Consider the following 245682-nt stretch of genomic DNA (forward strand, 5'->3'; position numbering starts at 1 on the left):
CCAGAGATGGGCAGTACGTGGGTCAGTAGGAAAACGTCTCGCTTTTCACGTGACGCATGCCTACATTTTGTTGGTCTGGAGCGTGCTAGTAAATGAAGATGGTGGGGTGCTCTTCAGCAGGAGTTTTGCCGTGTTTCCCAGCCAGCACTGCTGCACGCGGGTGCTCTTAACCGTCGAGAGTGAGGAGTGCGATTAGTCTAGGATTATTCCTGGAGGGACAGGACCCACGGGGCCCCGGGCATGCAGCTGCCACTGCCACCTTACTGGGACATGGGCATCCACCAGGGATCTCACTGAGACACGGGCACCCCCTGGGAACCTCACTGGGACATGAGCACCCTGCCGGGATGCGGGGCCCTCCCCCTGGAACATGGGCACCCGCAGGGCACCTCACAGCCACGGATGCCCGTTCCCTCTCACCCCAGCTTTCCCGCTTCTCCTGGAGCGCCTGCTCCACAAGCCCGCACGCAGCAGCCTGGCTCCCACCACTGCCTTTCATGTTCCCGCTTCCCTGGATCCCCTCGGTACCAAAACGACATGTGCTACAGGAACAGTAAACTTTATTGGTCTGAAGAGTGCTGGAAGGTGGAGAAAGTAGGCTTCTCCCAGCAGGAGTTTTGCCGAGTTTCCCGGATGGCTCTGCTGCACGGGCATGGTCTGGCTGTCCCCTTTGGAGACACGGGGATGAGCCCTGGCCTTCTGGATGCCGGTGGACCCTGGCAGCACCTTTGGGAGGGTGGAAAAGGGGACCCTCCCCAGGGGTCTTCATCAGAGAGTTGCCAAATGCCTGTTGGCTGTTGTGCCAGGTGGGCACGGGCAACCCGCCAGGCCGTGGCCACCCACCCGTTGGCCATGGCCACCATGCAGGAACATGATCATCAGGGCGATGATGGCCTCCAGCTAGTAGAAGAGGTTGCAGTCAGTGGAGGTGCCCTCACCCGACGAGCCTTCGGCTGGCTGCCACCCTGAAGAGAATTCACTGTTAGCTGGATGAAAATGCTACAGTTGGAATTGTTATCCACCCACTTCCTAACACCTGCCCCTCTTCCTAAAGCCTAAGGAACCCAATGGGTCATGGGCAGGCACTGGCCACTGCCACCTTACAGGGACATGGGGAGCAAGCACCACACACCTCACCGGGGCATGGGCAGGCACCAGGCACCTCAGTGGGACACAGGCACCCACCGGGAACCTCACAGGGATGTGGGCACCCTGCCAGGCCATGGGCCCCTACTCCTGGGCTGTGGGCACCCATGGGTCACCTCACAGCCACAGATGCCTGTTCTCTCCTGCCGCAGGTCCCACCCTTCATGGACAGCAGCACCCACTTGCACCACTGCCTTTCGTGTTGCCCATCCGCCGGGCGCACGCTCTAGCTGGAGTTGCACGGGGAGCTAGAGAAGGCTCTCCTCTAATTACCTTTTTCTTGTGCCACCTTCCTGGAGTACTGGTGCCGGAGCTCTTTCAGGCGGAGGCGGTAGGTATGCCTCAGGCACCTGACCAGCAAGGGGATTTTGGCCTCCAGTAGGCAGAGCAATTCGTATTTGGAGACGGCGTGCTTTCCCAGGCGGCCTGTCCCCATGGAAGTTGAGGCCGTCTGTCCACTTCCCTGGAAATGAGAGCGACAGGGGCACAATGAAGCAGGTGGGGGCCTGGGGGGCCGAGAAGTGTCCTGCTGGGCTTGGCTTCCTCTGGAAGAACTCCAGCCTCGCAGGACTGCTCCGGGCAGCACGTTGGGCTGAGGAAACCTCTGGCAGGCCCCGTGTTGTGCTGGGGGCTACCGGAGGGTTTCAGCCCCGCGGCTTGGCGGGTCCCTGGGGAAGAGGCAGAGGACCTCTTGGGGCCTGCTGAGGCTTTCTTGCCCGCGCTGGGTTTTGGTTTTATATTGCAAGCCTTCTTGGCCAAGGCTGTTGTGGGTCCCTGCTCCCCACAGCCCGGTCCCTTCCTGTGTGACTGATCTCGACTGCTCACCTGTCCCTGGAGTCTCTTCGCATTTCTCCAGAGGCGAAGCGCAGTCCAAACCGTGTGGAGCAGCCACATGGTTTGCCAGGCCCTGTGAAGCTGCCAGGTCCTGTCCAGCTGGACAAGGTGGTCCCAAAGCCGGTGCAGAGCGCAGCGCAGCTCAGAGGCTATGCTCTCTGTGCCAACGGGCAGTTGCTTCAGGCCCTCAGGAGCGACGTCCATCCTGACCCTGGCCCAGCCGCGGGGGCTGCGAAGGCCAATGCTGCTGGTCCATTCGGAGGCCATGCTGTCGGCAACAGCGGGCGGTTGCTTCAGGCCCTCAGGAGCGACGTCCATCCTGACCCTGGCCCAGCCGCGGGGGCTGCGAAGGCCAATGCTGCTGGTCCATTCGGAGGCCACGCTCTCAGCGACAACGGGTGGCTGCTTCAGGTCTTCAGGAAGCAATTCTGTCCTGAATATGAAGCTGTCGGGGTGGCTGCAAAGGCGAAGGCCACCAGGGAACAGAAAGAACGTGCAGAGAGCCATGGTGAGGGACTGAACTGGACTGAGCCTCATCGTGGTCTCTGCTGAGGAAAAAAATCTCAACGCGCAATCTGGCTTGGGCTGTCACCCCGAGCAGAGTGCAGGCAGTGACCACCAGAACCGAGTGGCCACCCTGTGTGTCTGCGCTTGCAAGGGTTGCTGACGTGACGAGTCACGGGCTGATGTCACGCAAGGCTCTGTGATGTCACAAAGCCTTTCCCCGCCCACCTGGCAGGCGAGGAAGGCTGAGGCAGAGCTGGGGAGGACCTGCGTAGGGGGATTTTGAAGCCTGCTGCTCCCACTGCTGTGCCCATTGGTGGACACTGAGCCCAGCAGTGGAGCAGGACTGTGTCCCACGTGGTTGGGGCTATGCCCTGAACTTGTCAGTGAGAAGGAGCTGTGCCCAGAGCTCTATCCAAGCTGCGTTCAGCAGCCGGGCAGCCGTGACACGGTTCAGCTCAAAATCCTCTTGGGGGCTAAGTGGCAGCCCATGTTAAGAGGAGAGCCAAAAAGGCACTCACTTTGAGAAAAATCCTAACCCTGCCGGAGCAGGGGGTTGGACAAACTGACCTCCAGAGGTGCCTCCCAACCTCAGCCATTCCGTGAATTGTGAAGTGTTTTCAGCATTAAGAAATGCAAAGGCTTTCCTGCTGTTGGCCTCCTTAGTCACAAGCACGACCCTCCTGTGCCCACACTGGGCTCCTGGAAGGCCTTGGTAGATGGCACCGGTGGGCCACTGTGCTCCAGGTCCAGCTGGGAGGTGAGTTGGTGCCAGCTTGATCCCTTCTCCTGTGTTGAACATTGAAATGCTACTCGGATCTGACCGTTGCAGGGGATTAAAGCTGAGACCAGCGTCCGCAGGGCTCCCCGACGGTCCTTACGAGGCTGGCTTTCTCCCCTGGTCACCTGGCTGCCGTCCAGCTGTCAGATCAGAGAATCGTGTACATCTGCAGCCACAGTCACCTCTGCTCAAAAGAGAGAACTGCACGGGCCAAAACGCCACGCTTTGCAACAAGGCGTTTCATTATTTCTCTCTCGCGATTGACCCAACTTAACTCTCACCCTGTAGAGGCCTGCTGTTTTCTCCCTTGCGCTACTGCTGGGTACCGAGACAGAAATGGCCGTGTGCCTCACCAGCCGAGAATCTTAAAAGAAAGCCCAGCACCTTCCTTGCCCAGAGATGGGCAGTACGTGGGTCAGTAGGAAAACGTCTCGCTTTTCACGTGACGCATGCCTACATTTTGTTGGTCTGGAGCGTGCTAGTAAATGAAGATGGTGGGGTGCTCTTCAGCAGGAGTTTTGCCGTGTTTCCCAGCCAGCACTGCTGCACGCGGGTGCTCTTAACCGTCGAGAGTGAGGAGTGCGATTAGTCTAGGATTATTCCTGGAGGGACAGGACCCACGGGGCCCCGGGCATGCAGCTGCCACTGCCACCTTACTGGGACATGGGCATCCACCAGGGATCTCACTGAGACACGGGCACCCCCTGGGAACCTCACTGGGACATGAGCACCCTGCCGGGATGCGGGGCCCTCCCCCTGGAACATGGGCACCCGCAGGGCACCTCACAGCCACGGATGCCCGTTCCCTCTCACCCCAGCTTTCCCGCTTCTCCTGGAGCGCCTGCTCCACAAGCCCGCACGCAGCAGCCTGGCTCCCACCACTGCCTTTCATGTTCCCGCTTCCCTGGATCCCCTCGGTACCAAAACGACATGTGCTACAGGAACAGTAAACTTTATTGGTCTGAAGAGTGCTGGAAGGTGGAGAAAGTAGGCTTCTCCCAGCAGGAGTTTTGCCGAGTTTCCCGGATGGCTCTGCTGCACGGGCATGGTCTGGCTGTCCCCTTTGGAGACACGGGGATGAGCCCTGGCCTTCTGGATGCCGGTGGACCCTGGCAGCACCTTTGGGAGGGTGGAAAAGGGGACCCTCCCCAGGGGTCTTCATCAGAGAGTTGCCAAATGCCTGTTGGCTGTTGTGCCAGGTGGGCACGGGCAACCCGCCAGGCCGTGGCCACCCACCCGTTGGCCATGGCCACCATGCAGGAACATGATCATCAGGGCGATGATGGCCTCCAGCTAGTAGAAGAGGTTGCAGTCAGTGGAGGTGCCCTCACCCGACGAGCCTTCGGCTGGCTGCCACCCTGAAGAGAATTCACTGTTAGCTGGATGAAAATGCTACAGTTGGAATTGTTATCCACCCACTTCCTAACACCTGCCCCTCTTCCTAAAGCCTAAGGAACCCAATGGGTCATGGGCAGGCACTGGCCACTGCCACCTTACAGGGACATGGGGAGCAAGCACCACACACCTCACCGGGGCATGGGCAGGCACCAGGCACCTCAGTGGGACACAGGCACCCACCGGGAACCTCACAGGGATGTGGGCACCCTGCCAGGCCATGGGCCCCTACTCCTGGGCTGTGGGCACCCATGGGTCACCTCACAGCCACAGATGCCTGTTCTCTCCTGCCGCAGGTCCCACCCTTCATGGACAGCAGCACCCACTTGCACCACTGCCTTTCGTGTTGCCCATCCGCCGGGCGCACGCTCTAGCTGGAGTTGCACGGGGAGCTAGAGAAGGCTCTCCTCTAATTACCTTTTTCTTGTGCCACCTTCCTGGAGTACTGGTGCCGGAGCTCTTTCAGGCGGAGGCGGTAGGTATGCCTCAGGCACCTGACCAGCAAGGGGATTTTGGCCTCCAGTAGGCAGAGCAATTCGTATTTGGAGACGGCGTGCTTTCCCAGGCGGCCTGTCCCCATGGAAGTTGAGGCCGTCTGTCCACTTCCCTGGAAATGAGAGCGACAGGGGCACAATGAAGCAGGTGGGGGCCTGGGGGGCCGAGAAGTGTCCTGCTGGGCTTGGCTTCCTCTGGAAGAACTCCAGCCTCGCAGGACTGCTCCGGGCAGCACGTTGGGCTGAGGAAACCTCTGGCAGGCCCCGTGTTGTGCTGGGGGCTACCGGAGGGTTTCAGCCCCGCGGCTTGGCGGGTCCCTGGGGAAGAGGCAGAGGACCTCTTGGGGCCTGCTGAGGCTTTCTTGCCCGCGCTGGGTTTTGGTTTTATATTGCAAGCCTTCTTGGCCAAGGCTGTTGTGGGTCCCTGCTCCCCACAGCCCGGTCCCTTCCTGTGTGACTGATCTCGACTGCTCACCTGTCCCTGGAGTCTCTTCGCATTTCTCCAGAGGCGAAGCGCAGTCCAAACCGTGTGGAGCAGCCACATGGTTTGCCAGGCCCTGTGAAGCTGCCAGGTCCTGTCCAGCTGGACAAGGTGGTCCCAAAGCCGGTGCAGAGCGCAGCGCAGCTCAGAGGCTATGCTCTCTGTGCCAACGGGCAGTTGCTTCAGGCCCTCAGGAGCGACGTCCATCCTGACCCTGGCCCAGCCGCGGGGGCTGCGAAGGCCAATGCTGCTGGTCCATTCGGAGGCCATGCTGTCGGCAACAGCGGGCGGTTGCTTCAGGCCCTCAGGAGCGACGTCCATCCTGACCCTGGCCCAGCCGCGGGGGCTGCGAAGGCCAATGCTGCTGGTCCATTCGGAGGCCACGCTCTCAGCGACAACGGGTGGCTGCTTCAGGTCTTCAGGAAGCAATTCTGTCCTGAATATGAAGCTGTCGGGGTGGCTGCAAAGGCGAAGGCCACCAGGGAACAGAAAGAACGTGCAGAGAGCCATGGTGAGGGACTGAACTGGACTGAGCCTCATCGTGGTCTCTGCTGAGGAAAAAAATCTCAACGCGCAATCTGGCTTGGGCTGTCACCCCGAGCAGAGTGCAGGCAGTGACCACCAGAACCGAGTGGCCACCCTGTGTGTCTGCGCTTGCAAGGGTTGCTGACGTGACGAGTCACGGGCTGATGTCACGCAAGGCTCTGTGATGTCACAAAGCCTTTCCCCGCCCACCTGGCAGGCGAGGAAGGCTGAGGCAGAGCTGGGGAGGACCTGCGTAGGGGGATTTTGAAGCCTGCTGCTCCCACTGCTGTGCCCATTGGTGGACACTGAGCCCAGCAGTGGAGCAGGACTGTGTCCCACGTGGTTGGGGCTATGCCCTGAACTTGTCAGTGAGAAGGAGCTGTGCCCAGAGCTCTATCCAAGCTGCGTTCAGCAGCCGGGCAGCCGTGACACGGTTCAGCTCAAAATCCTCTTGGGGGCTAAGTGGCAGCCCATGTTAAGAGGAGAGCCAAAAAGGCACTCACTTTGAGAAAAATCCTAACCCTGCCGGAGCAGGGGGTTGGACAAACTGACCTCCAGAGGTGCCTCCCAACCTCAGCCATTCCGTGAATTGTGAAGTGTTTTCAGCATTAAGAAATGCAAAGGCTTTCCTGCTGTTGGCCTCCTTAGTCACAAGCACGACCCTCCTGTGCCCACACTGGGCTCCTGGAAGGCCTTGGTAGATGGCACCGGTGGGCCACTGTGCTCCAGGTCCAGCTGGGAGGTGAGTTGGTGCCAGCTTGATCCCTTCTCCTGTGTTGAACATTGAAATGCTACTCGGATCTGACCGTTGCAGGGGATTAAAGCTGAGACCAGCGTCCGCAGGGCTCCCCGACGGTCCTTACGAGGCTGGCTTTCTCCCCTGGTCACCTGGCTGCCGTCCAGCTGTCAGATCAGAGAATCGTGTACATCTGCAGCCACAGTCACCTCTGCTCAAAAGAGAGAACTGCACGGGCCAAAACGCCACGCTTTGCAACAAGGCGTTTCATTATTTCTCTCTCGCGATTGACCCAACTTAACTCTCACCCTGTAGAGGCCTGCTGTTTTCTCCCTTGCGCTACTGCTGGGTACCGAGACAGAAATGGCCGTGTGCCTCACCAGCCGAGAATCTTAAAAGAAAGCCCAGCACCTTCCTTGCCCAGAGATGGGCAGTACGTGGGTCAGTAGGAAAACGTCTCGCTTTTCACGTGACGCATGCCTACATTTTGTTGGTCTGGAGCGTGCTAGTAAATGAAGATGGTGGGGTGCTCTTCAGCAGGAGTTTTGCCGTGTTTCCCAGCCAGCACTGCTGCACGCGGGTGCTCTTAACCGTCGAGAGTGAGGAGTGCGATTAGTCTAGGATTGTTCCTGGAGGGACAGGACCCACGGGGCCCCGGGCATGCAGCTGCCACTGCCACCTTACTGGGACATGGGCATCCACCAGGGATCTCACTGAGACACGGGCACCCCCTGGGAACCTCACTGGGACATGAGCACCCTGCCGGGATGCGGGGCCCTCCCCCTGGAACATGGGCACCCGCAGGGCACCTCACAGCCACGGATGCCCGTTCCCTCTCACCCCAGCTTTCCCGCTTCTCCTGGAGCGCCTGCTCCACAAGCCCGCACGCAGCAGCCTGGCTCCCACCACTGCCTTTCATGTTCCCGCTTCCCTGGATCCCCTCGGTACCAAAACCACATGTGCTACAGGAACAGTAAACTTTATTGGTCTGAAGAGTGCTGGAAGGTGGAGAAAGTAGGCTTCTCCCAGCAGGAGTTTTGCCGAGTTTCCCGGATGGCTCTGCTGCACGGGCATGGTCTGGCTGTCCCCTTTGGAGACACGGGGATGAGCCCTGGCCTTCTGGATGCCGGTGGACCCTGGCAGCACCTTTGGGAGGGTGGAAAAGGGGACCCTCCCCAGGGGTCTTCATCAGAGAGTTGCCAAATGCCTGTTGGCTGTTGTGCCAGGTGGGCACGGGCAACCCGCCAGGCCGTGGCCACCCACCCGTTGGCCATGGCCACCATGCAGGAACATGATCATCAGGGCGATGATGGCCTCCAGCTAGTAGAAGAGGTTGCAGTCAGTGGAGGTGCCCTCACCCGACGAGCCTTCGGCTGGCTGCCACCCTGAAGAGAATTCACTGTTAGCTGGATGAAAATGCTACAGTTGGAATTGTTATCCACCCACTTCCTAACACCTGCCCCTCTTCCTAAAGCCTAAGGAACCCAATGGGTCATGGGCAGGCACTGGCCACTGCCACCTTACAGGGACATGGGGAGCAAGCACCACACACCTCACCGGGGCATGGGCAGGCACCAGGCACCTCAGTGGGACACAGGCACCCACCGGGAACCTCACAGGGATGTGGGCACCCTGCCAGGCCATGGGCCCCTACTCCTGGGCTGTGGGCACCCACGGGTCACCTCACAGCCACAGATGCCTGTTCTCTCCTGCCGCAGGTCCCACCCTTCATGGACAGCAGCACCCACTTGCACCACTGCCTTTCGTGTTGCCCATCCGCCGGGCGCACGCTCTAGCTGGAGTTGCACGGGGAGCTAGAGAAGGCTCTCCTCTAATTACCTTTTTCTTGTGCCACCTTCCTGGAGTACTGGTGCCGGAGCTCTTTCAGGCGGAGGCGGTAGGTATGCCTCAGGCACCTGACCAGCAAGGGGATTTTGGCCTCCAGTAGGCAGAGCAATTCGTATTTGGAGACGGCGTGCTTTCCCAGGCGGCCTGTCCCCATGGAAGTTGAGGCCGTCTGTCCACTTCCCTGGAAATGAGAGCGACAGGGGCACAATGAAGCAGGTGGGGGCCTGGGGGGCCGAGAAGTGTCCTGCTGGGCTTGGCTTCCTCTGGAAGAACTCCAGCCTCGCAGGACTGCTCCGGGCAGCACGTTGGGCTGAGGAAACCTCTGGCAGGCCCCGTGTTGTGCTGGGGGCTACCGGAGGGTTTCAGCCCCGCGGCTTGGCGGGTCCCTGGGGAAGAGGCAGAGGACCTCTTGGGGCCTGCTGAGGCTTTCTTGCCCGCGCTGGGTTTTGGTTTTATATTGCAAGCCTTCTTGGCCAAGGCTGTTGTGGGTCCCTGCTCCCCACAGCCCGGTCCCTTCCTGTGTGACTGATCTCGACTGCTCACCTGTCCCTGGGGTCTCTTCGCATTTCTCCAGAGGCGAAGCGCAGTCCAAACCGTGTGGAGCAGCCACATGGTTTGCCAGGCCCTGTGAAGCTGCCAGGTCCTGTCCAGCTGGACAAGGTGGTCCCAAAGCCGGTGCAGAGCGCAGCGCAGCTCAGAGGCTATGCTCTCTGTGCCAACGGGCAGTTGCTTCAGGCCCTCAGGAGCGACGTCCATCCTGACCCTGGCCCAGCCGCGGGGGCTGCGAAGGCCAATGCTGCTGGTCCATTCGGAGGCCATGCTGTCGGCAACAGCGGGCGGTTGCTTCAGGCCCTCAGGAGCGACGTCCATCCTGACCCTGGCCCAGCCGCGGGGGCTGCGAAGGCCAATGCTGCTGGTCCATTCGGAGGCCACGCTCTCAGCGACAACGGGTGGCTGCTTCAGGTCTTCAGGAAGCAATTCTGTCCTGAATATGAAGCTGTCGGGGTGGCTGCAAAGGCGAAGGCCACCAGGGAACAGAAAGAACGTGCAGAGAGCCATGGTGAGGGACTGAACTGGACTGAGCCTCATCGTGGTCTCTGCTGAGGAAAAAAATCTCAACGCGCAATCTGGCTTGGGCTGTCACCCCGAGCAGAGTGCAGGCAGTGACCACCAGAACCGAGTGGCCACCCTGTGTGTCTGCGCTTGCAAGGGTTGCTGACGTGACGAGTCACGGGCTGATGTCACGCAAGGCTCTGTGATGTCACAAAGCCTTTCCCCGCCCACCTGGCAGGCGAGGAAGGCTGAGGCAGAGCTGGGGAGGACCTGCGTAGGGGGATTTTGAAGCCTGCTGCTCCCACTGCTGTGCCCATTGGTGGACACTGAGCCCAGCAGTGGAGCAGGACTGTGTCCCACGTGGTTGGGGCTATGCCCTGAACTTGTCAGTGAGAAGGAGCTGTGCCCAGAGCTCTATCCAAGCTGCGTTCAGCAGCCGGGCAGCCGTGACACGGTTCAGCTCAAAATCCTCTTGGGGGCTAAGTGGCAGCCCATGTTAAGAGGAGAGCCAAAAAGGCACTCACTTTGAGAAAAATCCTAACCCTGCCGGAGCAGGGGGTTGGACAAACTGACCTCCAGAGGTGCCTCCCAACCTCAGCCATTCCGTGAATTGTGAAGTGTTTTCAGCATTAAGAAATGCAAAGGCTTTCCTGCTGTTGGCCTCCTTAGTCACAAGCACGACCCTCCTGTGCCCACACTGGGCTCCTGGAAGGCCTTGGTAGATGGCACCGGTGGGCCACTGTGCTCCAGGTCCAGCTGGGAGGTGAGTTGGTGCCAGCTTGATCCCTTCTCCTGTGTTGAACATTGAAATGCTACTCGGATCTGACCGTTGCAGGGGATTAAAGCTGAGACCAGCGTCCGCAGGGCTCCCCGACGGTCCTTACGAGGCTGGCTTTCTCCCCTGGTCACCTGGCTGCCGTCCAGCTGTCAGATCAGAGAATCGTGTACATCTGCAGCCACAGTCACCTCTGCTCAAAAGAGAGAACTGCACGGGCCAAAACGCCACGCTTTGCAACAAGGCGTTTCATTATTTCTCTCTCGCGATTGACCCAACTTAACTCTCACCCTGTAGAGGCCTGCTGTTTTCTCCCTTGCGCTACTGCTGGGTACCGAGACAGAAATGGCCGTGTGCCTCACCAGCCGAGAATCTTAAAAGAAAGCCCAGCACCTTCCTTGCCCAGAGATGGGCAGTACGTGGGTCAGTAGGAAAACGTCTCGCTTTTCACGTGACGCATGCCTACATTTTGTTGGTCTGGAGCGTGCTAGTAAATGAAGATGGTGGGGTGCTCTTCAGCAGGAGTTTTGCCGTGTTTCCCAGCCAGCACTGCTGCACGCGGGTGCTCTTAACCGTCGAGAGTGAGGAGTGCGATTAGTCTAGGATTGTTCCTGGAGGGACAGGACCCACGGGGCCCCGGGCATGCAGCTGCCACTGCCACCTTACTGGGACATGGGCATCCACCAGGGATCTCACTGAGACACGGGCACCCCCTGGGAACCTCACTGGGACATGAGCACCCTGCCGGGATGCGGGGCCCTCCCCCTGGAACATGGGCACCCGCAGGGCACCTCACAGCCACGGATGCCCGTTCCCTCTCACCCCAGCTTTCCCGCTTCTCCTGGAGCGCCTGCTCCACAAGCCCGCACGCAGCAGCCTGGCTCCCACCACTGCCTTTCATGTTCCCGCTTCCCTGGATCCCCTCGGTACCAAAACCACATGTGCTACAGGAACAGTAAACTTTATTAGTCTGAAGAGTGCTGGAAGGTGGAGAAAGTAGGCTTCTCCCAGCAGGAGTTTTGCCGAGTTTCCCGGATGGCTCTGCTGCACGGGCATGGTCTGGCTGTCCCCTTTGGAGACACGGGGATGAGCCCTGGCCTTCTGGATGCCGGTGGACCCTGGCAGCACCTTTGGGAGGGTGGAAAAGGGGACCCTCCCCAGGGGTCTTCATCAGAGAGTTGCCAAATGCCTGTTGGCTGTTGTGCCAGGTGGGCACGGGCAACCCGCCAGGCCGTGGCCACCCACCCGTTGGCCATGGCCACCATGCAGGAACATGATCATCAGGGCGATGATGGCCTCCAGCTAGTAGAAGAGGTTGCAGTCAGTGGAGGTGCCCTCACCCGACGAGCCTTCGGCTGGCTGCCACCCTGAAGAGAATTCACTGTTAGCTGGATGAAAATGCTACAGTTGGAATTGTTATCCACCCACTTCCTAACACCTGCCCCTCTTCCTAAAGCCTAAGGAACCCAATGGGTCATGGGCAGGCACTGGCCACTGCCACCTTACAGGGACATGGGGAGCAAGCACCACACACCTCACCGGGGCATGGGCAGGCACCAGGCACCTCAGTGGAACACAGGCACCCACCGGGAACCTCACAGGGATGTGGGCACCCTGCCAGGCCATGGGCCCCTACTCCTGGGCTGTGGGCACCCACGGGTCACCTCACAGCCACAGATGCCTGTTCTCTCCTGCCGCAGGTCCCACCCTTCATGGACAGCAGCACCCACTTGCACCACTGCCTTTCGTGTTGCCCATCCGCCGGGCGCACGCTCTAGCTGGAGTTGCACGGGGAGCTAGAGAAGGCTCTCCTCTAATTACCTTTTTCTTGTGCCACCTTCCTGGAGTACTGGTGCCGGAGCTCTTTCAGGCGGAGGCGGTAGGTATGCCTCAGGCACCTGACCAGCAAGGGGATTTTGGCCTCCAGTAGGCAGAGCAATTCGTATTTGGAGACGGCGTGCTTTCCCAGGCGGCCTGTCCCCATGGAAGTTGAGGCCGTCTGTCCACTTCCCTGGAAATGAGAGCGACAGGGGCACAATGAAGCAGGTGGGGGCCTGGGGGGCCGAGAAGTGTCCTGCTGGGCTTGGCTTCCTCTGGAAGAACTCCAGCCTCGCAGGACTGCTCCGGGCAGCACGTTGGGCTGAGGAAACCTCTGGCAGGCCCCGTGTTGTGCTGGGGGCTACCGGAGGGTTTCAGCCCCGCGGCTTGGCGGGTCCCTGGGGAAGAGGCAGAGGACCTCTTGGGGCCTGCTGAGGCTTTCTTGCCCGCGCTGGGTTTTGGTTTTATATTGCAAGCCTTCTTGGCCAAGGCTGTTGTGGGTCCCTGCTCCCCACAGCCCGGTCCCTTCCTGTGTGACTGATCTCGACTGCTCACCTGTCCCTGGGGTCTCTTCGCATTTCTCCAGAGGCGAAGCGCAGTCCAAACCGTGTGGAGCAGCCACATGGTTTGCCAGGCCCTGTGAAGCTGCCAGGTCCTGTCCAGCTGGACAAGGTGGTCCCAAAGCCGGTGCAGAGCGCAGCGCAGCTCAGAGGCTATGCTCTCTGTGCCAACGGGCAGTTGCTTCAGGCCCTCAGGAGCGACGTCCATCCTGACCCTGGCCCAGCCGCGGGGGCTGCGAAGGCCAATGCTGCTGGTCCATTCGGAGGCCATGCTGTCGGCAACAGCGGGCGGTTGCTTCAGGCCCTCAGGAGCGACGTCCATCCTGACCCTGGCCCAGCCGCGGGGGCTGCGAAGGCCAATGCTGCTGGTCCATTCGGAGGCCACGCTCTCAGCGACAACGGGTGGCTGCTTCAGGTCTTCAGGAAGCAATTCTGTCCTGAATATGAAGCTGTCGGGGTGGCTGCAAAGGCGAAGGCCACCAGGGAACAGAAAGAACGTGCAGAGAGCCATGGTGAGGGACTGAACTGGACTGAGCCTCATCGTGGTCTCTGCTGAGGAAAAAAATCTCAACGCGCAATCTGGCTTGGGCTGTCACCCCGAGCAGAGTGCAGGCAGTGACCACCAGAACCGAGTGGCCACCCTGTGTGTCTGCGCTTGCAAGGGTTGCTGACGTGACGAGTCACGGGCTGATGTCACGCAAGGCTCTGTGATGTCACAAAGCCTTTCCCCGCCCACCTGGCAGGCGAGGAAGGCTGAGGCAGAGCTGGGGAGGACCTGCGTAGGGGGATTTTGAAGCCTGCTGCTCCCACTGCTGTGCCCATTGGTGGACACTGAGCCCAGCAGTGGAGCAGGACTGTGTCCCACGTGGTTGGGGCTATGCCCTGAACTTGTCAGTGAGAAGGAGCTGTGCCCAGAGCTCTATCCAAGCTGCGTTCAGCAGCCGGGCAGCCGTGACACGGTTCAGCTCAAAATCCTCTTGGGGGCTAAGTGGCAGCCCATGTTAAGAGGAGAGCCAAAAAGGCACTCACTTTGAGAAAAATCCTAACCCTGCCGGAGCAGGGGGTTGGACAAACTGACCTCCAGAGGTGCCTCCCAACCTCAGCCATTCCGTGAATTGTGAAGTGTTTTCAGCATTAAGAAATGCAAAGGCTTTCCTGCTGTTGGCCTCCTTAGTCACAAGCACGACCCTCCTGTGCCCACACTGGGCTCCTGGAAGGCCTTGGTAGATGGCACCGGTGGGCCACTGTGCTCCAGGTCCAGCTGGGAGGTGAGTTGGTGCCAGCTTGATCCCTTCTCCTGTGTTGAACATTGAAATGCTACTCGGATCTGACCGTTGCAGGGGATTAAAGCTGAGACCAGCGTCCGCAGGGCTCCCCGACGGTCCTTACGAGGCTGGCTTTCTCCCCTGGTCACCTGGCTGCCGTCCAGCTGTCAGATCAGAGAATCGTGTACATCTGCAGCCACAGTCACCTCTGCTCAAAAGAGAGAACTGCACGGGCCAAAACGCCACGCTTTGCAACAAGGCGTTTCATTATTTCTCTCTCGCGATTGACCCAACTTAACTCTCACCCTGTAGAGGCCTGCTGTTTTCTCCCTTGCGCTACTGCTGGGTACCGAGACAGAAATGGCCGTGTGCCTCACCAGCCGAGAATCTTAAAAGAAAGCCCAGCACCTTCCTTGCCCAGAGATGGGCAGTACGTGGGTCAGTAGGAAAACGTCTCGCTTTTCACGTGACGCATGCCTACATTTTGTTGGTCTGGAGCGTGCTAGTAAATGAAGATGGTGGGGTGCTCTTCAGCAGGAGTTTTGCCGTGTTTCCCAGCCAGCACTGCTGCACGCGGGTGCTCTTAACCGTCGAGAGTGAGGAGTGCGATTAGTCTAGGATTATTCCTGGAGGGACAGGACCCACGGGGCCCCGGGCATGCAGCTGCCACTGCCACCTTACTGGGACATGGGCATCCACCAGGGATCTCACTGAGACACGGGCACCCCCTGGGAACCTCACTGGGACATGAGCACCCTGCCGGGATGCGGGGCCCTCCCCCTGGAACATGGGCACCCGCAGGGCACCTCACAGCCACGGATGCCCGTTCCCTCTCACCCCAGCTTTCCCGCTTCTCCTGGAGCGCCTGCTCCACAAGCCCGCACGCAGCAGCCTGGCTCCCACCACTGCCTTTCATGTTCCCGCTTCCCTGGATCCCCTCGGTACCAAAACGACATGTGCTACAGGAACAGTAAACTTTATTGGTCTGAAGAGTGCTGGAAGGTGGAGAAAGTAGGCTTCTCCCAGCAGGAGTTTTGCCGAGTTTCCCGGATGGCTCTGCTGCACGGGCATGGTCTGGCTGTCCCCTTTGGAGACACGGGGATGAGCCCTGGCCTTCTGGATGCCGGTGGACCCTGGCAGCACCTTTGGGAGGGTGGAAAAGGGGACCCTCCCCAGGGGTCTTCATCAGAGAGTTGCCAAATGCCTGTTGGCTGTTGTGCCAGGTGGGCACGGGCAACCCGCCAGGCCGTGGCCACCCACCCGTTGGCCATGGCCACCATGCAGGAACATGATCATCAGGGCGATGATGGCCTCCAGCTAGTAGAAGAGGTTGCAGTCAGTGGAGGTGCCCTCACCCGACGAGCCTTCGGCTGGCTGCCACCCTGAAGAGAATTCACTGTTAGCTGGATGAAAATGCTACAGTTGGAATTGTTATCCACCCACTTCCTAACACCTGCCCCTCTTCCTAAAGCCTAAGGAACCCAATGGGTCATGGGCAGGCACTGGCCACTGCCACCTTACAGGGACATGGGGAGCAAGCACCACACACCTCACCGGGGCATGGGCAGGCACCAGGCACCTCAGTGGGACACAGGCACCCACCGGGAACCTCACAGGGATGTGGGCACCCTGCCAGGCCATGGGCCCCTACTCCTGGGCTGTGGGCACCCACGGGTCACCTCACAGCCACAGATGCCTGTTCTCTCCTGCCGCAGGTCCCACCCTTCATGGACAGCAGCACCCACTTGCACCACTGCCTTTCGTGTTGCCCATCCGCCGGGCGCACGCTCTAGCTGGAGTTGCACGGGGAGCTAGAGAAGGCTCTCCTCTAATTACCTTTTTCTTGTGCCACCTTCCTGGAGTACTGGTGCCGGAGCTCTTTCAGGCGGAGGCGGTAGGTATGCCTCAGGCACCTGACCAGCAAGGGGATTTTGGCCTCCAGTAGGCAGAGCAATTCGTATTTGGAGACGGCGTGCTTTCCCAGGCGGCCTGTCCCCATGGAAGTTGAGGCCGTCTGTCCACTTCCCTGGAAATGAGAGCGACAGGGGCACAATGAAGCAGGTGGGGGCCTGGGGGGCCGAGAAGTGTCCTGCTGGGCTTGGCTTCCTCTGGAAGAACTCCAGCCTCGCAGGACTGCTCCGGGCAGCACGTTGGGCTGAGGAAACCTCTGGCAGGCCCCGTGTTGTGCTGGGGGCTACCGGAGGGTTTCAGCCCCGCGGCTTGGCGGGTCCCTGGGGAAGAGGCAGAGGACCTCTTGGGGCCTGCTGAGGCTTTCTTGCCCGCGCTGGGTTTTGGTTTTATATTGCAAGCCTTCTTGGCCAAGGCTGTTGTGGGTCCCTGCTCCCCACAGCCCGGTCCCTTCCTGTGTGACTGATCTCGACTGCTCACCTGTCCCTGGAGTCTCTTCGCATTTCTCCAGAGGCGAAGCGCAGTCCAAACCGTGTGGAGCAGCCACATGGTTTGCCAGGCCCTGTGAAGCTGCCAGGTCCTGTCCAGCTGGACAAGGTGGTCCCAAAGCCGGTGCAGAGCGCAGCGCAGCTCAGAGGCTATGCTCTCTGTGCCAACGGGCAGTTGCTTCAGGCCCTCAGGAGCGACGTCCATCCTGACCCTGGCCCAGCCGCGGGGGCTGCGAAGGCCAATGCTGCTGGTCCATTCGGAGGCCATGCTGTCGGCAACAGCGGGCGGTTGCTTCAGGCCCTCAGGAGCGACGTCCATCCTGACCCTGGCCCAGCCGCGGGGGCTGCGAAGGCCAATGCTGCTGGTCCATTCGGAGGCCACGCTCTCAGCGACAACGGGTGGCTGCTTCAGGTCTTCAGGAAGCAATTCTGTCCTGAATATGAAGCTGTCGGGGTGGCTGCAAAGGCGAAGGCCACCAGGGAACAGAAAGAACGTGCAGAGAGCCATGGTGAGGGACTGAACTGGACTGAGCCTCATCGTGGTCTCTGCTGAGGAAAAAAATCTCAACGCGCAATCTGGCTTGGGCTGTCACCCCGAGCAGAGTGCAGGCAGTGACCACCAGAACCGAGTGGCCACCCTGTGTGTCTGCGCTTGCAAGGGTTGCTGACGTGACGAGTCACGGGCTGATGTCACGCAAGGCTCTGTGATGTCACAAAGCCTTTCCCCGCCCACCTGGCAGGCGAGGAAGGCTGAGGCAGAGCTGGGGAGGACCTGCGTAGGGGGATTTTGAAGCCTGCTGCTCCCACTGCTGTGCCCATTGGTGGACACTGAGCCCAGCAGTGGAGCAGGACTGTGTCCCACGTGGTTGGGGCTATGCCCTGAACTTGTCAGTGAGAAGGAGCTGTGCCCAGAGCTCTATCCAAGCTGCGTTCAGCAGCCGGGCAGCCGTGACACGGTTCAGCTCAAAATCCTCTTGGGGGCTAAGTGGCAGCCCATGTTAAGAGGAGAGCCAAAAAGGCACTCACTTTGAGAAAAATCCTAACCCTGCCGGAGCAGGGGGTTGGACAAACTGACCTCCAGAGGTGCCTCCCAACCTCAGCCATTCCGTGAATTGTGAAGTGTTTTCAGCATTAAGAAATGCAAAGGCTTTCCTGCTGTTGGCCTCCTTAGTCACAAGCACGACCCTCCTGTGCCCACACTGGGCTCCTGGAAGGCCTTGGTAGATGGCACCGGTGGGCCACTGTGCTCCAGGTCCAGCTGGGAGGTGAGTTGGTGCCAGCTTGATCCCTTCTCCTGTGTTGAACATTGAAATGCTACTCGGATCTGACCGTTGCAGGGGATTAAAGCTGAGACCAGCGTCCGCAGGGCTCCCCGACGGTCCTTACGAGGCTGGCTTTCTCCCCTGGTCACCTGGCTGCCGTCCAGCTGTCAGATCAGAGAATCGTGTACATCTGCAGCCACAGTCACCTCTGCTCAAAAGAGAGAACTGCACGGGCCAAAACGCCACGCTTTGCAACAAGGCGTTTCATTATTTCTCTCTCGCGATTGACCCAACTTAACTCTCACCCTGTAGAGGCCTGCTGTTTTCTCCCTTGCGCCACCCTCCGACAGGGCCTTTCCCCTCGGCAGCGAAACTTGCGAGCGGCTGGAGAAGCCGGCAGGGAGCAGCCGAGGCTGTGCCGGCCGGTGGCTGTGGGGTCAGTGCCTGGGGACAGGGCCGCTGGCTACGAGATTGCTCAAATGGGCCCTGTGGGATGGGGTGCCACTGGCCAGGGTGCATGGGTACAGCGCTGTTGGGGATGGGGACAGGGGGCCATGGGGCTGTGGGGCCACCAGGGCTGGCAGCCTGGGGAGGGGAGGAGACCGGGGCCCTGGGAGGAAGGGAAGAGGGCTTGCAGGGTGTCTAGGGGGCTGCGGGTGATAAAATTTGCCACCTTGCGTGTAAATGTGTCCCTGGCTGCTGTAGCCCGAGTAGCCTCAGACACGCTTACAGGGGTTGGCCTGCACGGTGCTTAACGGTTGCCAAAAAGGTGGAGTAAAGAAACTACGGTGGCCTGAGAAGACAGTGGTTCCACCAGCTTGTGCAGCGTCATCGATACTCCAGGGACGGAGGGAGCGCAGGTGAGGCTGGCACGCAGGGACCTGGCTTGCAGCAGGCAGGGTGGCAGCGCCCAGTGCCTAGTGGATGAGACTGGGCCTGGCCTCGAGGGGCTGTGGGGACCGGCGCATGGGGCAAGACCCTCTCCCTGCGCCCCGACAAACACCCCAGAGCACGTGGAGGTGGAGAGAGACAAGGCTTTATTGGGAGGGGCGGTCAAAAAGGCAGCAGCCCCTCACTGACCGCTGGGAGGATCTTTCCCACTGCATATGCCAGGTCGGCATAGGCCTCCTCAGGCAGCACACGGGGCAGCAGGCGGCAGAAGAGCCCAGGGTGGTAGCAGGAGGCGTAGAGCACGGCGGCAGCCACTGCGAAGCTGATGACCAGCTCCAGGCTGACCAAGAACAGGAGGAGTGTCCTGTGGGGCAGAAGAGGTATGCCCCACAGGACAGGGCAGGGTGGATGCATCCCAGCCCCAAGAGGGATGGAGGGGGCCGTTCCGGGAGCCCCACGGGCTGCTTCCCCAGCCGTTCCTCATCGCTCCCTCGGGCAGGGTGGGACACGAGACTCCGAGTGGGGACACTCACTGCAGCCAGTAACAGAAGCCACGTCTCCTCGCCAGCACATCCCTCTCCTGCAGGTCAACGCAGAGCAAGGACACTTGTCAAGCACTGCCGCATGGCCTGGACAGCTAGAGTTGCCCGGTGCCCCCAGCCTCCGCCTTGCGCAGGAGCATAGCCCATGCGTGGCTGGCACCTCCATGGACCCCTCTCCCCCGGGAGACCCACGCTGGTGGGGCAGGGGCTGGCACAGGCTCTCCCCCTTACCAGCTGTGCTTCCACCACCTCCGGCAGCACAGTCTCCAGCGTCTCTGCCTCCTTCTTCCTGTGATAGTGGCTGCAGGCAACAGGGCTTGGTAGGAGGAGCCATGCTGGGGGTCCCCTTCCAAACATACACCGCCCCAGGCAGGGATGAGGCTCCCCTGGCACCAGCATTGGCAGCCCCATCGCGCCGGGTGGTGCAGGGACCCCCCTGGACACCCGTGTGGGGCGAGGGGCCCTGCTTACCAGGCCTCTTCCTCCTCCAGTGCCTGTTCCAGGTGTCTTATGTCCTGATGCAGCGCCTGGGAGAGGGAAGGGTCTGAGTCCCTGAGCCTGCTGTAGCCCTCCTCCAACCCCCCCCACCCCAGGGCCCATGGGCACCCACCCATTTTCTCCTGGCCCCTTCAGCACTACCTCATTCTCCTGCTCATCCTCCTTGAGCCAGGCTGCCAGCAGGGCACAGGGCTTTTCCTCCTGCAAAACCACAGGCGCGTCATGCAGGCGGCTGGGCTGGGACCTTGGCACCCTCGCCCCTCTCCAGCCCCAGGGCCGTGCCCACTCGCTCCCCCACTGCCCCAGGGCACTACTGGGAAACTGGGCGACTGGCAAGGCCGGGCGTGGGGAAGTGATGGACGCCCCCCTATCCTGGGGAAATTGTCCTCCCCAGTCACGCTGCTGCCTGCGGCCACTGGGCAACCAGCACTAGGTGACCCTCTCTGAGCAGGGGGGTTGGACACGACAAGATGACCTCCAGCGGTCCCTCCCAACCTCTTGGCCCCAGCCGGCGCAGCTCTGGATCATGGGCAGAGGAGAGGACACCAACCTTAGTGTTGAGCTGCTGTATGGCGCCGTGCAGCTCCTGATGGTTCTCCTCCTGCGTGCGGAAAGGAGAGCAGGGGCTCAGGGTCTGCAGCCCCAGCCCCTGCGGACCGGGAGCCCCTCCACACCTACCATAGGCTGCAGCAGCTCCTTACCGCTTGCTGTCGGTGCGGAGCTCTGCGCACAATCTCTGCCGGCTCCTCGATCAGTCGCCGCAGCCTCTGCTGCCTGCAGGAATGGGGAACCGTCAGATGCCCTCTCACAGACACACTCCCCCCTCGCACATGGCGCTGCCCCTGCTTCCCATGTTGCAGCGCCCATCAGCCACCTGCACACCCGCACCCGGCCGGCGGTCCTGCATGCCCCCTCGCCCTATGCCCGGCTCAGCCTGCACTAGCTGGCTGCCCAGGACTTGGCAGGAGGTGGGGGGGGCACCAGGGACCTGCACTGCTGTGCCTCCTTCTGCCTTTCCCCAAAAGCAGTCTGCCCGGGAGAGAAGAGGGAACAGGAACGTCTCCAGGAGACGTAGGGGATTAAAGCTGAGACCAGCGTCCGCAGGGCTCCCCGACGGTCCTTACGAGGCTGGCTTTCTCCCCTGGTCACCTGGCTGCCGTCCAGCTGTCAGATCAGAGAATCGTGTACATCTGCAGCCACAGTCACCTCTGCTCAAAAGAGAGAACTGCACGGGCCAAAACGCCACGCTTTGCAACAAGGCGTTTCATTATTTCTCTCTCGCGATTGACCCAACTTAACTCTCACCCTGTAGAGGCCTGCTGTTTTCTCCCTTGCGCTACTGCTGGGTACCGAGACAGAAATGGCCGTGTGCCTCACCAGCCGAGAATCTTAAAAGAAAGCCCAGCACCTTCCTTGCCCAGAGATGGGCAGTACGTGGGTCAGTAGGAAAACGTCTCGCTTTTCACGTGACGCATGCCTACATTTTGTTGGTCTGGAGCGTGCTAGTAAATGAAGATGGTGGGGTGCTCTTCAGCAGGAGTTTTGCCGTGTTTCCCAGCCAGCACTGCTGCACGCGGGTGCTCTTAACCGTCGAGAGTGAGGAGTGCGATTAGTCTAGGATTGTTCCTGGAGGGACAGGACCCACGGGGCCCCGGGCATGCAGCTGCCACTGCCACCTTACTGGGACATGGGCATCCACCAGGGATCTCACTGAGACACGGGCACCCCCTGGGAACCTCACTGGGACATGAGCACCCTGCCGGGATGCGGGGCCCTCCCCCTGGAACATGGGCACCCGCAGGGCACCTCACAGCCACGGATGCCCGTTCCCTCTCACCCCAGCTTTCCCGCTTCTCCTGGAGCGCCTGCTCCACACGCCCGCACGCAGCAGCCTGGCTCCCACCACTGCCTTTCATGTTCCCGCTTCCCTGGATCCCCTCGGTACCAAAACGACATGTGCTACAGGAACAGTAAACTTTATTGGTCTGAAGAGTGCTGGAAGGTGGAGAAAGTAGGCTTCTCCCAGCAGGAGTTTTGCCGAGTTTCCCGGATGGCTCTGCTGCACGGGCATGGTCTGGCTGTCCCCTTTGGAGACACGGGGATGAGCCCTGGCCTTCTGGATGCCGGTGGACCCTGGCAGCACCTTTGGGAGGGTGGAAAAGGGGACCCTCCCCAGGGGTCTTCATCAGAGAGTTGCCAAATGCCTGTTGGCTGTTGTGCCAGGTGGGCACGGGCAACCCGCCAGGCCGTGGCCACCCACCCGTTGGCCATGGCCACCATGCAGGAACATGATCATCAGGGCGATGATGGCCTCCAGCTAGTAGAAGAGGTTGCAGTCAGTGGAGGTGCCCTCACCCGACGAGCCTTCGGCTGGCTGCCACCCTGAAGAGAATTCACTGTTAGCTGGATGAAAATGCTACAGTTGGAATTGTTATCCACCCACTTCCTAACACCTGCCCCTCTTCCTAAAGCCTAAGGAACCCAATGGGTCATGGGCAGGCACTGGCCACTGCCACCTTACAGGGACATGGGGAGCAAGCACCACACACCTCACCGGGGCATGGGCAGGCACCAGGCACCTCAGTGGGACACAGGCACCCACCGGGAACCTCACAGGGATGTGGGCACCCTGCCAGGACATGGGCCCCTACTCCTGGGCTGTGGGCACCCATGGGTCACCTCACAGCCACAGATGCCTGTTCTCTCCTGCCGCAGGTCCCACCCTTCATGGACAGCAGCACCCACTTGCACCACTGCCTTTCGTGTTGCCCATCCGCCGGGCGCACGCTCTAGCTGGAGTTGCACGGGGAGCTAGAGAAGGCTCTCCTCTAATTACCTTTTTCTTGTGCCACCTTCCTGGAGTACTGGTGCCGGAGCTCTTTCAGGTGGAGGCGGTAGGTATGCCTCAGGCACCTGACCAGCAAGGGGATTTTGGCCTCCAGTAGGCAGAGCAATTCGTATTTGGAGACGGCGTGCTTTCCCAGGCGGCCTGTCCCCATGGAAGTTGAGGCCGTCTGTCCACTTCCCTGGAAATGAGAGCGACAGGGGCACAATGAAGCAGGTGGGGGCCTGGGGGGCCGAGAAGTGTCCTGCTGGGCTTGGCTTCCTCTGGAAGAACTCCAGCCTCGCAGGACTGCTCCGGGCAGCACGTTGGGCTGAGGAAACCTCTGGCAGGCCCCGTGTTGTGCTGGGGGCTACCGGAGGGTTTCAGCCCCGCGGCTTGGCGGGTCCCTGGGGAAGAGGTAGAGGACCTCTTGGGGCCTGCTGAGGCTTTCTTGCCCGCGCTGGGTTTTGGTTTTATATTGCAAGCCTTCTTGGCCAAGGCTGTTGTGGGTCCCTGCTCCCCACAGCCCGGTCCCTTCCTGTGTGACTGATCTCGACTGCTCACCTGTCCCTGGAGTCTCTTCGCATTTCTCCAGAGGCGAAGCGCAGTCCAAACCGTGTGGAGCAGCCACATGGTTTGCCAGGCCCTGTGAAGCTGCCAGGTCCTGTCCAGCTGGACAAGGTGGTCCCAAAGCCGGTGCAGAGCGCAGCGCAGCTCAGAGGCTATGCTCTCTGTGCCAACGGGCAGTTGCTTCAGGCCCTCAGGAGCGACGTCCATCCTGACCCTGGCCCAGCCACGGGGGCTGCGAAGGCCAATGCTGCTGGTCCATTCGGAGGCCACGCTCTCAGCGACAACGGGTGGCTGCTTCAGGTCTTCAGGAAGCAATTCTGTCCTGAATATGAAGCTGTCGGGGTGGCTGCAAAGGCGAAGGCCACCAGGGAACAGAAAGAACGTGCAGAGAGCCATGGTGAGGGACTGAACTGGACTGAGCCTCATCGTGGTCTCTGCTGAGGAAAAAAATCTCAACGCGCAATCTGGCTTGGGCTGTCACCCCGAGCAGAGTGCAGGCAGTGACCACCAGAACCGAGTGGCCACCCTGTGTGTCTGCGCTTGCAAGGGTTGCTGACGTGACGAGTCACGGGCTGATGTCACGCAAGGCTCTGTGATGTCACAAAGCCTTTCCCCGCCCACCTGGCAGGCGAGGAAGGCTGAGGCAGAGCTGGGGAGGACCTGCGTAGGGGGATTTTGAAGCCTGCTGCTCCCACTGCTGTGCCCATTGGTGGACACTGAGCCCAGCAGTGGAGCAGGACTGTGTCCCACGTGGTTGGGGCTATGCCCTGAACTTGTCAGTGAGAAGGAGCTGTGCCCAGAGCTCTATCCAAGCTGCGTTCAGCAGCCGGGCAGCCGTGACACGGTTCAGCTCAAAATCCTCTTGGGGGCTAAGTGGCAGCCCATGTTAAGAGGAGAGCCAAAAAGGCACTCACTTTGAGAAAAATCCTAACCCTGCCGGAGCAGGGGGTTGGACAAACTGACCTCCAGAGGTGCCTCCCAACCTCAGCCATTCCGTGAATTGTGAAGTGTTTTCAGCATTAAGAAATGCAAAGGCTTTCCTGCTGTTGGCCTCCTTAGTCACAAGCACGACCCTCCTGTGCCCACACTGGGCTCCTGGAAGGCCTTGGTAGATGGCACCGGTGGGCCACTGTGCTCCAGGTCCAGCTGGGAGGTGAGTTGGTGCCAGCTTGATCCCTTCTCCTGTGTTGAACATTGAAATGCTACTCGGATCTGACCGTTGCAGGGGATTAAAGCTGAGACCAGCGTCCGCAGGGCTCCCCGACGGTCCTTACGAGGCTGGCTTTCTCCCCTGGTCACCTGGCTGCCGTCCAGCTGTCAGATCAGAGAATCGTGTACATCTGCAGCCACAGTCACCTCTGCTCAAAAGAGAGAACTGCACGGGCCAAAACGCCACGCTTTGCAACAAGGCGTTTCATTATTTCTCTCTCGCGATTGACCCAACTTAACTCTCACCCTGTAGAGGCCTGCTGTTTTCTCCCTTGCGCTACTGCTGGGTACCGAGACAGAAATGGCCGTGTGCCTCACCAGCCGAGAATCTTAAAAGAAAGCCCAGCACCTTCCTTGCCCAGAGATGGGCAGTACGTGGGTCAGTAGGAAAACGTCTCGCTTTTCACGTGACGCATGCCTACATTTTGTTGGTCTGGAGCGTGCTAGTAAATGAAGATGGTGGGGTGCTCTTCAGCAGGAGTTTTGCCGTGTTTCCCAGCCAGCACTGCTGCACGCGGGTGCTCTTAACCGTCGAGAGTGAGGAGTGCGATTAGTCTAGGATTATTCCTGGAGGGACAGGACCCACGGGGCCCCGGGCATGCAGCTGCCACTGCCACCTTACTGGGACATGGGCATCCACCAGGGATCTCACTGAGACACGGGCACCCCCTGGGAACCTCACTGGGACATGAGCACCCTGCCGGGATGCGGGGCCCTCCCCCTGGAACATGGGCACCCGCAGGGCACCTCACAGCCACGGATGCCCGTTCCCTCTCACCCCAGCTTTCCCGCTTCTCCTGGAGCGCCTGCTCCACAAGCCCGCACGCAGCAGCCTGGCTCCCACCACTGCCTTTCATGTTCCCGCTTCCCTGGATCCCCTCGGTACCAAAACGACATGTGCTACAGGAACAGTAAACTTTATTGGTCTGAAGAGTGCTGGAAGGTGGAGAAAGTAGGCTTCTCCCAGCAGGAGTTTTGCCGAGTTTCCCGGATGGCTCTGCTGCACGGGCATGGTCTGGCTGTCCCCTTTGGAGACACGGGGATGAGCCCTGGCCTTCTGGATGCCGGTGGACCCTGGCAGCACCTTTGGGAGGGTGGAAAAGGGGACCCTCCCCAGGGGTCTTCATCAGAGAGTTGCCAAATGCCTGTTGGCTGTTGTGCCAGGTGGGCACGGGCAACCCGCCAGGCCGTGGCCACCCACCCGTTGGCCATGGCCACCATGCAGGAACATGATCATCAGGGCGATGATGGCCTCCAGCTAGTAGAAGAGGTTGCAGTCAGTGGAGGTGCCCTCACCCGACGAGCCTTCGGCTGGCTGCCACCCTGAAGAGAATTCACTGTTAGCTGGATGAAAATGCTACAGTTGGAATTGTTATCCACCCACTTCCTAACACCTGCCCCTCTTCCTAAAGCCTAAGGAACCCAATGGGTCATGGGCAGGCACTGGCCACTGCCACCTTACAGGGACATGGGGAGCAAGCACCACACACCTCACCGGGGCATGGGCAGGCACCAGGCACCTCAGTGGGACACAGGCACCCACCGGGAACCTCACAGGGATGTGGGCACCCTGCCAGGCCATGGGCCCCTACTCCTGGGCTGTGGGCACCCACGGGTCACCTCACAGCCACAGATGCCTGTTCTCTCCTGCCGCAGGTCCCACCCTTCATGGACAGCAGCACCCACTTGCACCACTGCCTTTCGTGTTGCCCATCCGCCGGGCGCACGCTCTAGCTGGAGTTGCACGGGGAGCTAGAGAAGGCTCTCCTCTAATTACCTTTTTCTTGTGCCACCTTCCTGGAGTACTGGTGCCGGAGCTCTTTCAGGCGGAGGCGGTAGGTATGCCTCAGGCACCTGACCAGCAAGGGGATTTTGGCCTCCAGTAGGCAGAGCAATTCGTATTTGGAGACGGCGTGCTTTCCCAGGCGGCCTGTCCCCATGGAAGTTGAGGCCGTCTGTCCACTTCCCTGGAAATGAGAGCGACAGGGGCACAATGAAGCAGGTGGGGGCCTGGGGGGCCGAGAAGTGTCCTGCTGGGCTTGGCTTCCTCTGGAAGAACTCCAGCCTCGCAGGACTGCTCCGGGCAGCACGTTGGGCTGAGGAAACCTCTGGCAGGCCCCGTGTTGTGCTGGGGGCTACCGGAGGGTTTCAGCCCCGCGGCTTGGCGGGTCCCTGGGGAAGAGGCAGAGGACCTCTTGGGGCCTGCTGAGGCTTTCTTGCCCGCGCTGGGTTTTGGTTTTATATTGCAAGCCTTCTTGGCCAAGGCTGTTGTGGGTCCCTGCTCCCCACAGCCCGGTCCCTTCCTGTGTGACTGATCTCGACTGCTCACCTGTCCCTGGAGTCTCTTCGCATTTCTCCAGAGGCGAAGCGCAGTCCAAACCGTGTGGAGCAGCCACATGGTTTGCCAGGCCCTGTGAAGCTGCCAGGTCCTGTCCAGCTGGACAAGGTGGTCCCAAAGCCGGTGCAGAGCGCAGCGCAGCTCAGAGGCTATGCTCTCTGTGCCAACGGGCAGTTGCTTCAGGCCCTCAGGAGCGACGTCCATCCTGACCCTGGCCCAGCCGCGGGGGCTGCGAAGGCCAATGCTGCTGGTCCATTCGGAGGCCATGCTGTCGGCAACAGCGGGCGGTTGCTTCAGGCCCTCAGGAGCGACGTCCATCCTGACCCTGGCCCAGCCGCGGGGGCTGCGAAGGCCAATGCTGCTGGTCCATTCGGAGGCCACGCTCTCAGCGACAACGGGTGGCTGCTTCAGGTCTTCAGGAAGCAATTCTGTCCTGAATATGAAGCTGTCGGGGTGGCTGCAAAGGCGAAGGCCACCAGGGAACAGAAAGAACGTGCAGAGAGCCATGGTGAGGGACTGAACTGGACTGAGCCTCATCGTGGTCTCTGCTGAGGAAAAAAATCTCAACGCGCAATCTGGCTTGGGCTGTCACCCCGAGCAGAGTGCAGGCAGTGACCACCAGAACCGAGTGGCCACCCTGTGTGTCTGCGCTTGCAAGGGTTGCTGACGTGACGAGTCACGGGCTGATGTCACGCAAGGCTCTGTGATGTCACAAAGCCTTTCCCCGCCCACCTGGCAGGCGAGGAAGGCTGAGGCAGAGCTGGGGAGGACCTGCGTAGGGGGATTTTGAAGCCTGCTGCTCCCACTGCTGTGCCCATTGGTGGACACTGAGCCCAGCAGTGGAGCAGGACTGTGTCCCACGTGGTTGGGGCTATGCCCTGAACTTGTCAGTGAGAAGGAGCTGTGCCCAGAGCTCTATCCAAGCTGCGTTCAGCAGCCGGGCAGCCGTGACACGGTTCAGCTCAAAATCCTCTTGGGGGCTAAGTGGCAGCCCATGTTAAGAGGAGAGCCAAAAAGGCACTCACTTTGAGAAAAATCCTAACCCTGCCGGAGCAGGGGGTTGGACAAACTGACCTCCAGAGGTGCCTCCCAACCTCAGCCATTCCGTGAATTGTGAAGTGTTTTCAGCATTAAGAAATGCAAAGGCTTTCCTGCTGTTGGCCTCCTTAGTCACAAGCACGACCCTCCTGTGCCCACACTGGGCTCCTGGAAGGCCTTGGTAGATGGCACCGGTGGGCCACTGTGCTCCAGGTCCAGCTGGGAGGTGAGTTGGTGCCAGCTTGATCCCTTCTCCTGTGTTGAACATTGAAATGCTACTCGGATCTGACCGTTGCAGGGGATTAAAGCTGAGACCAGCGTCCGCAGGGCTCCCCGACGGTCCTTACGAGGCTGGCTTTCTCCCCTGGTCACCTGGCTGCCGTCCAGCTGTCAGATCAGAGAATCGTGTACATCTGCAGCCACAGTCACCTCTGCTCAAAAGAGAGAACTGCACGGGCCAAAACGCCACGCTTTGCAACAAGGCGTTTCATTATTTCTCTCTCGCGATTGACCCAACTTAACTCTCACCCTGTAGAGGCCTGCTGTTTTCTCCCTTGCGCTACTGCTGGGTACCGAGACAGAAATGGCCGTGTGCCTCACCAGCCGAGAATCTTAAAAGAAAGCCCAGCACCTTCCTTGCCCAGAGATGGGCAGTACGTGGGTCAGTAGGAAAACGTCTCGCTTTTCACGTGACGCATGCCTACATTTTGTTGGTCTGGAGCGTGCTAGTAAATGAAGATGGTGGGGTGCTCTTCAGCAGGAGTTTTGCCGTGTTTCCCAGCCAGCACTGCTGCACGCGGGTGCTCTTAACCGTCGAGAGTGAGGAGTGCGATTAGTCTAGGATTATTCCTGGAGGGACAGGACCCACGGGGCCCCGGGCATGCAGCTGCCACTGCCACCTTACTGGGACATGGGCATCCACCAGGGATCTCACTGAGACACGGGCACCCCCTGGGAACCTCACTGGGACATGAGCACCCTGCCGGGATGCGGGGCCCTCCCCCTGGAACATGGGCACCCGCAGGGCACCTCACAGCCACGGATGCCCGTTCCCTCTCACCCCAGCTTTCCCGCTTCTCCTGGAGCGCCTGCTCCACACGCCCGCACGCAGCAGCCTGGCTCCCACCACTGCCTTTCATGTTCCCGCTTCCCTGGATCCCCTCGGTACCAAAACGACATGTGCTACAGGAACAGTAAACTTTATTGGTCTGAAGAGTGCTGGAAGGTGGAGAAAGTAGGCTTCTCCCAGCAGGAGTTTTGCCGAGTTTCCCGGATGGCTCTGCTGCACGGGCATGGTCTGGCTGTCCCCTTTGGAGACACGGGGATGAGCCCTGGCCTTCTGGATGCCGGTGGACCCTGGCAGCACCTTTGGGAGGGTGGAAAAGGGGACCCTCCCCAGGGGTCTTCATCAGAGAGTTGCCAAATGCCTGTTGGCTGTTGTGCCAGGTGGGCACGGGCAACCCGCCAGGCCGTGGCCACCCACCCGTTGGCCATGGCCACCATGCAGGAACATGATCATCAGGGCGATGATGGCCTCCAGCTAGTAGAAGAGGTTGCAGTCAGTGGAGGTGCCCTCACCCGACGAGCCTTCGGCTGGCTGCCACCCTGAAGAGAATTCACTGTTAGCTGGATGAAAATGCTACAGTTGGAATTGTTATCCACCCACTTCCTAACACCTGCCCCTCTTCCTAAAGCCTAAGGAACCCAATGGGTCATGGGCAGGCACTGGCCACTGCCACCTTACAGGGACATGGGGAGCAAGCACCACACACCTCACCGGGGCATGGGCAGGCACCAGGCACCTCAGTGGGACACAGGCACCCACCGGGAACCTCACAGGGATGTGGGCACCCTGCCAGGCCATGGGCCCCTACTCCTGGGCTGTGGGCACCCACGGGTCACCTCACAGCCACAGATGCCTGTTCTCTCCTGCCGCAGGTCCCACCCTTCATGGACAGCAGCACCCACTTGCACCACTGCCTTTCGTGTTGCCCATCCGCCGGGCGCACGCTCTAGCTGGAGTTGCACGGGGAGCTAGAGAAGGCTCTCCTCTAATTACCTTTTTCTTGTGCCACCTTCCTGGAGTACTGGTGCCGGAGCTCTTTCAGGCGGAGGCGGTAGGTATGCCTCAGGCACCTGACCAGCAAGGGGATTTTGGCCTCCAGTAGGCAGAGCAATTCGTATTTGGAGACGGCGTGCTTTCCCAGGCGGCCTGTCCCCATGGAAGTTGAGGCCGTCTGTCCACTTCCCTGGAAATGAGAGCGACAGGGGCACAATGAAGCAGGTGGGGGCCTGGGGGGCCGAGAAGTGTCCTGCTGGGCTTGGCTTCCTCTGGAAGAACTCCAGCCTCGCAGGACTGCTCCGGGCAGCACGTTGGGCTGAGGAAACCTCTGGCAGGCCCCGTGTTGTGCTGGGGGCTACCGGAGGGTTTCAGCCCCGCGGCTTGGCGGGTCCCTGGGGAAGAGGCAGAGGACCTCTTGGGGCCTGCTGAGGCTTTCTTGCCCGCGCTGGGTTTTGGTTTTATATTGCAAGCCTTCTTGGCCAAGGCTGTTGTGGGTCCCTGCTTCCCACAGCCCGGTCCCTTCCTGTGTGACTGATCTCGACTGCTCACCTGTCCCTGGAGTCTCTTCGCATTTCTCCAGAGGCGAAGCGCAGTCCAAACCGTGTGGAGCAGCCACATGGTTTGCCAGGCCCTGTGAAGCTGCCAGGTCCTGTCCAGCTGGACAAGGTGGTCCCAAAGCCGGTGCAGAGCGCAGCGCAGCTCAGAGGCTATGCTCTCTGTGCCAACGGGCAGTTGCTTCAGGCCCTCAGGAGCGACGTCCATCCTGACCCTGGCCCAGCCGCGGGGGCTGCGAAGGCCAATGCTGCTGGTCCATTCGGAGGCCATGCTGTCGGCAACAGCGGGCGGTTGCTTCAGGCCCTCAGGAGCGACGTCCATCCTGACCCTGGCCCAGCCGCGGGGGCTGCGAAGGCCAATGCTGCTGGTCCATTCGGAGGCCACGCTCTCAGCGACAACGGGTGGCTGCTTCAGGTCTTCAGGAAGCAATTCTGTCCTGAATATGAAGCTGTCGGGGTGGCTGCAAAGGCGAAGGCCACCAGGGAACAGAAAGAACGTGCAGAGAGCCATGGTGAGGGACTGAACTGGACTGAGCCTCATCGTGGTCTCTGCTGAGGAAAAAAATCTCAACGCGCAATCTGGCTTGGGCTGTCACCCCGAGCAGAGTGCAGGCAGTGACCACCAGAACCGAGTGGCCACCCTGTGTGTCTGCGCTTGCAAGGGTTGCTGACGTGACGAGTCACGGGCTGATGTCACGCAAGGCTCTGTGATGTCACAAAGCCTTTCCCCGCCCACCTGGCAGGCGAGGAAGGCTGAGGCAGAGCTGGGGAGGACCTGCGTAGGGGGATTTTGAAGCCTGCTGCTCCCACTGCTGTGCCCATTGGTGGACACTGAGCCCAGCAGTGGAGCAGGACTGTGTCCCACGTGGTTGGGGCTATGCCCTGAACTTGTCAGTGAGAAGGAGCTGTGCCCAGAGCTCTATCCAAGCTGCGTTCAGCAGCCGGGCAGCCGTGACACGGTTCAGCTCAAAATCCTCTTGGGGGCTAAGTGGCAGCCCATGTTAAGAGGAGAGCCAAAAAGGCACTCACTTTGAGAAAAATCCTAACCCTGCCGGAGCAGGGGGTTGGACAAACTGACCTCCAGAGGTGCCTCCCAACCTCAGCCATTCCGTGAATTGTGAAGTGTTTTCAGCATTAAGAAATGCAAAGGCTTTCCTGCTGTTGGCCTCCTTAGTCACAAGCACAACCCTCCTGTGCCCACACTGGGCTCCTGGAAGGCCTTGGTAGATGGCACCGGTGGGCCACTGTGCTCCAGGTCCAGCTGGGAGGTGAGTTGGTGCCAGCTTGATCCCTTCTCCTGTGTTGAACATTGAAATGCTACTCGGATCTGACCGTTGCAGGGGATTAAAGCTGAGACCAGCGTCCGCAGGGCTCCCCGACGGTCCTTACGAGGCTGGCTTTCTCCCCTGGTCACCTGGCTGCCGTCCAGCTGTCAGATCAGAGAATCGTGTACATCTGCAGCCACAGTCACCTCTGCTCAAAAGAGAGAACTGCACGGGCCAAAACGCCACGCTTTGCAACAAGGCGTTTCATTATTTCTCTCTCGCGATTGACCCAACTTAACTCTCACCCTGTAGAGGCCTGCTGTTTTCTCCCTTGCGCTACTGCTGGGTACCGAGACAGAAATGGCCGTGTGCCTCACCAGCCGAGAATCTTAAAAGAAAGCCCAGCACCTTCCTTGCCCAGAGATGGGCAGTACGTGGGTCAGTAGGAAAACGTCTCGCTTTTCACGTGACGCATGCCTACATTTTGTTGGTCTGGAGTGTGCTAGTAAATGAAGATGGTGGGGTGCTCTTCAGCAGGAGTTTTGCCGTGTTTCCCAGCCAGCACTGCTGCACGCGGGTGCTCTTAACCGTCGAGAGTGAGGAGTGCGATTAGTCTAGGATTATTCCTGGAGGGACAGGACCCACGGGGCCCCGGGCATGCAGCTGCCACTGCCACCTTACTGGGACATGGGCATCCACCAGGGATCTCACTGAGACACGGGCACCCCCTGGGAACCTCACTGGGACATGAGCACCCTGCCGGGATGCGGGGCCCTCCCCCTGGAACATGGGCACCCGCAGGGCACCTCACAGCCACGGATGCCCGTTCCCTCTCACCCCAGCTTTCCCGCTTCTCCTGGAGCGCCTGCTCCACAAGCCCGCACGCAGCAGCCTGGCTCCCACCACTGCCTTTCATGTTCCCGCTTCCCTGGATCCCCTCGGTACCAAAACGACATGTGCTACAGGAACAGTAAACTTTATTGGTCTGAAGAGTGCTGGAAGGTGGAGAAAGTAGGCTTCTCCCAGCAGGAGTTTTGCCGAGTTTCCCGGATGGCTCTGCTGCACGGGCATGGTCTGGCTGTCCCCTTTGGAGACACGGGGATGAGCCCTGGCCTTCTGGATGCCGGTGGACCCTGGCAGCACCTTTGGGAGGGTGGAAAAGGGGACCCTCCCCAGGGGTCTTCATCAGAGAGTTGCCAAATGCCTGTTGGCTGTTGTGCCAGGTGGGCACGGGCAACCCGCCAGGCCGTGGCCACCCACCCGTTGGCCATGGCCACCATGCAGGAACATGATCATCAGGGCGATGATGGCCTCCAGCTAGTAGAAGAGGTTGCAGTCAGTGGAGGTGCCCTCACCCGACGAGCCTTCGGCTGGCTGCCACCCTGAAGAGAATTCACTGTTAGCTGGATGAAAATGCTACAGTTGGAATTGTTATCCACCCACTTCCTAACACCTGCCCCTCTTCCTAAAGCCTAAGGAACCCAATGGGTCATGGGCAGGCACTGGCCACTGCCACCTTACAGGGACATGGGGAGCAAGCACCACACACCTCACCGGGGCATGGGCAGGCACCAGGCACCTCAGTGGGACACAGGCACCCACCGGGAACCTCACAGGGATGTGGGCACCCTGCCAGGACATGGGCCCCTACTCCTGGGCTGTGGGCACCCACGGGTCACCTCACAGCCACAGATGCCTGTTCTCTCCTGCCGCAGGTCCCACCCTTCATGGACAGCAGCACCCACTTGCACCACTGCCTTTCGTGTTGCCCATCCGCCGGGCGCACGCTCTAGCTGGAGTTGCACGGGGAGCTAGAGAAGGCTCTCCTCTAATTACCTTTTTCTTGTGCCACCTTCCTGGAGTACTGGTGCCGGAGCTCTTTCAGGCGGAGGCGGTAGGTATGCCTCAGGCACCTGACCAGCAAGGGGATTTTGGCCTCCAGTAGGCAGAGCAATTCGTATTTGGAGACGGCGTGCTTTCCCAGGCGGCCTGTCCCCATGGAAGTTGAGGCCGTCTGTCCACTTCCCTGGAAATGAGAGCGACAGGGGCACAATGAAGCAGGTGGGGGCCTGGGGGGCCGAGAAGTGTCCTGCTGGGCTTGGCTTCCTCTGGAAGAACTCCAGCCTCGCAGGACTGCTCCGGGCAGCACGTTGGGCTGAGGAAACCTCTGGCAGGCCCCGTGTTGTGCTGGGGGCTACCGGAGGGTTTCAGCCCCGCGGCTTGGCGGGTCCCTGGGGAAGAGGCAGAGGACCTCTTGGGGCCTGCTGAGGCTTTCTTGCCCGCGCTGGGTTTTGGTTTTATATTGCAAGCCTTCTTGGCCAAGGCTGTTGTGGGTCCCTGCTCCCCACAGCCCGGTCCCTTCCTGTGTGACTGATCTCGACTGCTCACCTGTCCCTGGAGTCTCTTCGCATTTCTCCAGAGGCGAAGCGCAGTCCAAACCGTGTGGAGCAGCCACATGGTTTGCCAGGCCCTGTGAAGCTGCCAGGTCCTGTCCAGCTGGACAAGGTGGTCCCAAAGCCGGTGCAGAGCGCAGCGCAGCTCAGAGGCTATGCTCTCTGTGCCAACGGGCAGTTGCTTCAGGCCCTCAGGAGCGACGTCCATCCTGACCCTGGCCCAGCCGCGGGGGCTGCGAAGGCCAATGCTGCTGGTCCATTCGGAGGCCATGCTGTCGGCAACAGCGGGCGGTTGCTTCAGGCCCTCAGGAGCGACGTCCATCCTGACCCTGGCCCAGCCGCGGGGGCTGCGAAGGCCAATGCTGCTGGTCCATTCGGAGGCCACGCTCTCAGCGACAACGGGTGGCTGCTTCAGGTCTTCAGGAAGCAATTCTGTCCTGAATATGAAGCTGTCGGGGTGGCTGCAAAGGCGAAGGCCACCAGGGAACAGAAAGAACGTGCAGAGAGCCATGGTGAGGGACTGAACTGGACTGAGCCTCATCGTGGTCTCTGCTGAGGAAAAAAATCTCAACGCGCAATCTGGCTTGGGCTGTCACCCCGAGCAGAGTGCAGGCAGTGACCACCAGAACCGAGTGGCCACCCTGTGTGTCTGCGCTTGCAAGGGTTGCTGATGTGACGAGTCACGGGCTGATGTCACGCAAGGCTCTGTGATGTCACAAAGCCTTTCCCCGCCCACCTGGCAGGCGAGGAAGGCTGAGGCAGAGCTGGGGAGGACCTGCGTAGGGGGATTTTGAAGCCTGCTGCTCCCACTGCTGTGCCCATTGGTGGACACTGAGCCCAGCAGTGGAGCAGGACTGTGTCCCACGTGGTTGGGGCTATGCCCTGAACTTGTCAGTGAGAAGGAGCTGTGCCCAGAGCTCTATCCAAGCTGCGTTCAGCAGCCGGGCAGCCGTGACACGGTTCAGCTCAAAATCCTCTTGGGGGCTAAGTGGCAGCCCATGTTAAGAGGAGAGCCAAAAAGGCACTCACTTTGAGAAAAATCCTAACCCTGCCGGAGCAGGGGGTTGGACAAACTGACCTCCAGAGGTGCCTCCCAACCTCAGCCATTCCGTGAATTGTGAAGTGTTTTCAGCATTAAGAAATGCAAAGGCTTTCCTGCTGTTGGCCTCCTTAGTCACAAGCACAACCCTCCTGTGCCCACACTGGGCTCCTGGAAGGCCTTGGTAGATGGCACCGGTGGGCCACTGTGCTCCAGGTCCAGCTGGGAGGTGAGTTGGTGCCAGCTTGATCCCTTCTCCTGTGTTGAACATTGAAATGCTACTCGGATCTGACCGTTGCAGGGGATTAAAGCTGAGACCAGCGTCCGCAGGGCTCCCCGACGGTCCTTACGAGGCTGGCTTTCTCCCCTGGTCACCTGGCTGCCGTCCAGCTGTCAGATCAGAGAATCGTGTACATCTGCAGCCACAGTCACCTCTGCTCAAAAGAGAGAACTGCACGGGCCAAAACGCCACGCTTTGCAACAAGGCGTTTCATTATTTCTCTCTCGCGATTGACCCAACTTAACTCTCACCCTGTAGAGGCCTGCTGTTTTCTCCCTTGCGCTACTGCTGGGTACCGAGACAGAAATGGCCGTGTGCCTCACCAGCCGAGAATCTTAAAAGAAAGCCCAGCACCTTCCTTGCCCAGAGATGGGCAGTACGTGGGTCAGTAGGAAAACGTCTCGCTTTTCACGTGACGCATGCCTACATTTTGTTGGTCTGGAGCGTGCTAGTAAATGAAGATGGTGGGGTGCTCTTCAGCAGGAGTTTTGCCGTGTTTCCCAGCCAGCACTGCTGCACGCGGGTGCTCTTAACCGTCGAGAGTGAGGAGTGCGATTAGTCTAGGATTATTCCTGGAGGGACAGGACCCACGGGGCCCCGGGCATGCAGCTGCCACTGCCACCTTACTGGGACATGGGCATCCACCAGGGATCTCACTGAGACACGGGCACCCCCTGGGAACCTCACTGGGACATGAGCACCCTGCCGGGATGCGGGGCCCTCCCCCTGGAACATGGGCACCCGCAGGGCACCTCACAGCCACGGATGCCCGTTCCCTCTCACCCCAGCTTTCCCGCTTCTCCTGGAGCGCCTGCTCCACAAGCCCGCACGCAGCAGCCTGGCTCCCACCACTGCCTTTCATGTTCCCGCTTCCCTGGATCCCCTCGGTACCAAAACGACATGTGCTACAGGAACAGTAAACTTTATTGGTCTGAAGAGTGCTGGAAGGTGGAGAAAGTAGGCTTCTCCCAGCAGGAGTTTTGCCGAGTTTCCCGGATGGCTCTGCTGCACGGGCATGGTCTGGCTGTCCCCTTTGGAGACACGGGGATGAGCCCTGGCCTTCTGGATGCCGGTGGACCCTGGCAGCACCTTTGGGAGGGTGGAAAAGGGGACCCTCCCCAGGGGTCTTCATCAGAGAGTTGCCAAATGCCTGTTGGCTGTTGTGCCAGGTGGGCACGGGCAACCCGCCAGGCCGTGGCCACCCACCCGTTGGCCATGGCCACCATGCAGGAACATGATCATCAGGGCGATGATGGCCTCCAGCTAGTAGAAGAGGTTGCAGTCAGTGGAGGTGCCCTCACCCGACGAGCCTTCGGCTGGCTGCCACCCTGAAGAGAATTCACTGTTAGCTGGATGAAAATGCTACAGTTGGAATTGTTATCCACCCACTTCCTAACACCTGCCCCTCTTCCTAAAGCCTAAGGAACCCAATGGGTCATGGGCAGGCACTGGCCACTGCCACCTTACAGGGACATGGGGAGCAAGCACCACACACCTCACCGGGGCATGGGCAGGCACCAGGCACCTCAGTGGGACACAGGCACCCACCGGGAACCTCACAGGGATGTGGGCACCCTGCCAGGCCATGGGCCCCTACTCCTGGGCTGTGGGCACCCATGGGTCACCTCACAGCCACAGATGCCTGTTCTCTCCTGCCGCAGGTCCCACCCTTCATGGACAGCAGCACCCACTTGCACCACTGCCTTTCGTGTTGCCCATCCGCCGGGCGCACGCTCTAGCTGGAGTTGCACGGGGAGCTAGAGAAGGCTCTCCTCTAATTACCTTTTTCTTGTGCCACCTTCCTGGAGTACTGGTGCCGGAGCTCTTTCAGGTGGAGGCGGTAGGTATGCCTCAGGCACCTGACCAGCAAGGGGATTTTGGCCTCCAGTAGGCAGAGCAATTCGTATTTGGAGACGGCGTGCTTTCCCAGGCGGCCTGTCCCCATGGAAGTTGAGGCCGTCTGTCCACTTCCCTGGAAATGAGAGCGACAGGGGCACAATGAAGCAGGTGGGGGCCTGGGGGGCCGAGAAGTGTCCTGCTGGGCTTGGCTTCCTCTGGAAGAACTCCAGCCTCGCAGGACTGCTCCGGGCAGCACGTTGGGCTGAGGAAACCTCTGGCAGGCCCCGTGTTGTGCTGGGGGCTACCGGAGGGTTTCAGCCCCGCGGCTTGGCGGGTCCCTGGGGAAGAGGCAGAGGACCTCTTGGGGCCTGCTGAGGCTTTCTTGCCCGCGCTGGGTTTTGGTTTTATATTGCAAGCCTTCTTGGCCAAGGCTGTTGTGGGTCCCTGCTTCCCACAGCCCGGTCCCTTCCTGTGTGACTGATCTCGACTGCTCACCTGTCCCTGGAGTCTCTTCGCATTTCTCCAGAGGCGAAGCGCAGTCCAAACCGTGTGGAGCAGCCACATGGTTTGCCAGGCCCTGTGAAGCTGCCAGGTCCTGTCCAGCTGGACAAGGTGGTCCCAAAGCCGGTGCAGAGCGCAGCGCAGCTCAGAGGCTATGCTCTCTGTGCCAACGGGCAGTTGCTTCAGGCCCTCAGGAGCGACGTCCATCCTGACCCTGGCCCAGCCGCGGGGGCTGCGAAGGCCAATGCTGCTGGTCCATTCGGAGGCCATGCTGTCGGCAACAGCGGGCGGTTGCTTCAGGCCCTCAGGAGCGACGTCCATCCTGACCCTGGCCCAGCCGCGGGGGCTGCGAAGGCCAATGCTGCTGGTCCATTCGGAGGCCACGCTCTCAGCGACAACGGGTGGCTGCTTCAGGTCTTCAGGAAGCAATTCTGTCCTGAATATGAAGCTGTCGGGGTGGCTGCAAAGGCGAAGGCCACCAGGGAACAGAAAGAACGTGCAGAGAGCCATGGTGAGGGACTGAACTGGACTGAGCCTCATCGTGGTCTCTGCTGAGGAAAAAAATCTCAACGCGCAATCTGGCTTGGGCTGTCACCCCGAGCAGAGTGCAGGCAGTGACCACCAGAACCGAGTGGCCACCCTGTGTGTCTGCGCTTGCAAGGGTTGCTGACGTGACGAGTCACGGGCTGATGTCACGCAAGGCTCTGTGATGTCACAAAGCCTTTCCCCGCCCACCTGGCAGGCGAGGAAGGCTGAGGCAGAGCTGGGGAGGACCTGCGTAGGGGGATTTTGAAGCCTGCTGCTCCCACTGCTGTGCCCATTGGTGGACACTGAGCCCAGCAGTGGAGCAGGACTGTGTCCCACGTGGTTGGGGCTATGCCCTGAACTTGTCAGTGAGAAGGAGCTGTGCCCAGAGCTCTATCCAAGCTGCGTTCAGCAGCCGGGCAGCCGTGACACGGTTCAGCTCAAAATCCTCTTGGGGGCTAAGTGGCAGCCCATGTTAAGAGGAGAGCCAAAAAGGCACTCACTTTGAGAAAAATCCTAACCCTGCCGGAGCAGGGGGTTGGACAAACTGACCTCCAGAGGTGCCTCCCAACCTCAGCCATTCCGTGAATTGTGAAGTGTTTTCAGCATTAAGAAATGCAAAGGCTTTCCTGCTGTTGGCCTCCTTAGTCACAAGCACGACCCTCCTGTGCCCACACTGGGCTCCTGGAAGGCCTTGGTAGATGGCACCGGTGGGCCACTGTGCTCCAGGTCCAGCTGGGAGGTGAGTTGGTGCCAGCTTGATCCCTTCTCCTGTGTTGAACATTGAAATGCTACTCGGATCTGACCGTTGCAGGGGATTAAAGCTGAGACCAGCGTCCGCAGGGCTCCCCGACGGTCCTTACGAGGCTGGCTTTCTCCCCTGGTCACCTGGCTGCCGTCCAGCTGTCAGATCAGAGAATCGTGTACATCTGCAGCCACAGTCACCTCTGCTCAAAAGAGAGAACTGCACGGGCCAAAACGCCACGCTTTGCAACAAGGCGTTTCATTATTTCTCTCTCGCGATTGACCCAACTTAACTCTCACCCTGTAGAGGCCTGCTGTTTTCTCCCTTGCGCTACTGCTGGGTACCGAGACAGAAATGGCCGTGTGCCTCACCAGCCGAGAATCTTAAAAGAAAGCCCAGCACCTTCCTTGCCCAGAGATGGGCAGTACGTGGGTCAGTAGGAAAACGTCTCGCTTTTCACGTGACGCATGCCTACATTTTGTTGGTCTGGAGCGTGCTAGTAAATGAAGATGGTGGGGTGCTCTTCAGCAGGAGTTTTGCCGTGTTTCCCAGCCAGCACTGCTGCACGCGGGTGCTCTTAACCGTCGAGAGTGAGGAGTGCGATTAGTCTAGGATTATTCCTGGAGGGACAGGACCCACGGGGCCCCGGGCATGCAGCTGCCACTGCCACCTTACTGGGACATGGGCATCCACCAGGGATCTCACTGAGACACGGGCACCCCCTGGGAACCTCACTGGGACATGAGCACCCTGCCGGGATGCGGGGCCCTCCCCCTGGAACATGGGCACCCGCAGGGCACCTCACAGCCACGGATGCCCGTTCCCTCTCACCCCAGCTTTCCCGCTTCTCCTGGAGCGCCTGCTCCACAAGCCCGCACGCAGCAGCCTGGCTCCCACCACTGCCTTTCATGTTCCCGCTTCCCTGGATCCCCTCGGTACCAAAACCACATGTGCTACAGGAACAGTAAACTTTATTGGTCTGAAGAGTGCTGGAAGGTGGAGAAAGTAGGCTTCTCCCAGCAGGAGTTTTGCCGAGTTTCCCGGATGGCTCTGCTGCACGGGCATGGTCTGGCTGTCCCCTTTGGAGACACGGGGATGAGCCCTGGCCTTCTGGATGCCGGTGGACCCTGGCAGCACCTTTGGGAGGGTGGAAAAGGGGACCCTCCCCAGGGGTCTTCATCAGAGAGTTGCCAAATGCCTGTTGGCTGTTGTGCCAGGTGGGCACGGGCAACCCGCCAGGCCGTGGCCACCCACCCGTTGGCCATGGCCACCATGCAGGAACATGATCATCAGGGCGATGATGGCCTCCAGCTAGTAGAAGAGGTTGCAGTCAGTGGAGGTGCCCTCACCCGACGAGCCTTCGGCTGGCTGCCACCCTGAAGAGAATTCACTGTTAGCTGGATGAAAATGCTACAGTTGGAATTGTTATCCACCCACTTCCTAACACCTGCCCCTCTTCCTAAAGCCTAAGGAACCCAATGGGTCATGGGCAGGCACTGGCCACTGCCACCTTACAGGGACATGGGGAGCAAGCACCACACACCTCACCGGGGCATGGGCAGGCACCAGGCACCTCAGTGGGACACAGGCACCCACCGGGAACCTCACAGGGATGTGGGCACCCTGCCAGGCCATGGGCCCCTACTCCTGGGCTGTGGGCACCCATGGGTCACCTCACAGCCACAGATGCCTGTTCTCTCCTGCCGCAGGTCCCACCCTTCATGGACAGCAGCACCCACTTGCACCACTGCCTTTCGTGTTGCCCATCCGCCGGGCGCACGCTCTAGCTGGAGTTGCACGGGGAGCTAGAGAAGGCTCTCCTCTAATTACCTTTTTCTTGTGCCACCTTCCTGGAGTACTGGTGCCGGAGCTCTTTCAGGTGGAGGCGGTAGGTATGCCTCAGGCACCTGACCAGCAAGGGGATTTTGGCCTCCAGTAGGCAGAGCAATTCGTATTTGGAGACGGCGTGCTTTCCCAGGCGGCCTGTCCCCATGGAAGTTGAGGCCGTCTGTCCACTTCCCTGGAAATGAGAGCGACAGGGGCACAATGAAGCAGGTGGGGGCCTGGGGGGCCGAGAAGTGTCCTGCTGGGCTTGGCTTCCTCTGGAAGAACTCCAGCCTCGCAGGACTGCTCCGGGCAGCACGTTGGGCTGAGGAAACCTCTGGCAGGCCCCGTGTTGTGCTGGGGGCTACCGGAGGGTTTCAGCCCCGCGGCTTGGCGGGTCCCTGGGGAAGAGGCAGAGGACCTCTTGGGGCCTGCTGAGGCTTTCTTGCCCGCGCTGGGTTTTGGTTTTATATTGCAAGCCTTCTTGGCCAAGGCTGTTGTGGGTCCCTGCTCCCCACAGCCCGGTCCCTTCCTGTGTGACTGATCTCGATTGCTCACCTGTCCCTGGAGTCTCTTCGCATTTCTCCAGAGGCGAAGCGCAGTCCAAACCGTGTGGAGCAGCCACATGGTTTGCCAGGCCCTGTGAAGCTGCCAGGTCCTGTCCAGCTGGACAAGGTGGTCCCAAAGCCGGTGCAGAGCGCAGCGCAGCTCAGAGGCTATGCTCTCTGTGCCAACGGGCAGTTGCTTCAGGCCCTCAGGAGCGACGTCCATCCTGACCCTGGCCCAGCCGCGGGGGCTGCGAAGGCCAATGCTGCTGGTCCATTCGGAGGCCATGCTGTCGGCAACAGCGGGCGGTTGCTTCAGGCCCTCAGGAGCGACGTCCATCCTGACCCTGGCCCAGCCGCGGGGGCTGCGAAGGCCAATGCTGCTGGTCCATTCGGAGGCCACGCTCTCAGCGACAACGGGTGGCTGCTTCAGGTCTTCAGGAAGCAATTCTGTCCTGAATATGAAGCTGTCGGGGTGGCTGCAAAGGCGAAGGCCACCAGGGAACAGAAAGAACGTGCAGAGAGCCATGGTGAGGGACTGAACTGGACTGAGCCTCATCGTGGTCTCTGCTGAGGAAAAAAATCTCAACGCGCAATCTGGCTTGGGCTGTCACCCCGAGCAGAGTGCAGGCAGTGACCACCAGAACCGAGTGGCCACCCTGTGTGTCTGCGCTTGCAAGGGTTGCTGACGTGACGAGTCACGGGCTGATGTCACGCAAGGCTCTGTGATGTCACAAAGCCTTTCCCCGCCCACCTGGCAGGCGAGGAAGGCTGAGGCAGAGCTGGGGAGGACCTGCGTAGGGGGATTTTGAAGCCTGCTGCTCCCACTGCTGTGCCCATTGGTGGACACTGAGCCCAGCAGTGGAGCAGGACTGTGTCCCACGTGGTTGGGGCTATGCCCTGAACTTGTCAGTGAGAAGGAGCTGTGCCCAGAGCTCTATCCAAGCTGCGTTCAGCAGCCGGGCAGCCGTGACACGGTTCAGCTCAAAATCCTCTTGGGGGCTAAGTGGCAGCCCATGTTAAGAGGAGAGCCAAAAAGGCACTCACTTTGAGAAAAATCCTAACCCTGCCGGAGCAGGGGGTTGGACAAACTGACCTCCAGAGGTGCCTCCCAACCTCAGCCATTCCGTGAATTGTGAAGTGTTTTCAGCATTAAGAAATGCAAAGGCTTTCCTGCTGTTGGCCTCCTTAGTCACAAGCACGACCCTCCTGTGCCCACACTGGGCTCCTGGAAGGCCTTGGTAGATGGCACCGGTGGGCCACTGTGCTCCAGGTCCAGCTGGGAGGTGAGTTGGTGCCAGCTTGATCCCTTCTCCTGTGTTGAACATTGAAATGCTACTCGGATCTGACCGTTGCAGGGGATTAAAGCTGAGACCAGCGTCCGCAGGGCTCCCCGACGGTCCTTACGAGGCTGGCTTTCTCCCCTGGTCACCTGGCTGCCGTCCAGCTGTCAGATCAGAGAATCGTGTACATCTGCAGCCACAGTCACCTCTGCTCAAAAGAGAGAACTGCACGGGCCAAAACGCCACGCTTTGCAACAAGGCGTTTCATTATTTCTCTCTCGCGATTGACCCAACTTAACTCTCACCCTGTAGAGGCCTGCTGTTTTCTCCCTTGCGCTACTGCTGGGTACCGAGACAGAAATGGCCGTGTGCCTCACCAGCCGAGAATCTTAAAAGAAAGCCCAGCACCTTCCTTGCCCAGAGATGGGCAGTACGTGGGTCAGTAGGAAAACGTCTCGCTTTTCACGTGACGCATGCCTACATTTTGTTGGTCTGGAGCGTGCTAGTAAATGAAGATGGTGGGGTGCTCTTCAGCAGGAGTTTTGCCGTGTTTCCCAGCCAGCACTGCTGCACGCGGGTGCTCTTAACCGTCGAGAGTGAGGAGTGCGATTAGTCTAGGATTATTCCTGGAGGGACAGGACCCACGGGGCCCCGGGCATGCAGCTGCCACTGCCACCTTACTGGGACATGGGCATCCACCAGGGATCTCACTGAGACACGGGCACCCCCTGGGAACCTCACTGGGACATGAGCACCCTGCCGGGATGCGGGGCCCTCCCCCTGGAACATGGGCACCCGCAGGGCACCTCACAGCCACGGATGCCCGTTCCCTCTCACCCCAGCTTTCCCGCTTCTCCTGGAGCGCCTGCTCCACAAGCCCGCACGCAGCAGCCTGGCTCCCACCACTGCCTTTCATGTTCCCGCTTCCCTGGATCCCCTCGGTACCAAAACCACATGTGCTACAGGAACAGTAAACTTTATTGGTCTGAAGAGTGCTGGAAGGTGGAGAAAGTAGGCTTCTCCCAGCAGGAGTTTTGCCGAGTTTCCCGGATGGCTCTGCTGCACGGGCATGGTCTGGCTGTCCCCTTTGGAGACACGGGGATGAGCCCTGGCCTTCTGGATGCCGGTGGACCCTGGCAGCACCTTTGGGAGGGTGGAAAAGGGGACCCTCCCCAGGGGTCTTCATCAGAGAGTTGCCAAATGCCTGTTGGCTGTTGTGCCAGGTGGGCACGGGCAACCCGCCAGGCCGTGGCCACCCACCCGTTGGCCATGGCCACCATGCAGGAACATGATCATCAGGGCGATGATGGCCTCCAGCTAGTAGAAGAGGTTGCAGTCAGTGGAGGTGCCCTCACCCGACGAGCCTTCGGCTGGCTGCCACCCTGAAGAGAATTCACTGTTAGCTGGATGAAAATGCTACAGTTGGAATTGTTATCCACCCACTTCCTAACACCTGCCCCTCTTCCTAAAGCCTAAGGAACCCAATGGGTCATGGGCAGGCACTGGCCACTGCCACCTTACAGGGACATGGGGAGCAAGCACCACACACCTCACCGGGGCATGGGCAGGCACCAGGCACCTCAGTGGGACACAGGCACCCACCGGGAACCTCACAGGGATGTGGGCACCCTGCCAGGCCATGGGCCCCTACTCCTGGGCTGTGGGCACCCACGGGTCACCTCACAGCCACAGATGCCTGTTCTCTCCTGCCGCAGGTCCCACCCTTCATGGACAGCAGCACCCACTTGCACCACTGCCTTTCGTGTTGCCCATCCGCCGGGCGCACGCTCTAGCTGGAGTTGCACGGGGAGCTAGAGAAGGCTCTCCTCTAATTACCTTTTTCTTGTGCCACCTTCCTGGAGTACTGGTGCCGGAGCTCTTTCAGGCGGAGGCGGTAGGTATGCCTCAGGCACCTGACCAGCAAGGGGATTTTGGCCTCCAGTAGGCAGAGCAATTCGTATTTGGAGACGGCGTGCTTTCCCAGGCGGCCTGTCCCCATGGAAGTTGAGGCCGTCTGTCCACTTCCCTGGAAATGAGAGCGACAGGGGCACAATGAAGCAGGTGGGGGCCTGGGGGGCCGAGAAGTGTCCTGCTGGGCTTGGCTTCCTCTGGAAGAACTCCAGCCTCGCAGGACTGCTCCGGGCAGCACGTTGGGCTGAGGAAACCTCTGGCAGGCCCCGTGTTGTGCTGGGGGCTACCGGAGGGTTTCAGCCCCGCGGCTTGGCGGGTCCCTGGGGAAGAGGCAGAGGACCTCTTGGGGCCTGCTGAGGCTTTCTTGCCCGCGCTGGGTTTTGGTTTTATATTGCAAGCCTTCTTGGCCAAGGCTGTTGTGGGTCCCTGCTCCCCACAGCCCGGTCCCTTCCTGTGTGACTGATCTCGACTGCTCACCTGTCCCTGGGGTCTCTTCGCATTTCTCCAGAGGCGAAGCGCAGTCCAAACCGTGTGGAGCAGCCACATGGTTTGCCAGGCCCTGTGAAGCTGCCAGGTCCTGTCCAGCTGGACAAGGTGGTCCCAAAGCCGGTGCAGAGCGCAGCGCAGCTCAGAGGCTATGCTCTCTGTGCCAACGGGCAGTTGCTTCAGGCCCTCAGGAGCGACGTCCATCCTGACCCTGGCCCAGCCGCGGGGGCTGCGAAGGCCAATGCTGCTGGTCCATTCGGAGGCCATGCTGTCGGCAACAGCGGGCGGTTGCTTCAGGCCCTCAGGAGCGACGTCCATCCTGACCCTGGCCCAGCCGCGGGGGCTGCGAAGGCCAATGCTGCTGGTCCATTCGGAGGCCACGCTCTCAGCGACAACGGGTGGCTGCTTCAGGTCTTCAGGAAGCAATTCTGTCCTGAATATGAAGCTGTCGGGGTGGCTGCAAAGGCGAAGGCCACCAGGGAACAGAAAGAACGTGCAGAGAGCCATGGTGAGGGACTGAACTGGACTGAGCCTCATCGTGGTCTCTGCTGAGGAAAAAAATCTCAACGCGCAATCTGGCTTGGGCTGTCACCCCGAGCAGAGTGCAGGCAGTGACCACCAGAACCGAGTGGCCACCCTGTGTGTCTGCGCTTGCAAGGGTTGCTGACGTGACGAGTCACGGGCTGATGTCACGCAAGGCTCTGTGATGTCACAAAGCCTTTCCCCGCCCACCTGGCAGGCGAGGAAGGCTGAGGCAGAGCTGGGGAGGACCTGCGTAGGGGGATTTTGAAGCCTGCTGCTCCCACTGCTGTGCCCATTGGTGGACACTGAGCCCAGCAGTGGAGCAGGACTGTGTCCCACGTGGTTGGGGCTATGCCCTGAACTTGTCAGTGAGAAGGAGCTGTGCCCAGAGCTCTATCCAAGCTGCGTTCAGCAGCCGGGCAGCCGTGACACGGTTCAGCTCAAAATCCTCTTGGGGGCTAAGTGGCAGCCCATGTTAAGAGGAGAGCCAAAAAGGCACTCACTTTGAGAAAAATCCTAACCCTGCCGGAGCAGGGGGTTGGACAAACTGACCTCCAGAGGTGCCTCCCAACCTCAGCCATTCCGTGAATTGTGAAGTGTTTTCAGCATTAAGAAATGCAAAGGCTTTCCTGCTGTTGGCCTCCTTAGTCACAAGCACGACCCTCCTGTGCCCACACTGGGCTCCTGGAAGGCCTTGGTAGATGGCACCGGTGGGCCACTGTGCTCCAGGTCCAGCTGGGAGGTGAGTTGGTGCCAGCTTGATCCCTTCTCCTGTGTTGAACATTGAAATGCTACTCGGATCTGACCGTTGCAGGGGATTAAAGCTGAGACCAGCGTCCGCAGGGCTCCCCGACGGTCCTTACGAGGCTGGCTTTCTCCCCTGGTCACCTGGCTGCCGTCCAGCTGTCAGATCAGAGAATCGTGTACATCTGCAGCCACAGTCACCTCTGCTCAAAAGAGAGAACTGCACGGGCCAAAACGCCACGCTTTGCAACAAGGCGTTTCATTATTTCTCTCTCGCGATTGACCCAACTTAACTCTCACCCTGTAGAGGCCTGCTGTTTTCTCCCTTGCGCTACTGCTGGGTACCGAGACAGAAATGGCCGTGTGCCTCACCAGCCGAGAATCTTAAAAGAAAGCCCAGCACCTTCCTTGCCCAGAGATGGGCAGTACGTGGGTCAGTAGGAAAACGTCTCGCTTTTCACGTGACGCATGCCTACATTTTGTTGGTCTGGAGCGTGCTAGTAAATGAAGATGGTGGGGTGCTCTTCAGCAGGAGTTTTGCCGTGTTTCCCAGCCAGCACTGCTGCACGCGGGTGCTCTTAACCGTCGAGAGTGAGGAGTGCGATTAGTCTAGGATTGTTCCTGGAGGGACAGGACCCACGGGGCCCCGGGCATGCAGCTGCCACTGCCACCTTACTGGGACATGGGCATCCACCAGGGATCTCACTGAGACACGGGCACCCCCTGGGAACCTCACTGGGACATGAGCACCCTGCCGGGATGCGGGGCCCTCCCCCTGGAACATGGGCACCCGCAGGGCACCTCACAGCCACGGATGCCCGTTCCCTCTCACCCCAGCTTTCCCGCTTCTCCTGGAGCGCCTGCTCCACAAGCCCGCACGCAGCAGCCTGGCTCCCACCACTGCCTTTCATGTTCCCGCTTCCCTGGATCCCCTCGGTACCAAAACCACATGTGCTACAGGAACAGTAAACTTTATTGGTCTGAAGAGTGCTGGAAGGTGGAGAAAGTAGGCTTCTCCCAGCAGGAGTTTTGCCGAGTTTCCCGGATGGCTCTGCTGCACGGGCATGGTCTGGCTGTCCCCTTTGGAGACACGGGGATGAGCCCTGGCCTTCTGGATGCCGGTGGACCCTGGCAGCACCTTTGGGAGGGTGGAAAAGGGGACCCTCCCCAGGGGTCTTCATCAGAGAGTTGCCAAATGCCTGTTGGCTGTTGTGCCAGGTGGGCACGGGCAACCCGCCAGGCCGTGGCCACCCACCCGTTGGCCATGGCCACCATGCAGGAACATGATCATCAGGGCGATGATGGCCTCCAGCTAGTAGAAGAGGTTGCAGTCAGTGGAGGTGCCCTCACCCGACGAGCCTTCGGCTGGCTGCCACCCTGAAGAGAATTCACTGTTAGCTGGATGAAAATGCTACAGTTGGAATTGTTATCCACCCACTTCCTAACACCTGCCCCTCTTCCTAAAGCCTAAGGAACCCAATGGGTCATGGGCAGGCACTGGCCACTGCCACCTTACAGGGACATGGGGAGCAAGCACCACACACCTCACCGGGGCATGGGCAGGCACCAGGCACCTCAGTGGGACACAGGCACCCACCGGGAACCTCACAGGGATGTGGGCACCCTGCCAGGCCATGGGCCCCTACTCCTGGGCTGTGGGCACCCATGGGTCACCTCACAGCCACAGATGCCTGTTCTCTCCTGCCGCAGGTCCCACCCTTCATGGACAGCAGCACCCACTTGCACCACTGCCTTTCGTGTTGCCCATCCGCCGGGCGCACGCTCTAGCTGGAGTTGCACGGGGAGCTAGAGAAGGCTCTCCTCTAATTACCTTTTTCTTGTGCCACCTTCCTGGAGTACTGGTGCCGGAGCTCTTTCAGGTGGAGGCGGTAGGTATGCCTCAGGCACCTGACCAGCAAGGGGATTTTGGCCTCCAGTAGGCAGAGCAATTCGTATTTGGAGACGGCGTGCTTTCCCAGGCGGCCTGTCCCCATGGAAGTTGAGGCCGTCTGTCCACTTCCCTGGAAATGAGAGCGACAGGGGCACAATGAAGCAGGTGGGGGCCTGGGGGGCCGAGAAGTGTCCTGCTGGGCTTGGCTTCCTCTGGAAGAACTCCAGCCTCGCAGGACTGCTCCGGGCAGCACGTTGGGCTGAGGAAACCTCTGGCAGGCCCCGTGTTGTGCTGGGGGCTACCGGAGGGTTTCAGCCCCGCGGCTTGGCGGGTCCCTGGGGAAGAGGCAGAGGACCTCTTGGGGCCTGCTGAGGCTTTCTTGCCCGCGCTGGGTTTTGGTTTTATATTGCAAGCCTTCTTGGCCAAGGCTGTTGTGGGTCCCTGCTCCCCACAGCCCGGTCCCTTCCTGTGTGACTGATCTCGACTGCTCACCTGTCCCTGGAGTCTCTTCGCATTTCTCCAGAGGCGAAGCGCAGTCCAAACCGTGTGGAGCAGCCACATGGTTTGCCAGGCCCTGTGAAGCTGCCAGGTCCTGTCCAGCTGGACAAGGTGGTCCCAAAGCCGGTGCAGAGCGCAGCGCAGCTCAGAGGCTATGCTCTCTGTGCCAACGGGCAGTTGCTTCAGGCCCTCAGGAGCGACGTCCATCCTGACCCTGGCCCAGCCGCGGGGGCTGCGAAGGCCAATGCTGCTGGTCCATTCGGAGGCCATGCTGTCGGCAACAGCGGGCGGTTGCTTCAGGCCCTCAGGAGCGACGTCCATCCTGACCCTGGCCCAGCCGCGGGGGCTGCGAAGGCCAATGCTGCTGGTCCATTCGGAGGCCACGCTCTCAGCGACAACGGGTGGCTGCTTCAGGTCTTCAGGAAGCAATTCTGTCCTGAATATGAAGCTGTCGGGGTGGCTGCAAAGGCGAAGGCCACCAGGGAACAGAAAGAACGTGCAGAGAGCCATGGTGAGGGACTGAACTGGACTGAGCCTCATCGTGGTCTCTGCTGAGGAAAAAAATCTCAACGCGCAATCTGGCTTGGGCTGTCACCCCGAGCAGAGTGCAGGCAGTGACCACCAGAACCGAGTGGCCACCCTGTGTGTCTGCGCTTGCAAGGGTTGCTGACGTGACGAGTCACGGGCTGATGTCACGCAAGGCTCTGTGATGTCACAAAGCCTTTCCCCGCCCACCTGGCAGGCGAGGAAGGCTGAGGCAGAGCTGGGGAGGACCTGCGTAGGGGGATTTTGAAGCCTGCTGCTCCCACTGCTGTGCCCATTGGTGGACACTGAGCCCAGCAGTGGAGCAGGACTGTGTCCCACGTGGTTGGGGCTATGCCCTGAACTTGTCAGTGAGAAGGAGCTGTGCCCAGAGCTCTATCCAAGCTGCGTTCAGCAGCCGGGCAGCCGTGACACGGTTCAGCTCAAAATCCTCTTGGGGGCTAAGTGGCAGCCCATGTTAAGAGGAGAGCCAAAAAGGCACTCACTTTGAGAAAAATCCTAACCCTGCCGGAGCAGGGGGTTGGACAAACTGACCTCCAGAGGTGCCTCCCAACCTCAGCCATTCCGTGAATTGTGAAGTGTTTTCAGCATTAAGAAATGCAAAGGCTTTCCTGCTGTTGGCCTCCTTAGTCACAAGCACGACCCTCCTGTGCCCACACTGGGCTCCTGGAAGGCCTTGGTAGATGGCACCGGTGGGCCACTGTGCTCCAGGTCCAGCTGGGAGGTGAGTTGGTGCCAGCTTGATCCCTTCTCCTGTGTTGAACATTGAAATGCTACTCGGATCTGACCGTTGCAGGGGATTAAAGCTGAGACCAGCGTCCGCAGGGCTCCCCGACGGTCCTTACGAGGCTGGCTTTCTCCCCTGGTCACCTGGCTGCCGTCCAGCTGTCAGATCAGAGAATCGTGTACATCTGCAGCCACAGTCACCTCTGCTCAAAAGAGAGAACTGCACGGGCCAAAACGCCACGCTTTGCAACAAGGCGTTTCATTATTTCTCTCTCGCGATTGACCCAACTTAACTCTCACCCTGTAGAGGCCTGCTGTTTTCTCCCTTGCGCTACTGCTGGGTACCGAGACAGAAATGGCCGTGTGCCTCACCAGCCGAGAATCTTAAAAGAAAGCCCAGCACCTTCCTTGCCCAGAGATGGGCAGTACGTGGGTCAGTAGGAAAACGTCTCGCTTTTCACGTGACGCATGCCTACATTTTGTTGGTCTGGAGCGTGCTAGTAAATGAAGATGGTGGGGTGCTCTTCAGCAGGAGTTTTGCCGTGTTTCCCAGCCAGCACTGCTGCACGCGGGTGCTCTTAACCGTCGAGAGTGAGGAGTGCGATTAGTCTAGGATTATTCCTGGAGGGACAGGACCCACGGGGCCCCGGGCATGCAGCTGCCACTGCCACCTTACTGGGACATGGGCATCCACCAGGGATCTCACTGAGACACGGGCACCCCCTGGGAACCTCACTGGGACATGAGCACCCTGCCGGGATGCGGGGCCCTCCCCCTGGAACATGGGCACCCGCAGGGCACCTCACAGCCACGGATGCCCGTTCCCTCTCACCCCAGCTTTCCCGCTTCTCCTGGAGCGCCTGCTCCACAAGCCCGCACGCAGCAGCCTGGCTCCCACCACTGCCTTTCATGTTCCCGCTTCCCTGGATCCCCTCGGTACCAAAACCACATGTGCTACAGGAACAGTAAACTTTATTGGTCTGAAGAGTGCTGGAAGGTGGAGAAAGTAGGCTTCTCCCAGCAGGAGTTTTGCCGAGTTTCCCGGATGGCTCTGCTGCACGGGCATGGTCTGGCTGTCCCCTTTGGAGACACGGGGATGAGCCCTGGCCTTCTGGATGCCGGTGGACCCTGGCAGCACCTTTGGGAGGGTGGAAAAGGGGACCCTCCCCAGGGGTCTTCATCAGAGAGTTGCCAAATGCCTGTTGGCTGTTGTGCCAGGTGGGCACGGGCAACCCGCCAGGCCGTGGCCACCCACCCGTTGGCCATGGCCACCATGCAGGAACATGATCATCAGGGCGATGATGGCCTCCAGCTAGTAGAAGAGGTTGCAGTCAGTGGAGGTGCCCTCACCCGACGAGCCTTCGGCTGGCTGCCACCCTGAAGAGAATTCACTGTTAGCTGGATGAAAATGCTACAGTTGGAATTGTTATCCACCCACTTCCTAACACCTGCCCCTCTTCCTAAAGCCTAAGGAACCCAATGGGTCATGGGCAGGCACTGGCCACTGCCACCTTACAGGGACATGGGGAGCAAGCACCACACACCTCACCGGGGCATGGGCAGGCACCAGGCACCTCAGTGGGACACAGGCACCCACCGGGAACCTCACAGGGATGTGGGCACCCTGCCAGGACATGGGCCCCTACTCCTGGGCTGTGGGCACCCACGGGTCACCTCACAGCCACAGATGCCTGTTCTCTCCTGCCGCAGGTCCCACCCTTCATGGACAGCAGCACCCACTTGCACCACTGCCTTTCGTGTTGCCCATCCGCCGGGCGCACGCTCTAGCTGGAGTTGCACGGGGAGCTAGAGAAGGCTCTCCTCTAATTACCTTTTTCTTGTGCCACCTTCCTGGAGTACTGGTGCCGGAGCTCTTTCAGGTGGAGGCGGTAGGTATGCCTCAGGCACCTGACCAGCAAGGGGATTTTGGCCTCCAGTAGGCAGAGCAATTCGTATTTGGAGACGGCGTGCTTTCCCAGGCGGCCTGTCCCCATGGAAGTTGAGGCCGTCTGTCCACTTCCCTGGAAATGAGAGCGACAGGGGCACAATGAAGCAGGTGGGGGCCTGGGGGGCCGAGAAGTGTCCTGCTGGGCTTGGCTTCCTCTGGAAGAACTCCAGCCTCGCAGGACTGCTCCGGGCAGCACGTTGGGCTGAGGAAACCTCTGGCAGGCCCCGTGTTGTGCTGGGGGCTACCGGAGGGTTTCAGCCCCGCGGCTTGGCGGGTCCCTGGGGAAGAGGCAGAGGACCTCTTGGGGCCTGCTGAGGCTTTCTTGCCCGCGCTGGGTTTTGGTTTTATATTGCAAGCCTTCTTGGCCAAGGCTGTTGTGGGTCCCTGCTCCCCACAGCCCGGTCCCTTCCTGTGTGACTGATCTCGATTGCTCACCTGTCCCTGGAGTCTCTTCGCATTTCTCCAGAGGCGAAGCGCAGTCCAAACCGTGTGGAGCAGCCACATGGTTTGCCAGGCCCTGTGAAGCTGCCAGGTCCTGTCCAGCTGGACAAGGTGGTCCCAAAGCCGGTGCAGAGCGCAGCGCAGCTCAGAGGCTATGCTCTCTGTGCCAACGGGCAGTTGCTTCAGGCCCTCAGGAGCGACGTCCATCCTGACCCTGGCCCAGCCGCGGGGGCTGCGAAGGCCAATGCTGCTGGTCCATTCGGAGGCCATGCTGTCGGCAACAGCGGGCGGTTGCTTCAGGCCCTCAGGAGCGACGTCCATCCTGACCCTGGCCCAGCCGCGGGGGCTGCGAAGGCCAATGCTGCTGGTCCATTCGGAGGCCACGCTCTCAGCGACAACGGGTGGCTGCTTCAGGTCTTCAGGAAGCAATTCTGTCCTGAATATGAAGCTGTCGGGGTGGCTGCAAAGGCGAAGGCCACCAGGGAACAGAAAGAACGTGCAGAGAGCCATGGTGAGGGACTGAACTGGACTGAGCCTCATCGTGGTCTCTGCTGAGGAAAAAAATCTCAACGCGCAATCTGGCTTGGGCTGTCACCCCGAGCAGAGTGCAGGCAGTGACCACCAGAACCGAGTGGCCACCCTGTGTGTCTGCGCTTGCAAGGGTTGCTGACGTGACGAGTCACGGGCTGATGTCACGCAAGGCTCTGTGATGTCACAAAGCCTTTCCCCGCCCACCTGGCAGGCGAGGAAGGCTGAGGCAGAGCTGGGGAGGACCTGCGTAGGGGGATTTTGAAGCCTGCTGCTCCCACTGCTGTGCCCATTGGTGGACACTGAGCCCAGCAGTGGAGCAGGACTGTGTCCCACGTGGTTGGGGCTATGCCCTGAACTTGTCAGTGAGAAGGAGCTGTGCCCAGAGCTCTATCCAAGCTGCGTTCAGCAGCCGGGCAGCCGTGACACGGTTCAGCTCAAAATCCTCTTGGGGGCTAAGTGGCAGCCCATGTTAAGAGGAGAGCCAAAAAGGCACTCACTTTGAGAAAAATCCTAACCCTGCCGGAGCAGGGGGTTGGACAAACTGACCTCCAGAGGTGCCTCCCAACCTCAGCCATTCCGTGAATTGTGAAGTGTTTTCAGCATTAAGAAATGCAAAGGCTTTCCTGCTGTTGGCCTCCTTAGTCACAAGCACGACCCTCCTGTGCCCACACTGGGCTCCTGGAAGGCCTTGGTAGATGGCACCGGTGGGCCACTGTGCTCCAGGTCCAGCTGGGAGGTGAGTTGGTGCCAGCTTGATCCCTTCTCCTGTGTTGAACATTGAAATGCTACTCGGATCTGACCGTTGCAGGGGATTAAAGCTGAGACCAGCGTCCGCAGGGCTCCCCGACGGTCCTTACGAGGCTGGCTTTCTCCCCTGGTCACCTGGCTGCCGTCCAGCTGTCAGATCAGAGAATCGTGTACATCTGCAGCCACAGTCACCTCTGCTCAAAAGAGAGAACTGCACGGGCCAAAACGCCACGCTTTGCAACAAGGCGTTTCATTATTTCTCTCTCGCGATTGACCCAACTTAACTCTCACCCTGTAGAGGCCTGCTGTTTTCTCCCTTGCGCTACTGCTGGGTACCGAGACAGAAATGGCCGTGTGCCTCACCAGCCGAGAATCTTAAAAGAAAGCCCAGCACCTTCCTTGCCCAGAGATGGGCAGTACGTGGGTCAGTAGGAAAACGTCTCGCTTTTCACGTGACGCATGCCTACATTTTGTTGGTCTGGAGCGTGCTAGTAAATGAAGATGGTGGGGTGCTCTTCAGCAGGAGTTTTGCCGTGTTTCCCAGCCAGCACTGCTGCACGCGGGTGCTCTTAACCGTCGAGAGTGAGGAGTGCGATTAGTCTAGGATTGTTCCTGGAGGGACAGGACCCACGGGGCCCCGGGCATGCAGCTGCCACTGCCACCTTACTGGGACATGGGCATCCACCAGGGATCTCACTGAGACACGGGCACCCCCTGGGAACCTCACTGGGACATGAGCACCCTGCCGGGATGCGGGGCCCTCCCCCTGGAACATGGGCACCCGCAGGGCACCTCACAGCCACGGATGCCCGTTCCCTCTCACCCCAGCTTTCCCGCTTCTCCTGGAGCGCCTGCTCCACAAGCCCGCACGCAGCAGCCTGGCTCCCACCACTGCCTTTCATGTTCCCGCTTCCCTGGATCCCCTCGGTACCAAAACGACATGTGCTACAGGAACAGTAAACTTTATTGGTCTGAAGAGTGCTGGAAGGTGGAGAAAGTAGGCTTCTCCCAGCAGGAGTTTTGCCGAGTTTCCCGGATGGCTCTGCTGCACGGGCATGGTCTGGCTGTCCCCTTTGGAGACACGGGGATGAGCCCTGGCCTTCTGGATGCCGGTGGACCCTGGCAGCACCTTTGGGAGGGTGGAAAAGGGGACCCTCCCCAGGGGTCTTCATCAGAGAGTTGCCAAATGCCTGTTGGCTGTTGTGCCAGGTGGGCACGGGCAACCCGCCAGGCCGTGGCCACCCACCCGTTGGCCATGGCCACCATGCAGGAACATGATCATCAGGGCGATGATGGCCTCCAGCTAGTAGAAGAGGTTGCAGTCAGTGGAGGTGCCCTCACCCGACGAGCCTTCGGCTGGCTGCCACCCTGAAGAGAATTCACTGTTAGCTGGATGAAAATGCTACAGTTGGAATTGTTATCCACCCACTTCCTAACACCTGCCCCTCTTCCTAAAGCCTAAGGAACCCAATGGGTCATGGGCAGGCACTGGCCACTGCCACCTTACAGGGACATGGGGAGCAAGCACCACACACCTCACCGGGGCATGGGCAGGCACCAGGCACCTCAGTGGGACACAGGCACCCACCGGGAACCTCACAGGGATGTGGGCACCCTGCCAGGACATGGGCCCCTACTCCTGGGCTGTGGGCACCCATGGGTCACCTCACAGCCACAGATGCCTGTTCTCTCCTGCCGCAGGTCCCACCCTTCATGGACAGCAGCACCCACTTGCACCACTGCCTTTCGTGTTGCCCATCCGCCGGGCGCACGCTCTAGCTGGAGTTGCACGGGGAGCTAGAGAAGGCTCTCCTCTAATTACCTTTTTCTTGTGCCACCTTCCTGGAGTACTGGTGCCGGAGCTCTTTCAGGCGGAGGCGGTAGGTATGCCTCAGGCACCTGACCAGCAAGGGGATTTTGGCCTCCAGTAGGCAGAGCAATTCGTATTTGGAGACGGCGTGCTTTCCCAGGCGGCCTGTCCCCATGGAAGTTGAGGCCGTCTGTCCACTTCCCTGGAAATGAGAGCGACAGGGGCACAATGAAGCAGGTGGGGGCCTGGGGGGCCGAGAAGTGTCCTGCTGGGCTTGGCTTCCTCTGGAAGAACTCCAGCCTCGCAGGACTGCTCCGGGCAGCACGTTGGGCTGAGGAAACCTCTGGCAGGCCCCGTGTTGTGCTGGGGGCTACCGGAGGGTTTCAGCCCCGCGGCTTGGCGGGTCCCTGGGGAAGAGGCAGAGGACCTCTTGGGGCCTGCTGAGGCTTTCTTGCCCGCGCTGGGTTTTGGTTTTATATTGCAAGCCTTCTTGGCCAAGGCTGTTGTGGGTCCCTGCTCCCCACAGCCCGGTCCCTTCCTGTGTGACTGATCTCGACTGCTCACCTGTCCCTGGAGTCTCTTCGCATTTCTCCAGAGGCGAAGCGCAGTCCAAACCGTGTGGAGCAGCCACATGGTTTGCCAGGCCCTGTGAAGCTGCCAGGTCCTGTCCAGCTGGACAAGGTGGTCCCAAAGCCGGTGCAGAGCGCAGCGCAGCTCAGAGGCTATGCTCTCTGTGCCAACGGGCAGTTGCTTCAGGCCCTCAGGAGCGACGTCCATCCTGACCCTGGCCCAGCCGCGGGGGCTGCGAAGGCCAATGCTGCTGGTCCATTCGGAGGCCATGCTGTCGGCAACAGCGGGCGGTTGCTTCAGGCCCTCAGGAGCGACGTCCATCCTGACCCTGGCCCAGCCGCGGGGGCTGCGAAGGCCAATGCTGCTGGTCCATTCGGAGGCCACGCTCTCAGCGACAACGGGTGGCTGCTTCAGGTCTTCAGGAAGCAATTCTGTCCTGAATATGAAGCTGTCGGGGTGGCTGCAAAGGCGAAGGCCACCAGGGAACAGAAAGAACGTGCAGAGAGCCATGGTGAGGGACTGAACTGGACTGAGCCTCATCGTGGTCTCTGCTGAGGAAAAAAATCTCAACGCGCAATCTGGCTTGGGCTGTCACCCCGAGCAGAGTGCAGGCAGTGACCACCAGAACCGAGTGGCCACCCTGTGTGTCTGCGCTTGCAAGGGTTGCTGACGTGACGAGTCACGGGCTGATGTCACGCAAGGCTCTGTGATGTCACAAAGCCTTTCCCCGCCCACCTGGCAGGCGAGGAAGGCTGAGGCAGAGCTGGGGAGGACCTGCGTAGGGGGATTTTGAAGCCTGCTGCTCCCACTGCTGTGCCCATTGGTGGACACTGAGCCCAGCAGTGGAGCAGGACTGTGTCCCACGTGGTTGGGGCTATGCCCTGAACTTGTCAGTGAGAAGGAGCTGTGCCCAGAGCTCTATCCAAGCTGCGTTCAGCAGCCGGGCAGCCGTGACACGGTTCAGCTCAAAATCCTCTTGGGGGCTAAGTGGCAGCCCATGTTAAGAGGAGAGCCAAAAAGGCACTCACTTTGAGAAAAATCCTAACCCTGCCGGAGCAGGGGGTTGGACAAACTGACCTCCAGAGGTGCCTCCCAACCTCAGCCATTCCGTGAATTGTGAAGTGTTTTCAGCATTAAGAAATGCAAAGGCTTTCCTGCTGTTGGCCTCCTTAGTCACAAGCACGACCCTCCTGTGCCCACACTGGGCTCCTGGAAGGCCTTGGTAGATGGCACCGGTGGGCCACTGTGCTCCAGGTCCAGCTGGGAGGTGAGTTGGTGCCAGCTTGATCCCTTCTCCTGTGTTGAACATTGAAATGCTACTCGGATCTGACCGTTGCAGGGGATTAAAGCTGAGACCAGCGTCCGCAGGGCTCCCCGACGGTCCTTACGAGGCTGGCTTTCTCCCCTGGTCACCTGGCTGCCGTCCAGCTGTCAGATCAGAGAATCGTGTACATCTGCAGCCACAGTCACCTCTGCTCAAAAGAGAGAACTGCACGGGCCAAAACGCCACGCTTTGCAACAAGGCGTTTCATTATTTCTCTCTCGCGATTGACCCAACTTAACTCTCACCCTGTAGAGGCCTGCTGTTTTCTCCCTTGCGCTACTGCTGGGTACCGAGACAGAAATGGCCGTGTGCCTCACCAGCCGAGAATCTTAAAAGAAAGCCCAGCACCTTCCTTGCCCAGAGATGGGCAGTACGTGGGTCAGTAGGAAAACGTCTCGCTTTTCACGTGACGCATGCCTACATTTTGTTGGTCTGGAGCGTGCTAGTAAATGAAGATGGTGGGGTGCTCTTCAGCAGGAGTTTTGCCGTGTTTCCCAGCCAGCACTGCTGCACGCGGGTGCTCTTAACCGTCGAGAGTGAGGAGTGCGATTAGTCTAGGATTATTCCTGGAGGGACAGGACCCACGGGGCCCCGGGCATGCAGCTGCCACTGCCACCTTACTGGGACATGGGCATCCACCAGGGATCTCACTGAGACACGGGCACCCCCTGGGAACCTCACTGGGACATGAGCACCCTGCCGGGATGCGGGGCCCTCCCCCTGGAACATGGGCACCCGCAGGGCACCTCACAGCCACGGATGCCCGTTCCCTCTCACCCCAGCTTTCCCGCTTCTCCTGGAGCGCCTGCTCCACACGCCCGCACGCAGCAGCCTGGCTCCCACCACTGCCTTTCATGTTCCCGCTTCCCTGGATCCCCTCGGTACCAAAACCACATGTGCTACAGGAACAGTAAACTTTATTGGTCTGAAGAGTGCTGGAAGGTGGAGAAAGTAGGCTTCTCCCAGCAGGAGTTTTGCCGAGTTTCCCGGATGGCTCTGCTGCACGGGCATGGTCTGGCTGTCCCCTTTGGAGACACGGGGATGAGCCCTGGCCTTCTGGATGCCGGTGGACCCTGGCAGCACCTTTGGGAGGGTGGAAAAGGGGACCCTCCCCAGGGGTCTTCATCAGAGAGTTGCCAAATGCCTGTTGGCTGTTGTGCCAGGTGGGCACGGGCAACCCGCCAGGCCGTGGCCACCCACCCGTTGGCCATGGCCACCATGCAGGAACATGATCATCAGGGCGATGATGGCCTCCAGCTAGTAGAAGAGGTTGCAGTCAGTGGAGGTGCCCTCACCCGACGAGCCTTCGGCTGGCTGCCACCCTGAAGAGAATTCACTGTTAGCTGGATGAAAATGCTACAGTTGGAATTGTTATCCACCCACTTCCTAACACCTGCCCCTCTTCCTAAAGCCTAAGGAACCCAATGGGTCATGGGCAGGCACTGGCCACTGCCACCTTACAGGGACATGGGGAGCAAGCACCACACACCTCACCGGGGCATGGGCAGGCACCAGGCACCTCAGTGGGACACAGGCACCCACCGGGAACCTCACAGGGATGTGGGCACCCTGCCAGGACATGGGCCCCTACTCCTGGGCTGTGGGCACCCATGGGTCACCTCACAGCCACAGATGCCTGTTCTCTCCTGCCGCAGGTCCCACCCTTCATGGACAGCAGCACCCACTTGCACCACTGCCTTTCGTGTTGCCCATCCGCCGGGCGCACGCTCTAGCTGGAGTTGCACGGGGAGCTAGAGAAGGCTCTCCTCTAATTACCTTTTTCTTGTGCCACCTTCCTGGAGTACTGGTGCCGGAGCTCTTTCAGGCGGAGGCGGTAGGTATGCCTCAGGCACCTGACCAGCAAGGGGATTTTGGCCTCCAGTAGGCAGAGCAATTCGTATTTGGAGACGGCGTGCTTTCCCAGGCGGCCTGTCCCCATGGAAGTTGAGGCCGTCTGTCCACTTCCCTGGAAATGAGAGCGACAGGGGCACAATGAAGCAGGTGGGGGCCTGGGGGGCCGAGAAGTGTCCTGCTGGGCTTGGCTTCCTCTGGAAGAACTCCAGCCTCGCAGGACTGCTCCGGGCAGCACGTTGGGCTGAGGAAACCTCTGGCAGGCCCCGTGTTGTGCTGGGGGCTACCGGAGGGTTTCAGCCCCGCGGCTTGGCGGGTCCCTGGGGAAGAGGCAGAGGACCTCTTGGGGCCTGCTGAGGCTTTCTTGCCCGCGCTGGGTTTTGGTTTTATATTGCAAGCCTTCTTGGCCAAGGCTGTTGTGGGTCCCTGCTCCCCACAGCCCGGTCCCTTCCTGTGTGACTGATCTCGACTGCTCACCTGTCCCTGGAGTCTCTTCGCATTTCTCCAGAGGCGAAGCGCAGTCCAAACCGTGTGGAGCAGCCACATGGTTTGCCAGGCCCTGTGAAGCTGCCAGGTCCTGTCCAGCTGGACAAGGTGGTCCCAAAGCCGGTGCAGAGCGCAGCGCAGCTCAGAGGCTATGCTCTCTGTGCCAACGGGCAGTTGCTTCAGGCCCTCAGGAGCGACGTCCATCCTGACCCTGGCCCAGCCGCGGGGGCTGCGAAGGCCAATGCTGCTGGTCCATTCGGAGGCCATGCTGTCGGCAACAGCGGGCGGTTGCTTCAGGCCCTCAGGAGCGACGTCCATCCTGACCCTGGCCCAGCCGCGGGGGCTGCGAAGGCCAATGCTGCTGGTCCATTCGGAGGCCATGCTGTCGGCAACAGCGGGCGGTTGCTTCAGGCCCTCAGGAGCGACGTCCATCCTGACCCTGGCCCAGCCGCGGGGGCTGCGAAGGCCAATGCTGCTGGTCCATTCGGAGGCCACGCTCTCAGCGACAACGGGTGGCTGCTTCAGGTCTTCAGGAAGCAATTCTGTCCTGAATATGAAGCTGTCGGGGTGGCTGCAAAGGCGAAGGCCACCAGGGAACAGAAAGAACGTGCAGAGAGCCATGGTGAGGGACTGAACTGGACTGAGCCTCATCGTGGTCTCTGCTGAGGAAAAAAATCTCAACGCGCAATCTGGCTTGGGCTGTCACCCCGAGCAGAGTGCAGGCAGTGACCACCAGAACCGAGTGGCCACCCTGTGTGTCTGCGCTTGCAAGGGTTGCTGACGTGACGAGTCACGGGCTGATGTCACGCAAGGCTCTGTGATGTCACAAAGCCTTTCCCCGCCCACCTGGCAGGCGAGGAAGGCTGAGGCAGAGCTGGGGAGGACCTGCGTAGGGGGATTTTGAAGCCTGCTGCTCCCACTGCTGTGCCCATTGGTGGACACTGAGCCCAGCAGTGGAGCAGGACTGTGTCCCACGTGGTTGGGGCTATGCCCTGAACTTGTCAGTGAGAAGGAGCTGTGCCCAGAGCTCTATCCAAGCTGCGTTCAGCAGCCGGGCAGCCGTGACACGGTTCAGCTCAAAATCCTCTTGGGGGCTAAGTGGCAGCCCATGTTAAGAGGAGAGCCAAAAAGGCACTCACTTTGAGAAAAATCCTAACCCTGCCGGAGCAGGGGGTTGGACAAACTGACCTCCAGAGGTGCCTCCCAACCTCAGCCATTCCGTGAATTGTGAAGTGTTTTCAGCATTAAGAAATGCAAAGGCTTTCCTGCTGTTGGCCTCCTTAGTCACAAGCACGACCCTCCTGTGCCCACACTGGGCTCCTGGAAGGCCTTGGTAGATGGCACCGGTGGGCCACTGTGCTCCAGGTCCAGCTGGGAGGTGAGTTGGTGCCAGCTTGATCCCTTCTCCTGTGTTGAACATTGAAATGCTACTCGGATCTGACCGTTGCAGGGGATTAAAGCTGAGACCAGCGTCCGCAGGGCTCCCCGACGGTCCTTACGAGGCTGGCTTTCTCCCCTGGTCACCTGGCTGCCGTCCAGCTGTCAGATCAGAGAATCGTGTACATCTGCAGCCACAGTCACCTCTGCTCAAAAGAGAGAACTGCACGGGCCAAAACGCCACGCTTTGCAACAAGGCGTTTCATTATTTCTCTCTCGCGATTGACCCAACTTAACTCTCACCCTGTAGAGGCCTGCTGTTTTCTCCCTTGCGCTACTGCTGGGTACCGAGACAGAAATGGCCGTGTGCCTCACCAGCCGAGAATCTTAAAAGAAAGCCCAGCACCTTCCTTGCCCAGAGATGGGCAGTACGTGGGTCAGTAGGAAAACGTCTCGCTTTTCACGTGACGCATGCCTACATTTTGTTGGTCTGGAGCGTGCTAGTAAATGAAGATGGTGGGGTGCTCTTCAGCAGGAGTTTTGCCGTGTTTCCCAGCCAGCACTGCTGCACGCGGGTGCTCTTAACCGTCGAGAGTGAGGAGTGCGATTAGTCTAGGATTATTCCTGGAGGGACAGGACCCACGGGGCCCCGGGCATGCAGCTGCCACTGCCACCTTACTGGGACATGGGCATCCACCAGGGATCTCACTGAGACACGGGCACCCCCTGGGAACCTCACTGGGACATGAGCACCCTGCCGGGATGCGGGGCCCTCCCCCTGGAACATGGGCACCCGCAGGGCACCTCACAGCCACGGATGCCCGTTCCCTCTCACCCCAGCTTTCCCGCTTCTCCTGGAGCGCCTGCTCCACACGCCCGCACGCAGCAGCCTGGCTCCCACCACTGCCTTTCATGTTCCCGCTTCCCTGGATCCCCTCGGTACCAAAACCACATGTGCTACAGGAACAGTAAACTTTATTGGTCTGAAGAGTGCTGGAAGGTGGAGAAAGTAGGCTTCTCCCAGCAGGAGTTTTGCCGAGTTTCCCGGATGGCTCTGCTGCACGGGCATGGTCTGGCTGTCCCCTTTGGAGACACGGGGATGAGCCCTGGCCTTCTGGATGCCGGTGGACCCTGGCAGCACCTTTGGGAGGGTGGAAAAGGGGACCCTCCCCAGGGGTCTTCATCAGAGAGTTGCCAAATGCCTGTTGGCTGTTGTGCCAGGTGGGCACGGGCAACCCGCCAGGCCGTGGCCACCCACCCGTTGGCCATGGCCACCATGCAGGAACATGATCATCAGGGCGATGATGGCCTCCAGCTAGTAGAAGAGGTTGCAGTCAGTGGAGGTGCCCTCACCCGACGAGCCTTCGGCTGGCTGCCACCCTGAAGAGAATTCACTGTTAGCTGGATGAAAATGCTACAGTTGGAATTGTTATCCACCCACTTCCTAACACCTGCCCCTCTTCCTAAAGCCTAAGGAACCCAATGGGTCATGGGCAGGCACTGGCCACTGCCACCTTACAGGGACATGGGGAGCAAGCACCACACACCTCACCGGGGCATGGGCAGGCACCAGGCACCTCAGTGGAACACAGGCACCCACCGGGAACCTCACAGGGATGTGGGCACCCTGCCAGGACATGGGCCCCTACTCCTGGGCTGTGGGCACCCATGGGTCACCTCACAGCCACAGATGCCTGTTCTCTCCTGCCGCAGGTCCCACCCTTCATGGACAGCAGCACCCACTTGCACCACTGCCTTTCGTGTTGCCCATCCGCCGGGCGCACGCTCTAGCTGGAGTTGCACGGGGAGCTAGAGAAGGCTCTCCTCTAATTACCTTTTTCTTGTGCCACCTTCCTGGAGTACTGGTGCCGGAGCTCTTTCAGGCGGAGGCGGTAGGTATGCCTCAGGCACCTGACCAGCAAGGAGATTTTGGCCTCCAGTAGGCAGAGCAATTCGTATTTGGAGACGGCGTGCTTTCCCAGGCAGCCTGTCCCCATGGAAGTTGAGGCCGTCTGTCCACTTCCCTGGAAATGAGAGCGACAGGGGCACAATGAAGCAGGTGGGGGCCTGGGGGGCCGAGAAGTGTCCTGCTGGGCTTGGCTTCCTCTGGAAGAACTCCAGCCTCGCAGGACTGCTCCGGGCAGCACGTTGGGCTGAGGAAACCTCTGGCAGGCCCCGTGTTGTGCTGGGGGCTACCGGAGGGTTTCAGCCCCGCGGCTTGGCGGGTCCCTGGGGAAGAGGCAGAGGACCTCTTGGGGCCTGCTGAGGCTTTCTTGCCCGCGCTGGGTTTTGGTTTTATATTGCAAGCCTTCTTGGCCAAGGCTGTTGTGGGTCCCTGCTCCCCACAGCCCGGTCCCTTCCTGTGTGACTGATCTCGACTGCTCACCTGTCCCTGGGGTCTCTTCGCATTTCTCCAGAGGCGAAGCGCAGTCCAAACCATGTGGAGCAGCCACATGGTTTGCCAGGCCCTGTGAAGCTGCCAGGTCCTGTCCAGCTGGACAAGGTGGTCCCAAAGCCGGTGCAGAGCGCAGCGCAACTCAGAGGCTATGCTCTCTGTGCCAACGGGCAGTTGCTTCAGGCCCTCAGGAACGACGTCCATCCTGACCCTGGCCCAGCCGCGGGGGCTGCGAAGGCCAATGCTGCTGGTCCATTCGGAGGCCATGCTGTCGGCAACAGCGGGCGGTTGCTTCAGGCCCTCAGGAGCGACGTCCATCCTGACCCTGGCCCAGCCGCGGGGGCTGCGAAGGCCAATGCTGCTGGTCCATTCGGAGGCCACGCTCTCAGCGACAACGGGTGGCTGCTTCAGGTCTTCAGGAAGCAATTCTATCCTGAATATGAAGCAGTCGGGGTGGCTGCAAAGGCGAAGGCCACCAGGGAACAGAAAGAACGTGCAGAGAGCCATGGTGAGGGACTGAACTGGACTGAGCCTCATCGTGGTCTCTGCTGAGGAAAAAAATCTCAACGCGCAATCTGGCTTGGGCTGTCACCCCGAGCAGAGTGCAGGCAGTGACCACCAGAACCGAGTGGCCACCCTGTGTGTCTGCGCTTGCAAGGGTTGCTGACGTGACGAGTCACGGGCTGATGTCACGCAAGGCTCTGTGATGTCACAAAGCCTTTCCCCGCCCACCTGGCAGGCGAGGAAGGCTGAGGCAGAGCTGGGGAGGACCTGCGTAGGGGGATTTTGAAGCCTGCTGCTCCCACTGCTGTGCCCATTGGTGGACACTGAGCCCAGCAGTGGAGCAGGACTGTGTCCCACGTGGTTGGGGCTATGCCCTGAACTTGTCAGTGAGAAGGAGCTGTGCCCAGAGCTCTATCCAAGCTGCGTTCAGCAGCCGGGCAGCCGTGACACGGTTCAGCTCAAAATCCTCTTGGGGGCTAAGTGGCAGCCCATGTTAAGAGGAGAGCCAAAAAGGCACTCACTTTGAGAAAAATCCTAACCCTGCCGGAGCAGGGGGTTGGACAAACTGACCTCCAGAGGTGCCTCCCAACCTCAGCCATTCCGTGAATTGTGAAGTGTTTTCAGCATTAAGAAATGCAAAGGCTTTCCTGCTGTTGGCCTCCTTAGTCACAAGCACGACCCTCCTGTGCCCACACTGGGCTCCTGGAAGGCCTTGGTAGATGGCACCGGTGGGCCACTGTGCTCCAGGTCCAGCTGGGAGGTGAGTTGGTGCCAGCTTGATCCCTTCTCCTGTGTTGAACATTGAAATGCTACTCGGATCTGACCGTTGCAGGGGATTAAAGCTGAGACCAGCGTCCGCAGGGCTCCCCGACGGTCCTTACGAGGCTGGCTTTCTCCCCTGGTCACCTGGCTGCCGTCCAGCTGTCAGATCAGAGAATCGTGTACATCTGCAGCCACAGTCACCTCTGCTCAAAAGAGAGAACTGCACGGGCCAAAACGCCACGCTTTGCAACAAGGCGTTTCATTATTTCTCTCTCGCGATTGACCCAACTTAACTCTCACCCTGTAGAGGCCTGCTGTTTTCTCCCTTGCGCCACCCTCCGACAGGGCCTTTCCCCTCGGCAGCGAAACTTGCGAGCGGCTGGAGAAGCCGGCAGGGAGCAGCCGAGGCTGTGCCGGCCGGTGGCTGTGGGGTCAGTGCCTGGGGACAGGGCCGCTGGCTACGAGATTGCTCAAATGGGCCCTGTGGGATGGGGTGCCACTGGCCAGGGTGCATGGGTACAGCGCTGTTGGGGATGGGGACAGGGGGCCATGGGGCTGTGGGGCCACCAGGGCTGGCAGCCTGGGGAGGGGAGGAGACCGGGGCCCTGGGAGGAAGGGAAGAGGGCTTGCAGGGTGTCTAGGGGGCTGCGGGTGATAAAATTTGCCACCTTGCGTGTAAATGTGTCCCTGGCTGCTGTAGCCCGAGTAGCCTCAGACACGCTTACAGGGGTTGGCCTGCACGGTGCTTAACGGTTGCCAAAAAGGTGGAGTAAAGAAACTACGGTGGCCTGAGAAGACAGTGGTTCCACCAGCTTGTGCAGCGTCATCGATACTCCAGGGACGGAGGGAGCGCAGGTGAGGCTGGCACGCAGGGACCTGGCTTGCAGCAGGCAGGGTGGCAGCGCCCAGTGCCTAGTGGATGAGACTGGGCCTGGCCTCGAGGGGCTGTGGGGACCGGCGCATGGGGCAAGACCCTCTCCCTGCGCCCCGACAAACACCCCAGAGCACGTGGAGGTGGAGAGAGACAAGGCTTTATTGGGAGGGGCGGTCAAAAAGGCAGCAGCCCCTCACTGACCGCTGGGAGGATCTTTCCCACTGCATATGCCAGGTCGGCATAGGCCTCCTCAGGCAGCACACGGGGCAGCAGGCGGCAGAAGAGCCCAGGGTGGTAGCAGGAGGCGTAGAGCACGGCGGCAGCCACTGCGAAGCTGATGACCAGCTCCAGGCTGACCAAGAGCAGGAGGAGTGTCCTGTGGGGCAGAAGAGGTATGCCCCACAGGACAGGGCAGGGTGGATGCATCCCAGCCCCAAGAGGGATGGAGGGGGCCGTTCCGGGAGCCCCACGGGCTGCTTCCCCAGCCGTTCCTCATCGCTCCCTCGGGCAGGGTGGGACACGAGACTCCGAGTGGGGACACTCACTGCAGCCAGTAACAGAAGCCACGTCTCCTCGCCAGCACATCCCTCTCCTGCAGGTCAACGCAGAGCAAGGACACTTGTCAAGCACTGCCGCATGGCCTGGACAGCTAGAGTTGCCCGGTGCCCCCAGCCTCCGCCTTGCGCAGGAGCATAGCCCATGCGTGGCTGGCACCTCCATGGACCCCTCTCCCCCGGGAGACCCACGCTGGTGGGGCAGGGGCTGGCACAGGCTCTCCCCCTTACCAGCTGTGCTTCCACCACCTCCGGCAGCACAGTCTCCAGCGTCTCTGCCTCCTTCTTCCTGTGATAGTGGCTGCAGGCAACAGGGCTTGGTAGGAGGAGCCATGCTGGGGGTCCCCTTCCAAACATACACCGCCCCAGGCAGGGATGAGGCTCCCCTGGCACCAGCATTGGCAGCCCCATCGCGCCGGGTGGTGCAGGGACCCCCCTGGACACCCGTGTGGGGCGAGGGGCCCTGCTTACCAGGCCTCTTCCTCCTCCAGTGCCTGTTCCAGGTGTCTTATGTCCTGATGCAGCGCCTGGGAGAGGGAAGGGTCTGAGTCCCTGAGCCTGCTGTAGCCCTCCTCCAACCCCCCCCACCCCAGGGCCCATGGGCACCCACCCATTTTCTCCTGGCCCCTTCAGCACTACCTCATTCTCCTGCTCATCCTCCTTGAGCCAGGCTGCCAGCAGGGCACAGGGCTTTTCCTCCTGCAAAACCACAGGCGCGTCATGCAGGCGGCTGGGCTGGGACCTTGGCACCCTCGCCCCTCTCCAGCCCCAGGGCCGTGCCCACTCGCTCCCCCACTGCCCCAGGGCACTACTGGGAAACTGGGCGACTGGCAAGGCCGGGCGTGGGGAAGTGATGGACGCCCCCCTATCCTGGGGAAATTGTCCTCCCCAGTCACGCTGCTGCCTGCGGCCACTGGGCAACCAGCACTAGGTGACCCTCTCTGAGCAGGGGGGTTGGACACGACAAGATGACCTCCAGCGGTCCCTCCCAACCTCTTGGCCCCAGCCGGCGCAGCTCTGGATCATGGGCAGAGGAGAGGACACCAACCTTAGTGTTGAGCTGCTGTATGGCGCCGTGCAGCTCCTGATGGTTCTCCTCCTGCGTGCGGAAAGGAGAGCAGGGGCTCAGGGTCTGCAGCCCCAGCCCCTGCGGACCGGGAGCCCCTCCACACCTACCATAGGCTGCAGCAGCTCCTTACCGCTTGCTGTCGGTGCGGAGCTCTGCGCACAATCTCTGCCGGCTCCTCGATCAGTCGCCGCAGCCTCTGCTGCCTGCAGGAATGGGGAACCGTCAGATGCCCTCTCACAGACACACTCCCCCCTCGCACATGGCGCTGCCCCTGCTTCCCATGTTGCAGCGCCCATCAGCCACCTGCACACCCGCACCCGGCCGGCGGTCCTGCATGCCCCCTCGCCCTATGCCCGGCTCAGCCTGCACTAGCTGGCTGCCCAGGACTTGGCAGGAGGTGGGGGGGGCACCAGGGACCTGCACTGCTGTGCCTCCTTCTGCCTTTCCCCAAAAGCAGTCTGCCCGGGAGAGAAGAGGGAACAGGAACGTCTCCAGGAGACGTAGGGGATTAAAGCTGAGACCAGCGTCCGCAGGGCTCCCCGACGGTCCTTACGAGGCTGGCTTTCTCCCCTGGTCACCTGGCTGCCGTCCAGCTGTCAGATCAGAGAATCGTGTACATCTGCAGCCACAGTCACCTCTGCTCAAAAGAGAGAACTGCACGGGCCAAAACGCCACGCTTTGCAACAAGGCGTTTCATTATTTCTCTCTCGCGATTGACCCAACTTAACTCTCACCCTGTAGAGGCCTGCTGTTTTCTCCCTTGCGCTACTGCTGGGTACCGAGACAGAAATGGCCGTGTGCCTCACCAGCCGAGAATCTTAAAAGAAAGCCCAGCACCTTCCTTGCCCAGAGATGGGCAGTACGTGGGTCAGTAGGAAAACGTCTCGCTTTTCACGTGACGCATGCCTACATTTTGTTGGTCTGGAGCGTGCTAGTAAATGAAGATGGTGGGGTGCTCTTCAGCAGGAGTTTTGCCGTGTTTCCCAGCCAGCACTGCTGCACGCGGGTGCTCTTAACCGTCGAGAGTGAGGAGTGCGATTAGTCTAGGATTATTCCTGGAGGGACAGGACCCACGGGGCCCCGGGCATGCAGCTGCCACTGCCACCTTACTGGGACATGGGCATCCACCAGGGATCTCACTGAGACACGGGCACCCCCTGGGAACCTCACTGGGACATGAGCACCCTGCCGGGATGCGGGGCCCTCCCCCTGGAACATGGGCACCCGCAGGGCACCTCACAGCCACGGATGCCCGTTCCCTCTCACCCCAGCTTTCCCGCTTCTCCTGGAGCGCCTGCTCCACACGCCCGCACGCAGCAGCCTGGCTCCCACCACTGCCTTTCATGTTCCCGCTTCCCTGGATCCCCTCGGTACCAAAACCACATGTGCTACAGGAACAGTAAACTTTATTGGTCTGAAGAGTGCTGGAAGGTGGAGAAAGTAGGCTTCTCCCAGCAGGAGTTTTGCCGAGTTTCCCGGATGGCTCTGCTGCACGGGCATGGTCTGGCTGTCCCCTTTGGAGACACGGGGATGAGCCCTGGCCTTCTGGATGCCGGTGGACCCTGGCAGCACCTTTGGGAGGGTGGAAAAGGGGACCCTCCCCAGGGGTCTTCATCAGAGAGTTGCCAAATGCCTGTTGGCTGTTGTGCCAGGTGGGCACGGGCAACCCGCCAGGCCGTGGCCACCCACCCGTTGGCCATGGCCACCATGCAGGAACATGATCATCAGGGCGATGATGGCCTCCAGCTAGTAGAAGAGGTTGCAGTCAGTGGAGGTGCCCTCACCCGACGAGCCTTCGGCTGGCTGCCACCCTGAAGAGAATTCACTGTTAGCTGGATGAAAATGCTACAGTTGGAATTGTTATCCACCCACTTCCTAACACCTGCCCCTCTTCCTAAAGCCTAAGGAACCCAATGGGTCATGGGCAGGCACTGGCCACTGCCACCTTACAGGGACATGGGGAGCAAGCACCACACACCTCACCGGGGCATGGGCAGGCACCAGGCACCTCAGTGGAACACAGGCACCCACCGGGAACCTCACAGGGATGTGGGCACCCTGCCAGGACATGGGCCCCTACTCCTGGGCTGTGGGCACCCATGGGTCACCTCACAGCCACAGATGCCTGTTCTCTCCTGCCGCAGGTCCCACCCTTCATGGACAGCAGCACCCACTTGCACCACTGCCTTTCGTGTTGCCCATCCGCCGGGCGCACGCTCTAGCTGGAGTTGCACGGGGAGCTAGAGAAGGCTCTCCTCTAATTACCTTTTTCTTGTGCCACCTTCCTGGAGTACTGGTGCCGGAGCTCTTTCAGGCGGAGGCGGTAGGTATGCCTCAGGCACCTGACCAGCAAGGAGATTTTGGCCTCCAGTAGGCAGAGCAATTCGTATTTGGAGACGGCGTGCTTTCCCAGGCAGCCTGTCCCCATGGAAGTTGAGGCCGTCTGTCCACTTCCCTGGAAATGAGAGCGACAGGGGCACAATGAAGCAGGTGGGGGCCTGGGGGGCCGAGAAGTGTCCTGCTGGGCTTGGCTTCCTCTGGAAGAACTCCAGCCTCGCAGGACTGCTCCGGGCAGCACGTTGGGCTGAGGAAACCTCTGGCAGGCCCCGTGTTGTGCTGGGGGCTACCGGAGGGTTTCAGCCCCGCGGCTTGGCGGGTCCCTGGGGAAGAGGCAGAGGACCTCTTGGGGCCTGCTGAGGCTTTCTTGCCCGCGCTGGGTTTTGGTTTTATATTGCAAGCCTTCTTGGCCAAGGCTGTTGTGGGTCCCTGCTCCCCACAGCCCGGTCCCTTCCTGTGTGACTGATCTCGACTGCTCACCTGTCCCTGGGGTCTCTTCGCATTTCTCCAGAGGCGAAGCGCAGTCCAAACCATGTGGAGCAGCCACATGGTTTGCCAGGCCCTGTGAAGCTGCCAGGTCCTGTCCAGCTGGACAAGGTGGTCCCAAAGCCGGTGCAGAGCGCAGCGCAACTCAGAGGCTATGCTCTCTGTGCCAACGGGCAGTTGCTTCAGGCCCTCAGGAACGACGTCCATCCTGACCCTGGCCCAGCCGCGGGGGCTGCGAAGGCCAATGCTGCTGGTCCATTCGGAGGCCATGCTGTCGGCAACAGCGGGCGGTTGCTTCAGGCCCTCAGGAGCGACGTCCATCCTGACCCTGGCCCAGCCGCGGGGGCTGCGAAGGCCAATGCTGCTGGTCCATTCGGAGGCCACGCTCTCAGCGACAACGGGTGGCTGCTTCAGGTCTTCAGGAAGCAATTCTATCCTGAATATGAAGCAGTCGGGGTGGCTGCAAAGGCGAAGGCCACCAGGGAACAGAAAGAACGTGCAGAGAGCCATGGTGAGGGACTGAACTGGACTGAGCCTCATCGTGGTCTCTGCTGAGGAAAAAAATCTCAACGCGCAATCTGGCTTGGGCTGTCACCCCGAGCAGAGTGCAGGCAGTGACCACCAGAACCGAGTGGCCACCCTGTGTGTCTGCGCTTGCAAGGGTTGCTGACGTGACGAGTCACGGGCTGATGTCACGCAAGGCTCTGTGATGTCACAAAGCCTTTCCCCGCCCACCTGGCAGGCGAGGAAGGCTGAGGCAGAGCTGGGGAGGACCTGCGTAGGGGGATTTTGAAGCCTGCTGCTCCCACTGCTGTGCCCATTGGTGGACACTGAGCCCAGCAGTGGAGCAGGACTGTGTCCCACGTGGTTGGGGCTATGCCCTGAACTTGTCAGTGAGAAGGAGCTGTGCCCAGAGCTCTATCCAAGCTGCGTTCAGCAGCCGGGCAGCCGTGACACGGTTCAGCTCAAAATCCTCTTGGGGGCTAAGTGGCAGCCCATGTTAAGAGGAGAGCCAAAAAGGCACTCACTTTGAGAAAAATCCTAACCCTGCCGGAGCAGGGGGTTGGACAAACTGACCTCCAGAGGTGCCTCCCAACCTCAGCCATTCCGTGAATTGTGAAGTGTTTTCAGCATTAAGAAATGCAAAGGCTTTCCTGCTGTTGGCCTCCTTAGTCACAAGCACGACCCTCCTGTGCCCACACTGGGCTCCTGGAAGGCCTTGGTAGATGGCACCGGTGGGCCACTGTGCTCCAGGTCCAGCTGGGAGGTGAGTTGGTGCCAGCTTGATCCCTTCTCCTGTGTTGAACATTGAAATGCTACTCGGATCTGACCGTTGCAGGGGATTAAAGCTGAGACCAGCGTCCGCAGGGCTCCCCGACGGTCCTTACGAGGCTGGCTTTCTCCCCTGGTCACCTGGCTGCCGTCCAGCTGTCAGATCAGAGAATCGTGTACATCTGCAGCCACAGTCACCTCTGCTCAAAAGAGAGAACTGCACGGGCCAAAACGCCACGCTTTGCAACAAGGCGTTTCATTATTTCTCTCTCGCGATTGACCCAACTTAACTCTCACCCTGTAGAGGCCTGCTGTTTTCTCCCTTGCGCTACTGCTGGGTACCGAGACAGAAATGGCCGTGTGCCTCACCAGCCGAGAATCTTAAAAGAAAGCCCAGCACCTTCCTTGCCCAGAGATGGGCAGTACGTGGGTCAGTAGGAAAACGTCTCGCTTTTCACGTGACGCATGCCTACATTTTGTTGGTCTGGAGCGTGCTAGTAAATGAAGATGGTGGGGTGCTCTTCAGCAGGAGTTTTGCCGTGTTTCCCAGCCAGCACTGCTGCACGCGGGTGCTCTTAACCGTCGAGAGTGAGGAGTGCGATTAGTCTAGGATTATTCCTGGAGGGACAGGACCCACGGGGCCCCGGGCATGCAGCTGCCACTGCCACCTTACTGGGACATGGGCTCCTACTGAGAACCTCTCCGGGACGTGGGCACACCACTGGGACTTCGGTCACCCTCTGGGACAGGGGCACCCCCTGGGGCCTTCGGCAGGGCACGGGCATCCCGCCATCCCACCGCCTGACAGGGACACCTGCACCCGGCCGTCACGCAGAGCCCAGCTGAGATGGGCGCTCCCGGGACAGGGCCATCTCTTGGCGCAGGCCGGATGCCGCAGCAGGCCGGAGCAGGCCGCGCCAGCCCCGGCATGGAGCGCAGCGCAGCGGAGCTGGGGCGGGCTCGGGGCTGCCGTTGCCGCGGGAAGGCGGGGCGGGGCGGGGCGGGGCGGGGACGGAAGGGGCGGGCGCGGCCCGGCGCGCGGCGGCCGCGGTTGGCGGGGGCGTCGCGCGGGGCCGGACCGCTTCCTGCCGCTGAGGAGGGGCCCGGCGGGGTGGGCTCGGCTCGGCTCGGCTCGGCTGCTGCGGGACCGCGGCTCGGCGGCGGCGGACTCCGCGCTCGGCGTGAGTGAGCGCGGTGCGGGCCTGTCCCGCGCCGTCGGGTACGGGGGAGGCTTCCCGGGGCTGCGGGGGTGCCCACTTGCCCCCGCCGGTGCGGCGTCGGCTCGGGCGCGCTGTCCTGTCCTGCCCTGCCCTGCCCTGCCCTGCCCGGGTGCCGCCGGGGTGGCGGGGCAGGGCCGGCAGCGGCGTTGTGTCGCGCCGCCCCGGGAAGCCGCCGGAGCGCGGCCTGGGCCCTACGGTCCCGGGGCCGGTTGCGGGGTGGGCGGCGGCGGCGGCTTGGGGGAGCGTGCCCGGCTCCTCGGCCCGGCTCCTCGGCCCAGCTTCTCGGCCCGGCTCGGCCTCCTCCTGCGGGCCGGGGGCCCGCTGGTTGCGGTCGGTCGGTCGGCGGTGTGCCCTGTGCGCCGTGGGCTGTCGGCGCGAAGGGGGCAGGAGGGGAGCGGTGCTGGTCCCGGGGGAGCAGCCGCCCGCGGAGAACCTGCTTGTGCCTGCGGGTGCTCGAGAGCCAGGGCCACGTTTTGCTGGGAAAGCCGTCGTTTCACCCAGTCGCTGCCTTGCGGAGAGCACTAGATCGAGGACCCCGGACCAAAATGTCTTTTTTTTCCCCACGACTTTTAACGTGGGTTTTAAGGGGATTAAATCTGATGCAATCAGGGGTCTAAGAATAGCGTCGTCCACGTTTCCTAGCATGTGCCCAGTGCTCGCAACGGCTTTGGCGTGTGTTCTGCGCACGGGCAGTTGTGGAGATGCTACTTTGCAGTGGGGCACCTGGTGCTCCCCGGGGCTGCATGCCGTGAGGCTCGCTTGTCCAGGAAGCCCCTCGATGCTGGTGAGAGGAGCAGTAGCAGCGTCTGATCGGGGAGAGGCTGGGCAGTCATAGTTCAGATTTAAATTGGTATGGAGTGCCCTAACCAGGAAGAATTGGCTTGCTTTATTTGCAGGAAAGTATGAACCTGAGTGATTTGCTACTGTGGAAGACAGCAAGTCAGAGCTTATTCTTCATTAACTGGCAAACTGCTCTGTTTGTGTTTCTGTGCTAATGTACCTAGAGAATGTTGCATGTAAAATACGGTGCTTCTTCACGTAGCCGAATAAAGCTATAGCCATTTTGTAGTTTAAATTGTGCTGAAAATATTTTATTATTGTTGGACGCAGGGCTCCAATCTGACAATCTGAGTCTTGCAAAAATGATTTTATCCTTCCTAAATTTAAGTTCTTCTATTTTAAATGATACTGCTGTTTATTTTAAGAGTTATTTAGTCTCATTCTGTCATTGCTTTTGCTATAGTTTCACTGGTTTCCCATTTCTCACTCTGTTTCTGGATGGGAGGAAGTCTGTGACTATCAATATGGAAGCAGAACACCCTTCTGTTCTTTTAATACATGACAAAAAGTTAGGCTTACTGCTTTAAATAATGATTGAATTAAATTTATTCCTGATCGAATAGTCATTAAAAATGAAATTGGCATGAGTGATGCCTTTGTAAAAAGGGTTCATCTACATTAGACTCAGAAGTTAGTGGTTGAATGTGGAAGGACTGTGTAGTTTGCAACTGTTATTATTCCTCTCAGAAAATGAATATTTGGAGTGGAAGCGTAGTGAGCATCAGGCAGCATCATTAATCCTTGCAGATGTAGTACCGTTATTAGCATCCCTCTTACCTCTGGGGCACATAGTTATCTTCAATTTCCAGGCACAAGTTTTATCTTGTATCATATTCTGGCTCTGCAGTGTAGCTGTTGAGCAGTGCTGTGCTGTTTATTAGGTGCCAGCCTGCCTTAAATCTCTGGTAAATGTATGAGGGTGAGATACCTCCTGCCTCTGAGCAAGGAGTGAGAGTGAGCACCCTGTTACTTGAGGTATTTTTTCCTTTGGTAGAACAATTTTAGGGATTCAGGGAGGCAGACAGTTTACTGACTTTATGATGTGTGTGTTCCATTTTCCTAAAGAATCATTATGCAGCTGTGGTGAAATTACTTTTAATGATGATTATATTTTCTTCTGCTTTATTCTCTGCAATCCAGACATCGTTAATCTAGGCTGTGAATTTTATAGCTGGATAAGAACTTGAAGGCATATTAGTACATGGATATGGTCAGTTCTCTTGTCCTAGAGCCAGACTGAAGAGAGGAAAGAAGGTTCTCTTGCTTCAGAATATCACCCTTTTTTTTTTCTCCTTTTTTTTCGTTTGGATCAGGTCTTGAAGCATAGGGTGAAGGTTTCTTTTCACGGTGCATGGACGGAAAGCCAATGCGCAGGTAAGATATGAAAAACAATTGTCCTTCTTTTATCCAAATATGATAAATCACGTGAGTTGGTTTCATAAGTGCCTAGACCATAAAATGTTGTTTGTTTTTGTTTTTTTTTTAAAGGCCTGGCTAGGAGAATTAGAACGTAAAGCATTCATCTTTAGTCCTTACTTAAATGTATTTAGTTTTCAATATTTACAAGACCAGATGTCTTTAAATGAACATGCTATTAGGAAGAGTACAGAAGACAAGTTACCGTAATTCTCCATACCCCCTTCCTACTTCCTTCATTTACTATCATGTTTAAAATTCAGTATTTAATTACTTAGGTATTCAAATTGTGTGAAATAAACTGTCTGAGAATAAATTGAAACTTGATTTCTAAGGGGCATTATTTTTCCCTCAACTAAAGGAGTTTAGTCCCTTTGATGGGGTGAGGTCTTGGGTGAAAAGGAGATTTCCTTTTTGCATTACGGATGCCAGCTGCCTCAGTTCTAATGAGCTGAAGATGCATCTGAAGTTTAATTCAGGGGAGTTCTTGTTGTGTTACGTCAGAAACATTATCTGTTATATAGAGAAAAAATTGTCACAGTAAATCAGCTTGATGACAGGTTGGCAAACAGGATTGTCTGCTAGTCTGGTTGCTTTTCACTATCCGATGGCAATCCCATGGCAAAACTTAACAGCAGATATGTTTCTGTATGTGATACAAGCTGTGTGGAAGCAGTTTCCTGAAGTTCTACACCTCTAAATGAAGTAAAGAGAACTCATGAAAATTGCTTAGTGTGTCTGCACTCTTTAGGGTGTTGAAAGTAGGGAAACTTTATTACAGATGATTCTGTAAACAGTCACATAAGAGAAGGCAAGGAATTTTAACCATAGGTGAATATGTACAGCATTTCTAGCTACAGCATTTGCAGAAACCATTAGCCTGGGTTCTGTGTAAGGAGGTAAGAAATAAATAGTCATTTAAACCCTTGAAGAGTGACACTATGTTGTTTAATTAAATGAACCTCTGAAGCACAACAAAAAAAGACTGTGCCGCTGCTTCAGTTAAGCTAATGAGTAAACCTTGGGACATGATATGGGCATCACTGGGGCTATGTGTTGTTCAGTATTTTTGCCAAGATAAGAAATGTGGTTTAGACAATGAACAGCTGTATGTGACTTTTACAGTGAGTTCCTTTTTCTCCAAGATGGATTAAATAGCAGATGAGCTCTCTTCCATCTTAGTCTTCTACAATGGAGACTGTTTAAACCTTAACCAATGTAAAACCACAGCCTTTCAGGTTCTAATGTTGTACTCCATTTATAAAAATGTTTTTGCAAAATGACATAAAATTGGTGATTAGCTTGGCTTGTGTTCTTGTTTTCTCTCTACTTTATTTTTCGTGTTCCTAATGGAAAAATTGAGGTCCTAAATTTATGTCTGCTGTTTTCTGCATGTCACATTGAGGCAGAGAATTGAAGTGCAGAAGTTCCTATGTCTTTTGTGGGTTTGTGGCCTTGGACTTGCTATCATGGAAGTTCTGTCTGCCACTCAGACTGGGTAGTTTTAATGGTGGGCAACAGCATGGGGCTAAAGAAGTAGAGGGTTTCTGTTGTGGTGCTGATCCTGGCACTTCAGACTTTTTTCTTTAAATTCTATTTGGATAATGGATGCAGACCAGACCTTTCAGTACCTTTTGTTTTCCCTCCCTCTCTGGCAAGCCAGGGTTGAGCATGGATGACGTGTTTGACATATTTACATGGCTTTACTTTTGAACTAACCTTTCAGCTGATCTCTGTGGCTGGGTGTATTGTATTGCTGCAGTCTAGCCTGACAAGCATGGCTCTGTTGTGAGCTGTGGACTTCAGTTCTTGAATATGCTTGCATGTTTTAAGGGCCTCTGTGTGGATTGTTAAAATTTCTGTTTGTTATTTTACTGCATGTCTTAGCAGAAAATGATAAAAGGTTCCTGATTGGATTTCAAGCTCACAGATCTTCCTATGAAGTCCAGCTGAGCAGATGGCGGAGCGCTTCCTTTTATCTTTTTACTCAGGGCTCTGCAGCTGTTTAACACCACATGCGAGAGTCCTGTTAAGATATTGCAAGAAGAGGGGAGTGAGACTTGGTCAGTACTGTATTAGTAAACATGGTGAGTTGGTATCAAATGTGTACAGCATTCAGAGGATGGGAAGTACAATTTGAAAAGAAAAGGTATTGCAGCTATTCCTGTCCAGATAATAGTAGAGAAAATGCATTGATGTTCAGACGGGATTTATCTTGTGTTAGAAGTGAAGTGATAGCTGGGGCAGGCTATTCTTTTTTGCTGTCAGGGAGCAGCGAGAGAACATTGTTTTGCTGAAGGTAAAAGCGAGGCAGAGGGGACCTCTCTGGTGAAGGGCATAGTCCCACAGTACCCAAGCAAGGAGGGCAGAGCAGATCTGGTGGCCAGGGTCAGTCAAGAGTCTGGTACTCATCAGGCAAGTCTCTAGTGATGAGGAAGGGCTGAGGTCAAGCCAGGAAGCCAACTCAGCAGGTCAGTATTGGGGGGTACATGGTCAGGTGCAGATGTGCCTTTAACATAGCAGAGGCCAGGGACGAGGGCTTGAGCAGCTCCCAAGCAAAGTGGGGAGGCCTTCCCAGCTCTTTTTCACCCAGCTCTTTCCTGGCAGCCCAATCCCAGGTTACAGCAGTGCTGTATCTGAGCTGGCATGAGCACAGGCAGCCAGACCCTGCCAAGGGGGAGAGGCTGCAGATCCCGACGGTGCACTTGGGGCCCTCGCGTGCACTAGGGAAGTTAACCAATTGCTTGGACATAGCTCTTGTCCAAGACAAACTGTAAAAGGCTTAGGAAGGTTTTCGAAGGCTCCAGTAATGACCTCATCTTTCAGAGTATGGACATCCTCATTCTTGGTGAAACTGAGTTTTCTGGGTTTGGTCAGTGAAAATGTAAACAATGTAAACAGGGACATATACACCAGATCCTTGCTGTTCTCCTTTTGAGTAATGTAAAATAATACTGCAGTCAGGTTTATCTGCTTGTTTGTATAACTCAACCTCATTGAGAACGTATACCTTGCTGGCTACGTAAGAAAAGGAACCAGTGGTATTTTTACTAATAATCACACTTTTAGATAACTAATTCCTAGAGTATTGATTTTCACAATAAAGCATTTCCATTTACTTAATTGGCAGTGTTATGGTGGTCACTTCTGTTGCTGAAGGTATCGCCTTTGGCTGGGCCAAATCAAAGATGTTTGTTCTAGCAGTTCTGTAACGACTATAGGAAGTGTTTTCTTTGTGTATGCATTAGATTAAAAGCAAGGCATTGATGGAAATCTTTACTGGTTTGGTTTGTTATTTTCATTTGCTACTAAAATCCATCGCTACTGAAATCCACTAGAGCAATGTATGATTTTGGATTTCAGTCGATATTTTCAGCCTGAGACTTGTTCTGTTCCATCGGCCTTAGGTCAGCCTGTTGTTTTCTGCTGAACTGTGTTACAGCTTGCTTGTAATCTCATGCTAAAACATATATTATCTTGAGGAAAAAAATGCAGGCTGCTCTGACTTGAAAGTTAAGGAGCTCTATGGCAGTATCGGAGAGAATTTTTCTTAGATACGTGTTATTAGACATTTTTTTTAACTTTGGAAGAAGCTGCTATAAGCTCTAAGGATGGATGTCTCATAGATGCCTGCATTAATGAATAAAGTTTTGGGAACTGGCATAGCTGAATAAAATGGAGGCAGAGCAGCTTATTTATTTAGCTGACTTAGTGTTGCAGACTGCCAGTGTTCCCATTTGTACTTTTCAGCAGTGTGCTACAAAAACCGATCCTTTGTCAGCCCTTTCTTAATCCCATTGTATTTGCTGATTTCCCCAGCCCTGCATTTTGATGGAAGCTAATCCCAGAATATCTGCATAACTGAGTGTGAATCTTTTATCCTCACATACACATTTCCTTTCCGATCCTCAACCCTTCTTAATCACCCCGAGTATTCAGGAACAGCTCTTAGCTTTGCGTGTCTGTGGGGGGGGAGGCAGCTAGCCTGCCATGTGAGAATCAAGTGCGGCCTTCTGTCTTTCACACCTCTAAGCTACTGACTCATCATTTCATTCTCTATGCATATATATGCATAATGCACACATAATGCAGTTAAATTATTATCCTCGTGGAGACACATGCCATCAGACGGTGTCCTTCTAATTCACACTTCTATGCCTGTGTATAGCAGCAACCCACAGTGCTTAACATCAAGCATCTGGTTTGATCCAGTATGGAAATTCCCAAGCCCATTGATCACTAGCTTCTGCCTTACCCAGAGATAAGTTTGGATGAGTCAGGAGTGCTAATTTGATTATTACTCTTTTTTTCCATCCGTTCAATTTTCTTTAACCAGTACTTTCTTTCCTGGAGGAAAGAGGCTGTATACAATGGAGGCACTCAGAGAAACGCTGGTGGGAACAATGCAGGAATGCCTCCAGTTCTTATTAACCAGACTCCTTTTCAGTTAGTTATTTTAAAGACATGTTCAGCAGAGTCTCATTTGGGCAGAAAAATCCTGTTCTGTCCTGGCTAGGAAGGACTAGGACTGCTGCCTAAATCTGGCCAGCTAATCCCATGGCATAAGATGGTTCACCCCATTGCTCTGTGTCAGCAAAGAGTCTTCGGTGGTGGAATTGACAAGGTACGCTGTATTCCTTGTGGCAGCATAGCCTTAATCTAATCTTTTTGTACTTAGAATCTGTGCCAGTCTAAAAAGCTCTTTGAGATCTGCTTTAGGGCTGTTTTTAGTGGGTGCCATCTCTGAGGAAAGCCTACAGGCATTAACAGAGGGGTTCTGCTTTCCAACAGGACGTCCTGTCCTGGACGTAGGCCATCTCTTGTGATCTGTAGTTATGTGAAATGGGTTTTTATTTGAAGAATGCTTGTTCTGTACTTAGATGCTTTGACTGACAGCCTGGTCAAGACAAAGTGTTCAAAATTATTACAGTAGCATGTGTCTTAATAGGGCTCTTATTTTTTCTTTTTTCTCCCGGGGGTTGGTTTGACATAGCTCGAAACCCCTAATGCACAATAAAATCCATTTGGCTTGCTTAGCAAGAGCTAGACTCTACAGGGGGATTTTTGTTACCATCTTTCTCCATCTCTTAGTAGAGGGATTAAATTACTTACCCTCTGGCCTTTACCTGCTAAGGACTGTGAAGGTAAGCCAATTAGGTAAATTAATCTTCAGCCAAGGTTTCTTGGGGTTTTTGTAGGGGTACCATTAAACTTAGTTTGTGTATGCTGGTGCAAGGAGAGCTTAGCTGCATTGTTCGTTAGGAACTTCGCAGAGCTTTGAAAATGGTTGTCGAACCCCACAAGGTGAATTTGGGTTGTGAGGGACAAGAGCGGGTGGAGGAGAGTGAGAGGCAGTTTAACAGCAGAAGGATTTGTCAGAGGTGTCAGAAAAGGAGAGAACGGTGATGGATATAAAAAAAGATGGATTAGGGATAAAAGCCTAAGGCATTTAAGGTGCAGGGGCTGAACAGGAGCAAGCAGCAAAACCCAGAGAGGAGACCCAGCTGGATCTGTGTAACTAAGATATGAGGAAGAGGTAATGGTCTGAAACATCTGAATATGATGATCAAGGGGAGGGTGTGGGGGGAATGAGAAAACAGGGTAAGATGCAAGTGAATAATTTGAACTGCTGCAAAGAGACTGGTTTCCCTGTGGTTAGAAAGTGCATTTGACATAATAATGAGAGGAAAAGATGTGAGGATTGGTTGTTTTTTTTTTTTTTTTATTCTTTCCTTCAAGCATGCTGCAAAATACATTGAGCAATGGCAAAATGAAGTTAGATTTATTTTAACTCTTAGTATGAACAAAGTGAAGTAGTGACAGCCCACAAATGCCAGTGTAGCAGAGAAGCTGGTAATGGATAGCATGTATTGGGTCTTCCAGTATATCTGCAACGGCCAGTGCAATCACTGGATAATTCATAACCATGAGTATTCTGATGTTTTGCTCAGTGTGCTTTAATTGCTCTAAGTGATGGTTTTCCTTTGAAGTGGGAAGAGTCAATAGTTTCCTCTATTTTCTTTATTTTTCATAGTAATTGGTATGTCACTGGTGCTGATAGATCTTTTTTAATAATTGTGCATATATGTGGCAGAAATTCACATGTGCTTGGAACATGCAAAATGGTGTCTCAGTTATGTGAGCACTGATCTGCTTATTTACTCTGATGAGTTTAATTCTTGTTTAGCACTGATTTCAGTCATAACATGATAGCGAAGTCTGGGGTGTAGGCAGAAGTCTCCGCAAAGTGAGGTATGAGATGCATCGTCTTGGTTCATCCCTGTAGAAGGGCTCGGGGCAATACTGTGTTCCTGTTCCCTCAAGTTAGTAGCATACATGGTGCGAAGCATCATCTGTCAGCATTGTCATGCTGCCGTGCAGAAGGGTATTGCACTTAAGCTGTGGCGGGGTGGACATCTGCTCAGGGATGTGAGGGATAAAGGAAAGGTACCCGGACTTTTGTAAAGAAGGACATTGGATAGCTAGAACATTGCATGTGGAGCTGGGAAGATAGTATGTTTTTCCTGCTCTGTGCCAGAAACTTGGTTTATATATTCTCAAGTCGTTCCTCATCTCTAAAGTTACCATCTTGACTTTATTTTCTTCCTTTTTTGGTAGGCCGATAGTCGCGGATACTTTGTTTTGACTTTTTCCTGATTGGTCTGATAATCCTGACTGCCTTCTGCAGTTCTTAGTCTGCCATTCTTGGGAAAGATTAACCTTCCTGTGAAATGTGTTGGGGAAGGTGGATTGAGTCAGAAGCCTCCATAATTCAAAAAATAACTAAAGAGGTCATGATTAAATGGATATTCTGGGGACCTGAAAGATACTCATGGTAGGCTGCAGGACATTTTAAGTTACTGGAGTCTGTGACAGTTTAGTGTGTTCAGATATCACAGTGATGGGCAACATTATCAAAAATGTAGGTAGAAGAACAGAGAAGTTTGGTTATGTTATGCAGCTGGAATTCTTTGCAGTGGAAATCCATCTCCAGCTCTGTCAAAGAAAACTAAAGTGACAATGGGCAAGTCAGCTAATCTTCTCTGCTTTGAGTCACTCTCTGTGAAATGGGGATAATACTTCTTTACCACACAAGGCTGTTATGAGGTTCAGTTAATAAACGTGTATGTGTAGTTGGATATTACAGCGGTGTGTCATAGAAAGCATATAAAAATAGGTATAAATATAAGCCTGTTGCAGGTTGGCATTTGTTTACTTCTAGGTAAGCTTTGGTTTGAGACAGGTTCCTCTTTCACGTGATCATGTGCTTGAAACAAGCACATTCCAGCATGGAGCTACAGGCACTGCTGGTTTTGCGCTCATGATCGGCACGAGCCGTAGAGCTTTGGCTGACAGTTGGTGGTAGATTAGTGGATGATGGTCCTGTCTTACGACTTCCTCCGCTGCAGGTGTACCAGTACTCGACCAGGAGAGACCGGAATGGATGTGACTAGCCGTTGCACACTCGGAGATCCTAATAAACTGCCAGAAGGGGTGCCCCAGCCTGCTCGCATGCCCTACATCTCTGACAAGCACCCTCGACAAACTTTGGAAGTTATCAACCTTCTCCGGAAGCACCGGGAGTTGTGCGATGTGGTGCTAGTAGTCGGTGCAAAGAAGATCTACGCCCACAGGGTGATTCTGTCGGCCTGCAGCCCTTACTTCCGAGCCATGTTCACTGGGGAGTTGGCAGAGTCTCGGCAGACAGAAGTAGTGATCAGAGACATCGACGAAAGGGCCATGGAACTGCTGATTGACTTTGCATACACCTCTCAGATCACTGTGGAAGAGGGAAATGTCCAGACCTTGTTGCCAGCTGCTTGCCTTCTCCAGCTGGCTGAGATCCAGGAGGCCTGCTGCGAGTTCCTTAAGAGGCAGTTGGACCCTTCCAATTGCCTGGGCATCCGAGCTTTTGCTGACACTCACTCCTGCCGTGAACTGCTGAGGATTGCTGACAAGTTCACGCAGCATAACTTCCAGGAGGTAAGAACCTAGTGTGCGGGAGTCATGGTGTAAAATGCATGAATGTGTCCCGTGAGAGCTTTGAGCAGCTCTCGTTTTGTGCTTCTTTCCAAATCCTGTCTTTACATCTGCTGTGTGCCCTAATAGTGATGGGTGCCAGTCATTAGGTGGGGAAGAAAGAGGGAAGAGGTACTTGTAGGACTGTGTCATACTGGTGGTTTGTATATGATCCATAGCGTTCCTTCTCCTAAAGTTGCGTGGCGAGTGCGTCGTGGAAGGCAAGGTTGCAGGTGTAGTTGGAGTTTGGCATTGAATCTGATGTGGCTGCACAATGGGGTGACAATTTGCTTCCTTTTCAGACATGTTCTGGATTCTACATTATTGGGGGGGAGGTAGGTGTTAAAGTAAGGACATTACATCGATAGAACAAAAAAAAAATTGAGTTTAGGGATTGGAAAAGTGGGTGTATGGGGGAGTATACAGTTGCCTCAGTGGAGTCTTCAATGCCCTTGTTGTCACAGAGCTAGGGTTTTGCATCTATTATTCAGCAGAAGTTGTTTGAAAGTAATTCAAATGTGTAATTTTGTAGCTGACCTTTATAAACTCAAGTCTCTCTTCCTTTGTTAATTCTGCCTAGATGATTTTTTGGGGAAAAAAAACCTGCCAGCAACTGGTTCAGGGAAGGGTCAGCATAATAATTAAGGATTCCGTGAGCAATAGTCTGAGAAGAGTGGGTCTTCACTTAACTATTACACCCAGATGCAGAAAGGAGCCCAACACTTCTAAGTGGTGTCTTTCCTCAGCCCTGGCTGGAAGGGCAAGAATTTTTGTATGTTTTGGAAGCAGCTGCTCTCTAGGAGTGTGCTCAGTGTGAAGGTCTGTTCACCTGCTAGAGAGATTTGTCTCTTGCCTTTTCCAGAAACTGCACTCTTCCATCCCTTGGAACAGGTAGTCTGCTGCAGAGAAATCTCCTCTTTCCACCTGCTTCACAGGTAGATCCTTTCCAAAGGGAGTAACTCCACTATTGACTCCTGATGCTAATTTAGTTTCTCCAGAGAAGTGGCAGTATGTAAGTGCTGTGATTGATTGCAGCTTGCTGACTTTTTTTTCCCCTGCAGCAAACAGATTGAAGTTGTATTAATTTCAGTCAGGTAGTACTTTAGAAAAACGTGAGCAGACGCAAACACAATTGAACTTGACTGTTGGACATATTGAAGACAACACTTGGTATCTAACTGTAAACACGTGACATCAGTTTATGTGAAAAGTTGCAATTAAATACATTTATCCTAACTGTAAAGACTAGAAAATAGAATTTACTGTTTAAGATGAGAGCTTGTTTTTTGTAGAACTTGGTGATTTCCCAAAAGCCCTACATTTTAGCTGGCCATTTCACGTGCTCTGTGCTTGCTCTGCATTTCTTTTCGTCTGCATTTTTTTGGGGGGGAGCAGGGTGATAACCAGATGGTCGTTTATTTTCAGTGCTTGGTCGTTTTAATGGTTAGGTCTGTGCTCTTCTTGTTATTACATGAGTAGGGCATACTTACAAGCCTCTAAATAACTTTTTAACAGCATAACAATTTTGTTTTAAAATGTTTTAGCATTAATACATGCAGCTGGCTGTTAAGAGCTACTTGCTACGGGGTTCTTTTCTTTTTGCAGTCCCTTGAAGATAGCTTTCTGTCTTCCTTATCCCTGTTCAAGCACACAAAGGCAAAAGTTTGGGGCTTGAGAAAACACTCTCCTCCTCAAAGATGATGCAAATGATAATTGACTTAACTGAATCATGGCCTCTGGAAAACAATTGCTTAGATTAGACCACTGTTTCTTTGGCTTGGGCAGGTTTTGGTGTCCCTTTCAGTGCTCCAGGAGTTTTGCAGCTCTTCATCCTTAATGATCACTTCTTTTGCTTCCACTGTTTCTTTGCAGACAATCTTAGTGGTGCTGCTTGTTGGGATTGTATTCCGTTCTGCCATTATTTCCCATCTGGAGAGTGGATTGGTAATCCTTGATGGAAGCCAGTGACTTGGCTACTTAATCATCCTGCACTGTGGAGGTTGAGAACTGATAAAAAATGTGCTCTGCCAAGGCTGTATGGTCATCATTCCTTCAAGCTGGCAAAAGAAACATGAGATGGGAATTTCCTGAATGGCAATGTAAAATACTAAGCACTAGGCATCAGGCCAACTCATGCAGTTACTCTGAAAGCAGTTTGAATTGCTTCATGTCCTCTGCTGTGCTAACCTCTAGTTCTATTAATTTTTATGTGTATTGCTGCATTACATCATTAACTTGTTGGTAAAATGTTTTTCCAAGTTTTCCATTCCCCTAAATTTAATTTGTTGCCTAAAACCCCTGGTGAATCTTGTGCATGTAATGTGAAATGGTTCTATTAACAGCTCTGTTGTACAAGAACAGCCTTCGTATTTTTTTGTTTGGTCTCTGACATCTGTGTGAAGGGAGAAAATATACTTAAGGATGAACGACTTGTACTTTGTATCAACAGACAAAAATTGCACTCCATCTTGTATACTCTGACATTTATTCTACCTGTTTGTAGAAGCAGTAATGCAAATGAAAACTGTAGAGGAAATGAAGCCCATCCAATTCTTGTTTAGTAAGCAAGTCAGTCAAATAGACGATTAATATTAGTCAGGTAATTATTAGTGTCCTGATAATTAAGCCAAAATAAGCCAAAGCGTTTTGAGTAATTATTTGTTTTACTATGTAAACTAACAAGTTGCATAGTGGTAATAACTTGGTTTGCAGAAGTGCTTCCAGTACTTTGAGTTTTGTGAGGCCATTGATGTACCTGGGTTTTCTGAGGGTAGAAGGGAGAGTCTGGATGACCATCCTTAACTCATAAATTTCCACAGCCTCTGTTTCTGAGTCCGAGGCTGCATTTACAAACTGCCAGGGTAAAGTTTAGACATAAGCTAGTCTATGTAGAAGGGAGGGAGACTATGGAAACATGCTGGTAAAGATCTTTAATGACCAACTCTGTTCTTACTCTAAGGCTGAAGAAGTGTGTGGGCTAACCTTGTCATGGCTCTTACTGCCCCTGAAAGCCCACGGGATCCAAGAACAAAGTCTGGCAAACGATCTCATTGTCTGTTTTCTTCTTTCTTAGCAATACTTTCTGTTGTCACTAACTTGGCAATTTTTGCATATTTGTTCTGTAATCTTAAGTAATTTCTTTAGGTAGTTAAAAGGACTGCACAGCTGACTGACGTTGAGATGATCATATCAATGTATTTTTCTTTAATTTATGCTGCAAATCACAAAAGTCATGGAATTCTAATGTGAAGGACAAGCCAATATTCAGTTATTTGCTGTCACTGAACCTCTCAGAGATTACAGGCTACAGACTGGGAATGCTTGTAGGGAAGCCAAGCTGGCAGTTATCAATCAAACCATTTCTGCAGTTCTCTTTATTTTGATTCTTGCATCTTCCCCATCGACCTGGTGTCTGTGCAGAAGACAGGGTTGTGCATGAGCTCGGCAACCTCCCAAGGCAGTCGCAGACTGACTCGTGTGTGCTCAGTGGTGTGTTGTGTGAGCAGTCCTCCAGTGGCAGCTAAAGCCTCCTGAGAAACTCAGTTGCTCTCTTGGGTACTGAAGGAATTAATGTGTTTGCAGATTGTCAGTGGCTGGAATTTCACAAGAGATCAGTCCTTAGGGCCTTATGAGGCTCTGATTCCCTCTTAAGTGCATCTGGACTTGTGCATACTCTATGTATATATTTAAAGCAAATGAAAGAGGCAGGACCAAATGAGTCTATCTCCCTCTCCTGAAATATTTTCCGTTCTGCCCCAAATTGGCGTTCAGGAAGGCTTTCCATGTTCTCTACAATGCCTCTGGTAACTTGTTTCTGAGACTCTTATTTTTGTGCTCTGTTTTGGATTTCTTGTGAATAGAGCATCTCTATGCCGTTACTGCTTTTCAGTCACATATCACCTGTGCAACATTTTTATTTCTGCTTTATATGTTAGACACAGCAAACAAGGAGACATGATTTTAAAGAAGGGCTTTTTTTTTTCCTAAATTTTGAAACCTGATCAGTGTGTTCTGTGTGGTTTAACCCTTTAGAAGTGTCCTACAAAAAAACTTTGTGTAAAATTCCCTTTCACTTGCATCCCCATCTAAAAGTGTCTTTGTTTTGTTGCTAGGGCCTGCATTCTGCTCTGTGCAGCAAACCCTTCACATGTGTTGATGGAGAAACTGATGGGTATTTGGCACTTTACTGGATCAGTCCATTAGACTCGAATTCAAGTGGACTGTATCCCCTTTAGAGTTGCACTGAAGTGCTGGAGTGGTCAATGGCTCTGATGCCTTGGCCACTGTCCTTAATTTCTTTTTTTTTTTTCCTTTCCATTTAACCAGGTAATGGAGAGTGAGGAGTTCATGCTGCTTCCTGCCAATCAGCTCATAGACATTATATCCAGTGATGAGTTAAATGTTCGCAGTGAAGAGCAGGTGTTCAATGCAGTGATGGCCTGGGTGAAATATAGCATTCAAGAAAGAAGACCCCAGCTGCCACAGGTAATCTTGAGCGCAGTAACATTCAAGACCACTTTGTCCAGGAGAAGAGTAATGAGGCCTGATATGGTGGTGCCACAGCAGTGTCACAGTTCTGAATGTGTGCAAAGCCACAGTAATTCTGTCTGACTTCCACCTGTGTTAGGTGGCTTGCACTTTCCCTTCTAGGCTGGAAGGTGTTGCACTGTCTAGAGCCTTCAACAGGGGCTTTGTTGAATTGTTTCCAGGTAGGGCTTGCCAAACTAGATCACTCCAGTAGTCTGTCCAGACAAACCTGCCTGCATTGCTTTGAGTGTTGTATAAAAAACCATAGTGGATAAGAAGAAGCTTGTCTTCATTTGCGGTGTATCTTTAAGCTCTGCTGTTTGATTTATGCCTCAGCCCTCATGATCTTGTACTGGAGCTTGTCAGAATGGTTTTGTTGAAATATGATGCTTCATCTAAGCCAAGCCATTTCACAGAGAAGTACCCATTCTGACAAAGCTGTCAGCCAGAAAGCCTCTGAATTCTCAGGCTTTCTGATCAAAAGAGGTGAGAGTCTGCCTGCCTCAGTGTTTCTGCTTTGGAAATAGACATTGAATGCAACTTTAAAGCTTTTGAAAGTTGGTTTAAATAAACAAGCCAAATTGGAAAAACCTGCTGTTCTCAAGGTAGCTCTTAATGCTCTTGTAACTGCCTTTTTAGGCCCCTCTGTCTATACCTGCTTGCGCCTCTAAATTCTAAATTGTTGTGAAAGGCATGTTATTTGTTATTGTTCATTTACTGCACAATACCACTGACATTTAGGAGAGCTAAATGGTTGATAAAACTTCTAACTAAACTAGTGGTTCAGGCAGATGTTTTGACATCTGTAATTTTGTAAAGGTTTTCAATTGTAATCTTGTTTTCAGCTGTTAATAGATGCAGTGGACTGTTCCCTTTCAAAGACTGATTTTCTGCTGGGTATCTAAATTAGTATATTGAATAGGCAAAGATGCTGTAAGATGAGCTGCATTTAACTCAAATGCCAAAAAGGGTTTGGATATGTAAATGTCTGTGCATGTTTGCCAGAGGAATTATTAACTCTTTATCAAAATTTGTTAGCCATTATTGTTTTCCATGTGGCTTCTTTCATCTCTGTGGGTATATTTGGTTTACCATATATGTTCTGGTTTGTGTTTTAGGTCCTGCAGCATGTCCGTCTGCCACTGCTGAGTCCCAAGTTTCTTGTGGGTACAGTGGGTTCTGATCCGCTTATTAAGAGCGATGAGGAATGCCGGTAAATCTCCTCACTGATTACTGAATTGGATTTTGTTGTATTTGCATCTGTTCTCTCAAACTGTGCTGATTTGTCAGTGGTAAATGGGTGATACCTCACAATTTCCTCTTTTGCAACTGGGAGAAGAGATGCAAGAAAAAGTGTTTTCTATTTGCGTCTTAGTTATTAGTGTGCCCTAGAAGTGTGTTTGTTCTTTCAAGTTTTCAGTGAAATAGCAAACTTTGAGTGTGCAGTTTGACTGTTGGTAAAATACCCTTCAGTGTATTGTTTTCCATTTCACCTTTTTTGTTTCTCTAGTCATGGCCTTTCATTACAGCTTACCACTTGCATGGCATTCATGATCTCATTAGGACTTAAAGTAGTTTTTCTGTGTAAAAAGTCTGCACTTTGATAACTGCACTGGACTCTGGGATTAGAGTCTGCTATTTACCACAATGCTAGTGCAGGGATACTGTCATTTCTTCCGCTTACAGTATGAGTCTCACCTTTCTGGTTCTATGGAGTTCTGTATCATCTATAAAGCACGCAATTTTTCTTGTGCTTAATGTAAAAAACTTCAGGGGATCAGCTAAACTGTACTCTTCCTGAATAAGCATTCATACTGGGGGAATTCCATGTTTGTAGAGGGAAGGAGGACTTTTTTTCTTTTTTGTTTTGTTCAAGGGTTTGGAATATTAGAATTAGTCCAGGTGGCAAGTCATGAATGGATGGACAGTGTGAGCTGGCCAGAGCTGATGGAGAAAATATTCATCAGAAGGGTACTATCTCCATCTATTGGTCATGTGTGTGTATTATGTATTTGTGTGCTTTTCAACTCCTGCTTTGTTCCTAGACAAAACAACTGATTGTTAAGTTTTAGCTTGAGGCAGACTGGGTTTTTCTTTTCTGCACAGTAAGCCTGACAAATCTCTTGTCGTAGTTTTTTATCAGTCTTTATAGCAAGCAATATCTATTATTAACTCTGGCCAAATATTGATACCGGTCTACTGCTGTCACTGTGTAAATGACTTGTAAACAACTGATGAGTGTTTAGGTGACAGTGTATGTTTTTAACTAGAGCTATTCATGCATTTATGTGATTTGTGAATACCTGAAGTGCATGACTAGTGCTGGCTGCTTTTGCCATCATTTTTGATTCATACCTTCTCCTGAGACTGGCATCAGGTGAACTTTGGGGATTAATATTTTCCTGTCTTGCATAGGGATCTAGTGGATGAAGCTAAAAACTATCTGCTGTTGCCCCAAGAGCGGCCACTGATGCAGGGACCAAGAACTAGACCGCGCAAACCCATCCGCTGTGGAGAAGTGCTCTTTGCAGGTACGTATAGCTCCTGCTGGCTTAGGTCAGGAGATTCAAGTCTGTGTTTTCTGGTGGTAGTGTTCCTGTAAGGCCGAATTTCACAACCTGTTTTTGAAGTGACCTGTGCATTAGTATTTGGAGGTTTGAGTTAACTTGCACTTTCTTACTTGTTTGATTTCTTTGGTGCTATGAACGCCACAGTACTTCCAAATTTACATTAATCCTCTTGAAAATCACATTCTGTCTTCTAATTATAATCCTCAGAATGAGTAACTCAGAGATGGGGCTACTGGGTTAAGGCTGACAAAGTCTAGAGGGATTATTTGCACCAGGTGCACATACAGTACGTGAGCTCAGTGCGTTATTATGACGCTATTTCTTGTGTTTGGTTTCTACAGTGGGGGGCTGGTGTAGCGGGGACGCAATTTCCAGTGTCGAGCGCTATGACCCTCAAACCAATGAGTGGCGAATGGTGGCTTCCATGAGCAAAAGGCGCTGTGGCGTTGGAGTCAGTGTTCTGGATGATCTTCTCTATGCTGTGGGAGGCCATGATGGTTCCTCTTATCTTAACAGTGTAGAAAGGTAGGTCTCCATAAGGCTAGTGTGCAAAATGTTAACTCTGAATGTTTAAACCTGGGTGCAGCCTTTTAAAAATGAGTTCATTTTTCCAGCTGTGTTCTTGTTCTGCTGAAAACCTGAAATTTATATTATGCGTTATCTACATTTCCTCCTCCCTTGCATACCCCTTCAGTAATTTGTTGGTTTACTGCTGAACTAGGACTTCATGCATAACAGCTTGTGTCATGTTATCCCCAGCTTAATGAGAGAAGACATAGCCTTTGGTATAAGGAAGGCATATGTAAGAGATGGATCTGGGTATAATTGATGGGAGGACTGATGATCCTGGTTAACCTTCTTTGCAATTGCTGGTTTGTTTTTAGCGTTGTTGAGGAAGGTGAGGTTACAGTAAGCATTTCTTAGCTGTTGAGGGAAAGATCCTGGAATTTTATTGTAGAGTGGTAACTAGAGAATTAAGGAACCTTGGCACTTACACAGAAGGAAAATAGGTCAGGTTTAGACCTGTGAAAGGCTTAAGTCAAACAAGCTTTACCAAGCTTCCTGTTTCTGGGAGCTGCATATGGCAATCCCCATGCCTAAAAGCCACGACTCAAGCACTTGTAGTACTCTGAATCTTGGCCCTGTAACAAATCCATTGAGCTATACAAATATCTCCTTCTTTCTTGAGCCTGCCCTTCTTCCCGTGTATCTCCTTGCATACTCCCAGCTTCCCAAATCATGACCCTAGCCTTACATCTCCAATGTCCTGCACTTTTCTGCTATGCACCATATTTCCTTGTCTCTGGATTCCCAAGTCCATCTGGTTCCTTCATCTTTTCTTTCAAAGTGCAGGTCCCAGTGCTGGCTGAGTTCTTGTGTGAACTGCAGAGAACATACAGCAGAGTAACTCTTTGCTGCTGCTCTTTGCATAGATGCAAGTTACCACATGCCAGCCAGTCCCTGGTAACCTACTGTCTTATGAACCTGAACCTTTGATCTTCAGTTTGAATCATCTCCAGGTGCAGTTTGAACATCCCTGGAATAACATGCATTGGATGCATTATATCACTTCAGGGGTTTTATCCAACTTACAAATAGCTGTGTTGCAGTTTAAGCTCAGGATAGGCAACATGGGAGAATCTGAAGTATACCTAGACAAGCAATTTGTGCTGTTTGGTGTATTTTTCTAGGTATGATCCGAAGACCAATCAGTGGAGCAGTGATGTGGCCCCCACCAGCACCTGCAGGACCAGTGTTGGAGTAGCAGTTCTTGGAGGCTACCTCTATGCCGTGGGTGGCCAGGATGGTGTCTCTTGTCTCAACATTGTGGAAAGGTACTTTTTAATTTAAAAAAAAAAACAAACAAAAACCAAAAACAGGGCACAGGGAGAAGAGGGTCTCTTAGAAGGTGCAGTTGATGCAGATGAGCTGGAGAGTAGGCAAGTACTGTACAAATCTTATGGGGATTTTTCTTTGGAGAGAATAAGGTCAGTCTTCCTGCCGCTTTGTGAAGATGTTGACACTTCACTAAGCTTCGGTGTTTATTCTTTTGCCAGGTATGATCCCAAAGAAAACAAATGGACTCGAGTGGCTTCCATGAGCACCAGGCGCTTGGGAGTTGCAGTGGCTGTGCTAGGGGGCTTCCTTTATGCTGTGGGAGGCTCTGATGGAACTTCTCCTCTCAATACTGGTATGCCTTTTGCTGTCCCATAATTGCAGTCAGCACTTGTCATGGTCCTGTTTGTCCTCAGTGTCCCCCGATGGCTGCTGAATATCTTAGTGATCAGTTTGCGGTGTTTTTTCTTCTTTAAGATTTTTGCCATACAGTAATTCACTCTCCAGGCTTGTGAGCGCCTATTACCTGGTTGTGTGTCTTTTTTTTTTTTTTTTTTTTCTTTCTCAATGCTGCATTTGGCAGTGTGTCCTGAATACAGTACTTTGATCATTTCCATAACAGTTGCAAGCACATCTTTCTTCCTGCAGTAGCCCTTTTCTGCTGTTGGAAGGAAGGTGCCAAAGGTAAAACTACTGCAAGATGGTAATGCAGGTCAGTTTGTAGCATTGCCAGCTCCCTCTTGAGTGAAGATGCTGAATGTGATTTGATTGTGTAGGACTGGAGACAGAGGAGATAATAGCAAGCGTTCTATAGGAGAAAAGCATTAGAGTGAGAGGTAACAAACTGGTTCATCATATTTTTGGTGTGTGGAAATTGTAGCGTCTTTACAGATTGAGCAATACTTTGGATGCATGTTCAAAAGTGCTAACCCCCACTGCCTGCCAACCTTGTTGTCCAAAGATGTGTTATTTCCTCTGCAGTGGAACGCTACAATCCCCAGGAGAACCGCTGGCACACAATTGCACCCATGGGGACGAGGAGGAAGCACCTGGGCTGTGCGGTATACCAAGACATGATATATGCTGTGGGAGGCAGAGATGATACAACAGAGCTCAGCAGTGCTGAGAGATACAATCCCCGAACCAACCAGTGGTCTCCTGTTGTGGCCATGACATCCCGCCGGAGTGGAGTGAGTTTGGCTTGGTTTGCTTGTCTATGCTATACATAATCACGTGGTGAGAGCACAGGGTAGCGTGTCATCTTGTGAGGTTTTTCTCTTGCTTCCTCTGTACCTTCACCTCTCTTCTTCTGTGACGGGAAAGATTTGCAAAAAGTCAAAGCTCTTAAGCAAGACTAGGGAATGAAGTGGTAGTCATGTCATGCCGTAGACAGCTGTTTAACATGGCTGAGGATGGGGAAATGGAGTCATTTGAGGGTCTTTTTTAATAGTTTTGGTCCCTTATATGGAGTCAGCTGCTTAGGTCTGAAACAGGTGAGTTCTTTAGGTTTTCACTTGGTGATGTAGCCATGCTTGGTATGAGATACTGTTAGAGAACACTGTCAAAGTTAGTACCTGAGTCTCTTTGGATGAATTAGGAGGTGAACATACCTACTTGCCCAGAAGAGCGAGCAGGGAAACTGGGCAAGCATTAGTGTTTAGATACAAACTTCCAGCAAAGTCTTTTCATTGCCTTGAGATGTGTGTGGGAGCAGGGTTTCTGGGCTTTCACTTAGTGTGTTGCCTCTCTTCACTGAATGCTGTGAGTATGGCGAGTGACAGCATGTTCTCATCAACTGCTAATCTTCGTGCTTTCTGTAGACGTGAACAAAAGATTAACATAGTGTTTTAAGTAGTCATCGTGTTTGGGCAGGGGCAAATGTTACGAATATTTATCATTGGCTACTGGATTATATAGTAAAGAGTGGATTAATTCTGTCTGCATGTTAGTATTTCAGTGTCTGGTGAGGCAAGTATGAATCATAATTTGAGCAACTACTGGTTTTGGAGGCAGAGAATACATAGTTATTTCTGTCCTCAAAGCATATAGTACACTGTCCGACGCTGTCATTTTTAGTTACTGATTAGGCATTGACTTTTCATGAGCTGCTTCTATATTTGCTTTTTGTAGAAATTGCTAAACAGATGCATCTGTATCTGCAGCCCTCCTGAGTTTTCTAACATCCTCAAAGCCAAAACAAGAACAATTTTACATTGTGTTCTTACTGTCTTTTTTTCTGTTATGCCATGAGATGTTTTCACTGGAAGTGATATTCCTAAATGACAGAACTGTTTGAGATTTCAGTGATTTTGTACTTTGGCAGAAAGGCAAAATAGAAAGGCTGCAGGCAGGGTGCTTACAGATGGTCCAAGCCCCAGCCTGAGAGGAGCAGCCCAGGGGCTTACATATGGTTTTCCTAGTTTAAGCAAGTGTTACAGGGTGTAGGCTGGTAGATATTCTGGTGCATGCATACCACACTTGGTGAAGAATTTCAGTCCAGGACACAATAAGTTTTGGCTGATAAAGCTTAGGTTCTTGCATATCTATTATTGTTAAAGCAGTTCTAGTTCTTGTAGCTGGTAATAAGGGGAACCTACTGCTTTTCTTTTAGGAGATTCTGTATTTTGAGATAAATATTTAACTTCTCATGTTTCGTTATTTTTTAGGCTATTTTATTTGTCCTTTTCCCCCTGACCAAAAAACCTTTTCTGCAGACTGCCTTTCACCAAACATGGTTATTAAATCCTTTTATTAATATTTTCATTTTAACCCTTCTTTTCAGGACCTGTCTTTTCAGGACATCCCAGCTAACGAGCTACTATCTGTGATGGTTGTTTTGCAGGTTGGCCTTGCCGTGGTGAACGGACAGCTGATGGCAGTGGGGGGTTTTGATGGCACAACGTACTTGAAGACCATTGAGGTGTTTGATCCAGATGCTAACACATGGAGGTAACTGTTAAGTTTATGGAACAATCAAATAGTGATCTCCAGCTGTAGCTGCTGCCACCCAGCTGGAGCTGCCGCAGCCAAATTAGACATGTGACATACACCATAGCAAAGAACTCGGGTGTGGTAGCTAGCATAGTGTTCACATTGTGGCTTGTTGGCTTGCATAAAAGTGTAAGAATGAGAATCACGTTTTGAAAAATATCCCCATATGCCATTTACTTACAGCATCCCCATGTCTATGACTATGGGAGTAGTAAGCAGTTGAGAAACATTTTCTTGCACATTTCTGCTTGAATTCAGCCATTGGCTCCATTTTAAGAAAAATGGGAGTGAGTTTTCCATAGTTTTTCCCATCCTGAGTATCCCAACAGATTTAACCAATGCTTAATGAATAAATCTCATTGCATCTTTTGCAGGTAGGAAAATTATGTATAGGTAGGTTATTGAGACCCAGAGAAAAGAAATGATTTGGCAGGCTTGTTGAGTAGCAAGCAAAAGGTCATACCAAAACCTGGTTTGGTTTTTAAGTGCTGCTTTTGAACATAACGAAAATGGACAACATTGAGAGATATACCCCTTCTGTTTATTTTGGGCTGAGTCTCTTTTGCTTCCCAATAAAACTAAGCTTGCCCTTAGCAGAAGAAGCTCACAGTCATGATGTAGAATTCAGCCTACTTGTTTTTTGCTTTCAAACTGAGGCTCTGATTTCCAGAGAAACAGAACACTTTGAGCATATGATGTTCTTCCCCTTTAAATCTGCAAGATAGCAATTAGAAGAATTTAATCTGATTTTACAAGCTGAGAGAAATAATACAAAATCGCTGATGAAAACCATGTACTGAGCAGAAAGGCTATTTTTCCTATTTCTTTTCTAGTCATAGCTATACTTGAAAGCAATTGCCTGTGTATTTATTCCCAAATCTAATTAGTATTAAATTTCAAGCTTCTATCTGTATTCTTGCTGCTTTAGTAATCTGGCAGGGGTGGGGAATAGAAAGAACTTAAAGTCCTTATTCCTTCCAGCTTAGTAATACTAGTAGATTAACTCTTTCCCTATGAGATAAACTGTCATAAGAGGCAGTGGATGAACTTCCCCTTGTTGAGTTATGGACAATGCCTTTTGGACTGCTGAGAAAACCAGTTGAGTAGAGAGTAGTGCCTACTTCATATTCCTTAGCTGAATGGTTTCAGCTACTCCCAGTGACAGTACCAGTAATAAAATATCTAGAGTTAGGAGTTACTGCCAGGGCTAGTATTCACAGAAGTTTAGGAGATTGCTCAAGGTATTAGCTTGTGGGTCTTTTTGTCCCACTGAATTCAGTATAGCTGATCAACATCTGTGGTCTTCTCTTTCTTTTGTTTGCTGAACTTCTTGCTCTATGAAGGATATTTTTTATTTGTGTAGCCTGACCGAGAAATGCTTCCGACGCAATTTCGGTTCAAACAACTCCTACCAATGCAATTTGTTAAAGCACTTGCTTCTCCTGTTTCTGCCAGTAGACTTCAGTGGCACAGAGGGGAATATGCAGCTGAAATGAGTAGATTGCTGGAGTCTATAGGGATCAGATTTCCATATGAAATGCAGGCACCATTTCAGTAACATATTTTCGAGAAACAGATGGTGCTTGGGTTGTGTTATATCTTGGTTGGATCAGCTGAATTTAGGGTATTAGAAATATAAAATAAATTAGTTGAATTTTGAGTAGCAAACCTTGCTCCTGTGTTACCCAAAATGTAGCCCAAGGTCAGCTACAGCCTGCAAAGTTCTTTTCTATCTTGCACATTACCAGACAGGGCAAAAGCAAGTGATTACTCAAGTAACAGAAAACTGTGGTGTCAAAATGGGAAGCAGTTTCTGTTTTGAGAGAGAAAGGCATGAGCAAATACAGCTGTTTACCTTGGAAATATGTAAGATGACTGCTAGTCAACTTCTTACTTGTCATGGTCTGCTTTAATCAGAGGTTAACAATGGTGTAATTGTGCTCCCAAGAGCCGGTTCAGTCTTTCCTGCGGTAGCTCCCTGAAGGAGCTGAACCAGTGTGACCACTGAAACCTTGTCTTTACAGGTTGTATGGTGGGATGAACTATCGGCGGCTGGGAGGAGGAGTAGGTGTTATCAAAATGACACACTGTGAATCCCATATATGGTAAGCATCAAGAGGGAGGGAGACCCCTTGGTTGTCATTCCTAGAAAAACTGAAGAGACTTATTGACACTGGACCTCTTTGCAGCTTTAGTATGCACGGTCTAGATCTAATGTTACTCTTTGCCGGTGACTCTTTCTATGGAATTAAAAAATGACTTCTGTGAGAGTATGCCCAATGGGAGACCACGTTGTCAGACTCCAGGGAACCACTGGACAAAAGTAAAAGTGTTGCTTATGTCCATATTTTTTCTAAATAGTCTACATTTTTGAATAAACCAAACCGTAAAAGTTACTGTAGCGTAAACAATGCTGATGTAGAGACTACATGCTATACTGGGAGTCTGGCAAGGAGGAGGGTTTCCTTCTTTCCCTCCTGCTGTGTGAGCAGTGGATGTGGCAGCTGTGTGGTGGGTGAAAGAGGAAGTGATACAGAAAACATTGCTTTTGCCTTATTTACAGAGAGCTTCAAAAAAGTACTTGACCTGCAAGGTGCCACCTTTGCACAGAAGCTTTTCTGTGCACAGAGTATATTTATTTTTTCATTTAATTTGTATCATGTATTTTCTTTGATCGCTCATGGCGATAATTCCAGCTTTTTATATACATATATATGTGTGCATATATATATGTATTTTATATATGTATATGTGTGTGTGCGATTTGAGTTTTGACAAGCTGGTGGTTAGGGCAGGGCTATGTCCTGCCAGCTATTGTGGTTCCAACCCTTGTGGTATGTTTTAGGGTCTGTTAGAGTGCAGGAGAGCTATGAGATTGGGTGACCTGAGTATCTTTTCAGTCTTGCTGGAGGCAAGAAGTAGAACTGGAACTCTCATCTATCGACTGAATCAGTGAAGTGCCCAAAAAGGGTGAGAGTGAAAAGGATTTCAGATGATGCCTTTTTACTGTACAGTGTATGGTACAAAAGTTTAGCTTTTGTCTCTCCCCTGTATATGAACCTAGAACCAACTAGTTGTTGCTTACTTAAAAAACCCTTTTCCTCATGTTGCCTGCTAGATATCAGTTCTTGTCTGAAGCTGGGATGCAGGTATCATCTGTTAATTCCAACTAGCCTAGATCAACACTCACTTCTCAGGTTCTTGCTAGCATGGCAGACCTGCAGTCAGTTCCTGCTGAAAAAAAATTAGACCAGCATCATCTTAGCTGCCCTCCTGCCTCTTGTCTGTGTCTTTAGAATTCCTGTTGTAAAACACTGACCATGATGAGATGGTGCCCTCCCTTTTAGTGATTTCTATGCACTTTGCCTGTGTTTAGAGCAGGGAAAGGTATGAAGCTCATTAAGGAGTTTGGAGGGGAGGGACTGCATGCTGGCAGTGTGAGTAACTGTCATGTTTCAGTGGCTGCAGAGGCACCTAGGGGTGGGGGGAGAGGAAGGAGGAACTCTAGACTCAAAGGTTCCGACATGTTTGTACTGTAATTTCTGTCTAGTATGAAAGAATGACCTTTTGCACCTGGTGCAACTTTAGACCTTACTAAGTCTGATTTTAAAAGAGTAAGAGGACTGTAAATTCTTGAGATGAAGAAGGCAGTGCTGACACCTTAAGTTCTTTAACTTCATAGTTTGATTCATGTAACTCAGATTTTAATGTGCTTGAATATAGTAAAAATTACAATACAGTAATAAATGGGTCATTAAAACTTTTTTAAAAACCCCTTTTCCCCTAAAGGTTGGTATTCTTGTGTTTACATATGAAGATCATTTGCACCTTTACAAGGAAAACAAGTATTCTGTAAACAAATGTTTACATGTATCATTTATGCTTTTTTCTAGCATGAGTAACTTGTATAAATAGTGCTATCTTAATAAATTTCTTCTATGCTGTTCTTTGTTTGTTCCTTTGGGTGAAAGCAGTGGACTATGCTTTTGTATAGTTTATGTAGACACAGATGCTGTGTTGGTTGTTTGGGGTTTTTTTGTTTTGTTTTTGTTTTTTCAGATACCAGTCCAAGTAAAACTGGCTTAAAACTCTGCTGTTTAGTGTTACCCTCAATTGCTTAGAAGTACATCATTCAGAAACAGCTTTTTCTGGAAGAAAGCATCTGTACTATCTGGCTAAATCTAGCTCTGTTCACTTAACTGCAGTTACCAATGAGGGCTATACCCCAATTTGCAGATAAGCGTGTAAAAAAGAGAACGTAGCCTTTTATTCCAGCAATACCTTACAGCTAGGCTGTAGTAGATACCACACATACCTAGCAAAGCATCACTCTTGAAAGCTGAGTATGGCTGTAGTTGCTTTTAGTCTGTGTTCTTAAGGCAAGGAAGAGGTTAAAAGAGGGTATATGGAATTTATTTTTTTAGAGATTATTTATGCAAATTTGTTGGAAAGAGCTGAGCATAGATTTAAAACTAAGCCATGGGTGTAACAGTCCTGTTTTCAAATCAAATACAGGTGCCACTTATGTCAGACCTCCTACTCCTGCTTTACCCAGTGTTCCTCTGAATTGAGAAAGCAAACTTTGTCTAAGATGTTTCATAAAAGAAAACTAAAGCACCAGAAGTGATAGTTTAAATAGCTGCTTAGCTGTCCCGACCTTCAGAAGATTGCTTAGCTGCTTCTACCAGGGTAAGAGTTACCACTTTACAGACTGCAACCTTTACATGCAAAAATAATCAGTCTTCAACTAGTAAACAAAAACTAAAAACAAGTACATCTTTCTTTAGCTAATCCTGGAAATAGATTATTAAAAGTATATTAGGAACTCAGTATGCAATTATAACATGTTAGGCAGTTACATGTTTGCATGGCTGGTTCATCTCAATGTTGCTGGGGAGAAGAATGAAGAATGTTTTTAGTGACAGCTGACAAATAAATCCTGAAATTAGGTGGTTGGGCAAAGAAGGGAAAACTTGCATGCCTGCTTCAGGGGAAGGTCACAGCACAAACTCAGACTTTAGAGATGCTACACATGTGTGAAGCCATTACAAGAAAATTGTATAAAAAACCTAGACTTTAAATTTTGCTGTTCACAGAATTATTTAATAGGTAAGAATTTGTAGTTTAGTCAGGCAAGCTATAGTTGGAAAGAAGTACTATACAAGTATATATTTAATCAGGCATAGGTGGTCTTTACTTTGCTCAAGACCAATCTATTGGCAAAAGATGGCAAATACTTATTTAGGACTGTAATACCAAAATCATAATACTTAGCATGCACTTATTCTACTTCCTTTCTGCTCCTTTAAGCTATAGCCAGGCACTGTGCACTAGCTCTTTGAAATCCTACCTGCTGTAGAAGGGAGAGATCTAGTACAAAACTTCAGCACCCATAGCTCCAACCCCAAGAGCTCTCTGGCCTAACAAGATTACATCCAAGATGACAAACATCAGCCAAAGCACAGTAAATATCTAGCTTATACACAGACCTCAATTTCCTATGTATTAACTTGTCTGAGAGGACCAACAGGCTGGACACTGAAGGCAGTTGTCAGTCTCATGCAGTTCACCTTAGCCCAACTGGGACATAGATGAACACTTGAGGACCATTACCAACTAGCCCAACTTCCTTTCTAGCTTGCTAAGAAACCTGGATTTTTCTGCCCTGGATTGTGGAGCATGCACCCTTTCTCAGGTGTGCTTGACTTTGCATTTAGATCAGCCCAAACGTAGTCACAGTTTAGGTAGGTAAGGCTAAGGTCTGTAGAGCTTAGGCTATCTAGTTAAATGAAAACCAACTTGCTATTTGAAACAACTGAAATACCTGTCAGTAAGTTGCATCCAAGAATTTGCAAAGTTTATCTCCTAGCCCCTGGCTGATATCTATGCATAAATGAACAGAGTGACTATGATAAAACAAAGGTGCTTAACGAGCTATTAGAAGTTTGTACTGTAGCCCTTCTTTAGGGCCAAATGTCTGCTTGTCTTCACTGTGCATGGCATTGAATTACAGCTAGTTATGGAGTTGAGTGCAGGAGTTGAAGTCCAACATTGGACAGCCAGCATGAAAGGAAAGAATATGCTGCAGGAGCAAGTTTCCAATTGGTTTGTCGGCATACACCTTCCAAAACTAAGTCTTTTTAGCATGAAGATTTGCTGAAATGACTCTCACTCTATCTGAGAGATTGCTAGTTCTGTCAGTAGCATCAGCACTCCAGTTAGGTATTGGCTTTGTAGAAACTGCAAGAAAAAAAAAGAAAAAGCATGTCAAAACAAAAATTGCAATTGCCAGATTTCCGCACCCTTAAATGGCTGGAAACCAACTACCCAGTGTTCCATGTGATTAGTCAGCTTCTCTGTTGTTGTTTGCAAGGTACCTTTGTTACTATTTTGATCCTGGATATGGAGAAAACACACATGCCTACAGGCTGCTCCTTTCAGAGCCCTCTGACTTCTGCTCCTGTCCCACATGAAGCAAGGGTACATTAAGAAATGCCCTGCTCCTACTCCAGCTTTTTGGAAGGTGAGATTCTTAGCACTTCTGCTCCTTTGGCTGCCCCCATCCTCCTGTAGGAGGGCCAGGAAGGAGACTATGCCAGTTTCCTTGAATATCCCTATTGTCCCATACTGAATATATGTCTGACTTGAACTCATAGTCCACATTAGGGAAGAGCCATAACTGAGTTTGCACAATGCACATTCCGGAAGCGAACGCTGCTGCTTCAGAAAGCCTATTCAGTTGAGTATCTCTTTGTGTTTACTTTCTGGCAACAAAAAAAGTTGTTTCAGCCACTTTCAAACTACTACAGATAAAATCAAGCAATGTAACACTTAACATTTAGTGGTTTGCAGTTGTCCTACCAAAGGCTGAAATGTTAAGAGATGCTTCCCAGCAAAGCTTATTTTCTTTCATTTGATGAACTCATGCTCCAGGGAAGAGGTGCATGAGTGGAGTCCCAGTTGTAGCCTCTAACATTCCCTCTGTACCCAGAACAATGAAGTCAGTACATCACAGACAAAGTTTAAGCAATTGCATTTACACAAACCGTTCTTTAAGTCAGAAGACCATATTGTATTGCTTGAAGAAACTTAAGGATTAATCCTCCGTGGTTTTAAAGGATATTGTAGATACCTCCATAGGAAGACCAGCACCTTTATGAAAAGGGTTACAAGTGAAATAGTTTCAAGCAAGGTGTTTTGACACTTAAGATGATCTGTTGTCTCTTGGCTCATCCACACTCCAGTTATTTTTGTATAGTAGCTTACTTATATTTGTCTTCTGCTTGTGTCTTAACAGCTGCAATACTAGAAAGCTAATGAACTTTTTTTTTTAAGGTTTTTGATTAAGTTTGGGATCTTTTTAAGCCTAAGTTTTGACCAATACCAATGGACAGAGAAACTTCCCTGTTCGTACTGCAGCTAATACACCTATTTCTGACCCAAGACTAGGTTTAGTAGCTTCTGCTGCAATACAGTGGTAAAAAACTGTATTGATAGCTGCTTCCACTCCAGAACTAATTACAACTAATAAAAGCTGAGTGTTTAACAACTTCTTGTAGGAAATTATGCATAAGAAACATGAAACCTTCATTTTTAAGAGGCATTTCTAGACAGTCACAGCTATTTTATTTGTCCAGCATTAGTTAGGACAACATGCTACTTAAAACCTCACCTTTATAATCCCATCACAGTGTGCTGAGGCAATTGCTGTAGAAACTTTCACCAGTTTTGTAGCTGACAAGTGGATCCTAAAGTGTCTGTGGAAGTGAGAGTAAAGGCAGTCCATAAAGACATCCACGTCTTCTTGAATGATCTCCCCTGGAGTTTTTTGGACTGTGTCCCACAGAGCTTTTGCATCCTCTGGATGAATGGCGTATGAAATATCCAAAGGCTGGGGCAGACAGGGGACAGAGAAAACGAGTTCCATGGCAGATGCAGTTTTTTCCACTTTGCATCCAGTCCACATAGCTGCCATCCAACTGAGAATGAGAGGGCTGATGGCTAAACGGCGGAAGGAGCAGTCAAAAGTCTTCTGAAACCAACTTCCAACAATGGACGTGTAACACTCTGCCCCATTAACAAGAAACAGAGGTAAACAAGTGAAGTCCTCTGGCACGTTCTTGGAAAGATCGTCTCCAGACACACAGCAGAACCAGCCCGACCATATCAGTTTCTCTTCTGAGTTTTTTGGGGAAGCTGGTGATCTTGAAGAAAGCTGGGATGGGGAAAAGAAGCATTTGAATGCTACAGAGCAAGTCTGACTTTTTTTAGCCAAATATGGTTTTTGTTTTATAATTTCAAGTATTTGCTAGAAGTTTTTTCTCAGGACCTTGCATGCAACATTCTTTTCTGTAAAGCTCATACAGTTTACTCAGTCTGTCTGTTATATTCCTAAAAGATGCATGCAATTCTGTTGAAAATAGCAGGAAAAGCACTTTTTACTTCACTAGGAACAGTCCTGAGATCTGAATTTATGCTGCTTAATTCAGAAGAGCCAATCCACGGTACATCCTATAACCATTGCCATACTGAACTTGGCATTTCAGTAGCATCTTTTGCTTGAGGCAAAGCATTTCAGAAATATTAATTAGGCTGGAGCTACAGCCAGGAGGTAGGATTATACCAACTTTATCCAGGAAGCTAAATAACTTGTCCGAGTTCTTGCAGTAAATTGACTGCTGAACTGAAAAATTAGACAAAGATTGCTCCTTGTAGTCTTACTCTGATCTTATCAAAGAGTTGAACTCAAAATTGCAATTAGGTGTATCCATTGCTTATGCGATGTTCTGTTCCAGTTAAAAATAGGCAGGACTCACTTTCATTAAATCTCAACAGGTACTGCAGTAGTTATTCCATACAGCTAGGGTTTAGTTGGTGGTTTGTTTTGGGGGGTTTTTTTTGTTTTTTTTTAAGAGGCTGAGTATTTCGTGACAGCTAAAGCAACTTGTAAAATGCCAATCTCAATTACAATTATCAAAACTGCTAGAAGAGTCCTTACCTGCACGAGAATTGCAGCCTGGTCTTGGTCACTACCTTTCAGGTATGGAAGGCTGGAGACAGCCACTTTGATGTCGAGCTCAACCCCTACTTCCACCGCCAATCCTTTCTGCTTCTCGGCAGCAATAAAGGCACTAAGCAGCCTAGCGTAATCCCTCAGGTGAGCGTTAGAGAATCGGTACAGAGGGGTCACGCTGTATAAGGTCCACTGCTTGCGCAGCAGAAACGCTGTTCTCTGGGGATCTGCGTTTTCCTAAAAAAAAACAATAAAAAAATTCAGAAGATTATATTAAAACCCAACAAACAAAGACAGCTTCCGCCTTCAGGCCCTGCGAAGGGGCCGCCGCACGCAGGCGGTGTGCCCGAGCAGGGGCGGTTTTCCCGCCGGGGAGCGGTGCCGAGCGGGAGGCGGCAGTACTGAGGTGGCGGCGAGTCCCGCCGGCGCGGGGAACGGAGCGGGACCGAGCTCGGCCCAGGGACAAGGACCGGTGCCGGCGGGGCCGCCCGCCGGAGGGAACAAGTAGGTCCCCCCCCCGCAACCTGGCCCGGCCCTACCTGGGAGCGCGGCGCCAGCGGGAGCAGCGGATCCCTGGAGCTAAGCCCGTGCGCCCGCCCAAACGGCAGCCCCCGCGACAACCGCCCGAAGCTGAGCAGCGTCCGCGCCACCCCCTCCACCGACTCCATAACCGACACCAGCCCCGGCGCCGCTTCCCGCCGGGGGCCGTTTGAACCCCCCTTCCCGTCAGCCCCCGCGGGGCGCCGCCCCGGCCGCCATGTTTGTGGCGGGCGGAAGCGGAAGGAGGAGGAGAAGGAGGTGGTGGCAGCGGCGGCAGCGGCAGGTTTCTTCGGCCCCGCTGCTCCGCCGTGGCTCAGGGTGAGGAGACCTTTCCCCAGTGAGCGTGGGGGGGAGCTGGGGGCCTCCCTGCCACTCCTTACCGGTGCCCCAGTCTGTCCCCGCCCACGGGCCACGGGGCTCGGGCAGAGCTGCCTCTGAGGGGGAGAGGCTGAGGCTCGGGGGCTGGTGCTTTTCCTCACGTGTCTATTTTTAACGACGCGCAGGTCTGTGACGGTCCCCTGGTGTTTCTGGTTTAAGTGTGGGGCTGTAAGATGGCCCTTCCCCGGCTGCTGCCCAGGGCGCTGGCCCCGCTGGCCCGAGGGCTGGCCCGGCCGGGCTGCGGGCCGGCTCTGCAGCGAGCGGCCTCTGCCTCGGCTCCGGCGGCTCCAGGTGAGAAAGGAGCGTTTGTCTTATCCCCACTGCCTCCTCCGGGCTGTGGTTGTCGGTCTTTTTTCCCCGGGACCCAGGTCAGGGTAGTCTGCACAGGTGATTAAAGGCACACTTGTGATAAATTGTTTTCCCTGGATCACTTTTTAAAGTGTCTTCTCTAAATCACGTTTTTATTTGGTTTTTGGCATCTCACAGTGAGTTGTGATTCAAAGTATATCAAAACCGTTTTGTCTCATTTTCTTTTTTTTTTTTATTCCTGAGCTTTTACTTCGCTTTTGTGACCCTCTTTCTTCTGTAGCACACAACCTGTAAACAACAAGGGCAGCTGAATGCCTAACAATAGTTGGAAAACAAACCTTCATAATCTCTACTTTACACCTTTAATTGTAAAGGCTGTGATGAAGGTAGTAAAGGAGAATAGTTCATATAATTATTTATGTCTAGGTATTAACATCCTTCAAATTTCTCCTTGCAAGCTGAATGTCTGGCACGTTCGGTAAACAGTGTGCTTGGTTTTATAACTAAGTCATGATGCCAGGCACACGGGGATCTGTGGAAAGTCTTCTATAATCGTGGTTCAGGCCTTTTACCGGTAGTTGCAGGCAGGAAGCTGTTCAATTTACACCTACATGGTGCATGTCATTTTGTTTCAGTCTCGGGTTGTCAAGCCCCCTATCTCCTGTGTCTTCTGGATTCGAATGTGGAATTGTCAGTGTGCCTCAGGACTGATTTGCAGCTTTCCCTTTTCTTGCCCCTGGAATTTGCAGGGCAACAGTTTGCAGCAAGACTGTGTTCAGGTTTCTGTATGCAAGTTTGAACGAGACATAGAAATAATCCCTCTTAAAAACTCGTTCAGAATAATTTCATGTCCTTATGTCTTATTGGGGATATATGAAGTAATTTCTTTGTATATGTCTAAATTGTATTGGGATGGGGGGGAACTCTGTAACTGTTTTGTCTCGGTTGTCTGCAAAAGCCATGAAAGATTTTATTATTTTTATTCAAGACTTCAATAGTTTTGTCATTCGGACCAACACTTGTGGAGAGCTGCGTTCTGCTCATGTGGGTCAAGAGGTCACACTGTATGGATGGATTCAGTATCAAAGGTAAATGCAAACCAAGGTGAAAATGGAGATACTTATTTGCCAGATCCAACGTATGCTTTAGGCCTGGATTCAACCACTTTTTTTTTTATGCTTCACGTTATCTTTTCATATCCTGCAGAAGTCACTTCTGAAGTGAGTAAAACAGTTGAGACCAGATCAGTATTTAAAATTTCAGAGTTTCAGGCAAATCTTAATTGATCTTCATTATGTCACTGTAAAGCAGTTAAATATTATTAACCTTGTTGTATAGGAGAGAAAACAAGTAAGAGCATATTTATAGCAATTCTAAAAGCTGTAAGCAAATAACTTCTTTTATATAATGTTCTTAAACTTTAAGCAAACAATGTTGTTTGTCTTTTCAACTATAGCATCTAATGATGCGTATTTAAAGTATGCAAGCTTTGCTTAAAAAAGGAGTATAAAGAAAAGGTAGTGAACAGAAGATGAAATGTTAATTCCAACAGTTTACTATAGGTGGCGTGGTATAATCACGCCTAATGGAGTTGAACATTTTTTAAATGTAGACTGGAAGGCACGTCTGCATACAGCATAGATGATGCTCTGAAATGTTCTGTTCCTGCATGTGTGCTTGTAAAATGGAGATAGGTCCTGTGGCTTTCATGAAATTAATTTGTATCAAAAGTTGCCTTTTTGCATTTTACGGTCTAGAGAGGCTGGTTTTTATCCAGCATTGTTCTGCAATGATAGTCTGCATGGTTTATTTTTTTTAGGAGGTCCTGAGCATCTCATCTTTGAACAGTCATGGGTGGAGTTCCAGGAAACAGAGCTAGGATTGTTGCAATGCGATCATTATGCTCTTGCTTTTAAAGACAGCTGGAGCATGTTCCATTTGACAGCTGCTTGATGGATTAAGTACAATGGTAGCTGTCTCTACTGTGGCTGAAGAGGTCAAGATTTATGATTCTGTGTCTAAGAGTGTGGATTGTTCATGTGAAATTTTTTATGGGACCAGTGTTCTTGTTTTGTAGTTGGGCTTTTTCTTCTGTATCCATGTGAACTTTAGTTTTATTGCTCATCTAAATGTGTTTATCTGAACGATGCTTCCCAGCAGGAAATTGCACGATTTCAGAATCCCTACTCTACAGGGATTAATGTTCAAGTTAAAATCCTGCCTTTCTTGGTTATTTGCACATTGTTTGTCTGTGGCTGGGCAAAATCTGAAACAAATTGTTCAGATTAGATTCAGATGTGAGAAAAGTATCTGTACATACATTACTTGGAAGTGCTTTGACATTAGTCACAAGGTACAGAAAGTAGCTAGTTACCATATGCTTTGGCTTAAAAAGCAGAAGAATACTGAATTCTTGAAAAAACTGTTTTTCCTTTTGTGTTTTTCATGGATCAGACAAGGCCTGTTTCTGGTTTTGAGGGATTTCCAGGGACTGACCCAGATCATCCTTCCACAGGATGAGGTAAGTGCTACCAAAATATGAATCTCTTTTATTTTCATTTTTCCTTTGGTAGCTTGGGTCCATCAGACATGGAGAGCAGAGTGAAGTACTCTGTCAGACTGAGTGTTCTGATTCACAAGTAGATTTAAGCGTTATGAGAGCCCTGATCTGACGCTGCAACAGAAACATTACTGCTGTTTTCTCTGGCTTATGAGGAGTGATCCTGGATTCAAATGGGCTGTTAAGAAGTAAAGCCCTTGAGCATGGTGCATTTGTCTTGTTCTTTGAATTTCTGTGAGACATTGTCATCTTCTTGCAGGCACATTCCCATGTGAAGAAGCTCTTGTCTAATGCCCCAGTGGAGTCTGTTGTGCGAGTGACTGGAATTGTGTCCTCTCGGCCCCCAGGACAGGAGAATCCGGTGAGGATGTTGGGGTCTCTCAGGGGTTTTATTCCTTGTGGAAAAGAACACTGGATAGTAGGATTATGGTGGGTTTTGTGTCATAGCTTTTCTGTGAGTTCCAGGTGTGTGACAACCTATCCTCGGATAATGTGAGGTGAAATAACTGCTATGAGATGTAACTTAGGAGAACCTCAAAGCACATTACAGACACCCATGAATTAAATTGTATTCCAGCCCTTTGAAAGGGTAATGGCTAGCTTTTTCAGGCTTTCAAAGTGTGGTTGAGAATTTCCTTTTCTTGAAAATAAGTATTGTCATCTCAAGTTCCACAGCATGTGATGACCTGTTTCTCACTCGGAATAGATTTTACTGTTCTCATTGTACAGGAAACAGAGGTTGAATAATTTTTTAATGCTATGCATTCCTCAGCTCTCATTGTACTCAGCCGTAGATTAATATATCAGGGTTGTATGTATCCCATCACTGGCAGACGTAAAAAGAGAACGTGGATTTATGACCGTAACTTGGTTTGCTCTGACCGGTTACAGATGTCCATAAAGAATGCAGGCTTCAAGCAATGCTTTTATTTCTTTTAATCATTTATCATTTTGTTGGAAGGTTGTATATGCTTCCCCCTGGTAAATAGAAAGAGTTCTGTATGATCAAATGAACTTTGATGTGGCACAGTGCTAAGTGGGGGAAGCTGGCTGTTCTCCCTTGGGATCTAAGAAAAAGAAGGCTAGTTCTGAGAACTGGTGTTCAGAACTGGAACTTCTGAGAAGTTCCTCACAAGTTGCCTCTTTTGACCTATATTAAGGACTGATGGAGATGCCGCTAATGCACACTGAAATGTAAGCTAATGGAAATAGCATTTTGTCCACATGCATGTGCCCTAGCAGGGTCTGTGCCTGACTGTTCCTCTGTGCTCAGCATCTCCTTCAAGGAGAAGGCAAAGGAAAAGTAATTTCTTGTAGAGATCAGTATGCTACTAGGAAAGTACACACCCTCTTTGGTGAGGTGACTTGTGTTTTTCTGAACAGAAGGGAAATCTAGGAGAAATCTGTCCTTGAGAGAAGTTCCTTGAGTTACACTGTGTTAGAAGGCAGGGAGGATAATCACATGGGTTTCTTTTCCCCCCCGACCATCTGTGAAATACCTTTGTCCAACTGTTTTCCCTAAGTTTTCCATCTAATTTTTTTTTTGCCTTTTTGCTCCAGAAAATGCCAACGGGGGATATTGAAGTGAAGGCGGAGACTGCAGAGATTCTAAGCTCCTGCAAGAAGCTTCCTTTTGAAATCAAGGATTTTATCAAGGTGTCTGTGTTTTTTCTCTTTTTAGCAAAGTGGTGGCTTAATAAATGGGGAATTTGCCCAGGGTGATGGCAAAATATCTGAGAGCTTCATCTGGTTCTCCCAGCTTTGCGTTGGGGAAAGGATGGTATTTAAAACAGGGGTACTGCTTCTTAGCTGTGAGGATGCATTTATAATTAGAGTTAAGCAGAAAACAAGGCTTGAATGATTCCAGTGCACAGGGTTTTCAAATACCGCTGTAAGAGCAGATGGTAAAGGGAAGAGTGAAAGAAATCAGGCTGCGCTAGCTTTTTTGAGAGTGTGAAACGGAACCTGCCAATGCTCTGCTGTGTTTTAAGGCAAGAGTGCTTAGTCTTATCTGGATAAGCAGCTAGTCAGCCAAAGGATTTTCTTTCTCTTTAAGTACACAGTCTTATAAGGGGTTAGTTTTAGTGCAGGCTCCATGGTGTAGGAGTGACATCACTGTTAATTGAAGATATTCTCTGTGCCATTGGAACTGTGACTGATACATAGGTGTCGGAATTGGGGGAAGTAGGCCTCTTCCTTCCGTGTTGTGAGTCCTGGGCAAATCCCATCATCCGCACTGCTTTAGTTTTCCTGTCTGTAATAAGGATGTATCACCATTTAGTTGTTTCTTTAGATCTATGTATGATACCACTCCTCTGCTTAAAAATCGCAAGGAAGATTGCTACAGTCTGTTGCAGTGGACTGATAATAAGGAGGGCTAAAATCCTGAGCTGTATTGAGGTAGCTCTTATCACAATAAATGTCTAGTTGTTTTTTTGGTTTTTTGTTTTTTTTAAAGTAATTGTCATGCATGGAAACACTCAGTGGCTGATGTTCACCTGTGTAGGTTGTGGGTAATGGGTGGGTTGTGGCAATAGAGGAGCATCCTTTTTTAGCTTCCCACTTTTGTCCTATGGCTTTAGGAGCACCTTCATTGGACATGCAATTTGAATTTTAATCCTAATTATCTCTTGTCTCCAGAAATCGGAGGCCTTGCGGATGCAGTATCGCTACTTGGACTTGCGTAGCTTCCAGTTGCAGTATAACCTGCGGCTGAGATCACGCATAGTGATGAGGATGCGGGAATATCTGTGTAACCTCCATGGTAAGAAAAGTGCTTGAAGAACAGTGTGCAGCAAACATTTTAGCCTTCCCTTCTTCTGTTTCCTATTGCTGGGGGAGATTGCCAATCAACTTGCTACTCCAGACTGGTCCCACTTAGTAAGGATGTGTCTGTTTGCAGTGGGGTCTTTAGAGGAATGTTGGCAAGCCTGAAGGACAAAGTATATTGAAATCTCTTAGCATGCTACAAACTAGTTGTTTCAAATGAGCTATATCCAGTGAGAAAAAGCCTTTTGCAGGTAGTTTCCCTCTTTTGGTCACTGAACTTGAGGCATGCCAAAGGGATGGATTTCTTATAGGGCTTTTGCTTATCTTAAAATCAGGAAGTCCTTTTTGGAAAAGCAAAGCCTAGTTCAAAATGGATAGAGAATTAACAGTTTTTCAGCCTATGTGGAGTCCTCTGTCATCAACAGTTCTGGCAGGACATCAGGGTAGCTCAGAGCCTTTAAATCTGTCATTACACAAGTTATTCTTAGAAGCAGCAAAATCTGTAGATTTTGGAGAGGCTATGTGGTGTGCTAGATTACCTATTTTGCTGACTAACTCTACTCTAGCCTACTCTGTCATACTAGTTCTCCTTGCTCTCAGCATATTCTGTGTCTGAAGCATGTGTTTGTTCCTCAGGGTTTGTGGATGTAGAAACTCCAACGCTCTTTAAAAGAACCCCAGGGGTATGTATTCTGTTAGTAATGCATTTTAGCCTCCTGCGATTGCATAGGCAGTTCATGGTTGAATTATTGTCAGTTGCCACTTGGCCTTCATTGGTGTTCCTTCACTAAGTAACAGCTCATGCAAATTTCTGATATGATACATGGATACTTTTAAATGTAGAGGGAGTGAAAGGGAAGAGGTGATATCTTGTGTCTTAATTTTGAACCTTCAAGTGAATAAAGCTTCTATCTTGTAGAGCATGTATTGAATGCAAATCCTGTCCTGGGACAGCCAGATTATGAACCCAAAAAACTTCCTCTAAGCACTGTTTCATCAGCATTTATCTCTTAACTAGTAGGTTACTGCAGTGGCACTACTCAAGTCACTTTAATTTGAGTTTATATTCCTTTCTGTCATTTTGAAAATAATCACAGAGAAGAGAGCTTGTCCTGGTTTCAGCTGGGATAGAGTTAACTATCTTCCTAGTAGCTGGTACAGTGCTATGTTTTGAGTTCAGTATGTGAAGAATGTTGATAACACTGATGTTTTCAGTTGTTGCTCAGTAGTGTTTAGACTAATGTCAAGGATTTTTCAGCTTCTCATGCCCAGCCAGTGAGAAAGCTGGAGGGGCACAAGAAGTTGGCACAGGACACAGCCAGGGCACCTGACCCAAACTGGCCAACGGTGTATTCCATACCATGTGACGTCCCATCCAGTTTAGGAACGGGGAAGTGGGGGGGGGGGGGCAGGGATTCACCGCTCGGGGACTGGCTGGGTGTCGGTCGGCGGGTGGTGAGCAATTGCACTGTGCATCATTTGTACATTCCAATCCTTTCATTATTGCTGTTGTCATTTTATTAGTGTTATCATTATCATTATTAGTTTCTTCTTTTCTGTTCTATTAAACCGTTCTTATCTCAACCCACGGGTTTTGCTTCTTTTCCTGATTTTCTCCCCCATCCCACTGAGTGGGGGGGAGTGAGTGAGCGGCTGCGTGGTGTTTAGTTGCTGGCTGGGGTTAAACCACGACAGAGCTGAAGCCCAGGATTGTTGATGCAGCTAACACATGAAGTTTTTGCATTTAAACCCCTGTCTTGGATGGTGTATTGTTATGCATTAGTCTCTCAGAGCAGAAGGTGGAGAATCCTTCTTTGGGATATTTTGGACCAAGTTGGTTAACAGATTTTTTTAAGTGTAATGTACAAACAGCCATTTCCTCACAAGTGGGATTTCATAATGGGGAAAATAGGTCCTTTTCTCTTGTGCTTCTAGGCTGTGCTCTCTGTCATGAATTGAGGCCACTTATTTGCTGAATTTCCTAAGCTTTTCTTTCTGATGCTAGGGAGCAAAAGAATTCCTTGTGCCCTCCAGGGAAGCAGGCAAGTTCTACTCTCTGCCGCAGAGTCCTCAGCAGTTCAAGCAGCTCCTCATGGTTGGAGGCCTGGACAGGTAAGAGTTGCTTGGACTCCTGTTCTCTGCATGTCCTGTCCAGGGTTTGCTTCCTTTGATCTTTGAGGTTTTAGATACTTCCCCAAAAACTTACTGCCAAGGATTTTGTGTTTTGAAGATGGATCCTTAAATACTTAGGACTTTTCAGGTAGGCCAGGCCCTTTGCCCCCAGCAATAATGCCTCCCAGTAAGAGGAAATGTATCCTGTTTGAAGGTTGAATTCTTCACTGTTTTAAATTGAAACCTGATCTGAAGCACAGTCTGCCTGAAAGGCAGAAAATCTAGTGTGTGATAAAAGCCTCTCTGAGAGTAACCTATAGAACTAGTTCAGATGAGGCTGGGCAGCTGAGCACGGCTGAGACAAGGAAAGCATGTTCTCAGGGTGCACGAGTACAAAGCTTTTAATTGGGCTTGTTTCTCCAAATAAAATTGAAGGAGGTGGAGACAATTGTTCACGCAATGAAGTGCAGGCCAGGTCTTGACCATGAGTGAATTTTGCACGGTCGTTAGTAGAGTCCAGGTTTGGAGCAAAAGGTGGGAAAAGGGGTTGTGTATGCCTCTGTCGGGACACAGCTCACCTGGTGGCCTCCGCATGTGTCTGGAGGTATGGTTGGAGATGGATACAGCTCCTGATTCAGTTGCTTCCACTCAAAATTTCATGCTTTGGAGGGGATGGGAACAACCAGGGCTACGATCATCTGCTGCAAAGGGAACAGACTTTTTTTTTTTTTTTTTTTTTTTTTTCCTTTTTAATGATCAATTCTGTAGCCATAATTTAATTTAGGGTACTTTAAATAGTTATCTAAGTAAAAGTACTGTTGCAGGTACTTTCAGGTTGCTCGCTGCTACCGAGATGAAGGTTCACGGCCTGACAGGCAGCCTGAATTCACTCAGGTAACCAGCTCACACTGCCTTTACCCTCCTCCTCAGCCCAAACAGCTTGTAGCTGTTTTCCCTTCCGAAGGCCTAGTTTCTGCTAGCTCTTGTGCTTCTTGGGGGGGTACAACATTGTTTGCTGCGTGTTTCACAGGCACAGCCCTTTGAAGTTAGTATGGGACATGAACAGAGTGGTTACTGTCCTTGGCTGACTGCACAGTCCCAGGTGCAGTAGATGTGGGAGTTGTGTTGCAGCAGTGATTGTGCTTGGTGATGCAATCTCCTTCTGTCCTGCTGGGTCGGGCATCCCATTCTTCAGCCTTGAGAACCCAGGCAGAGTTAGCTTGGTTCATTCAAGGCTTCTCCTTCTGTCCCTGCCATCATTACCTCATTCAGTTCTCTGAGGAGATTGTTGCCTGAGTCATCAGGGTGTAGGGAGATCATAAGCGCATCCTCAGTCTAATGCAGTCATGCTATGATTTCATGTAGTACATTGTTTCTTGTTATGCCTGCTTTATAAGTCAAGAGCTTCTGCAAGTAGCAGTGCAAAGGCAAAACCTGTAGCTAATGTGGAATCCCCCCTCTTGTTTTCTGTTTTAAGATAGATATCGAGATGTCATTTGTAGATCAAGCTGGGATCCAGAGACTGATAGAGGGCCTCCTGCAATATTCCTGGCCTGAGGAAAGAGGCCCAATTATGACTCCTTTCCCTTCCATGACATACAAGGAGGCACTGGCTGACTATGGGACTGATAAACCAGACACTCGTTTTGGGATGAAGGTGAGGGTTTGCCCATTGGAAACCTGCAGCTTTTCCTTTCTGTTAGTGTTTTAATAATCTTTGTTTGGATCACGTATACTGATTGGCTGGGGTTCTTAATGCTGTAATTTACCCAAGGTGTCTATCCCATTGTTGCTGCTTTGTACGGGTAATCATCTCTTGGAGAAGAGAGGGTTTGATTAGTTGGCTGTGGAAAATGTATGTTTTAAGAAAATTTTATTTTAAAGATAATGTAGTGTTAGGAAGCAATGCATCTTGACTGTCTTAGGAACAGAAGCCCATAAGGCATCCACAGATACCAGAAGTGCTTTTACCTGCTGCACTCGCAAGCATACTCCTGGTGAGCATGCTTCATGAGACGGGCTTTTTCAGCCTTTTAATGGCCTGAAGATATTTTCAAGATAACAGACTGTGGTTGTGTGCATACACTGTTTGTATATATGAGTATGAAATAAGAATATTGACAAATTTATTAAGAGGAAAAGTGCTGAAAAGCAAGAAAGCATCTTCTGTTTCCCCAGGAATTAATTTTGGGGGTTTCTTTTTCAGTGTACAGCTCTCTTCACTGTGGTAGGATGTCACCATCTCAACCTTGGGTTTTCCTGGCTGTCTTGCATTTCTCTTTCTGCAGTGCTCGGCCTCCTAATGGTTATTCCGGCTTGGCCCCATTCATTTCTTTCTGTGAACCATTTGATTTCTCTGAGCAAAGAAATGATGTCCCAGGAAATGGTGTTGAAGGTGTTAAGACACAGGTGCAGGATTTTTGCTTCATGTTCCTACCACCACTGCTTTTTCTTGTGTTCTCTCCTTTCTCAGATAGTGGATATCAGTGATTTTTTACGAAGATTCGACATTCAGTTTGTGCAGAATGCGCTCAGTTACCCACATGGCACTGTCAAAGCCATTTGTATCCCTCAGGGAGTGGTAAGTGATGCTTTTACATACTGCTTATGGTTTATGTGAAATAAAAAAATGCCAATTTGAATTCCTTTGTTGGTACGGAGATCTTCCTTGCTATTACTGGGGGAGTGGTGTCCTTCAGGGAACTTGAGATTGGTTGTAATTGATGTCAGGTTGGGCTGAGTGGCGTTAGAATGGAGACAATCAGGTGACAGGAAAAATATATTATTCTTAGGAAGGGGAGGAAGAGAACAGAGCTGCAAGATCCCTTGAGGACAGGGAAGCCTCTTGGGGCTTCAGCTTGCTTTTGGCAAGGATGGCTTCCGATGTGCATCTAAATAATAAATTGTGCCCTGTAGCAAGAGATTGAAATAGAGCCAGGTATGGCACAGCTCTGTTCTGGACTAGTGAGAGAAAGGTCGGGTGGTTACAAGCCCTTCTCATGTTTGCTTTTGCTGCATTTGTGGACACAACTCACGTCTCGTAATAAGAATCTCACAGACCAAATCCAAGGCTGACAGCAGATGTAGAAGATTGACGTAGCCATGTGTTTTGGTAGAGAAGCAGATTTAATTCTGGCTGTGGGCATCTTTGCAGCTTGGGCAGTATGGGAAAAAAATCCACTAAAAACTGAGTTTTATTTGGGGAATAGAGCTTTCTGACCATGGTTTCGCTTGAGATTCCTTTTGTTTTGGCACAAAGTGCAAGTTACTGGCTTCCCACAAGAGGGCACTAAGGTGTGCATTTGAGCAAAACAAAAGTGCATTCTTGAGCCTGTCTAAACATTAGAGTAGCTGAAAAAAATCAAGATCTTGATGCAGGTCTTCACATCTACTGCATTTCTTTGTACAAGAGAGTCAGCCCAGTTGTCTTCCCTCTGTTCCTCCAAACTGAGCTGTGCTTTCCCCATCAACAGTGTGGTGTTACAACTTTGTTCCTGCATGCTGGAGGCAGTTAGTTGGTTGACTCTGCTGACCAGCTACATCTGATCTGTGATCAGGGAGAAAAACTGCAGCCAGGTGTACAGCCTAGAGGGGCCTCTTCCTGAAAGGAGCCCTTGGAGAAGACATCCAGCAGCAGCCTAGTGCTGTGGTCCCTTTCCTATTTCACAGCCCTTGTAAGGACTTGCACTAGAAACAAAAGAACTGGAGAGGTTTGGAAACAGCTCAGTCAGTAGATTTGAATCCTGGCTAGGCTTTCCATAGATTTTGCTAATGTTTAATGTATCTTCTCTTGCTCTTTCCCCAGAGATATCTTAAAAATAAAGATTTGGAGTCATTAAAGGAGTCTGCAAAATCCCAGTTTAACCAGGTGAGACAAACACTGCTGAGGCATTGGAAATGGTGAATGACAAAGTGTGTATAAAGGCACTTGCAGGCAGAGGAAGGTAGAAGAGCAGTTTTTAATAGCTGAGAGTCAGTGCCTGAGCATGTGATGCTTCAAGACAAGAGAGGGCAGCACTGGACTGAACATACTCATATCTTTCTTTAGGAAATCATGGAAATTATCTGCAGGCCTGATGGAAGCTTGAAGTCTCTGCTTACAAAGTTTCTTGGTGAGAAGCAGCAGTTGGAGCTTATCCAAGTGTTGAACATGCAGGTGGATGATGTGGTACTGCTGGCAGCTGGTGAACACAAGCGAGTGGTAGGAAGCATTTCTTGGGTGGCTCTGTGAGTTGAATGTTACTGAGGAAGGCTTTGATGTTATCTGACCTTAGTCTAATTCTTCTTATTATTAAAATAGGTCATCATCTAATTCCATGTTTCTCTGGAGCTGAAGCTATAGCAACAGCAAATAATGCATGAAATGTACCTATTGCTTTTATTTCCCCCAGTCACATTCTGGGAAGAACTCATAACTGAGATGAAGGCTGGAATATAAAACAGGAACAAATCAGTGCCTCTTTTTCTCTCAACTTAATTTTTAAAGCATCAAAGAGAGATTGGAAAACAATGTCAACTAGGTAATTCTGTCTCCCATAAGCAGATGATGAGAGTGAAGCACAGCTGTTTATTAGCAGCAATGAAGGAAGATTCTGTCCTTACCGTTCTCCATATTCTTGCCAGCAGACATTGCCTTCCAAGCATTGGTTTATGACAAAGTGTCATGCTTTGCTTGATAGCCAAAATTTTGTCATATGCTCTTTCTGTGCCTTCATTTCTCTGTCTGCAAAGTGCAGATCTTACCTGTGCTCCCCCAGTTAATCCACAATAGTGTAGAGCTTGAGGTTAGTCTAGGGGACTAACCTAGACCCCTTAGTCTAGGAAAGATCTGTGGAGACGGAGTTGGAAGAAAATGGATTTTCCAGCTCCTTACTTGGTCTTTGTCAAACTCTGGAGCTGCTGCTGCCTCAGCAAGAAGGTGATATCTTTCAGGATACAAGGCAAAAGCGTTTAAGGCGACAATGCATTACAACTGATGCTGTCTGTGATGCTACCTTTATGAAACACTCTTTCCCTGGTCGGTGTTTGAGTGACTTCCCTGATAGTAAAATTGCCCCATCTCATTATCTCCCTTCTCTTTTACAGTGCTCTGCATTAGGAAGCCTACGGTTGGAGAGTGCTGACCTCCTTGAGGCAGCTGGGCTGGTACTCCGTGATCCTACAGCTTTTCACTTTCTGTGGGTGGTGGATTTCCCCCTTTTCCTCCCAAAGGAAGAGAATCCCACTGAACTGGAATCTGCTCATCACCCCTTCACTGCCCCTCATCCTTCAGATACCAGCCTCCTCTATTCTGATCCCACAAAGGTAACTCACTTCATGCCTGCCATGCTGGCTCTTTCACAGCTATGTGTCATGGAAAACTAGACAAGTAGCAGCTGGTTTTAGTGTAAAAAGAGATGTGTCATGGAACTGACTGCATATTGTACATGTCTGGAAAAGCCATATTGTACATGGCTTCCAGATTACTCTGAGCATCAAATATCCATGTGTGCCCCTGACAAAAGGGCTTATAGGATACAGTTGCTTAAGGTGAGGAGTCTTATATTCTGACCCATGCCACATTGCTTCAGGTTTTGATCAACTTTGCAAAAGGATTTGTACTGTTCCCACATCTCAGCAGCAGTCCATGCCTCTGATAGGACTGGTACCTGAACTGCAAGGTACCACTGAGAATAGTAGTGTTGTATGTCGTGGCTTCATTACCAGTGTCTTTGCTGTCTGTGTGCAGGTTGTTGTTAGACGCAGCTGTGCCCCAGCCTTGCTGAGGTGTTTGTTCATTTCTTTCTACAGGCCCGTAGCCAGCACTATGACCTTGTGCTGAATGGCAATGAAGTTGGAGGAGGCTCCATCAGAATTCATAGTGCAGAACAACAGCGTTTTGTGCTGGAGAAGGTGCTGAAGGTAACACCTACAGATGTCTCTAACATTCTTTTGGGGATTTAAAGGACTAATTAATTTAAATATCCATTTCAAATTCTGAAAGAAACACTTGTGTGCTTCTCGGATAAAGAAACATAACTCCTAGCCCTGAGTGATGTATGACTTCTTCATACCTTCATCTTGCATTGCTAGTAGAAAGAGCGTTGCTTGTCCAGTGACGCTTCTTATGTAATTTTGCAGGAGGATTCTGAGGTGCTTTCCCATCTGCTTGAGGCTTTGGAGTTTGGAGCTCCACCTCATGGAGGAATCGCTTTAGGTAAGTGCTCTGTAGCTCTCCAGTTGCAGGTGTCTTGTGACTCTTCTTGGCATATTAGATCCCAGGAATAAGCCTCATGCTTGTTAGCAAAAGCCTTGTGTCCTCCTGATAGAGATGGCTGTTCTGGTGTTGCTATTTAGCACACCAACATGGTAATACTGTGTGGGCTTACACAGTGCTTCCATCTATGTAGCTGCTTTGTAGAAGGCAACAGAGGTCTCGTCACCAAGTGCAGAATGTTTTGGTGTTCCTCCCCAGCATCATAGTGTGATTTAGTTCTTATGCACGGACCAAATCACATACTGGTGGCTCTAAGGATGATCTTTATCTGCTGTTTGTAGAACAGGGTATTCATTAGGATTAGGTCATCTTTAGTCTCATTCCTGTGCAGCCAGAACAGGTTCCCTGTACACTGCATGCCTAGAGGCCTAGGACAGCATGGTACTTTGTTTCATGCCCTGGGTCACTGCCACAACCTTGCCCTCTGCTTCAGTCTTGCTTCCCTTCTTCCTTACTTGTTTGGCTTACTAATTCAGATAATGCCAGACTTTTTTTCCTAGAACCCTGCAAGTTTGTGGTTTTAAAAAAGAAAAAAAAAAACAACAAACACCCCCCCCCATCCCAACCCACCCCAAACAAACAAACAAAAAAACCTACAAAAAAAAAAGGTAGCATTTTAACCTGTGGTCTTCCAGTGTGATTTCCCTCCATCCAATCACCCAGATGCTTGTGTTCTTTTTGAATTCCTCCTAGTTGTTGTAATCCTTCAGAACTGGTTGATCAAGAGCTTTGAGCAGTTAAGCAGAGCACCAACACCGTTCCTTCCACTTAGCTGCTCTGGTTTTGTTATGCTGTCTTTGCAAAGGCACTGTCTCTGTCTTGCAGTCCTTGGTGTGTTGCAGAACTTTCTGTAATACTGAAAAGCTTTATTTTGCTAGGCATTTCTGCTCTTCAGGCAAGTATCTTTCTCTGCTACTGGTCGAGATGAATTTTTTTCCCTTGCTTCACTTTTATTCTTCAAGCTCAGTAATACTATCTACTCCATCTTTCTGATTTTTCTGAATCAGAGGAAGTAATATAGGGCCATAACTCAAGAGGTTCACCAATTTGTTTTCTACTTCTAGGACTTGACAGGCTGATCTCTCTCATCGTTGATGCTCCAAGTATCCGAGATGTCATTGCTTTTCCTAAATCCTTCAGGGGACGAGACCTGATGGGCAATGCTCCAGACTATGTCACTCCAGAAGAACTAGAGCCATATCACATCCAGGTTTCCTGGCCTCTTGCAGAAAGAGGCAAAGAAAACCTTTAAAGCCAGTGATGTAAGCTGATCTCTTTAACCAGAGGTGGTTACAGCTTCTAAATACTAGAATTCAGTTCAGAAAACATCAACTGTTATGGGAGGATGGGGGGCAGTACAACTCCACTGTACTATGGCTGTTTCAGGATTGAATGAGAAATAGATACGAGGGCTCCCTGATAGAAATTCACCTTTGGGTTGGTAGTGTGATGGAGAAGTAGAAAAGCAAAAGAAAAGAACACAATTTTAGCATAGGATATCAAGACTGTTGGCTTTGGGGTGTCATTGGAGGGAAGATGGGAGCCATTTTTTTTCTACTCCCCACTTTTTATATGTCCCTTGTAAAGTATTTCTCCTCCCATCTGGAGGAGATAGTGTCAGCTTCCCTGGCAGGATGGTTTGTATTCACGATGATCATCGAATCTGTTAGCTGAGGACTGTTAAAATAAAGCAGTGCTGTGCTGGGCCAAGAGCTCTGGACACTTCACAGCAAAACTTCAGTGCAGCCAGCAGCTTGTCTCATGTTGGAGGATACAAGATCATCCTGAACTTGCCACAGGGAGGTCATATTCAGCTGTGTCCTCCCTTCAAAGAGGGGGAGAGAAGCATTCATACCATTTGCAACAGTTGTCCTCGTAATACTTGCCAAGGAGGTGATGATCTGTCTTTGGGGCCTGTGGTCCTGGTGCTTTTCAGCACGCTAATTCTGAGGCTTGTATGTTTGTAAATAAAGTTTTATCTGGCAGTGTGGTTTTGACTGAGCTTGGCTTTGGGCTTTCTCTACAAGAGCAAGCTGCCAGTTTTTCTTTGTGACCCCTGATCCCTCCAGGAGATGACAAGAAATCTGTGACAGTATAGCAGGGTTGCCAGTCTTCTGTGAGGTCTGCCTGGTCCTGCAAACCTGGTGCTACAGTGGTGAGTGATGCAGCAGCAAGTTACTCGCAAGTAACTGTTCATCCCTCTCCCACATCAGAACAGCCACAGTGCAGGAGCGACTGTACAGAGTAGAGCATGGGCTCTAGTAGCATCCTACCAGACCAGGCCACTTGGCTCTGCTCTGTAGCGTATAGGAAGCCTTCTGCAGAGGCACTCCAGTAGGTGTTCTTAACTCTGTGTTTAAGTTGGAGAAAGCAGAGAATTGTTGGGAGGAAAGGTGGAAGGTGAAGAAGCTGAGGAAAAGAGAAGGAAGAGATCACCTGAATAAGTCAGGAAGATGGTGCAAAGGAAGAAAAAGGAGAGCTACTGTGTCCCAGGTGGGAAGGACAGCAGGAGGCATCTGCTAGAGGAAGTGCATGAGGAGAGAGAAGACTGCAGTTGTCTGAGCTGATACTGAACTCCAGCCTTCTGCAAGAGATCCTATCCTGCGGATTCTAACAGCTGCTGGGCTGCTCCAAAGGTTATCAGCTAATTCAGTCTCCACATTGTGGGATAACATTACATGGTGGTGCACACTGTTGGCTTTTTTAAATACTGGACTGTCCTGTTGATAAAGAGCAAGGGAGGTGGCTCTTCTCCTGAAGGTTGTGGGTTTTGGGTACTTTATACTGACTGAAAGTGCCATCCATAGACAACAGTAGAGCTGACTTGCTGCTGCTTTGCAGATTATAAGATGATGAAGTTATGTGTGTGAAAGAAAACTTAAATCCTTTCTTATCTCATGTTATGATTGTTATCGTCAGTCTCAGAGCATGGTTAAATACTATTTTAAAAAAAACCCCAAAAAACGAAAAACACCAAAATCCTGGATTTGTATTCACATTCATTCTAGTCAAACACTTTGAATTTCTTAATTTTTTTTTCCTTGTATGAGCTATTCATTCTTATATTGAAATTAATTCACCTTTGTTTTACTTCCACCTTTTTTTTTTTTTTTTTTTTTTCCTCTGAGTAGAAGCTGTCAGTAATGGAGTGAGGATGAGTTTTCAGAGAGAAGCTGAGCTGAAAATTGGATCCCTAAACAGATACATGTTAACAATTTTGTTTTTGTGGGGAGGAGAGTCACCTTGTGAGAGTTATACTAGATATTTTTGTTCCTTTAACTTGTAAGTGGTGATATGGAATACAGCCACTACAAGGCTATATATTATATTCATACTGCTTTTTTTGAGGATGCTGGATTTTATTTAGTTTCCTTACTGGCAGTGAGATTAAGATTTGCATGGAATTTGCTTGAGGATCACCTGTGTTCCTAAAGCAGGGATGTCAGAGGCTTGTTTGAGGACGTGGAATCACAGAAAACAGTTATTCTGAAAAATTCTTCATTCCCCCCAGACTATTATTTATAGTAACTGTAAACATAATGTGCTGAACTTTTTTTTTTTTTAATTGGCACATAAGGGGTACTGTATCATTTGGTTAGTAACTGTTTGCAAAGGCAAATGCTGTTTACATCTGAAGAGTCCTAGTTCTTTAAATTAGGATTATCATCAAGCCTTCAAAGGGTAACTGCTGCTCAGAGAGGTTTAGGCAGAAACGTAACACTGCCTGGAACATTATTCTTGAGAGCACTTGTTAAACATGAGCAAGCCGTCCCTGAGGCATACACATCCCTCTTTCTTGTGCAGGCTGTTTTGTGATGTTTGTTTACCCACTGCTGTATTAAGGACTCACTGCAGTTGTAAGTGTGTGACACAGCTACGATTAGCTACAGTGAAAAAAATGCAACAAAACGTCCTATGAGCTGCTGCAGTCTTGCCACAATTAGGTCAGTGGAAAAGAGGTATCCCAAATTTACGCAAGCCATCTGTGCTTGGATTTGTGAATGAAGGCGGCTTACACTACAAGTGTGTGGATTTGCCAGTGGTTGTGTGAATGTTGCCACAGAGGAGACATTAATTGTTTTGGTTTTTATAGAGCATTGTGTAAGGTTTCACTTGGGCTTGTGGAAGCCTGATCTACAGAAAATCACTTTTAAACCACAATCTAGTTGGCGTGCTTAGCTGCATATTTTGGTAGAAGCAAGGGTAGACAGACATTACAAAGAAATACATGTAAATAAGGGGTGGTCATATTGCACACCAATACCTCATGCTTTCTGGAGAAAAGCCACTGGCCTGTGATCCTGAAAATAGATGTTAAAACCACTTCAGTTTAGCACAATGTCCATCAGAAACACCTGCTGAAAATAAGCTACAGCATAACCACAAACTGCAAGCTTTCACAGAGCCCTTGTTGATTCTACTCTCCTTTCTTTTTCCTGTATGAGACAGAACTATGGAGAAGTGTTGCGATGCCAGCTATGCTAGAAGATGCAAAGTCCTGGCCTCCTCTATTAAGAGTTAATCTTTAAGTAGTCATTTATTAGAGGTGTGGTGCGTAAGAAAAGGTTGGTGGATCTGTATTGCTGTGTGGTTTGGGTTGGTTGGGTTTTTTTCCCTTCCTCATGGAGCACAGGTCTCCAGGCCCAAGCCAGATAAGCAGCGTGAATGTGCTCATCAACATAATGAGAGTCCAAAGTCCTTGAAGGTGCCTTTATACTACTTCTTTTTGTCCAAAGAGCAAGTAGTAATACAATTAGTATACGCAGACTCCTCCCTGTGTACTCCTCCCTGTGTCGGAGGTACTAATGAGGCTGTTGGCTGTTACCAGAAATGCCCCCTGGCACACGGAGGAACCTCCTATGCTACAGTATGTATGCATGTAAAATTAGTAACAAAACCCGTATCACTACTATCTCCAGATTCCTGCAGTGATTTCCACTTGTCATTGTGACTCCTGTGCTCTTTCTTCAACCTCTTCAATGTGTGTATATATTACGGACAAGAGAATTGCTCAGCCTCTGGGTACTCTACCTGCAGCAGTTGGCTTTGTTGGGAATAGAATCACCAGCTGGACACAGGTGCTGCCTGAGGATTTGGTTTGGGTCTTTGCTGATACAGATCAGCTTGTGATGGTTGAGTGTGTTCCCTGACATGGTCTTCTCAACTCCAGAGAACTTAATGACTAGCATAGATGGGATGGGAACATTCGGGTGGGTTAGGGATAGAATTGTATAAGGAGTGCTCTTGTAGGAGCCAGAGTTGTGTGGAAGGCCTCTGTATTCCTTTAACCCTGCCAGCTTGCTGATTTTCTTCTGTTAGATCTGAACAAAACACTGGTAAAATGAAGACACAGTTTATTCCCCCCCTGTAGGGGAACTGGCTCTGTGTATGTTTCAATAGATCTGGCTGGAACAACCCTCTAGTAAATTTATACTACCCTTTTCTAACATCAGAGAGAAGTTTCTGGTGTGTTTCAGTATTTTTTTTCCCTTTCCAGAACAGGAGTGTAGCATGCTGGTGGGATTCTCAGCAGCCACAGTGTGGATTTGGGTTGGTTTTTTTCTGAAAAGTTTCCAAGCAGCCTATCTAGAATACTTCCGGTTGGACCAAGCTCGGAAGAGATTGCAGTGTTTGATTTCAGCCACCCCAGATGGCTTGGGAGAGTTTGGCTGTGAGGGTTTTCTACAAACTGCCATAAAGACAGGAACTGTTTTCAGAACTCAGACTGGAGTTTAATCCTATGTTGTGCTGGTATCTATATCTCTAGAGTTAGCTAAATTACAATATAACTTCACAGCAGCTTTGTGTAATCCTATGCTGCAGATACCCAGAGGTTCAGGGTGCTGATTAATTCCCAGTTCTGTTGAAAACAGACCACTGCTATATGAAAATACTATAATTAGTAGCAAGTCAGCAGAAATTGTCAAAGAATTTTTTCAGCTGTTTGCAGCTGGATTTGTACCCACTATTTTACCCTGTGGGGAAAAGGGGGGGAGCTACTGCTCTGTACCATCACTTTCCTGTAGCCTGAGTCTGACAGAAGGACATTTGTGTATACTTTTCTTCTGTGTTGGAGAGCATGGGGACCTTAGCTCAGACCTGATGTAAGGACATTACTTGGGTGTTACAAAACTACTCCCAGAGCTAGATTGTATGCTAGACCCAGTGTTGTTGCATGTGAGCAGGATGTGGTGCATTGTACGTTTATGTGGGCAATCTCCAGCCCCAGGAAGGCATGACTCTGCTGTTCTGTATTTCACCGGCATCTCTCCTACCAGGAGGAATGGAGCAGGTATGGCGGCAGGTGATGCTGCACTGATGTCCAGCATCTGGTTAATACAGGCAGCCTCAGAAAAGGAGCCTATGATGGTAAGAGCAGAAGGATAAGGAGAGTTTATGCTCTCAAATGTAAAGGTTTCTATTTTTTTCCCCCGCTTACTTTATGCCTTTAGTTGCTTGCACAATGATTTGTTTTGACCATGCTTGCTTGGTGTTGTCAGCGTACATAACCAGCCGTCTTGTGAGGATGCTTGGTGCACTCTTTGGCCCATGTGTTAACAGCAGCAGAAGAGGCATATGTAACTGACAGCCACCTAAATGGTACCAGATAGAAATCCCCCATGTAAGCTTCACATGACTTCACCTCTAAATGTTTGGGCTCTTTTAGGCTTGTGTTCTAGTTTGTTGGTTTTTTTCAAAGCATTGTTTTATGTAATTAAAAAATGTTGATTACATGCAGTCACCAGCTGTGCCAGCCACAATTTTACAGCAAACAGAGCTCCGTGACAGATATATTCAGATGGATTGGTCACATTTGCCTCTAATAATCCATCAGGCTCCAGCTTTCTTGTTATGTTTTGATAGCCTTTGTGTTTACTGTAGTGCTACAGTAGAGTTGAAGAAAAGCATTATGGATAGTTCTCTCATTAATTTGATTGTATTTTAAATGTATTTGTATTTCTGTAGCCATGAGTTCTGTTAAATTATATGTTATTCTAAAAAGTACTTCCTCTTGCTTAATTTAAATCTTTCATCTGATCATTTCATGAGGTACCTTCCCATGCAGGTTATTAGAAGGAATGAATACTCAAAGTTCTTCTGTGTTTTCCATTCCGCTCATCACTGAATGAATCAATATCCTCTGTTTGTCAATCACATCAGTTTAAAGCTGTACAGTTTTAGGCAATTTCACCTGCCTTCCTGTTGAAATCACTGCATACCTCCTGTGCTACCAGCAGTGACTTTCTGTACACCCACTGACAGCTGAAGTGGCCAAAAGCTGATGCTCTCGTAGGTTGTTTGGAGTCTTTTTTCCCTTGTATGTGTTACTGTTTGTACTTACCAACCTTCACTTTCTGTTCTGTACTATGTAAAGGTACTAGATAACTTTTTTGGTGCAAAAACTAGTATTAACCATGTACTTCAGTTAATATTTAAAAAAATATATATAAATTATCAGAAAGATCACCAAGTACCTGAAAAAGAAAGCAGCAAGCTTTGGTAACACTTTGCGCTTTCCCAGGTAGCAGGTGTATACCGAAGTGAGTGATACAAAAACATTTCTGAGAACAGTTAGTCCAAGGGGCATGTTCAGTGGCAGTTTTCTCTGGAACAACAATCACAGTGTACTATTGGATTTTTTTTATATTATCCTCTATTTGGAGAGTGATAGATTTAAAACACTCTCAGTCCTGAGAATTTTACTTGTTTGCTTAGCAATTTGAAGAGAATTGTAGTTGAAGGCTTCAGCTCTTTGATGGTGTCCCTTGAAATGCAGGCTCCTCATTTGTCATCGATTCAATTTTTCTTGTCATTAGATCTTTATTTGTGTATAAAGAAAAAGACATCCAGTACAGTTCTGTAAAAGAAAAGCCTTAAATGTTTTTTTCTTGTAGCAGGAACAGAACTAATTTGACAGCAATTACGGTGCCAGGGCTCTGAGTAGGGTGGTACTGAGCGACTCTAATCCTTTCAAACAGCATCACTTCACTTTCAGTGGCAAACAACAGTGTCCAGAGCAAAATGGGTATGATATTCCTCGTGGGTGATACAGCCCCTGGTAACTGTAGAATGCCATTTTTTTTGTGGCTCTGTACAAACATATAAGAGAACAAATAGGAGAGGTGGGTGGACAACAGGCTGTCTAGCTCAAGGTCACACAGGGTATCATCCCAGCGAGCATCCCAGGAATACTGTAACAGCTCACATAGCTAACTCATCTCTAACCTCCCATGCTTCTTTACAAGGAAAAAATGCTGGAGTTTAAATAAAAAGTACAATGTCATATTCATAGTAAAAGTTTAAAAAGGCAATTATGGAAGGCAAGAGCTTGATTTGGATGTTTGGGATGTCTTGCAAAAATCCCAAGAATGCTTTAAATAGAATTTAAAGTGAAAGCATGTAAAGCCATGAATTCTCATTTCATATTTTCACTGTTAATATTGTATAACTAAAGACAGATCCAGCAAAAAAAGATTCTTTTAATGGGAGGAGTGTAATTTTAGCACAGCTGCCACAGAAATACACAGGACCAAGCTCTGCCCACAGTTGCCTTTGGAGATAGCTTGCTGGATTTAATGCGTTTGCAGGAGCCACATGAAGAAAATATCTGGCATGCTGTTACTAATTTCATTTATGGAAGATGAGATAAATATTAATGCACATAAGCACCCATTAAATGTAGACTCACCAGTTAAATAACTACGCTGACTAAATTAATATACAAAGAGGTACTTGGTAGTCAGGGTGACATTCAGCTGGAATGATACTTTCTGAAAGGCAATTTCTGCGAGTTTATAATTTTATTAATGCTACCTGAAAAACATTCTGTTTAAATCTAACTTGGGAGCCTGCAGACCTTTTTTCTTCATGTCACGGTCATTTCCATCCTTCTCTTCTGCTCCTCACTGCTTCCTTGGCAGTACTGATCAAAGTGTTTGAGGGATGCCCAGTGAGCAGCCCTTCGTTATTTCAACTAGGACCAGTTTTTGGATCCAGCACACTGCATGGCCTCATAAACAGCTGCTGCAGCTCAGGTGAGGAATAGGAGTAAGTGACTGAGATTTGGAGAATATAGGAAAGAGCTGACTCTGAAGTAAAATAACGTGCAGTTAATTCATGCTGCCACCTTGTGGCTCCTGCTTAAAAAGATTTAAAAATACTAAAAAGTGTCAAAATAATCAGAATCTATCATGAAACAGTAAGAAATACTGAAGCTGTTCTTTACATAGCCAGTGACACAGACAGAGGAGGTATTTGTGTGTTTTCCTAGGGGTTACTGTTCCCGTTGAAATCATAAAGTAGGTTGCTGTTCTATTCCTTAGCCTTTCACAGTAGTGTGAACTAAAAGCTGGAGATGCATAGTGTGTGTTTTATATATATCTTGTGTGATACTATGCATCTCATCACAGAGAACAGACATCGTATAATGTGCAGTTATGGAAATTTTTATACATTGTAACAAATTCATAAACAGAAGATGTCATTTAACATCAAAGTTGATTTATAGTGTTCATTTATTTATTAAGTATACCTAGAGGATAAGTAAAATCAAGGATGAGAAGTCTCACCAAAGTGTGCTGAAGGCTGTGTTCCCCCCGGTGTCATAAAAGACGAAACGATGAGGGTGCTCAGGAGGGTGAGTTGCTTAGCTCACCTTGCTTTCAATACAATAGTCAGGACTTGAACATGATGCTGCTGAACAGTAGGATGTTTCTAATTGAGCTTAATACTTTTATGACCTCTTTGGCAGCTCTTGCATTTCACTTGGCCTTGCTTTTGAACTGCTGTAGGTTTGTTTTGGGTTTTTTTTCCCCCTCCCTGGAGCTAGGAATGCTCATGCTAATGTCTCAAATTTCTTCGCTGTCTGTGGATGACTCTGTCCGATTCCTTTAGTCACTGCGGTCCCTGTTGCACAGGCAGGGACTTAAGGAGGCAATATCTCCTGGCAGCTCCATGTGCTTATCCAAATCTTTTTTCAGAGCACTCTGAGACTGTACGAATGGTTACCATGTAACTGTTGCCATTTATAATGTTCCATGTAATGTTTGATAGATGGTGTGTTGGACTGCGCTGCATAGCTTGTGTGGCCAAATAAGACTTAAATTTTTTTTCCCCAGGTTTCTATCTCAGTATTACAGCTTGGTTTCTTCCAGGTTGCCTAACTCAGGGCTTGCCTCCTGAGTAAAGGGAGAGAGCTTTTGGTGACAGCGACCTGGTGATATTTTAGTGCCACTACTAAATGAATAACCACAATTCTGCCTTTGTAACAATGGGATTAGTTTATATCTCTAAGCCTGCAGGACAAAGGCTTTTTGCTTCACCACGATCACTTCATGTAAGAAATACTTGTTACGACTGTGACAACTCTTCCTTTCAGTAGTCCTGGTAACCACGACAAATGAGCAGGTCAGCACTTTCCTTGGTCCTCCTCATACTATTAATGTACGTGCGGGATAATCATGGGAACAGAAAGACCTATCGAAAAAATGTCAAGAAGGCCAAAATATTTAATGCTTTATTTTTTCATACTAGTTGTTGTTAGAAAGTTCAAGAGAAAGAAGTGCTGACTAGCACTGCTGGTGATAATGACAAATAGTGAGATTTCTGCTTAGAACAGAGGAAGAAAATACATTTGGGAGGGCTGTTGGGAAATCAGGTGGTCTCAAGCTGTCTGGGTGTCAGGAATTTTAGTACAAAGTTAGCTGAAATGATTTCAGAATAATTTGTGGTGGTTTTTGACAAATTATGGTGGATAGGTGAGGAACCTGACTGCCGTAAAAGTCATGCAATACCTGTCTCTAGAAGGAAGAAAAAGAGGACCTGGGTAATTACAGATCAGTTCAATTTTCATTTATAGAAGAAAAAAATCTGAAACAAAAGCAGTCTGGAAGATGCTGGACAAGTAAGCCATGTGTTTTTTTGGAGGAAAGTCATCTCAAACCAAAGTGGTACCATCCTATGACAAGATTAAAAGGTCTTATTACTAGGGGAGAGGCACTACGTGACAAATACCAAGTGGTTTTGGCATAGTCATACCTAATGTGACTCTAGATGAAACTGGGTGCAAAATGGTTGGATGATGCTACCCAGGGGGACGGGGATTAAATGTGTATTTTCAGATGCCTATCCCAGGAACATTTCTTTCAATCTTGGATGGTGAACAGAAAATGTAGTTTCATGTATTTATTAACAAACTAGTACAAATTTAGAGAATCTGTAGGCAATTGGGAGAGGGATATGGCTGCGATCAAACCTTGACAAATGGAGAAATGCTCATGGAAAAACTAGGGTGCCACACAATACAGATAAATGCAAGTTGCTGTATTTAGGAGGAAAAAAAACCAACTCTGTAGACAGTGGCAGACGACCGGCTGTTCTGACAGCAGAAACTGCTGGTGTTTATACTGGGTCACAGGCTAAACATGAGTCAACAAACTTGTCCTATTGTGAAAAAGCAAATACCATGCTGGGGTGTAAACAGTCATGCAGGCAGCAAAACACGCATGCTGTCTCTTCGTTCTGCTCAGCCTCGTGTGGTCTCAGCTACAATACCCGATTTGGGCATTTAGAGCTGTGCCGTTGAAGAGAACCTGCATGCTGCGTAATTCCTAGCCTGTGCTTCTGGACCGGCAAAGAGCAGTGCTGTTCTCCTGTTGCCTCGTGACTTGGGTGTGGAATGATTCTCTTGGATGCAAAAAGCTGTTTCCTCCCATCTGCGAGCAGGGAAGGCAGAGACTGATGTGAGACAGTTGACTGGGTGAACAAATTGGGTTCTCTTTTTTTTGTATTGCATGTGGTGCTGTCCTAAAGCTCGATTCCTGGCCCATGCAGAGTTGACCTGTTATGCCTGTGTGCTTTGACAGTTTGTTTTACATTTGACCACTCTGTCTTCTTTAGTAGGTGTTGATGTTTCTCTCAGATTTAACTTTACAGACCCAGCAGATGATCATGTTCCCAATACTGGTTTTTTTGAAGAGCAGAGGGGCTGTTTACATTGTATCTTTATTGCAGATTCTGGGTGCTGCCTGAAGTCCACCGGACTCCTGGAACTTGCATCCACACTGCCTTGTAGGCAGTCTGACCTCAGAATCATCTGGGTCTGGATCAACTTCACTTGCCCATGCAGCTGCAGGGACTTGGGAATATCTCATCTGCCTGCTGTCAGGCAAATAGTGTCTCTGCAAAGGCATATGACGGAAAATCCTGAAATACAACCCTCTCTCTGTGGGTCACCTTGTTTGGACATCTTTAGTCATGCATAAGGAGACTGCAAGCAGGATATGCACAACTCAGCTAATAAATATAGCTTTATGGCTTTAACGCACAGTGAGGACAGGCAGGTTTTAACAAGCTGGGAGACCAAGCATTAGTACAAGCTGCTAGACCAGGCATTAGTATGCTTCTACCCTCCTCTCCCTAAGACATCCAAAAAGTCTTTGCTGACCCCGTAGGTACTGCCAGGAGCAGAAGGCTTGGTCTCCAATGCTCCCTGCAGCAGATCCTTAACAGTGCTCAGTTACTGTCTTCTGCCTCTGTGAGTATTTCCTATAGAATTTTCAATATTGATATTTTTCCCCTTGAATCTTTGAGCTACTGACTTACCCTGCTGCAACAACCCTGTAACTTTGTCTTACGTGGCATAGCTCTGTTTCATATCTTTTTTCACCTCTTGGCAGTTTCTTCTGCTTATTTTAGGGAGCCGGGCTGCATTGAAGTTAGGCGTTTGGGCCCTTGGACACTGTTGAAACACTTGGAGAGGAGGTAGAAGGTTTACAGAGAGAGGATTATGGTATCCCCAGTCTTGGAGGCAGTGTTGGTGAAGGCTAAGCAGGTAGCAGTGTTGATGTCAGGCAAACGATGGGTTAGGCTGGCAGGGAGGGAGGAGGGTAAGAGCCAGCCTCAAGCACCAGAGTCAGCGCTGTCTCACCACTGGTGTTGATTACGGGGGCTGCCTTGCCTGCCGGCCTAGCTCCATAAGGGACAGACCTTCCCAACTCATGGCTACTTATAAGGGACTTTCTGCTGCCTTGCAGCATGGCTCTGGGTTTTGCCAGGCTGCACTGACAGAAATCTGAAAGACGAATTAATTGCAGGTACTTAGAGCTGGTATGTGGTTTTCCAGGTGTGGCAGCCAGTTCTCAGGGTCAAAATGGCTGGACTGCATTTATATCTTGGCCAGTGTCATGAGAGCATCTAAATGCAACAGTCTGGGCAGTGGAGAGGGTTGACTTGGTTCTCGGGCCTCCTGTTCTTTGCCAAATGGTACTCGGGTCACACCAACTTCCGTAGAGGGTAAAGACACACACGTCTCCTCTCCAAGTGCACCATGCTTTTAAGAGAGGCTCAGCAGTTTTCCCAGATGTTAGTTTAGCAATGCAAGGGCTAAACAAACAGCAACAGATGGGAAGTCCCCTGTTGTTGTGAACCAGAAAGCCAGAATATGACTCCAAAACACGTTTTGCAGAGTTGCTGCTCACAGCAGGTTAGTCTGAGTGAGAGGTGAGCTACAGCTGAAGGCAATGAGAGAGCAGCAGGAACGTTGTTGTATCCTCCTCAGTTGTGATGAGGAGGCAGTGTTGGAAGATAATGGCTTACCTCTGAGCTCTGTGTGTTGCTGCTGCAGCAAGGGTAAATGCAGGATTAACAGCGAGGTTTTTTTAAGACATTTTTCTCCAGAAACACTTTACCAAGAGTGTTGCTCCCAAGGGCATTTACTTCAGGAGAGAGAGAGGTTACCTCAAGAGTCCCTTCCCAGAAGAGTTCTCTGTTATGTGGTGTTTTAGCAAGAAACACCTTCTCCAGAGACTATACTTTCCCTCAGGAGATTAATCTGTTTTGCAGAGCTTTTCCTTGTATGTTTCAAAACCTCATTTCTGTCTCCATTTGTTTGAAAAAAACACTTAAGATCAGTTGTAGCCCCTGGCCTGTTGTTCCCCTGTGATGTGGTGGTCTCCCTTACCTCCCAGGCTGGACTTCACACAGAAGTTACGATACGGCTGTCTGCGGTCAATACCTTTGTTCAGTACTGCCCCTGGCTTGGACTCTGCTTACAGACATTCAAAGCCCTGGGTCACCGTCCTTTCTGGAAATCATCTCCTGCTGTCTTCAGATAGAAGTCCAGGAACATGGCCCCAGGATCAGGGACCAGTGGAACCAGAGGCTACACGAGCAGCCAAAATTCAGTGCTTTTTCTCTTGGTTTCCATTTGGGAGTATATTTGCCTTTTCTGCCACTTGCAAGCCCAGTTTAACCAATGAAGGGCTTTACCAGAGTCCCAGGGTCACAAATTAAAAACCAGACAAGTAGAAGCATCATGCTGTTTCCCGCCAGCGCTGCCATGTGATGATATCTCGAGCTAGAAGACCTCTTTAGAGTGTGGGGTGTCTGCAAAACACCTGAGTGACTAGCTCTGGAGTTTACATTTCCAAGGCTGGGTATTGCTGGATTCACGACCTGGTTTAAGTAAGATGGAATATGTCTGTGTGAGGGGAAGGGGAGCAAAATGTCACGGGCAGGCAGACTGTTGGTGAAGCTGTCTGCCCCTGCAGGGACCAGGGTTCCCGAGGTGGATCCAAGCCATCAGACTTTACAGCCAGGATGAGCTGCTAATTTCAGTAATGGCACTGTCCCGGCTGCCTGCTTTGAAAGATGCTTGAGTTTTGTTTATGCACAAGGGAGTCGTGTTTTGTGAGCACACCATCCACCACGGGGGACATCTCTCTGAGCGGAGGGCCAGCACTAATGCCATCCTGTGTGGCTGTGAATGAATTCACCCTTTATTCAGCGCTTTCCACCCCTGCTGAGCCGACAGCCCTGCACTGCTCACAGGCGTACATAGATGCTGCAATTTGCAGTGCTCCTTCAGCTGGGCTTCCACACCCCGGTGCCTCTAATCCCGGACAAAACCCAGGCCGTGGAGCAGCAAACACAACGAGACCTCTATTCTTAGCCTGGAAAGCCTCAAAGCTGGTTCTCTGGGGTGTCGGGCGATGAATATGCAGCTACTGGAGCTTTTGACAAAGCCGAGTGAATAACAGCGTTTGTCGTTAGCCCTGAACATACGCTCCTCTCCCATTGGATCCGTAGCCTTCACTGCAGCTTTTCACAGTTACATAAATACGGCCTATTTTCCCCTCACGACTTAACATCTTGCTCACTAAGTTTAGGCTTTTGCACACATACAAAACAAACCCTCTGATTTTTCACACGCAGCTGGAAATCCTGGCTCACCCGGGGAGAAGCCATCCTTGCCTGTATAAAGCCTTCACAGTGGTGATGGACAGCGGCGCTGGCAGTGTCCCCTTGCGAGTGGCAGGACCCTGCGAAGTCCTGGACACTGCATTGCAGATCATCTGAGGTGCCTTGTCCTTTTTTCCCCCGAGAAAGTCGGACCCCAGCCATGTGGCTGTGAGGATGCCGGAGGGTCTGCCTCCATGGCAGGCTGCATGGTGTCCTGGAGACTGGAAGGTTGGCTGCATGCTTTGGAGCACAGAGCAGATGGCTCCTCACTCCCCAGAAGATGCTGATGTGGGTAGATTTTTCCCCAAAGATGGTTCACCCCCACCCCCCTGAATGTACTGGGAGATTGCACTGCAGTATATCTGCATTAAGAACAGCCCTATAGAGAAGGGATGTCATTTGGAAACCTCCCAGCCCCGGGGTGTAAGAAAGCTGACTTGCATCCACTGAGACTCTGGGAGGCTTTATCAGCGGTATAAGTGATACAGGTGCACAGGGCTGGAAAACAGATGCCTGCATGCCCCCTTGCAGTGATATTACTCCCTGCTTCAGTAGCCTGAAGGGATCCAGCTCCCCAGTTCTGCTGGAGTCCCTCCGTGGTGGGGAAATGGTCAGGATCTTGACATAGCATCATATCTCAGCTTCTTACTCCTCTTGTGGTAGGAAATAAGGATACCTGGTTATAAGTCCTGAAATGATTGTCCCCTAGGCCAGTGTATCTGCTGCTACGGTCACAGAAGCCATCCATAGCTATGGATCCACAGCAAGACCTTTTCTATTCCAGGGCTGATGGCATGCTGTGACTTGAAACATGTTCTGACAGCTCCTGGCAGAGTGACCCGTGAGGGAGATGTGTCCTGGAGCTGGGCACCAACACCCTGAGGCCAGCTGAGAAGGCAGGTGGTTGGGGTTCTGGATTTTGGCTCAGTAGGACTTGATCCTATCCTGCTTTGCTGTAGACACATGTGTAATCTCAGGTGAGTTTTGAAGGTGTATTACTGAAGCTAGTCACTTAGAGATAGAGACAGACCTGGCAATGTGGGGTACTCTCAGGTTAACTGCTGTGGAGGGTAGTGACTTGGAGACTTTCTGTGCTTGTAATTCAGTGCATCACACCCATTGATTTTTTTATTAACAGCAGCCCTGTGGCTAGATATCCATGTGTCTCTGAAATCACCAGTGGGAAACCTTAGAGTAGGGAGCTGCGGTAAACAGGTGAGTAGGGGGTTTCAGGGAAGGGCATAATACCTTAAGCATCTGACGTTGCTTTCATTTTAATCCTGCTGACCAAACTGAGCACCCTAGGCAAGACCCAGCCCCTCTGAGTGGTAATCCACTAGGGCAGAATTGGGGGGGAGGTGTGGGATCTTTCAAAAAGCTGGCAAGGGCATTAGGCACAAAGCTCTTGCTTCTTTCGAAAGTGGCACGCGCTTCTAAGCATGTGATGCTTTAGAAAAGCACATTGTAAAAATCTGTGGAGTGGGGAATTGGTAGCCCTTTGGGGAGGATTACACCTAGATTTCTGAATCCCTGGCATTTTGGGTCTGTCATTGCAGCAGATGAGCAGAGTGTCAGGGACTGCAGGCAGCTCTGCACACAGCTTTCTGTGCAGCATGCAGAGGGGAGGTGTTATGGCTGGAGTGCCTTTCCACACCCTCCAACAGCCCGGCCAGGCCTTTGGACCTGTATCGGCATGACCTGGATAATGGGAATGGGGTCGGGGCGGGCCTGAGCTTTAAATGATGCTGATGCTTTGGGTATGCGCAGCCCATTTTCTGTCTGTCTTGATGTAATGCCATTTTTAAAAGCTCTGGGTCAGGCTAGTCCTACGCCATCCCTAAATGTACCTGAGGAGGACTGGAGTTGGGGATTTTTTTTATGTTCAATGGAGGAAAGGAGTCATAAAGGAGAAGCTGAACTCTATCACTGCAATCCCTTCCTGCCCTCTAGTACGGCCCTTCCCCTCCTAGGTAAAAGCAAACAAAGAAAACAAAGCCCCCAGTGCCCAGGCGGTAGTTTTCCTTGATCCGATGGTCCATGAGGTCCTAATTTTTTCCCTGTCCCTTTTCCCCACCGTGCCCCCGGCTAGCAGCGGCTGCTGGCGAGTTCTCCATGGGCAGCAGCCAGCCAGCGGCAATAATGAGAGCAAGTCAGGCAGTGCCATCCTATACAAGCCTCTGTCTGCTCTGCGTGTGTGCATCTGTGAGAGCGCGCGCTCTCGCTCTCCCTTCTCCCCCTTCCCTCTCTTTTGTAACCCCCCTCCTTCCACCAGCTCTTCTTCTTTTCACGAGATGCAGGGCTAGGGAGCCGGGAAAAGTGGCACAGTACTGCTGCTCCTCCAGAGATAACTGTGACCGGGCTGGGTCCTTCGCCCTCCCTGATGCACCGGGAGTCTGCAGACACTGTTCCTCAGGGTCCCAACCAGCCATGTCCATCAAGCACCAAAAGCCACGTAGCCACCACCCTGCTGCCAGCTGCAAGACAGGTAAGAGCTAGGAGGGCCTTGGTGGGTGATGAAAGGCCCTGTGGTTACGAGTCCCTGGGGGAGGGATTTTTACTTGCTCCTGTCCCAGTTTTCTGGGGGGAAGGATGGCTCCCCAGGCAAAGTGGGAGGGGAAGGGTGCTGCTCAGATGTCACCCCTATTAATGTCACGGCAGTGCTTCTCCTGGTGCATTAATCTTCTTGTGGCATCTTACGAATGGTCAAAGGGACACAGACACCGCTTCTAATTAGCAGGCAGCGAAAGAGAGCAGCGTATTTCTTATGTTAAGCCCAGCCCAGCCCTGGCTGGACTGATACAGGAGCAGGACTGGTTCTGGGGTGATCTCCGTTTCAATGGGATTAGTGGTGGGCCTTTGATGCTGGGAGAAAACATCAGTCTGTGCTGGTGCCTGCAGCTCTGAGATCTTTACCATCTTTTCTTTTTTTTCCTCCCTTTGCTGCTGTTGTTGTTTTTAAATGGTGGATTGCATTTCCTTGGAATATTTGGGTATCTGTAACATTGCAACTAACACCCAGGCTGAAAGCTGGGGCTGAGCTAGTTAAAAATAAGACTAATTGGAGCGAAAGGAGAACATGTTGGAGGCGAGAGAACTGCATTGAGCAGAGACTGTAGCAAAAACTTGCAGATGGCAGGAGCACGTGCACTCTTTGGGAGAAGAATGGGGTGCTGACCTGAGGGGGCTCATTTTCCTGCAGCCCTGGCTGTGGGGCTGCTGTAACTCATGGGGATCCCTGCAGCGGCAAGGGCCATCTCTTTGCCGTTCAATGGGTGGGGGGAATAAGCTGGTAATTTGGCACAGCTAAGAAATACAAGGGACCCGTTGTGCTAGCATCTTCTCTCTGTGGCTGATTATCACTGCACCCAGTCCCGGAGGAATGCAGTTGCATTCCTCCATCTGGGGAGCATACATGTTGCATAAAGGGCTGTGCTTTCGCTGTCCTGTTGTGCTGCCCTTCTCTGAGACCCACTTGTTCCTGCAGTCCCAGGCTCCTCCAAAGCAGCACTGTCTGCATTGGCAGGACAAGCCTGGCCTCTTGCCCTGCAGTCCTTCCATGCGGTTCTGGAGATTTTGCTCAGTCCTTAAGGCTTGACTAGGGCAGACGTTGGCAGAGCTCACTCTGCATCTCTATCCAGACTGGCAGGACAAAGCAATGATTGGTGCTGGATGCAGCAGACATTTTTATGAATAACCACCGTCTGCTGGAGAAAGAGGATGAGCCCATCTAACTCACTTCATTTATGTTTTAATTAGGGCTAGAGCAGCAGCTTCCAGAGATGAAAGAGAAATCCCAGCTCACCCATGTGGTTAACTCTGTTTGTATTTCATCGTACAAATATCCATTCAACTGCTTGCATGTTTAAAGTTAAGCACGTGCTCAGGTGTTTTGCAGCAGTGGGAATGACCTCCCAGTGCCATGTTGCGTATCTGTATAGCGGTTAATAGCCCTAGTAAATCCTTGCTGTGGGACCTGGATGCCCTGTAAGCCCAAGTCTTTGAAATAGCAGTGATAACAGCAAAGAAGCATAGACCTTGTCCATCATAAATGGATTTGTGACTGCAACCCTGAGATCTTCAGGTTGAGTTCTAACATTCAATAAATGACTAGTTTGCAGTGTTCAGCTTGCAAAATGCAGGCTGCTTGTGAGCACCTTGAATGATCTCTCAGCAGAAAATTAACCCCATCTCTCAGCAAGCCTCACTCCCTGGCCCGTGTTGAGCATCAGATCTCAATCACAACATACAAGGGATGGAGCATCCGCAGTAGGGGATCTTTGTGGAGCTCTGTCTGTCGGGATGGATCTGTCTCGGCTTCCCAGCCATACACACCAACTGTATTACAGATGCTGCCATATTGACAGCAGCAGCCATCCTGAAAGCTGGGAGGACTCCAAGGCTGCACGGAGCAGCTCTGTGTCAACTCCAATCCTTTCTGCCTCCCTGCTCCACGCTAACAGCATCCTCTCCAACACACATGCAGAGGCACCGACGCGCGTCTTTACGTGTAACTGCTCCTGGGCATGGGAGCGTGTTTCCTCAGAGAACAATTATGAAATTGTAATAAAGTGCTTTAAAGGGGAAATTCTTCCCTTTGATTCCTGTCTCGTACACTGCCCCTCTCAGCCCAGAGTCTCCCTCACTGCTTAGCTGTTGGTTTTGTGTCCTACCTGCCTGGAGGAATTGGGGAGGGAGTTGGGAGCGTGCAGGCTGGGGCCAGGAGCCATCTCGCAGCGGAGGCATCTGTTATGCTGCAGCGATCGCGATGCCCGAAAGCCACAAACATGTCCAGAAGATGCTTTTATCGTTGACACGGGAGAATTTAAATAGCTGCAATGCTCTCGAGCTAAGCCAGAGACAGAACCGTGGATCGCACTTTATGTAACTCATTTTTATTTTTAAGTACAGTCTTCTACTGTCAAGGGGAGTTCAACTCAGTGGGTGTTTCCTATCTCCTGCCCTGCCTCGTTAGCACATGTGAGGTGGCTTCTTTTATCAACTTCCATCCAATATATCAGCTGCTTGGTTTCCTCACCTACCCCTGAAACTCAAGCTCTCCTTGTTTCATCTTTCAGGATTTCCTGCCTGCCTGGCCTGATGTGGAGAATGATTTGAGGTTTAAGGTGAATAGAAAAATTAACCCCTTAAAAATACTCTGAGCTACATCTGTGGATATTTCCTGATGTTACTGGAGCTCCTTTTTTAGAAGAGGGAGCAAGCTGTTCTTGTGGCTCTCTTCATAAGTGAGACAAGTTTGTGGTTTGTTTTGCAGTTTAGGAAGCTATCTATGTCAATGGTAATTCCCTCCTGCCAAGGCAGTTACCTCGTGCTGGACCAAGTGTGTTTTCCCCCCGAACCCTAAAACAAGCAGGCAGGCAGGTGGGCACAGTGAGCAGAGCACTGCATGTCAGATGTCAGTTACTAACAATATTCTTCTGGTTTTAATTGCAAACAGTGGTGGAGAACAGCAAGCTCTGGAGTTAAATCAGTTACTAATTTGAATTACCTTGGGGTTGGGCCCATATAGGTACAAGTCTGGATTCTGGATAAATTTTGAATGACCGCGTGTGGGAGGAGATCAAATGATGCTTTGTGTCACGAGAGATTTGCTAGGATTGTCATTCCAGGTCAAGGGCGGTTGTTCCTTCCAGTCCTCCAGCAAAAAAACCAAAGCCCCCTTGGGTCACAGCAGAAGTGGACCATGGCTGGAGGCTTGTGGTTGAGCCAAAGGCAGGCTTTGCAGCGTGCAGGTCACCTGAATTCCCAAAGCAGTGACCACTGTGGGAGGCAGCTGGCCTCATGTACTTGGCATTTTGCAGTCACAGAGCCTACATCACAGAGCACCTTCCAGAGAGATCCCAGAGGCAACAGGATCTCATGAAAACATACCAAAGAATGACCTCACCTATGGGGATGTAGCTGCCAAACATCACAGCAGTCTGAAGAAGCACTTTCTTGGTGCTAGGGAAAAATCTCTTGGACTAGCAAGTTGTGAAGTACACCCTTGAACAAGCTCCTTGCAGCATGGTACTAGAAAAGAGAGATGCTGGCACAGACCCAGGAAAAGTCACAAAGTAAGAGCAAATGCAACCCTAAAGAAGTTCAAAGCCCTTGTGGCATGGATCACTGTAAATATGACAAGGCCACAAAGTCAGAAATGAGAAGTGGAAGCGACATGGCAGGCTTGGTGTGATGGCTTGTTAGGCATAAAATAATGGAATCCCAGAGCGGCAGCAGACCCCTGAGGAAACAGAGCAAGAGTGAGAAGATAGGGAGAAGTCTGCTTAAATGTCAAGGTGAAGGAGTTTGTTTAAGGCAAACCCACTGGAGATGTCAGCCAAGCAAATGAGCTAGTCAGTGTAGGCATCCTCTGATCTTCCAGCTCCAAACTGAGAAGGGCGGTCAGCTGCCAGCCCCGGGAGGAGCATCCCTGTATCTGGAGACACAAAAGCCACACAACTACCAGCCAGAGCTGCTTTCCTGGTCCTGCCAGCCTCGTAAGCACAGCCATACTGGAAGGAAGAGATGTCTTCAGGCCACGCAATTTTATCTAGCGGTTGGGTGGCAGAAACTGGACCAAGTGAAACTGGTGGAAGTCTTTGGTCCAGAAGAAGTTTTTGGGTAAAAAACACTTGAATGATGATCAATAGACAAAACACACAGAATAGGCAGGGGGGGCATTTAAAATAATAGGGAGGGTGAAAAGGACCCTGGAGATGGTGGAGAGAAGATTAATGCCCAGGGCACAGGCTGGCAAATTCCCTTCCACCCTGCCCGGTGACAGCCAACAGTCCCAAAGCTGCATGTGTTCACTGCTTGTGTATTTGGTGTTAGCAGGTCATGAGGAAATTGCTTTAAAGTATTTCTTGGAGAGATTTAAAATATTGGATGGGATTCAAGCCTAATATCAAAATGAGTTATTTTATTAAAAGCTTTTAAATAGAAGCTACAGAGTAGTCAGAAGCAGGAGGGCTATTTTAGAAGGAATTTGCTATAAACCTCTTCCATTGCACGGAAGCTTTCTAAAATATTACCCTGTAAAAAATATAATTCTCTTTATCTGCAATTTAATTACATTTCCCATAGTGCTTCTGTCAACACAGTTCACTTATTTTTGTTCTCTATTAACTCACACCTGGCATAGGAAACTAGAAGAAAAAACAGTTGATCTTCAGAGTTACTTGTGGGTTGCTCTAGGATCTCACTGAGGTCATGAAAGGGTGTACTGATGTACTGGAGAAATAGGGACTGGGGGCTCTGTCCATGCTGGTGATGGCTATGAGATGGCAATATATAAAACTGGTATAAAAGCAGGAGGAGGAGCAGGAGCACTCACATGGTCCTCTGATATATCCCATCCAGAGTTAGTGGATCAGAATTTTTGATCTGTTTGAGACTGCAGCAAAGTCCAGTCATCTGAATAATGGGCTAGAATTATCTAGAGTTTTGTTGATTGAATGTTTTGTTGACCTCCCCCACCCTACAATGTCTGTGTGTGTAAATGAGATCTGAGCGATGTCCTGGAAGTATTATGAAAACACTGTCACTTGTGATATCCTGCGGTTGCCCAGAGAGAACCAGGAAGTGTGGAAACACATTAAAACAAAAATAACATGTTAGAAGTTAAACCCTTGGTGATGTTGTATTAAATTTGGCTTGGGTTTGGGGTAAGGGCTAAAGCTGACTGTTATTTAACTTGAACAAACCAGCCTGTTGTACCAGAGGCATAAGATGAACCTCAACCTTTGACCTTGGCTGAGAGGAGATTGTACCAGCCATGGCATTTTTTCAGTGCTTGTCTTCTGATAACTGGAGACATAATTAATCTGAGTCAGGATGACCTGGGCTTTGCAATGGGAGGATGAGAACAAGGCAAATATTTCCTTGCCAAGTTGAGCTGTGAAGGAGGGGGATCCAAGATGATGGAGAGCTGGAATCATTGCTACAGTGCTACTAACCCCTGTGTTTTGCAGGACTTTCTTCCCCCAGGGATGTTGCCTGGTGATAATGTGCTATCTCAAGACATGCTTGCTGCTAGGCCCAGCAGTGTTTTAGCAGAGAAGAGGCAGGTGACTTTCCAGGAAAAAGGCAATGACTTGTTTAACTGCAGAGGACTTTTTTTTATTACTATTATTTATTATTTTTTTAGTCAATCGACTTCATCAGGATCAAAAAAAGCAATGGAGATCCCATGGCTTGAGCTCTCAGTGAGTCAGTGACCCACATCAGTGCCTGTGCAGCCTGCGTGACACCCAGATGTTGTTACTGATGGCTGAGCTAAGCCTGCAGCTGGGGGGCTGTGCTGCAGCCCCACCGTGTAGGTGCCGTTGGTTAGGTTGTTGTTAGAGTCACTGGAGTGCACTGGACACCCCATATACATCCTCTGGAGGATGGAGGTGTGGGTGCAGGAGAGAAAAGGGAATCGGAGGCTATACTGTGGGGTAAGCACACCAACGGAGGTTTCAAGGAGACTGCTATGGGGCAGGGAGCGAGCAGGACTGCACACATCTGGTGAGGGAAGGGGAGATGGATTAAAGGGGTCAACACATCACTGACTTGCCAGGTGGATTTTTTTCTTCTGTCATCCCATGCCCTGCAGTAAGGTACTCTCTTTCCTGTTAACGATTTTATTTGGCCCTGCTGACACCTGGGCTCTTTAATTAAAGTCTCCCATCCCTTCTGTCTGTGGCAACTCCTGACGATGTGAGGGCAGCAACCTTCCCTGAACCTCAGAGGAGCCGATTAAAACAATGCAGGCGGATGCTTTATTCCAACATACCGAGGGTGACAACAGCGAGCGCTTTTGCAGGCATCCCCCCTCCCCGCCCCCAGATGCTCCCTGCCAGCCTTTGGCATCCACCGCCTGTGCAGAGCGGTCCCCCATCTCCAACGGGGGAGAAGCTGGGGTTTTGCTGCCAGGTGGGTGAGGAGGGGATGCGGCGAAATGTGCTGATCTGGTGGGCTCCTCGGTAGTGCTGCGGTGGGAGCTGGCTGCGCAGCAGAGCCCCAGCCTGCTGGGTTGAGGCTGCTGTAGGGTTTTGCTGGATGTGAGAGAGCTGCTCTGAGCTGCGCTGCTACTGCCCAGAGAGAGGTGGGGAGGGGAGGGGTGTCGAAGTGTGACTTTCACCCCGTGCAGGGGGTTGTCTCTGAAGAAGACAGCTCTGCTCTCTCCCCAGAGCCTCTTTGACCACGCTGTCGGCACAGACCCACCGGCAGAGAGGACAGGTCAAAGGCAGTGAGTATCTTTTTCTCTGTGTCTGTCTGTCTGCAGTGCCTCTGTGTTCATTTTTTTCTGGCTTTCTCTGCATGCGAATGGATGGCCTTAATCTCTCAAAGCCCCTGAGATCTCATAGTTTGTGTTTTGGTTTTTTTTAACCTTTGTGCTGCTAATTTTTTCTATTGGGATGGCTTCTTTATCTTCACTCAGGTGATCTCCGGGGGTGGTTTGATAACCTGAATGTCATAATCGCACCCCTCCCTTTCTGTCTCCCAAGGAGAAACCCCCAAAACACATCTGTGATGAGACTGGCAATTCTCCTTGACCAGGGTCCTTGCGTAGGAGGGGGAGGTAGGATGAATGATGGAGTGGGAGGCAAAAAACCTCACCATGGACCCCTACTGGGATGCCTTTACCAGACGCCACAGATTATATTTCTAAAGTCATAAGTGACTGGCTTTATTTGCAGAGGAAATATTCGTGGGTATGTCAGCCTAGCAGTGGAATTGCCTTCGTGGGAAATACAGGTCTCTGCGTCCGTGAAGTCAGACAGACTTTGGGATCCCAGGGAAGTTCGGTGCTGCTCAGCTGTGCAGGTTGTTGCTGTGGGGGCTGGTGAGCTGGGGGGAGCGTGGGGAAGGAGAAGGCTGTTTCATAACAGTACCCCCAAAAGCAGGCTGCTAGAGGAGGCTGCAAGGAAGAGGGCACCCGGCTCCACTTTCAGCTGTCACTTCAGAGCAGCAGTGGGAAAGAGGAGTAGGGGCTGCTGGACTCTAGGAAATCATGTGCTGTGGCCCCACATGCGGGTGAGGCTGTTAATGAGGAAATTTAAAGGGGCTTAAGGAATTACAAGGATTGATTTCAGTTAAAGCACATCGAAGCAGCCGGTCAGGGTAGAGATTAAGGAGATGCACTCACTGGCATGTAGCGCAATCCCAGTTCCATTAATTTAGTCGGGAAGAGGCTTTGTGTGTTTTTAATGTAATCGGGTTTTAAAAGGGACGTTGCATTGGGCAGCCCAAGCTCTGGGATCTCCCCAGGCCCCAGCAGAGCAGGGTCCCGGGTCCTTTGCACACAGTCTCTGCTATCATCAGTTCCTTTGTCTCCTCCTCAGTTGTTCCCTCTGGGCAAGAGAACATGGAGGTTACTTGGAGCTTGGCCCCGTCCTCGCAAATAAGAAACCTTTGCCCTTTGCTCACTATACAGTCCTGCTCTCTGTCCCATTGGTCTCCTGGCGGGTGGACCTCGCCTTTACTCTCTGATGTGAGACTTGTTCAACCAAGGCTCATGGGGACCTTGCCATTCCCTCCCTCCCTTCGTCCCTCCCTTCCTCCCTTTTGCAGACTGTGCATCTCCTCGGTGGCTTCCCACAGGCTCCCACCACCCTGAAAAGGAGATGCTTTCTTTGAGTTATTTTTGTGTGAGTGCTTGAGCCTGTGATGGTGAAAGGACCAGCATCTGCAGACGCGTGAAGCCCTCCTGTTATTTTATTTGCAGTGCCAGCTTTTCCATGATGCCTGGCCAGTAACATCAGCCATGACCTGGAGGGACAGGGACAAGAGGTAGTTTGGTCTTCTTAGCGAGGTCAGCCCGGAGCTCTGCCTGTTGAGGAGAGACCTTCAGAGGTGTTGAATGATGAGTGCGATAATGCCAACTCCTGCTGCTCCGTGGTGAGCTGTGACGCCAAACTCAAATCACTTTAGACCTGAAGCTGGACTTAACCTGCGGTCCTGGTCTTAGAAGGAAATGCTGTCTCTCCTCTGTGATCATCCCTCAACTCTGAACGTCTTCCATTGAAAAATTGACCTTCCGCGCTAGGAGGCAAGGATCAAATGGGTTGAGAACAACTGGCCATCCTTTTTTTGCAGAGGATTCTTTGATACATTTTTAAGTGCCAGGACATGAAACAGTAAATCCCTCCTTCCCGCACTCCTGCCTCCTGCAAACAGCCCTGACTGCTGTCCAAGCCAGCCAGTTAAAGGGTTAACTATAACTGGATGCCTGAATGGCTGCCTTACTGATCCCATGGAGGTAACTGAAAAGACATGATGCATCCCTCACCCCTGCCTATCCTGTCGCTGTCTGCCTCATCCAGCGAGCCTTTCAGCTCACTGCGGTGTCCCCTCTTCCCTCCTGCCCTTCCCTTGCCTCTCTACCTCCTGTGGACCCGGTTTCTTTCCCCCTCTTTCTCCTGTGTCCTGTCTTGGAAGTCCTCACCTAGAGATCGATGTTCCACGAGAGACAAGCTCCTTGCTCGTGGTGCAGCATCTCTGTCCCCCATATGCTCTGATTCCCTGCTGCAGTCCCTTGATCTCAGGCATCAGAGAGAAATCTGAGCAGCATTGCGGTAACGCATGTCACACCGCTTGCTAAGAAATTCGTGAGCTTGCTAGAACAAGCAGTGCAGGGAAGATAAAGGTTGGGGGTAGGAGGTATCAGGAAAGGTACCAGAAAGACCTTAGAGCTGACTCGGTGTCCGTTTGAGCACAGCAGGTCCAGCATGCTCAGCCAGAAACATGACACTTTGCACGCAGTATTTCTGCACTGATGTTTGAGGTTTATGTAACAGCATCCTGAGACCACCAGCCATGGGCCCATAGTTTGAGGCTGTGCAACAATTCCTGTGACTGAAGATCTCCAGGTTTTTGTGCTTGTTAAATGCTGCGAGCTGCCTGTGCTGCACCAGGGAGACACTCATTGCATTTAATTAACATTTAATTTGCTTTAAGATTACATTAAAATGTGCAATAATAGAAACTCTCTGAAGGGCAGGAGAAGAAGGGGGAAACAGGCATGCTACAGATTGGCTCAGTCGCTGGTGCTGAAGTGTTCTGCAAGAATTACATATGGAAGAGAAAAATACTGTACTTCCCTCTAAAGTCACAGAAAGTATTTGGCATCTGTCTGGCAGCAGGGCTTGGAGAAGGGCTTTCTACAGCTCAGAAGTGGGTCCAGCAGCTGAGAAGTGGAGACTGGGTCACTAAATGCTCCTGCCATGGTCCAGAGAGAATGGCCTCATTCCATGTCCAGGGAATCTAGTAGAAGGGATGCCCTTGGGCTGGAGAAGCAAATCACAGGCTCTGCCCTTCTAGAGACCATGTAAAGCCATTAACCGGCACCTATGTGTCTTTGAGAGGAGATGATGCCAGTCCCGTATAATGCATGTGTGTGTTGCGCTTCCCTCCCCCTTTGTGTTCCTCCCCGTCCTGGGGTTATGTAATGAAGGATGCTGCGGATCCGCCGGCTATCCTGGGAAGGGGCTGGCAAGGATGCGAGGGGCTGGCGGAGGAGCGAAGGCTCTGGGGCTGGATTGAAATTTAGAGGAAAAAAGCAATAAAGCCATTTTCCGCCTGGGTAAGCCTGTCAGGAAAGAGGCAGTTTTAGCCTGCTTATGTAACCCTGAGTCTAAAGAAGCTGCTTGGGATCCTGGCTGGGGTCTCATGGCTCTGCAGCACAGGCTCACCTTGCAGGTGCCTTACTCCCTACTCCCTCTCTTCTTCCTCCAGCCCCCTCCTGCCCTCTAGCCTTGGTATTTGTGCTGGTTTTGGTGCTGCTAGATTGCGGTGACTGATTTCAGGTATTGCTGCCCTTTGCTCTCCTTCCACACCTGACCTGAGCAGGTCTTTCCAAGAAACCATCCCAGAGCGCAGCCTTTAAAAACCTTTTTGCTAGTCAGAGCAGCTGAATGACTGGTGTGGGTGAGCCTTCAGCTGCTCTGGTGCTGTGTCTGTCCTTAGCGTCTGCTTGGCATTTTACTGGAGATGTTTCAGGGTCCCTCCCACAGATGAGGGAACCAAGGGGACAGGTCTGATGAGGCACAGAGCCACTGAGGTTTTTTGGTTCGGTTTGGTTTTGGGTTTTTTTTTTCCCACTCTGGCTAGACTTATAATCGTCATCTTCTTTGGTTTTCCCCTGCTCACACCCCTGCTCCCCCACATCGACCACAGGAACAGAGGGATGAGGACTCGCCTGGGCTGCCTGTCTCACAAATCAGACTCATATAATGATTTCACAGCTATTCTTCCGGACAAGCCCAACCGGGCTTTGAAGTGAGTATAGCTGCAGCATCCCACCCCAACCCCATTTCTGTCCTTCCCCTCCCTGTCCACCACCCCCTCTAGTATTATCTTCCTTTGATTGTACTTTGTATAAGCTTTGACTAGTTCTTTTAGCCACAAGGAAGGAGGAAAACAAAACAGTGCTGACACAGCAGGAACAGCCTCAGAAAGTACCTGGATTATTGATACAAGTTCTCCCGTGAGACAGGACATGCGCACAGTCCCCACTGCTGTACATGGGACATGTCAACATGTATTTGAGGATAATTTACCCCTCTGTCATCACAAATCAAAGCCTGAGCAGTTGACTCAGTAAAAGACGTGACCAGCAATTTCAGGTCACAGTCCTCTTTAGCTAAGCCTTGCTATTAAACGCTACCAAAAAGTCCTGTGTTAGTTTGCACAATGCTTAAGGTAGATACTTTAGACAATCCAGAGTCCTGATTAGAGATGAGTGGGATGGGATTCATCTGATCACAAGTCACTGCTTGCATCTGAGCTAAGACTCTAACTTCCCCCTGAAAGTCAGGAAGGAGAAATAAACACTTCTACAGGGGTGGGTTTAATTTCACTTGACTTTTGGCTTTTACAGTGTAAATGTCTACATCTGAACTTGTTTCCTGGGCCTCTGCTTAGAGTCAATGAGGAAAAATTGGTCCCTTTTCGGGTGTGATTCATCTGGCCTATTTTACCCACCTACCTGGGGATGTGAGATGAAGAGAGTCAAGTCCCTTCAAGTCCCTTGGTATCTCCTCACTGACTCTAAAGGGAGCCCAGGGTGACTTGCTGCTCACCTGGAGACCTCTACATTGTAGACCTCCAAAGTTAGGTGAGAAGAATTCCAGCCTTCCTCGGTGTCCTTGTCAAACAGCCCCAGAGGGGATCAGCAGCCGTGGGTTGTCTGTAACTTGCCTCTTCCTTTTTTTACAGAAGACTGTCAACAGAAGAAGCAACAAGATGGGCAGACTCTTTTGATGTCCTTTTGTCCCATAAATGTGAGTAGAGATCAAATTCTACCTTTTTTTTCCCCTCATACCCTTAATTACTAGTTGTAGCTAGGGCAAACAAAGTATGCATTGCATAAGGAATGGTCCCTTGGGTAGCTGCTTACTATCCACTAGGCAACGGTCACAGTCATTTACAGGCAGGACTTGTCCTCAGATTAAAAGGCAAGGCAGTGAGTTTCTGTGGGTTCCCTTCCTAGCTTTGCTCTTGACCGGGTGATCACAACTGATAAAGTCATCAGCTCAAGGTCTAGCCTTCTCCAGCTCCTGGGGATGCTCTGGAGGCAGGACCCCAAGGCTGTAGCCATGTGTACCATCCTTTGGCATGTGCCCCTGGGTCCAGTCTTTCCGCACAAGCAAATGGCAGGTTCTCAGCTCCCTAAAGCCCGCTGAGATCCGTGATACCGCTTGTTTCCCTCTCCCTCCAGCTGTTCTTCTGAGCTGCTGTGCAGCTACGCTGTGTTGAAGCGTAGCCTTTGCTGGGAGTGCTACAACACAACAGTGTATGTGGTTCAGTAACCTTGAACAACTTGCTCTGTAGCAGTCTCATGCGTGGTAGCCCTTAGCAGGTTCTAATTTACAGTTACCAATGCAAATGTGAAAATTTCTCATCCAGAAACCTTATGCAAACGTATAATCAGCACACCTCGCTCCATTCAAGAGATCGATTGTTATTGGTTCTGTTCATAAATATTATTCTGCTTCACCAACATTTTCATGCTGAGAAATTATAAACAAGACAGCAAAGTTCACAGTATAGGTTCATTAGTGGGTTTCTATTGGAGAATAAATCAAGAGCGAGTCAAGGTTGGGGAAAAGTCAATGTGGGTGGTGAACTATTTTATTGCAATAAGGAACTGTCTGGTTTTCTTAGATACTCAGGTTTTTCTGCACTTATATTTTAAAATATAAGTGTAGAATTATATTATTATTTTAAATAAAGTGTAATTTTGCTGGATTTCTGCTGAGATGACAACAGTTTTGGCAGGGAATTAAGTGACAACTTTAAACAGGCTGGCTGTCCAAGGCAGAAAAAGCAATATATAATTTTAGCAGCAGTATCTTGTTGAGATCATTGCTCTTGCAGCCAGTAGAAAAAAAAATACATGATGTAGCTGGGTATGGCTAAGAGGGAACATTTCTTTTGTGGAAATTCAAAACAAGAAGGGAAAAATGCACCAAAGAGACTATAGGGTGCCTGGGTGATGGGGAAAGGGGGAGGACAGGATATTCACATCAGTGTTACAATTCTGTACTCAAGCCCCCGTTCCTCTTTCACCAGTGTAAAAGCCGAAATTTTTCTTATTAGATACAGACTGCAGCAAAAGTGCTTTGGTGGTGCCAGTGAATTTACGCATCTATGTACTGACATTATACAGACTGTTCCCTCTTCAGTTGACTGCTGCGAATGCTAAATCAAACCTTAGTTCAATTATTTCATCCAACAGCCTCCACAAGAGTGTCTGGTTTTATTAATAAATTAGCCTTATAGTGTGATAAATGAATTATCAGAATTTTTCCTGTCTCTAGAACAGAAAGTAATTCTGATAACTCTCTGGCACCTAATGAAAGATATTCAGTTCCTAATAGCAACAGAAGGTGATCTTTAAAATTTAAATGAATCTTTTTTTATCAGCAGTCATGGTGACATTGCCTGGTGATCAGTGGAAAAAAAATTGTTGTTTAATAAACTACTTTCTAAAGGAATATATTACAACTGCTCTGCACCTGAAGTTTCTGGAATTTCTAGCCTGGCAGTCAAGGGTTATAATGATGCAAATACAAAAAGCTCAGTTGAAACAGAAGTGTTATTTTAGTTACACCAGTTTAAAGGAGAAGAGCGCATACCCATAAAAGGAATTATATTGTAAAATCATTGTGTTTTCGCTTATGTATACTTGTATCCAAAACAGAGAAGAATTGCCAAAGATCTGCTATGAAAGCAGAAAAGGAGAGAGTTGCATTTTTGCTGTTAGAGATGTGCTGATGTTAGACGGGTAAGGGAGTCTCGTGCCTTATCTGACCAAAATTTGAGAGTAAGAAAAGCAGTGCCTGGCCTGCCTGCATCTGCCTGTAGTGAAGCTGCCAGCTAATATTCTACTTTTAGTGCCAAGAGGAGGACAGAACTGTCTCAGTCTAATTTCTCTGTGACTGCCCAGGTGAACAATATTAGACAGGGAAAATTCAAATTCATGCTTGGGGGCATGGGCTAAGCACCAGCTGTGCTCAGGGAGAATTTCCCCTGGGGCTCACAGCACCAGCAGGTAGACTGCTGCTTGACACATCTGACATAAACTCTTTCTTCACTAGATGGACAGTTCTGTTTCGGAAGGGAGATTGTGATGCCGATTTCAGGGGGTTGAGTGGCCCTTTCTGCTGTGGTCAGATGTTACGGTGGTTTTGGGTCCCTTCCAGCCAACCTGTTCTTTGGGAAAAAACCCCAGACTGCTCAAGTAGGACTCAGGAGCTGGATGTAGCAGCTGAAAATTGGGCAGTCTTTGTGGGTAATATTGCAAGGGGTGGGACAGATGCAAAAAAGAGCTCCAAGGAGCAAGAAAGTGGATCGGAGCTCCCTAAAAGACTCTCTGAAGTGTCAAGGTGAGCAGGCTGCCCTTGTACACAGAGGAGGCTCGCAGGGCTGCAGTACTCTTTCTGGGAAAGGCAAACAACTTGTACTCTTCCACTTCCTATTTTCATGAGTCTCCAAAAGGTTTCTAAATGGAAGTGACCTGAACAGGTGTCATGCATGATACAGACTCTATGGAGAGAGTCATTATGCTCACTTTTGTCAAATATCCCTTGGAGTGTGTTGGCCCTGTGGAGTCCCCCCCCTTCCCTCTCCCCCCATTGTTTTATTGAATGACCTCTGTACATCATGTTTGATCCTGACATGCTGCTGTCTGGCAGCATCTTGAGTGGAGGATTGAAAACCCCTGGGTTTTGAAGCAGTTGCGTGTCTCCAGAGATTCCCAGGCTGGGCAATGCCCTTCTCTATAGAGAGTGGTCTGATTTGGATTAATTCCCCAGCCATTTAAAGAACAATTTGTGTTGACATTAGCACGAGATTGTGAGTAGGAAAGGCAGAAGGGCTCTCTGTCACAACCCCACCTTCTTTTTGCACTGGCTTTGGGACTTCAGCATCCCTCAGCCTAGCCCTTGTAAAGTAACCAGTGCTGAATGGTAGGATGCAGCTCAGTTGCGTTTCATTGGCAGCCCCAAATGAATAGGTCAGTGCAATGATATCCAACTTGTTTTTGCTAATAGGTGAAGCAGATCAAATTGAAACCATAGAGTCAGCCAGTTGATCCCCTTTTTACAGCAGGAGCCTTGCCTGAGCTCACTGCAAGAGACGCAAACACAGCATAGCAGCGTTCCCTTGGGTCAGGGCTTCTGAAAGTGGCAAGCAATAGGAGAGAGGATTTTGATCCTACTTTCAGCAGAAAATTGAGAGAGTAAGAGACAGATCGTATGTAGCATGCTCCAGGGCACTCAGGGAGCAAAAGCAGTGGTTTCAACATGCTAGATTTTGGCATCTTTTCCCATTTTGTGCCAGTGTGGATTAGCAATGGGTCCCAGGGAAGTGGAGCTCAGTGTGGTCCATAGAGTGTGTGTGCATGCATGTGAGTAACTGAGGAGTAATCCCACCTCTGTACCCATGCCCAGGAGGTACAGGCTGGTCAGCCAGATGGAGATTTCTTTTGACAGGCTGCTGGAGGGAGATACAAGCAATGGCATGTCTCATTCTGCATCCCTTGCGGGGCTGGACACATGGCTTGTCATTTGTCCAGAATCCAGCAGGACAGTCTGTCCTCAATCCTTAGTCACTTTTCAACGAAGCATTCGACGCAGAAAACCTTTGTGCTGAATTTCCATTTTTATCTCAAGGATGATGGGTTTTCCCCTCACTGCACCATTTTTTTTGGTGATCTCTGTGCCCTTCTGCCCAAACTTTATTGTTGTCCTCCTCCTCCTGTTGTCTACACATTGCTCCTCTTCCTACACAGCACAGGAATATCTCAACCTACTCCTAGTTCTTTCTAAGCCAGAACAGCATTAGCATTAGCATTGTGCTTGTGACAGGCAGCCAACATTCAACGAAGCAATGCTAAGCAGCAGTAAGAGCATGTACATATGCTGTACAGAGCATTGTGGCCTTGTCTCTTCAGCCCTGGACCCAACATGCTCCATAGAGCTAATCCATTCATCTACCAGCCATAAGGACTCTACCTTTATTCCCTACATAAAGTGCTGATCGCCCTGATGGCGTGAAACGCATGCATTAATTAGATGATTGTTGATCGCTTTCTTACTCTGACAGTGGCTAATGCTTGGTTATTAAGCTGTCTGCCTGAATGATCTAAGCCACTAATCTGGGCTCTTCCTTGTGTTGCTGAAGCTTGCCTTAGTTAAGACCTGTGTTGTGTTTTGTGCTAGCCAGTTCAGTCCCTTCCTCCACAGCCCTTCTTGCTGGAAAGGATCCGCTCTCCATGGCCTGAAGAACAACATTTGAATGGGATGTCAGGAGCATCTGAGTCCTGTTCCTCACATAGTCATTGACCTGCCTGGCAGTCCTCATCTATAAAACACAAATTCTTGTCATTGTCTAATTTGCCAGTGATCTGCAGCATTACAGCTGTACGATGCGCTGCAAGGTCTTGGGATGGGGTAATGTACAAATACTTGCACAATCCTTCCTGGCAATCCTCTTGTGCGTTCCCTTGGTCTATTTGAACAGAGAGCAGGGCATTTTGAAGCTTATATTTACACTTCAAAAGTAAAAAGTAAATGTCTTCTGCTCCTCTTTCAGACTCTTGACACTCAGTAGAAGAGCTCCATTTCTTTGCCTTCATCCTATCTGCTCCATCAGTACTGATTTACTCCTTTGGCTTCAAGCAAGGCTCACTGCTCGAGTCAAATTCATGAATAAGTGTCCAATAGTTGTCTTGAAGGGCTGTGCATCTATGCCAGTACATCTCTGTCTTCTTGAATGGCCAAGCCTTTAGACTACACATTTTATGGGTATCTTGTGCTGCCGCATCTGAAGACTTGTAACCCTGCTTTTAATTGCTGTGGGTTTTCTGTATAGCATCCCTTTGGAATCACACTTCTCAGGTGCTCCGACCATCTTCCAGGATATTTCAGGAGGGTGACTCGGTCGGTGATGCTCTCCTGCTCATATCACACGGTAATCCAGTGCTGGTTGCCCCAGCAAAAAAGCTGTCCAGCTGGGTGGGATGAGCTTTGAAGCTGATCCTTCATGAGCCATACTTTCTTGATAACCATCATGTGCAGGAGGAGATTAAAGTCAACATCTAGGTCAAGTACCAGCTCTGGTGGTGGCAGTCCCCATACCTAATTGCCCTCCTGCCCTTTCAATCAGATTTGTCATTGTTCCACGATAAACTTGTGGGCAGTGATTTACTACTGCACAAGTCATCTGGGCTCCCATCTCTAACCTCCGTCTGCCAGGCACAGCTGTAAATTCTGGCAGGCAGTCAAAGGCTAAGGATGAAATCTGTGGAGAGCCAGGCAGCCTCGAGTCAAGGATGACCTCTCCCGCATCCAAGGCCTCCCCTGCAAGGTCCTCCCAGGTCCAGCCTCATCACTTCCAGCTCCTCAAAGGCTGTGAGGAGGGCATGACAGGAATATATAAAGAAGTGGAGAACAGCCAGACACTATTATTTATGTATCTGCTGTCTAAACTTACTTCAGGATAAAAAGGGTCTGCTTGATGTGAGAGCAGGAGGCAGAGCATATGGAAACCTCCTGGTCCCAGGAGGGACCTGCTGCAGCTGCTCTCTGGGGCAGGGCTGAAGCAAACACCTTTCTCACCTCGTCAGTCATGATGTCCCCTTCTTTTAGCAGGTATTATATTTGCCACACAAAGCTGCTATTTCTGCAAGTGATCCTCTATCAGTGCTGGGGCTCTGGGGCTGTTTTAGAGGAAAGGGGAGGAGGGGAAAAAGACAAGGACAGAGAAAGGGGAGCAAGACGTCTGCAGGGACACAGAGCAGAGGCTGTATAGTTATAGCAGTGTGCTTGGGTGCTGGAATATTTCACATGAAATGTCCTAGGAGCTGGTGATATATAAAATGACATACATCTCAGGGAAGTGCTGCTTTCTCCCTTTGTACTTTCTTCTTTCTGAAACCTGTCAGCCTGCTGTTATGTCCTCTCCTTTTCCTCCTGCAAAGACTCCCTGCTCTATTCGCAAGTCCTCCACTTGCTCCCACACAGGCCCTGTGAATTTTATAGACATTAAGGTAGGCACAGGTTTTGAAAATTTTTTCTGTATCCTAGATTTCAGGAAGGGGAGCAGCCCTAAAACATCTCTCTCATTCACCATATTTATCTATCCACAGAGAGGCTCAAAGCAGCCACGGGCAGCGTGACCGTGACAGGTACCCTGCTGCTGGAGATGCCTTTGGCACTCTCTGCTCTGCAGGCTTCTCCAGGGCTAATGTCATGTTATTGAACCCACAATTTGCACTAATTGCTCTGCAGTGCTCATGGACAAGAGCCCTCACTTTGCCCACAATAGCAGTCCAAAACCTTGATGATCTTTTCCTACAAGTGCATTAATTAAGAAGTGACTGGACGAGTTGGTATGATAGAGCTATTTCTCGCCCTCCTGGGGCTGACAGAAGAAGCAAGCGTAGCTGAGACGGGACGTGCCAGTTTTATTTGCCGATTGCTATGCCCTTTGCAATGCAGACTGCTGATGGAGCAGTTAGCAGTGCAGAGCCTGTTATGAAGGAGCTTTGAGAAACATAGAGTGGAGAGGTTTAGCCTGTAGTTTGGTCCTGTCTCGCCTAATATCTTTTCTGCCTTTCCCTTTGAGAATCTGGGCAGTCAGACATCTCTGCTGACTTACGTGCAGCCAGAAATAGGATTGTTTTTTGCTGTTCAACACCTGGGGCCATTTCTTAGGGCTTGAGGCGCAGGACCTAGTACTGAAAAATATCTCCATGTCCTAAGTTATTACTGGAAACAAGAGAAGCAGGAATAAGATTAGGACACACAAGGGAGAAAAAGGGCAGTGTTACATTGCTGCTTCTCCTCGCGTACCTGGTGCGAGCAAGAAAATAAGGACAAAGCTGCAAGGGAGTTTGTGATGGATCCTGTGACAAGGCCAGCCCCTGTCCCTGGTGGGCCTGTGTTTGCTGTGGACATGTGAAAATGACCCGCACCAAGCATCAGACATCACCCCTTGGGCTGCGTCCCAGCTCCCGTGCACCCTGCCACTGGAGGAGGGAGGGAAGGCAGCACTGCCGAGATCTCCTACAGCAGAAAGGGGGCAGGTTGAGCCCCCAAACACAGCATTTGCAGGAGTTCAGGTCCTACAAACCCTCATCAGTCTTTGTCCGTCCCTGCCAGGCACACGTGCACTTGCTCCTCTCATCTTTTCGGGGAGTCTGACCTTGCCAAGTGCATTCCCGATTCCATCAATATTTTTAGACACTTGCTTGGAAGTAGCCAGTGCTGACTCAGGAGATTTCCAGTCATGAACTACGAATACTCAGACCCTGTAGAAAAAGACCAGGAAAAGTTAGAAACATGTTACTGGAAAAAAAAAAATAATTAGGAGCCAAATTTATCCCAAGGCTAAAGGAAGGATAAAGGGCATGTGTGAAACCTTCAACTACTTCAACTCTGCTGGTGCCATTCAGGGAAAGGAAATAAAAAACAATAGCTGTGTCCATAAATACACCCAGGCAGGGGTTTAAGAGGACACAGATTGCCTAATAAATTTTTCCATATTTCTAATCTGCCCCAGCTGACTCAGATTACATTGCTGAAATGTCACAATTGCTAAGCATTAACAAGTGATAAGAACACTTTTACCACCAACTAGACAAGTAGTAATTATGCCATGTCCTTTCCCTCTCCCCTTTATTGTAGCTGTAACAGACTCTCCAAGATCCTTCCTCTGTTTAAATAAGACCTAAAAATACATCACAAGGCGATATAGCAAAGTGACAGAAAACATAGGAGACAAGTCCACAGATACTATGTTTTATTAAAGGTTTTTCTTAATGACAGGTAGGACATTACAAAGCTTTGCATTAACATGCACAAGAAGCTGTGGCAAAAAAAACGTATTGCTGAAGCTTGATGTTTTCAAGAGGAACTTTTCAAAGGTTAGGTGCCCCAATCTCAAAGAAAGCCTTTTGCCACAGTAGCTGGAAAAATGCTTTTTCAGAACAACAGCAAATGATGTTTGGCTTTGTGGCAGCTCACAAGAGTCCAGCTGATGCAATGGTGTAAGTTACGGATGCATCCTGGCATCGCGGACCTTGGGAGAAAAATCAAAGGGCCTTTGGTAGGCAGGGGCGGATGGAAGGATGTCTGTTAAAGAGACTGCTCCTTGCCCTCTTTCTCCTCCTGGTGTAACTCCCTGTGTGTCTCTTGCAGATGGGTTGGCTGCTTTCCGTGCTTTCCTGAAGACAGAGTTCAGCGAGGAAAACCTGGAGTTCTGGCTCGCCTGCGAGGACTTCAAGAAGACCCGCTCGGCAGCCAAGCTGGCCTCCAAGGCTCAGCGGATCTTCGAGGAGTTCATCGATGTGCAGGCTCCTCGAGAGGTGGGTATGCCAGCACCCCAGGCAGGCAGAGCATCCCTGTGGGGCAGGGAGCAGGTCCGTCTCCCCCAGCTGGGACCTGCGGGGTGCCAGGGGGCTGGGGAGCTTGACCTCCCCTCCCAGAGGTGATGATGAGGAGTGGATAAGGAGGATGGGAATACCATCCTGCCTGTTACAGCTGTGTCTGCTCACGGTGACTCATCCCCTGGTGAGGGCAACTACTTCGATGATACTGAATTAGTCACAGCCAGTGAGTTCGGTGGCAACTGCAACCTACATTCCTAACCTCTGTGAGCTTCCTAGGAGTATTTCACCTTGCTCCTCTCATTTACTATTAATCCCTGAGCAGGCTATTGGGCTCATTTCTCGCAGGACATTTTGCATAGAAGCATCCCACGAATGACTAACTTGTTGACTTTCCAGGGAGGCATGTTTATCTGCTGACTAACTCCCAACTCAATTAGACCTCCTCAAAGATGCGAGCAATAACTCAGAGCTGAACAAAAAGTGCAGTCACAACCCAAAGCCTGGATTTGTTAAGTCCTCTTTCAAGTACTGACAGGCTGATGCAACAGTCAGATCCTGCGTCGTGACGTTGGGTTGCGTTATTGTATTCATAATGCAATCAGGAGGGTGCTTACTTGCACCTGCTCTCCCACGGTGGTCCTCCTGCTAGATTGCACGGATGCTTGTCACAATACAGGTGCCTGCGAGGGGATCCCTTTAAAAGGGCTCTCTTTACTCCATCTTTGAACTAGGAAGGCTATTGCAAGGCCACTGAGAAGCACCCAGATTTACACCAAGGGCTGTGGATGTCTCGGGGCACGCTTCAATCTGCGTCGCTCCCAGTGAGCATCTTCCTGCTGTTATTCATGAAGCTGGGTGGGATTTTCAAGGACTGCAGGGCTGAATCTGGATTAGAAATGTGAGCGCAGGTTGGATGGGGTCTTTCCTAAAATTTGGTCCTGTTGTCATAATTTTGGCATGCTAGAATGTGAAATGACCCCTAGGTGACACAGGGAGCGAATCTATATTGCTGTCATCTGAGTTAAGGTAGACAGCTTTACTTTCTAGACTCCTTTAAGTTTGGACACTGGGTTAGTAACAACAAATAACATCTTTTCAGCCAGGTTTTAAACAATAACCCTAACAAACGCTGACTGCTTTGCTAGGGAAAGAAAACAGGAAAACTCACCTTGTTGGCTTTGCAAACAAATGGCAGTCATAACATCAGAGTGGTTTATTTTTTCAAGTCCCTGCTTGAGATACTGTAACACGAAGCTGTTATGGGAAAAATCAAACAATTTATTTTATAACAACAAAGTTTAAAAACATTTAATAAGAGCATACTAATAGTTTAAACTCATCTAAAAGTTCATTCACCCTTATATCGGGCACGTAGTGCAGAATAAAGGCACTAGAGGAATCTTGGTAGACAGGAGAGAGGTTAGGCTGAATCAGCAATTTTAGAAGATGGGCTACATAAACCTGTGCTTAAGAGTCTGAATAAAAGCCATTTAATTTCAGAAGTGCTCAGATCACTATAAATCTAGTTCAACTTTTCCAAATTTGGGGCAGGATTTTTAACACTGGATCGCTAAACCCTGCAGAGTTTGGGGGGCTGTTTAGTCATGGACGAGGGTAGGACCTTGATTCTGCTGCTGCTTTTACAGCCACGGCTGAGACGAAATGTGCCATTTGAAGCAGGCAAACTGGTCACTCAGTACCAAACTCTCTTCTGCTACTTTTCCCAGGTGAACATAGACTTCCAGACACGGGAGCTGACAAGAAGAAATATGCAGGAGCCCTCCCTCTCTTGCTTTGACCAAGCTCAGGGGAAGGTGCACAGCCTGATGGAGAAAGACTCTTACCCCAGGTTCCTGAGATCCAAAATTTACACAGACCTGCTGTCTCAAACCCAGAGGAGGCTAAGCTAGAGCAGTGATGGGGCCCTCAGAAACCATATGCTTCCCACAACAGCCAAAACCCATGTCTAAATGTGAAACTTTCTTGGTGTTAAAAGCAGTGGGAATGAGAAAAGAGGGAGAAGAGGAAGAGAAGGCTTCCAGAGCATGATCCAGATGTGGTATTAGGACTCTCTGAGTTTCTGCACTTTTTTTTGGTTAGCGGTAGCATCTTGCAGTTGTTGCCTCTCTCTAGCACAAACCCGTAATCCTCTCTAGTCATGGGGTCATCTGTTGGGAAAGCAGGTTTCCTTTAAAACTACTACGTTGGTTTGTGTGTAAATAACACCACTGTACCTTTCCATCCTTCCAGACGTGTCCCTGGCTCTCACCTCTCCCCTGTGTTTGGAAGGGCCCTAAGGGCAGTTCTGAAACTTGTGAAGCCAAGTCCGGTCCAAAGCATTGTCTCCCACACTGGCTGCTGGGGTCCAGATCCAGAGACTGAGGGGAGGTAGAGAGGGCAAAGACACATGATTCATGCTGCTTCCCGGCATGGAAACCATACCAGCGAACTCAGCTCACCTTTCCATTTTGGTTCCACACCTTATGACACCAGCTGCTACCCTGTCACAGCCCCTTATCTTTCAGGGATGGAGACTAAGAGTTATTTTCTGTATGACAGTCAAGAAGCTGAGTTTTTCTCATGAGGAAGGTAATCCCAAAAGCTCTCACTAGACCTGGTCAGGCGAGTCTTCTGGTGAGAATGATTGTTTTTCATTAACATTATTTACTTGTACTGTAGTTCAGCCTCAGGACCCCAGTCGTTGTTCAGGCTTCATTGTACTAGGCACTGTACCAAAACCTAACACAAAGAGACTCCTGGCCGCCAGAGACATTAACAGCCTTGGTGGCTTCTCGGGAACAACCTGCCAGCTGTCGGGAAAGAGTCAAGAGAAGGAATGTCCCATCTGCCCCATGCTGAGATCTAAGAAGAGCACAAGACCTGTCTGCTATGGCAGATAGCATTTTTCATGTAGTACCTGACCAGCGCATGGCAGGGAGAGGTAACATGAAAAATCACAATTATATTTTTGTTATTTACTGATTATTGACTGTTGTTACCTACCGATTGTCCACTGTGGGTTCAATGCCATGTGAAGAACTACTAAAGACACGGACCCTATTGCATGGTGCTTGCTTAAAAACAGGACACAGGGAAGCATGCAGTGAGCAGCACGAGCATCTGGGTGTGAAGTGGTGTGTGAAGGGTACTTTGGCCCTGTTCCCATAGCCTGGATAGCCAGCTGCAGGAGAAGACTCTGCAGATGGCAGTTGTGTAGCACCTCCTCTGTGCTGTGCAATAATACTTACCATCTGAAGGCCCCATTTCTATGGCATTGCTGTTCTAGCTTATCGGCTGTCAGATTCTTGCAATATTTTCTAGTGGAGAAGCAGACAGCCTGTCTGTGGATTTGAGCCTACAGACCAGAGGTCTATTTTCTTAGTTTTATGAAGGCCTGGAAAGTGACCCCATGGATCTTTTCCTTCTCTGAATCACCCACGGATCAGAGGCTGTAAACCTCTGCTCTAGTTGAGGGTGGTGGGTACGTTTGATACATCAGAAAGCTGGTGATGAAGGTTTAGTGTAATGTGGTGTAAACTAGGTAGACTGAATTCTACAGCTAAGTATAACGTGTTTGGAATGAGATACAAAAAACCTGCTTGGATATTAAAAGTTACTGTCCACACATTAGGTAGGAAGCAGGTTTTGAGGCTTTTTGTAAGGATGCTGCACAGGGCATTAGAACAAATAGGTTTAGGATCAAGATAGGAATGGTAAGCATGTTTGTTTTATTTTGGAGGTGTATTCCTGTGGTGTCTAAGACGCTAAAGTCTAAACACAGTGCAAGTGCAAAATCTATGTTCAGTAGGGAAACCTGCTTTTCAGTACCTGGTTGGTCAGCTCTAGAATTCTCCAGTTGTTTTGTAGGAAAAGATCAGTGAAAGATGGGCACTGAAAAGTGCCCCAGATTCATCCAAGGGGTCTACATCATGCAGTGGCTCAACCAGCTGTGAGTTTAGCTGTTCATGAGCCCACAGCTTTATGGCAAACAAGGTACCTGGCAAAGAAGATCTAGTAGGACAGGTCTCTGGGGAAACTTGTGCAATGTTCTGGGAGGAGTCAAAGACAGAAGCAAAGGATATAGATTCATGCATCTAGTGGCTGCCCCTCATGGTATCTGGGCTATAGGAAGTGGAACAGAGTCACATCACCTATACAGCCCCCTCCTGCTATAGGTGAAAGGGAAGGAGGAGGGCAAATCACCCCACATTGCAGTGAAACACTCTCAATGCTTGACCTGCAAGGGAGGATGCAAAGCCACTGACTGTGAGGAGGGGCTGGAATAACTCTCCTTTCCAAGAAACACTATGTCTACTACACCTGCATAACACAGGATGGACTGGGATCTCTCAGGGGCACGCATTGCTTTGGCCGAAATAGTTCCCCTTGAGATGGCCTGTGGTGCCAGTTGTACCCAGTGTCACTGCGACCGCAAAATGGCACAGCAACCGGTGATCCAACCGCTGCAACGTGGCAGCTCAGCTTCCCAATGCTGCGGTGCCAAACAAGCTGTGTTGCAGGGGATGAAGGGAGGCCACCTCATCTGGCCCTGCCTTCTTCCGTTTCAGCCTCCTTTTGACTGCACATACAAAAAGCATCCCAGTGCTGCCCTGGATGTAAGAGACAGCAGTCTTAGGCAGTCATTGCTTTCAAAGAGAAGGCAGAAAGCCACGGTAGCTGCCTTGTGGTATTTCTCTTAAAGCCACCGATAAACCTTCTGAGTGGACTTGGATGATGCTGACCTCTAGTGCCAGCTGATGCATCCCAGACAAGGCTTTTTCAGCAAAGTGCCCTGCAGCCACCCATGGCAGTGAGGGTCGCAGAGACAATCAGGTGATGGGGAAACAGCAGAACCAAGATGTTTTTGTCGAGGAATGAGGAACAGATACTCAGAAGTGTGGACAATTCCCAAGCTTCCCTGATGACTACAAAGGCTGGTCCTGTTCGGAGTGTGACTCCAGAAGACCCAGGATGTAACATCTGTCAGCAAGCTCCTCCAGCATCGGTGCTGTCATCCTTTCAGTTTGTTTCAGAACTCATGGAAAAACTTCAAAGTAGCCAACACCCTGTAAAAACCAAGCTCCCCTCTCTCCTCTATTGACCTGGGGAATTGCTTTGAGTGGGTGCATTCAGAACTGCCATTGCTGCAGTGGTGACAGGAACTGTATTCACATGCCGGCTGATGTAGGAGAAGTGTTTTGCCAATTACATTGGTGCCAGATAATATCCTCCATGGGAAACATCCTAGAGCATAGAGTGGAGCACAAGTATTGTCTGAGGCATATAAGTCTATCACAGTTATTTTTGTTGCTGCTCTTACAGTTTGTCTCTCTTGAAGGGAAGCAGACTAGTTATTTAAAGTAATTTAAAAAAAAACCCCAAAACCAAGAAATTGGCACCAGCTGCTTCTTTTATGCCAAATGTCAGTCTGAAGTGAATTAAAATAGGCAGCTTATAGCTCTTCCCCTTAAACCATGGGCTGATTAAGGAAATAACGATGGAACCAAAGCTTCGGAAAGCACTGTGTGATGACTAATCCCTATCAAGGACAAATATCCTATCTTTGATTCATCTCTTACTGATGTGAAAGGGTTATTCATAACTTATAACCCTGTTTCCCCTCTCCACAAGCACACACCTCCAAAATTTTCCTCCTGTTTCAAGTGATGTCAGAGTGTGCCACCACATGAAGAGAGGGGAAAAAAAAATTGTTTCCCTCAGCTCCTTTTATTCTGTTTTTGCTGGCCTGTATCCAGTCAGCTCCCAAGTCCTTTGACAGCAAAAGGGAAGAAGAGTTTACAAATTGCCTTTCCTTTTCTATAAGCTTCAGGTGTTGTTAACTCCAGAAGCAGATGCAGAACCCCAATCTGCTTTGAGTTTCTTTCTCCTGCTTTGGCCCATCAGCCAGGTTTGGGATGATTTCCATCACTTTTACTGGACTTGTTAATGTACTGATGGGTCCCTGCCCTCCACGCTGGGAAGGTGTGAAGGGTAAAGTCCCGCTAGGCTAAGCAGGGGAGGGAAATAGGTGTGTGTGTGGGTCTGTGGGAGTGGATGGGTGGGAGTGCATGTGACTTCATGTGTATGTTATTTAGTGTCTCCTACTAGAGAAGCTTTTCTGAGACATAGATGTGCATGTTAAAATAGGAGAATTAGGCATAAAAGACATAAAATGAGATTTTTAGCCAGTGTTGTGTTTGCCTCGTGTGTAAGTTTGACTAGTAATAAGAGACGTAAAACTCTGCTCGGCTTCCAGTTACCCATAAGAGCACATGTATCAAACTGAACTGAATGTTCACTGATAGACACAAAACCAAAATGTTTACAGCATTCAGAGCAATAGCAAAGCATACCTCATGCCAGTCCTGGAGTGCCTCTCACATGTCAGTGCAAGCTCTCCCCTCCCTGGGGGCCTCTTGCTTCTCCCTCCAAACCCCTCTTTCCTTCTCAGTCCTGTCCTTGTGGTCTTCCCTCTTCTTCCTCCTTACGGTTTCCCCTCTGAAGCACTCCTGTCCATGCCAACCTTCCTCTCCACCAGCACTGTTTGTCCCCATATACCTGAGCCTGGGTCTCACATAACCTCCTCCCATGCCCTCCTGTTTGCACACCCTCCATCCCCATATATCCCTCCTCTCTTCTTTGCCTTTTACTTCCCCAGACACTTGTTTCTGGTCTTGCCATCTCTCTCCTACATACCTCCTACTGTCACTATAAAGCTCCTAGTAGCTATTCCTTGCCCATTATATAAGAAGAAAATGCTTCACATCATTTCTGCATTATCTTTCTTTCCTGCGGCTGCTGCAGTTGTCTTCCTTGGTACTGTGTTTTCTCCAGTGTCGAAGCATTATATCACAAAACTGGAATTAAAGCACATTTTGCTGCTAGATCAGAATGCTTTTCTCTTCCACACACCCCTTGGGCTTTGCAGAGGCTCGTCTTGTCCCCAGTATCATGTCGTCTTCTTCCATCCACGCTCCACGTGCTGTGCTTGTGGCAGGGGCTGGCTAGTTGAGAAGGCAGCCGTGCTGCACAGAGGCAGCGGCTGCTTCAGCAGGATCACAGCTGTGCTTCCTCTTGGCTTTCTGATATAAAAAAAAAGAGTGTAAATAAAGGTGTGTGTGTTGTATTTGCTTAGTAAAGTCAGTCGTTCTGCTCTGTGCCTCCTCTTGGTTTTACTGGAGGGATGTATCTCTAATTGGAGACTGCAGTAAACTTAACTGGAGTTCAGGGAACTGAGGGCATGGGAGGGAGGTGGCAAAAGGGGATGAGCTTATTACCAAAAACCCCAATGTTTCTGGCAAAAAGGCACAGAAGAAAAGGCAGTGCCTGCTTCTGGAGGGAGCTGGTGTGAGGTATGGAGACCAGCCACAGTGGGAATCGCTTGTCTCCAGTAGCCCCACAGCTCCCAGTTTGCATCATGTGCTGCGTGCCCCAGGCTGGATCTAAAACATGACGGATGAGGAGCTGCTCGGCTTTGCATTTATAGTGTAGATAACAGCATTATCCTAAGAGAAATGTCTTCATGTTGCTCTATCAGTGCCCGCAGTCACCAGTTAAGAAGCAATGAGGGGGAGGAGGCATCTTGTGTTATGTTTACTTATGCAGTCCTCTGCGGGATTACTGGTAATGAAGAGAGCAGGGTACAAGTACTCCCTGGGGTAGATCCCCCTTCCCTAAAAACTATGACTGAAGTATCTCATCCTCCTATAACCTCTCTCCCCCCCTCCTCTACAAGCAACCCAAATCAGACACGCAGAGTTCAGATTTTTCTTTAAGCTCTCTGGCACCTCCATCTTCAGTGGGTTGGTAGTGTCCCACTGGCAGGAAGGGGCCTTGAGGATCTGACTCCAAACCCAAGCACCGAATAAGGCTGTCTTAAATAATAAAGATGACTTGTTCCTTGGGAAACATGCTTGTGGGTGGCTCCGGAGAGATTTAGGAGGGCATTAAAGTATGGAGTAAACTCAGAAGCGAGCCACCAGGTAGCTGGGTAGAAAGACCAGCTCTTTTAAGACCTTCCCTATGCCATGTTTTTATTTTAATTAGGTCCTGATGCTGTAACTGCCTCCACAGTGTCTGGGTGCTGCTGGTGTTGGTAGATAACAGCAGGAGCTGTTTGGGCAGGACATGTGGGTTGTTCAGTCTGATTCCTTCCAGTTCAGGGGAAGGCATGGGCTCGAGTTCGGTTTGTTTGACCTTCCTTCTGCATTACCTGCTCGTTTCTTAGGCTCACCTTCCCCTATGAGGCTGGAGAAGCTCCTCAGCCATACCAGCTGTCTGACCAGTGATGATATCCCCCCTAAGTTGTATCACCACATTGTAAAGTGTTACTCACCTGTACTGTATAGAGACCATGAGGACGTAATAAACAGCCTGAGACTAGTTACTCTCTGCCTGAGTGTCTGAAAAGATGTGAGTCGAGCACGTTTTCCTGCGTGGAAAGTGGGAACTGCGAGCCCAGGGATGGAGGGGTATCTCCTGGCAGAATTGCTGAGGAGGAAAAGGATGGGAGAAGCTTGTGCTTTCTTGGACCCTGCCCTCATCCTTCTGTGTTCTGGTTTCACTGGTGCAGACATGCTGGATGGGACAGTGAAGAAGGGACCTGTTAACTCTAAGCAGTCAGTGTCCTCTGTTGAGGCAATTTAGAACCAGTCTCCCTGGAGGTGTGGTTTGGGGACATGAGTCAGAAATATTGTCACTAGGATCTAGGAGACTACAAGGAAGGTAAAGCTGAAGAGGCTTCCACCAGTGCATTGCTGTCCTTTTCTGGGTACACCCCACTGCTGCCTGTGATGGACTGCCCACCCCAAACCCCAAAAGCAAGGACCTGAGCACAAGCAGCATCAGGAGCAGCCGTTCTTGGAGAAGGCTGCAGCAAAGCTTCAGTGAGGGGCTGCTGGCATCTGCCTGGGGAGTAGCTGTGGTCGGAGCCAAGCAGGAGCGCTGGCTTCAGCGCAGGGACGCAGGCAGCATGGAGAGCGGTGATGGCCAGTGCAGATGGGTCGCATGAGCAGCCACTCATCGCAGACAAATTGCCTGCTCCCCTGAACCAGGTACCTCACAGAAACACATGTAAATCTGTAGGACCTTCCTGGAGGGGCTGGGCTCACCACACTGCAACCAGGGTAGCAGCACTGGGTAGCTACTTCTTTGGGAAAATGGAAAACCAAGAACTGTCCCTGCCGGGAGTGTGGCAGGGAGACGTGGGGCTGCCAAGGCAGCCGGGTGGCTCTCTCCAGCCCAACCACCTCTGTATACATCCTGCTGTCCTGTGGGGAGAGGCAGCGATGGCTGGGGAGCTCTTTATCAGCCCATTAAACGCACTGACATGCAGCCAGAAATGGCCACAGCAAAGGTGGCATGGTTGCGGCACCAGCCTTTCCTGTGGACCCCGCGCTGCCAGTGGCATAGCTCCTGCCTGCCCCTCTGGCCGTGTTTTGGTCACACTGCCTTATTGCCAAGCATGAAAACAAGTGCCGAGTCTGCTCCCCATACCAGGACCAGTGGTGGGGGATGCACAAGCAAGGTCTCCCAGCAAAGGGAGCAGTGTGGATGGCTCAAGCATGATCAGGCCACAAAAAGCAAACAAATGCTTTCTCCAGTTGATAAAAAGCAGCCCCAGGCTCCAGCAGGCAGCTGGCATCAAGGTCTCGGCTTGATCCTTGCTTGGGGGATAAACTGGTGAGAGATGAGCAGCAATAGGCTGGCAAGTCACCGGCAAAGCCCAGGGTGAGGGCTGGTAGTAGGGATGGGGACAAACAAGTAAGGAATGGGAAAGGCAAGAGCCAACTCAGCAGGCAGGGAAAACACATCTGGGGACCAGGGCATGCATGAGCTAGAGATAGGCAGCGAGAGCTGGAGAAGTCAAAGCGACTCGGAGAGTCCCAAGGGCCAGTTTAGGAAATCTGGAGGAGCCTGGGCTTGCTGGGGAAGGGTTGGGAGGCAGCTGAGGGCAATCCTGGCTACTAAAGCAGGAAGGGGAGGTGTTAGCAGGGGCAGAGACCAGAGTGAAGGCAGCTGGGGGGTTGTTTGGGTGGGCTGCTGGCTACCAGAAGAAAGGACTTCGATGGGGAAGGGCTGAGGCCAAGCAGAGCGTCTCCTGAGCAAGTCTAGCAAGTGAGGGAGAGTAGTGACCTGGATCCTGCCTGGCCCTGGGCACACTGAGGGCACTCCTTGCCTGGTGCACAGCCCATTCTCCCTGCCAAAAGGTGAGTGTTTGCTACGTGGTCTGCACAGGGTTGCATTTAAAAACAAAAATTAAATGAGCTTGTTTTTCTCTGGAAATTGGTGCAGTGGAACTTATCAGTCCCTCTGTCTTCTTTCTATCCCCTTTTTTTTGCCCTAATTCCCTTCCCTTCTTTTATTGTTTTTCCTTTTCATCTGCTGCTTCTTCCCTCTAAGCCTGTCTCTGAGCCAAAACAATTTGCATGCATCCAAGGAAGGATCTGCCATTAGCGCTGCTCTGTCTCTCTTCTTAGTTAGGATATATTTAGCCATCGTCTTTGTTGGGGTTTTTTTTTGCTGTTCAGTGGCTTTAAAGAGCAGGTGCTGGGAACAGAAAGAGAAGATTAAAAATACCTGCTGTCAGATACCTCTCCCTACGCAGATGTGCTCCGGCGCTGTGCAAAGCGAGCATGTGAGCAGAGTGGATAACAGCTGCCACTTGAAAAGCTCATTTGTAATTCTAATTTTTTTTATTTCAATAATCTCTTTCCGCACTGCTACAAATTTCCAGAGCAGCTATTTCCTCTCGTGCTTCATGTGAACGCAGAGTGCGCTTTTGTTGGGAATCAATTAAACGCCCCGTGGGTTAGGGTGAGGGCCTGTTGTCATGCAGGAGCTGCCAAGGGACAAGCGCCGCTGCCTGCGTGGGCAGCTGCCTGTCCTGCACCAGGGCCGGGAGGCACAGATGGAGCAAAGCTCACCTGCAACCACATGAGCATGGTGTCCTGCAGCAGCCCCTGATGATCCCTGTCTCATAAGCTGTGCCCGTGGCCAAGACCCAGCTGCAATGTGGTTCCTTGGGGACCCCTTGCAAACGCCCCGCAACCTCCTGTCATGGGTGATCCCCTGCCAGCACCCCTTTCTCCGTCTCATTTGCCTACATCTCTCCTTAAACACACCCAGAGCCTAACAACAGCTTGCTGGTGGAGGAAGGGGCTGTGCAACACCAGCAGTGCCTTTAAGTCTCTCCCTTCTACTCCTTTGCATTCAGCATCTCCCTGATTTCATGCAGACAGCTCCGGGGAACTTGGGCTTCTAGCAGTCTCTGCTGAAGCAGTACAGGGAGTGTGTGGTGCTGCCTTCAGGTTTTACTGCTCCTGATCACCGTCTCTGTGGTTCCCCATCGGTTTAGGAGAACTCGGCTGTCAGGCTCTTCGGTCAGCCTGCCTGGCCCGCTTCTTCTGTGGTGCAGCAAGACCCCAGCAGCATGGCTTGCTCTTGCTCTTGCTCTCCTCCCTGCCTCCCCTTCCCATCCCTTTCCGTATCCTCCCCTTCTTATTCCACTCAAACCATATAAAAATACCTGGTACCAGAAACTCTCCTGAGAGCCTGGCTGTGCTTTAGGGCACATGTGCAAGGGCACTATGCACCCTGTCACCAGTCCCTCCTTCTTTCCCTGTTACCTGCCCCATTTGTGTAGCTTTGGGGCTGAAAACTTTATTTTCCTATTTTTCAAGGCTGCTGGCACTTCACAAATACTAACTCAGAAACAACAGCAGCAATACCTGGGGCTGAGAGGTTTTGTGTTTTGCTTCTGATGGAGAAAGCTGGTAGCTGTACCCCTGCAAACGTCGGTGCTGCATTGGCAAAGGCCAGCTGCAGATGCAGCTCTCCCACCGCAGGTGCTTCCACGGTCCAGCCATCTCCCAGCCCAAGTGTGCAGGGTCCCCCCAGTGCACCCTGCCTGGGTTGCCCAGACTTCCCTGGTGGAAATGAAACCCCAAGAAGGCCGGTCCCCATGGATGGGAGATGGGTTTCATGCCGGCAAGCCTGCAGCACTGGTTACAGGAAGAGAGTCCGGCCCCAGGCGTTTCGACACAGATGAGGTTTTTTTTTGTGTTCCAAAACAAGGACTGATAATACAGGCAACTGAGCTGGAGCCGCGGGAGGCTGCTAAGCTAAATGAGACAGGAAGCACGTAATTAAATTAGATATAGAGCAGCATAAAGACATTTGAGTACACATACATCATCGGGCTTGGAGGCTATTGCATAACCCTACTGAAGAGCTCTGTGTTATCAAATATTGCACCCCCTGCATCCCACGCTGGCGAGCTGCCTATCCTTGAACAGCATCTCCCACTCCATCGAAGGGGAGAGTTAAAAAAGCTGCCCAAGGGAACAGAGCTGCCAGCCGATGGTTTGTGCAAGGGGGCTGGTGACTACGGCAGAGCAGGCAGAGGGTCTGTCCTGGCCTTGGCGGGGAGGACATCGCCGGAACAGCCCGATCCCATTCCTGCCCCTGGGCTCAGACCTGCACGCGTGGTACTGGCACTGCGCCATGTCCCAGAGCCACGCACCGGTTCAAACACCCAAGCATGGGACTCTGTCGTGAGCATGGCATTTCTTACAGCTTTGTGCATCTTCTGGCTGAGCAACTGTGGTGCCCAAGAAGATACAGCCTTTGATTGACTCTTTCCCTCCCACTGAGGTATTATAGGGGTCTCTCCCTCCTGTGGGGGCTTGCAGGGACCAAGCTCCCACCACAGGTGTTTCCTCACTTCTGCCTTGCTGTCAGCTTTGCCTCACCTGAGCCAAGTGCTTCAAAAGCTGCTACAGAGGGGACAAGGTAAAACCACACACACACTTGCCCAATGCACTTTATTTCTATGGGGGAAAAAGCAGTGGGGAGACGGGCTGAAGCAAAGTGGAAGTTTCAGCAGGCTGTCACACCAGGGCAGAGATGTGCAGAGTTTCTCCGCTCTGGCTTGCACCACCCGTGCTCCTCTCCCACAGGCCGTGGCTGTTGCTGATGTCCTGGCTGTGGTTTTGCCATACGGTTACATTTCCCTGGCTGCTTCAAGCAGCATGTGGCTCCCAGCACAGCGGCTGTCTCGGGGACCACGGACTTGCTGCCAGAATTCATCTGTCCTGTGTGTCTGTAACGTGCTCAGCCTCCTGGAGGTTTTCCTCTCAGCATAACCTGCTTGGGGGATGCCTCAAGCACCGGGGAGAGTCACCAGAGCATCCTATTGACTTTGCAAATCTGTAGGTGGGAGGACGGGCTGCAATGCGTGAGCACAGTTTTAAAGGGAAAAAGGACACAGATGAAGCCCTGCTTAACACTGGGCATGCCCCAAAATGATGAGACAAAACAACACCAGGGCATCACGGAGCACTGCATCTGTGCAGAGAACCAGGGAGGAGACAGAAGGGAGATACGGATAATGGAGGAGAAGGGCTGTTACTGCCCCAGGCCCATGGCTGTTGTTGTTGGCCAGCCACTACAGCTGGGAGGTGAGTGCAAAGCATATATGTGCGTGGCCAGTGCCAAAATACCTGGGTGCGACCCTCTCCTGTGGGTACCAGGAGCCCATACCCACGTCAGCATGGCACCGCTGCTGCGACACCAGTGCTCCCAGAGTTGCAGTGAGCTGGGGTGGAGCACCAAGCTGATGTGGCCAAGGACCTCCAAAACCTGCGTTAGATCAAGTGATGTCCATGCTGTGGGCATGCACAGACCTTCTCAGCATCTGTACAGACAAAGGCAATCTTACAGCCCTCTCACCCTTACTCTTCCCCTTCTTTCCTTAAATCCACAGCAAGGATCACAGCTCTAATCATGGTTTTAAGGCACAGGGAAGACATGAACAAGAGCTTTCTGTAGCTCCAAATGTTTATCTGAAGCTGAAAATCTGCTAACCAAGAAGTCTTAAACCTGTTTATTCAAGTGAAAAAAACCAGAGCTGTTGGGAAAGAGGCTGCTCTTAGCATTAAAGCCGAGACAGGAACTAAAAATGTGTGTTCAGTCATTAGTCCTGATGCATCTTTTCTGACTAGCTGTGGGCAAGAAAATTCAGTGGCTTTTTCTAAGTGGTGGGAGAAAGACAGGAGTCGCTGCTACAGTTCAAAGGAGCTGAGGTGCCTAGTGCTTCTCCAAAGGTCTCCCATCCCGATATCCTTGTGCTTTTGCTCCCTGAAGGCAGCTTGAGAGGAGCCTTTCTCCCTGGCCCAGGGCCGAAATGGCTGCATGCTGCCACCTTCCCTGGCACGGCTCATCTCCCACGGGCAAGATGCTCTGGCAAGGTTCTGCGCATGATTAATCCAGGCAGCAAGGGTAGGAGACAACCTGAGCTCTGGAAAAATGGCTGTGCTGGCTGCGGAGCTGGTAATAGCAGGGACCAAGTGGGGAGGAAGGAAGAGGATGAGGAGTGGAGATGGCAGCTCTTGCCTTTGCCCTGGGATGGCTCTGGGCAGGGGGGTTTAGGGTTGCTCGCTCCCACTGTGGTGAGTTCCCTCCCAGAGCCACCAACTGGGGAACTGCAGGGAGGGCAGCTCTCCGGGACCCTGCGTGAGCCCGACCTTGGCATGTGGGACCTGTTGGCCATCATGGACCTCTCCGCTTGTTGCACCAGACCTTGGGGTTCGCTGGTGTGCAGTGTCTGACACTGGTTTAACTCCTTCTTTTCATCCTTCTGTTTTGCTGGTTCAGTCCTTCCCCTCCAGTCTCCAACCTCTCCCTTGCTTTTAGTGTCTTCTTTCCATCTTCAGTTCTCATTAGAATCCACCCTTATCAGATGCTTTCCCACGCTTTGCTTGGACTTTCTTTGATGCACATGCCTTTCCCTTCTCCCACCATAGACCCAGCAGAGAATTTGTGATGAAGTGCAACTTCTGCCAGCATGTGGGGCCAGACATTGGTCCTTATTTATTCTAGCTGTGGACCGGCAGTGTAATTTGGGGGTGTGTGGAAACATTACAGCCTTCTGCTCTATCTGCAGTGCAGAAGGGGCGTATTGCATTGCTCTGGGGAGCGCAAACCCTTCCCCCAGGCTTTAGATTTTCTCCTGGGATGCTGCAAAGCAGCCTGACTCTGCTGGGGACTGGCATCCCCTGCTTAAAACACCTGGGGAAAAGCATGCTGCTGTGATGCCGCCACGCCAGCCCTTGCAGCACTGGGAGGATTGGAAGTCCTCAGGCAGCAGGACGGAGCTGACGAATTTGCCGTGCATTACGGCGTCTGTCCTGTCCCTCTCGCTCTCCCTATCTGCGTACCCCCCCGCCGGCGGTTACTCAGCAGGCTCCGCACGTCGGTGGAAACGAGCCTGTTTTTTCCTGTTATCGAGGAAGCAGTTATGACTGTGATGCTCGAGGACAAGCCTGGGCCTCCCACTCCCCCCTCCCCTAACAGCACAAAAGAAACCTACCTAAGCCGTTATCTTCACCGGGCGCTGCCAGAGCAGTTTTGGTTGGCTGGAGGCTGGAGCGATGCTGGGTCCCCCTCCCAGCTCTCCCGCCTCCCACCCAATATAAAGCACGGCTCCTCGCCGCTTTTCCAGCCGATGGCACACGACCGCGGGCGCAGGTGGTGCCGCAGCTGCCTGTTGCACATCCCTGCCACCACTGCAAGGACCCGATGAGTTGCTGGATGCCTGGGTGCCCAGCTCTCAGCATGTGCCGGGGCTTAGCTGCGCTCCCCATCACTTGCCTGGAAAGGTAAGAGGCTTCGCCACGCCACAGCTCTGGGATGCGGAGGGTTAGCTGGAAAAGATGCACCTAACTTCGGAACGGCCGGGCCAGCCTCTGCTGCTGCGGCCATGATGTTTCGGTACAAATTGGGGTGCAGACCGCAAGGAAACACACAGCGAAGGATAGCCCGAGTGATTTATTTTGGCTGCCTCCGTTCTGCTCCCCAGGAGGGCAACACAGAGGTAAAACATGCAGAGGGAGAGGAGGCGGGACAGGGCTGCCCTGCGTGTGTGTGGGCATACAAACACACGAGCCTTGTTTCTCTGGCTCTGTCTCTGCTTCAAGTTGACAGCAGCAGGACTATTTTTGTCAACACGGTTAAAATGTTAAGTAAGTGACATGTTGCTCCTCCTGCCAAACATGGCTACAAAGCCCCACGCTGCCGGCTTGACATTTAAACACTTATTTTTGTATGAGCGCCTTGGGATGCCTGAATGAGCTGCAGCACACAAATAGCAGCGGGGCCGCGCATTGCCTCGGGGGGACCCCGGGGAGAGGAGCCGATTTAGCAGCAGCTCCTGCCATATTGCCGCAGAGACCTCCCGGCAGGGAGGTGCCTCCGTGCCACCGCCACAGAGCCACGGTGACGGGCAGTAGCATCCCAGGCTCTCGCAGAGGGTCTCTGGCACAGGACCGTCGTGCTGCCACCGGGCTCGCTGGGTCTCAAAGGCATGGGGTAGGTGGATGGTGCCACTGGGGAGCGCAGCCGTCTCCATGGCGTGGTGGTAGGTTCCTGGTGACTCAGGGGTACCCCCCAAAACAGCAGGGGAGCGTCAGCCCTGCTGCAGCAGCCTCGCAGCAGGGAGATGCTCCCGCTCCGCTGAGCAGAAAGCAATCGCTGTGTTTTTCCACTGCTTTGAGAGCAGCGTAGCACTGCTGGGAGAGGGGGACGGGAAAAGGAGCCAGGTTAGTTCTAGGGAGCTGGGGTGGGGGGGCCTGCGGGGGCTTCAGCTGGGCGCTCAGCAGCTGCTTTGCTACCTGCCCCAGAGGAAAAAGCTCACCGTGCTTTATAAATGCATGCGGCGCTACCTGGGAAGCGAGCAGGAGGAAACATTTCCCCTGGGCTTAATGCACTGCTAAGCGTGGTTGCCAGGGAGCAGAAAAAGCAATTGGGGGAGCATTTATTTCGTACATCAGAAGGCAAATAAGCAGCTGAAGCTGAGGACCAAGGGCTGCCCCTCCGAGCTGTGTCGGGTCTGTGGGGTGTAGCTCCTGCGAGGTGTGGGGGGGGTGGTGGCAGCAGTCCGGTGGTCCAGCAATCAATCCCACCTCTCCCCTTCCTCCCTTCCAGAGCCAAGGATCTGAAGACCCGCTTAGGGATCCTGCTTCATAAACCAGAGCTGGGACACAGGATCGGGACTTCCAGCAAGCTGCAGCTGGGCTCCAGGCGGAGGTAAGCCAAGCAGTGCCTTGTCCCAGGTTCAGCCCGGGACAGGTCCCCGTGGACCAGGCTGTCCTGGGGGATGCTCCTGCCCATCTGCGCAGCGGAGAGGACAGAACGCAGCTCACCCTCCCCATGGTCCCACCCTGACAGGCAGGGAAGGCGGATCACTTCCCAGCTCTACCAGTTATAAAATCAGACAGGGGAACTGATGCTCTGGCATTAGGCACAAGAGAGCGGGGCCTTAGCAATAGGCAAGAAACCCAGAGGGCTCCCGCAGTTCCTGGTGGCTCAGATCAGTGCCTGGGACCCCTGGGGAATGCAGGCGGCATTGAAAACAAAATACTAAATATCGCTGCTGAAGGCAGGGTGTCTTCTTGCAGAGGAGGTTCTGCTGGGCTTGTACCAGCAGAAGAGGGCTCTTCTGAGTATCCTCTAGAGAGCCTACCTGGCCAAAGCTGCACTATGGAGCTGAGGTCTGGTGAGCCATCGGGGAAGGTAAAAGAAAGGGAGAAAGGAAAGAGAGCCCACAGGTAATGGATGCTGGGGTCTCGCTTTCATTTCCTACCGAGTGCCGCTGCCTCCCTTCTTGCACTGTCTCTCATCAACGGGGCCGCTTTACTGAAGTGCTCCCATCCTTTGCCGCTGGGCAGGAGAATTGTTCTCGGTGGGACAGCGAGCCTTACTCCCTTTTGTCTTTTCCAGAGACTCCTCACGGGAGGTACTCGAATGGAGGGAGTCCTTCGACCAGCTCCTGAAGAGTAAAAGTGAGTAGGATCTTGTTTTCTTCTCTTGGTGAGAATGCGTAGGATGAGTACGCTTGGATGAGCAAGGGGGTGACCGTGCACCTGCAGCCAGTGTACGAGGAAATCTTGTCTCCTCCTCAAATGAGATGGTTTAGGATTTAGAAAGAGGCCCCTTTCCTGTCCTGACAGAGCTGATGCACGGGACCCATTGCCTGGCTCGCGAAGCTGTACCCATTTCTTCTGGCTGGGTGTTTTTGGGGGGGCACAAGCACTGTCTCGCAATGCCTCGCTGCTGCCTCAGGAAAGGAGCATCCTCATGGGCATCCCGTGTGCAGCAGTCCATCGGGGGAACGTCATGCCGTGCCCTGACCGTCCCCTTCTCCGCACTCGGGAGAAGGCAGCGTGTCCGCTCTCTGTGCCCTTTGCACAGCAACGCAACCACCTTCCCAGGGGCTTTTGTTGCTCAGAAAACTGCATTGCTGCCCTCTGTCTGTCTGTCTTGGGCCTCTGGGGATGGCTTTTCCACAGGGAGAAGGAATTCAGCAGCTTTACTGAGTTACACTAGCCATTTTCCCCTCTGATATTTGCTATGCGTATGTTGATACGCAGGGTTCCTGTAAGGTGCTGCCTCCCTAGCCCCCATGCAGATGGTACCTCCAGACCCAGAGAGGGGAACTCTTTTTGAGTCCCACATGTAAACCCTTCCTTACGCTGGGCTTTACAGCAGGTATACAATGTTAGAAGTGCCAAATTTTAATATAAAATTAGGTGTCTACCTTAAAAGCTATTCCACAGCACGAGAAAGTCCTTCCATAGTGCTAGTTTGGGCCTAGGTGTATTTTTTTTCCAGCCTTCCTCACGTGTTGTGATGGCTAATAAGCATCTCTGGCTTTGTAACTTAATACATCCCCCCAGCCTGGCTCTGAAATCCTTACTGCAATTACTCTCCCATACTCCTCAGCATCTCGTTCTCCCTAGATCTCAGCTGAGAAATAAAAATAAAGCCATCACTGCTCGGTTCCTGCAGGCGTACTGATACGTCAGTGGATTTCTCCTTAGGTAGAATTAGCCCTTTTCCAAAGCTGTAAAGAAAATACTCTGAAGCCTCATTACAGAAAGGTCAGATAAATAAAACAGAGGATTATTTGTCTGTGGGAAAGGATTTTATTGGAGTCTAGAGGCCAATTAGCAGCATCTCAGAGGGTGGAATTTGCCTGGAGGGAAAGGAAATCTGCATATGTCATGGTCTGAGCTCCCAGGGCGATGCTCACCCGGCAGCACTGCATCTGGCAGTGGTCCTCCTCTTCCCCCCCTTCTGCCCCATTAACTGCTCTTCTCTCCCCTCCCCAGGCGGGGTGACGGCCTTCCACACCTTCCTGAAGACAGAGTTCAGCGAGGAGAACCTTGACTTCTGGCTGGCGTGCGAGGACTTCAAAAAGACCCGGTCGAAAACCAAGCTGGCCTCCAAGGCGAACAGGATCTTCGAGGAGTTTGTCCAAAGTGAGGCGCCCAGGGAGGTGAGAGCATTTTCTGCCTCTGTCCTGTGGCATCAAACAGGGTGGGAAAGGAATAAAATATCCTGGTGGGTTTTATTAAAGTGCTCTCACCTCAGTGGGAAGATATGTTCTTGTTCATGAGAGCTTTCATTTCTAACATCACGTGGTCTACCAACATGAAGGGTTATAAAGGCTTGTGAGCATCTTTACCCTCATCTGAAGACGGAGAAAACAGTTTTCGGCCCCACCCCCCCCATGGGAGGGGAGTTAATGCCAAGTTAATGTTTGTGGACACTGCTTCCTTGCAGGTGAATATTGACCACGAAACCAGGGAGATCACCCGTAAGAACCTCTCAGGTGCCACCTCCGCTTGCTTCAACGAAGCCCAGGCCAAGACCCGCACTTTGATGGAGAAGGACTCCTACCCCCGGTTCCTGAAGTCCGCCTCCTACCAGGACATGACCAAGCAGGCCACCAGCTGTGGCATGAGCAAGCGGTCGCATACCTGACCCGAGCCTGAATTCACCGCGGGGGGACCAGCCGGTGGACCAGGCGGAGGTTGGGAGACGGTTTGCGAGGGCTGAGGTCCGCACGGTGGGGTTTCGGCTGAAGTCCTGGCATTTTAGCAGGATCCCCAGGACCTCAAGCGCTTCCTGCTTCCCACCGAGCTGCTGGGAAGAGAGGTCCTCCCTCCCCAGAGGAGTGGAACGGGTGGGAACCCGATGCCTCCCCTTGCAGCATGGCCAGAGACCTGCACCACCACAGGGACAGAAAGAAATCAGATTTGAGTTGCAAGCCTGGGAAAAAGAGACCGGATTCCCCTGAGCATCCGTAACCAGAGAGCTCCCACCTGCTCTCGGGACCCTGCCTCTGACCTGCAGCATCAGCTGCTGGCTGCAGAGCCAGCGCAGGAGCCTGCAATTCCCGCAGTGCCCAGGGCAACCACCCCAGACCTGCCCGCAGGGCTTTTCCTACGAGGGAATGGCCAGAATAGAAGTCCAAAGACTGCGTGGCATTTTCAGCTGGAGGGACCCTGCGCCTGCCTTCTCCTGATCCTAAGATCCTTCTTCTGCCGTTTCCTACGCATGCTCTGTATCAAAGCTTTATGCCTTCTTCCAGTATAGTATATCCCTAGCAGTGACATTTTTATCCCTCACTTAAACTACATGACCTTTAGATTGCACATAATCTTAGGTCACATGCATAAATTTTTATTACTATTATTGTTATTTATTTTATTATTATTATTATTATTTTATATATATATTTATTAGAAGAGCACTGCTGAAAGCATACACACATCCCTTGCTCCGAGGAGCTTGTAAATTAAATTATTTTAGATATTGTAGCACCTAGCATGCCTCCCACCTTTTCCGTATGATAACTTAAGAGAGATAACCAGACAGATCTGTAACATGACCATGGAGCAAGGTACGCGAACAGCAGCAGCAAGAGCTGCAGTCCGGCAAGGGCTGCTAGAGGTGTCTAAGATAGCAGGTTTCCCGTGAGCTCGGAGGACCATTGATGACAGTAAAATGATGCTTTGCAGTCCGAGCTGTTTCCTTTCTCCCCTTATAGATGTGGACGGCATCTCGGCACATAGACTAGCAGCTTGTCCTAGACAGAGAATAGTGATGTAAAACAGGCACTTTGGTGAGTGATCCTATTGAAAGCTTATTTTTTACATGTGGGAGAGAAAACCTGGGGCTTTCCCCTGGTTTAAAATTGGGCATGATGTTCCCTTAGCCAGTGAGACCAATCTGCAGCCACAGCGCTTTACCAGAAACCCGGGGAGCCAAGCAAAACAGCGATGTGTGCTGTGAATTCAGCGTCCTGGGGGGCGGCAGGACATTTCATCAGCTCAGACCTGTGGGGCGAGCTCTTCAGAAAGCCCCTCTGAGCAGGGATTTCTGGGTCCCACAGCCACCCCAGAAAGCTGTGGATCCCATTTGGCAGCATCGGTGCCAGCAGCCGCATGGGTGGGTGATGGGGAGCCTGTGGATGTCCTGTGCTGGGTCACGGGGAATGTCCCACCAGCACTGTTTCCTACTGAGACAGCCTGGGGCTGCCACACGTGCCTCTGTTTATCCCTAAAGACCAAACCCTGAGGTCCTTATCCCGCTGGTACTCACTCCTTGCCAAGGGAACCATCTTTTGCCCTCCTGACCATTAGCCGGAGCACAGGATCGCTCGGGCTTTTCATGGCTGTTTGAGCAGAGCAAGGGACTGAGGACCAGTTTGGGGACATTATTCGGAGTCCTCTTCCACTTTCCCCATCCTGGTTCTACCTCTGAGCCTCAGTGGGTCCCACCTGCATTTACAGGGAGATTTTAGCTGCTTTCTTATTTCTTATTTATTTTTACAACTGGAACCACCTTCGTTGTGTTACTGAAGTGAGCAACGCACAATGGTCCGTTTTCATTACTAACATAATATTGTAATTATAAAATAAAATGTAAAGAGAAAAATACTGCGACAACATGGGTTTTTTGGTTGTGGGCTTTCAATTAATTTTTACATTCTAATTTTGGATGACTTGCAAAGCATACTAAAGCAAGCTGCTTGTGTTGGATGGCTCAAGGGGCATTTACAGTCGCTTTAAAAGTTGCAATGTCAGGAACAGAAAAGGAAGGGCAAGACTTGTGAAAAGTAAAGCTTCATGGTATTTGGCTTATTGAAGAGAACTGAACAGTTCACAGCAAGAATGAAAGCAGAAGTTAAATTTTGAATATATTAATTGCCAGGGTGTTTGGTATTGTTTGTATTGCTCACCATTTTCTGAGCTCTTTACAGGACGGCAGTTCCCAATACCTATTTAATATCAGTAAGACACCATTGTCTTAAAAGCACGGGAGGATTCATGTGAGGGCTGCTGTTTGTGAAAACTGCTTTTGGGTTGCTGTCATCAATAATATTTGATTTTTATCAATACCTCAGCTGATGACTGAATTCATTTACAAGGGGGAAAGTATCTGGTATAAGAGGGGTTATTAGAAAACATCTCACCTCTTTGCAGCATGTGCTGTCTCTGAGGTCTGAGCAGTCCCCTGTGTCCCTACGGGATGCTTTGGGAAGGCAGAGGATGGGTGTGTGGTGTGTGCATCTCCGGGGACCGCAGGAGCACTGGAGGGCTGCCTGCGGCACGAGCCATGCAGGGAGGGGAGCATCCAAGTGTAGCTCAGAGATGTTCACGTCCCAAATAAAAACCAAACAAAACATGCTTTTAAGCTGCATTCTTTCTATTTAAAGTGCGCTTCGGAAGCCAAAATTAGCTGGCCTGCGTCAGTGGGCGGAGGAGAGTGGCCTGCCAAGGAGGAGTTAGCATCACAGGTGACTGTAGCTCAGGAGCACTTAGGTCCTAAGGTATTCCTATTAGCACAAGCCAGCTGCTGCCATTAAAAAGCCTTTTACGAGCAACTGCGTTTATAACACCACCTTGGGTCTCTTCTAATACAACCGTGCAGAGTCCAAGGATCATCGTTCATTGTAAAATACATTGACTCTTCTCCATCCCTATTCCCTACAGTTGTCATCCACCTAACCGGAGGAAGGTAGTTTAAATTTCCCTTTATCTTTTATTCACTATTTCATTAAGCGTGGCCTTGTCTTACAAGGCAGGCAGTTCGGAAAAGCAGCAGTCTGCATGTATACCTGATCTTAGTGCATGTCAGAGGGAAGAAATGAGCTGAAGGGTGTCAAGGAAGTATTTAAATTATCTGGCATGAAAGACTCGGTGAGAGCAGCAAAACAGTCTAGAAGCAGATAGAAACAAATTTTTTTTTTTTTTAACTGCAGTTTCTAACTGAAAAAAAAAAGAATATTTTGTCTTGCACACCTTGAGGTTAATTTAAAACTGGTTCTCCATTAAAAAAATATTTAAATTGGCTAACAAAACAAGTAAGAAATATTTAGAATGAAAATCTTTTTGAACTTTCTTTAGAAGGAAATTTGGGGTACATCTATCCTTGATGCACCATGCATGGAAATGGAAGGTCCAGGCCAAGTCTCAATCTCGGCAGTAGCGCTCAGACTTCACAGCTCTGGTACCAGCGTATCCCATTGGCAGTGTAGTTTCATCTCTACAAGTCTGAGATGCTTCACAAAGAGAAAACTTGGTCAATAAAACCACTCTTCCGTCCAGCGTGTTCTCTGCATTTGCTGGCAAAACCCAGTGGTGAAGTAACAAAACCTTTAAAGCCTTGGGGGGATAAAAAAACCCCAGCCCACAACATGGTGTTGAGAAAGAGGAGCTGAAGCTTTCCGCGACTGCCTTTGGGCATGGCCGGCTGTGGTTGCTTCCTATAAACCACGACCAAAGTTTCCCAGGGCAGAGGCTGCGAATTTGGAAGCAGGAAAGATTTGAGCTCTGGGGAAAAACGTGGGGGCTGGTGCTGGCCCCCCCCAGGGTGTGACACATAGTTGCTCCAGGGCCAGGTTTCCATGAGCCGGGATGGGGGGGGTGGATTTATTTGGTGGAAAAAAACCATTCTGCCCTGGGACCCGGCATGTTCCCAGCAGCGGCTCGGTGGGGTGGCATCATCGCTCAGCCGTTCCGTCTCCTCCTGCAGCTGGGGGTCCCTGCTCCTGCAGGACCAAACAGCCTTTGGGGTGGCCTTAGGGCATGTACATACATGCATGAGTGGCCCCATGAAGACAAGTATTTGGGCAGGTGGATGTGCATGTATAGGTGTATAGATGCTGAGCTTTCTGTTGCGTGCACTGCAATGGATACACATGCATAACAACACACATATGCAGGCAAATTTGTATGTGTTTGCATGTGCATGTGTGTACATCCATGATTTTTTTTTAAGACGGTCTGCAAATAAATGCTATAAAATATTATTTAAATATGTTTTTGAAGGAAGCTCCCTAGCAAAGGGGATGCACTGAGCCATTTCAAATACCGCAAACACCTTACCCAGCACTTTGCAGCACTCTGCCAGCCCCTGTGCCAGCCGATGGGGAGGTAGCAGCTGTATCGCACCGCTTCCCGCTCTGTGGCTTTCGCCTTCATGGCTTTGGCCCGAATAAAGCGCCAGAAATCACATGTGATGTGTTTCCATACGGCTCACGTCCCTCTCGCTACGTGTGCAGCTAAAGGCCAAGATTGCCAACCCAGTCCAGCTGCGTGCAGGGATTCTTACCCCCAGGGTGCCTTGGGAACTGAGAAAAAATTAATGATAATATTCATGCTCTACTGACACTGCTGGGGAGCTGAGGGCAGCACTGGGCTCTGCAGCCCTCCTGCCTCCCCGGGGCTGGGCTGCCCGTGCTGGGGGGCAGCTCTGACCCACTGCAGCTGCAACCTGGGCTCAGCCCACGGGGAGAAGCTAGGAATGAGAAACAGCTGGGAGAAATGCTGCTGGGGAATGACCTCTGCTGCTTGGGAAATGCATTTAAGCTCAGGTTCTTGGCCTGCCTCCTTATTTGACCTGTTTTGGCTGATCTGGGATGTTTTTGATGGACCTGCTCTGCTCTCCTTGCCCAGGGACTGGGACACGGTGCCCTGCTTGGTGAGGTCCCTGCTTGTCTTGCTGTTGCCCTCACCTCTTCTTCCCAGCCCACTGCTGCTGGCAGATGTGCTGGTCTGGTTTTTTTTATGGTGGTGAGGATTGAGCAGCAGTCTAAAAAGCTAGCAAATGCAGATTAAAAATGTAAAAATACTCCCTGGTAAAGTGAAATGGGGTTGATGCTTCTGCGTGGATAGCATCACCTGTCAGTGTTTAAATTGCATCCTTTGGTGGACTGTTTTCCAGGGCTGTGTTCCAGCACTCAAAGTCACATCAGCATGGCCAAGCATATAAACGCTGGGACATTCCCATTTGGAAATATAATCAGGAAGCAAGTGCAGGGAACATGAAGAAAAAAGCCATCCTACTATTCATAGCTACTTTAAAAATTATTTTGACTTTGGCAGGCAGTTTTTGTTGCCGCATTTTAGCTCATGTTTGTGACTGGTGGCCAGGGTGTGGATGCTCGGAGATGTTATCTCAGGGGATGGGTCCCAAAACGGGTGTAGGTCCACCAGCATGGAGGAAAAGGAAGACTTGCTTAATCGTGCCCTTGATTTTCCTGCTGACTTCATCTCAGCAGCTCATCTCCTGAGTCCCTGTGCGCATGGGGCCAAATAAGGACTCTGCAGAAGTGCAAATACAGCAGGAACTACACAGCCCAGAGGCTACAGGAATGGTTGTGGAGAGGAGCTCTGTGACTCCTATGCTTTTAAAAAGCCTTTGAGGCCCTTCTACTCCTCATAAACTGCCTGTCACAGGGACTAAGGGTTTAAACTTGTGACTCTATAGAAAGCAATTTGGATCAGGGATGAGAGATAGGGAAAGCGCTCCCAGCAAATCCTTCTTTGCTGGCATGCAGGCACAGGATACTTCTGCCACAGCCCTGCCAGTTGCAAACGCCTCATTCCTAGGGTTTGGGTTCCTACCGTACTAGGGTTTTTCATCTTCCCACCACAAGATAATGAACTACTTTAATTAAATCAGCAAGCTGAAGAAGGCTTTTGTACTTGGGTGGCTGGGTGACGTGGTATTGTTATGTATTGTAACGTTGACTTTTTTTTGATGTGTTGGCTCTGAGCCTGTGATGTGCCCCTACTTTGCTTGTTTGTCTCTTTTTCCAGACTGAAATTGGGTAGTTAAACACTGGCAGCTAGAGCCCCAGCTCTGGTGGAACTGGAAGAGATTCTGTCGCATTCAGCAGATTTCTGTGAATTAAAACGGGATCTTGACAGCCTTGAGAGTGATTTGAGATTGTTCTCTGAGTTTTCACGGTCTTTGTCCCTGTGGGGCTGTATCAAGGTCTCCTGTGGCAACACAAACTCTGTGAAACTGCATCCAGGGACCGTGGGATGTTGCCAGACCTTGCGGACGCGCTGCATGCTGTGGAAAGCAGGATGCTCAATGTGACGGTTAGGTACAAAGATGCGACTCCTGCATAGGCAGAGCTTTTGTGAAAGTTGGCATGCAGATGTGAGCAAGCAATGCAGGTGTACATAAAGATTTGGATATGCATGTAAAATGCGCAGGACTTCATCCATGCACCCCTTTAGGGTGTGCTTTTCTGCATTCGTGCCCTTGTGTTTGTATCCAGCCATGTCTCTTGTGTACATATGCGGATGCCTGTTTTGTGCACATACCAACATACAGTGGAAAGCCAGGCGTGATTTCAGCCCCGTTTCAAGTGTGATCTGTATCTTGCAGCTGGCACGGTTCGGTGGAGGCTGCTGGGGAGGTTGCATGGGCTCTGCACGCTGGTGTGCTCATCTTACATTACAGGGCAGCGGGGGAAACTGCGTGGCACGTCACAGCCTGGGTTCCTTTACGTATTTCCTGCACACGCAGGCTGGAGGACTGGGCTGCCTTGGGCAGCACTGTGTTTACACAGAGCTGCCTACAAGGAGGCTGGTGCCCGGGCAGCTGGCAGCTGCCTGCTTACCAGCGTGGGTGCAGTTAGGAACACGCTGGCTGTGGCATGAACGGACCTGGAGCTCCGCGGTTCCCTGGGTGAAACTTAGCAGTGTGGCTAGTTCCCTCATGTGGACGCATTTACCAAAAGGTGAGGAAAAGCTTAAAATAAAAAAAAACAACCCAAACCGCGCTTCCCCCCCCCCCAAAAAGAAACCCCCAACCAACCCAAAACCGCAACCCAGCACTGGTGTATTTAAACGTCTCTTTGCCTTCAGCTCCTGCACTGCTGCTAAGCATGTTTGTAAACAGGGTCTATGTGTGTGGGACTCTATGGGGAGAGCACTTCGCTCATGACCTCTCTGCTGTGTGCTTTTCAGTTGCCGCCCCCCCCCCCAAAAAAAAAACCCCCCAGCATCCCCCGCAAGTGGATAACATGCTCCCAGGACTGCTCCTTCCTGGGAGGGGACAGCATATACTTGCAGGCTTTGCTGGGAAGCAAATACTATCTGGGGATACTTGCTGGGAAGCAGCAACAAAGAGAGCAGCTGCTGCAAAAAGCTGCTCCCTGGCTCTGAAGGCGTTTTAAGCAGTGGCTGGGTTTCTGGCCGGCCGGGGGGGAACCTCTTCCTCACCTTCCCTGGGGTGGGTGGTGGCAGATGACGCCAGGCAGGGTTGCATGGCTTTGCACATCAGCTGGTGCCTGTGACACGCAGACGCGAAGCAGCTCCAGACCGAAAATCAGCGGGATGGGATAGAAACCGTGTAAACATTTCCTAGGTTAGAGCACTTGCGCTCTGCTGCTCAGCAGAGGAGGAGGAAGGTGTGCAGCCCCTGCCTTCCTCCTCCCCGGGCTTTGGACTTCCCGATGGGGTGCAAGGAATTTGGGCCCCACCATGCCCAGGGAATGCTGCGCTGCTTTTCCAGCCAGGAAAGTAATTTTTTTTAATTTTTTTTTTTATTATTATTATTTTGTTTTTATATGTGGCAAAAGCATAGAAGTTACTGCAAGTAAATGAAGTGTATCTAAATCAATGAAATAGGGTATTCATTTCCTGCTGGGCGGGGGAAGAAACCATCCATAAAACAGTCCTTGGCTTTCCTGAGCGTAAATTAATGTGAATTTATACTTCGGCTTTATACCTTAAGACTTCTCTGTCCTTCTTCTGATTTGCTTAGATAATTTATTTCCAGTTCAGCTTGTCACACAGTGACTGCTGAAAGCACTGGTAACTTGAACCAGCCTTTGCAGTCAGGAAAATGGGTATTGGAGTTCCAGCTTTTCTAGATACTAGATAGATATAGAGAGATCAGGTCCTACCTGATTAACCTCTTCATGTTGTGAAAAGCTTAGGAAAGGCTTCTGGTCAGGTAGGGTCTCCTAATTGCCTATGGAAGCAGGAGGGATTAAGGCTGTCTTTTTCTCTCTCGTTCCAGGTATCGGATCAGGGACTTACCAGGACCCTGTGTGTGGCTGCTATCCAAAACTGAAGGGGAATGCCCATCTCTGCCCGCCTGCTGCGTTCAGCACCTGAAAAAATTGCTACGGGCCAGCTTATTAGGTAACCTGTAATAAGTCTGAGGTAACACTTAACAGCAAGAACACCCTGGGTTCTCCCCTGTCCCCTCAACCGGACACTCCAGGGGATGCCTGCCTGGGCTGCAATTAGTGCTGAGACCAAGCACACGAACATGATGGGTGCGTGTATCTGGGTAAGTGCTAAAGTCATGCTTCTCGCCAGCCTTAGCTCTCGGCTGGCACTGGCATTGCTGTCCTAGTTGCCCCTCGCATAGATCTGCAGGACATCAAGTGTAAACGGTGAGGTTTCACAGTCTAATAAAACAAGATTTTCTGTTTATTAACTAGGTGAAGCCCACGAAGCCCTTAAAATAGCAACCTATCCTACGTAGCATGTTGCGTCAGCCAAACCCAGAGCATCCTCCACAACGAAGGCACTGAGCATTGCACCTCTCCTATCCTTTGGTGGGGTCCCTGGGTGCAGGTGAGGAACATCAGAGGTACGGAGCCCTCCCTCTGACCATCATGGAGCCCACAGCTCACAGCCATCAGGAGGCATCTACCCCTTCCAGCACAGAGGCGGCAGAAGACCTTGCCCTCAAGTTAAATGCTGCTGTGAGGGACAGTAATAGAAAAGATGTGCTGGAGCTGCTGGAGAAGGGGGCAGATGTGAATTCCAAAGCAGAAAGTGGCTGGACACCACTGCAGAGTGCCGTGCAAGCTGATGATGAGGACCTGGTCCGGCTTCTGCTGGACAAAGGTGCTTGCCCACATGCCAGGAAGGACAATGGTGGCACTGCGTTTACTGAGGCAGCGATAGCAGGAAACGTCAATATACTGGAGCTCCTCCTTGATCGTGGGTTAAAAATTAACGACCACGACGACAATGGCTTCACAGCTTTCATGGAGGCTGCATGGTATGGGAATGAGGAAGCCTTGAAGTTCCTGTATAGCAAAGGAGCAGATGTGAATTTGAGGAGGGCAGTTAGCGAGGAGAAATTGAAACTGCATAAAGGAGGTGCGACAGCACTGATGGATGCTTGTCGGGAGGGCCACTTCTCGGTTGTAAAAACTCTTGTCCAAGAGATGGGGGCTGACGTGAATATTTGTGACAACAAAGATAGGAATGCCTTGATCCATGCCCTCAAGGAGGGTTGTGCCAAGGAAAGATACGAGTCAGGTGTCTCCATAGGCCGTTTCCTGCTGGACTGCGGTGTTGATGTGAACAGCAAAGATGAATGTGGGAAAACTGCCCTCATCCTAGCTGTTGAAATGCGGAGCCCAGATCTGGTGAAAGCTTTATTGGAGAAGGGTGAAATAGATATTGATGATGCAGATGAGGAGGGCAACACAGCACTGATGGTGGCTGTAGCGAAAAATGATTACAATATAGCAGAGTTGTTGTGTGAAAAAGGAGCAAGGACTGATGTTGGGAACCTTATCGCTGTTGCTAATAGGAACCGTGCTCATAACATGGCACGTCTTCTTCGCCAGTATAACGCCAAGTTTATTCCAGAAACCCCCAAAGACTGGGAGCCAAAGAGCAAATGCTGGAGGGACCAGCTGAAAAATCTTCATAAAATATATCGCCCTATGATTGGTAAACTGAAGATATTTCAATACATCCAGCAGAGAATTCGGAACACTTCCCAGGGTGGCATCTACCTGGGGCTCTATGGTGGGACAGAAGTAGCAGTAAGAATAAGCCGCGGTACAGAGGGTGAGAAAGAGAAACAGTTCTTCGAACAATGTGGTCACTGTGAACATCTACTGAAGCTCTTCTGGGCTGAGAAGGCAAGAGGCTACATGTACTTGTGCTTCCCCCTCTGGGAGAAAAACCTTGAAGAACATCTGCAGGAACCAGAAGACCAAATGGATTACAAAGATGCTCTGAGGATGATCTTCCAAGCAGTGAGAGAACTGCACTCCCTCGGATTTGCTCACCAGGATCTGCATCCCAGCAACTTTTTCATAGGTTATCTTTTGCTTTCTCGATGTTTTCATTTTGCTTTCCTGTTGCCCATAGTTTAGAGAAGAAGATGCTTCATAGCTGTCTGTAAAAAACCAGATGTCTTTATGCAGAACAGGGTGTCTGTGGCATTAGCTCTTCTTTCTGAATAAGTATAGATATGTTCGCAGACAGCCACAGAGGAGTGAACAGAACAACTTTACGTCTCATTAGATCTGTCCTCCTTTCCAGGGCTTTGCAGATAGATCAACGCCCAGCAGATTTCTTCAGAGATTTGTTTTCTAAAGGAGGGGCCATCCAGAAGTCAGTGACAGACTGTATCAAGGTTTTCCACCATTATTTGTTAATAATTTCTCTTATTTCCTCAGATTTAGGTGGCAAAATTTACTTGGCGGACTTTGATAATAAAAGAAAGTTGATTGAAGGCAAAAAAGAACTTGTAAACTCAGATTTAGAGGTAACTTCCCTGCTAATCAATGTATGGTTTAAAATTTCAGGGTCTCTCTGATATTTTCTGTTGCTGTGAATCCTATGGGAAGCCTTTCTGCATCCTCAAATAGAAAACACCTTGATTTTTGGGAAACCCCATATAACAATAGATGCTGCATAAGAGTGATAGTGATTAGGATGCAAGGCTGTGGCTGGTGCTTAGGATGTCTATATATACCCTGTGAGCATGATTATGGTGCCCATCTCGTCTGTCTTTGTGCACAGAGCTTCAAAGTTTGTGTGTATTTGTATACTTCTGCACACCTATAGGTGCATGTATGCGGCCACGTACACAGTCTGCTCATTTAGGAATACTAGTCCTCTTTCATTTGGTAGAAAGTTTTACACATCTGGCACATGAGCAGTGATGTGTTTGTTTGCAGGCCCTCAGCAGGCTCGTGCTGTATGTTTTAACAAGGGGTAGGAAACCCCTTCACCAAGTCAGTCCTGAGGATTTGACTGATGATTCCCCAGATTACAAGGAGGCTCTGGATCTTGTAAGTAGCCTTGTCTCTCATGATGAACGAGGCTTGGAAGGTTTGAGCAAACATCCCTATTTCTGGAGCAAACAGACGTAAGTCCTGGGAGTATAAAGGAAAAGCTTTCGGTGCAGGATTTGTCTGTAGTGCTGGGAACAGTGATGTCCTGTTGCAGCTAACGAAGCTCCTCGTTCCACAGCAGGTTCAAGTTCCTGAAGGGTATATGGAATAAAATCAAAGTTCTCCGCAACGAAAAAGCTGTCTTTCAAGCTCCTAATACTACTGAAAGTTTTCCTTATCCATGGTGGACCAAAGAGGTAATCCTCTTCTCCTTGGATTGATACGAGGTTTGAGTTAGACATTTAGGCAGAAGCTTTGCCTGAGTGTTTCACAGGCCCTGTTTAAAAACATAACTGGAAAAAGTAGCCCCACACAAATACAGATAACTGGGGGAAACAATTACATCTAAGCCACGTAGTCGAAATACACCAGACTAAAGACATTGATGCTAAAGGGAGCTCTATTGACTGGGGTGGTAGTAGGGGATGGTCATTATAGAATTAGCTGGCAAACCTTCAAGGGTGTTTGTGGGTGACCCCTTAAGACAAGGACCTCTGGCCCTTGCTGCCAGCAGATTTCTGGCAAAAGTGTTTTGTTAGATTGGCTCAAAAGCAGTGAGACCAGGCCTGCTTTTGCAGATAGCATCCTGGAAAGACGTGCTGCATCGTTTGAGATCTGACAGTCTTGGTTCTGTACGGCAGCCCACGTGGTCCCTTCAACAGTGGCACAGTTGGATCAAGATTCCCGAGTCCCTCCTGCCCTCCAGATATGCATGAAAATCTCCTGTGCCATGTTCACAGTCCTAATATGAGTGCCATGCCTTGGCAAGGGAGGAGAGGAAACGCTTAGCAGAATCAGGGGGTCTGTAAGGTGCATGCCCTGCAGAGTGATCTCTTCTGCTCATGTTGGGAAATATGCTTTTAAGGGTCACAAGATTTCTCCATGCAAGATGATATCCCTGCAGAAAGGCAGTGGCTGTGGTGAGTGGAGGTAGATGTGCTGCTTTCGTAGTGTGTGAAAGGCAGAGAATAATCTATGTGCTTTTTTCCAGATTGACAAAATTGTTCTGAATATCATGGAAAAATCTGGGAAAACAAAACCATATAGCAACAGCATCACCGACTTACTGAGATTCATCAGAAACCTGGATGAACACGCAAATATCAGGTAGATGTTCACATCCTTGCCCCTGCTGCCACAGTTGCATTGCATGGAGCATCCGGATATCTGCAAGCGTCAGTGAGTTTGAGAGCAAAATATTCTTCAGATGCTTTTCCAGAAGGGTGAACACAACTGGGATGTGGGAGAAAGTTCACTAAAGCCCATTTGTTAGAGGGGCTGTGTCCTCAGGCAGCACAACAGTGTGTGAAAGATTGTGTGTCACAGCAGCAAGCAGTCTGGAGTCAGCCCTCAAAATCGCCTTCCTGAGGGTAAGAAAAGGAAGTTAGCTCACAGGATTAGACCTCTGACTTTGAAGCAAAATCTGACTCCCAGATCATCTCGCACAGATGAACATCCTCAACCAGAGCCTTCTACTCCAGAGGGATAGCAGCAGCTTTGAAGATTTGATGGCAGCTCCCTCTGCACCCTTGCCTTTGCAGAGCAGCCAGTGGGCTGGAGAGGTGTCTGCAACAGCTAAGGCAGGTCATGGCGCTACAGCAGAGGACACTGTGAACGTGTCCTTCTGGGCTGGTATTTTTGCTGCAGCTCTTGCCATAAATCCAGCAGGGTTTTTAGATCACTCTTAAATATTTGTGTCATCCTTTAAACCTTTGAAAAGCCTCCTTATCTACCTCGCTAGTATTTCCAAAGTGCTGATGTTTACTGTGCTGAAGTGCTTTGAGATAGGGATCCAGAAGCACTGGTCCTGTTAGGAGGTCTTGACTCCTAAAGAGCTGCCACAGTCTCCAACCCTCTATGGTCATGGGCACTTACATTTGAGGTTAGAGGTGATGTTAGCTCCCAGTGATGGTTTCATTGATGCTGGTGGCCAGCACTGGTCTTCAGTGAAGATGCAGGTGGGATTAGGCAGATGGAGGTGCTGGAGGAATAACGAAAAAATGGATTGAGGGGCTTAGGGAAGGTATAGAAAAGCTGCAGCTCAAGGATTTCTAGTAAACCTTCCTGTGTTATCAGAAAAGCCTCTGGAAAGGCTTTTTCTCTGCAAGGAAGGAACCACTTGAACCACTTGACTCCTTGGGCAAGCTTTAAAAATCCATTTTGTTTTTGTTCTCTTTCAGGATCAGCAACAGAATAGGAGACCATGCTGAGTATTTCTTGAAGCTTTTTCCAGCACTTACCATCTATGTCTACAACAGTTTACGCCAGAATCCCAAATACAGTCACTTTGCAGACATTCAGGACCCTTCTCTGTAGGACGTCATTGCCTCCTGTCTCATGTCTGATCCCACCATCACTGCCTCCTTTTATGCCCTATTTCTTCACCTGCAAGAGAGCTGAAGAAAGTGGGTAAGGAGATGGGAGAGAGCACATGCAGGGACAGAGCATGGAGGACTTAGACTAAGAAATGAAAGATGCTTCAGAAGTGTTTGGTGTAACAACCACAGGCTTTGGAGAGGAACCAAGCTGAGTGCCAGCCCGGTCCCCCTTGACTACCTCTGTCCCTCTGGGCTTATCTGCCTCTGTGAGGTGGAGATCAAGGCCCTGATCCTTATGGAGAGCAGGGAGATATGGGACAGTCCCCACATACCCAACGCATCTGGGAGGCAGGAGAAGAGCTCAGGCATTGCCAGACAACATGGGACTTTCTGATAAAGGAAAAGGAGTTTGAGCTCCTTGCTAGGGCCAATATTCCCTACAACTTGCACTGATGAGCGGCTCATCTACCCCTAGAAAGACATGGATTCTCTCTTTTCAGTCTTTTTGAAACACAGCAGCCAGAAAATGAGATGCCTGGGCAATGGTGTGGCTGCAGAGTTGCCCTTGGCCCATTATCCCTCTGATCTGGTAGAGGCACACGCAGGCCAGCCTGCTGGGACCTCAAGGACTTCTTTTGGGGGATGCAGGAGACGTTTCCACAAGGAATGGACATAAAGAGAACAATCCCACAAAACTCTGCTACTGTGAGTAGTCCAGGCTCACCTGAAAAAGCTCACTGACGTCAAAGGGACTGCAGGGACCGGTTCCTCCTGGAAAGGACAAGCTCTGCCGTGGCAGGCTGTGTCTGCGAGGCAGGGCTACGGACAAGCACTCCCTGCCTCCAAAACAGTGCTGCTGGTGCTGTATAGCTGTCCTCCTGCCAGACTGGGCTCCCTTGCACAGAGCTGGTACCCATACAGCCGCAGCATGCAGCCAGCTCAGAGCTTCGATACTGGAGGCAGGGTGGTACAAACCCATTTCTGAAATCTTACGGCATGCAATGTCTGTCTGCTTGTCCAAGGGCTTGCTTGTTTCTCGGCTGACACTGTTTTGCACAATGGTTTTATGTTGCTTATGGAAATATTTTTCAGCTGTTGAAAGGATTTTTAACTTAATTGCTATTCTTTCAATTAGCCTATGGAGAACTAAAATTGGAATAAACTTGCCTGGAAAACTGACTGTACACTCATTTATGACTGAGGTTCCCCCATCCCCTCTGCACAGAAAGAGATAGTCTGGAGCACTATAAAATAGACTGGGATTTTTGGCCTCCCTGTGGAGGTGCCTCTTGGTTGTTTAGGTAAGGTGGTGGATGGTTTTGTCACTGCTCAGATGAATTGCTTCTGGCCCATATGAGTATTTGGTGGGAAAAGATGTTAGGAAGTACTGAAGCCTTCCTGTCCTCAGAAGCAAGCTGTCTCTTGTGAAATAATGGGCTGAATGGTGGGGGTTTTTACATTGTTTTTGTGGAGTCAGGGTGAGGATTTTGTGGATGAGTTGAGGTGTGAAGATGAACATCAGTGCTTTCATGTGCGTGTTTGTGTACATGTAAAACTCTGGCAGTGGATGTGTTTGACCCATCTCCCCTACAATGGGTGGCTGCCAGAATGCATCATTGAGCCCTGCACATCTGTTTAGCTGTGTGTGCTTATTGATGTATGTACCTGCAAACTAACAGGCATTGCTGTGCGTGAGTTGGGTTGCAGACTGCCACGCATGTGCTCATGGCTCATGAGGTCCATGTGCCAGCCTGCATCAGTGGTCCTGGCTCAGAGCAAAGGCCCTTTTGATGGTCTTGGTAACCTTTTAAAATACATAAATGTAACAACAAGAAAGCTTGACTATGGAACTGTTGATGAGGTGCCATTAGAGAAAATGCAACCAGAAGAATGTTGACTCCTCTTGTGTCAATATTTTTATTTTTTCCTTTCTTCCCTGCTGTTTTTTTGTTGCTCACTGTGTCTTTCTCATGCCCAGAAAGCAGGAGGACTCCCAGAGATGCATGTCCAGGTCTCAGCAGCGTGGGGAGCAGGGGTGCTATGGGGGGCACGGAGGCCCCATGCTGCAGCAGCATGTTTCTGCTTTTGCATAAGGACAGGTGAGGCCATGGGCTGGGCTCCTTCAGCCTCTTGTAAAATGCCACATTTCTGGCTTGCTTTGACCTTTGTGTCTTCTTGCATCACTCTGCTGTTTTGCTAAAGGGCTGTGACTTGGCAGCCTTAAAAGGCTGTGGAAAGGCCTTCCTGAAAGCAGAGAGCACTCAAGGCTCTCCAGAGCAGAGCAATGATTAAACCCATGGAGGCTGGGCTTGTCTCTCCGGGTCAATCGGGCCCCTGGGAAGAATTTCCAGGGAAGGCTCACGTGGTCTGCAGGGCCATGTCCTGCTTTCCGAGAAGCCAGAGGTGCTGGCAGGCTGGTGTCAGAGGAGAAACTTGAGCCATGCACGGCATCTGCAAAGCTTATTGCTCACAGAACGTCAGGCCACGGGAAGGGGGGGGGGGGGGATGCAGGGCTGGGACCAATGCTGGGGAAAATACCAAGCTGCCTCTCCCCCTCGCAGGGTTGGGGAGGATGGGCGAGCGTTGAGCGAGAGGCCAGGCAGGGTGGAGAACCGGTGGCAAGGACAGCTGGACAGTATTGCAGCTGGCTGGTATGGCAGTGCCTGATGTCGCAGCCTGGGGAAAAAGGTGTCCTGGGGAGCCAGGGGCAGAGCCAGCTGCCAGAGTTAGTGCTGCTTGATGTGCTGATGGCTCCCAGCATCCGTGCCCATCTGGGAGGTGCTGCTTGCCTTTGCCTTGTACAGGCAGGCTTGCAGACCATGCATACTGCCCAAGGGCATGCTGATTTGGTCCTACATGCTTCACTCCCCTGCTGTCATGCCTGTACGTTGTGTATTTGCTGTGCCTCTGCCTTTTTCCTCTGTTCCTGCTGGGTGACCCCAGGGGCAGCTGGCTCAACCCAATGTGATGGGATCAGGTGCTCCCCATCCTGTCACTTGCGTACTGAGGACATCGTTGTGTGCACAGGGATGGCCCTAGGTCAATGTGTCTCATTTGCTGCACTAGGAAAAAAAAAAAAACCAAACCAAAGTCCACAGAAACAGTGGCACTCTTAGCTGTGGTTTTGCTGTGTTGAGCTTCAGGCACGTTTGTGAAGCCTTCTAGGGACCAGGGTCGGCTGGGATCAGGCTGCAGAGCCTGAAGTGTTAGTGAAAAGCACACAGAAACGCAGGTAGGTTTGGGGGCTGAAAGCTTTTGGGGCAAAATCAAGTTACAGCACAAGGGAAATTTTGAGGAGCTGGTCACAGTTCGGGTTGTAGGAGTGGCATCAGCTTCCTAAGTCCTTCATTTATAGAAATATTCTTGGACTTTGGGTTTGTTTGGTTTTTTGATCCTCCAGAAGCAAAGTGTTGATAATCATAACTGACAAATATGAAACATGTCATCATCTGCCTTAAATGCACCTGTGTTATTCCCTGGATGCAGTCTTCTAGGATCTAAGGGTTAAGAAGTAGCTCAAAATTACAAAGCTGAGAGCTTGCAAGGGAGCTATCAGAGGCAAGGTGCGATAAAGGTCATGGTTGTTTCTTCGTGAGGTCAAATGAACATTTGGAATTTCTGCAGCTTCCTGGTGACTGGGCAAAGCCACTTCAACTCAGTTTCACCTGGGGAAAATGAAGGTCTGATATGATTTGGTTAGTGCTTTGTAAACACACTGGCTTTTAAAAAAAACACACCCAGGCCCCAAGTCAGGCACGAGCCGATTTTGATCGGAGAATCAGAAAGGCTTTGGCAAGACAGGCACCATCTCACCACCCAGGAACAGCTGAGTAGTAAACCAGGTGGGCTCTCTTAGCCTTGCCACCCACAGGAGGTATTTAATTTGTGTGGAAACTGTGGAGGGGTGAGGAGCTGAGAGAAGGCTGTAAGCCATGCTGAGCAGAGGAAAGCAATCCCAGTCTTTGGTGAGAAGCATGGCTCACTGCGCAGCAGGGCTGGAGCAGCTTCTAGGGTTGGGTGGTCTTTGAGGAGCCCCTTCTTCGGGCAAAGTATTTACTGTTGACTGCTTTGTGGCTTTAAGCACCTTTCAAATTTCTTGGGAAAGACCTCAAAGGTGGTGTTGTGCTGTGCACCCAGTGTGATATTTACACTGTTACTGGGTCCCAGCTATGGGCAATGCATTACAGATACATATGAGGAAGGAGACTGGCGTGTGGACAAGGATATCTCCTCAGGTGGAAACACGCGTCGTGGCATGTCCCTGCTGTAGTTGCAGAGGTGCAAGCTGCTGTGCTATGTTACCATGCAGGCTGGAGGATGCCGTGAGTTGCTTTATTTTTAGGTCTTACTGCTGATTAAGTGCAAACTATGCAGTGTGTCTGGGCTGCTCAGCTTCCTTGGGGCACACCCCTGTCCTGCTTGGCGTGGACAGTGTGTTGGGAGGTCTGTTCTTCCTCAGAGGTCTGTCCTTTCCTCAGTGCCTGCAGGGAGGGGAGAGATGTTGCATCAGTGGCCACTGCTGATGGAGGCAGGGTGCGAGTGGTCAGGGATGAACAACACAGCTGTGTGCTCCCCAGGGGATGTTCAGGGCATGGAGAGGTGCAGCAACTGGGGATTTTCTGCGCGTGTTACTGCAGATGGTGGGGGTGACCAGCATGCTGCACAGACCCACCCAGGTGGCCTTTGGGTTTTAAGACTGCCTCTGTGACCACCTACCTGCTCTGCAGGACCAGAGGCAGACTTGCTGAATGAGAGCCTTTTATCAAGACTTTGATCTGAATCTGAGAAAAACAACATGCACAAACTTCCCATCGTGGACTGATGCAGGGAGCCCTAAATTTAGCCCAGCTCCCATCCTGGCAGCTGGAGGTCTCCTTGAGAGCAGGAATGCTCCTTTCAGTATTGGCTCACCTTTTTGCTCCTCCAGTGGCTCCATTTTCTTCTGGGGCCGGGGCAGCAGGATCTGGACCCCTTTCAGGAGCGTGAAGACAATGACGGTGTGATTGCCTGGTGAGGGAGAAGAGATGAAGCAGTACTGTGAGGCAAGCACTCTGATGGCAAATGAGGGAGGACAGCAGGATGCGTTGTTCCCTTTGAATCCCATGGGGCAACTTGTACGGAGGTCAAGGAAAGGTGGTTGAGCAAGGACATGAGTTACCCAGGTCTCCTTGACTGCAAAGCTCTTTGGGGGCTGCGGGGCAGGGGTGACATCTCCCACCCTGGCTTTGCTGCAGGGTTGAGGTGTCCTGGGTGGCAGACGGGAGGTTTGCGACGAAATGGCATTTGGAGAGATGGGGACGGGCGTGTGCACTGCTGCCCCCACACACCGATGTGCTCTCAGCTTCGTGCCCGCATGGGTGGCTTCTCCCAAGAGGAGCACTGTGTTCATGCCCATGAAGTGGGGTGCAGGCAGTATGTCCAGTCTCAGCAGGACCGGCCCCTCTGCTTCGTGTAAAGGCACAGACAGTGCCACAGTGACGCCTGGTGATGGGAGATGGATTCATATCTGGCACCTTCCCAGCCGTGCATGCACCGCGTGCTGCGTGAAGCAGCAACCCTCAAAATAAGAGAAAAGCAAGACGTGGGCGATAGGAGGTTTTCTCTGGAATTACAGGTATTTTTCCCTAGCAATTTTAGTGCCTTTTAAAGACAACATAACCAATTTTTCCCAGCTGAAAAGCAAGCTCTTTATCTAAAGTTCAGAAAATCGAGATCCTTAGATAAAGGTCATTGGTGAAAGTGTGATAAGGTGCAGAAAGTGTCCCGAGCGAAAGGTGGCACTGGCATTAGCGCAGTCAAGAAACAGCAGCTATTTTTGGGTTGCACGCTGATTTGGTTTGCTCCTCTCTGACAGTCAGGGTGCTGCAGTCGGGTGCCTGCGGGTTGGCAGGTGACGCAGAGCAGGAGCCAGCCTGTGCTGCACCCTGCGGGTACAGCTCTGCCCTACCAAGGCATGATGGCATCTGCCCTTCCTACTCAACCAGGCTGAATGTGCCAGCCATGCAGGCTAGGACAGGAGAAATGAGACAGGTCTGAGAGATCACACATCTCTTCCCAAGACACCCAAGCTGAGGGATTTTATCTGCCCAGCTCTGGTTATTCATCCCTGTGAGGTGCTACAAGGAGCTGTGGCTTGGGGACAATCGTCCCAGGGACAATCACTGCAGGATTAATGTCCATGTGAGAAAGAGCACAATCTTTTCTACATGTCCCCAGCTGTCTCTCCAGAGCAGTTTCTCAGTGCATTCACTCTCTGAGGCTCTGTGTAATTAAATATGGGCTACACTGCTTGGGCAGCGGTGAGATTGTCCTAACCCTTGCAACAGTTTGCACTGATTAAATGTCTGTCTCTCCCCACCGGTTTCCTGAAGACCTTGGCAAACATGTGTCTTTGTCCCAGATAACACAGCAGGTAGCTCCTGTGTAACACAACGCTTCTGGCTTGGCACTAGCTGGGAATACATGTGCGATGGGTTGGGTTTTGTCTGTTTTTCCTGGTGCCAATAGGCTTTTGCATTCAAACAGCTACGTTGTTTGAGAAGATCGTGGAAGTGCAGTGAGGCTCTGTAACAAGGTGGAGACTCAAGCTGAACATTGCGTGTTATCCAGGGGAATACCCAAGGTGTGGGGTAGTTTGAGCTAATAGACATGGCTTGGCAGTCTTGGAGCACACCAGCACGGGGGTCTGTTACCCTGGCTTGGCTGTAGAGCGGTAGCTCAAGCACCTGCCTGTAGGTATCAAAATCCTATAACTGCTGATTTTTAACCGGAACTTGACAGTAATAAATGACAGGGAGCAGAACACTGGCTTGCTGGCACCCACTCGACCATCAAAGCAAGATTAGTATGTGCCTATTTTGGTTTCTCCTTTAATCAAAAATCAATTAGACAATTTCCAAATGAATATTCAGTCAAGGAGCCAGGTTGTCAGGCAGGCTGACAGCACTTAGCACCACTTTCTTTGTGTTTTTCAGTTTAGAGTTATTCAGTGTATTGAAACTGAACACGTGGATGAGGAAGGAAGAATACCTTTCTCTTTCCCCAGACATGTCCCATTGTATGTCTCCTCAAATCCTGATGAAGCTTATTCTCCATTCCAGATGCTCAAAGCATCCTCTATGTAATGCCACTGAGCCTGCTGTTTGGCTGCATGGTTCTTCTCCTTTTCCTGCTCCCATCTGACTTGCAACCCAAAAGATTAGTTGCTTTATTTCTGTTTTAGGATGTGTGCAAAAGTATTTTTAACTTAGTTATTGAAGTACACAAGAGTTATGCAACAGCTCTTTGCTCACGAAGTCTCTGCACCCACTTCCCTGTTTCCTAAAGAAATTTCTAAAAACCCACTGGGCGATTTTGACTGAATTTGATGGAAAGGAATGATTTCAGAGATGCTTCATTTTCCAACAGGCCTGCACCACATAAATCCTCAAAGCTGTGTGAAGGAAGGAGTTTGGCTCTTTTAAGGGGAACCCTGTGGGACACCAAAACCCCAGGTCTGGACATCTCTGCATTGGAAGAACAAGCCTGAGGACAAATGTGGAGCAGGGAGACAGGCACTCAGCTTACTTGGACTGTAGATGTCAGATGATTCAGAGGAGGTTTTTGTACTGGGCAAAGAGATTGGCACCCTGTCCTTCGCAGAGACCCGAAAGCTCCTCATCACCTTCCAGGTGCAGAACCTGTATGAGAAAAACTGAAGACAGCAAACCTCCAAGCAGACATCTACAGCTGAGCTCTTGGGGGATGTCTTGTCTGCATTTTCATCATGTCAGAGGAACAGGTGGCTGGAGAAAAAGGCTGGCATCCACAGAGCCTCCCCCACCTTGGGAGAGAGGGTATAGGTACCTTCTCCAGAAGTGCATCAGGATGGGGAAGATGATGACCTTGGCCCTGTGGTAGAGGACACGGTTCAGTAGCCCCTTGGAAGATAAACTCCAGATTAAATCTCTCTCTTCTTCAGAGATGTTTACCTGGCCACAGAAGAGACCTTGCTTAACCAAAGCAGTTTGTGGTGCTCCTGATGGGCCCTAGAGGCACGATTCTCTCCCTGACCCCACCTTGCATTTCAGCAGTCTCTGAGAAGAAATACTAGTTACATCCTGGCTGACTGTCCCAGATACAAGGGCAGGATCCCCCCCGGATTTCTGTGGAAAGCACTGTGCTGTGCTTTCCAAAGGGAAGATAGGCAGAGCCATGGCTACTGCAAGGGGAAAAGGTGGGTGCAGTGGGGAGGTGATGGTGGTGACATTGACCTCTGGAGAGTGAAAGGGCTGAATTGGTGGCGTGCAGCACTCGTCCTGGTGCTTCAGCCCTGGCACTTCTCCAGCAGGTAGGGGATTTCACCATCTCCTTGTCTACACACTTGTCCTCAAACTATCCCAGTCAAGTGCTAGTGTGGGTCTGGTGGTGGATCCATCCCATGGAGCCCAAGTGGAGGTCCCAAGCTCCAGAGCACACTCTGAAGCTTCAGAGCATGTTTTGCTGGAGCAGATGCAGACCTCTGCCTGGTTCCCCTTTCCCCACAACCGCTTGCAGCTGCGATGCAATGGTCTTGAGCAATGAGCAGACAGCAGCCTTCAGCCTTCCTGGGTGGGTCCCAGGATCTTACCCGCAGTTTGGGGGGAATATCAGAGTTCAGGAAGAGTTTGCTGATGATGGTGACTTTCCTTTTGAGAAAAGCAACTTCCTTTTCTGACTGCATGTTGCGGGCTGCCAGAGCTTCAACTGAATCAGCCAGCCTGGAAAACCTGCAAAGGCATGTGGGGTCTTGCTCTGAGACAAGTGCTCTTGACTGCTAGGCTAAATAGTTTTGTTCTTGCTTAGCTTTGTATTTACTGGGCCAGAAAAAGCAATCCACAAGGTGTAGGACAGTGAAACGGGAGGGATGAAAAGCCAGTTCCCTCTTCTACCACCCTTGTGGTCACAATGTTCACCTGGGGGATGTGATGTTTGCCCTTCTTCAGGAAAAGAGGGGAATCAAAACCTGGTTTTGGGGGGGGGGGGGGGGGGGGGGTGCTGACTGCGGGGCTGTTGCCCATTGGCCAGGGCTTGCCCTTACTGGTTTGTCAGGGAACTGGACAAAGTCAATGGAGAAATGCCACAACAGGCACATCAAGAAAGGTGTAGGCAAAATGTTAGATTGCTTGGGACTATCAAACCAAAAGTACTTCCAGGATACCCAAACAGGAACCCTGAGCCAGGGGACTTCTGGTTGAAATGGAGGCTTTTGGGGGCTCCATGAATAGATTAGATGTAGACAGCTACGGGGTGAGACTTTGGTTGTGTCGTATGACATCCGGATACCAGCCTTGCACAGAGGTCCTGACAGGAGTTTAGGGGTGGCAGCACGGACCTTAGGATGTGCTAATGAATCCATGGACCAGGCTTTATCCCCTGCTGAGAGATGGGCACTACCTGCTGGATGGGTTTGGGCCAGAGCCAAGGGAGACTGGTGGTACCTGAGCACACGGTGGAAAGGGAACTTACTTGTCGATCTCCAGATAAAACCGGAGGTCATCGACGAGGAAGTTGACAGTAATGAGCTGGCTGTTAAACAGGTGGCGTTTCACTAGTACCACCTCCTTGTCTGGTGGGGTGCTGGTAGAGGCCGTGTGGGAGCGGCAAGTGCTCACGGTGCTGCTGCTCCGCATCGAGCTGATGGGCAAGTCTGAAAGAGGGGAAGAGCCGTTGTGTCCTGCTTCTCCCAGCACTGGGTTTGAGGCCAGCTGGGCATCTGATGCTGAGCTATACGGTGCTCCTTCACCTCACCTGTGCTTGCTTTACTGGCATGCAAGTAATTTGCTGAGGGTCATTCTACCTATGTGGCCTACAGCCTTCCTGCAGCTAGGCTCTCCAGGGAATTCAGACCCATCCAGTGTGCAGCCTTCCCTCTAGCTTAGTAACCTCCTCCATCCATCCTCCTCTTTGCACCCCATGGAGTGCTTATGTTCATTGTTTTCATAGGGGATGGCCACAGTACATTAGATCAAAAGTCTGCTGGTCTGTCTAGCTGTTATCCTGTCTCTGACAGAGGCCACAAGAAGATAACTAGGGAGAAGGAAAGGTAAAAATCTGTGTTACTTCCCCCATATACAATATTCTCCAGCTTTCATAATTTTCATTTCCAGGGACTTCTTGATCTAGATAGGGTTTCTGTGTATTTAGCAATTTCGGTAGATTCCTTTTCTAACTGCTTTTCCAGCCTCCACTCGAACCTGTGTGTAAACTTTCAGGATCGACATCCTTTGGCAAAGCACTCTGTAGGCCAGCTCCCCATTGCATAGAAAACAATTTACTTTTGTTTATTTTTTGGCCTGTGTCACCTTAGCTTCATTTAGTGCCTCCTGTTTTTCGTGGAAGAGTTGTAAACTTGCATATACATTATTGCTTGAGGATGCAACAGCATCATGGGGCACCCGCATCAGAAAACCAGATGTTGCATGAATGTGTATGTGCGCAAGTTGCCTGTGCAAAATTCTGGACCTCGTCTCCTGACTCCAGCACCTAAGTGCACAGATTTCTGCACAGCAATATCTGGCATCCTGAGATACCCGCTTTTTCTGGATCTTTATATACCTCCAGCAGAGAAAAGTAGGTCGTCATATGGGGATGGGAGATGAGCCACAGGTTTCCCCCATTTACTTCTCTGCCTAAACCCAGGACTGTCTTGGGGAGGGAGGAGAGAGGGTGGCAGGAGTCTAGCCATACTTTCCTCCTCATTTCCTAGTTCCCGACGGAGAAAGTCCTCAAACTCCGCACGGCATTTGTCATTGCCCATCTCTCTCCGGAACTTGCAGATGCTCTTGACCACGTCTTGAATGGCATACCAGGCCCACCGCTGCGGACACATGGCACAGCTCACTTCAGCCGGTGGCTGCAGTGATAGGGCTTGCTCCCAGACAGAGCCCTCCCGTTTGGACCTACCACTGTGAGCTGGACAACCAGAGCCCAGCCTTGGCAATGGGATTTGTGACCCAGCCATCATCTTTGCTTTCCAGTATTTCTTGGTTTCACTAGTGGCTGTAGGTGATAGTGTGAATCACTTGGCCAGTCCTGACCAAATCTGGTGGAGCCTGTATGCAGCAGGACTCCAGAGCCGTTAGGAGTGAGGCTTTACCTATCAGCTGCCTTTTTGCAACTCTCCAAGTCTGACCCTCTCACCCCATTTACATGAGCACCGCTTGACCTGCACCATCTCCTCTCTTTCTTGCCTGGACAAGATCCTCAGCCTGCCAGCAGAGAGGGTCTTTCCTTACCAGCTTGTCTGTTATGAAGTTCCTCATCCCATGCTGCAAACAAAGGTTAGACTTATGCGTATCGCTCGGGGGGGAACAGGTCCTGGTACTCTTTAAACCTGCCAGATGGGAGATCAGAGAGAGAGACAGAGCGCATCAAGGGCAGCCAGACTCATGAGGAGTGGTTTGGTGGGAGGGTAGCTAAGTGGGAGGAGCAGCTCACAGGGATAGCCCTGGGGTTTGGGGTCACACTGAACTTCTGCTCCTGGAGGAGGTTGGAGAATGGGACAGGGGCCTGGATCCCCTCCCCTGGGCTCTGTTCTTGCATGTAGCAGGCTTGGGAGTGTCTGTCCTGCTTATCTGCAGCATGCTTCCTCCTCCAGTCCAGCACCCTGCAAGCCCAGCAGTGATTTGGTCCCCATGGGACCTGCCAGCCTTGCACAGGTAAATGCATCAGCAGCTGCAACAGCACTTTTGCTGGGGTGAGGGCCTGCCTGGGATTTTGATGCACCAGCTGGTAGTTCATAGGGAAATATATTTGTAGCAGTTGCTGCCTGTCACCTTGGGATGGGATGGATGTTGGGAACGATGTGCTTGCATAACCACTAGGCTTAAGGAACCAGCTTGACCCAGGTGCTCACCATCGTTTTTCCATTGCTTTCTGGACAAAGATCTGTGCCGTCATCAACATCAAGGGGCTGACTGTTTCAGCCTCATTTATTTCTTTGATGATAGAAGTGTGGCAATCCAGCTGTTCCTCTGGAAGAGAAGTGCAGTCACTGCGTGCCCCTGCCAGCCACCCCTGAACCACCATGACATCTCTTCCTACCCTCACATCTGCACGTGGCACCCTGTCCCATGTCTGCCTGCCCTGTCTTCTGTTTGCTGAATTTGGCTGTCTCATCCCTTTTCCTTTCTATACTGTGCTAATTGTGTACTTTGGGAGTGAAACTGTGACTCCAAGAGCATCTAAAGAAGACAAGATAGGGAAAAGCTATTTCTGCCACTGCAGGAATTGCATGTTGCAGGTCTTGGTCCGTAGATCCTGCCAAAGAAGTAGACCACCTTCCTGGAAATATAAGTGGCAGTGGAACACCTCAGGAAATAAATGCTCCACTGGATGGGAAAGGAGAATTGGCAGGTCCCTGCAAGAGGATATAAAATCTGCAACCAGCACCCAGCTCAGGGAAAAGAGGCTTACATCATGAATAGAGTAAAGGTAAAGTGCAGGTTGGGAAGGTCCTACCAGCTGGGATTTTGGCATGGAAATAATTTCTGATAATGCTGTTAATGAGGAAGCTCTTCGTCTTGGGGTTGGTCTCTGCAACTAGCCTCTCCACGGCCATCCAGAAACGCAGTGGTTCATCTGCTTTGCGCTCCTTGAGGAACTGCTTGAAGAACTGCAGGTGGGCAGGGTTGTGCAGTACTTTCATGAAGTGCCTGTAGAGGAGGAGACACCAGGGGATATGATCTCTGTGCCACCAGTGACCTGGAAAATAGCCAGGACCTCTGTGTTTGCTTTTCCAATGAGAGAGAGACACCTGAAGAAGAGCTAGAAATGTGTGGATGAGTGGTGCGTGGGATCCATGAAGCAGATGGGCCAGTAAAGGTACTGGTGGAGCACAGCCTCCCTTGTCTGTCTTGCCCATAGAATCATTTAGATTGGAAAAGACCTTTAAGATCATCATCCACTGAGCCATTGGGAATCCAGGGGGGATTCTCCTGACAAGCTGTTTCTTTTCTGCCATAGGTGTACCTGCCCAACAGCTTTGCTGCCATGTATCCAAAGGAACTGGTCTCAGCCTGAAGAGGAGGCTTCACCCAGGGAGTCCAAGGAGAAGGCAGGACTTTGGGTCTGTGATGGAGACCTCAGAACCTGCAAATGGAGTGGGCAGCCCTGCAGAGACCAGGGGAGGGAGGCAGGTAAGGATGGGGCACCTGGAAGGACTGGTGGGAGAAGGAGGTAATGCTGTCCCCTCTGGCACTTGCTGAGAATAAACAATAATTTGCCACTGGATGGCAGAGGACTTCATGCATTTGGCCATGGAGAGGGTGTTCTGGAGTAGAAAAACCTTGCCACTTGCAACTGGTAGATCAGAACGTTATTGATAGATGTAAAGCCAGAGGACAGCTACATTGAAAAAAATCAGCAGAGCTTTGGAAAACCAGAGCTGGGAGTGGGCTGGGATTTGGGGTCATTTATGAGGTTAGCAAGCCCTTATCTGAAGACCAGTGGACTGGGTCAAATATTTTCTTTGTTTAAGTGTGGCTCCTGAGACTGACTTTCACAATAAACAATAAATGCTGCCCTTACTCAGGACTTGTGTCTTGGTTACCATTAATATCCCAATGTGGAGCTGCGAGGACTCATGTCTGGAGTATTCCCAGGAGGTGAGACATGAGCCACATGGACATTCACATGGTCAGCGAGTACAGAGATCTAAGTGTGGTCACAGGGTGACTTAAAGTGATTTTTCTGGGAATCTGAGAGCTGCCTAGCTGCAGTACAGGTGGCATGCCAGGGGGTGATTGAGGATGAAGTGCATGAGACATGCACAAGATGTGAGGAGTAAATCTGAACTATGGGGTTGGGAGCGTGTTAAAGCATTTTTTTCCTTTCCCTGGTAACTCTACAGTTCAGACCCACAGGCCACCCATGCCTACATCTGAGAGGGCCCGATGGTGAAGCAGGGAGCAGTGGCACTACAGGGAAGCACTGAGAAAAATCTGTTTCCTGAAAGAGTGGAAGTAGCAAAAAACAGCAAAGCCCTTTGCTGCAGGGTGCCAGACCTGGGTCTTCTAGATGGCTTCTCTACTGTAACAGTGGTGGACTTTGTCGTGCTTGATTTCGTTTTTCTCACAGGAACAGTCATCTTCTTTCTGTTCTCGGGTTCAACAGCTGTGGGGATAGAACAGGGTTGGCCCCTTCCTTAGGTGACAGCCAGAGCCTGCTCACAGGTGTCCTCAAGGCAAAGGAACCCAAAGAAACCCAAGCTGTCCCCAGAGCCACCATGCTGATGTCTGCATGGTGAGCCCAGCTCAGGAGACACTGGGGTCCTGTAGGAACTCCGTGTGATTTGACCTCCTTGGCATCTGCTTCAGACAAACTCTCCCACTCCCACCTTCCCTGGCTGGATTAACACCCCAAAACATATGCCTTTCAAAGGTGGCTAGGCCTCTCTCTCCTTCTGGAGATGTTCTACTGGATGATGGCACGCAAGCAAGGAAGATCCCTGCTTGTCCAGTCCCCTAAGGGTATGCTGGAGCACCTTCAAGGGCGTGAAGTTTGGGGGCCCGTCCACCCACCCTGCTTCTAGCCTGCTCAGACTGGACTCACCAAGTAATGGGCTTTTGAGACACAGAAGCTCATTTTCCTTGCTTGGGCTATCCACAGCCAGCAAGGGTTTCTGAACAGCAAGCACATTTGACGTCATCTTCTGGGAGTCTGCATCAGACAGAGAAGCCAGGACAGATCCCATGTTAATTCTTCCTGGCTATGACAGCCCTTCAGCACTTGCTCCGAGTGCTGTACTGTGACTGCTACCCACCTTTCCTTTCCCCTTCTCTGTCCTGTTCCCATGATCTACCCGTGACACTGCGTTTCTCGGGTATGACCAAGGCCCCACAAGTTACCTAAGGGTTGCTACAGGTGACTGCTGTCACTCTCAGTGCACTGGGAAGTGTCCAGAAACTTGATGTCATTCTCAAAACATCATGTGAGAACAAAAATCTGAGATGTTACACCAGCATAGCCAGTCCCGGTGTCCACAGGAGAAGGTCATGACGTGGAAGGGGGGTGACAGTGGCTGTTGCTGGCTTTGGGTTTCAGTCACTTTGCTGCAGCAAAGTCTGGTGACCCAGGCCAGTGCAGGGATGGGGCATCTGGTGCCTCTAGTACTGGCAGGAGGGAATTTGGCCCATAGGTCACTGCCAAAGCTTGGATTACAGCTCATGGCTCCCAGATACCCTGTCCCAACCCACTCCATGACGTCCACATGCTGTCAACAATACAGCAATGCACTAAAGCCTTGACGAGGGGCAGTGGTCACCACAGATGCACAAAGCGTGCTTTATCAACATGAGCCCTGGCAGAAATTCAGATCCTCCACTTACCGGTCCTGCACAGGAGAGGTTCCACCTCTGCCTGGATGGAGCCCCCTTTCCGGAGGTCCTGAGTCGCAATTAATCGCCAGTGCTTGGAGGAGAGACCTTCCAAGTTCTTCGTGCCATGCAAGGCCTGGCTCAGCTTCAAGGATTTGTTTGTCCGCTGGGACAGGAGGAAACATTCATCTTTCCCAACAGCATGGCCTTGCATCTTAGGCATTAGGACATCACTCTGCAGAGACTACAGCAAGAAGAGCAGAGGGTGATTGCACAGAGCACGTATCCCAGCTTAGGAGCTGCTCCAGCACTGTGCCCGATAGGCTAGCTGCATGTTTTACTGTGCCTTAGAGTACAAACCTACCCAAGTTAGATCTCTGCTTTAGCTTTATACCACCTGGAAGAAATCTACGTGAGCATGAAGCTCAGCATAGACCTTAAACCTACCCGTGCAGCTGCTTAAAGCTGGCTCACATCTGCCTGCAGCTGGGACGTACCGGGGACATGCAGCAGGTCCCCTGGGTAGTCCAGACAGCGGCTTGCCAGCAAAGGCAGCAGCTTTCCTGAAGAGGTCAACATCCACCCAGGAGGGCTGAAAACAACCCTGAAGGTGTCCCCAGCAGGCAGGTAACCTCGTGTGCCTTTTCGGTTGGCTGCTATCCCTGGGTCTGGCTATGGCTGCTGCCCTGGTAGTGCCTCCCTCACCCCCCACAGAGACCCTCCCACAGGTTTTAGCCCTCCCCAGAGGCGAGAAATTTGCACGACTCACCAACCAGCAGGATCAGAGTGGCTGGTTTCTGACCGAGATACGTGCTGCTGAGAGCAAGCACCAAAAATAACCCTGTTAAGTCCCGGAGCAGTTCCCCTGACATCAGTGCAGCGAGACCCGGGAGGAGTTTGGCTTAGGGGATGGTACCCACAGAGAGCATGGCCTCGACACCTGCTGAAGTGCTAATTGCACTCCCAGACCAGGTCTGTGCTCTGAGGGGTAATTTCCTTGTCAAGAGATACTTAAAAACCTGGGCAGCTAATTAACTTACAACCAAGAGCATTTAATGAATGCAGGTCAGGAGGTGCCAGCCAACTTTTCCAGAATGCTCAGCTCTCACTGACTGAGACACTGGCATCTCTGTGAGCCAGGTCTTTGGGGGCACTAGTACTGACAGCGTCTCCTTACCATTTCCAGGATCAGCTGCTGATTTTACATTGCAGTTTGGGGAAAAGCTTAACTGTTGGTTTGAAGAACACCGTCTGCAGTGAGCAAAATTGCCTGCATAGGTTGTGCAGGGACGCAAGCAGGTAGGATGCTCGGGGGTTTCTGTCTGCAAGGAGGTTTCCAGGTGTAAGGCTAGCAATTAGGGTGTTAATAAACGTGAGGTATTAGTGGGATTTCTGCTGCCAGGAGCGATAATAGTCTGGGAAGATCAGTGCTTGTGTGACTCTGCTTTCTTAAATCATCCCTTTACACAGTGGAAAAAATATGTGGAAAACTTGAGCGTGGTTGAATCATAGGCTAAAAGGCTGCATGCCCTCTTCCCCCAGTGTGCTGGCCAGGCACTCGTGCTGGGACAGGGACATATGCATGTGTGTCTGCACATGAGTCACATTAATAGCAGTATTCACTATGGGCAAGGAAAAAAGGGGGAGTTAATTCCCAGAAGTGTTTTGCCCATGAGGCAGTGCCTGCTGCTGGTGCACTGCCTGCTGCTGGTCTCACCCCCGCCTACCCTGAAAGACTGCATTTAAGTGTCTCCCTGCTTTTAGGCCGGGTCATGGCCCCTCTCAGGGGAGCTCTTGCGGGGCATGCCTGCATTGCTGCTGACTTACGGGATGCTGCAGTGGAGGAGCTGAGGATTGTTGCTCGGGGCAGCTGGAGCAGGGCCGGCTCTGCCGTATCACCCTGTGGCAGCATTGGCTGGGGGACAGAGTGGGACGCTGGACCGCTGCAGCTAATGCTAGGCTTCCCCTCCCTCCCTTTCTCCAACTTTTCACATCCCCACTGTTGCCTGTGCGCCCCACGAGGATGCCCATGTCCCCTATGCGTGCCTTTTACCATAGACTGGAGGAACGTCTTGTCATCGTCAGCCAGAAATTCTTCATAGAAGCTGCAGAGCACCTGAGGAGGAACAAAGGTGGGTTGTCCTCAGCCGGTGCTCCAGCAGCAACTGGCGCTCCCCAGCCCTGCTGTACCCTGAGGTCGCAGCCGTGACACCGTGGGCAGGTTACAGCTTGCTGAGATGCTCAGGACAGCTCTGCCAGGAGCTGTACGCCCAGGTTGGTCCATTGGGCTGCTCAGTGGCTGCCCAGAAGGGCTTGGGTTGTAAATGTGTTTTATTCATGTTGTGCTGGAACCAGCGACTCGGACGCAAAAGGATGGCCACTGCCCTGCCATTCCCTGGCCCTTGGCATGTGCACCTAACAACTGAGGTCACCAGCTGCTAAATGACTGCTCACCTCTGCTCCGCTGCCCAGCAAACCAGTGAGGATGCTCCTCTCCACTGGCCTGGCGCATCTTGGTCACTGGGTCCAGTGCAAGGTGGCTTGCGACTGTCAGTTTTTCCCTTCCTAGTCTTTTTTCAACTTCATTTTCCAAATACCTCAATTCTTAAACATGCCTACAGCCCTCATGACAGCCCAGGGGTGCCAATGCCAGCTGTGCCTCCCAGCCTGACCACTGCCAGCACTGCTCTGTACCTTGCAAATCTCCTTCTGGGCTCTGAATATCCAGGGGGAGAATTCTCCAGACATCAGATGGTTCCGCAAGCTCCTGAGAGTCCTGGTCTCCAAGGGAAGCTGCTGGATGGTGCCCTCCTCCAGGTAGGTCTTGCATATCTTCTTCCCGATCATATGACGCAGGAAGAAACAGTTTTCTCTGCTGGGGTCCAGCACCACGGGCAGAAATTCCTCCAGGTCATGCCACAGATCCAGGAGATGAGTCTCCACAGGCCGGTCCTGGCACTTCAAGAAGTCCCTGAAGGGCCGACCTGCACAGGTCTCAGCACTAAGGGCCCAGGGAAGGAAACTCAGGGTCTTGACCGGCTTTTTCAGGGATGGCAGATGGACAAGGGGTGCAGAGGAATGCAAGTTAGAGAGGACTTTCTCTTCACAGAGGTCTTCCAGATGAAGGACCTGCTCTGCACTGGGTCTAGGTCTTTTGGGAGAGGCTGCTCCTCCTTTGCCTCGAAAGGCAGTGTTTGCAGGATGCTCTGAATGCTGAGTAATCGATCCCAAAGCATCCTTATCCGGACGTGATTCCTTTGTGCTCCCAGCTGGCCCTGGCTGCCTTTCTCGTTGCACCTGAAAACTGGGCATCTTCATTTCTTGGGTGTCTCTTCCCTCCTTGACCAGAGTCCAGATCTCCGCTTTGGCCTTCTTGCTGCAGTAGGGCCCTGACAAACCCTGGCTCCTTTTAATATGCATCATGAAGAGATTCTCCGAAAAGCCTGAGGGCTCCTGCGAGTTGGCCCGTAATAAACGGTCCTGATATTCCTGCAGCAGAGGCCAGCACGATTTCTCTTCCTCCATGCCCTTCTTGCAGTGGATGAAGAATTTAGGGAGCCAGTAACTCTGAATCATAAAGAGGGCCTGTTCCTGCATCTTGCTTAGGATGTCCCTCCTGGTGCTGATGGGCTGAATGTGCCTGGCTTTTGGCAGCAACCCTGAAAAGGATGCAGGGGATTACGATGGGGAGATGGCTCCGTGCAGACTGTTGCCCAGCCAAACAAAGCTGGTGATGGTATCCCATCTCCCTGGGAGCATCCTGGAAAGGCCACCTTTCTGGAAGGGCACTGCTCATCTCCAACTCCCATGTTTCTTACCAACGATGGTCCTGCAGAGAGTGATGACGCTGGAGCCTTCACGCAGGTGAGTGGCTTTCAGCCTGTGGAGCAAGGACATGTAGAGGTCCCTCTGCCTTGCGTCTGACTCGTCAAGCCCCAGGAGCCTTTCGGTGGTGAGCCAGAAGTTGGTCAGTTCTTCCCCTATGGATCAGATAAGGATGGGAGTTGGAGGGAGTCCCCAAAAGCCCCACCGATGAGCAAAGTAGCCTGTGTTTAAAAAAAAAAAAGAAGGAAAGATCACCTGGATGAACTGAGGGAACAGTGTAGAGAAGAGCCAGGGTTATGCATCGACCTGGCATGCAGCACCCATGCAGGGGCTCTGCTGCTGGCTCATCTTCCAAGGCTCTATCTGGGGTCACAGTGTCTCCCATCCCACCAGTGCTTACCCATGCCCTCAGCTCTGTGCCGGTGTCCTGCCAGGTAGCTTGCCCATAGCTGGCTGAGAAAGGGCTGCACAGCACCCCATGCCCACCTGCTGTTCCTTGGATGAAGGCCCGAAAGTTCCACATGCCCTGGCTCCCGCTGATGCACTTCTCCAACAGCCACCGGTCAGCTCTTTGCCAGTTCAGCAGCTTTGCTGTCAGAGAGAGTGCAGAGCACGGCATTAGGGGTTGCATGCAGGAGTGGTTCCCAAGAAAGCCCTCCAGACCCCACCAGCCCACAGAGGCTGCCAGAGGGCAGCAGTGCTGTGAGCCAGGAGACCAGCAAATCGCACTGAAATGGGAGTTTCAGACAGGTTGTGGGATGCACGTGTGGTGTTTGCAAGGACAATCAGCTCATGTCGGTGATAGCGTGCCCAGTTATCGTGTCTCTTCCCCTTGCAAACATCCATAATTTTTGCTTGAGTTTGGGGCTTGCCCTCAATCTCCTTCAGTTTGAGGTTCAATCCAACTGGAGAAGAAGCAGCAATGCATTAAAAAATGGCACTGGAGCAAGCCGTGATGAATCGCTTATTTCTTCTGAAATTAAAATCTGCATACCTGCTGCCATAGCTTTCTTTCCAGTGGCCTTTCCTTGCCTTGACATGCAGGCTGACAAAGCAGTTGGCTGGGCTGACATGGCTCATTTTAGGGATAAACTGAGCACAGTTCAGACTTGCTGCCGGTAAGACAGACCATGGCATAGGCCTGTTTTCCCAGCATCAGACGAGGAGCGTATCACAATACAGTGTGAGAGCTCTGGGCACCCTGCACAGCAGCAAACCTGAAACTCCAGGACCCCAGTTTCCTATGCCCGAGGATGCTCTCCAGCCCCGCTCCACCCCTGAACCACATGGTAAACCCTGCTAAGCAGCTGTTTCAGCTCAACTCCACAGAGGCAGCGAGCCCATACTAACAGAGCTGTGGGCTAAAGCCCCGCTCATCCTGTGGAAACCCTGGGATCTGCAGCATGCCTAAAAATGGGATGTGCAATGCCTTTTTAACCCGGAGCAGAGGCATGACCCGCTGGGCAGGCACCAGGCGGTGACAGCCCTGGCAAGAGGAAGCCCTGCTGCCGCGACGAAGCCGCGCTGATTTCCTCCATGCCGCGATGACTCACCTGCTTCCCCCGACCGAATGAAACCCAGGAGCTTCTGGCAGAGGACAAGGTGGAGGCACAGGCTGGATCTGCAGAAGTGAGGCAGCCGGTGCTTTTCCAGCCAAGCCAGTAACGCCGCGGGGCCGGGTTCCTGCATTGCAACCCCCGTGCCCAAGAAGAGGATTAGGCTGTGAGCAAGGAGCTGTCTCTTGCCTGGGGATTAGGGTGAGTAACGGGCCCTGCTATGGGGGAAGGAGGCTGGGGAAGGCTCCCTGTTGCTAGACAGCGATGCAAGCCATCCCCGTGCTGAGAAAGAAGGGGAATACTTGAGCTATAGCCCCTGCCTGCATCCCCACGAGCTCTGCCTGCAAACCTGGGAGACCCAGTGCTGTGTGGCTGCCTGCAAAGCTGCCTCCCCTCGCAGCCTGCCTGCTTTCCGGGAGCCCAGACAGGAAGGCACGGCATCTTTCCGGCAGCACCGAGAGGAGCAGGTTCCCTTTTGCTGTGGGACCTGAGCACCACAAACGGCGCTCGTGGCTGTGGGGAAGGGGGATGTCCATGGGGAGGACTGAGCCAGTTTGAGGATCAACAGGACTTCACTCCTGGTGAATGCAGGAGGAATACAGGACACCAGGGGCTGATGTTCGTGTCTTCCTTCTCTGCCACCACACATGCTCTCCTTAACTCCAGCTATCGATGTTTACTGAGGGCTGGATAGACCCCATAAGCTGCACCAGGACTTTAAATGGCTTATGCTTTTTCCCAGGGCTTAAAAGCAAAATGACGCCTGGGTTTGACATAATCCCCCGGCTGCACGAACAGGAGAGCCAGAGAGTGGCCTAAGCAATGAGAAACCAGCTCCTTCCCTCCCCTGCCCTGTGCCCTTCCTCCCTCCTCCTCATCCTCCTCTCTCCTCGCAAGAGGCATTTTCTCACCAAGTGGCTTGGCAGCTCTGGCCAGAGGTCCCACTGGCCCATGCTGCTGATGTAAATGGGTGTCTGGCCAAAAACCTGTATCAAAAGGAAAGGGGAGAGCTGAAAGAGATGGAGGGTGGCAGGGGAGCCCACAGCCCAGTGGTTCTAGTTAGTCCTCACTACAGAGAAGGGCATTGTCTTCCCTTTCAGACCTCTGTCTCCAAGCTGAGGTCCTCAGGTTTCCCTTATTTTCCAGCCTGAGTGTGGTGTATTCCCAATTTTCCTGGGGGCCTCTAACACCACAGAAGCTGAAAGTTCACCTGAGAAGAGCTCAGAAACGTCCCGGGCTTTATGGTGCAGAGTGGACTTACCGGAAGATTCAGAAATGTGTTGAAAAAATCAACAAAAACATCATCTCTCAGCAGGAGCCCCATGTCCGTAGAGGCTATGGTTCCTACAGGGGGGAGAAGAGAAAGTTACCTGGGCTTTGTGTTGCTGAGTGTGATATAAATGTGAACTAAAAGATGAGTTTTGAGAGGGACAGCTCTAGAGGATGTGCGGTATGGGCTTGTCCCATGCACACATGGGAGGATTGGGACCTGGAACAGTCCATGAAATTTGGGTCCCAGTGCACCCATGTGCTTTGGGTGGGTGGCACAGGGTGTTTGGAAAGCACCAGGTTCAGCTGCACACAGGAGCTGGAAAGTTTGAATGGCAGCTTCCTAAATAGCAAAGGTACATGGTTCATGGAGGCTAAGTACAACTGTGGTGGCATCTGTAGGGCCAGAGAAAGGAGATGCTGTGGCTGGTGGGAACAAGCTGTGCTCCTCCACTGTACCCAGACACCAGGCATAACCCTGCTATCATGGAGAGGAACCGTGTGCTGTGCTGTGGTGCTGCTGCTCCAGCCCCACTGCCCTGATGCCCTCTGAGTCCTCTTGCTCGGGTTCTGGTAGCAAATTCCCCCAAATGAGCAGGCACCATCAGGCTGGGAGCAGGTTGTGGCTCTGGGTAAAGTGACAGTAGCTGCAGACCTCCGCCACATGCACCCAGGACATCAAGGCAGTGTGCTACTAGTGCCAACACCTCCCACTATCCTGTGAAGTTTTATTCATGTCTGAAAGATCTGGATGCAAGGGGGTGGGCTGGCATCAGCTAACTGATGGGTGGATGCCCTTGGAAATGTCTGCTTGTGTGAAGGCAGAGCTGTGTCACAAGGAGGACCCACATTTCAGAAGCCTAACGCTGCTTTTCACCCACTGTCCCCTTTGCTGAAGCCTCCAGCAAAAGTAACTCACCAGTGGCCGTCATGTTGCCGTGTCCCGGGGATGTGTTCTGGAGTGCCACGCTGCTTGTGACACGCTTGTCCCGGCGAGTCCTTGGGGGGGGCTGCAGGGCTCTTGCACACTGCAGGGCTCTCAGCACCTCCCTCTTTGCTGTCCTTCAGGGAAATGTCACTCTTCTAATCACCAGCCCTGCAAACGCACTTGGGCAGTCCTGAAATGAAACCCTTCCCCTCTCCCCACTTGGGCAAACTTCCTGCCTTCAAACTAGGTTCTTGGTAGCACCTCGGCACCGTGTGCGGTTGCTGTCAGCACATCTGCTCAGGTGGTGATGGAAATTTCACAGGAGACCCTGCTACATCTGCCCCAGACAGAGCAACCGCAGATTTCTTATTAGCTGTCCTGCTTCATCAGATCTGGGGCTGAGACCCAGTCTTGGAGACCCTCCAGTGGGAAGAGGAGAAAGAAAGAAGGAACCACATCTCTCTCTTGCAGCAGTGACCTGTTTCCCTGGCAGGAGGGGGAATCTGCTCCCCAGGTGGGTATTTGATCCCCCTGACCATAATGCCATGGTGTCAGATCTGGCAGGACTGCTAGTGCCCTACAGGTTTTGGGCACCGTCATGCCTGGGGTCTCTGATGTGCCCTGTAGCAGAGAAGTGGGTCTGCTCGTCCGTAGCTCTGTGCTGTCGGTGGGAGTGGAAAGGGTTTCGTGGCCTGTGGAGAGTGTGGAGCAGAGGTTTTGCGGCCTCTCCTGCACCGGACATCTCTTCCGTGCTTGCCTAAGAGGGGGCCGCAGGATAGACTCTGCCAACCTTGTTTCTAAGAAGCCCTGAGCTTTCTCGTTCCGGCCATTAACAACACGCAGTTGCGTTGAGTGTCGCGTCCCCTCCTGTGGCTGTGGCCGCAGTCCCTGTTACTGTCACCTGCGTGGGCAGGTTAAAACACACATACCCAGGTGCGCGGCCAGCCCGGAGCCCCCTCTGCGCGGGGGGGGTACCTGGCGCAGGCAGCGGTGGGGCCGGGCAGCTGCCCGCACCCCACGGGGTCCCCGGCGCGGGGTCACCTCGCGAGGTGGCGCTGTCAAATCAGGAATGTGAAGCTGTCCCCGGCGGCAACGGGGCGCAGCGCCTCAGCCGTGGGCTGGGGACTCCACAGCCGCCGGGAGTACGGGGACGACTCCTAATTAATCGCGGGGCTGGTGCTGGCGACCCCAGGGTGATAGTCCTGGGCTACTGGCGCCGGTTCGCTCCGTCACCCCGAGCGAGTGAGGGCGTTTCTTTGGGCATCGCTGCGCTACCCTGCGCAAGGGGGATAACTGGTGCTACGCCAGGCCGGGGGGACGCGACAGAGACTCGTGAAAGCGTGTTAGAGGTCACGGCTGAACCGTCCGTGCGTAAGTGTGTGCCCTGGGGAGGTCACGTCCTGCCACGCTGCAGGGCACCGGCCACGCTGCATTAGGTCAAATGGTCGAAGCTGTTGGGTTTAACGGCAGCGGGTGCTGTGCGCGTCCTCGTGGTACGCATGGGATGCACATCCTCGTGGTGACAACGAAGGGATGTTGTCCTTTGGGTGATGCTTTGCTTTTGGGCGGCGGGGGCAAGGACAGGCTTGCGCCCTGCTGCGGGATGGCTTGGCAGGCCCTGCCCTGCGTTGGCCACTGCGGCGATGGCTCCGGGACGGGGCCAAGCACAGCCCCTTGGGGATGCACACTCACCTTCTTTCGGTCACAGCCCAGGCACATCTGCTGGTCGCTATGCCAAAACCCAAACTGACATGGGGAAGGAGCAGCCATGAGACTCAGAACATCTGCTTGTCCTAGTGGTGTCAGGCAGAGCTGCGGGAAGGAGTTATGGGAGACCCTGGGGAGGAGTAGCTCCGATCACAAATTCATAAGGATTTATGCTGCTAAGCCCAAGAGATGAGACAAGGGGTTAGGGATGAGCTGGCGTGGTGGCCATCTCACATATGAAAGACTCAAAAGTCCTCGGGGAAAGGTTGCAACTGTCAAAAAAATATATTTTCCAGTTGGCAACTGACCAGATGCCTAGTGAGTTCCTCAGAGGCTGATGTAGCTCTGCTAGTGCCCGTCCGGCTCTGGACTGACCCCAGGGGGACTGTGCCGGTTTCTGCTGAGAAAGGACCAAGGCTGTGAGCAGGAACAGGCCGACACGGTTACTGTGGGAGTGCACAGGGCCATTTCCATGGAGTCTCTCCCCAAAAGGAGACCCCAAGAGGTCTGGCAGAATGGAGCTCCGCTCAGCCCGGCTGCAGCTTCCCAGGGTTTGCTCGGTGCGTGCATGGGCATGTCTGCATTCTTCGTCTTGCCGCAATGGCTCCTTGCAAAAGGAGCTCATGTGAGCTGTGTGGCTATTAAGAAAAAAAAAAGAGGCTTAAAAAAATAGGTGGATACATCAGCACAGCCCAGATTTAGAAGGGGGCTCGGGGAGGAGCACAGCGCCTGGACTCTGTACAAAGATAAGGGCAGGGTTGCAACACCAAACACGTCAGAAGGGCTTTGCTCGCCCTCTGTCCGAGCCCGAATTACCCACGTCCTCTGTCCCCCCACACAGGGAGCAGCTCACCCTCAGCAGACCTGAGGCCGCCTCTGCCAGCGGCAGAGCCTCGCGCTCCTGGGGTGGCAGAGGGGACGGCGCAGGGTTTCTTATCCTTGCCCAACATAAACTGGCATGGCTCGCTGTGGCGGCGAAGTCCAAGGCTGCCAGACTGCGGGGTCAGCCTCGCCGCCTGTTGTTGCTGGCTGCTCGCAGGCTCCCCATGCAGCCCAACCTGCCCCTTTTTGGTGCTGTGGGGAGGGTGGGGGTTGTTTTCCTCCCCCCAGCTGCAGTTGGTAGCTACTGTCCCACAGTGACCCTGAACACCTCAGCGTTGCTTTTGGTCTCAGGTGATGGTCTACAGCATCTGCAAGGTGGGAAGCTCCAGCACAAGGGAGTGGTGCAAGCACCTTGATGCACAAACCTGCTCTCCCTCTAGCATGAGTATTATATGCCCAGAGTGAGCTTTTGGGGGAAGATTGGGGTTTTTTCCCCCCATACAGCCCCAGCCTGTTCTCATATAAATAGTGTAGGACACCTCAAAGACTGTCAGCAGTGGGTGTGATCCTTTTGGGCCCATAGCACCTTAAAACTCGAATTGTCTGAGGTCTCAGGTATGGCGGTTCCGCTTTAAATACTAATTCCTTTCTTGAACGAATTAGGATTATTTTTTTTTATATGTGATTTTTCATGCTCGGTCTCCTGGGTGTGTAAGATTTGTTTGCTCAGCGAGGACATCTCTGGTATTTCCTTACATTAATTAGAAGTATTTTTGAATCTATTGCCATCTGTCCGTAGTTTCCTTGCTTGGGACTGACCGTGAAGGCTGGGCTCTGACCCGTTACACCTGGCAGCCCTGCAGCACATTCTGCGTTTGCATGCCTCTTCTCCAGCTAAAGCAAAATCACTTGTGTAACCTTATACGAGTGTCGGGGTCTGTTGACTTCACCAGTCCAGGTTAAGCATGTGTTGTGGCAGGACGGGACCTAATTCAGCCATAAGGAAGGGACACGGACAACAACACTTTGCAGTTACCCTTCATAATTTACAATGTTGGGCCCAGATCCTACCATTGAATCCACTTGGGCAGCGCTTTGAGGATTTCTGCACTCTCACTTACGGAGCTGTGAAGTGTATTAGGCTGAAATTAATCTGCCAGCCACAGCTAACACAGCCCTGACCTAGCTGGGAGTGTGTTTAGCAGCATGAACAGCGCTAATAAAAAAAGACAAAAAAAAACCCCAACAAAAACAACCCTGCCAATGCACACTGTGACCAATTTCCAACTGCAGGGAAAGGCATGTGCTGAGCACTCCCTAGGATATTCTCCACCCTTGTACAGAGCAAACCGAGCCAAGCAATTTCTAGGTCTCAAATCCCGCCTGCCCCTGACGTTCTCATTTTCCAGCTTCCCCTGGTTGCTTTTGAAGGCGAGCACGTGCTTCTTGGTGGCGGCCCCTGCTCGCTGAAGACGCTCGGCCTCTGCGCAAGGTCTGCACGTGTGCAGGGCAGAGCCGGCGAGAGGTAGGTGCTGCCTGCTGGGGTTGCTGCCAGACTGGCCCCCGAGCTGGCAGCTGCGATGCCCCTTCTGCAAAGAGCCCTCCCCGGGGGGTGCTGGGGAAGGGGGCCGCTGGGGCACAAAGCGATGCCACGGTTTCTTGCGAGGGGTGGCAAGGTGGGCATCGGGTACGGCAACCGGCACCAAGGTGGCTGAAAAAGGGGTGGAGAGGGAGGTGCGAGCAACCCGGAGGGGGTTGCACAAGGCTTTCTGGGCTGCTGCGGTCCAAGGCCCCTCTTCCCCTAAATGCGTCATGGGCACGTATTGCAGTCGAGCTGCAAGGGGAGGGAGCTTTTTTGCTTTGCATGTGCCTCTGCACTTTTTTATTTATTAATCTGCTTTCCTAAATTGCCCTTCTCTGCAGCCCAGGTAATCCGCTCTGCCTCCGAAAGTCCTCTGATCGCCAGCCCTCAGCTACCCTTGACCCTGGCAGCATCTTCAAAGGGAGCATGGGCCTGCTGCGGAGCGTGCAATGTTTGCTCACTTATCGGGCGAGCAGCTACCGCCTCCCTGCTTTGGGGGGTTTCGTCAGCCTCCCGCAGCAGTGCTCCGGGGGAGACCGGTCAGCCACCGCTGCTTGTACAAGGTCAGTCCCCCCGGCGCAGACGTTTCCCCCGTCGCACGGTGAGCTCCCTGTCCTCAGTAGGTGACTACCGTTTGAGTCTTATCAGGGCAACTTGTTAATTAAGCACTCACTAAGGCGTTAGGTTTATTTTTCCAGCCCTTGCTAATCATGGGTAAAAGGGGCTGCGTCTCCAGTTCCTCCAGCCCCGTGAGTCCCCCCGGAGCCCAGGCCCCAGCAGCGGTTGGCACGCTGTGGTGGGTCCAAGCAGAGGTAGCTGTGCGGAGCGGTAGGCAGAGATGGAGGTGATGCACCATCAGGACATCCAGCCCATGGCTGGTCTCACTTGGGTGCGTTTCAGTTCCTTATGCAGGACCTCACAGCCCAGAGCTCTTTCCTAGATGGGTCTGAAAATGGCGTATCTGAATTTGGGAATGTTTTAGCTTTTGGGCACGGAGACAGGAGAGGTGCTGAAGATGTCCCTGCTCATTGCAGGGGCGGTTGGACTAGATAACCTTTAAAGGTCCCTTCCAACCCAAACTATTCTATAATTCTGTGATTCTCTGCTCGTCCCTTCTCTCTCCCAGTTGTGTTACTGCTAGAGGCTGGGGCATTTCGGGTGCATCAGGCCTCCTCCTAGGATCTAACCGGTCACAACAAATGGACCATTCCTCCTCCCTGTGTGACATCTCTTTAAAAAAGAAATCATTAATTTCTATTTAAGATTTATTTTTTTTTTAGTGCTGGTAAAAGGCAAATGGGTACCTGGGCTTAGCAGACCAGGTCTGCAGTCTGTTGGGGCTGAGATCCCCAGGGGTGGCCAGGTCTCCAGCTGCAGGGTCTTCAGTGAGGGGCCACCCTTCGAAATGGCCCCAGGGAGCTGGGGAAGAGTCCCAGCACTGCTGGAGCAAAGCCAACAGCCACCTGCCCCAGGGCCTGAGCCACAGGGAAGTTTCATATCCTGCCTTTTTAACCCTTGAATTCCACTGCCTCTATTTTTTCTCTCTGTGGTGTGACATTTCTGCATTTTAAGGCATTCCCAAATTCATAAGGCTGCACTTTCAGGGGGTCTCAGCAGCCAGGCGGGGGTGCAAGACCCCTGTGCTGAGAGCAAACTGCCCAGGGCAGCTGGGGGGGGACATGAAGATGGGGAGAGGGGGGACACCAGGACAGGGATGGGGGGACACGTGGACAGGGATGGGTCACAGCAGCCCCAGCAAGGCACATTGGAGAGGGAAGCCATTACCCCTTGCTGCTTGGCTTCTGGCTGGGGTTGGAAAAAGAGATGCCAGGGTGGTGGTATCAGACTGGGCACACATAAGAGCGGGCACGTCTCATGCCAACTGTGAGAGATGCGACTGTCCTGGTCCCCAGACCTCTCCCCAGGGAGACCAGGGACTTGGCTGTGTGCTGTCCCTGCCAGGTTTGCATTGCTGCCTTGGAGGCAGAAGGCTGCAAAGTCCAGCCCTGAGCAACCGTCCTAGCTCACCAGGCGCTTTCCAACCCTGGCAATGCTCGCAGGATATAAACCGCGCCGGAGGGAAGTGCCGGGGCAGGCGAATAAAGGTGTTCCCACGAATTAATAGGAGGAAAAAAGAAAAACATGTGCCAGTTGGGACTCGCCCCCGGAGCAGCACATTGTCTCTGGCAGGCTCGCTGCGCATTTAGAGCGGGGCCCTTTGAAGGCTGATTTAAATCCACTCCTGTGAGGTGTCACCTGTTGGCATCGTGCCTTCCCCAGCTCCCCAGTGTGGTTTTTGTCTCGTTGAACGCTGGCGACAATAAGGGTCACTGGAGCACGCAGCTGGGCGAAGGCACAGGCTGAGTCGTGTTTCCCCCAAAAAAACCCGGCAGCCTGCAAGGGGAGGAGGGGAAGGCAAGGCTGTAAACAAGCCGCCCTGAACCCTGCGAGATGGCGAGGGGACGCTTCTATCCCCCGCCGGCCTCCCGGGAGAGGGCGCTGGCCCCGCGGCTGCAGCGCCCGGCTCTTCTCTGCTGGCTCGTAAACATGTTGTGCAGGGCGAGGGCAAGGCAATGGGACTGCCACCAAACCTCCCCCCCGGGGCTGGGAGAGACATCCTCCCACCCCAGCCGCGAAACCCTTGCCCACGCTGGGGGTCTCTCGCAGGTGGGGGTTTGCTGGCCGGCATGTATTTATCGGATGGAGAGGAGGTGTCTACCCTGCAAGCTGCCTTTGCTCCTCTCTTCCCTTCCGGGTCGTTCGGAGCTCAGCGGGTGAAAAGAGGGGCTGCCCAGCCCCGAGGCTTGGATGGCATGAGGGTCACCCCGCGCCGCAGGGACTTCCACCTGTAAACACCCTGGGCTTGTTTGCAGGCAGCTCCGGTGGCCAAAGTTTCTGGGAAATTTGCAAGTAGCAAGCATGTTTCCAAGAATTTGGAGCTTATTGGTACTGTCAGTGTCCCGATTAAATAAATCCTCTCTGCAAACCTAGGGAAAAGGGCTGGGCACGGCTTTACATTGCCGGTGGCTTGACAGCTTCCCTTTATGGGAGCTATTTTGGGTCTTTCCTGGCCTGACTGGGTCTCGGCACCAGCTCCTGCCTCCTTTTGCTTCAGCCAAGCTGTTAGATTCAAGCGACCGCAGCTGGACTTGGTCTGAATGCGAGATCCTGAGCTAATTTCTCTGGGTAAAACGCAGCATTTGTTTGAATGTGTTGAAACCGTTGCTCTATACATGGGGTGCAGGAACTGGGGCAGTGGGCGAAGGCAGTTTCCGTTGTAATGCTTGTTGGCTTTGCCTTGCCCAAGCAATAGGAGGAGGCAAAAAGCACCTGCTTTTCACCTTTTCCTGGACAGCCTCAGGGAATTAACACACACTTGTGGCTGCTGCAAGGTGGTGGTAAAGAATGAGCCGGGTTGTCCCCGGAGGAGGGGTGGGGACCCGGCTCTTGAGATGGGCCATAAATCAAGGCAAGACCTTAGCCAGCACTTCTACCTCCTGGCTGAGGATCCAGCTCTCCCTGGCCACTTTCCCCCCAGGCTCTGGCTGTGCAGAGGCTGCGTGTTCAGTAGGGTGGCTGTGACGGCCAGGAGGGTCCCTCTTTCCATGGGATATAGCAATTTTGGTGCCACCCCCCCAAGGCTGGTGTGGGGCAGCCCAGGATCCTGTTGCCCCTAGACAGGCGTGTGGGTGGTGTGTGCTTGGCCTGCTACCTGTGCGTGTGTGTGTAGGCATGTGTGCAGGGGCTGCAGCTTCTTCTGCTAGTGCTGGCATTGCTCTCCGGCCTCTTGGGTGTGGGCTGGGAGGTGCAGAGGGCTGAGCAGGAGCGGGGATGGGACAGTGAGGGAGCTGCCGGGGTGGAAAAATACTGGGCAGTGCCTGCAGTTTGCTGGGTGCCCCCTGCCACCCAGGTGCCTCTGAAGTGGGTGCCCCCACACCCACGATGGGGCTGGGGGATCTCTCCTCCCTCGTGTAGCAGTGACCGATCCTGTGCCCTGGAACGAGGGTTTTGGCTGCAAATCCAGGTGCTGGAACCCGTTATCCACTCCGAGGGGCAAAGTGGGGCATAGAGCAGGTACTGCCTGTTCCCCCATCCCCAAACGTGTGCACCAAGCCAGAGCCAGGGCTTGGGGGGGGCTCCGGTTCTTCCCTCTCTTCCCCGCTGCCCCGTTTACCCAGGGCGGCCGATTTCCATCCCTGTGAGTTATGCAAAGGCAGCCGCTAACGTAACTGCCGCGGAAAGCCCTGGATCTGCTCCTGCCTCCGCTTTCCCAGAACTATGCGAGATGAGGGGTTATTTTTTTCGGGCCGGGAGGGTTGCAAAATGAACCACCACCCCCCCCTTCCCTCTGCTTTCCGCTCCCCCTCCTTCCGTGTGGGGCGAAGCGGGGGGTTTCCCTCCCGTTCCCGGCGACTGGGGCGGGGGGGGGGGGGGGCGCAGCCCGGCCGCGGTGCCATCGCTGCTGCCGCCGGAGGAGGAGGAGGAAGAGGAGGCTAAGGGAGTGGGGCGGCGGCCTCTTGTCCCCGGCCCCCTCCGGCCCCGTCCTGCCCCCGGCCCGGCCGCCGCTGCCCAATCAGTGCGGCGGGGCCGGCGCTGCGCCGCCATAAAGCAGCGGCGGGCGCGGCCCCGGGAGCCGAGCGTGGGAGCCCCGCGCCCGCCGCCGCCGCCGCCGAGCCCAGGTAACGGCCCCGCGGGGGAGGGGGGTGCCCGCGGCCGGCCGCCACCCGCGCCTTCCCCGCTGCAGCTCCGCCTTGTGCCGGGACCGGGGCTCTCTGGTGGCTACAGACCTTCCGGGGGAAAATTCCTGCTTCGCTTTTTTGTTGTTGTTGTTTTTTGGGGGTTGGGGAGCGGAGAGGCAGCTCGGGTTTTCTCGCTAAAACAGATGCTCTTTGCAGGTTTTTTTTCGTCGCGAGGCTCCTTAGCTGCTTGCTAGAATAAGGGTGCTTCCCTCCCTGCCAGGAGATGCACGCGTGGGTGACGCCTGGAGTGGGGCCCGTGGGGAGCCCCCCCGGCCAGCACAGAGGAACCCCGCCATAGCAGGGTGGGCTGGGGAGGTGGGGTGGGCAGCCCGAGCCTTCCTGCAGAGGGTTAGGGTGTTGAGGTGACTTTCTAAGTCGCTTCAAATTTTTAAATAATGTGCGTTTCCGAGCTCCTGCAAACGCGCGTGGTCCCCGGTTGTCGTGGTGCTGACACGCGGGCTGGCTGTCCCCGGGAGCCCAGCTCCAGGCTGTGCTGGGCTTGCAGGGATGCTGCAGCTCTCACCGTCTGGGACCAGAGCCCCTTCAGCCTCCCTGTCACTGCCTGGAGGCTGCTGCCTGGCTCTGCTCAGCGGTCGCTTGCAGTGCCCGTTGCTTTTGCACTACCTCCTGCCCTAGGCAAGGCTCATATAACTTCAGTCCAGCAGATTTGAGAAGGCAGCTGGGGCTGGCAAGCCCTCCTCGCTGAACCAAGTGCATTAAGAAAGCCCCAGCTAAACTTTCCTGGACATTAGCCTTGCTCCGGAACGGCTGTGAGTGTGGAGGTGAAAAGTTCACACGGGGCTGAGGAGCACTTTTGAAGGCTGTTACTTGGTGGATAAGACTAGTTTATTGGCAGGATGTGGGCAGGAGTTTAGGTATTGATGGGATGCTTCGGAGGCATCGCTTCTGGAGCAGGGCTTTCCTAGCTGCCTGCGTCTGCCTGAGCTGCTGTGTTTTCTGCCTGCAGAACAGCACAGGACCGCTGGAGACGGCAGCCAGCCCCGTGGCCGAGTTGTGCTCGGCTCATGCTCCTCCCTGGCTGGGGGGGTGAAAAATCTGGGAGCACAGCGAAGGACTCACGGTTGGGGTTGTTTTTTGTATCCTCCCTGTAGGAACCCCCTCGTCCGGTCTGCAGCCATGGCCACCTCAGCGAGCTCCCACCTGAGCAAAGCTATCAAGCACATGTACATGAAGCTGCCGCAGGGGGAGAAGGTCCAAGCCATGTACATCTGGATCGATGGGACGGGGGAGCACCTCCGCTGCAAAACCCGCACACTGGACCACGAGCCCAAGAGCCTTGAAGGTGAGAGGGCAGGTGCAGGATTTGCGGCCCCTTGCCAGGTGGAGAAAGCAGCCAGACTTGGCTGCTCTGGAGAAAGGATGCCATTTGTCTCTTTGTATGGCAGAAGGATGGTGTTTGGGGAAGATGTTGCTCCTCACCCCCTTCCAGTTACCTCCTTCCCCAGATACCCCAGGGGAACGCTCCCAGCTCTCCAGATGTGGCATTTCAGTGAGATGCCCGGGGTTGGGAGCCCATCCCTGGCGCTGCCCCTGCTGTGGAGGGGGCTGTTGGCAGGGGCTGGGGGCTGTTGGCAGGGGCTCGGCAGCCCATTGACTCTTGAGTACTCGTTTTGGCCGGAAGTAGTTTGGCAGAAGAAAGTAGAAGGGAAAGAATGGAGCTATCCGGTGTAATTAAGAGCTTGTGTCCCTCAGAACAAACAGTCCCAGCTTACACAATAATAGCATTAGGATTTTCCCCAGGTTGCCATGGTGCTGGCTGGAGACAGTTATGAAATGAAAATACTGTGTGTGACTGAGCAGAATTATCTCCCCCCCCCCCCCCCCCACCTCTCCTTTCCCCTTTTCCCTCTAAGGGAGTGGTTGGCACAGCTCCTTTGAAATCTTTGTGCTTCCCATCCTCCCACTTTCCCCCCAGGATATGGAGAAGATAACATTCCCGGGGTGGAGTTTACTGCTGCTCCCGCTGTGCTTTGACCTGGAGGGCAGTGCACAGCCAGGAGGGGTGGGCGAGGGGGCCAAGCTGGCCATACTCCTCCTCCATATGAGACTTCACCTACGTATGATTTGTTTTCCCACTTTCTCCAGGCCATGCAACATGGATAAGGGTATTTCATGGCTCCACTCTTTCCTACAGCTTGAAGATGTCACGGGCTTTGCTCTCTCTCAGCTTGCCCAGCCACCTCTGCGAGGACACTGGGTGCTCTGCCTGTCCCGGTGGCTGTTGTGACATGGGAAACATCTTCACTGCTGCTTGGTTTGCTTGGGTTTGGCCAGCAGCCCAGCTCCTTGTGTTTCCCAGGGTGGCTGGGGAGTTGCACTCCCCTGTTTTTTGCTCATTTTGTTTTTGGGGGTTTTAGGGGTTTTTTGGTTTTTTGGTTTTTGGGGGTTTTTTTTGCTTCCCCCATTTGGAACAAAATCAGCTGAGCTGGGATTAAACCTATTGTAGGCCTGTTGTTTATAAGCATCTTCACCTCTGTAATACCGGAGGGTGGCAGGGAGCCCATCCTCCTGGTGACCAGGGACCCTGGGTCACAGTGGCTTATTCCTCTCTCCGCTCCAGATCTCCCCGAGTGGAATTTCGATGGCTCCAGTACCTTCCAGGCTGAAGGCTCCAACAGCGACATGTACCTGCGACCTGCTGCCATGTTTCGGGACCCTTTTCGCAAGGATCCCAATAAACTAGTTCTCTGTGAGGTCTTCAAATACAACCGCCAGTCTGCAGGTGAATGGACCTTCTCCTTTCTCCTGGTGGAGGTGGTGTTTCCGGGAAGGGGATACCTATCCAAATGTTGTTCGTGCCCTTAGCTTCATGCATGACACAAAAATAATCCCTGCCCTGAAAGTAAAAGGCAAACAAAGTGCTGGTGGTGGAGGAAGGGCTGGTCCTGGGATTCTTCACCCACACTGCTGGGACTCAAACTGTAAATGAAGTGGAAATGGGGAATGGAGGTGGAGATACTAATAAGCCTTGCATTGCTTTTCCATTCTAGAGACAAATCTCCGACACACCTGCAGACGGATTATGGATATGGTGTCCAACCAGCACCCCTGGTTTGGGATGGAGCAAGAGTACACTCTTCTGGGGACAGATGGACATCCTTTTGGCTGGCCTTCCAATGGCTTCCCTGGACCCCAAGGTAATCTTTCGGGAGTCTGCGCTGGACCAACTTAGGAGCATTTGAACTGTAATCCGTGTGACGCAGCTTAAGTGCTTCAGGCGAGCTGAAAGATTCAAGGTGTTTCTAGAGCTGAAGGTGGACAATAGAAGCAGGACACTGGCAAAAATTAACCCATGAGATTAAGATTGTTACAGAAAGGCTGAGATGGTGATTGGCCACATCCAAATTTGCTGCTTGGTTTGTTAGTCTGCAGGTGACTTGACCTCATGCCCAGCATGACAGAGCACAAGCCCAGACTCTCACAGGGACTCACTCTCCATCAGTGCTCTGCTCTGCTAGTGCTTCCGTTAAAAACAGATTTGGGGGCTTTTCCACACATCCCAAGCCTTTGGAGAGTTCTTCCCTGTGTGTGCTCTGTCTTCACTGAGTTTGAGCCTTTTTCCTTCTGGAAACTCATGTTCCCCTTGCTGTTCACCTGTGCCGTTGCAGGTCCGTACTACTGCGGTGTAGGAGCAGACAAAGCCTATGGCAGAGACATTGTGGAGGCTCACTACCGAGCGTGCCTTTATGCTGGTGTGAAAATTGGAGGAACCAATGCGGAAGTGATGCCAGCCCAGGTAAATTGTTTTAGGTGCCTCGTGGAGTAAGATAGTACAGAAAAATCCCAGGCAGTGTGAGCTTTTGCTGCCTGCTCCAAGTCGTGTAGTTTTTATCGATGACTGGAGCATAAAGGGGTGGGAGGTGCCTCACAGCGACTGTCTCTGCACCACTGAGCCAGTGACTCCTCCTCCTTGTAGTGGGAGTTCCAGGTGGGACCATGTGAAGGGATTGAGATGGGAGATCACCTCTGGATTGCACGCTTCATCCTCCATCGGGTGTGTGAAGACTTTGGTGTCATTGTGTCCTTCGATCCCAAACCCATCCCTGGGAACTGGAACGGTGCTGGCTGCCACACCAACTTCAGTACCAAGAACATGAGGGAAGACGGAGGTCTCAAGTAAGTTTGTTTTGAGATGGGCCAGTAGCATTCGTTTGCTAGGCAGCAGGCTGGACTTGGTAGCAGTGAGCTTTTTGTAGACCTTTTGCCCACATGGGAGACATCACTCTGGTGCTTGGCATTATGTTTGAGCCTTTCTTCTGGATTTTTTTAATTTATTTATTTTGTATAACGATACGCTCCCATCTTGGTGCTGGGTGGGAAATTCAGCCAGCAGTACAGCTCCATCGGTGCTGACAGAAGCACAGGTGGCCAGGATGCAGCTATTCCTAACAAGCTGTCCAGCTCTTGATCTGCCAATGCTGGAAACAAACAAATAAATTCAGCATTGGCCTTTTTTTTTTTTGTATAACTATAATGAAAGAGAAAGAGCGTTTGCCTCTGTCTAGGCCAGGCTGTGGAAGCAAATGCCACGTTTTCTTAAACACGAAGATCCTGGAAATGTAAAACCTGAGTTCCCATATGGGACTGATGTGCTGAGTGCAGGCAGGGACCTTACAGCACTGGGCTGCAGTGGAGCTCTATGAAGGGATTCCTCCTGGCAGCTGTGTTTTCTTGCCTTAATCTTGGCGATGCCCTGAGATAATGAGCCAGCCCGTGACCGTGTGAGCTTCCGGAACAGAAACTTCTGTGTTGAGACATCTCCCTTCTGAGAGCAGCTTCCCCAGGGGCAATGCGCCTGTGGGACTTGGCCATGGGTTGAACTGGTGTTGTCTCACACACAGCACTCCTGAGGAACCCTGTGGGATTTGGCCATGGGGATCCTTTTGCGAGAACCAGCCTCGCTCAGCAGTAGGAGTGGAGAGAAGCCCTGCGTTGAGATGATCAGAAAAGTGGGTTGTAGGGCGTGAGGCTTCATCATGAAGTGGCTTGGGGACAGCGACGAATCTGTTGTCACTTTGATGCAACAGTCAGGAGTGGTTCAGCTCGTACCATCCATCAGACACTCACTGTGTCTTCCCCTATTCCTTGCTCCCTTCGCAGGCACATTGAAGAGGCCATCGAGAAGCTGAGCAAGCGTCACCAATACCACATCCGTGCCTACGACCCCAAAGGGGGGCTGGACAATGCCAGGCGCCTGACGGGTTTCCACGAGACATCCAACATCCATGAGTTCTCCGCTGGCGTGGCCAACCGCGGCGCCAGCATCCGCATCCCCAGGAACGTGGGCCATGAGAAGAAGGGCTACTTTGAGGACCGCCGGCCCTCCGCCAACTGTGATCCTTATGCTGTGACAGAGGCCCTCGTCCGTACGTGTCTCCTCAACGAAACTGGAGACGAGCCTTTTGAGTACAAGAACTAAGCAGACTGCGCCCACAGACACCGCCTTCCCCCCCCATTTCCCGCACCCCTAAACTTCCCTTCTAGATGTAATCCCGAGGGTACAAGATAACACGTTTTGTGTCTCAGTAACTCTTGTTGTCTTGAGGTGGGGAGGAGGGCAAATTTAGTTTTATCGATGTCTTTTTGTCATTGACTCTTCAGAAGACAAGAGGAGGAGAGGGTGTTAGAGAACTTTTAACCACTGTTTTATTTTTTGTCTAATTCTTGTGTACATCTGATGGGATCCAGTGGCTTCCAGGAACAGACTGCACACACAAAAAGCCAGTAGATGAGTGGAAAGCTTAAAACTATACCTGACTTCCCCAAGAGGCAAATTTGGGTTGTTAGCCGGCTCTCTGCAGACTGATGGTTCTCTAAGGTTGGTGCCCTTCTGTGGAGAAGGGAAGACAGGAGCTGTGATGGAGCCCCGCGTGCTCCTGCCTGTATGGTGTGATGGGGAGATCTTCACCCTCTGGCCACACTGAGGTTTCTGGGAATCTTCTGGCATTGAGCTCAGCATAGGAGCATTGAGGAGAACTCCTGGTTCTGTCACTGGAAGTCAACTGGTCTCTGGCTCATAACACAGAGTGAAGTAGTATTTTTCTATTTAAATCTAAAAACAACAAAAAAATTATATATGAAAGTGGTTTGTTTTTTTGTTTTTGTTTTTTCTTTTTTTTTAAAAGAGAAGACGTTCCAATGACTCACCCAGCTAGAGCAGGCAGAGCTCCTGAGGATGTTGTTGGAGGGCCTCCAGGTGGGACTGAGAGTGAGCTTGGAGGGTTTGGTGGAGGAGGCTTGGGTGAGATTTGTTTCAGCGTGGAGTGGAGTTTGCAGGAGGCAGTTCCCAGACCTGGGAAGCCTGCAGAAGCATTTATTGCTGTAACTCGAGCAGCTGCGACGCACTCACAAGCATGTAGATCAACAGGAGGAAGGTGTCCTGAACTAAGAGTTGACCGGTCAACTTAACTGTGTTCTGGACAGAGCTGTGGGTGTTTTACCTTTCCAGCAGGGCTAGCATGTCACTAAAGCAGGGCTTTTGATAAAAGAAAAAAAGTTTTAGATTTTTTTTTTTTTTCATAATGTTCTTAGTTTCTAAAACTGAATGGTTTTACAGAGACCGTTGACGTCACTGTTGTGTCCTGGCTCTTGGGCTGCCTGCCATCCAGCTGTGACGGGGGCTAGGAGAAGGGAGAGGCCAAGGCCACCCCTTCCCTCCCGGCCAGCCCTGGCACCTCCCAGCTCATGCTGGGGGGTTCAAACGTTCCAGGATTTTACACTTTGGTATCTTAGATGGTGCCAGTTATATTCTGTTGCATTTGGACTTCTTCTGAATAGTTTTTTTTTTTTTATAATAAAAAAAGAAAAAAAGAACAAAACCTTAATTCCAACTTCTGCCTCCTTTCTGTGATTCATCCTGGCAGCTTCTTTTGTATGCATGTTGCCTTCAGCATTTGAAGTGGGTAGGCTTTGGCTTTTCATTTGTGGGGTGTTTTGGGGGGGGGGCAGGTGTCTTGCGATCCATGTGTGCTCTCCAAAAAAATGGGGTTTTCTAGGTGGCTATTGATTCTCCAGGGAGTGATGGTCCAACTGTGACTGGAGTGGGAAAGGGACTGGGCTTGTGAGTGTCTATAGGGAGGGTTATGGGGTAAGTACAGGTTTTTGTGCATCTCCCCAGCCTCCTCCACACAAGTTCTACACGATGTGGAAATCCCACAGAAAATAAAATTCCAGGAAACTTCAGGAAAAAAGGGGCTTTGTGGAAGAGGACCCTTTCCCAGTCTCCCTATGGAGAAAATGCTGCTCATCTGCCTTCGGTATAAAACCAGGCATTTAGAAAAGTAAGCAAGGTAGTAGAAATGTGTCATGTTGCTCTCACAGTCCTTTATTTAGCTTGTGATGCTATTTCCCAGCTCCCCGAGAGGTACTTTGTTCAGGGGTGGATGCTTTAACCATTCCCATCTTTAAATCTGGATTAATCACACACAAGCATACGGTTGGGCTGATGAGGCTGTTCCTGCCATCACGTTTTTGTGGACCAAGCAGTCTTTTGCATCTCCCTTCTGGGGAACATTCAAGGCAGCACCTTCATCTCCACAGTCCCAAAATTACCATCTCTCTCTGTGCCTGTGTGGGGTGGAGTGTCACTGGAGCAGAAGCAAAGGGGACACCATGTCCTTTCCTCCAATCGTGATGTGACCACAAGGACTTTGGCCGCTGTCTGGGCTGGAGCAGGGGTACTGCAGCCAGAAGAAAGCCACACTGCTCTGGAGTAACTCATGAGCCCAGAAACGTTGGGGTTTTCTGCTGATATGGGGGTGGGGGACAGCTACTGTTCTTTCTGCCTTCCAAGAAAATGTTACAGAGGAAAAAATGGATTACATCTAAATTAAGGAAACTTCTGTAAGGGCATTCGCACAGAAGGAAGGACAAGACATGGTAATGCTTTTTTTGAGATTCCTGTACCTTGGAATGCTGTGCATCCTTGAAGCTGGAGCCCTGTCCCTCCAGAGCCCCTTTTCTCCTGGGGAATGAAGAAATTGGTAAAAGGGGCCATGGCTTAGTTTTGGCCACCAAGAAGCACCAGCAGCCAAGGCAGTAGCTGATGGGCAGCCAGGTTTTGTCCTGGAGCTAAACAGCATCTCCCCTCACCTCATCGATGTAGTAGACGTGGAATACCATTTGCATGTCCCTGCAGAAGATGCCACCTCCAGGCTGGCTGTCAGGGTGGTAACAGGAGCAGGCATCCGTCCTTTGCTTCTCCAGCTGCCTTGAACATAAATTTAGGACTGGAGCTTGATGCTTAATGGTTCCTCTTGTTCTCAGCTGAGAAAGCATTTATCCACTCACTTCACAATTACTCAGCTGAAAACAAGGTCAAAACAACATTGTGCTGCAAAATGGCTTTTAAGATTATTATTAAAAATATATGTAAAAAAAGGATTGTAATGAATTAGAAGGAAAAAAAAATCTCTCCTTTCCTCTAGACATTGTTTTCTGATTTTTTGCCTAAAGCCTCCTTGCTGAGTCTGCTTTGCAGTTACCTGAACGCCATTTCCCAGCTACATAGGGTAGAGAGGCCTCCTCTTAAGGCTGTGGAGCTCTTGCAAATTGAGCCTGAAACCTTCAGAAGCTGAATTTACTGCTTATGTATTTATATAAAACATTTTGACTCTTAATACTAGCCTCTCAGGAGGAAGCAACTCCCTTTTCTCTGCTTGCTCACACATTCTTAAAATGTGAACAATGATACAGAAATGTTCACTGAATACAAGAAAATGCAAGTATCATTCCCAAAGGGTCAGCTAGGCACATTGGAGCATCAGGAACTGCTCCAAATGAAGCAGTCAAAAATAGCACCAGCTTTTTGAAGTGCCTGTTGATTGTACTGCCTTTTAATCAAACACCAGCTTAGGAGACAAGGCTGCTCCAAAATGATTAATATATCTGCTCACACACCAGGCTTTTCCCCATAACTGAATTTTAAGGCAATCAAAATAAGATTAGCCACAGCTCCCTTCAAATATAGCCTGCAGCAGATGAACTAATCAAGATCACACTTGCAGCATCTTTTAACACTGGGCTGTGCCAGCCCAATTACCATGAGGACATGAGGGCTTTTCTCTTCCTGAAAAGCCTGATGAATCAGATGTGTCTGCTGGGGTTTCTTCTGCCCTTTCACACTTTCAGAGTGCCCTGATGCTGCTCCAGTATCCACATACCACTTATTTTTTGTGTGTGTTTTTCAATGCTATTTGATCTTTCTAGACTACCCTTTTTGGTATATGAGGCTTCATATCCTTATGCAGCCTCTGGCTGTGACCACATCTGCCTTCCTGAACACAGCTTCTAGAGGAGAAATCAGCCAGGCTTAGGTGGGTAAGGTTTTGCTGAGCTGTCTTTTGGATGCTGTTACCTGGGGGGGGCGGGGAGAGAGGCACTTTGTGTTGCTAGGCAAAATTGTTTTTATTTCTCCGAGTCTGTGTTTTTCCCTTTTTCTGGGATGTTGATACTGGCTCATGTGACTGTCCTCCATCTCTTTCTGCTCGTGGAGGATGGGGAGGGATGGTCCCAGGAGGGGAGCCAGATGCAGACTGCTGAGGGGGTGATTTGCAGAGCTCTGCAAGAGCCTCTGTTTGTGCTTGAACCTCATGTTATCGGAGCAGCCTTGCTTTGCTCTCTTGAAATGCCTCCTGGAGGTCCAGCAGCTCCTCCAACGTGGTGTTCAGAGAAGTCCTGGCTAAGATCTGTGCTTGCTGTTCATCGGCTGCATTGTGAGCTGGTGCAGAGCCATAGAAGAGGGGCTGGAGGTCCTTTGGCCTCTTGAAGGAGGCCAGGGCATGCTCTGGAAAGGTGCTGGGGCCCAGCACACTGGGAACAGGTTAAATGTGGCTGGTTAGTAGTTTCTTGTGTGACCCAGATGAGAAAGGTGGTGGAGCTGGGAGGGGAATCCTGCCATCAGGGGTGTCAGTAATTTGGCTTCAGCTGAGTCAGGATTTCATCCTACTTCTTCAGTTACTGATTAAATTGAGGACAGCCACTTAGGAAACAAGTGGGAGCTCTTGAAAAGGAAGGTCTCTTTAGGTCTGCCTGGCTTCTCCAGCTAGCTGGATGCAGGGTCAGACCCAGGGTGGCTTGTGAGTGGATCCTCCACCCACAAGTGGTTCTCCTGGCTCTTCAGCTGGGACTAACCACCTATGTGCAGTGCCTGGTTTCACCATGCTGCCTCTTGCAGCTTTTGAGTCCTGACTCTCTTTGCTTGCTGATAAAGGGGCCAGTCCATCTGTAGGATCTGCAGTATGGAGAGACAAATAGCTTTTCCTAAGGCCGTGTAGAGTATGAGGGATATCAGTCACTGAGTAATGACCCATCTGGATGCCTAAAGGTGTCACTTGTTAATTGCCTGGATCATGAGGAAATGGTGATCTCAGTTTGCTCCTTGTGACTCTGCTCTGAGCCAGTGCTGGGTGTTTTGGGACTGTCCCCCTCTCTTGTGCAATGACCTTTGATGAGAACATGCAGAGAAGGGCTCTGGGCAGACCCAACCCTGATGTCCGCACGGAAGCATCTCCACGGTCTCCATCCCCAGTGGGAGATGATGTGGATCAGAGCCTCTCCCAGCTGCTCCTGGAGGTGTGTTTGGAAGGAATGAGATCCTTCTGGCCTGTGTTTGGAAGGAATGAGATCTGGGGCTGGGTGCTTCTTAGAGGCTAGGCCCCGAAACCTGCAGTGGCCTTGCATGCAGAACATGCATGGGTTGACCTCAATGGGAACCTGCCTGGCTGGAGAGAAACCCAGGGTCAGAGGGGGAAAATCTGTATTCTGTGACTCTAGAACAAGCACCAGGGCTGCAGCTCTTCACAGTCTTGTAGGAGCACGGGCCCCTTTGCCTCTCCTAAGCTTTCTCCCTCACTGCTCCTTTCCTCCCTTCCCTGGTGAGATGGTGCAAGACTGCTGTGTGTGCAGGGGGGCTGCTAGGCTTTACCTCAGCCAAAAAATTTCTTTTTTTCCCTTTCCCCCCCCCCCCCCCCCCCCTCCATCCTGGCCTGCCCACAGGCTGGCACGGCCGGGCTATTTTGCTTTCATAAGCTGTATTATGTAAGCCACGTCTTGAGTGGGGATGCAGTGCCAATTTGGACTCCGCAGCGGGAAGGAGCTGCATTCCTTTGCCACCGGGTTTAATCCCTGCCTCCAGCCACAGTTGGTTTGCTGGGAGGAATCGGAGGGCTCTGTTGAGGTTTCTAATCCCTTGCCCCAGGTGGAGCCAGCTCGTTTCTGCAGGTGCCCTGCTTTCCTTTGTCAACAGGTTGTGCCCATGACTCCTCTTAGCAAGCCCTTTCCTTGGCTGCTAGGAGGGTTGGCCCAGGCATGCACACCACATCTCGGGACCTTCCTCTCCTCCCCTTGGTGGTTGAACTCTCTGTGCTCTGTGGCTTAGAATGCACTTGCTCAGAAAGGGGGGGAGGCGGGTCGGGGGGAGAAAAACAGAAGTGGAGACTTCTACAGTTCCAGCCCAAAAAACAGTGGCAAAGGTGGGTTGCCAGGCTGGCGTGGAAAGCAGGCAGGCTGCAGAGCCTGGGGAAGACCACGTCGGTGCCAACAGCTTCTCCATCTGTCCCACCACTGACTGCCCTCCCAGGGTGCCATGTCTGTAGGACGTGACCCTTGTCCCACCAGGGATCTGGGGGAGCCCTGGAGACCCTGGACCCAGGGGTCCCGTGGCACCAGCCTGGCTGGGTGTAGGGTGCAGGACAGCAATGGGTGCTTGAGAGGGTGGGGTTTGGCTCCCCAGCAGCCTGAGCCTGCCTCCTTAAGCCCCTGAGCTCAGGATTGATGATCTTCAGGACTCCATTTGGCTGGGCATGGGCCGTACCGGTTCAGAAGGAATGGTCCTCTTCCACTCAGGTTTTAGATGAAGCTGACAGCAGCAGTGCCTTGCTGTGTGTTTTCACGTCCTGGGGGTGGATGAGGCACTAGACTCCACAGTTTTTGCTGGCAGCTTTCCCCAGTGCCAAACATGCTGTTAAAATGAGAATTATTGATCAGATCCGGGTTTGGGCTGCTTTTTCTCATCACAAAGCCAGGTGGCTCAAGCCTGTCTGTATGGCTTGTGGAGATGCTGAGCAGCTGGCTGAATTGCCCAGCTGCTTCTGTCCTGAGCCAGAGCTTGGCCAAAATGCCTAAAATACGGGGAAAGCAAGTGAATAGGATCCTCCTCCCCTACTGAGCTGAACCTGTAGGATTCTGGAAAGTATGCTGGCCAGCAGGTATTTGGTAAAATGTGAGGATCAACATTTGCTTCAACCACAAAAAGCAATCTGCTCAATGCCTCTCCATGTTTAGGGGATCCTGAGCAAGCCACCAAGTTTGAGGTGGGAATAGCTGTGCCCAGGGCTATGTTGTCCGGATGCTGTTTCCATTTAGGAAGCTACCCGGGAACAGCTGGGCTTAGAGATGGGCTTAGCCTGTCTCTGAAACTTGGAGGCCAGAGCTTCAGCTGGCTGAATCACTGAAAACTATATGCTTGCTCTGAAATACAAGATATTTTCAGACTATTTTCTGCCCAGATAACACATGCAGGGTGATTAACTGGCTCCATTTTTTCCACCTCTCCTTGTGGCTGGCTGTCCTGGCAAGATCTCCATCAGCTCTTTAAAATGCTTTCACTGTAACATGGATGCCTTCCCTTTGGCAAATAACCGTGCCGGTGATCAGTGGGCGACACTGTCACTGTGGGCTGTAGACCTATGAGGAAGCATTTCATTAAGAGAAGAGATTGCTTTGGCATGGAAGTTTTTGATCTGTAATCTCTCTACTATGAAGAAAGCTGCTTATGAAGCTGGCTGGGGAAGGAGATGGTCTCTGGCAGGGCTGTCCTCTGCACCATTTTGGGGCTGTGCACAGAGCTGGGGGTGTGCCTCATGTACCAGGAGCCAGGGATACTCCATGGATGGTGGTTTGGGACCAGAGAGCATCCTAGCATGCTAGCAGTCTGTGCCGTGGCAACATCCTGGTTGGAGTGAGGTGTTTCATCTGGGTCATTGGGTCTCTGTTTTCATGGGGAGGGAAAAGAGAGTTGGCAACAATGCTATCTTGCTCTTAAAGTGCGAGTTGTAGAGGTCATGCATGGCAAACCCTACTCACACCTCTTTGTGCAGGGTAGAGCATAGCTTAGAAACATCACGGGGTAAAGGGCAGTATCCAGGACACTACAGAAGGTGCCTGCCTGGCTCATACAGGCAACAGAGAGCAGTAGGGGTTGAATACAGCCTGAATGACGGTACTGCAACAACCCTGTGTACAGGGAGCCGGGCTTTGGCATGGCGGGAGCAGAAGAGCTTTGATTGAGTCCTGTGACGCACCCACGGTGGCTCCAAAGCACCCGGGAAGGAGCTGGCCATGCAGTTTGAGCCTGTGCATGAGTAGGCACAAGTCTATGTGGTTCCTCTTGAAACAAAAGACAGCCCTTCTCCATGTTGTGTCTTGCAAAGAGGCAGCCTGGGCTTGCTGGGGAGCTCGTGCTGGAGAAGGCCATGAAGCCTGTAAGATGGGAGCTTCTGCTGGAACATCTGGTCTCAGTAAAACAGAAATCTCTATGCAAAGGTTGGGGCGGAGGGAAGGCAATGATGCCATGCGGGTTCTGTAGAGCACCTGCAAGACCAGGGTGAATGGGTTTCTAACAGGCCGTAGCTGAGCTGGATCACTCCCAAGGCGCTTGTGCAAACAGTGTGTGACTCTGGTGTTATGGGACATCTTGGGTGGGAGCTAGTGACAGCTCAGCCCAAAGAGCTCTCTGACACCCAGCGGCTCACCCTGCTCATTTCCTCCTGCTCGTCTCCCGCTCTTACCCAGCCCGTGGAAACTGCTCACATGAAATTTAAAGCAAACACTGCAATACATGTCTTTTTGTTGTGAATAATGTCAGGCCTTTTTTTGGCATGCACTATTGAAGCAGCAGCTGTATTTCAACCAGCTGGCAGCACTCTGGGAGATCAAGTGTTCTTAGCAAAGTTGGGCCAGATCTATGGCTGGTGGAAATTGGTGTAATTCTGGCTGACCTCAGTGCTGAGCTGCTTTATAGCAACTTTGAACTGGGCGCCCAGACTGAGGCTCTGGGGGATTTTGGGGGGAGGAGAAGTGCTCTTTGTAGAGGTGGAGTAGTCATGCATGCTATTAGTGGTGTCTGTTGGAGCAGGAGGGCGAGGAGCTCAGCTGCGCAGTCAGGCAGGGGCTGCCGCTGGACAGGATTTCAGTTGTGTGGGGAGGTCTCTGAGCATGTGCTGTTGGATAGTCCTCTTCTGAAGCATGAAAAAAAATTATGACACTCTTCTGAGTCCAGGGTATCTGGAGCTGTGTATGTGTGTATTGCTACACTCTGCCTGTGCGTGCTGCAAGACCAGAGCACCAGCCCTGCCAAAACATCCAGCCCTTCTGGGAAGCGTCCGCAGCACTGTGTGCTTGTCCCGCAGGATACGCTGTGCCTCCCTCTGCCAGGTACTACGGGGCAGGTGCCAGCCCTTCTTCTGGGCTTGGGAACAGCTTGTTTTGAACATCGGTGGCAGGAAAAGCAGGAGCAGATGTGCCTGTGGGCACTGCTGGCCCGTCTCCCTGGCACGGGCAGGAGTCGTTCCTCTGGCATTGCTGCCCGCAGGCACCTGCCCCTGTGCTGCTGGACTCCTGGGACATGCTGGACCCCCCTGTACCAGCACTGCCCCATGCTCTCAGCCAGTCCCCTGTCCTTTGCACAGAAGGTATTGGGCAGCAAAGCTGCTCTGTGTGCTGGATTAATTAAAATAGTGTCTCCTCTCGATGCTCAGCTCAACCCTCCTGTCCCTCTGCTTTGCCTGTCCACTGATGGGTGGCTCAGCGTGGGAGTGGGATAAGAAGGATGTGGGGGACTGGAGAAGGCTGGGAGGAGCTCAGATGAGAGGTTTGGTTTTGTTTTGTTTTGTTTTTTGCTTTGGGCCATTTGTTATATTCTGGTCATGAGCAAACATGAAACCTTTCTCTGTAAGAAAACCCTGATTATCCCCCCCCCCCCCCCCCCCCCCCCCAAGATTTGGTTCTTAGTCCTGAGGAACTGAGGGGACCTTTGCTGTCAGAGGCACTGTGTCCATCATCCTGCTACTATCAGAGACTTTGCTCTGCTCTGTTTTGTACCTCCCTCTGCCCCTTGTTGAATAAATGGATGCCTCTGTCCTGGCTGTGCTGTTCCCAGTATGTGTGCTGGCTGGTTCCAGCTTGCTGTGTCTGCAGGGACCGAGGTGGCTCCTCCAGAGCAATGTGGATGTGCCCCCAACGCAGCGGCAAGTGGAAACAGCAGTGATGGGAGCAGGGGGGTGAGAGGAAGGCACTGAATAAATCACGCCTATGGATGGCTTTTTCTGCCTGACTTGGTTTCTCTTTATGAGGAGCTGCACAGGGTTTATTGTCTTGCACATTTCTGCTCCGTCTCTAGGTTTGGTTGGGTGTGCTGGGCTCATGACGCGTTTGCATGGGTGCGCTTTTCCAGTGGTGTTGACATCTGCTGATCTCAGATTGCTTTCCAACCATTAAACCCTATGTGGCAAGAGAGAATTAAAGGAGGGGAAGACACCTCATTAATTTTTACTCCACCCTGCCTCCTTCCCATCTCTTTTCTCTTGTAGAGATGGGGAGGAATATTGTTTTGCTTGCCCTAGGGGGAAATGAGATGCTATCTAATTGCCTACCACCACATAGCGTGGCTGTTGGAGTCAGGGGCTAAAGGATGCTGTGCTTGGCTGTCACCGCGTGGCACTTCAGACAGGATGGTACTTCCCAAATTGCAGCCGTAGCCTGTGTCAAGGCTGCTGCTCCTATTGAAGTGGAGAGGGATTTGGGCAAAGTGCGTTCCTCCTTGCTGCCTGGATTACTGCCCTGAGCAGCTGAGTCCCTGGTGTTGGTCACAGTGAGCCCTGGCTCCTCTTTCTGCCTTTGCTAGGGCAGGGCCACCAGACCGATCTAACCAGCCTTCTGGGCAAGCTCCCAGTTCAACCTCCTGCCTGCCTTGGTCCCCATGGTTTGCGGGATGCTCACACAGGCTGTGGGTCCCTGCAGGCTGGGCACAGGGAGGTTCCCAGGGGAGGAGGACCAGGAACCGCCGAGTAACGAGGCCAAGCAAAGGGCGAGCTCACTTCTGCAGTCTGTTGTCAGCAAGAGCAATGAAATGATTAACATGGTGGGGAGGCTGGGGAAGCGAACTGTTTGGAAGAAGTCTCTCAAGCTAGCGCTTGTGAGCAACTGGCTGTATGCTGTAGTTGTGCCATGGCGGCACACAGCGTTCAATCCTTGCTTCAGCTCCTCCTAACCAGACATCTCCAAGTCAGCAGCAACCCTCACCTCCTCGCACCCTGTGTGAGGTGGGCTGAGCCCATACCCCTGCTTCCAGTTGCAGTTCCAGAAATCAGCCTCCGCAGGGTAAACTGTGCCCTAGCAAGGCCAGGCCCTTTGGGGATTTTTTTGTTGTTGTTTTGGGTTTTTTGAGTCTGTTGCTATTTTGCAGGTGGTGTAGCAGAACACTGCTCTGCAAAGCAGCTCTGTATTTGAAAGCAAAAGTGAGGCATAGGACGTATGGTTTTTAGCATCCCAAATATATTGAGATCAAAGGCAGTTTGCAAGGAAAATGATGGTTATTGCTACCTGCCAGAGTGCTGATGCAGCCTGGGATCTGAAGAGCCACATGGCGCACGACCCTGCTGGGTCCCAGCTTGGCTCCTGCTGTTCTCCTGGGCATGGGACAGAGATGGGGATGGCCAGGAGCCAGGCTACCTTGGGAGCTCATTCTGGTGGGAGAAGCATGAGCTTCCATCCTAGCCCAGCTCACAGTTTCCAAACAACCTGACAGTGCTGAGAGCAGCCAAGTGAGATTCAGGCAGCAAAGTCCTCCACTGATGGGTGTCTACTTTCCTTTTCAATGACCCCAGCTGATGTTTTATAGGAGCTGCAGATGTTGAATATCTAAGGGCATTTTTTTTTCCAGGTGGGCTTTTTCTAAGCAGGGAGTTGAAAGCATGAACAAAGAACATGACGATATTCTAAAAGTGGTCGTATTTTGCTGTAGCTAAATCTAGCCATTGTGCCAAACGGAGATTTATTTCTCAATGACATCGCCTGCAGGAAGATGGACTGTGCTTTCCAAGCAGTAGTAGCGTTGTCGCGGCTGCTGGACTGGTTTCATGTGATGGGCAGCATAGCGTTTGTCAGGAGAGGTAATACTTCTGTTAGACGCACTGGATTGCTGGAAGAAAAACAGGTGACCCCCTGGCACAAGGGAAAGAAAACAAGAAATGTGTAAGCAGAGATGTGGCCAGCTTCAAACTAGGTACGTGAGCTAGCTCTGCTCCTGACCTGTCCTTGGTTTGAAGACTTCTTTCTCCGTCTCAGACCTAAGATGGATTTGGGCCAGCATCTCTTTGGGGTTTTCCTAGCTGTCTCGTTAGAAGATAATTCCTTTCACTACAAACTTTAAGGACTTGACACCTGTAATTTATCCATCCTAACTTTCCTGTGTAAACAAGGCTGAAAGAGAGACGATAGAACACGTGTGGTGCTTTTCATAGCTTCCCAGCCCACGGTGCTGGGGAAGGGGCGTACCGGGTGGGAGGTGAGCCTGGCTCTCGGGGAGGCAGGCGGAGATGGGGAAGGGAGTCTGCTCCAGGAACGGTTAATGCAAACACCTGGTCAAGTAGGCAAATCCCACCTCAATTGCTCCCAGCTCTGCTCCTGGGGTGATATCTGGGGAAAAGGCTGGGGGGGGGGGGGGTGAACCCAATCCTGCTGTGGTGACACAGCATCCAAGAAATGCTGCTGGAAGTTTGCTGTGGAAAAATGACTCCACCTCGTAGGTGTCACACCAGGGCTGGGGTGAAGCAGCAAGCAGGCAGGAGAAACAAAGATGCCTTTGTCACTGTTCCCCTTGCCCTGCGGAGCTGCCTGGCCCCATGCCAGTGAGGTGCCTGGCTCACTACTGAGAGGAGAGGTTTGGGGGAGGCTGGCTGAGCAGCCAAGAGCTTCCCAGAGCTGAAATTCGGTGGTAGTCGCTCTCTCACGTGGAGGTGCAGCCTCCCTCCCGGCAGCAGTGTAATGGGGCTCGAATGGGGTAACTCCTGAAACTGCTGACAGGGACGACACTTTCTCTCCCAGCCTGTCTTGATGTGGCAGAGATGCTTATAGCAGGGTGGGTGGCCTCTTGAGGTACATCTGTGCAATGCCCTGGGGTGGCCCCAGCGGGCAGGGGGGTGCAGGCATGCCTGTATAGCACAGAGCGAGTGGGTGCAGGCAGGCTGCCTCCGGGAACGGGATGAGCGTCAATGCGTGGGTCCGCAGCAGGCGGGCGCGTTGCCAGTTCGGCGCTGCCTCTAATCGCTGGCGTTCTGACCTCGGCCAGAGATGCCCTTGGTCCCGTCTGTGCCAAACCACCCTCCGCCGTGCCGGGCTATCCCCTCGCCGGGCTGAAGGGAAGGCTCGGGGACCCACATGCACAGGTGTCAGGACTGCATCCTTTGCTCTGGAAGGGGGGAAACGAGTCCCTCCAGGTCTAGGATGCACTCTTAGAAATGCCAAATTCTACCCAGGGGATGGAAAAATCCCATCCCCTGGGATCTCCAAGCAGCTTGTTCCACCAGCACGAAACCCATTTAAAATCCATCCTCTTTTTGGGGGTAGGAGAGATTGCATCCATCCTCACACCCATGTTTTTTCTCCGGTTCATAGCCACAGGGCAGGTGGGAAGCAAGATCTGCTCGTACATCCCCCCCTTCCCCGCGATGCCGTTCGTGTCACACACTGCTGCTCCTGTTCTGGAAAGCCCCTGGGACCGCGAGAGTTAATTCTTCATCCCAGCTGCTTTCCTCCTAGAGCTCAGCAGGAAGAGGGATTGTGCTAGGCAAGGGGCACCACTGCGTAGGGGGAGGAGGAAAAAAGCTTCGTGTTCAGACCTTTTACCTAATTTCCAAAGGTTCAGACCTGAGGGCTGTAGCAACACGAGCTGCCGGCGGCATGATTGGAGGCGGCGGGCTGCCCTCCCAACCAGCATCCTCGTCGATGGGACGCGGCCAGTGTAGAGGCCGGCGTTGGCTTTCTGCCTCCCCTTCCCCTTGTCCACAGGATGAGCTCGAGGCATGCGGTTGTGGGGGTTTTTTTCAGCTGATTGCCTTTGCTCATTTCAAGTGTGTTTTGCTTGGTTTCTATGAGTTTTTTTGAAAAAGTTCTTGGTGCTTGTGAAATCAGATGGCATCCAGGAAGGGCTGTTCTCATGAAGACCTGCCTAGAAATTAATAGGGTGGTAAGAACCCAGAGAGTTGTCATATATGTTTGTATAACCATGTAGAAGTGAGAGGGGGTGGCACTTTGCAGCTACAGAAGAGAGTTTGGCCCAAAGGAGCTTGAGTCCAGCAATACTTTCCTTTTACCAAAGTCAAACAAACCTTTGCAAAAATATCAGGGATTCCTGCAAATCAAAGACATGACTTTGGGGAATAAAAACTGCAAAATGTTCTCGTTATGCCTATAGCTTGCTAATTCTCCTTTTGGATTTATTAGTGTGGTTCAACCACCAAGTTCATCTCCAAGCGCAGCCCATCCTGGCGAAACATCATGCAGTCTCTATGGGGAAAAGACCCGATGAAACTTGGATGTGTTCCTGTGGGTTTTCTGAGCAGCAACCTCTTGCTTTGGTGGCACCGTCCCATTTTATTCCTTGGTAGCACTGCAGAGCTGATGCAGGTCATTGAGATCAAATCACCCACAACACTTCCACAGCCGCTCTTTGGAGCAGAATTGCAGTTTAATCTGAAGATGTGAGCATTTCTGACAGTGCTTAATCTGTCATGGCAGTGAGTGATCAGGGAAAGGAAGCAATAAAAGTGGTTAAAAGCAAAAGCACTCGCTAGGGAAAAGATGGGGATTGTAGGAGCAACTGAGTTGATTTAAATAGAGCTAACCTGTATTCCCCAGATCTTCAGGATCACTCAAAGCTTCAGCAGAGCAGCCAAGTTTGATTACATCTGTGTTATGGTTCTCTCGTGCAGCAGGCAGCGTCTTCCTTCGATCCTTCTTCCTTGATGAACCACAACTTTAGCAAAGCATATGCTTAAGCAATGCACTGAATCCCCTTAGTTCTCCTTACGCTGGTGCCAGGTTCTCTGTCATGGGGAAAAGTTTTTCAATGCGAAGCTGGCTGCATTTCTACTCTTCCGCCTAGCTTGTGCATAGCAGTGTGTGTTTACAGTTGCTTTCCTAGAGAGGATCACATGTTTCTGCGCGTGTTATATTTATCTTCGAGTCAGAATTAGTATTTAAGAAAAAAGAAGGTCGATATACTCCAGACAAAGCTACCTTTGTGTTTTCTGGAGGCTTGCTGTGCTCAAAAGCTTTCTGTGCATCCCTGTAGCGTTTGAACCCTGCCACAGAGCAGTGAAACACAGTTCATCCCTAGGGAGCTGTGTGCCAAGAGGATCAGCTTCCCCTGGATTTTAATAAGCCACAAAATTGGGTATTTGGCTGTTCGCATTATTCTAGTACTCTAATTTGTGTATAAAAAAATTTGCAATTTTTAGTCCATTCATCTTAAAGAAGATCTATTGTCATATTTCTATTCCTAGGTGCCCTTTGAATGTAAGGTTTTCTCTTCAGCCACATCCTACTCCAGTGCTTATCAGCCAGCCAGTGGTCATATACAGCAGCTCTGAACAAATCCAGAGGTCTGGATTTGGGGCTGAATAGTGTTTTGGGGAAAGCAGTTGCAGGAGAGCTGCTGTGTGAAATGACCCTGGGTCATGTTATATAGGAGTGATTCCCCACCATTCCCTGTTCCTTCCACCTCATTTATAGGGTACTTCTCATGCACCACTGGATTTGTGCAGAAAAGCCTTGAAAGCTTGGAGCATCTCTTTTTTTCCCTGGGAGCGCAAGCCTGCAGGCATGTTTCCCTTGCAGGCGTAGAGCAGACAAGAGCTGGATTGCTCACTTGCATTCAACTTTCTGTTCTTAAGGAATCATTGTAATATGAATAGCATCCTTATCAAACCAGGTTCATCCAAAGGACAAGGCCATATTAATTGTTTGCAGAACTCCAGCAAATAAAGCAGCATTCCTCCTGATTCCTTATTTGCCTGCATTAACTCCAATGGCCAACTCAAGCAGAGGCCACAGAGCTTGGCAGCGGGGCTGGAGGGAGGCGACAGCCTTTGGCAAGTATTGGACTGTGCCCACCTTCCCAGGTGGTATGATCAAGCGCTATGGAAACAACTTCTGGCTGGAGCCTTTAAATTATGTATTTGGGAGAAAAAAAGAGTGCCTATCACATCTAGGGGTCTAAATGTAGAGAAGAGACCTGCTGTGAGCAAGGTTCTTTTCTTTGAAGCCATTTACCATGCTCTGGAGTAAGGTGGGGAAAATGGATAGCAATAATAGTGATAAAATAGAAGTGTGGGGCTTGGCTCCCTTCCCAGGCAAGGACTGGCATCCTAAAGCTTAAGGGCTGGAGTACAAGAAGCCAAAAGCTGTAATGACTTTCTGTGCCCCAGGGAAAAAACAGGTGACACAGGGCATGGCCAGAGCTCTCAACACCTGACATCTCCATTGCTTCTGGAAAGTCCTCTTTGGTCAAGTTGGTCATCTGCCTAAAGAGAAAAATTTGCAAGCATCTTCCTTTGTCTCAATGCAGACCTGATGGCCAAAAAACCTTGTTATTCCAACCAGACTGTCTTGTCCAGCCATCGCTGCTCTCGGGAGCACATCTGGGTGGTTTCTTTGCTGATGGGCAGCCAGGGGTCTGTCCCACGAAGCACATTGCTGCTGAGGCTGGAGGCTTGGAGGCTGAGCTCTTGGGGAAGGCAGGATGCTTGCTTGGCGCACTGCGTGGCAAAAGCTAGCATTGATGCTGGCGAGGCTGCTGGCTCACCAGAAGGGCTCATGTCTGCAAAATTTCAATCTAGGGCTAAATTTAAACACCAAAGTGTAGCGTTTAGAAGCCCAGGGAATAGCCCAGCCCTCGTCTCCAGTGGCTGCCTCTAGCCAGCCCTCTCTTTGGCAAGGAAGAAGCTTTTGTTTTCCTAGGACTCTGGGCCAGCTTGGAATAATAACACCAGCAAAACCCTCCCTGCCCCAGCACAATGAAACAACACTCTCAATTCCCAGATGTGCAGGAGGGAAGTGCCCAGCGTGTCTCTTCCTGATGCTTCCCTTCCAGATGTGGGGTGGCAGGGAGCCGGAGGCAGCCTGTTGCCGGCTGGGAAGTGGGCTGGGGAGCGGGCAGTGGAGTTTTCCCCTGGAAACCCTCTGGATCTTACCGCTTGTGGCTGGGGGAAGCAGTTTGGACTGCCCTGCCAGCTATTCAGCTGGTTTGCAACAGCTTGAGCAGGGTCCTTCTGCGCTGCAGCAAGGAAGTGCCCCTCCAGCAGAGGTAAGGATGCCTTCCCTCCCAGACATGTCTTCATCCTCAAAGAGCCCTTGGTCCCCATCTTCTCCTCCTCAAACAGTCCTCGGTCCTCATCGTCTCCTGAGCAACACCAGCAGGGCTGGACTCTGTTAAAACTCCTGCAGGCAACTTGATGGGACAGAGAGACCCATCACCAAGAGACTCATCCCTCTGCTCAGTCCCCATGTCCCAAGGACAGGGGTCAACATGAAACCACCTGATGCGTGAAGCCTGGTGCCAAGGTCATGCCAAGTGAGTTCCAATTGAGCTAGTGGCCCTGCGGGATGAATTTGGAGATTGGAGCCCGTCCCCCTGGGATGAGGTTGGGGATGTTTCAGGTTCAACTGGCCCATGAAAGGTGCCTCTTTTGGGCAATGCCCCAGACAGAGGGATTCAGGCAGTGCAGGAAGGGGCTGCCCGCTGGCACAGCTATGTCTCATGGTGCCAGTGGGCGATGCAAGCTGGGGGACCGCATCGCGTGACCCAGTTTGGCTGTACCTACCCGGTGGAAAATTCCTGCCCATGGGCAGCGTCCTTCTGCCTTTCTTTTTAAGCAGTTCGCTAAGGACGCAGCTAACACACAGAGATAATAGGTGCTGACAGGAGCCTGGCTGCTGATTGGGTTTTTGCCTGGGCTTACATGATATTTGTAATTAAAGGAAGGTGGGAGGGGGGTTTGTTGCAGGAAGGGGGCAAAAGTACATAGGTGTGATGGGAGAGACCAAGTTGCAGAGAAGCTGGGGCTCTCTGAGGAGGTCACAGGAGGGGATGCTTACACTAAAAGTCAGTGTTGAGATTACTCATATCCATGGCATCAGCGTGGATTCCCTCCCAAGCTGTCGGCGTGCCAGGGAGGCTGGGGACAGGGTGTTCTCCCGTGTGGGATGGGGATCCAGAGCCCACATGGTGTCAGAGCTGATCCATCCCCATGTGGCAACGGTGCTGAGCGTTGGGAGAGGTCACCTTAAATTTGGGGGTGCTCATGGCATTTCCCTGCAGTCCTGCAGAGGCTCTCTGCTCTTCCTTTTCCCGTCCTTTCCTTTCTCTTTCACCCTTATTTTCATGCAGCAGTACTCACCACCTGTGTTCTCAGAGCCCACCCAACTGGGGTG

The 245682-nt window shown here is 51.6% G+C and overlaps 9 protein-coding genes across 31 annotated transcripts; 6 read left to right on the plus strand and 3 right to left on the minus strand.

Annotated features, from left to right (window-relative positions):
* Positions 1-65720: 65720 nt before the first annotated feature.
* LOC128147621 (uncharacterized) lies at positions 65721-70088 on the minus strand. The gene is made up of 11 exons (XM_052800361.1): positions 70020-70088; positions 69484-69657; positions 68892-68948; positions 67620-67795; positions 67333-67405; positions 67182-67232; positions 66773-66832; positions 66605-66660; positions 66365-66434; positions 66125-66171; positions 65721-65955 (listed from the first exon to the last, which is right to left on the minus strand). Exons 1-11 carry the CDS (start codon positions 70086-70088, stop codon positions 65754-65756), a joined length of 1035 nt encoding a protein of 344 aa, XP_052656321.1. The 3' UTR covers positions 65721-65753.
* A 2273-nt stretch (positions 70089-72361) lies between these two features.
* On the plus strand, positions 72362-98662 carry KLHL20 (kelch like family member 20). 3 transcript variants are annotated; one of them, XM_052801848.1, is made up of 12 exons: positions 72362-72478; positions 74671-74731; positions 82183-82756; positions 87119-87277; positions 88438-88532; positions 89735-89850; positions 90231-90414; positions 91581-91724; positions 91947-92080; positions 92707-92915; positions 94568-94674; positions 96741-98662. In XM_052801848.1, exons 2-12 carry the CDS (start codon positions 74709-74711, stop codon positions 96823-96825), a joined length of 1830 nt encoding a protein of 609 aa, XP_052657808.1. In that variant the 5' UTR covers positions 72362-72478; positions 74671-74708; the 3' UTR covers positions 96826-98662. The 3 variants fall into 3 exon arrangements, with proteins under 3 accessions (XP_052657808.1, XP_052657806.1, XP_052657807.1); XM_052801846.1 differs by lacking the exons at positions 72362-72478; positions 74671-74731 and having other exon boundaries at positions 82151-82756; positions 96741-96821; positions 97562-98662; XM_052801847.1 differs by lacking the exons at positions 72362-72478; positions 74671-74731 and having other exon boundaries at positions 82151-82756.
* Positions 98663-98781: 119 nt separating this feature from the next.
* CENPL (centromere protein L) lies at positions 98782-104454 on the minus strand. Its single transcript, XM_052801849.1, has 4 exons — positions 104269-104454; positions 103715-103966; positions 102389-102931; positions 98782-100956 (listed from the first exon to the last, which is right to left on the minus strand). The coding sequence occupies exons 1-4, from the start codon at positions 104395-104397 to the stop codon at positions 100885-100887; spliced, it is 996 nt and encodes a 331-aa protein (XP_052657809.1). The 5' UTR covers positions 104398-104454; the 3' UTR covers positions 98782-100884.
* Positions 104455-104476: 22 nt separating this feature from the next.
* Positions 104477-133944, plus strand: DARS2 (aspartyl-tRNA synthetase 2, mitochondrial). 4 transcript variants are annotated; one of them, XM_052801842.1, is made up of 19 exons: positions 104477-104587; positions 104773-104938; positions 105945-106044; positions 107411-107477; positions 107776-107877; positions 109077-109172; positions 110157-110280; positions 110922-110968; positions 112291-112397; positions 113222-113291; positions 113875-114054; positions 114871-114978; positions 116203-116265; positions 116446-116598; positions 117483-117701; positions 118188-118298; positions 118518-118593; positions 119718-119915; positions 133867-133944. In XM_052801842.1, exons 2-18 carry the CDS (start codon positions 104821-104823, stop codon positions 119903-119905), a joined length of 1929 nt encoding a protein of 642 aa, XP_052657802.1. In that variant the 5' UTR covers positions 104477-104587; positions 104773-104820; the 3' UTR covers positions 119906-119915; positions 133867-133944. The 4 variants fall into 4 exon arrangements, with proteins under 4 accessions (XP_052657802.1, XP_052657803.1, XP_052657804.1 ...); XM_052801843.1 differs by lacking the exon at positions 133867-133944 and adding an exon at positions 120723-121609; XM_052801844.1 differs by lacking the exons at positions 110922-110968; positions 113222-113291; positions 133867-133944 and having other exon boundaries at positions 119718-120716.
* A 2302-nt stretch (positions 133945-136246) lies between these two features.
* Positions 136247-165164, plus strand: RGS8 (regulator of G protein signaling 8). Of its 11 annotated transcripts, none has more exons than XM_052801860.1 (7): positions 136324-136378; positions 143070-143128; positions 144608-145141; positions 147058-147159; positions 148099-148163; positions 156588-156754; positions 158506-165164. In XM_052801860.1, the coding sequence occupies exons 3-7, from the start codon at positions 145116-145118 to the stop codon at positions 158686-158688; spliced, it is 543 nt and encodes a 180-aa protein (XP_052657820.1). In that variant the 5' UTR covers positions 136324-136378; positions 143070-143128; positions 144608-145115; the 3' UTR covers positions 158689-165164. The 11 variants fall into 11 exon arrangements, with proteins under 11 accessions (XP_052657813.1, XP_052657814.1, XP_052657818.1 ...); XM_052801859.1 differs by lacking the exon at positions 136324-136378 and adding an exon at positions 142699-142812; XM_052801853.1 differs by lacking the exon at positions 144608-145141 and having other exon boundaries at positions 136247-136378; positions 143049-143128.
* Positions 165165-171863: 6699 nt separating this feature from the next.
* On the plus strand, positions 171864-179313 carry RGS16 (regulator of G protein signaling 16). 3 transcript variants are annotated; one of them, XM_052802185.1, is made up of 5 exons: positions 171864-172437; positions 173762-173863; positions 174557-174618; positions 175948-176114; positions 176402-179313. In XM_052802185.1, the coding sequence occupies exons 1-5, from the start codon at positions 172358-172360 to the stop codon at positions 176600-176602; spliced, it is 612 nt and encodes a 203-aa protein (XP_052658145.1). In that variant the 5' UTR covers positions 171864-172357; the 3' UTR covers positions 176603-179313. The 3 variants fall into 3 exon arrangements, with proteins under 3 accessions (XP_052658145.1, XP_052658146.1, XP_052658147.1); XM_052802186.1 differs by lacking the exon at positions 171864-172437 and adding an exon at positions 172595-173146; XM_052802187.1 differs by lacking the exons at positions 171864-172437; positions 173762-173863 and adding an exon at positions 174067-174384.
* A 4099-nt stretch (positions 179314-183412) lies between these two features.
* RNASEL (ribonuclease L) lies at positions 183413-191587 on the plus strand. Of its 5 annotated transcripts, XM_052801706.1 has the most exons (9): positions 183428-183665; positions 184295-184449; positions 184952-185076; positions 185382-187008; positions 187371-187459; positions 187875-188065; positions 188170-188287; positions 189082-189197; positions 190271-191587. In XM_052801706.1, exons 4-9 carry the CDS (start codon positions 185559-185561, stop codon positions 190404-190406), a joined length of 2100 nt encoding a protein of 699 aa, XP_052657666.1. In that variant the 5' UTR covers positions 183428-183665; positions 184295-184449; positions 184952-185076; positions 185382-185558; the 3' UTR covers positions 190407-191587. The 5 variants fall into 5 exon arrangements, with proteins under 5 accessions (XP_052657663.1, XP_052657665.1, XP_052657664.1 ...); XM_052801703.1 differs by lacking the exon at positions 184295-184449 and having other exon boundaries at positions 183413-183665; positions 184952-185227; XM_052801705.1 differs by lacking the exon at positions 184295-184449 and having other exon boundaries at positions 183413-183665; positions 184952-185097.
* A 2336-nt stretch (positions 191588-193923) lies between these two features.
* Positions 193924-212969, minus strand: RGSL1 (regulator of G protein signaling like 1). The gene is given in 22 exon segments (XM_052801047.1): positions 193924-194889; positions 195125-195189; positions 195320-195415; positions 197975-198087; positions 198254-198378; positions 199017-199155; positions 199895-200075; positions 201116-201245; positions 201664-201735; positions 201737-201761; positions 202284-202401; positions 202889-203082; positions 204433-204541; positions 204980-205087; positions 205756-205987; positions 207797-207859; positions 208438-209402; positions 209562-209723; positions 210055-210159; positions 211122-211251; positions 212036-212110; positions 212386-212969. Coding segments are annotated over 22 exon segments (3363 nt in total). The 5' UTR covers positions 212449-212969; the 3' UTR covers positions 193924-194796.
* Positions 212970-220428: 7459 nt separating this feature from the next.
* On the plus strand, positions 220429-228307 carry GLUL (glutamate-ammonia ligase). 2 transcript variants are annotated; one of them, XM_052801045.1, is made up of 7 exons: positions 220429-220618; positions 223284-223474; positions 224753-224914; positions 225183-225329; positions 225801-225928; positions 226109-226308; positions 227293-228307. In XM_052801045.1, exons 2-7 carry the CDS (start codon positions 223309-223311, stop codon positions 227609-227611), a joined length of 1122 nt encoding a protein of 373 aa, XP_052657005.1. In that variant the 5' UTR covers positions 220429-220618; positions 223284-223308; the 3' UTR covers positions 227612-228307. The 2 variants fall into 2 exon arrangements, with proteins under 2 accessions (XP_052657005.1, XP_052657006.1); XM_052801046.1 differs by lacking the exon at positions 220429-220618 and adding an exon at positions 222007-222111.
* Positions 228308-245682: the final 17375 nt, after the last annotated feature.

This window comes from Harpia harpyja, chromosome 11 (assembly GCF_026419915.1).
Source record: "Harpia harpyja isolate bHarHar1 chromosome 11, bHarHar1 primary haplotype, whole genome shotgun sequence".
NCBI classification, from domain to species: domain Eukaryota; kingdom Metazoa; phylum Chordata; class Aves; order Accipitriformes; family Accipitridae; genus Harpia; species Harpia harpyja.

Excerpts from the sequence above, each read along its gene's own strand:
- DARS2 (XM_052801842.1), top strand. The coding sequence starts at position 104,821 with ATGGCCCTTCCCCGGCTGCTGCCCAGGGCGCTGGCCCCGCTGGCCCGA. Across the intron at positions 109,173-110,156 it reads AAATCAAGGATTTTATCAAG|AAATCGGAGGCCTTGCGGAT; the intron begins GTGTCTGTGTTT and ends TCTTGTCTCCAG. Across the intron at positions 110,969-112,290 it reads TCTTTAAAAGAACCCCAGGG|GGAGCAAAAGAATTCCTTGT; the intron begins GTATGTATTCTG and ends TTCTGATGCTAG.
- CENPL (XM_052801849.1), bottom strand. The coding sequence starts at position 104,397 with ATGGAGTCGGTGGAGGGGGTGGCGCGGACGCTGCTCAGCTTCGGGCGG. Across the intron at positions 103,967-104,268 it reads CGCTGGCGCCGCGCTCCCAG|GAAAACGCAGATCCCCAGAG; the intron begins GTAGGGCCGGGC and ends GTTTTTTTTTAG. Across the intron at positions 102,932-103,714 it reads AGGCTGCAATTCTCGTGCAG|CTTTCTTCAAGATCACCAGC; the intron begins GTAAGGACTCTT and ends TCCCCATCCCAG.
- RGS16 (XM_052802185.1), top strand. The coding sequence starts at position 172,358 with ATGAGTTGCTGGATGCCTGGGTGCCCAGCTCTCAGCATGTGCCGGGGC. Across the intron at positions 174,619-175,947 it reads CCAGCTCCTGAAGAGTAAAA|GCGGGGTGACGGCCTTCCAC; the intron begins GTGAGTAGGATC and ends TCCCCTCCCCAG. Across the intron at positions 176,115-176,401 it reads AAAGTGAGGCGCCCAGGGAG|GTGAATATTGACCACGAAAC; the intron begins GTGAGAGCATTT and ends GCTTCCTTGCAG.
- RGS8 (XM_052801850.1), top strand. The coding sequence starts at position 142,654 with ATGCTTTATTCCAACATACCGAGGGTGACAACAGCGAGCGCTTTTGCA. Across the intron at positions 143,129-147,057 it reads GAGAGGACAGGTCAAAGGCA|GAACAGAGGGATGAGGACTC; the intron begins GTGAGTATCTTT and ends CATCGACCACAG. Across the intron at positions 148,164-156,587 it reads TGTCCTTTTGTCCCATAAAT|ATGGGTTGGCTGCTTTCCGT; the intron begins GTGAGTAGAGAT and ends TGTCTCTTGCAG.
- KLHL20 (XM_052801846.1), top strand. The coding sequence starts at position 82,151 with ATGGTCCTGTCTTACGACTTCCTCCGCTGCAGGTGTACCAGTACTCGA. Across the intron at positions 89,851-90,230 it reads TGGAGAAGTGCTCTTTGCAG|TGGGGGGCTGGTGTAGCGGG; the intron begins GTACGTATAGCT and ends TGGTTTCTACAG. Across the intron at positions 90,415-91,580 it reads TATCTTAACAGTGTAGAAAG|GTATGATCCGAAGACCAATC; the intron begins GTAGGTCTCCAT and ends GTATTTTTCTAG.
- LOC128147621 (XM_052800361.1), bottom strand. The coding sequence starts at position 70,088 with ATGTGGCTGCTCCACATGGTTTGGACTGCGCTTCGCCTCTGGAGAAAT. Across the intron at positions 67,406-67,619 it reads AAGGAGGCACAGCAGTGCAG|GCAGCAGAGGCTGCGGCGAC; the intron begins GTCCCTGGTGCC and ends CCATTCCTGCAG. Across the intron at positions 66,833-67,181 it reads TACAGCAGCTCAACACTAAG|GAGGAAAAGCCCTGTGCCCT; the intron begins GTTGGTGTCCTC and ends GTGGTTTTGCAG.
- GLUL (XM_052801045.1), top strand. The coding sequence starts at position 223,309 with ATGGCCACCTCAGCGAGCTCCCACCTGAGCAAAGCTATCAAGCACATG. Across the intron at positions 224,915-225,182 it reads ATACAACCGCCAGTCTGCAG|AGACAAATCTCCGACACACC; the intron begins GTGAATGGACCT and ends TTTCCATTCTAG. Across the intron at positions 225,330-225,800 it reads TGGCTTCCCTGGACCCCAAG|GTCCGTACTACTGCGGTGTA; the intron begins GTAATCTTTCGG and ends GTGCCGTTGCAG.
- RNASEL (XM_052801703.1), top strand. The coding sequence starts at position 185,559 with ATGGAGCCCACAGCTCACAGCCATCAGGAGGCATCTACCCCTTCCAGC. Across the intron at positions 187,009-187,370 it reads TCCCAGCAACTTTTTCATAG|ATTTAGGTGGCAAAATTTAC; the intron begins GTTATCTTTTGC and ends TTATTTCCTCAG. Across the intron at positions 187,460-187,874 it reads TTGTAAACTCAGATTTAGAG|GCCCTCAGCAGGCTCGTGCT; the intron begins GTAACTTCCCTG and ends GTTTGTTTGCAG.